Consider the following 288,358-nt stretch of genomic DNA (forward strand, 5'->3'; position numbering starts at 1 on the left):
AACTCCAACCCCATAAAAGACCCTTCAAAGCTCTTGTGCCTTGTCACAGACAAGTGATCAGAAGAATCCTTTATACCAAACTTTACCATTGTTTCATGAAGGCTAATGATCCCTTAACTAATGGATCAGCCATAAATGCCCATTTGAGGTCAAAATCCTCAGTTCGGCTAAGAATCATCATTTTAACACCAAAATCAAAAGTATTTAAGGAACATGGGAACTCCATTTTTGGGTAAAGGTCAAGTCACTTATCTACTCTTACCCAAAATGTGAGACAGTCTCACATGCCAACCTTTTTCTAGTCTCTGAATGAGTTCCCTCTTGTTTAAGAGAGGAACAACTCATGCTGTCCAATAACTACAACCAGACACCGATTAGTGTCTACTTTCATTCTAAAAATATTCCACTTACCTATTATATCCAAGCACTACTGTAGCCTGTAGCTCACATAAAAAAAACTCCTTAACTTTCTTCACATACCATTATATTCTTATGACCATGGAGCTCCCAAGTGATTAGGTTGCACTTCCCAATCATCTAGTATTCATAGTATTAGGTTGCACCGGTCAATACTAATGTACCACCATATGATAGTCTCTTTCTCTCCATTTTCACACATTTTAAGAGGGACAAAACTTAACTATAGTATCTTATGTGTTCAACTTTAAATTCGCCAATTAAATGTAATTGCACGACTATATTAATCAACACAATATAAGCAATGTTACATCACCTAAGAACAAAATTAAAATCAATTATGTGATATATAGTTTGTTCCCTTTGTTGTCCTTTTGTTTTGTTGGTTTTGGACTTATTTCTTTAATGTTCTACCTTATTATGGATATTGTCTGTAATGTATTATGCACTTTTTTGATAAATTTGATTGGATTGGAACCTTTGATGATTGTTGTTCCATTAATGAGTAATGAAGTACATTTTTTAAGGTTGAAGATTTTTTTATTGCAATCATGTATTTTTAGAGAGTTGAGCAACTGTTAGTTAAAAGATTTTTTTTTTATTAGCTCTTACTACTTCCCAATGAAGTGGGACACTAGATTCCTCATTTTAAGTGTTTATTTATTTATAATTTAATGGTTATAACAACGGTGAAGAGATTTGAACTCTGAATTTCTAAAAAATTCTAGGAAGTGTCAATTCAATTGAACCATAAAACTTTTGGTAGACCTACTAAATTCCTCCTTAGCAAGAACACTTTGGCACCCTTTAACAAAAACTTTGTTTTTATTAACAAATTATGATTATAAATAAATAAAAAACATGTTAAGATACCAATTATGATTTTTTATGTATTGACAAGATTTATAATGTACAATAAAACTTTATCAATCAAACTACTACAAGTGCATTGACTAATAAACTTCCGCCTGAATATAATTTAACTATTCATATATATATATATATATATATATATTTTAATGAATAACCATCCATATAGATAGTGACATAACAATGTTCATAGTGTATTGACTAATTTAACAATGTGCATGAATAAAATTTAACCATTCTTAGAGATTTTATTATTATTTTTTTTAATGAATAACTATCTATATAGATAGTGACATAACAATGTTCATAGTGTATTGACAAAAGTAACAATGTGCCCTAGTTTAGTCGAATAGGATATCACTTAGGTTCAATGCAATGGACCCATTAGATACAAATATGAGTCAAATTTTAAACATGTGTCCGTATTGTGTTGGGTTTAAACTGGATCCAAGCTTAACCCAATTGGATAAACTTACTTAAAAGCATTCACATAAGCTCAAACAAAAATTTATATCTATGAACTCACTTTTTCTATTTTACATATTCACTTTTCAAAAAATCCAACATCATTTCTTTATTTTACACTATATTTCATTAAAAATTAATTTTTTTAATTTTTTTTCTTTCTTTACATACAACAACTACTATTTATTCTCTTTTTATGTAAAAAAAAAAAAAAAAAAAAAAAACCCAACTAAATATAAAATTAATAATGTAAAAATAATTTACACAATTATAAATAGAAAGATGTAAGTTATTTACAAAATAATGATGTGATGTGAATGGTCCAAAGGTGCCTAAATTTTCGATCAAAAAAATCTTGAGATATTGATCCTATCACAAAACGAAACGTGTCACTACTCACCACCTTTCGCCAAACAAAACCTGTCATGCAAACAGACAAAACAAAACATAAACATAATCCACACAACCTCCAATATAACCCCCCACCCCACCCACTCACACACACAATCTCACACCATTAACCAAAAAAACCATCTCTCTCTCTCTCTCTAAACATGGCGGAGGAGAAGCAGAAGCACAGCGGCGGCGGAGCAGGAGGAGGAATTGTGGCGGTGGATCCAAAGCCCAGTAATGGCCTGACTTCAAAAGTGATCGACTTTGTTGAAAAACTGATTGTCAAGCTCATGTACGACTCTTCTCTGCCTCACCACTATCTCTCCGGTAACTTTGCTCCGGTTCGGGAAGAGACCCCACCCACCACTGATCTTCTCGTCAAAGGTCACCTTCCGGTGCGTACAATTATCCTTTTTTTTTTTTTTTTCGTATTGTATAATTCTCTTCAAATCCTAACCGTTCATTTATTGGGAAATTTATAGTCGGTTTGGTAATAGCTTATTTAGCTGATATTGATAATTTTTTGTTGAAATTACTGTCTATAAAACGCTAAAATGGAGCTGAAATAGTACCAAAAAGTACAACGATACTTGATGTAAAAATAAGTTAAAGAGTAGCAAAAATAAACTAAAAATAACTAGCATTTTAAGTCAATGCCAAACGTAACCTTAGTTGTTTGGATTTTGCCACCTCATCAATAGTTTCCAATGACATGGCGAATTGGTGAAATGGGTTGTTTATATTTTTTTTGGATAGATACGATAGTATTTTATAACATGTGAAATTTCATAACATGTGAAATGGGTGATGTGTACGGACTATGTACATTAATGAGTGTGCAGTAATTAGTGACAAGTGATGAAAAATGCTAAAGATTACAAATTTTACTGCATAAGGTTTACAAACTGACGTGGCAATATGGCATCGAATGTTAGAATTATGTTTTTGTGATTGGTGACATGCCAGTTTGTAAAGACTATATAGTTAGCATCACTCATGCTGAATAATGGTAGTAAATGTTTGCTAAAATGTTGATGACGTGGCAAATGTTAAACCACTCTTTGATTATGAATTGTTAGCTACTAGTAGTTTAGTTATAATTTATAAATTGTTAGGATCTTAGGGATTTTACAATGAAGTAAGTAGTAAATGGATGGTTTAGATTTCGCCGGATTTGGACCCTCTGGAGTAAAGTCTTACTATTCATCCATTTTGAAAAGAGCGGATTGGATTATGTCATATTGTCTATAATTTAAACACAGATACCAAAATTATGATAGTTCACATTTTTTTTTTAAATGTTAATGACGTGGCAAAATCTAATACACTCATTTTAAAATGAATGGATGTGATTTTAGAAACTCCACGGTAAAGGATTTTTAATTAAGATTTTGTCACATCAACAATAATGTTAGTAAATTTTTGTTTAAATGTTGATGAGGTGACAAAATTTAACTTACTTGTTTAGAAGTGTGGAGGGAAGTTATGACTTGAGAGGATTATGACACATATGTATTTATTTATGTATGTGAGTTGAGGGTCTGTTTGGTATTTTATAAAATGAAAGGTCTAGTTGATCAACCAACCAAACAAAGTGCTATGTTTGAATTTTCAACATTTCTTTCTAAAATTGTTTGGAAGTTCCATTTGGTGTTTATAGCACATTTTGGGTTATTTTGCTGTGTAATGTTGCGATAATCTTGATACGGCATAATTTTCTATGCAAATATGGTGGATGTACTGTGTTTTTTTGTACTTGAGTGAGTGATACAAATTTGATATGTGGATCCTTTATTCGGAAAAAAAAAAAAATTAGATGATTTGGAGTTTAAAAATGCATAAACTTTTTGCACAGCTATGAAGGAACTATTATTTAACTTATCACTTAATGATCGATTATAGTTAGCTAGAGTTTGAGGCACATGTTGTAGACATTAGCTGATTTCAAAGCTTGTGGGGAAAATGTTAGATGTGAAAGCCTCATGATTAGGAGCTGTGAATGTTGCGCAACTTGTGCTTGGAGGCTATGCTTTGCAGTGCAAAGCTAAAGAGTGTTCATTATTGTTTTCTGGTGATATTGCTTTAGTATAATTGGGAAAGCAGCGATATTGCTTTCAGTGAATAAGTTGGTTGCAAAAATCTGGTGTTGGAATTTTTAAGACTGTATATAAGATATGGGAAAAGTTAAGATTTTATGCATGGAGTGAGGACGAGAAGTTTAGACGTATGTACTAAACAATCATATCCATGTGGTTTAGATGTGTTCATGGTAAACTGACAAGCAAACCAGCAAAAGAGAAATATATTAGATAAGAAGACATAGAATGGTGGAGAAGAATAAATTTGGCCAGTCACTTCCAAATTTTTGGGGCTGAGGCTTTGTTATTGTTGTTTGTTTAGCCTCACGTCCTTGAACTGAGCTATTTTTGGCATTCCTGTTACCATTCTAGGTTTTTCTTTTGTATTATACTACAGCCTTGTTGCTGGGTAATAGTGGTCCTTGTCGTGTAATAACCTGTCAATTTGAAGAATTCCTCTCACCTTGAGTTTGATATGTGCTATCTCGTTACTATAAATGTATATATATATATATATATATATATTTCATTTTGAGTAAATGTAGCCAATGGTTTGACCAATTATTCATTTATTCCTCCAATGCATCAAGCTGCATCTTATTGCCTCTGTTGCCCATGACATGGAATGTAGAATATGTCTTACAGGATTGCTTAAACGGAGAGTTTGTTAGGGTGGGTCCTAACCCAAGGTTTTCTCCTGTTGCTGGATATCACTGGTATGTCTTTTTTTAATTAATTAATTAATATATATATATATATAAGCCTGTCTGTGGAACTATTTACTGTAATTACTTGACTTAATTCTAAGTGAAGAAGAATATTCATTTAACTACTCTAAATGAAGGGTTTTTTTTAGTTCTTGTGAATGAAATTCAGATATTGATCAGATGACCATTGTGCTTATTTCCTTTGTTTCTCTCTTTGCAGGTTTGATGGAGATGGGTGCGTGATTTTCTGTTCCCTTATTCAAAAGAGTATTTCTTTTAAGTTTTTTATGAAGAAAGAGTTTGAAGATATAACTTCAGTACCACTTTTCCCACTCCAGAATATCATTAATGTTTCTCTGCTTTGTGTGTTTAATTTATGGTTGCTTTTTAGTGGCTACTCAGTGCCCAATTCTCTACATTATAAAAGTATTTTTGTCAAATACTTTGAAGGAAAAAGCTCCACGCAACAAAGAAAAAAATGCCAATTGGCTGCTCTATATAGTGAAGTGTCAGTTTTCTTGAGTCATCATATATGGTGGTTATATGAGCAGTAAACCCTTGTAGTTCATTCTTTAGTTGGCCAAGATCATTTGAATTTTATATGTGGTGCTTAGTTCTGAGAAATTTCACTGAAAATATCATGATTGTTCTGACACAACTACAGTTTGGCAGTGGAGCCAAATGAATAAATTTTTTAGTGACTGAATTTACATAATTGAAGTCCTCTAAGAGGTAAAATGATACATTTGTTCTTTTCCCCCTTCCACAGTTGCTTGAGGTTCCTTCCAGTTGATACATATACTATCTTGACATTAAATGCTGAAGTTTTACTTGTTTCAGTACAATGAATTGCCAAATCGAGCCTGCCAATGAGCTCTAGCTCAAATGGCACCTCCTCCCCTTGTAAGAGTAAGGTGGAAGGTTAGGTCGTGGGTTCAAGACCCATTGGGTGTGTGTGTGTGACTTATCAATTTAAAAACAAACTAGAATCACCAAATTGAGCTTCTTAAGAATGAAAATTTTCCCTATGATATTTCCCTATGTGGGTGTGTGCCAGCCAGAATATTTTATTGAATGCAACTGCCATGCTAATTTGTGAGTTACAATTGTTTATGATTTCTAAGAATACCTGGTCTTAAAGAGTGAAAAATAATCATGATGTGATCAAAACAACTTTGGACATGCTGGTGATATGTTCAATCATCAGGATTCAAAAGAAGATGTTTAGCTTGTTCTCCTTCTTTATGATCCCTTGGCAAGCTTAGGTGTCACTCTATTAGTGAAGGGGGAAAGGAAACTTGACTGTACTTTACCCGTGTCATTTTCTATTTTCATGATTTTTTTTTTTTTTTTTTGATAAGCATTTTTTTTATTTTCATGATGTTTGTTACGCTGTTTTAGTCTTGTAATTCTGTTTGGTTTTGGTGAAGCGTGTGCCTGTTTGTTCAGTGGAACATGACCAATTTCAATATATCCAAGAGCAGCAATCTAGCAAGGAATTTCAATATATCCAAGAGCAGTAATCTAGCCATCCTTGCTAGATTGCTGCTCTTGGATATATTGAAATTGGTCATGTTCCACTGTGTTTTGCATTATTTCCACTTTTTCTTTAATTTTAGAGGTTCATGAATGTTAGTTTATCCAATACTAGTCTGTTAAAGCAAGAAGGGATTAGGTGATATCTTTAACTTTTCAGTATGATTCATGGTTTGCGCATCAAAGATGGGAAGGCAACCTATGTCTCCCGCTATGTAAGGACATCTCGGATCAAACAAGAAGAGTATTTTGGAGGTGCTAAATTTATGAAGGTATACCAGTAAGCTGTGGGTTTCTTTTTTCTTATTTTTATTTCTGGTATGTTCATTGGCATGGTTCACGTCGTTAGTATATGCCCCCTTTTTTAGTCACATGTTTTTCCTGTGCATAATTACAAATCTTGAATAGATAATCATCAGTTGCATATGTTTGATTTGTTGGTCCTGTTGTATACATGTTTTTTTTTTTCCTTTTTAAATGTCATTACAGATTGGAGATCTTAAAGGGCTGTTTGGATTACTCATGGTGCACATGCAAATTCTGAGAACAAAGTTGAAAGTATTAGATGTCACATACGGAAATGGAACAGGTTAGTTTGTCTAGTATGCAACTTTTGCTCAAATGAAAATAAATCTGGTGAAATTGTGCATGTAATTTTTAGTAGAGTTCAAAAACATTATCCCATGTATAATTTTGCTTAATGTTCTGGTTGCTCAGGTTCTTTTTTGTTGGTTAATAGTGTGTGTATGGTTCTTCTATCCATCAAGTCCCCATATATTAGGATGCAGGTACAGGGCTAGGTTTCAAAGAATGAAGTGTCCAGATACATGCTTCTTTCAGACCTAGCCTGGCAAATATGTTTACCTAAGATTACGTTGCTCAACTTTTTTTTTTTTCCTTATGTGCCGAATATTGTGTTGCACACTTGCACTATTTACTTCCTTTATTTCATCTATCAACCCCCCACCCCGGCAATACCCAAAAAAAAAAAAAAAAAATTTGGCGGGTAAGATTTGAACTTAAAACCTACCAATTTGTCCCTAGCCTTTTACCAGCTGAGCCAGAAGTGTGTATGGCTTAATGAATATGCTCTCTTCCTTTAGTAGACACATGTATTTGTTGAATATCTCTGATACATGCACTGTGCCAAAGTATGTCTTTAAATGTGTGTATTGGGTATCTCTACATATTTTTTTTTCGTGTTTAGATAATCCTGGTGTGAAGTGCTAGACACTAAGTATTTGCCTCCTGTGTACAGCTAATACAGCTATGGTGTATCATCATGGGAAACTTCTAGCACTTTCTGAGGCAGATAAACCTTGTAAGCTTGTCTTCTTCTTGTGTTTTTCATTCTGAAAAATTAAAATGAAAAGGGTTGGTCTTCCTCTGGATTGCCATTCATATTAAGTAACCACTCTATTCTTTCATGGTGGGCGAAAAAAAATACTGAGAAATGCCGATTTCTTTGTCATATATGGACTCCATCAAGTAACTTGGTGGTATGTCCTTGCTTCTGATGTGGGATTGAAATTGTCTTCATTGCTTTATTCAGATGCTGTTAAAGTTTTGGAGGATGGAGATCTCCAAACACTTGGTATGCTGGACTATGACAAGAGATTATCACATTCTTTTACTGCTCATCCTAAGGTTGACCCATTCACTGGTAAGACATCCTCGTAAAAGCAATTTAGTGACCATGGTAATGAAAGAAGTTCTTTTAACTTACAGAACCTTCCATGCAGGCGAAATGTTTACATTTGGCTATTCACATACACCACCATATATCACCTACAGAGTAATTTCCAAAGATGGTTTCATGCATGACCCAGTACCAATAACAATATCGGACCCCATCATGATGCATGACTTTGCCATTACTGAGAACTATGCGATTTTCATGGATCTTCCATTGTATTTCAGACCAAAGGTATGTTACTTGTAAGTTGTTCCTGTTACAAAATACCATGATATTAAATAAATAAAGTTGGCATGCATAGTGATGAAAAGCCTCTCTGAACAACCCTAGGCTAAAGGAGGAGCCCTGCCCAAAGAGACTGCTGCAAGAAGGGGGGGGGGGGGGGGTGGTGAAAGTTAAATTTATCATTTAATTCACCTTTTCACCCACTAATGTGTAACCAGCTATATTTGACATTTTGATTATAAGAGAGAGCTGTACCTACACTTTAATGTGGCCTGCAACATAACAATTTGAACATAAGTAAGCTTGAAACCATTTGCTTTGACAATGTTCGTGGAGTGTTTTTTAAAATACAGGTATGGTTCAGCTGGCTGCATCATCCATTAGGGTTATCCATCTTAGTCTTAGTCTTTTTACCTCTCAATAAGCTTGAAATCATTTGCTTATACAATGCTCATCGAGTGTATTTTGACACAAGTATGGTACAGCTGTCTGCATCATCCCATTAGGGTATCTTGATTATTGTAATGAATAAAAAAAAGAAGCATGCTTGTCTTTCCCACTCTTTGGTACTGTTGAAGTAATTCTATTGTCTTTGAAGTTTCTCAAAATTCAGGCACAAACTCGATACTGCTGAACTACATGATGTAAAATCTAAAATTGAAGTGCCTTAACTAAAATGGGCTTGAAAAGGTCTTGCATCAGGATTTTGATGTTGATTTATCTTAATATCTGTAGATGTCATGAGCATCGGTATGTGAAATTTATATATCCTTCTTGAGTAAACAATTTTAATGGAAACAAATGTTCAGATCATTCTATGTCTCAGGTGTGGTACTTGGAATTTAAACCTTTATAATTTCTTACTTATCAAAAAAAAAAAAAAAAAAATTTTATAATTTCTTTCAAACACGCCATAATTCTGGAACAACTCCTCAGCATGCACAGTTGATCCCAAGATGAAATCTTATAATCTTTGCTGGTTCTCTTTTTAGGGGGTGGGTTGGGTGCAAGGTGAAAGTTGGAAAAGTGACCTATACAGGAAATTTTCTAATAGCATTGTTGAGCATCATATCAATCACATCACATGGAAGTTGTAATAATTGTTTACATTTTATTTCAGGAAATGGTGAAGGGGAACAAGCTGATATTCACATTTGATGCAACAAAAAAGGCTCGCTTTGGTGTACTTCCTCGGTATGCAAAGGATGAGCTGCAAATCAGATGGTTTGAGCTTCCAAATTGCTTCATATTCCATAATGGTGTGGTTCATGATTAAGCTAAAATTAATATTTATTCTGTTTTCACATATCCATACTAACCTTTTCGATGACTTCCTTCATTAGCTAATGCTTGGGAGGAGGAGGATGAAGTTGTTCTGATCACTTGTCGACTTCAGAATCCAGATCTGGACATGGTCAATGGGCTTGTCAAAGAAAAGCTTGAAAACTTCACAAATGAGCTGTAGGACACCTTCACCCATTTTATGATAAGGCAAAGCTCTATGTACACATAGGTTGTTCTGATAGTTGCTATTCTTTTCAGGTATGAGATGAGATTCAACATGAAAACTGGTCTAGCTTCACAGAAGAAATTATCTGCATCTGCTGTAGATTTTCCTAGGGTGAATGAGAGCTACACTGGCAGGTATTCATCAACTGTTTGTAATGGGAGATTTTGGGTTGTTTATTGTTACTAGATCCATTCGAGATTGCAAAATTGTTCATTCTGGCAGTGGAAGAGAGGAGCTAGATAATGAATGGTTATATTTATATGATCTTTTTTCTTTTTTGAATGTGTTCTTAAACCCGCTTTTATTTTGTAGACTATTTTTATCATTTTGCTAGTTTCCATGCTTAGTTTATTTTGTTCTCTTGGGTGTTATATCCTTCTTATGTTTTCCATCTAATTTTTTTGGTGCATTATCAGGCGACAACGATATGTATACGGAACCATACTTGACAGCATTGCAAAAGTGACTGGGATAATCAAATTTGATCTGCATGCTGAACCAGACACTGGAAAAACAAAGCTTGAAGTTGGAGGAAATGTTCTAGGCATCTATGACTTGGGACCTGGCAGATTTGGTTCTGAGGCTGTTTTTGTCCCTCGTGTGCCTGGCATTACTTCTGAAGAAGATGATGGCTACTTAATATTTTTTGCCCATGATGAGAATACTGGGTAATACTTTCCTTCCTCACACTATTGACGAATTTATATTCTCTCTTTTAATCTGCTGCTTAATTGTTTTGATTTTCAATTTTTTTGCTTTATTAGGTTCTTTCGCAAAATCTGGTTCTTTAGATTAATCAGAAGAGGAAATATTAATATGTTGCTATTTTCTCTTTAACTAAAGCTTGTTCCTGGTCATCATCCAACTTTTATGCACGATAAAACCCTTATCTCAGCATCATCCCTTGTGTAAACTTACCGATGTATTCTACGCAGTCATAGATTTCTTTCAGATGCTTTGGCCATAGTTATTTAACTAATTTTCTTGACTCAGATTTTAAGCTTGAATATTAATCATGATGATCTCAATTTTCATTCATAATTATGCAGAAAATCATCAGTGAATGTAATTGATGCAAAAACAATGTCACTGGATCCTGTTGCAGTTGTTGAGATGCCCTGCAGAGTTCCATTTGGATTTCATGCCTTCTTTGTAACAGAGGTCAGTGTTACGTCGATTGCATTTGGATCCATTTTCTTTCTTACATTCTGTCCTGCTAAATGTGAAATAACTTCATAATGGAACTTCAAGAGATTTGAAAAATCAAACTTTAGGACAAACAGGATTGATACGGAATAAACTGAATGAAGGCCAAGAAAAGTAAGATTATAACAGAGTAAGCAATGGAAATTGATAGTTATGTGATGCTTAATAGTGATCACTTTCACTGTGGAAAGATTGAAAGAGACATGGATTAGCTGTTATGGACAGCAGAAATAGAGGTGCATCTGGGATGTTATGTGCTCAACTTCATACTATTCAAATTTAGGGATGGAAACTTATTTTAGTTGACAGTACCAAATGCTAGGCAATTATATCCATGAAATGAGTTTGTGAATGTGTAGATGGATGATTGATAACACTACGATGGTTTGAATGACATCTGATGCATTTGTGAGTAGCTGAAGATAGCAGCAAACTGTAAAATGTAAGATGAGAATCATTTGAGATGGGTTGTACATAGAAGATGATTGTGCTGGATAGGGATATAATTTCATTTACATTGGAAGGTGCTACAAGAAAAAAAATACAAGATTGGCTCATAAACAAAACGGCCCTGGTACCTCATGATTTGACCTGCATTATATGGGCTCCGGAATTCTCTGCATGTATGGAGCCAACTGTCAAATTCACCTTTTTAGAGATTTTCCACCATTTTGGACTGTCTGGAGCTGTTTGCTTATCCATGACATGCCACTGCATATACATGGGTGAGGTGTGTTCAACTGTAGGGTTTGGGAACCATAGGATTACAGGATTTTAAGTGAAGATATGGCCATAATTAAATTAGATTGTTGAAAATTGATATGTTTCCAACCCTGAATATTTGGGAGACACAGCTTTGTCGACTTATGTTTGGCTTTTTTAATTGCATGAATTCAAAGGGGTTGAAAATGAGTGGACTTGTGTTCATCCGATGTTATGCCGCAGTTGAATCAACAATTTTGACTAATATCTTGCATAAATCTAGAGAGCATCGCCATGCATTTTATTGATTCCTTATTTTTGTGTACATTTTATGATTATTTTGTTATTGCTCTTTACCGTGATGGTTCTAACATACATACATTGTTTTTGCACAGGAGCAACTTCAAGAGCAAGGGAAACAGTGATTGCTTGAATGTTGGAAATCTCAAAATAAATTTAAGATGGAGAAACTGCAAGTGGAGACATATAAATGTAAATTATGTACACTAGACCTCTTTGGCAGTACTTTCCCAATATTGTATATGGAGATCTTCCAAATTTAAGCAGTAAATATACTTGGTAATAATTCCTTTTCCGACTGGGAAGTATTACTTTACAAGGAGGGAAAATAAACCAGAAAAGAAGTATTCATCTCAACAAAATTGACTTGGATCCAAAGAAAATACACCCCACATGTTTTTTTTTTTTTTTTTTTTTTTTTTAATTAAGAAATACACCCCCATGTAAAACAGTTAATTAGGATTATTGGTAGGCTGAATTCATGCTCAGGCAACCACCATTAACGTTCGGTGAAGTAATTATATGATTTGTATATATTTTTTCTTTCATTCAAAGTGTCTCTTAAGAGATGACTTAAAGAGTAAAAATATTAGCCAAATAAAGTCTGATTAAAATGGCACATTTTGACTCACTTCTGTGCAATGAGATCCTAGTACAAGATCAATTGGCACAAGCTCTGGCAATTTGGAAACTTAAGATTGTTTGTCAAGGGATTCTACATTTGTGCTATGGGATTAGTAAGTCTGCCCTACAGTTTAATTAGCATGGCAAAATTAACAATTAGAGGTGAAAAAACATACAACACTGAGAAACTAGATAAACTGGGAAGAGAGAGAGAGAGATCAAAGAGAAGACATTTTTTTTATTAGTGCAATGAAATGTGTAAAACTACAATCAGTACCAAAAATTAAAAAGAGGGAAAACATGTGTGAAACACAAAATAAGCAAAAAAAAAATAATAATAATAATAATAAATAAAATCTTAGCTAAACGCAGTTTTATTTAGTAAACCACCATTAATCTGGTGATATACCAAGGACAACAACACTTTGCAGCCACTAGCCATGGAGGCAAAAATCCTTGCGCACAAACACCATCCAGAATAGTCTTAGAGGACCTCCCACCATTCTAATCACATGGTCAATGAATGAAACATTGAATACCATCTTCTTTTCTTTCTTTATTTCTCTCTCTTTTTCTTTTGCTTTTGAACATGCAAGAAATTGATTTTATAAGTTGGGTTTATATAGGGTTTAGCTAAAGTGGGAATATTTATGACTCAAATATCACAAATTCATATTATCACAACTAATATGTTATAATGTTTCCATACTAAGCAAACGTATGGAATACACAAACTTTGGTATTCGCATTGTCTTTCTATATATTACAAGCACAGCATTGTGTAGATAGAATGTTAAAAATGGCAGGGTAAAAACATGATTTACACTCTAAAAGTTATATTCACGTTTGCCTCCTTTGTCCTAGAAATTTGTTCACAAATCTGAAATCTGTCCAGTTTCCTTTGTATTCGCAGATGTCATTGAATTTTCATGTTAAACTCTTGCCATTTCAAGCAAACCATGTGAGCAAGTAACAAAAACATTAAACCTCATGAACATAATACTAATAAGAATCTACTAGATTTTAGGATAGAGATAATTATAAAATAAAAAATTGGGATAGAGATGTAAAGTTTTGTTGCAGAATATGAACATAACAATTAAGTTCATAGTTTTTCCAAGATTAAAATACACCTTTAGTCTTTAGAGTTTGGTTAGGGATTATTTTTATTTTGCCTCTTTACTTTTCAAAATTTTCATTTTGACCGTTAATGTATGATTTTTTTTATTATTTTTTTTTATTGGCCTTTCATTGTTTTTATATAAGAAAAAAAAAATTTTGGCAAACCTAATACAGTTCCTTTCTAAAGAAATAAAATATTAGTTTATTGAAATATATGTTATTGCATCTTCCTACCAGATTAATACGAGGGGATGAAAATACTTGTTTTGTAGTCCTATCAAATTCAGTATTATGAATAGCTAACTTTAGTGTAACTACCTATTAAAAAGGGTAACCAATGGATAAGATGAATGAAATTTCCTTTTAAAATGTCTCAAAATAGAGTTCATATGATATTAATAATTTTCTATTTATTTTTAAAATTATTTATAAAATACAAAATAGTTCATATATATAGTTATATACATAATATTAATCATTTTGAATTTCTTCATTTATTTTTCACTTTATTAAAAAAATGTACAAACGAAAGTCAATAAAAAAAATTAGAGACATGATTTATTTCACAATATTTTTTATAATATTTATTGTTAAATTGATCATTTTCACATAAATTCACCATTAATATTATAATGTAAATGATACAACATTTTTAATTTTTTTTTTATAATCATAATTGCTATGTAACATGTTATATATGATTGAAGTAACATCATTTTCAATGGTTCTACCACAGACATTACTTTTATTATGTACTAATCACACAAGATAATGTCAATAGTTCTACAAAAGTTATTCAAAAATCTGCTAAAAAAACTACAAAATTCACTACACAACCTTTATAAACCCATGTGACAATGAATATGATGCTAGATTTCAAAAACATCTATATCTATATAATCTTTATATATATATATATATATATATATATATATATATATATATATATCTAAAAACTAAAGTTTAACATTTATTGTTGCTACTCTCCTGTTGAGCCATATCAGCATAGCATTTTGGTCTAGTTCAGTCTAGTTAGGTCCATTCGGCCTACTTCAGTCCATTCAGGTCAGTTCGGACCAATTCAGTCTACTTCGGTCCATTTTGGTCCACTTCTGTCTAGTTCGGTCAATTTCGGTTTATTTTGGTCCAATTCTATCCAATTCGGTCTACTTTGGTCCAATTTAGTCTACTTCAGTCTAGTTTTATCCACTTTGGTCCATTTAGTCTACTTCGCTCCAGTTCTATATGCTTTGGTCCACTTTAGTCCATTTTAGTCTAGTTCAGTCTAGTTCTATATGCTTTGGTCTAGTTTGTTCCATTCAGTCTATTTCGGTCCATTAAGTCATCTTCAATCCATTTGGTCCACCTGAAAAACACTATTACGGACACCCATTTTCATGCCCAATTTTCACATACTAAAGTGGTAAAAAGTAGTATGCAAAAAATATCAACCACTTCAATATATTGTGAAATTGAGTATATACCTAGATTTATTGTTTGAAAAAAGATATTGGGCACAACAAAGTGAGCAGTTGTAAAGGTGATAAATAATAATTGGTAAGTAAAAAATGATGTGGATATGGGGATTGGGCTAAGATGAAAACTTGTCAACCCAGTGAAAAATGTTGTGTATAATGTGTACTGTTATTCCATACTCTAGTAGCATTGCTCTCTCCTCTAATAACAACATATGGAGCTAGGAGCCCACAAGTTTGTGAATGGTTCATATCTGTGATTTTAAACTTTCCCATTGGATGTAGTGGAGTGACCAATTCGCTTGTCATAGCATTGCTCTAATTCTCTCAGAGAGAGAAATGGTGGAGGAGAAGTAAATGTACAGCGACGGAGGAGTAAGAGTAGTGGCAGCTGTAGGAATTTTTTTAGGGTGCTCACTAAAAAATTTAAATTATACAAAATCTAATAAACCAATATCTTGAATATTTGCTACAAAGCCAAAAAATTGTTGTGACTTCAAAGCCAAAAAAAAAAATTTAACTGTCATTACCATCAAGGAGAACTAACAACCACAATATTTTTCTTGATACCATTTTTTAAGGAAAAATGAAATTAGAAATTATTTTTATTGAATAGGTTGAACAGACTACAAATTTGAATTTTTAGCAATTTTTATATTTTTTGTTTTATAGTAGGTTTTTTGTTGAATAGTTAAATCACTTGTTGTTGTTTGGTCTTATCTTGTTTTTGTTCTTATCTTGTTTTTGTTTGTTGTTATTTGGGCTAATATTTATTGTTGTTATTTAAGTTTTTTTGAAAAAATTTTATAAAAGAGATTAATGATTATGTTCGGGGGCAAAATTTATTTTGGAATAATATTACATCCATAATATTTTTATAATAAATCTTATGCAAAACTTGTTATTGGTTGGTAAAAAAATAATATCAATATTGAGCCCAAATTAGAATCATTTTACCATATTGGATTTGTTGTAAAATTATTGTGAAACTATTGTGAATGTATCATTATTCTTATTTTTGTTGAACCCAACTTTTTGTGATTCTCAAGTCTGGGTGTTCAACATTTTTATTAGAGTGATCACAATAAGTTAGTTTAACATATAATTTGTTTTTTTTTTTTTTGGCAAATGTATGTATGCTATTTTTTGCAAGTCAGGGTGGTCCTGTGACCACCCGGCTTGCATGTAAAGTCGCCAGTGGATTGAATGACATCTGATACATTTGTGATTAGCTAAAGATAGCATCAAATAGACAATATAAGATGAGCATCATCTAAGATGGCTTGGACATTTGCAGTGAAGTTGATTGTAGGTGTATACTTTCATTTACACTGGAAGGTAGTACAAGGAAAAATACAAGATTGACTCTTAAGCAAAATGGTCATATGATTTGACCTGCGTTATATTGGCTCCTGAATTCTCTGCACTTTTTAGAGATTTTTCATTACTTTGGACTGTTGCTAAACCAAGTTTGATAGTATATACTTTGTGTTCATCTCATATTATGCTGTAGTTTTTTTTTTTTTTTTTTTTTGCTTGAATATATATTATGCTGCGGTTGAATCAAGAATTCTGACTAATATGTTGCATAAATCTAGAGAGCATCGCCATGTAGTTTATTGCTACTTTTTTTTTTTTTTTTTTTGTACTTATTATTATTTGGCCATTGCTTTTTATTCTCTTTTTCTAATATATACATTGTTTTTGCACAGGCGCAACTTCAAGAGCAGGGAAAACTGTGATTGTCTGATTGTTGGAAATCTAAAAATGAATTTGAAATAGAGAAACTGCAAGAGGAGACATATCCATGTAAATATTATATATAGAGGGCCTCTTTAATTGGTTGTAGAACTGACCCAATATTGTATATGTACATCTTCCAAATTTGGGCAGAAAAATAAAATTGCAATAATTCCTTCGGTGCGGGGAAGAAATATTACTCAATAGGAAAAAAATAAAAATAAAAATAAAAATAAAAACTCCTCAGAAGAAATTTGAGAGTTGGACTATGAGTCTATGATAATATGATACGAGGCTTCATTAACAAATTTTGCTTTAGAGAGAAGTCAAAGAACTCTCGCATATTTAAAAAGTTTGGAAATTCAAAATGATTGTTTGCCAAGGGTTTCTACATTTTTCCTATGGGATTAGGGAGTCCCATAATTTAATTAACATAACAAAAATAACAAGCATAGTCTGTTTGAGGTAAAAAAAAAAAGTTTTGGCGAATTAAAACACAAAGAATTGCTAAGGGAGAGAGAGGAGGGGATCAAGATGAACATTATCTTAATTATTATGCAAAGAAATGCATGAACTACAATCATTACCAAACACTAATTAAAAACTAGAAAGAAAGAAAAGGAAAGAACTTAGCCAAAGTTATATTATTGAAGTAATCACCATCAGCCTGGTGATATACCATGGACAACAACAACTTGTCTCTAGCCATGGAGGCCAAAATCCTTGCGCACAAATACCATCCAATATAGTCTTAGAGGACGACCCACCATTCTCATCACATGGTCAATGAATGAAACATTGTACACCAGCTTCTTTGTCTTTTGCTTTTGATCAACATGCAAGAAATTGGTTGCATATGTTGGGTTTATATAGGCTTCAGTCTTCAGCAAATTAAGGTGAGAATATTTATGAGTCAAGCTTTCAAATACCACAATTCATATTATCCCAACCAATATATAATGATATGTTTCCATACTAAGCAAACGTAGGGAGTACACAAGCTTTAGCATTCACATTATCTAGATAGAATACTAAAAATGGAAGTGTATAAACATGATTTTTCACATTTTTGTATTAAATATCTTTGTATTAGTTATATTCTTAATTAGTTGGATTTTTTATAGTAGAATTTTTTTTTCTTCACAAATGTGTCCAAGTTCCTTGTATTTATAGTTGTCATTGAATTTTCATGTTAAATTCTTGCCATCTCAAGCAAACCTATTGAACAAGTAACGAAAAACTTTTAATTTCGTGCACATAATAATAATAATAATAATAATAATAATACGAAACTACTAGAATTTATTATTTTTTTAAGGAAACTAGGATGGAGATAATTTAAAAAAAAAAAAAAATGATTTTAGGATAATGATGCAAAGTTCTGTTGTAGGATATGCAACTTCTGACCACCAAAGAATTCTCTTTTTGATGGCTACCACAAAAGAAAATTAATCATAAATTTAATTTAATTCCATGAGAACTCGAAACTTTATAATCTTTTTTTATTATTTTATTTTGAATTATAGTGATTTAAGTTTAACATGTAACTTGTTGTAAAAATGTTATAAGCTTTTGTTGTGGCAATAGACTAGTGAATTATAAATATTATTATTCTATGAACCATCAAATTCACTAAACAATAAGCATTATAATCTAATAACGTCATATAGTTTTCACAGAATTAAAGCATAATAATCTAGAATTAAAAAAAAAAAAATCGATAAAGAAGGCTAAGCATGTGTTTGATATTAACTTATTTAGTTTCTTGTTATTTTTTTTTTTTAAATGTGCTAAAATATAATTGTACTTCGAAATAATGGAATTTAAAAAAAACTATAAATAAAAGCTAGTAAAAGTTAAACCAGAAAGAAGGGAAAATAAACCAGAAAGAAGTATTCATCTCAATAAGATAGACTTGAATCCGAAGAAAATTTAGGGATGTAAAACAGTTAAATAGGATTATTGCTAGGCTGAATTCATACGCCGGCAACCACCATTCATGTTCAGTGAAGTAATTATATGATCTGTACATTTTTGTCGTTCAAAGCGTCTCTAAAAAGATGGCTCGAAGAGAAAAAAAAAAATATTAGCCAAATATAGTCTGATAAAAATGGCGTATTTTGACTCATCTTCTATGCAATGAGATCATGGTCTGAGCCTTTTAAGCTATAAAATCAACTGGCACACAAGCTTTGGCAATTTGGAAACTTAAGATTGTTTGTGAAGCGATTCTACATTTGTGCTATGGGATTAGGGAGTCTGTCCTACAGTTTAATTAACATGGCAAAATTAACAATAGTATGTTAGAGGTGAGAAAATGAAGAACACCAAGAAACCAGATAAACTGGGAAGAGAGAGAGAGAGAGAGAGAGAGATCAAAGTGAAGAAAATTTTTTATTTGTGCCATGAAATGGGTAAGCTACTATTGGTACCAAAAATTAAAAAGAAGGAAAACATGTGTAAAACACAAAATGAGCAAAAAAATTAAATAAATAAATAAAACCTTAGCTAAACGAAGTTTTATTTAGTAAACCACCATTAGTCTAGTGATATACCAAGGACAACAACACTTTGCAGCCACTAGCCATGGAGGCAAAAATCCTTGCGCACAAACAGCATTGGAATAAAATAGACCGAATAGAACCAAAGTGGACAAAATAAACTGAATCCGACCAAAGTGGACAGAATTTACTACATAGGACCAAAGTAGACAGAATAAGACTAATGTTGACCAAATAGGACCAGAGTGGACAGAGTAAACAAAATAGGACTAAAGTGGACAAAGTAGGACCAATATGGACCGAATAGAGCCAATGTGACTGAATGGTCCGAATTAGACAGAATTGGACTGAATAAGATCAGATGGTCTGAATTGGATTGTATATAACTTAGTGGACAGAATGGACTAAACAGGACCAAATTGGACCAAACGGTACTGAATGGACCGAATAAGAGTTTTGAATATTTATAATTTTTATTACATTTTTAGGGCTCATATTTCTAATTTCTAATGTCTGTTTTAGTTTTTTTAGTTTTTTAGGTTTTTTTTTAAAAAAAAAAAAAAAACTCAAAACTAAAGAATTTAGCCCAAATATAATAAAATTTAATACTTTTCAACCCAAAAATGAAAAAAAAAAATTGAGCTAAACTTGAAAAGAAAACCTACAAAAAGAATCAATTTAATGCCCAATTAGTCTAAGATATACTAAAGGGAACAAAAATTAACCAAGTGGAACAAATTGGACCGAAGTAGACCTAATTGGATCAAATAGAAATTGTTTAATTTTTAGGGAGAATGAATTATCTTCAAAAAATTTCAAAGAAAAAAGTATACATTATATTATAATACAAAATAATTATTTATTTCCATGCATTGCGTGGATCTGCAACTAGTTTCAACATAAAATTCGATCATTAATGCTTATTTTCAATAAAACAGCATTATAGAATTTCTTATCATTAATGCTTATCTCTTATCATTTTGATCTTTATATTTGTAATGTTATTGTTATGCTTATGTATAAACCTCTTCTATATATATATATATATATATATATATATATATTTATTTATTTTTGGGTTCATACTTACATTCATCACAATTCGGGGTTGATGCATTTTCCAATCACAAAAATACCTATGTGTGTGATGAATGAATATAGAATGTCTTATCACTCATGTGATTTATATTGCAAGCATTATATGAGGGTGACAATGAATCCTCCATTTGGAATTTGTAGAATAAAACATTTAGAAGAGCTATTTTGTCCTCATTGATTGTTTAATTAACATCTTTTCTGGCATGCATGAAATCTGTTGTAAATCTTGGCTCTAAGGCAGTTTCAACTTCAAACAAAAAATCGATACTGCATGATTTTGTGGCTCTGTAATAGCCACATTTCAGGTGTGTAAGTCTACCTTGAATATCCTCCTCATATAGTACATGACTATAATATGCATTGAATTAGCTGTGCTGACCTATGCTTTTTATTTGTCAGGACATGGATTAGAGGTGATGGCGATTAATTTTCTTATTCTCAATTTCATTTTAAACTTCATTTTGATTCTTATTTCAATACGAAATTCGGTCATAACTTCAAATTTGGTCATTAATGCTTACTTTCAATAAAATGGTATTATAGGAAGATCACAATTGCACTGAATGAAGGTCGTCCCCTCTCGCCAACCATCTTGCAGTCGCACATTGTAGTGTTTATAATTATATCTATAATGTCACTGTTATGTTTATGTTCAAATATATGTTTCACTCTAAATTAATTTTTCTCAAATCTACTCCTTATAATTTTTTATCTATCATATAAGAATTGGGGTAGTTTGAGAATCAAAATTTAGTACAAAAATAGGGTTTACCTTGAACAAATATTGTTACTAAAATGTTTATTTACATGTGTAATATAGTACAAAGTTTAGCTACAAAATTAGTTGTAACCTTAAACTACAACCTTACTCAATATCTTTCTATTGGAGATGGATTTTGTCAAATCCACAATTGGATTAAATTATCTTCTTATATCCTCCATACTTGCAAATTTTCTAGAAAATTAAAGATCAATAGTTATGTCATCAATAAATTATTTAAATTGTAAGCTTTTGTAGTTTAAAATTATGCATAAAATATATGCTTGAAAGTAAATAATTTTCGATTGACACAAAATTTAACTTGTGTATTGAAAGCATAAAGGACATACAATTCAACGGTTAGATTTTCAAAATATATAATAATGTTTATTTTATTGAGTAAAGTTGTAATCTGAGGTTACAATAAATTTTGTTACTAAACTTTGTCGTGTAGTATATAGTAAGTGAAATATTTTATTCCAAAGTTTAAGGATTGAGTTTTACGACATCTCTTCCTCTGCATTATGAGTTACTTAGATTAATTCAATACTACACCTATTTTCCTTAGTTCCTTCTAATCTAATAATTTTAAACTTTCCCATTGGACGTAGTGGAGTGACTAATTCGCTAGTCACAGCATTGCTCTAATTCTCTAAGAGAGAAACGGCGGAGGAGAAGTAAAGGTACAGCGGCAGAGGAGTAGGACGGGGGGAATAGTGGAGGTGGAGTTGAAGCCAATTAAAGGGCTGACTTCGAAGGTGGTGATAGACTTTGACGAGAAGTTGAGGGTGAAGTTGGTGTACCAACACTACAATTTCTGTACCTCATCATTATGTTAGGGATATAAGTCCATTTCAGTTTGATAGTACGAAATGCTAGGCTATTATATATGTCCATGAAATAAGTTTGTGAATGTGATGATTGATAACACTACAATGGATTGAATGACATCTGATACATTTGTGAGTAGATAAAGATAGCATCAAATAGAAAATATAAGATGAGCATCATCTGAGATGGCTTGGACATTTGCAGTGAAGTTGATTGTGCTGGCTAGGGGTATAATTTCACTCACACTGGAAGGTGGTACAAGGAAAAATACAAGATTGACTCTTTAAGCAAAATGGTCATATGATTTGACTTGCGTCATATGGGCTCCTGAATTCTCTGCCGTTTTTAGAGATTTTCCATCACTTTGGACTGTTGCTAAACCAAGTTTGATAGTATATACTTTGTGTTCATCCCATATTATGCTGCAGTTTTTTTTTGCTTGAATATTATGGTGCGGTTGAATCAAGAATTTTGACTAATATGTTGCATATATCTAGAGAGCACCGTCATGCGGTTTATTGCTATTTTTTTTTGTACTTACTATTATTTGGCCATTGCTTTTAATTCTTGGTTCTAATATATACATTGTTTTTGCACAAGAGCAACTTCAAGAGCAAGGAAAACTGTGATTGTCTGATTGTTGGAAATCTAAAAATGAATTTGAAATATAGAAACTGCAAGTGGAGACATATCCATGTAAAAATTATACATAGAGGACCTCTTTGGTTGTAGAACTGACCCAATATTGTATATGTACATCTTCCAAATTTAAGCAGAAAAATAAAATTGCAATAATTCCTCTGCTGACCTGGAAGTATTAATCAACAAAGAGTTCTTAATTACAAGCATGTGAGAGTTGAACTATGGCAATATGATGTGATGGCTCATTAACAAATTTTTCTTTAGAGAGAAGTCAATTAAGAACTCTCGCATATTTAAAAAGTTTGGAAATTCAAAATGATTGTTTCTCAATGTTTTTTACATTTTCCCTATGGGACTAGGGAGTCCTACAATTTAATTAACATAACAAAATTAAGTACAGTCTATTTGAGGTGAAAAAATAAAAAAAACAAAATGTTTTGACGAATTAAATTGGACAACAACAACTTGTGCCTAGCCATGGAGGCAAAAATCTCCGCGCACAAATAGCCTCCAATATAGTTTTAGAGGACGACCCACCATCCTGATCACATGGTCAATGAACGAAACATTATACACCATCTTCTGTATTCTGCTTTTGGACACGCAAGAAATTGGTTGCATATGTTGGGTTTATATAGGCTTCAGCAAAGGTGAGAATATTTACGAGCCAAGCTTTCAAATATCACAATTCATATTATCACAACCAACATATAATGATATGTTTCCATACTGAGCAAACGTAGGGAGTACACAAGCCTTAGCATTCACATTATCTAGATAGAATTCTAAAATTATTAGTAGGGTATGAACATGATTTTTCACATTTCTGTATTAAATATTTTTTCATTAAATAGTAAATATAATAATTCTAAAAGTTATATTCTTAGTTGGCTTTTTTATCGTAAATTTTTTTTTTCCACAAATGTGTCCAAGTTCCTTTGTATTAATAGTTGTCATTGAATTTTCATGTTAAAACTCTTGCCATCCCGAGCAAACCCATTGAACAAGTAACGAAAAACTTTTGATTTCATGCAAATAATAATAATACGAAACTAATAGAATTTTTTTTTATATGGAAACTACTAGAATTTAGGATAGAGATAATTAATTATTATTAAAAAAAATATATATGAGATAGAAATGCAATTGTAGGATATGCACCTTCTGACCACCAAAGAGTTCTCTTTTTGATGACTACCACTAAAGAAAATTAATCACAAATTTGCCTAAATTCCATGAGAACTTGAGAAAATCAAGGGACATGATAAAATTTCACAACATTTTCACAATATTTTCATTTTGAGTTATGGCGAGTTAAGGTATAATTTATTTTATTTTTGTCCAATAATTATTTAACATGTCACTTGTTGTAAAAATGATGTAAGCTTTTGTTGTGGCCATAAGCAATCGAATTATAAATATTATTAAATTAATTCTTTGAAAATCAAATTCATTAAACATTAAGCATAATAATCTAATGACTTCATATAGTTTTCACAGAATTAAAGTACACTTTTAGCCTTTAAATTTTAGTTTGAGTTTATTTTTATTTTGCCTCTTTACGTTTCAAATTTTTTATTTTGACCAGTTATCTTTGATTCCTCCGTATCTTATTTACCTTTCATTGTTCTTTTTTTTTTTTTTAAGAATCTTTTGACATACCTAATACCTTTAGGCAAAAAATTAATGATAAGTAAAGAAAAAAAAAAAAAAAAAAACTTCTTTATTGAAATATAGTTTTTTACAAGGGGATGACAGTGTCCATGGGTGCAAAATGGAGAGTGGGGAATGGTTTGTCCATAAGTGTATTCAAAGACAATTGGATACCTGATGACTCGGGTGGGAGAGTGACTGCTTCGGTAACAGGAGTGGATGCAAACATGAAGGTGGCTGACTTGATTGATGCTAGTTTGGGATGTTGGAAAAAATCATTTAATTGATTCATGCTTGCTGCCGTTTGATGCTACAAGGATCAAGGCAATTCCTATGTCTGACTCACCACAATCTGATCTAATGTACTGGGCTCTAGAAATGAGTGGAATTTAGTCGGTAAAATCTGGGTACCGTGCTTTATGTGATGAAGCAAGGAGTGGGGAAGCATCAAGTTCAAATTCGGGGCTGGTATCTGGGTTTTGGACGAATATATATATATGGAAGCTGGGGGTGCCGGGGAAAGTTAAACATTTTCTTTGGAGAGCTGTACAAAGAGCTTGCCAACGAAAATTAATCTGGTGAAGCGGAGAGTTCTGAGTGATCTGGTCTGTCACTTGTGTGGCCGAGCTGATGAAGACACGCTCCATGATTGTGGGGATGTGAGGCTGTCAAGCAGGGATGGGACCGTGACTTCAACTGGGTGAATCAATTTGAAGCTGCACAAGGATCATTTCAGGACTTGGTAGCGAAGGTCCTGTCAAAACCGAGAATGCGCGAAGTTTTTGCAACAACAGCGTGGTTTATATGGGCACATAGAAACAAGTCCAGACTGAATGAAAAAAACATTACCACTCAGCGGCATTAGAGATGCAGTAGGTAACTTTCTGCAACTGTTTCGCTCCTGCCGTGAACCACCTGTTAGTAACAAGGTGATGAGGAGACGCAAATGGACATCTCCAAACCCCCAGGTGATTACAAAGTCAACTTTGATGGCGCCATGTTTAACGAAAGTGATGAAGCAGGTGTGGGCATTGTGGTACGTGACTCAAGAGGATTAGTTGTGGCGGCAATGGCAGAAAAAATCATCAAACCGCATTCTGTGAAGTGTCTGGAGTTGCTGGCAGCAAGGCGCGCGGTGATTTTTGCAAAAGAAATTGGGTTACAACAGTCCCACTTGAAGGTGATTCGGAAACAGTCATCAAAGGGCTGTTGGGGGGTGGTATGCAATTCTCATCTCTTGGGCATTTGTTTAGAGACATTTTATTTCATGTTAGCTCCATGCGGAGTTTTTCTTTTGCTCATGTTGTAAGACAAAGTAATGCGGTAGTACATTCTTTGGCCCAAAGAGCAAGATTACCTTTTCTTTTTTTCTACTTAAATGGAGTCAGCTCTGTTGGGCATTGACAGTTTTGTAAGTGCTGATATCCATGTTTTGGACTCATAATAAAACAAGTACGCTGTCTTTTCTCTCAAAAAAAAAAAAAAAAACAATTATATATATGAAGAGTCTTGTAGTTATGTAGTATTGTCTAATTTTTCCATAGACTCTAATTACCTTTGTCATTAATATTACCAAAAGCTAACCTTACTATAATTATCAATAAAAAGGGTAAGAAACAGAAAGAGAAGAAAGAAATTTCCCCTTAAAATGTATCAAAATATAGTTCCTAGACATAGTAGACACTATATAAATACAGTTAATATTAATATTTTGAATTTTCTTCATTTATTTTTGCATCACCAAAATAAGTTACAAAGTGGAAAGTTAATATTCCTTTTTTCTTTTTCTTTTAAACACCACTAGAATACATAGAATTTGTAGAATGGAAAAACAAAATAAAACCCTTGAGCCACCGCATATTTTACAATTCTTTTTTTAATCAAATTATAATTGAAATAACATCATTTGAATTTGTTATGGTAAACATCATTTTCATAGAAATTCACCATTAATATCTTTTATTTTTATGGGTTAATGTATTTATTAAAATAATGTTAATGATATACCATTTTTTTTTTTTCATAATAGATGTCATGAAATATCATGATCATCATTTTTAATGAGTCCACCGTATATACTCTATACAACATTATGGTGGTATCCTTTAGAAGAGTAATGTCGGGTACATAAAAAAGTCCACAACCTTTAGCAACTCGTCACACAGCGAGTTATGAGTACCAGTGGTAAAACAATAGGTCCACGTCTTCACCACTCGCAACTCACTATGTGGTGAGTTGTAACAAAAATTGTAGACTTTTAAAAAAAAAAAATTATCTCTAAAATTTTTCATAAATAAAATACTCTCCCAGCATTGAAATGTTATAAACTAGTCATAGACTAGTGAATTATAAATATTATTAGATTAACAAGGGACATATAAATATATATGCTTGAAGATCATATAATAAATAATTTTCGATTGACACAAAATTTAACATGTGTATTGAGAGCATAAAAAACATGTAATTCAACGGCTAGATTTTCAAAATATGTAATAATATTTATTTTATTAAATAAAGTTGTAGCCTGAGGTTACAACCAATTTTGTTACTAAATTTTGTCGTGTAGTATATAGTAAGTGAAATGTTTTATTCCAAAGTTTAAGGATTGAGTTTTATGACATCTCTTCCCCTGCATTATGAGTTACTTAGATTAATTCAATACTGCACCCATTTTCCTTACTTCCTCTAACCTAATAATTTTAAACTTTCCCATTGGACGTAGTGGAGTGACTAATTCGCTAGAAACTGCATTGCTCTAATTCTCTCAGAGAGAAGCGGCAGAGGAGAAGTAAAGGTACAGCGGCGGAGGAGGACAGGGCAAACAGTGGAGGTGGAGTTGAAGCCGATTAAAGGGCTGACTTCAAAGGTGGTGATAGACTTTGTGGAGAAGTTGACGGTGAAATTGGTGTACCAATACTACACTTTCTGTACCTCATCATTATGTTAGGGATATACCATTTCAGTTTGATAATACCAAATGCTAGGCTATTATATATGTCCATGAAATAAGTTTGTGAATGTGATGATTGATAACGTACACTATAATGGATTGAATGACATCTGATACATTTGTGAGTAGCTAAAGATAGCATCAAATAGAAAATATAAGATGGAGCATCATCTAAGATGGCTTGGAAATTTGCTGTGAAGTTGGTTGTGCTGGCTAGGTGTATACTTTTTTTTTTTTTTTTGGGTAAAATTCGGAGAATTATATTAAATAATCAAAAGCAACAGAAGCCCGAGTGGAACGGGTTACAGCATTAGTGTCATAGTCTAGAGACTCCATAACAACAAAAGGAAGATTTTCAAAAGATACAAAAGGTTCATTTTGGCAGCGCCCGATGGTAGCAAGCAGGTCCGCAGCTCTATTGGCTAGGTGTATACTTTCATTTACACTGGAAGGTGTACAAGGAAAAATACAAGATTGACTCTTAAGCAAAATGGTCATATGATTTGACTTGCGTTATATGGGCTCCTGAATTCTCTGCACCTTTTAGATATTTTCCATCACTTTGGACTGTTGCTAAACCATGTTTGATAGTACTTTCTGTTCATCCCATGTTATGCTGCAGTTTTTTTTTTTTTTTTTTTTGCTTGAATATTATGCTGCGGTTGAATCAAGAATTTTGACTAATATGTTGCATATATCTAGAGAGCATCGCCATGCAGTTTATTGCTTTTTTTTTTTTGTATTTATTATTATTTGGCCATTGCTTTGTATTCTTGGTTCTAGAATATACAGCACAGGAGCAACTTCAAGAGCAAGGAAAACAGTGATTGTCTGAATATTGTTGGGAATCTCAAAATGAATTTGAAATAGAGAAACTGCAAGTGGAGACATATCCATGTAAAAATTATACATACAGGATCTCGTTGGTTGTAGTTGTTAGGTGCACTGCACCATGTTCCAGCCCACACTTTGTCTTAGCTCATTAAATGAGCTTGTAGAAAAATTGGCAAGAAGTCAACAAAGCAAAATGAACTTGCTGGAGGAGCTTGTCCGAAAGAGAAGAAATTGGGTTCATCTTTTCCTCTATAATTATGTACAAAAGTCCATCAACATTTATGAAGGGATGTACAAAAGTCAAGCCACATAAATGATTATGTGATGTTAAACTTATGCCATACACGTTGGAAGGAAGAAAGAAAAGAAAAGAAAGAAGTAAAAGGCATGGGCATTCGGGTATGGCAGAGCTGAAAGGAAAAAGGAAAGAAACAAGCAAGGCCATTCGGCCAATGAGAGCTAAAGAAAGAGATTTTGGTTGAAGCAAAGTCAAAGTAAGTGGCTTGCACTTATTGTGACTTGATGTGAAGAGTGTGAAAGGATGAAAAGAAGGAAAAGATGAAGAAATAAATAGATAGGCCATTCGGCCAGTGCAGAGGTGAAGAAAAGAAGTGAAAGTCCCAAAGTGTGAGGATTAGTGCAGTCTTGAAGAGCTGCGTGAGTGAGAGCAAGCAAGAGAGAATAGAAAAATAGAGAAAGTAAGGGAAAATACACAGTGAGGAAGAGAGCAGTGAGTGAAAAGAAAAAGAGAGTTTTTTTTTACTCAAGTTGTATCTCTAAGTATTGTAATCTCTATTTTATATAGTGAAATTATTCGGAATTTGTCCCGTGATTTTTTCCCTTCAAGGAGAAAGGGTTTCCACGTAAATCTTTGTATTTTTGTGTGATTGTGCTTCCGCTGTGCTTGCTAAAATTTATTCACAGTAATATAAAATTTTCCCAACAAGTGGTATCAGAGCGTAGGTTCGACTGGGAGCAATGGCCGGAGAAGAAGGAAAGACGTCAGGAATCGAGAAGTTTGACGGCACAGACTTTGGCTATTGGAAGATGTAGATCGAAGATTATTTGTATGGGAAGAAATTACATCTTCCTCTTTCGGGAAAGAAACCTGATAGTATGGAAGAAGAAGAATGGAGTCTTCTTGATAGACAGGTGCTAGGAGTTATACGATTAACTCTAACAAGATCAGTTGCACATAACGTTATGAAGGAAAAGACCACAGTGGATCTTATGAAGGCTTTGTCTAGCATGTATGAAAAGCCTTCAGCTAACAATAAGGTGCATCTGATGAAGAAGTTATTTAATCTGAAGATGGTGGATGGTACACCTGTGACTCAGCATCTGAATGAGTTTAACACCATCACAAATCAATTGTCCTCTGTGGAGATTGATTTTGACGATGAGATCCGTGCATTAATTGTTTTGGCTTCTTTGCCAAACAGTTGGGAGGCCATGAGAATGGCAGTGAGCAATTCTGCAGGAAAAAGCAAACTCAAATATGATGATATTCGAGATTTGATTCTAAGTGAGGACGTTCGCAGAAGAGATGCTGGTACAAACAATGCACAAGATCAAGCTCTTGTTATGGAGAATAGGGGCAGAAATAGAAGCAGAGGGCTTGATGATCGGGCCAAATCCAATGATAGGTCATAGTCAAAAGGTAGATCTCAGTTTAAAGAGATGAGAGAATGTTTCCATTGTGGGAAAAAGGGTCACATAAAAAGAAACTGCTGGCATTGGAATAAAGAACAAACTGAAGAGAAAGATGAAAAGAATGATGATGAGAAGAATACTGCAGCAGTTGTGTTTCATGAGGATGTTTTGATGCTCTCTCTTGAAGAGCAAAAATGTAAGCATGTTGCTAAAAATGATGTTGAGTGGGTTGTTAATTCAGCAGCTTCCCACCATGTTATCCCCACAAAAAGGTTGTTCACCACATACAAAGCAGGCGACTTTGGTGTTGTGAAGATAGGTAACTCTAGTTATTCAAAAATTGTGGGAATTGGTGATGTGTGCATCAAGACAAATGTTAGTTGCACGTTGATATTGAAGGATGTGCGACATGTTCCAGATTTAAGGATGAATGTGTTGTCTACTTTGGCTTTGGATCGAGCGGGTTATAGTAACCATCTTGGCAATGGAAGATGGAAACTTTCTAAAGGATTATTGGTTATTGCAAGAGGACGTGCTTGTTGTGGCATGTACAGAACTCATGTGAGGGCTTGTAAGAAAAAGTCCAATGCAGCCAAAGTTTTTGAGAAAACTCAACAGTTGAGAGTTGATAGTAATGGTGTTGCAACCAAGAGAGTAAAATTCTCTCTACCTGAATGTGATTTAAATGAGAAAGTGATATTTGATGAAAAATATCATGATGCTAGGAAGAATGATGAAGTGAAAGATTGTGAAGGTCTTGAGCAGGGGGAGCCAAGAAATTGGATTAAGGATATCCAAAGTGAAATAAATTCTTTGAGAACGAAAGGAATTAATTTTGATGAAATTTTCTCAGTGTTAGTGAAGATAACAAAGAAGGTTGAGTCTGGTGTTGACTTGGCCGGAATGAATTCTAACTGAAGAGTTGGATCGAAGATCTCCTCCGTAGTGGGCTGGAGGGGGAGATTGTTAGGTGCACTGCACCATGTTCCAGCCCACACGTTGTCTTAGCTCATTAAATGAGCTTGTAGAAAAATTGGCAAGAAGTCAACAAAGCAAAATGAACTTGCTGGAGGAGCTTGTCCGAAAGAGAAGAAATTGGGTTCATCTTTTCCTCTAAAATTATGTACAAAAGTCCATCAACATTTATGAAGGGATGTACAAAAGTCAAGCCACATAAATGATTATGTGATGTTAAACTTGTGCCATACACGTTGGAAGGAAGAAAGAAAAGAAAAGAAAGAAGTAAAAGGCATGGGCATTCGGGTATGGCAGAGCTGAAAGGAAAAAGGAAAGAAACAAGCAAGGCCATTCGGCCAATGAGAGCTAAAGAAAGAGATTTTGGTTGAAGCAAAGTCAAAGTAAGTGGCTTGCACTTATTGTGACTTGATGTGAAGAGTGTGAAAGGAAGAAAAGAAGGAAAAGATGAAGAAATAAATAGATAGGCCATTCGGCCAGTGCAGAGGTGAAGAAAAGAAGTGAAAGTCCCAAAGTGTGAGGACTAGTGCAGTTTTGAAGAGCTGCGTGAGTGAGAGCAAGCAAGAGAGAAGAGAAAAATAGAGAAAGTAAGAGAAAATACACAGTGAGAAAGAGAGCAATGAGTGAAAAGAAAAAGAGAATTTTTTTTTACTCAAGTTGTATCTCTAAGTATTGTAATCTCTATTTTATATAGTGAAATTATTCGGAATTTGTCCCGTGATTTTTTCCCTTCAAGAAGAAAGGGTTTCCACGTAAATCTTTATATTTTTGTGTGATTGTGCTTCCGCTGTGCTTGTTAAAATTTATTCACAGTAATATAGAATTTTCCCAACAGTAGTACTGAGCCGATATTGTATATGTAGATCTTCCAAATTTAAGCAGAAAAATAAAATTACAATAATTCCTCTGGTGACTGGAAGTATTGCTCAGCAGGAAATTAATAATAAAAAGAAGAAGAAGAAAAAAAAAAACACCTATGAAGAAATTATCAGCTCACCAAATAGTTCTTAATTACAAGCATGTGAGAGTTGGACTATGACAATATGATATATGAGGGTTCATTTATTAACAAATTTTGCTTTAAAGAGAGATGTCAAAGAACTCTTAACATATTTAAAAATTTTGGAAATTCAAATGATTGTTTCTCAATATTTTTTACATTTTCCCTATGGGAATAGGGAGTACTCTACAATTTAATTAACATAACAAAATTAACAAGCACACTCTGTTTGAGGTGAAAAAGCAAAAACAAAATGGTTTGACGAATTAAAACAAAAAGGCATAACCCAGAGAGAGAGAGAGAGATTTTCTGATTAATGCAAAGAAATACATGTACTACAATCAATTAATACCAAAAACTAAAAAGAAAGAAAAGGAAAGAACTTAGCCATATTAATTAGCCACCATTGGTCTGGTGATATACCAAGGACAACAACGCTTCGAAGCCACTAGCCATGGAGGCAAAAATCCTTACGCACAAATATCCTCCAATAGAGTCTTAGAGGACGACCCACCATCCTGATCACATGGTCAATGAACGAAACATTGTACACCATCTTCTTTGTCTCCTGCTTTTGAACTTGCAACAAATTGATTGCATATGTTGGGTTTATATATATATATAGGCTTCGGCAAAGGTGAGAATATTTATGAGTCAAGCTTTCAAATATCACAATTCATATTATCACAATCAATATGTAATGATACGTGTAAACACAAATTTTTCTCAATTGTAGAAAATCAAACAATTGAAAAGAAATAGGTTTGCAAATATAAATTTGTATTGATGTATAATGAGTACAATCTCTATTTCGATTATTTTACAAAAGAATACCCTCTAATTCTATCTTCATTGAATTTGACTTGAACAAGGAATCTTCTTGACTTTAATTGGGAGATGGATTGATCGGTCTTCACAATAAATCTTTAGCTTCAAGCTTATTAGAGATTTATTGTCCTTCAAGTCTTCGAATGTGAAGGCTCTAGGGTTGAAGTTTTTCGGGGCTTTAGGGGCTTGATCTGTTGAGCTTCAAAGATTTGGGTTTGCTGAGGTTTATGGAGGCTTTTTTAGCTTAATTCCAATAGAACTCCAAAGAACTGGAATAGTAGATCTTCTTGAATTTGTTTGGAAGATGGATTGAACGGTCTTCTCAACGAGTCTCTAGCCTTGAGCTTGATAGAGATTTGTTGTTCTTCAAGTTCTTCAAGCCCTTTGAATGTTCTTCAAGTTCTTCAAAGATTCTTCAAGTTCTTCAAAGTTTCTTGAGACGGAATTTCTCCAGAGCTTAGGCCTCTTGAAAACTTGGTTTTCAAAATGAGAAGGGATGTCCTCTATTTATAGTGATTTTAGAGGTTAAACTCTACTATGAATTGATATGCTGGAAAGTATGTAGCAGACTTTTGATTGGTCCAAATTCTTCTTAGAGATAATTATCTCTATTTAACTTTGATAAAGATCATATTTTGATAAAGATAATAATCTACAAAGGTAAATAATTATCTCTATTTAATTTATTTAATAAAGATAATTATCTACCAATTTTGAGTAGAAAATTTATCTTTATTTTATTTTATTTATTTATTTTAATAAAGACAATTACCCATAAATTTTGAATAGGAAATTTATCTTTATCTTGTGGGATAAATGACACGTGGCAAATTTTGATATGCCAATGTGATGCCCATTTGGATGACACATGTCATCATTTGATTTAATTAATTTAATGACATTAATTTAGAATTTGCCATTAAATTTTGATGTGGCATTTTATAATTGGCTTAAAATTTTGCGTCCTACAATATGTTTCCATACTAAGCAAACGTAGGGAGTACACAAGCTTTAGCATTCACATTATCTAGATAGAATTCTGAAAATAGAAGGGTATAAACATGATTTTTCACATTTTTGTATTAAATATCTTTCCATTAAATAGTCAAAATAACAATTCTAAAAGTTATATTCTTAGTTGGCTTTTTTATCCGAGAATATTTTTTTTCACAAATGTGTCCAAGTTCCGTTGTAGTTGTCATTGAATTTTCATGTTAAAACCCTTGCCATCTCAAGCAAAACCCTTGAACAAGTAAGGAAAACTTTTAATCTGATGCACATAATAATAATAATACGAAACTACTAGATTTTTTCTTTTTTTTTTTTTAGGAAAGTAGGATGGAGATAATTTTTTTTTTAAATGATTTTAGGATAATGATGCAAAGTTCTACTCTAGAATATGCACCTTCTAACCACCAAAGAATTCCCCCCCCCCCCCCCAACAAAAAAAAAACCACCAAAGAATTCTCTTTTGATGGCTACCAGCCTACCACTAAAGAAAATTAATCATAAATTTGCCTAAATTATATGAGAACTCGAAAGTTTAGAAACATAAAAAATTTCACAATATCTTTGTTTTAAAGTTGTGGCGAGTTATTGTATAATCTTTTTTATTTTATTTTGACTTATAGTGATTTAACATGTCACTTGTTGTAAAATCATTACAAGTTTTTTGTTGTGGCAATAGACTAGTGAATTATAAATATTATTAGATTAATTCTATGAACCATCAAACTCACTAAACATTAAGCATAATAATCTAATAACGTCATACAGTTTTCATAGAATTAAAGCATAATAATCTAGAATTTTAAAAATTTTCGATAACGAAGGCTAAAGTATGTGTTTGATATTAGCTTATTTAGGTTTTTTGCTTTTTTTTTTTCTTCTTGAAAATGTGTTACTATATAATTGTACTTTGCAAAAGTTGAATTTTAAAAAATTGTATATAAAAGTTAGTAAAGTTAAAAACTAACCTAAATAGCAGATTTCCCCTGAGAAATGGGGGAGGAGCTAGCAAAGGAACAACGGCAGAGGAGTTGTGAAAAAAAAAAAAAAAAAATATATATATATATATAGGATTTATCTCAAGTTAAAATAAGGATATTATAAAAATGTCACGATATTTTATTGTGCTCTTAAATTTTGTCACATTTGATTAAGTACAACTTTAGTTTTTTAACTTGCTCCTGAACTTAAAAAATAAAAAATAAAAAAAATTGTATAACCATCCACAGTTTGTTGCTTCCTTATTTTTGTGTACTTATTATTATAATTATTTCGCTATTGCTTTTCATTATGGTTTTGTCACGGGAGCAACTTCACGAGCAGGGGAAACTGTGATTGTCTGATTGTTGGAAATCCCAAAATAATTATGAAATAGGGAAATTACAAGTGGAGACATATCTTTATACACATGACCTCTTTGATTGTACTCTCTTGATATTGTATATCGAGGTCTTCCAATTTTAAGCAGAAAGATTAAATTGTAATAATTCCTATGGCAACCGGGAAGTATTATTTAACGGAAAAAAAAAAAAAAAAAAAACAAAACAAAACAAAAAAAAACAAAAAACAAAAACTAGAAAGATATTTCGGGGTTTTGAATTCTTTGGATTCTGTGTTTTTGTTCAAAATAAACTTAAATCTCAATTTATGTGATTTTTTTTTAATTCTGTTTTTTCTTTTTATTTAGTTAAAATTGATAAATTAATTTTTATATTTGGAAGTTGATGTGAATCTGATGCGGCATTTTTAAATGCCAAATAAAAAAATTTATTATTATTTTAATGGCCACCTCCATTTCTACGAGGTGTTTTGGTTTTTTTGATACTGATGTAATGATTTATATGTATGTATATATATATATATATATATATATATTGTTCATCCAAAAAAAAAATATTTTTAAAAAAAAGTAAAATAGTATTAAATTTTGTTTGGCAGGCTAAGGGGCGCAATTGTTAATTGCCACCCTATCTTCACCTTTGCATTATTAAATATTTCGAGAGTATCATAAATGTGTTTTTTTCCTTTCACATGAATTATAAGTCTCACCATGAATTTAATTAGTGAAACTCACTGTAATGTAAAAGGAGAGAGTATACATTTATGGTAGCTTCAAAATATTCTATAATTACTCCTTTGTATAGGCCATTAAAAAAAATTAAATTGTAAGTTTTGGTGGGTCTATGTGTGTGTTGTGGTAGACTAATTTAAAAATATCGTGAAATTATTGTGAATTTTTGTTCCAGTTCTTCTAAGAACCTTGGATTTTTCATTGACTATTTCACATCTCTCACCTTTTGTTGTTTTTTTGTTTTTCCTTTTGTTTAATGATTATTTCACATCTCACTCACATGGTATTTGAAAGATAAGACTAAGGATACATCCAATTTCGTACCCAATTTTATAATACCTTAAAATGGTTGATTGTGAGTAAAAAAAAAATGGTGGGTTAATATAAAAAGTAATAGGCAAAAAGCATCAAATATTTTAGTGTGTTCGTGCGCATTTAGATAAGAACCAATAAAAATTTGATCAGTTAATCTTTTAAAATAAGGTTGTGTTGACGGGCACAATAAGATGCTGGTTAACAACAACTTTTTATTTTCTTTTGTGCAGCTTTATGTTATTTTTACAGTTTTATAGATTGTGAGACCAACTACATAAAGAGAAAAAAAATACTATTGAAAAGTTTTATGTCTTTTTTTCTATTTATCTAACTTTTTTATTAAATAAGACCTACATTAATCCATCCTTATTATTATTGTTAACATTTGCCTTAAAAATATTATTGTATATAAAGCATTATTCTATAAAACACTCTCGCAGCATTTAGCAAACATCTGCATACGGAGCCCATAAGGTTGTGGGGCTCACATGTGTGACTGGCGATCTGTGGGTACTTGACTTCTTTCTTTCTTTGTCAATGTTTTAACTTTAAACTTTCCCAGTTGAGGACTTATGTTTTTGATGAATCCCAGATACTCGACAGTATAAAATGGAGTGACAAAAATTCTCTAGTCACAGGATTGCTCTATATTCTCTGACACTCACAGAGAGAGAAAGAGAGAGAAATGGCGGAGGAGAAGGAAAGGCACGGCGGCGGCGGAGGAGGAGGAGGAGGAGGGGGGATAGTGAAGGTGGAGCCGAAGCCGAACAAAGGGTTGAGTTCAAAGGTGATAGACTTTGTGGAGAAGGTGATGGTGAAGTTCATGTACCAGAACAACAACCATTCTTCTCAGCCTCACCACTATCTCTCCGGTACATTCACTCCCGTTTCTGAAGAGACCCCTCCCACCACCAATCTCCTCGTCAAAGGCCACCTTCCTGTGAGTACTACTGTACTGTGTGTACACTACTTGAACATTTTACTATTGCCTTGGGTTTTGAAGTTCAAGAGCCTCTGTTGGCAATGACATTGAATGCAAAATATGTCTTACAGGAATGCTTAAATGGAGAGTTTGTTAGGGTGGGTCCGAACCCAAAGTTCACCCCTGTGGCTGGATATCACTGGTATATCTCTTTTGTCTTTTCCTCCAGTGGAACTATTCACTACTATAAGGACAAAGCTATAATTAACTTTCATGAAATAAATGTTTAAATTTTAAGTTTTTGTAATTTAAATTATGTATAAAAATTAAGTTTATGAATCGAATAGTAAATAATATCTGATTGACTCGAAATTTGACATGTATGTTATAAACATAAACAACATGTATCTAATTGTTAGATTTTTAAAATATGTTTTTATGTTAATTTTTTGTAACCAAATTTATCCTAAGCATAATAACTTGGCTTGATCCCAAGTGAAGAAATATGTTCAACTGCCTTCAGTATATAAAGTTAAGATTTTTTATTATCTTGGTCCCTTATTTTTTGGTAAAGTTCCTTTTTTTGGGAGGGGGAGGGGGTGGTGTTAAGCCTGAGCTTATCAATTTGGTGTGAAAGAAAATTCAGTTCATAACCAGGTCATATTATACTTATTTCCTTTTTTACTCTCTTTGCAGGTTTGATGGAGATGGGTGCGTAATTTTCTGCAACCTTATTCTACCAGTATTTCTTTCTAGTTTTCTTGAAGAAAGAATTCTAACATATAACTTTAGTACCTGGTTCCCACTTCAGAATACCATTAATGTCTCCTTGTTTAGTTCGTTTAATATGTGGGTGCTTTTTTGGGGTTACTGACAGCTCAAAGGCCAATATTTTCAATTTTTCCACAATGAAAGTAACAAGAAGTTTCAATTAACATCTTATAGGATCCAAGTATTTGAAAACAATTTGGCAACTCTATTTAATTTGAAATTACATAATTTGATTTACTCACCTCATTAAACTGTGATATCTGCATAATATTAATAAATGAGCAGTTCACATAGTGAAGTGTCAATTTTCTTGAGTCATCATATGTTTCGGCTATATGTGAATTGAACCCTTGTAGTTCATTCTTTAGTCTGTATAGAATCATTTGGCTCCACTGCAGTTTGGCAATGGAGCCAAATAAATCATTTTTCTAGTGACTGAAACTACATATGCTCTCTATTAGGTAAACAAATATGCATTTGCCTTTTTCCCCCTTTGCCACCTTTTTGTGGTTCTTCCCATGCCTAAATACGTTAAGCAATTTGAGACTGGCACTTGAGGTTAAGGACTTGAAGTTTGGATACAGATATTGTCTTGATATTAAACACTAAATTTTTACTGGTTTAACTACATGAATCACTGAATCAAGCTTGCTATGAGTGAAAACTTTCTCCATGACTATATTTCTATGTGGTGGCAGGCATTGAGTCTGAATTTTTACTAGTTTAACTGCATCAAATGCAACTGTCGTGTTAATTAGTGAGTTCAAAGTATTTATGATTTCTTACAGAACCTGGGCTTAGAGTGAAACATAATCGTGGAGTAATGTAATCAAAACCAACTCTGGATTTCCTGGTGATATGCTCAATCGTCAGAATAGAAAGAAGATAATATGCTTGATTTCCTTCTTTATGATCCCTTGACAAGCTCAGCTATTTTCTGTATTAGTGAGTGGGAAAGAAATCTTGATTTTAGTTTGCTTATCATTTCCTATTTTCATGATGTTTGTTACACTATCTAGTGTTATATTCTGGTTGGTTTTGGTGAATTGTGTGTCTGTATTTTTGGTGGAGAGCACTTGATTGTTTCTAACCATCCTGCTAGTTTTATGTTAGTAGATTATAGTTGGGATATGTTCCAATATTTTGTTCTACGTTTTATAGCCTTCCCACTTTTTCATTAGATTTTTGAGATTCGTGAATGTTGTTTGGAACCCATTACATTTACCCCTTATTAATCTGTTAAAACAAGAAGGGATTTAGGTGATATATTTAATTTTGCAGTATGGTTCACGGTTTGCGCATCAAAGATGGGAAAGCAACCTATGTCTCCCGCTATGTAAGGACATCTAAGCTTCAACAAGAAGAGTATTTTGGAGGTGCTAAATTTTTGAAGGTATACCAGTAAGCTATAGGTTTCTTTTGTTCTTTTCCTCTCTTTTCTGGTATATTCTTTTAGCGCTTCTTGCCACTAGGATTTTCTCCACTTCTTAGTGAAATCTTTTGCCTGTGCATATGAACTTTGCTGCTAATGGGGTGATAAAAGATAAAGTATGTGATAAGGTAATTGATGATTGTAGAATAAAAAATGTCAAAAGCAGATAAACCGTCTGTTGTATATTATTAATTTGGTGGTTACATTACAGTATGTTGGGTCTTTTTTTCATTTTAATTTCATTTCCAGCTTGGAGATCTCAAGGGACTGTTTGGATTAATCACAGTGATCATGCAAATGCTGAGAGAAAAATTGAAAGTATTAGATGTTTCATACGGAACTGGAACTGGTAAGTTAGTCTAGTATTCAACTTTTTCTGGAATGAAAAGACATCTGCTAGGATGCTCATAGTTTCCTTTAGTTCATTTCAAAAAGCATTATTCTATGTATTATTCTGTTTTTTATTTTAATTAATCTTAATGTTGAATTGGCTTTTTTGTGTTGGGTACTAGTGTATGTATAGGTCTTTTATCGGCTGTATCCCTAAACATTAGGGTGCAGGTACACTGGTATACTTGGAAATTAATTTTTCCCCATTGGTAAGATACACACCACATACAAGACTTAACACGAAAGGTCATTGGCAATTATTGGTGATATATTATTAATTGTACCAAAAGCCCAAGCTATTAGGAAAGAGTGAATTTAATCATTGGAAAGCACCGATGCGGCTAAAGGGGTGCCGCACCAGTGTCTGACGCGGGGTGCGGTGGGCGACGCGCTGCCCGCACGACGGTGCCTTTTTTATTTTTTGGTTTTCAGATTCGCGCCAACTCGGGCCGATTCGCGCCAATTTGGATCGATTTGGTTTGTATCGGCCGGCCAAAACCGCCCATACTAGCCGAAATTCAAGTAAGAATTATTAAAAAAAAAAAAAAAGTGCAAAAACATCTTTAAACAAACAAACAAAAAAACCCTAAAACCATCACTGCCTCCTGCCTCTCTGCTCTCTGCCTCCCTCCCTATACTTTAATTTCAATGTTTTAGTTTCAAGCTTGTGAATTGTATTTAATTTATGAACATTATGTTTTAGTTATCATCTATTATTGCTCTTAAATTTGGTATATGTTTATATAATGTGAAAAAGTATGCTTAGCAATATATAGAAAATATAAATAAAAATATTTTTAATAATTTTTTAATCACCGCCCCCGCGCCCTACTTTTTCAAAAATTGCCGAGTCCCGCACCCGCACCTGCACTTGAATCCGGAAACACACCCGTGCTTCATAGTTTAATCATTCAAACATTCCCCCTCACGTGTGGGCCCAAACTCCCCCTAGCATGATAGCCTTAAAGGCATTACTCGCCATTTGTATTGGGTATATCTCATTTTTTCCTTATATGTCATCTGTGTCCAGGTAATACTGCTCTCATATATCACCATGGGAAACTTCTAGCACTTCAAGAGGCTGATAAACCTTGTAAGCATGTCTCCTTTAGTTTTTACTTCTGGGAAAAAAAAGAGGGGGGGGGGGGGGGTTGTTTCTCTGCATTCCATTGATCAGATAACCTAATGGGGAGATGTGTCTGTATATCCCCATCAGCATATAAATTATTTTTTTTTATTTCTGGGTTGCTTTACTGATTGTAGTGCCATGATGATGTAACCACTATGCTTTTTATGGTGGGGGCAAAAGGCATTACAGAGCAATGCCAATTTGGTTGTCTCATATATGAACTCTATCAAATAATTTCTTGCCTGAAATGAAGAATTGATATTGTTCTCACTGCAATACTTAGATGTCCTTAAAGTTTTGGAGGATGGAGATCTTCAAACTCTTGGCATGTTGGATTATGACAAGAGATTGGCGCATTCTTTTACTGCTCATCCAAAAGTTGACCCATTCACTGGTAAAGACATCCTTATAAAAGAAACTTAGTAACCCATTGTAATGGAAGAGTTCCTTTTAACTTACAGAATCCTCCCATGCAGGTGAGATGTTTACATTTGGCTATTCAACTTCACCACCATATATCACTTACAGAGTAATTTCCAAGGATGGTTTCATGCATGACCCTGTACCAATAACAATATCAGAGCCCATCATGATGCATGATTTCGCCATTACTGAAAACTATGCTATTTTTATGGATCTTTCATTGTGTTTCAAAAAAAAGGTATTGAACTGGTAAAGCTATTTCTCCTACAAATTTAACTTACTAAAGAAAATTCCATGGACAGAACAGTGCTTTATTGAACATCATATCAATCACATCACGTGCAACTTGGAATATTTGTTTAAATTTTGATTTTCAGGAAATGGTGACAGAAAACAAGCTGATATTGAAATTTGACACAACAAAAAAAGCTCGCTTTGGTGTACTTCCTCGATACGCAAAAGATGAGCTGCAAATCAGATGGTTTGAGCTTCCAAGTTGCTTCATCTTCCATAATGGTTTGCTTCTTTCCTTTGTAATCCTTTTCATGTGCCAGAATGTAGAGTGAGTCAGGGAAAAATTTTAATTTTAATATCAATTTTTTTTAAAAAAAAAAATACTATTGTCTTGAAATAAATTGTAAAAGTGAAACACCTATCAAGAAATTGTAAGAGCAAAAATTTTCTATATTACACATCTTGAAGTCACAATTTCAGGTTGAAATCGTGGCTTGAAGATCCAATTCCATGCTTACTTGGCAATTTCACAAGAGGTATTCACATAGGTAGTGTGAAATCATTGTTGAAGATGTGATTTCACTGCACATTGAAATCTTAGGTTAAAGCCACGATTTCACTGTTGAGTACAACAACAAAACCTTATCTCAACACTTTGGGGTCAACTATAGATCCTCAACAGATGAATCCAGGTCAGCCACATGTATCTAGTGGGGGATGCCTCAATTTGTATCAATAAAGGATTCATTTCTTACAATCCAATTCAGCCTTGGGTAAAATGTCAGGTTGAAAACACAATTTCACTCTTGGTTGAAATCCAATCTTCAACATGCAATTTCACGTTGCATTCTTGACATCCTCTTGTGGTGGTGGTTGTTGAAATTTTGAACCAAGCATAAAATCACATTGAGTCACAATTTCACTTAATATTGTGACTTGAAGATGCAATTTCAAAAGATATTGTATTTTAAAAAATTATTTCAAAAACAAAAATATTTTTATAATCTGATAATTTTCCCCTAATCACTCGATTATCAGAGCTTCTTGTTCTTGATTTGCATTAACATACTCTTATCACTTGGGATTGGCTACACAAATCTATTCATGCCTATCGCTTTTATGGTCACATGACATCTTCTGTTAAATCTCTTGGGATCTATCCTTGATTTGTTGAGAACCTCCTTTTAATTTTTCAAGCCTGTGCAGCACTTTCCCTATTCACCATTGCATGGATTTGTTGACTGATAGAAATGGGACATTCTCAAGTGCTTAAATTAGAGGACATACTTCACCTTAATTTATTTATAACTTGATGCTTTCTATTATTCTTTTAAGTAACTTTTCTGGTATAATTTTAGACATTTTCATTGACCCAAATTATTGTGACATCTTCTTGACAGATTTTTTTTTTGATAAGTAACAAAGATGTATATTTTAAAAGCTACCTTATGCAAAGAGCATAAAGCAGTCCAAAAAATTACTAGGAAGTGAAAAAAGAACAAACAACATAGAAGAAATTAATTACAAACATAAAGAGAACTAAGGAACAAGGGGAGTAAATCACTAGATGTGAGTCCCCAAGGGGAGGGAATCATTAGATTCAAGAATCTATCTATGGTTATTTTGTATTTTCTGAATTTGCAGTCAATTTAAGATGAATTGAGTTTGGGTCTCTTGATGATATAACAATCCATAAAATTGATGCTGCTCATAATTCTAAAAATTAGTTTAAGCCTGTCTTAGTCCTGTCAATCTGGGGGAAAGGAGCTTATTCCTTACTATTAGTTGAGATTTGGCCGATTTCATTTTTCTATATTTGTGAATTTATACCCTCTCATGGTTCATGATTAAGCTATAATTAAAGTTTATGAATTTTTTTGATGACTTCCTTTTGCTAGCTAATGCTTGGGAGGAGGAGGATGAAGTTGTTCTGATCACTTGTCGCTATGAGAACATAGATATGGACAGGCTGAATGGGATTGTCAAAGAAGAGCTCAAAATTTTATCATCTGAGCTGTAGGTCTTTCACCTATTTTATGAAATTTCAAATCTCTATGCCTGCGTACATGTTTCTGATAGTTACTATTCTTTTTAGGTATGAGATGAGATTCAACATGAAAACTGGTCTAGCTTCACAGAAGAAATTATCAACGTCTGTTGTAGAGTTTCCTAGGGTGAATGAGAGCTACACAGGCAGGTATATATCCACTTTTGGTGATTGGAGAATTTGGGTTGTTTATTGTCAGTAGATTCATTCAAAGATTGCAAAAATTCCCATTCAAAGATTAGAGAAGCTAGATGCTGAAAGGCCATATTTATATGATCTTTTGCTTTTTTTGAATAGGTTCTGAAATGTGATTTTCTTTTGCAGCCTACTTCATCATTTTGCTAGCAGCCATGTTTAATTAAATTTGTTCTCTTAGGTGTCAAGTCCTTATGTATTCTATAATTTGTATCTATGCAGGAGACAACGGTATGTATACGGAACCATATTTGACAGCACTGCAAAAATCACTGGGATTATCAAATTTGATCTGCATGCTAAACCAGAGACTGGAAAAACAAAACTCGAAGTTGGAGGAAATGTTCAAGGCATCTATGACTTTGGACCTGGCAGATTTGGTTCTGAGGCTATTTTTGTCCCTCGCGTGCCTGGCATGACATCTGAAGAAGATGATGGCTACTTAATATTCTTTGTGCATGATGACAATACTGGGTAATACTTTCATTTCTCACACTTTTGACAAATTCATAATCTCTTTTTAAATTTAATGCACGAAAATTTTGATGATTAATGTTTTTGCTTTATTAAATAAAGTAATTGCTAGTCAAATTATGAGATTGAAAGGTTTTGTAAGAAAGTTGTTGAAAATTTATTGCTCCTAATTTTTGCAAATTTAGGCTTTTTAAATTGCGTCAAAGGAGAAAATATTACTATATATGCTGATACCCCAACTTGTTACATCAACTGTTGATGATACAGATTAAAGTTTTGAATTTTTTGATGATGATAAATCTCAATATTTCATTTATAATTATGCAGAAAATCATCAGTTAATGTACTTGATGCAAAAACAATGTCAGCTGATCCTGTTGCAGTTGTTGAGATACTCCACAGAGTTCCCCCCGGTTTCCATGCCTTCTTTGTAACAGAGGTCAGTGTTACATCAATTACTTATGGATTAAATTTCTTTCTTACATTTCTCTCTGTCTCAATACAGTTGAAATTAACTTCATGGTTGAATTCCAAGATAGTTTTGAAAAGTAAAAATTTAGGGCAACCAAGATTTAGACAAAATAAAATTGACGATGACAAGGATGGTGTGCCTGATATTCATACTTTTGAAATCACTTCCAATGCTTGCTTACTTCTTTTTTGACAAACAAACACACACATACACAAGGGAGAGGGAATGGGGTTTTAACACAAAGGCATAGCACAAATTCCACTAAAAAACCATGGTCACTTCCAATGCTTTCTAAAGATTGCTAAATTTGAAAATAATATGGTACATATATCTATTTTATGCTCCCTCCAATGAACATCACTTACTTCTGAAATTGGTAATGACTCAACAAATATATCTAACACCATTACTTTCTAATATTAATGATGTCCTCTATATTTGATACTGGTAGGGGAGCCAAAACATGTGATCAGGGGAGTGGCTTTTGTAGTAGTTTGTAGGGTTTTCCACTTGTCAAGCAAGCAAGAATAAAATATAATAAATTAAACATATCATGAAGCAGAGTTAATCGTTAAAAATCTCCCCTTCTCCCTTCCCTTGGGCCAAAGCTCACTTTATTACCCTGAGGACTTCGTGCCAGAAATGACAATTGAGTCAACTGACCAATTCACTGCTTTAGATCTGAGTCTTATTGAAAAGAACTTGCTTGGTAGCCAAAGGTTTTGGTGCCAGAAATGGACAATTGAGTCACCAATTCACTGCATTAGATCTCAGTCTTACTGAAAAGAGCTAAGAAATTTTTCAATAAGACTCTGATAAGCATTGGAACACAGTAGAATGCATAATTTTTTTTTGTTGTTGAGAATACAGCCGAGGTTCCCCAAATTAATAGAAGAATATTTTGGTTTTCACCATGGAACTGCATTGTTAAACCTATGATTATTTTGTTCCTACTTTTTTCTTCAGCATTCTCTGTTTTCCCTTTTTTTTTTTATTGTGGTGGTTCTAATTCATATTCATCATTTTTGTACAGGAGCAACTTCAAGAGCAGGGGAAATCATGATTGTCTGATTGTTAGAAATCCCACAATAACTTTGAAATAGAGAAAGTGCAAGTCAAGAGGATCCATGTAAACGTCCACACCAAAAAATAAAACTGTACTCTCCCAATATTGTTCCTGGGGATCCTTCTAAATTAAGAGGAAAAATAAAATTGTTATAATTCCTGTGGCCACCAGTGAGAAGTAACCCTAATTAAAAAAATATTGGACTTTGACAATGTGATATGAGGGTTCATTATCAAATTTAGCTTATCTTTTCTAAAAGATTATTTTCCGTCTCTATTAGAATTATCTTATTCTCTATTACAGTAAAATGGTATTAGAGCTTAACATCGTTGTTTTGTGAGGCTGGAAGCATACAAAATTTTAATGGATGCTCTTTGAACATTTTGTGCTATGTTCCCCGTTGCTTACATGGGAAACTACTGCTACAAACTTTTGAAAATATTCTGTTTTGACTTTGTCATCCAGCTTGAAGAAATGTATCCATGGCAGTTTTACCTTTCTCCCTGTCATTGTAATCATAGATTCAAATGCACCAAAAATAAAAATAAAACCCAGATTGCTTGAGGAAAGAATAGAGGTATAGAGCTACAAAAACCATAAGCTGCACTGCATAATTCCAATTTTTCAAAAACTGCATTTCATGAATGCAAAAGCTGATTCCAAAACTAGTGCTGTTTTTTACAACAAAATTCACGACAATGCAAAATGCATATGAGCCCCTTCAAATTCCACTGGAGCAACTAAATCTACCTTATCGCATACTGGCTTTGATCGCAGAAGCAACGCATATTGCCTAATGCTCCAATTGTGTTTCCAGGTTGCAAAGCAAGTTCCTGCGGGGTGTTCAAACATATATGCTAATGTGATACAAGTAGCATACATGTAACATGACATTCAAGATTAGCTATTTGCTTAGCACCTCATGTTATCTATAAACAGGGAGAAGATTATGGATCATTTGGTTCTACTAAGCTAAAACAGCATTGTCATCCAGCTAGGTAGAATTTTACGTGTTAGGGAAAATGGAAAACTTTTGTTTTTTTGCTGTAATGGAAATCTGATAGTCTCTCAGTGAAACTCTCTCTTAGAGAATCAGTTGTTTGTGGTTATACCTGGCATATTAATAACTTGTTAATATTTGAAACTACCTATTGCTTATTGTTTTGTTGAAGTCCAACACTGATGATATGGTAAATCTCACTTGGGTATTGTACTTTTCCAGAGATGGCAGGGCACCTTCCAAACCCTCCTAAACTAGGATATCTTGTTGACAATGGTTGATACTATTCAAGAAGCAAAAGACAGGATTTCTCAGATAAAATATATATATTCTGCAGCCAGCTCCACCGTAGTTTCCAATCAAAGTCTAAAAGTCTGAAGAAATTTTATTTTGAGGCCAGGAAAGCTGCATAAGATGCATGGAAAGAGAAGGAAAATGACCTCTTAATCCCAATAGAAAGACTTCAACTTGAAGAGAACCAGTCTCTCAAGCTAGAGAGGGAAAAACCATTAAAGAAGAAGGAAGAGAAGAAAAATGAGTTACATGCCAATATTAAAATGTCAACAACTTGAGATTGATGAACTAAGATTGAAACTGAAGAAGAAGTCTAAGGAAGTTGATAAGGGAATGGAATTGCAGAGTAGATTAATCCAATTGGTTCAAGAAATAGTCTCTGATATTTTAAATAAGGGAAGATTGTGAAGAAAAGAAAAACAAGCTTCTTGACAAAGTGAATGGCCTAGAGAAAAAAGTTGTTGAGCTCCAAGATGAGCTTAGAATAAAGCAAGGAAAAGTAGTAGAGGGAAAAGAGTTGGCACAAAATTTGGTCGAAAAGATTAAAAGGCTTACCACTAAAATTTCAGATGATCAATGGCTATTGAGAGAGAATAAAAAAGATAAGAAATTACTTATGGGAAAATTGGCACATTTGGAAGACAATGGTGAATTTCTGTTGAATTTCATTATTAGACTAATATAATTATTTCTCATCAGTACTTACAAACCCATATAGGAGTTTGTTTTTGTGCCCTCATTTGGAAATTAATTTCAATCACACAAATCAATAGACATATAAGCTAAGCCTGCCCTGGACTTCCAAACAAATCTTATTAGCTTGATTACCATCCTTGATCTCTATCCAGTGACTAGTTGGGACAAACCTCCTCTTAATTATCATAATGCTCCATGTACTATACAAACAAAGAAAGCTTGCATTGTTTTTAAGCTCTTTGAAAGCCGCATAAAATGCTAATAAATAAGTAAGAACAAATTTCAGCATGCCTTAACTTTCCACATGAATTCAGTCAGGGCTACTCTCTCTTTACTACTTTTTGGGAATTTTCTATGACCAGACCTTGAGTGTAAGTTGAAATCAAACAATTGGTTTTGAGGAGAAATTTCAATTTTGGCAGTCTTGTTCAAGAACTTGTTGGTGTCATTGTCTTCAGATAAATGTTGGCCGATCTTTACAAGGCACAGCTCATTTTTTATTGGGAATACAGTATTGTGATATACAACTCAATTGGTTTCAGATTTTGGTTTGGAAGCTGTATTTGCAGTGTGGTCAAAGGTATTACCTATCTTGCTGCTTTGGCTTCTGCTGCCATCTGAACTCTTAACTATTATATTCAGGTGCTATGTTAGGGGAGGTAGCCAAGAAAGAATTGATGAATATGTCTTGGGAATACAGAGTGAACAAATTAATAGGCACAATGTGGTTTAATGTGATGATCAATACATGGGTCCTTAGGTTTAAGTTAGTTAGCATATAGTCATCTGATCCATAAAAAGTTTTTGATTTAACAAAAAAAATTGTTAGGTAGCATATAGTCAGTTGATCACTTAGGTTTTCACTACTTCAACCTCTTTGTTACCATTTGCTATTGGATCCTGGTCCTTTATTCAATTAATCAGTATGTAGAAGAGATAGTTTATCAGAATTATGACAATATGAACTATAGTTGCCTAAAAATAGCACATCAAGGCTCATCATATGTGATTTTTTACTTGTTTTCTTTGGTGCATAAGGAAATTGTTGGTCATTGATATTACAAGTTTGAGATTTATATTTTTTTAATAAATCTAGATTTAGATTAGATGCTTTCAACCTAAACATGTCTTTTCCCATTATGTAAGTGCACAAAAATAGATTGAAGTGGACCAAAATGAACCGAAGTGATCCAAATCGACCAAATGGAACAAAGTGGACCAAATTAATAGAATAGGATCGAATAGGAACAAGGTGGACCGAATAAGACCGGAGGGACCGAAGTAGATAGAATGGACCGAACGGGACCCAATTGGACGAAAGTGGAATGTGGACTGAATAGGACCAAAGTGGATAGAATGAACCAAATATAACAAAAGTGGACAAAATAGACCGAATAGGACTGAATTCGACAAAGTGGACTGAATGGACTGAATGGGACCGATATGGACAAAATGGGACTAAATTGAACCAAAGTAAACAGAATGGACCAAATAAGATCAAAGTGGACAAATTCGACCAAAGTGGACAGGATAGGGCATGTGTGGACTGAATAGACCGAATTGTACCGAAGTGGACTGAATAAGAAGGAATTGACTGAATTGGACCGAATGAACTTTAGTGGAAAGAAAGGACTAAATAGGGCCAAATAGGACCACATTGGACCAAAGCATGGACCAAATAGAACCAATGCAGAACGAATAAGACTTTTGAATGTTTATTATTTTTATTGCATTTTTAGGGCTCATATTTCTAATTTTTAATGTCTATTTTAGTATTTTCTTTGAATTTTTTTAACTCAAAACTAAAGATTTTAGCCTAAATATAATAAAATTTCATACTTTTCAACTCAAAAATTAAGGAAAAAAATGAATTTTTGAGCTAAACTTGAAAAAAAAAAAAAAAAAACCTACAAAAAGAATCAATTTAAGGTCGAATTAGTCTAAAATGGACTAAAGGGGGACCAAAATTGAATGAGTAGACAGAATTGGACCGAGCGGAACAAATTGGACCGGAATAGACCTAACTGGACCAAATAGAAATTTTTTAATTTTTAGAGAGAACAAATTATCTTCAAAAAATTTTAGATAAAAAATTATACATTATATTACAATATAAAATAGTGACTTATTCCCATGCATTATGCGGGTTTGCGACTAGTATAAGTACATGAGCATACCGGTTTATAATGAGTTTGAACCTTTTGAACTATAATCTCTGTAATAGAACGGATGCCTAATAAATCTATACATAAATAAATGACAATAGAATTTTGATTTTTTACAATTTCTGTCCTCAAGCAATCTGGGTTTTATTTATTTTTGGTGCATTTGAAATCTAATATTTACAATGACAGGGAAAAAAAGAAAAACTGCCATGGATACATTCTTCAAGCTGGATGACAATGGCCAGCAGAATATTTTCATAAGTTTCTAGTAGTAGTTTCCCATTTAAGCAATGGGGAATATAGTACAAAATGTTCAAGAAGCTTCCATTAAAAAAATTTTATGCTTCCAGCCTCATGAAACAATGATGTTCAGCTCTAATACCATTTTACTGTAATAGAGAATAAGATAATACTAATAGAGACAGAAAAATTAACTTTTAGAAAAGATAAGCTGAATTTTATAATTAACCCTCATATCATATTGTCAAAATCCAATCTTTTTTAAGTGTTACTTCTCACTGGGGTCCATGGGAATTATTACAATTTTATTTTTCCTCTTGATTTAGAAGTATCCCTAGGTACATTATTTGTAGGGTACAATTTAATTTTTCCGTGTGGATGTTTACATGGGTCCTCTTCACTTGCAGTTTCTCTGTTTTCAAAGTTATTCTGGGATTTCCAACAATCTGACAACCATGATTTCCCCTGCTCTTGAAGTTGCTCCTGTACAAAAATGACGAATATGAATTAGAACCACCACAATAAATAAAAAAGGGCAAACAGGGAAAGCAGAAGAAAAAGTAGGAACAAAATAATCACAGGTTTAACAATGCAGTTCCATGGTGAAAACTAAAATATTTTTCTATTAATTTGTGGAATCTTATCTTTATTCTCAAGAAAAAAATAAAATAAAAATTATGCATTCTACTGTGCTACAATGCTTATCAAAGTCTTATTGAAAATATTCTTAGCTCTTTTCAGTAAGACTGCAATCTAATGCAGTGAATTGGTGACTCAATTGTCCATTTCTGGCACCAACCCTTTGGCTACCAAGCAAGTTCTTTTCAACGAGACTCAGATCTAAAGCAGTGAATTGGTCAGTTGACTCAATTGTCATTTCTAGCACCAAGTCCTCAGGGTAATAAAGTGAGCTTTGGCCCAAGGGAAGGGAGAAGAGGAGATTTTTAACTATTGGCTCTGTTTGATGATATGTTTATTTTATTATATTTTATTCTTGCTTGCTTGACAAGTGTAAAACCCTACAAACTAATACAAAAGCCACACCCTAACCCTGATCGCATGTTTCAGCTTCCCTACCAGTATCAAATATAAAAGACATCATTAATTTTAGAAAATTATGGTGTTAGATATATTTGTTGAGCCATTACCAATATTAGATGTAACTGATGTTCATTAGAGGGAGCATTAAATAGATATATGTACCATATTATTTTCAAACATAGTAGCCTTTAGTAAGCATTGGAAGTGACCATGGGTTAATAGAAAAATTTGTGGTATGCTTTTGTGTTAGAACTCCATTCCTTCTCTCTTATGTATGTGTTTGTTTGTTTCTTAAAAAATAAGCAAACATTGTAAGTGATTTCAAAAGTATGAATCTTAGGCACACCATCCTTGTCATTGTCAATTTTATTTGTCTAAATCTTGTTTGTCCTAAATTTTTACTTTTCAAAACCCTCTTTGGAATACAACCATGAAGTTAATTTCAACTGTAGCGAGACAGAGAAATGTAAGAAAGAAATTTAATCTGATGGTTTTTAGACCCCTTAAAACACAATAGATTTAACCTAGGTAATTAGCCAAGTTGTTACTTAGTCCAATTTAAACAAAACTAGGTTATCACAATCACAAAGATCATATCATGCAAAGTAGCGGAAAGATAAAAAATACAAAGATATGATCACCCAGGAAACCAAACCGATAAAAACCTGGGGAGGATTTGACATAGCTATCCTCAAGGTAAACTTGAATCCACTATCTTGAAAGAATCGAAGTTCATACAATAAGACTTATAAGCCCCCACGCTCGACTTCTTATTGCTACCAACCAGTAGAACTTATTGACACGACCACATGCAAGCTCCGAATCCACGGACTCCTTCTTTCTTGGATTCACCACCAGATACAAGCACACCTACTTATGTTTTCTTTAAACTTCAATGGCAGCAACCGAGTTGATCATCAAGGTGTAGATAAATCTTCTTCTTGAAAACCCTAAGTTTGTGTAAAGGAAAGCTCCTCTAGATCTCACAAGAGATTTACACAAACCGCAATATGAGCAACACTAAAACGTGGCTAGGGTTTGCCTTTTATACTTAGGACAAATTAGAAAACCCTAAAACGTTTTAAAACAACTAGGGCTGAGTTGAAAATCTGCAGAAAAAAACATTCTGCCCGAACTTCGATCGATCGAGCCAGATCAAAATGCATAAATCTGAGGTTTTCATGTCTCACCATAAATTTAATTAGTGAAACTCACTATAATGTAAAAGGAGAAGGTATGCATTTATGGTAGCTCCAAAATATTCTATAATTACTCCTTTGCATAGGCCATTAAAAAAAAAATTAAATTACAAGTTTTGGTGGGTTTATGTGTGTGTTGTGGTAGACTAATTTAAAAATATCGTGAAATTATTGTGAATTTTTATTCTAGTTCTGCTAGGAGCCTTGGATTTTTCATTGACTATTTCAAATCTCTCACCTTTTTTTTTTTTTTTTTTAAGGATTATTTCACATCTCACTCACACAGTATTTGAAAGGACACATCCAATTTTGTACCCAATTTTATAATACCTTAAAATGGTTGATTGTGAGTAAAAAAAAAAAAAAAAAATTGGTGGGTTGATATAAAAAGTAATAGGCAAAAAGCATCAAATATTTTAGCGTGTTCATGCGCATTTAGATAAAAACCAATAAAAATTTAATTAGTTAATCTTTTAAAATAGGGTTGTGTTAATGACAACTTTTTGTTCTCTTTTGTGCAGTTTTATGTCATTTTTTTGCAGCTTTATAGATTGTGAAACCAATTACATGTAGATAAAAAAAATTAAAAAGTTTTATGTCTTTTTTTTCTGTTTATCTAAATTTTTTATTAAATAGAACCTACATTAATCCATCCTTATCATTATTGTTAACATTTGCCTTAAAAATATTATTGTACTAGTTATAGGCCTGTGCGTTGCACGGTTTTATGAAAAAGCTTATAAAATAAATGTATAAATAATTATATATTTTAATAGATTCAATAAAGATAAAAGAAAAAAATTATCAAGTGTAAATAATTATCTCACTAAAATAAGGGGTAAGATTTCTTCCTAAAACTAAATTAAATTGATAATTCCAAAATGAATTTTAAATTGATAATTATTTTTAAAAAAAAATGTACTAAACAATTGATAAATCTAAAATTGATATAATCTTGATAATATTATAAATTAAAATTAAAGTTGATAATTCAAGAATACAAGTGTAGAACATCTTGATAATTTGATGTAACATAAAAATCAAATAAGAAAATTGTTAAAATTTTTCTATTAATTCTAACCATATTTAATAGATCAAAGCTAAGAAAATTAGTTTAAACAAAAGGCAACCAATACACAAAACCTAATCAATTTAATAAAAGCAAGATACAAAAAAAAAAAAGAAAAAAGAAAAAAAGAAAAAAGAAAAAAGAAAGGAGACTTTAGAAACTTGACAATGTTTTCGAATGTTTTGAATTTATTAATTAAAATCACATGAAGACGGAAAACCAATAATAACACTAAATAAAGTAAACAAAATGAAAATAATAATAATAATAATAAAAGAAGAAAGAATGCACACCTGCATTGTCATGGGGTTTAGGCATTCACATATTGAAATAAGCTTCACTCCAAAAATGATATATAGGGTTATATATATTGGTAGAGTTCCATTTGAAATATAATTCATTTAAATCTTATTGAAATTAAAGATATCTAATCAATGTGTTTGTTTTTATCCCATAAAAATTGGAATTTAAAGAAAAAAAAAGGTCATATGAATAGAATGAAAAAAAAAATAGTTGATTCAACATAACGTAACATATAAAAAATTAAAAATTAAAAAAAAAAAAAAAAGAGAACGTGGTTGATAGCTATAAGGAATTTTGATATATATATATATATATATATATATATATATATATATATATATATATATATTAAATGTCGTCAATGTAGAAATTATCAAATTAATGGAGATATATACTATTTTTTGGGATAGATAGATATTATCAAATTATTGGAGATATATATCGTTTCTTGGGATAGATTTATATTAATCACCTCTTGAAGAATTTGGATTGTGTTTATCCCTTAAAAATCAAGTTTTGTAGCTTGATATTCTGATAAAATAATATTAATTTAATAATATTAAAATTTTGAAAATTTAGATGATAAATATTATCTAAATTAAATTTTTGTATGTTAAATATTATCCCCTAATTTAAGAAATATATCCTAACAAATAAAAAAAATAATGTTAATCTAATATTATTTAATGATAAGAATAAATTACAGTCGCGGTAGTATACTATTCTTTTTTAGTTCTTTAAAAATCTAAAAATTTAATAAAATTTCTACAATTTGGTGAAGTCATGTGTCGCAACCACGGCGTCTAAGCCCAACTTTTATTATTTAGCAAATATTTAATTTTGTTTTGATTTGATTTAATATTTAGCTCATGTGACCCAACTATGGCTGGGTTTTTTTAACACCACATGAAGTATATACTTTTATATCCTTAAAACTAAGATGCCACATATGTTAGAGAGGAAAAGTATATGCCTTGTAACTCTATCTTTGAGAGCTACATTTCGGGTCTTGTTGGCCAAGGAAGCACAACACTATTTTTTATACGTATCCTTCATCTTCAGATTAAGTGACCGTTTGGATAGTGATTATTAGCGTCTGCATTTGCATTTGAGGAAAAGTATATACCTTTTTTTTTTTAGAAGAAGGAAAAGTATATGCCTTGTAACTCTATCTTTGAAAGCTACATTTCAGGTCTTATTGGCCAAGGAAGCACAACACTATTTTTTATACGTAGCCTTCATCTTCAGATTAAGTGACCATTTGGATAGTGATTATTAGCGTCTGCATCTGCATTTGAGGAAAAGTATATGCCTTGTAACTCTATCTTTGAGAGCTACATTTCGGGTCTTATTGGCCAAGGAAGCACAACACTATTTTTTATATGTAACCTTCATCTTCAGATTAAGTGACCGTTTGGATAGTGATTATTAACGTTTGCATCTACATTTGAGGAAAAGTATATGCCTTGTAACTCTATCTTTGAAAGCTACATTTCGGGTCTTATTGGCCAAGGAAGCACAACACTATTTTTTATACGTAACCTTCATCTTCAGATTAAGTGACCGTTTGGATAGTGATTATTAGCGTCTGCATCTGCATTTTTTGTTTTATTTTATTTTATCTTTTTGAAGTGTGTTTCTATGGTTGGTGGCTTTTCCAGTGGGTCCCATGTACTGTTCACGGAACCTACAAATTTATTTTTTCAACAAAACTTTCATTAAAAATGAATCTCATGGCACTATTCACACATTTAAAAATTATTGTTTCAGTGAAAGACCTGATGCACAACTTTTAATTGTTATGATTTTTGTTTTTATCCACTTCGAAATATAGCAAGTGTAATTTAATTTTAATCAAATTAAGATTTTTATCCATTTAGAAATTATAATTGAAGAAAACTTATATTTTTTTTTCTAAAAATTTAAGAAATCTGCAATTTAGTGTCATCACTTGATGCAACCACGACGTCTAAACCCAACTTTTATTATATATAATATAACATGATATAAAACATTATTCTATAAAACACTCTCGCAGCATTTAGCAAACATCCGCTTACGGAGCCCACAAGGGACTTCTTTCCTTCTTTGTCAATGTTTAAACTTTAAACTTTTCCAGTTGAGGACTTAAGTTTTTGATGAATCCCAGATACTTGACAGTATAAAATGGAGTGACAAAAATTCTTTAGTCACAGGATTGCTCTATATTCTCTGACACTCACAGAGAGAGAAAGAGAGAGAAATGGCGGAGGAGAAGCAAAGACACGGCGGCGGCGGCGGCGGAGGAGGAGGAGGGAGGATAGTGAAGGTGGAGCCGAAGCCGAACAAAGGGTTGAGTTCAAAGGTGATAGACTTTGTGGAGAAGGTGATGATGAAGTTCATGTACCAGAACAACAACCACTCTTCTCTCCCTCACCACTTTCTCTCCGGTACATTCACTCCCGTTTCTGAAGAGACCCCTCCCACCACCAATCTCCTCGTCAAAGGCCACCTTCCTGTGAGTACTACTGTATTGTGTGTACACTACTTTAACTTGCCATCTTGAACATTTTACTATTGCCTTGGGTTTTGAAGCTCAAGTGCCTCTGTTGGCAATGACATTGAATGCAAAATATGTCTTACAGGAATGCTTAAATGGAGAGTTTGTTAGGGTGGGTCCGAACCCAAAGTTCACCCCTGTGGCTGGATATCACTGGTACGTCTCTTTTGTCTTTTACTCCTGTGGAACTACTTACTACTACAAGGACAATGCTATAATTACATTTTTTTTCTTGACCAATAGCTATGTCATGAATCAATGTTTAAATTTCAAGTTTTTGTAGATTAAATTATGTATAAAAATTAAGTTTATGAATCGAATAGAAAATAATATCTGATTATTACGAAATTTGACATGTATGTTATAAACATAAAGAACATGTATCCAACTGTTAGATTTTTAAAATATGTTTTCATGTTAATTTTTTGTAACCAAATTTGTCCTAAGCATAATAACTTGGCTTAATCCCAAGTGAAGAAATATGTTCAACTGCCTTCAGTATATGAAGTTAAGTTTTTTATTATCTTGGTCCCTTATTTTTTGGTAAAGTTCTTTTTTTTGGGAGGGGGAGGGGGAGGGGGTGGTGTTAAGCCTGGGCTTATCAAGTTGGTGTGAAAGAAAATTTAGTTCATAACCAGGTCATATTATACTTATTTCCTTTTTTACTCTCTTTGCAGGTTTGATGGAGATGGGTGCGTGATTTTCTGCAAGCTTATTCTACCAGTATTTCTTTCTAGTTTTCTTGAAGAAAGAAATCTAACATATAACTTCAGTACCTGGTTTCCCTCTTCAGAATACCATTAATGTCTCCTTGTTTAGTTCGTTTAATATGTGGGTGCTTTTTTGGGGTTACTGATTGCTCAAAGGCCAATATTTTCAAGTTTTCCACAATGAAAGTAACAAGAAGTTTCAATTAACATCTTATAGGATCCAAGTATTTGAAAAAAATTTGGCAACTCTATTTAATATGAAATTACATTAATTGATTTACTCACCTCATTAAACTGTGATATATGCATAATATTAATATATGAGCAGTACACAGTGAAGTGTCAATTTTCTTGAGTCATCATATGTTTTGGCTATATGTGAATTGAACCCTTGTAGTTCATTCTTTAGTCTGTATAGAATCATTTGGCTCCACTGCAGTTTGGCAATGGAGCCAAACAAATCATTTTTCTAGTGACTGAAACTACATAATCTCTCTATTAGGTAAACAAATATGCATTTGCTTTTTTCCCCCTTTCCCACCATTTTGTGGTTCTTCCCATGCCTAAATACGTTAAGCTATTTGAGACTGGCACTTGAGGTTAAGGACTTGAAGTTTGGATACAGACATCGTCTTGATATTAAAGACTGATTTTTTACTGATTTAACAACATGAATCACTGAATCAAGCTTGCTATGTGTGAAAACTTTCTCCATGACTATATTTCTATGTGGTGGCAGGCATTGAGTCTGAATTTTTACTAGTTTAACTGCATCAAATGCAACTGTCATGTTAATTAATTAGTGAGTTCAAAGTATTTATGATTTCTTACTGAACCTGGTCTTAGAGTGAAACATAATCGTGGAGTAATGTAATCAAAACCAACTTTGGATTTCCTGGTGATATGCTCAATCATCAGGATAGAAAGAAGATAATATGCTTGATTTCCTTCTTTGTGATCCCTTGACAAGCTCATCTATTTTCTGTATTAGTGAAGGGGAAAGAAAACTTGATTTTAGTTTGCTTATCATTTCCTATGTTCATGATGTTTATTACACTATCTAGTGTTATATTCTGGTTGGTTTTGGTAAATTGTGTCTATATTTTTGGTGGAGACCACTTGATTGTTTCTAACCATCCTGCTAGTTTTATGTTAGTATGTTATAGTTGGGATATGTTCCAATATTCTGTTCTGCATTTTATAGCCTTCCCACTTTTTCATTAGATTTTTGAGATTCGTGAATGTTGTTTGGAACCCATTACATTTACCCCTTATTAATCTGTTAAAACAAGAAGGGATTTAGGTGATATAATTAATTTTGCAGTATGGTTCACGGTTTGCGCATCAAAGATGGGAAAGCAACCTATGTCTGCCGCTATGTAAGGACATCTAAGCTTCAACAAGAAGAGTATTTTGGAGGTGCTAAATTTTCGAAGGTATACCAGTAAGCTATAGGTTTCTTTTGTTCTTTTCCTCTCTTTTCTGGTATATTCATTTAGTGCTTCATGCCACTAGGATTTTCTCCACTTCTTAGTGAAATCTTTTGCCTGTGCATATGAACTTTGCTGCTAATGGGGTGATAAAAGATAAAGTATGTGATAAGGTAATTGATGATTGTAGAATAAAAAATGTCAAAAGCAGATAAATCGTCTGTTGTATATTATTAATTTGGTGGTTACATTACAGTATGTTACAGTATGTTGTGTCTTTTTTTCTTTTTAATTTCATTTCCAGCTTGGAGATCTCAAGGGGCTGTTTGGATTAATCAGAGTGATCATGCAAAAGCTGAGAGAAAAATTGAAAGTATTAGATGTTTCATACGGAACTGGAACTGGTAAGTTAGTCTAGTGTTCAACTTTTTCTGGAATGAAAAGACATCTGCTAGGATGCTCATAGTTTCCTTTAGTACATTTCAAAAAGCATTATTCTACGTATTATTATTTTTTTGATTTTAATTAATGTTGAATTGGCTTTTTTGTGTTGGGTACTAGTGTATGTATAGGTCCTTTATTGGTTGTATCCCTAAACATTAGGGTGCAGGTACACTGGTATACTTGGAAATTAATTTTTCCCCATTGGTAAGATACACACCGCATACTAGACTTAATACGAAAGGTCATTGGCAACCGTTGGTGATATATTATTAATTGTACCAAAAGCCCAAGCTATTAGGAAAGAGTGAATTTAATCATTCAAACATTATTCTAACATTCCCCCTCACGTGTGGGCCCAAACTCCCCCTAGCATGATAGCCTTAAAGGCATTATTGGCCATTTGTATTGGGTATATCTCATTTTTTTCCCTATATGTCATCTGTGTCCAGGTAATACTGCTCTCATATATCACCATGGGAAACTTCTAGCACTTCAAGAGTTTGATAAACCTTGTAAGTATGTCTCCTTTAGTTTTTACTTCTGGAAAAAAAAAGGGGGGGGGGGGGTGTTTCTCTGCATTCCATTGATTAGATGACCTAATGGGGAGATGTGTCTGAATATCCCCATCAGCATATAAATTATCTTTTCAGATTTCTAGGTTGCTTTACTGATTGTAGTGCCATGATGATGTAACCACTATGCTTTTTATGGTGGGTGCAAAAGGCATTACAGAGCAATGCCAATTTGGTTGTCTCATATATGAACTCTTTCAAATGATTTCTTGCCTGAAATGAAGAATTGATATTGTTCTCACTGCAATACTTAGATGTCCTTAAAGTTTTGGAGGATGGAGATCTTCAAACTCTTGGCATGTTGGATTATGACAAGAGATTGGCGCATTCTTTTACTGCTCATCCAAAAGTTGACCCATTCACTGGTAAAGACATCCTTATAAAAGAAACTTAGTAACCCATTGTAATGGAAGAGTTCCTTTTAACTTACAGAATCCTCCCATGCAGGTGAGATGTTTACATTTGGCTATTCAACTTCACCACCATATATCACTTACAGAGTAATTTCCAAGGATGGTTTCATGCATGACCCTGTACCAATAACAATATCAGAGCCCATCATGATGCATGATTTCGCCATTACTGAAAACTATGCAATTTTTATGGATCTTTCATTGTGTTTCAAAAAAAAGGTATTGAACTGGTAAAGCTATTTCTCCTACAAATTTAACTTACTAAAGAAAATTCCATGGACAGAACAGTGCTTTATTGAACATCATATCAATCACATCACGTGCAACTTGGAATATTTGTTTAAATTTTGATTTTCAGGAAATGGTGACAGAAAACAAGCTGATATTGAAATTTGACACAACAAAAAAAGCTCGCTTTGGTGTACTTCCTCGATACGCAAAAGATGAGCTGCAAATCAGATGGTTTGAGCTTCCAAGTTGCTTCATCTTCCATAATGGTTTGCTTGTTTCCTTTGCAATCCTTTTCATGTGCCAGAATGTAGAGTGAGTCAGGGAAAAATTTTAATTTTAATATCAATTTTTAAAAAAAAAAAAAATACCGTTGTTTTGAAATAAATTGTAAAAGTAAAACACCTATCAAGAAATTGTAAGAGCAAAAATTTTCTATATTACACATCTTGAAGTCGCTTGAAGATCCAATTCCATGCTTACTTGGCAATTCCACAAGAGGTATTCACATAGGTAGTGTGAAATCATTGTTGAAGATGTGATTTCACTGCACATTGAAATCTTAGGTTAAAGCCACGATTTCACTGTTGAGTACAACAACAAAACCTTATCTCAACACTTTGGGGTCAACTATAGATCCTCAACAGATGAATCCAGGTCGGCCACATGTATCTAGTGGGGGATGCCTCAATTTGTATCAATAAAGGATTCATTTCTTACAATCCAATTCAGCCTTGGGTAAAATGTCAGGTTGAAAACACAATTTCACTCTTGGTTGAAATCCAATCTTCAACATGCAATTTCACGTTGCATTCTTGACATCCTCTTGTGGTGGTGGTGGTTGAAATTTTGAACCAAGCAAAAAATCACATTGAGTCACAATTTCACTTAATATTGTGACTTGAAGATGCAATTTCAAAAGATATTGTATTTTAAAAAATTATTTCAAAAACAAAAATATTTTTATAATCTGATAATTTTCCCCTAATCACTCGATTATCAAAGCTTTTTGTTCTTGATTTGCATTAACATACTCTTATCCTTGGGATTGGCTACACAAATCTATTCATGCCTATCGGTTTTATGGTCACATGACATCTTCTGTTAAATCTCTTGGGATCTATCCTTGATTTGTTGAGAACCTCCTTTTAATTTTTCAAGCCTGTGCAGCACTTTCCCTATTCACCATTGCATGGATTTGTTGACTGATAGAAATGGGACATTCTCAAGTGCTTAAAGTAGAGGACATACTTCACCTTAATTTATTTATAACTTGATGTTTTCTATTATTCTTTTAAGTAACTTTTCTGGTATAATTTTAGACATTTTCATTGACCCAAATTATTGTGACATCTTCTTGACAGATTTTTTTTTTGATAAGTAAGAAGGATGTATATATTAAAAGCTGCCTTATGCAAAGAGCATAAGGCAGTCCAAAAAATTACTAGGAAGTGAAAAAAGAACAAACAACATAGAAGAAATTAATTACAAACATAGAGAGAACTAAGGAACAAGGGGAGCAAATCAATAGATGTGAGTCCCCAAGGGGAGGGAATTATTAGATTCAAGAATCTATCTATTATTTTGTATTTTCTGAATTTGCAGTCAATTTAAGATGAATTGAGTTTGGATCTCTTGATGATATAACAATCCATAAAATTGATGCTGCTCATAATTCTAAAAATTGGTTTAAGCCTGTCTTAGTCCAGTCAATCTGGGGGAAAGGAGCTTGTTCCTTACTATTAGTTGAGATTTGGCCGATTTCATTCTTCTATATTTGTGAATTGATACCCTCTCATGGTTCATGATTAAGCTATAATTAAAGTTTATGAATTTTTTTGATGACTTCCTTTCGCTAGCTAATGCTTGGGAGGAGGAGGATGAAGTTGTTCTGATCACTTGTCGCTATGAGAACATAGATATGGACAGGCTCATTGGGATTGTCAAAGAAGAGCTCAAAATTTTATCATCTGAGCTGTAGGTCTTTCACCTATTTTATGAAATTTCTAGTCTCTACGCCTGCATGCATGTTTCTGATAGTTACTATTCTTTTCAGGTATGAGATGAGATTCAACATGAAAACTGGTCTAGCTTCACAGAAGAAATTATCAACGTCTGTTGTAGAGTTTCCTAAGATGAATGAGAGCTACACAGGCAGGTATATATCCACTTTTGGTGATTGGAGAATTTGGGTTGTTTGTTGTATGTAGATTCATTCAAAGATTGCAAAATTCCCATTCAAAGATTAGAGAAGCTAGATGCTGAAAGGCCATATTTATATGATCTTTTGCTTTTTTTGAATAGGTTCTGAAACCTGATTTTGTTTTGCAGCCTACTTCATTATTTTGCTAGCAGCCATGTTTAATTAATTGTTCTCTTAGGTGTCAAGTCCTTATGTATTCTATAATTTGTATCTATGCAGGAGACAACGGTATGTATACGGAACCATACTTGACAGCACTGCAAAAATCACTGGGATTATCAAATTTGATCTGCATGCTGAACCACAGACTGGAAAAACAAAACTCGAAGTTGGAGGAAATGTTCAAGGCATCTATGACTTTGGACCTGGCAGATTTGGTTCTGAGGCTATTTTTGCCCCTCGTGTGCCTGGCATGACATCTGAAGAAGATGATGGCTACTTAATATTCTTTGTGCATGATGAGAATACTGGGTAATACTTTCATTTCTCACACTTTTGACAAATTCATAATCTCTCTTTAAATTTAATGCATGAAAATTTTGATGATTAATGTTTTTGCTTTATTAAATAAAGTAATTGCTAGTCAAATTATGAGATTGAAAGGTTTTGTAAGAAAGTTGTTGAAAATTTATTGCTCCTAATTTTTGCAAATTTAGGCTTTTTAAATTGCGTCAAAGGAGAAAATATTACTATATATGCTGATACCGCAACTTGTTACCTCAACTGTTGATGGTACAGATTAAAGTTTTGAATTTTTTGATGATGATAAATCTCAATATTTCATTTATAATTATGCAGAAAATCATCAGTTAATGTACTTGATGCAAAAACAATGTCAGCTGATCCTGTTGCAGTTGTTGAGGAGATACTCCACAGAGTTCCACCCGGTTTACATGCCTTCTTTGTAACAGAGGTCAGTGTTACATCAATTACTTATGGATTAAATTTCTTTCTTACATTTCTCTCTGTCTCGCTACAGTTGAAATTAACTTCATGGTTGAATTCCAAGATAGTTTTGAAAAGTAAAAATTTAGGGCAACCAAGATTTAGACAAAATAAAATTGACGATGACAAGGATGGTGTGCCTGATATTCATACTTTTGAAATCACTTCCAATGCTTGCTTGCTTCTTTTTTGACAAACAAACACACACATACACAAGGGAGAGGGAATGGGGTTTTAACACAAAGGCATAGCACAAATTCCACTAAAAACCATGGTCACTTACAATGCTTACTAAAGATTACTAAGTTTGAAAATAATATGGTACGTTATCTATTTAATGCTCCCTTTAATGAACATCACTTAGTTCTGAAATTGGTAATGACTCAATAAATATATCTAACACCATAACTTTCTAATATTAATGATGTCCTCTATATTTGATACTGGTAGGGGAGCCAAAACATGTGATCTGGGGAAGGGTGTGGCTTTTGTAGTAGTTTGTAGGGTTTTCCACTTGTCAAGCAAGCAAGAATAAAATATAATAAAATAAACATATCATGAAGCAGAGTCAATCGTTAAAAATCTCCCCTTTTCCCTTCCCTTGGGCCAAAGCTTACTTTATTACACTGAGGACTTCGTGCCAGAAATGACAATTGAGTCAAGTGACCAATTCACTGCTTTAGATCTGAGTCTTACTGAAAAGAACTTGCTTGGTAGCCAAAGGTTTTGGTGCCAGAAATGGACAATTGAGTCACCAAATCACTGCATTAGATCTCAGTCTTACTGAAAAGAGCTAAGAAATTTTTCAATAAGATTCTGATAAGCATTGGAACACAGTAGAATGCATAAATTTTTTTTGTTGAGAATACAGCTGAGGTTCCCCAAATTAATAGAAGAATATTTTGGTTTTCACCATGGAACTGCATTGTTAAACCTATGATTATTTTGTTCCTACTTTTTTCTTCAGCTTTCTCTGTTTTCCCTTATTTTTATTGTGGTGGTTCTAACTCATATTCATCATTTTTGTACAGGAGCAACTTCAAGAGCAGGGGAAATCATGATTGTCTGATTGTTGGAAATTCCACAATAACTTTGAAATAGAGAAAGCGCAAGTCAAGAGGATCCATGTAAACATCCACACCGAAAAATAAAACCGTACTCTCCCAATATTGTTCCTGGGGATCCTTCTAAATTAAGAGGAAAAATAAAATTGTAATAATTCCTGTGGTCACCAGTGAGAAGTAACCCTAATTAAAAAATATTGGACTTTGACAATGTGATATGAGGGTTCATTATCAATTTTAGCTTATCTTTTCTAAAAGATTATTTTCTGTCTCTATTAGTATTATCTTATTCTCTATTACAGTAAAATGGTATTAGAGCTTAACATCATTGTTTCGTGAGGCTGGAAGCATACAAAATTTTAATGGATGCTCTTTGAACATTTTGTGCTATGTTCCTCGTTGCTTAAATGGGAAACTACTGCTAGAAACTTTTGAAAATATTCTGTTTGACATTGTAATCCAGCTTGAAGAAATATATCCATGGCAGTTTTACCTTTTTCCCTGTCATTGTAATCATAGATTCAAATGCACCAAAAATAAATATAAAACCCAGATTGCTTGAGGAAAGAATAGAGGTATAGAGCTGCAAAAACCATAAGCTGCATTGCATAATTCCAATTTTTCAAAAACTGCATTTCATGAATGCAAAAGCTGATTCCGAAACTAGTGCTATTTGTTACAACAAAATTCACGACAATGCAAAATACATGAGCCCCTTCAGATTCCATTGGAGCAACTAAATCTACCTTATCGCGCACTGGCTTTGATCGCAGAAGCAATGTGTATTGCCTAATGCTCCAATTGTGTTTCCAGGTTGCAAAACAGGTTCCTGCGGGGTGTTCAAACATATATGGTAATGTGATACAAGTAGCATACATGTAACATGATATTTAAGATTAGCTATTTGCTTAGCACCTCATGTACTTTATAAACAGGGAGAAGATTAGAAGATTATGGATCATTTGGTTCTACTAAGCTAAAACAGCATTTTCATCCAGCTAGGTAGAACTTTAAGTGTTGGGGAAAATGGAAAACTTTTGTTTTTTTGCTGTAATGGAAATCTGATAGTCTCTCAGTGAAACTCTCTCTTAGAGAATCAGTTGTTTGTGGTTATACCTGGCATATTAATAACTAGTTAACATTTGAAACTACCTTTTGCTTATTGTTTTGTTGAAGTCCAACACTGATGATATGGTAAATCTCACTTGGGTATTGTACCGTGTTTTCCAGAGATGGCAGGGCACCTTCCAAACCCTCCTAAACTAGGATATCTTGTTGACAGTGGTTGCTACTATTCAAGAACCAAAAGACAGGATTTCTCAGATAAAATATATATTCCGCAGCCAGCTCCACTTTAGTTTCCAATCAAAGTCTAAACGCCTGAAGAAATTTTATTTTGAGGCCAGGAAAGCTGCATAAGATGCATGGAAAGAGGAGGAAAATGACCTCTTAATCCCAATAGAAAGACTTCAACTTGAAGAGAACCAGTCTCTCAAGTTAGAGAGGGAAAAACCATTAAAGGAGCAGGAAGAGAAGAAAAACGAGTTACTTGCCAATATTAAAATGTCAACAACTTGAGATTGATGAACTAAGATCGAAGCTGAAGAAGTCTAAGGAAGTTGATGAGGGAATGGAATTGCAGAGTAGATTAATCCAATTGGTTCAAGAAATAGTCTCTGATATTTTAAATAAGGGAAGATTATGAAGATAAGAAAAACAAGCTTCTTGACAAAGTGAATGGACTAGAGAAAAAAGTTGTTGAACTCCAAGATGAGGTTAGAATAAAGCAAGGAAAAGTAGTAGAGGGAAAGGAGTTGGCACAAAATTTGGTCGAAAAGATTAAAAGGCTCACCACTAAAGTTTCAGATGATCAATGGCTATTGAGAGAGAATAAAAAGGATAAGAAATTACTTATGGGGAAATTGGAACATTTGGAAGACAATGGTGAATTTCTGTTGAATTTCATTCTTAGACTAATATAATTATTTCTCATCAATACTTACAAACCCATATAGGAGTTTTTTTTTTTTTTTGTGCCCTCATTAGGAAATTAATTTCAATCACACAAATCAATAGACATATAAGCTAAAGCCTGCCCTGGACTTCCAAACAAATCTTATTAGGTCGATTACCATCCTTGATCTCTATCCAGTGACTAGTTGGGACAAACCTCCTCTTAATTATCATAGAGCTTCATGTACCATACAAACAAAGAAAGCTTGCATTGTTTTCTAGCTCTTAGAAAGCCACATAAAATGCTAATAAATAAGTAAGAACAAATTCCAGCATGCCTTAACTTTCCACATGAATTCAGTCAGTGTTACTCTCTCTTTACTGCTTTTTGGGAATTTTCTATGACCTAACCTTGAGTGTAATTTGAAATCAAACAATTGGTTTTGAGGAGAAATTTCTATTTTGGCATTCTTGTTCAAGAACTTGTTGGCGTCATTGTCTTCAGATAAGTGTTCTCTTCCTTGGTGATTTCTTGTCCGTGTGCTGAACGAAGAAAACCGAGTACTTTGGGCTCAATTTCCATGAACGAAAATCTAGTCCATTAGACTCGATTTCCATGTACAGAAACCGAGTCCATTAGACTCGATTTCTATTTACAAAAACCAAGTCCAATGAACTCAATTTCCAGGCCTACGTGGACGTCTCAGCTCCCCAAAATCAAGTCCTCTGGACTCGAATTGTTAGAAACCAAATTAGTTTCAAACATTACCTAACTAATAATATAGTTTGGGTTTTATAGTTATTTTTAAAAAAAAACCCCACCTTCTCATCAGAGAAGAAAGAGAGGAAAAAAAAACCCCAGAAACAAATCGGAATGGATGGCTTCAGATCGGTGTTGGACCATGGGTGGGTGGCTTCAACTCGGCGTGGGCCGTGGGGCGTGGGTGGCCATCGATGCTCATGGCTAGCCATGGGTCGGGTCAGATCGCCGTGGGTCACGGGTCGTGGGTCAGACCGGCCTCTCCTCCACCTTGCTGCCACCTCATCAGGCTGTAGATTACACAAACAAAACCTAGAAATCACTGACCTCTCATCCACATGCGTTACCACTAGATTAGCCTCATTTTTCACCCTTCGTCGTCACCAACAATGGTGGGATTGATTGGTTTTCTAGGTTTTATTTTTCTAGATTTCTGGGTTTTATTTTTCTGGTTTTCTAGGTTTCATTTTTTTGCGTTTTCTGGGTTTTAATTTTCTGGTTTTTGGGTTTCATTTTTCTGGGTTTTATTTTGTGGGTTGATTGGGTGAGATTGAATGTGATGGTGGTTGGGTTGTGTTGTTTTAGCCCTGAATCTCTCTGGGATTTTTTAAATTTTTTTTTTTGGGTATTTCTGGGAAGACGTGAGACTTGAGACTTATAATTTGTTTGGTTTATAAATCGAGTCTTATAAACTTGATTTTCATGTATGCATCACGTGGAAAAAACGCCACATCAGATGTGAACAATCCATGAAAATCGAGTCTCAAAGACTCAATTTATAGGCTCTAAATCAAGTCTCTTAGACTCGAGATGCTAGTAAAAAATATAGTTTGAAAACTTAGCTTACTAATTATAATGTTTGAAATTTAATGTTAATTTTCATTTTTCTCCTACAAGGGCGGAGCTGTGTTGAAGGGTGGGGGGGCCATGGCCCCCCCAAGATTTTGAAATTTTTTAAAATATATATATATATATATATATATATATAATTATTTTAATATTTTTAAAATTTTGTCTATAAAAATAAGAGTTGTCCCCCCCAAATATTTGAATTGGTCTAATGATGCTCTTAAAAAAAAAAATTGATCTAATAGTAATAAAGATATAACTTTATTTTTCATAATTTTATTTTTTATTGTAAAATGTGCTCTTATAACTGTTAAATATTTGATAAAGTTTGGTATCAAACAAGTTTGAATCTATCTTTTTTAACCCGTTATATGACAATTAACAAGTCATTGACTCATTAAAAAAATCTTGTCATTAAAACTATACATGAAATGTGTCTTTAGTTGCCACATAATAGGTTAGAATAAGATAACTTCAAATATATTTGGAGACTAATTTATTCCTCCAAGTTTTGAATCATTCATATTTTTGAAAATTTCATTAGTTCAATTGAAAGATTTTTTACTTACTTTAATATAAAATTTGATAATTTGTATTTAAAATGAAATTTTCTAAGAATTTCACTATGAAAATGGAAAAAATGAATTTTATTTTATGAAAGATCACAAACATAATTTTGATTGAAAATACCAAGCTTTATTTTTTTTTTTTTTGCTGGGTGTGTATATATAATTAAAAAAAAATGTGTATATATATATATATATATATATATATGTATGTGAGGGTTGTCTTGATAAATATATTAGTACCGCAACTTGGTCCTCCAAACAAAATTCCTTAGCTCCACCCCTAAGCTTACTAGTATACCTTAAAAAATTTAGCACCTCCAAAATACTATTCTTGTTGAAGCTTAGATGTCCTTACAGAGCGGGAGACAGGTTGCTTTCCCATCTTTGATGCGCAAACCGTGAACCATACTGCAAAATTAAAAGGTATCACCTAAATCCCTTCTTCTTTTAACAGATTAATCAGGGGGAGATGTAAGGGTTCCCAACAAGGCAACAACATTCATGAATCTAAAAAATCTAATGAAAAAGTGGAAAGTCGGTAAAATGCAGAACAAAATATCAGAACATATCCAACTATAATATACTAACATAAAACTAGCAGGATGGTTAGAAACAATCAAGTGCTCTCCACCAAAAATACAGACACAAAATTCACCAAAACCAACCAGAATATAACACTAGATAGCGTGATAAACGTCATGAAAATAGGAAATGATATAAGCAAACTAAAATCGAGTTTTCTTTTCCCTTCACTAATACAGAAAACAGCTGAGCTTGCGGAGGGATCATAAAGAATGAAATCAAGCATATTATCTTCTTTCTTTCCTGATGATTGAGCATATCATCAGGAAATCCAAAGTTGGTTTTGATTACATTACTCCACGATTATGTTTCACTCTTAAGACCGGGTTCTGTAAAAAATCATAAATACTTTGAACTCACTAATTAACATGACAGTTGCATTCAATGCAGTTAAACTAGTAAAAATTCAGATTCAATGCCTGCCACCAGAGAAATAGTCATGGAGAAAGTTTTCACTCATAGCAAATTTGATTCAGTGATTCATGTAATTAAACCAGTAAAAATTCAGTGTTTAATATCAAGACAATATCTGTATCCAAACTTCGTGTCCTTAACCTCAAGTGCCAGTGTCAAATAGCTTAACGTATTTAGGCATGAGAAGAACCTCAAAAAGGTGGGAAAGGGGGAAAAAGGCAAATGCTTATTAGAAAAATGATTTATTTGGCTCCATCGCCAGACTGCAGTTGTGTCCAAAAAATCAAGGTTTTTCAATTAAATTTCATGGGAGTTAGTATGACAACCATGCACTAGATACAAAATCCAACTGATTCTATACAGACTAAAGAATGAACACAAGGGTTCACTTCACATATAGCCGACACATATGATGACTCGAGAATTGACACTTCACTATATGTACTGATCATATATTATGCAAATATCATATTTTAATGAGGTGAGTAGATCAATTGATGTAATTTCAAATTAAATAGAGTTGCCAATTTTTTTTCAAATACTTGGATCTTATTAGATGTTAACTGACACTTCTTGTTATTTTTTCATTGTGGAAAATATTGGCCTTTGACTTTGAGCAGTCAGTAACCCCAAAAAAGCACCCACATATCAAACACACTAAGCAAAGAGACATTAATGGTATTCTGAAGTGGGAAACCAGGTACTGAAGTTATATGTTAGAATTATTTCTTCAAGAAAACTGGAAAGAAACACTGGTAGAATAAGGGAGCAGAAAATCACGCACCCATCTCCATCAAACCTGCAAAGAGAGTAAAAACGGAAATAAGTACAATATGACCTGGTTATGAACAGAATTTTCTTTCACAAGAACTTGAAAACCCCAGGCTTAACACCCCCAAAAAAAGGAAATCTACCAAAAAGATAAGGGACCAAGATTATAAAAAAAAATTCTAACTTCATATACAGAAGGCAGTTGAACATATTTCTTCACTTGGGATTAAGCCAAGTTATTATAGTAAATAGTTCCAGAGGAAGAAAAGACAAGAGACATACCAGTTATATCCAGCCACAGGGGTGAACTTTGGGTTTGGACCCACCCTAACAAACTCTCCATTTAAGCATTCCTGTGAGACACATTTTACATTCAATGTCATTGGCCACAGAGGCATGATAAGATGCAGCTTGAAGTATCAAGAAATAAACAAATAATTGGTCAATCTGTCAACCATGTTCACCAGAAAACAAAATATATAAAATTTTAACCAAGAAATAGCACATATCAAAACTAAAGGCAATAGGAAAGTATTCAAGAAAGCAAGTTCTTATGTGACAATGACCACTTATTATATTGCAACGACGGGGTAGTATATACTAGTAGAAGAAGCTACGAGGATAACAAGAATGCCAAAAGAAATCAGTCAAGGAAGTGAGGCAAACATAAAACCTTGTTATTTGGGTATGCATGCATTTGCATATGCCACATGATTTTGGTTTTGCTTGTTTCATAATGGCAATGAAATGAAAAAACAAGATTAATGCCAGTAAGACTAATTAGCACATCACCAACTATGTCTCCTGAACTAGCAGATTTATCTACAGCTGGCTTGCCTGTCAGTGTATCGGGAACACATCTAAACCACATTGTTATGATTGTTCAGTACATATTTCTAAACTTTCCGTCCTCACTCACGAAAAATCTTAACTTTCTACATATCTTATATAGATAAATTGGAAGGCTCACATATCAAACGCCAGACTCAAGTGCACAGCTTATTCACTAAAAGCACATTGTTGCTTCCACAATTATACAAAGTAATAACAGCAATACAAAATGGTAACACTCTTTAGGTTCACACTGTGAACGTGACAATTTAAATATCTTTTTTGTGATAATTACATAGTTGGGGGTGGGGGATTTGAACCTCTAGACATCTCTGTTAAAAACACCAAAAAGTGTCAATTGAATTACAGAGCTCTTGGCAACAATTAAAGTGATAGTTCCTTCATAATTGTGCAACAAATATATCCATTCTTTAAATATAATTATAAAGGTCATCTACATTATAGATTTTTTCAATTTAAATCAGATATCAATTTATCAAATTTGATAAATTTCTCAATTAAGAAACACAGTATATTCACCATCCATTAACACATAGAAAACTACAGTACTAAGATTAATGCAACATTTTATTTTATTTTATTAGTAAGTTACACATGCATATAATGAGTCATGAATTCATGATCTCACCCTCCACCAAGGACTTATAAAGGAAGGAGGTGTAAGTTGAGCTAAAACTCATTGGCGAGATTACTTCACCATCATAGAGAAAACAATCCAAAATTTTCCACAAACACCAGAATAATGCTACTAATAAATTTTACAAAGCAATGTTTAAAAATTCTAATATAACCCTCTTTTTGGTTGCTCAAGAAACTTAGCTGTCCATTTGGTTTGGGTGAAAAAGGGAAGGATGGTCTCTAGATTTGATTTGTCAAAACATTCATTATTAACATAATGTTGAGGTGGCAGTTGATGTAGTGGTATTGACTTGGATGTACAATTTGTACACACAATGTCCATAATTTCACACATGACGCCCACATTTTATTTTATTGATAGACACATTTAAAACGTAAAATGAGTGATTTGTACGGACAATGTACAATAAGGATTGATGAGAATCAATGTCTTAAGTTTTAAGAGTAATTAGCTGAGTTCCTGTACGATGTGCGGTGCAACTCATTATTAGTTTTCTCTAATATTTCAATAAGATTTAGTTTAACTAGTTGGCATCTCAATTTCTAATAGAGACATTCAGATTCAGATCTCTCACCCTCAACTATCGATGTATAAAAAAAAAAATTCAATAACTTTCCTTGTAAAAAAAAAAGGTAATCTTTAGTTATTTTATAGACAAAATAGAAAGACACTAAGAATAGTGTAATGATTTTATCATAGTATATATATATATATATATATATATATATGTGTGTGTGTGTGTGTGTGTGTTTTTAAATTGAAAATTGCAGATATATTAGGTCATATAAATAGGCATGTTTCATGCCAACAAAAAATGCAAATATCCTTCAAATTATTTTTTTTACATTATGGATTTTGTGTTAGTAAAATTTTTTTTTCCCCCTTTTTGTTAGACATTGTTTCAATAGTTGCAAAGACAACTAAGATTTTAGTAAGAATACCATATTTCAAATCAATTGTTCCTCACATAAAAAAAAATAAAAAAAATCAATTGTTTCTCATATAAATCTTAGAAAAAATGATATTAAAATTTCATTATGCTTAAAATAATTAATATAACAAATTTGAGCACTATAAAAAATCTTGCTATGTAATAGAATAAATACCAAATTACAATAAATACCAAATTATCCAAATCATGCTATATAATAGAATAATATTATATTTTTATATGCTATATTTTTTTTTTTTTTAATGCAATAAGATAATATTTAACAATCAAGAGAATAAAAAAAAATAAAAAAATTAAAAAAAAACCAACAACAACAACAACAACAACAATTTAAAAAACAAAACTAAAATTGTATTAACCCAAAGTAGAGTTTTAAAGAATATAAAAAAAAAAGTTATCAACCTAAAGCAGAGATGCAAGAAAAATAAAAATTCCACCAAAATTTTGAGAGAGAGAGAGAGAAACAACCTTTTTTGTGAGGAAAATTATGCATAGAATGGAAAAGATAATGAAAAATTTATAGTAAGAGGGTGTAAATAAGAAGAGACAAAAATAAAAGGAAGATGAAGGAAAGAAGAAGAATGATATTAATGCAAAGGGTAGTGGAGAGATGAAAAGAAAAGGGAGGGAGAAAAGTTGGAGAAGTAGTGGAGAGATGAAAAGATAAAGAAGTGAGAAAAGTTGGAGAAGTGTAAATATTAAAAAAAATGTTAAAAACAATTATAGGAAAATTGGGAAGAAAAATGATAATGGCATGAACGTTGATGTGGCTCAACTAGAGTGTAGCAACAATAAATGCTACAATTCAACTTTCAGATATATATATATATATATATATATATATATATATATATAAGTGCTACAGACAATAAACTCTCAAAAAAAAAAAAAAAATGCTACAGACAACAATTTTCCTTATTCCTAAAATAAGTGAAGCTTTAAAATGCCTATATAAGCCAAATAATTAACACCAAACATGTACTAAATTTTTTAGATGCACCTTTTGCTAAAGTTTGTTGAAGTACTCTTTAAAAAAAAAAAAATAATCCTCATCATAAATGCCAGTGGTACCATGGAACTACAAAGCCCTTGGCCGTTTAAGTTTAGGTTATTAGTTATACCCAAAAAAGAAGTTGTGGAGGAAATTAGCTAAAAAACTAAAGTTGTATTTAACCAAAGGGAAAATCTTGTTACACACTCGTTATTGCTCACTTCATACACACTTCACTTGAAAACGTGTTTTGAAAACATGGTCTTAGTTAAATGAAATGGTGAAATCGTGTTTTGAAAACACAGTTTCATAACTTTAACTGAAATCATGTTTTCAGTCCACGTGACAGGTAGTGTGTGTATGGCAAGTGAGTAACTCTTAACCTAATAACAAACCAAAAAAATATACTACTCACATCTCAAACTCTTTCTTTGCTAGACCCCAAGCACTTTATGCATGAAGAAATATCAATTCAGCTAGGCTGGATTTACTTGAGTAGGCATTATGAAGGAAAAATATTCTCTAACACTCGTTTACATCCATTTTTTTACAACAATATACACATTTTTGAAAAATTTAAATTAAAAAAAAAAATAGAACAGACCGTGAGTTCATAAAGTAGTATTTAGTAGTTAAAGTAGAAGTAGTAGTTAAAGCAGTGTACACAGTACAGTAGTACTCACAGGAAGGTGGCCTTCGACAAGGAGATTGGTGGTGGGAGGGGTCTCTTCAAAAATGGGAGTGAATGTACCCGAGAGATAGTGGTGAGGGAGAGAAGAATGGTTGTCATGGTACATGAACTTCACCATCACCTTCTCCACAAAGTCTATCATCTTTGAACTCAACCCTATGTTTGGCTTTGGCGCCACCTTCACTATCCCCCCTCCTCCTCCACCACCGCCATGCCTTTGCTTCTCCTCCTCCATTTCTGTCTATGTGTGTGTGTGTGTGTGTGTGTGAGAGAGAGAGAGAGAGAGAGAGAGAGAGAGAGAGAGAGAGAATTAGAGCAATGCTGTTACTAGAAATCTCTTACCAAATAAGCTCTAAGTCACTCCATTTTTATTATGTCAACTGTCAAGTACCTAGGATTCAAGTCAAGTACGCAAGTTTAAAAATTGTCACATCAACAAGTCAAGTACGCAAGGGCACACATGTGAGCACCCACAACTTCTTGGGACTATGTAAATATATAAAATAGCATAACTTATATCACAATTTTTCACGCGGTAAATTTTGAGCGGTGAAAATAAAGATTGATAAATTTATGTGAAAGTGATAAACAGCCAGACGTTAGTCACAATTTGACGTTACTTGTGGTAAAAATTGTGACAATTTGACTACATTTCCTACATGCGCAAAGGTGTGCTCAATGCAAGGAAAGTATTTTTTTTACAATATACAATAATTTTCATAATATTTTTTTTATACCAATTCAATGAACAAGTTTTTATTGATTTTCATATAAATTCGCACCATTGAATTTTTTAGTGTCTCTAAAAAAACTGGTCAATAAAGCAATACAACAAAAAGAAAAGTATCTCGAATGTCAAAACTAAATGAATTTTTTCCCATATTCTCCCATGTTTTGTGTTTGATGGAGCCAATTGAGCTCCTTGTTCCAAACAATAAATCTAGGAATACATGAAATTTTACAACTCGCTGAAATGGTCAGCCCTTTTTGTCTGCTACTTTTTATGTAGACTCACCTTTTTTTAAAGCCGCTCACAATTGACCATTTTAGTATGTTGTAAAATTGAGTATGAAATTGGGTGTGTCCATAATCTTTATCTTTCAAATGCTAGATGAATGAAATGTGAAATAGTCATTTAGTATAAATAAATAAAGGAGATGTAAAAAAGTCATGAAAAATTCATTGTTCCTAGGAGAACTGAGAAAAAAAAGTCACAATCATCCCAAATTAGTCTACCATGGCACACATTGACCCACCATAACTTGCAATTTAATTTTTTTTAAATGGCCCATGCAGGGGCAGAGTTAGAAAGGTTGTTTATCATGTTTGAGGTCCACCCTCATGTGAGAGGAAAGATACATATTACTGAGACATAATGGATTTTGGGGTAGGGGCAATAGACAATTGCCATGTTGACCTTGCCAAACGAAATATAATAATACTAGGCATTAACTTTGCCCATTTTTTTACACATTTCCTTTGTATTTTAGTAGCCTAGTACAAATTTTATTCCAAAATAAACGGTAAATTACAAGTTCAAATTTTCTATCCTATTTTTCCTGCTCTACTCTATACTTCCCCAAAAAAAACTTGTCACGTGTTCACCTAATTAATTAAATACTATCATTATTGACTTATTAATACTACCTTTATTAATTAATGGTAATATTAAATTAATTAGGTGAACACGTGGCAAGTTTTTATTGATAAAGTATAAAGTGGAGGAGGAAAAGTGGAACAGAAGATTTGGGCTTGTAAATCATTACACCAGTATCAAAAAATACCTTAAAGAAATGGAGTCTATTGCTCGACTTGGCCCTGCCAAAGAAAATTTAATACTACTAGGCATTAAATTTTCCCAATTTTTTACACGTTTCTTGTGTATTTTAGTAAACTTGGTACAACTCCAAAGAAACTGTAAATCATTACATTAGTGTCAAAAAAAAAACATCAAAGACTACAAGCATGAAGCCTCACACCTGGCTTATTTCAAAAGGTGCAGCTTTACATGCATGATCCCCACCTGCCAACTTCTATATTAATGCAAACACTATTTACTTAGACATTCTATATATACTTGATGTCTATCTAACAAATAGAAATTTACATTTTTTTTATTATTATTAACAAATATAAATTTAATGGTAATATTAAATTAATTAGGTGAACACGTGGCAAGTTTTTATTGATAAAGTATAAAGTGGAGGAGGAAAAGTGGGACAGAAGATTTGGGCTTGTAAATCATTACACCAGTATCAAAAAATACCTTAAAGAAATGGAGTCTATTGCTCGACTTGGCCCTGCCAAAGAAAATTTAATACTACTAGGCATTAAATTTTCCCAATTTTTTACACGTTTCTTGTGTATTTTAGTAAACTTGGTACAACTCCAAAGAAACTGTAAATCATTACATTAGTGTCAAAAAAAAAACATCAAAGACTACAAGCATGAAGCCTCACACCTGGCTTATTTCAAAAGGTGCAGCTTTACATGCATGATCCCCACCTGCCAACTTCTATATTAATGCAAACACTATTTACTTAGACATTCTATATATACTTGATGTCTATCTAACAAATAGAAATTTACATTTTTTTTATTATTATTAACAAATATAAATTTAATGGTAATATTAAATTAATTAGGTGAACACGTGGCAAGTTTTTATTGATAAAGTATAAAGTGGAAGAGGAAAAGTGGGACAGAAGATTTGGGCTTGTAAATCATTACACCAGTATCAAAAAATACCTTAAAGAAATGGAGTCTATTGCTCGACTTGGCCCTGCCAAAGAAAATTTAATACTACTAGGCATTAAATTTTCCCAATTTTTTACACGTTTCTTGTGTATTTTAGTAAACTTGGTACAACTCCAAAGAAACTGTAAATCATTACATTAGTGTCAAAAAAAAAACATCAAAGACTACAAGCATGAAGCCTCACACCTGGCTTATTTCAAAAGGTGCAGCTTTACATGCATGATCCCCACCTGCCAACTTCTATATTAATGCAAACACTATTTACTTAGACATTCTATATATACTTGATGTCTATCTAACAAATAGAAATTTACATTTTTTTATTATTATTAACAAATATAAATTTACATAAATCAATACATTTTCCCCAAAAATTACATAATGCAGATTTACATAGTTGTACTTTATATTTATCTAAAAATCTTTCTATTTGTAAGTGGAATTATGACTTAAAAAAAAAATTCAAAAAATGGATAATTCATGTAAAAAAAACCACTAATAAATAAATATAATATAATAAATACACTATTCTTGTTGTTCAAATATCACTTAGCGTACACGTGAATGGGCTTGTTATTTTTCAAATTGATCACAAATACTATATGTACTATTACTAAGGTTGGGGGCAAGGACATTTAATTCTTTTACTAAGGCTGATATATATGATCCATCCTAGCCTTACACATGTAAACATTATGCCAAAGGAACAACACGACTAAACTTGAGAGACTGCACTTTTAGGGCAACACCAAAGGCGTATATATACCGTTAGGGGCAAGGGAAGAGGGGACATTCTCTGGTGTACTACTCTATACCTTGAGCACTACCATGAGCGGTACTGGTTCAAAAGGGCGCTGATCTGGGCACTCTCATTAGTCAGTGGTCTACAAGTACAAGGTTGGTATATACGTTGAACGCTCCCAATGGCTTGAGGAGAGGACAGCCCACGATCATGTCTCCTTCCCGATCATGCTTGGTACTATCCTCCCTCTCCTACTCCCACTCCCCTCCTTCATTTCTCTCTCTTCCTCCTAGCAGCAAGGAACATGAGAATGCAAGCTATCCTTTTAGCATATTTAAAATACTAATGGGATTTTGTCTCCTGTATATATACGCTAAGCATTTTTTCTTGTATTATAAAAGAAAATGACACTAGTCATACTAGGGAGAGAAGAAGAAATAGAAAAAAAGACATTGAAGGTTTGTTTGAATACTAATTATTGTTAAAAACTGAAAACATTATAACAAAATAATTTTTAAATGTGTAAATAGTATTATGGAGCCCAGTTTTAATTTAACATTTGTGTTTTTCTGTATTTGCAGGTTTCGTGAACAATGTACGAAACCCACAGAAAAAACGCCAATAAGCATATTTTTTTTTCTTTTTCAGTGCAATCCAAACTCAACTTCAGTAGAGCAGCAAAAAGCTCCACATTGTATTGTTCTGTAAGAAATATAGTCTTCCTCGGAGTAAGGACATTTTATCCTTACTCTTCTACCGTGGGTTTTCCTCCTCTCTTTGGGGTTTTCCACGTATATCTGTTTTTTGTTCGCATTACAGTATGCCTCTTATTCATCTAGTAGAAAGGGAAAAAAAAAAAAATAAGATTTCAAACAAATAGTTGAATAGACATGTAAGCTAAAGCCTCACCTGAACTACTAATCTCATTATCAATGCAAATCATTATACCAACATTATCAGTCCAAGTTGCCAAGTTAACTACAGGACCTGAGCTCGGCCGAAGTTCAAACTATAATTCAAATAAGAAATTAACAAATCCAACAAAAAAACAAAAGTAAAACCACATAACAGCTTATATAACTACTTCTTAAAAATAATTTTCTTGTTAATTTTTCAAATTTCTGGTATTGAACCAAATAAGATAGCTAAAACTAGCTGTGAAACGAAAAACAAAGACATTTTACATTAAAACTTAACATGATTGCACAATTTTCATTCATCATTGCAATAAAATTATGTAATGGTCAAAAAATAATTAGGAAGTATTTTTTCAGGAATAAAAGGCAAAGTAAATCTGAAAAATTAATACGAACGATGTTATTTCTTACCCTTTTTTGTTATTTTTAAGATTGGCCAGTTTTTGGCCTATCACAATCAATTTGGTTTTAAATTCCCTCTCAACTTCCCTCACCATATTGTCTAGCTTCTTGACAGCAACATATTTGTTATGACTTGATGCTAATACCCATTTATTGTGAAAAAAAATTAGCTAGTATTTTTTTTTATAGGATTTACCCAATCTTTGAATTCTTGAAAGTAAAGTACCATACAAAAAAAAGATAAAGATAAATCACTTCACAGATCCACACTCTAAATAATAATTGTTATCTTAAATATTTATAATCCACTTAATAATATAAAATTTACAAAAGAAAAAAAAAGTTAAAAAAAAAATTTACCAAGTACTTGATTTCTTGAAAGTAAAGTACCATACAAAAAAAAAAAAAAAGATAAAGATAAATCAATCCACAGTCCAAACTCTAAATACTAATAACTATCTTAAATATTTATTATCCACTTAATAATATAAAATTTACAAAAGAAAAAAAATTTACCCACTACTTAATTTCTTGAAAGTAAAGTACCATACCAAAAAAAAAAAAAAGATAAAAATAAATCACTCCATAATCCATACTCTAAGAGTCTAAATACCAATTTTTATCTTAAATATTTATAATCCACTTAATAAAATAAAATTTACAAAAGAAAAAAAAAAGTTTATCCAGTACTTTATTTCTTGAAAGTAAAGTACCATACAAAAAAAAAAAAAAAAAAAAAGATAAATCACTTCACGATTCACACTCTAAAAACTAATTACTGTCTTAAATATTTATAATCCACTTAATAATATAAAATTTACCCAAAAAAAAAGTGAAAAAAAAAATTACTCAATTCTTGATTTCTTGAAAGCAAAAGTACCATATAAAAAGAAAAAGAAAACAAAAAGATAAAAATAAATCACTATACGGTACACACTCTAAAAAATAATTATTATTTTAAATATTTATAATCCACTTAATAGTATAAAATTTACAAAAGAAAAAAAAAAGTGAAAAAAAAATTACCTAGTATTTGATTTCTTGAAAGTAAACTACCATTCAAAAAAAAAAGAATAAAGATAAATCACTTCACAGTCCACATTTTAAATACTAATTACTATTTTAAATATTTATAATTCATTTAATAATATAAAATTTATAAAAAAAATGTATCTAGTACTTGATTTCTTGAAAATAAAGTACCATACAAAAAAAAAAAAAAAGATAAAGATAAATCATTCCACATTCCACACTCTAAATACTAATAACTATTTTAAATATTTATAATCCACTTAATAATATAAAAATTACAAAAGAAAAAAATTCCTAGTACTTTATTTCTTGAAAGTAAAGTACCATACAAAAAGGAAAAAAAAAAAGAATAAAGAAAAATCACCCCATAGTCCACTCTAAATACTAATTACTATCTTAAATATTTAAAATCCACTTAATAATATAAAATTTACAAAAGAAAAAAAAATGAAAAAAATTTACCTAATACTTGATTTTTTGAAAGTAAAGTATCATACAAAAAAAAAAAGATAAAGATAAATCACTCCACAGTCCACCGTCCATATTCTAAATACTCATTAATATCTTAAATATTTATAATGCATTTAATAATATAAAATTTTCAAAAGAAAAAAAAAATGATATAGATATCCAGTACTTGATTTCTTGAAAGTAAAGTATCATACCAAAAAATAAAAAATAAATCACTCCACAGTCCACACTCTAAATACTAATTATTATCTTAAATATTTATAATCCACTTAATATTATAAAATTTACAATAGAAAAAAAAAAGTGAAAAAAAAATTACCCAATACTTGATTTCTTGAAATTAAAATACCGTAAAAAAAATAAAAAAAGAATATTTAAGATAAACGGCATACACAGAATTTTAACTTTGATGTGCTGATGTGCACAACTGTGGGTGGGTTAGAATTTCCTTGAATTGAACGGAGAAAAATCACATCAACCAGAATAATGCAAACGAAAAAAGTGTACGCTTGTGCACCACAGTGATACCATATAGGAGGACACAGGTGCTGAGGCTCAACCCAGCTTCAGATATTTGGGCCAATATCAACCAAATAAAGCTAGGGACACAATAAAAGCTTGTAACAAATGTACAGATTTAAAAAATTTTAATACTAATTTGAAAATGTTGTGAATTTTTTATTCTTGTAGAAAGTAGAAGTGTGGGAGTTGTGAATTTTTTATTCTTGTAGAAAGTATAAGTGTGGGAGTTTTAGTAATCTGAGTTTGCAATAAAGATTTAACTTAAAAGAGCTTCTTTTTTTTCATCATAAACTTCATAGTCACAAATTTTAATCTAGATTTCATCTTGCCTTCCTACCATTTACTACAAGATTCGCGGCACTGATTTGAAGGCAACCATATGGTGTGGAATGGAATAAAGGGTTGAGAAGATAAATCAAGAATGAATCTTGATGGGTTCTTGGAGATTAAAAAAAATGAAAATGGAATGCAGGAACTTGATCGCCACGGATCTCAAGCTAATAAGCTATGATCCCAAACTGATGCAGGGTTATGAGGCCGAGTGTTTGAATTGAAGAGGGGTTTAGGAGGAGAGTTGTAGAACAAGCCCAATGCAATGACAAGCTTTTATAGTTTTATCAAATCATGACAAAGCTTTTATATTACACCAGCTTTGACTGCTTTCATTTGATTGGCCCATGCTAATTCCTTTTCTAATTGGCTAGCATTTTACAAATTAATAGCCTAAAACTGGTTATAAAAGAGCTATGCTGTTACAAAAGACTGAACAGCTAACTAGTTGCAAAAAGGCCATTAAACAACCTGTCACAAAAGCTGTAGAACAAAGTATTCCACCACAACTTCACACAAATCATATCAAGGACAATATCAAACCAACGAGAATAACTTGATAATAATGCAGACCAGAGCCTCTTATATGACCCATAATCCAGATTAAGCACCTATTGACTACAGCAAATGACAATGCCAGAATCCCGACATGGGGAGCTATGTCATTAGAGAACAAGGACAATACAGGAGAATGAACCAAAGACAAATCAGAGCTCTATTTAACTAATAGGTTGGTAGAATGTATCTTCTGTGCGTGCTTTGCGTAATGCAATGCAATGCCATGCAAGAAGAGTAGACATACAGTCAAACACCCCTCATATCAATACAATCAAACATTCCAATGGAGATGCAACAAACCTGAAGAGAGACAGAGAGAGAGAGAGAGAGAGAGACCAAATCTTAACATTGTCAACATTTTAACAATTAGGATAGAAGAAGCAAAGCCTTTGTCTTACACAAATAAGTCTTCACATTTCTGAAGCCTTCTTATCTAGATTGTTAAACTTTTACATATTGATTACTATTTCCTACTTGATCAGTTAAGAACTTTCTTCCCTTTTTACACTACTGGTGAATGGAAGGAAATGCATTAAATGCAGAACAGTAACAGCAGCACTACAACACATCTCTCTCTTGCTCATTTCACCCTTACAAAGACAAGTAACCTTTTTTGTAAAGCCAAGAATGAATTGCCTTAGAAACACAATACATGAAAGGTTTCTACTCAACCTAGATGGGGCAAATGCCTTCAGGTTCACCTGCAGGAAAGAAGCTCTCATAAGACAAAGAAACCCAAGTAAACTGTTGCATTGAATATCAAAAACTCATTAGTATTTAACTGCTTAAGCAAATTCCAGAGGCTCCTCACCTTCGGTGAACTTCATTTAATGGGGAGTGCCCCACGTGCAATCCCATTCATATGCATGCTCTCCCTCTGCTGACCCATGTAGCCTCCTTCCTTGTCATCACTAAACAGTGAATGGTATGTTGATGAAAGACCATGGCCATTGCCGTTCCCATTGGACAAGTTGTGTGCTTTATGCATATTGTGAATCATTGAACGTGATCCTTCTTGCTTATTATGTGAGGAATCCAATTTCCCATTGCCATTGTTGGGCAAGTATTCAGAGCCAGATTTACTGGTTGGTTGCACTGAAGAGTTGGCACCCATATTCATGCCCTTTTCTGAAGTAGGATTGGCATCATTATCAGGCTTCTTTGTATTAAGAAAGCGCCCCCCACAACCTCTTGCCCTCCTCATAGCATGCAGGTGTCGAGACTCATGAAGATATGGCTGGGACATGAAACAGTATAGAATATCAAGAATCCTTCTGGACATTCTAAAAATGTAAGGAACAAACAGAACTTATCAAAGAATAAGAAATGCACTGAAAGGGGTGGGGCTGACAGATTGGAAAAGCACACAAGAAACACAAATACGATAAAGAATATACAAATAAATAAAAACAACTAAAAAATCCATGACACCCAAAATACAACCTTGCCTCAATCAGAATACCATCTTGGTCCTATAGCTTTTCTTGTTTTCAAATTTCTTAATCTCTTAACTTCATAAAAACATTTCTATATTTGTAAAAGTTTCTAACTTCAGATATCCTGATAGTGCCAAAAGAGGGAAATTAATAAATCTGAAAATAAACTACCACATGATTTTACTCCTCTCCTCTCATAGCGAGTTTGTATAAGTCCTCCTCCCCATCTGTCATGTCTTTTTTCCTGTCTTTAGTATGAATCCCCTCCCCCACTACCTTTTTTTTTTCTCTTCTGAGTGTAGACACTATTTCAACCTAAGAGATATTCAACCATATCCCACCTCCTTATGGCTTTATCACCTGCCAAGATCTAGTGGCCCACATTTGACTAGCAATAAGTATTATTAGATGCCTTAAATATAGACGACTTTCTTCATTTTTACTTCAGCGCATGTCTATATTTCAGAGGTATACTCATAGAAAAAACTGGAAATGGAACTACTTGTTTTTGCATAAAGAGAAGATTTCATACTAGCTCTCCAAATATACACCAATCAGGGTAATAGACAAGGCAGCAACAAGCTAGAACTCCCTAAATAATTCCCTTGAAAATTGTGATACTGTTAAGGTCCGGCTGCCAACATTATTAGTTTCATACTACCCACAGGATTACAGGTTTCTTTTATGTCTTTAGTACACCCTGTCAAGTGCGTTGTTATTTGTGTAATCTTGAGACCGTAATCCAATCATAAACAATGCAACTTCAGCATCATAAAGTAGGAAGATAACACCACCCTCCCCCCACCCGACCCAAAACAAAAAGTCATTAGTAGAAAACAGTGCCAGGATAGGGAATGGTCAGATACAAAGATCAACCCTCTTTTGAATCCCAGTCAAAATTCATACAAAAGAAAATATGAAGACTGACAATCTAATGAGACAGAACTTGAATTAAAACACAAATCAATCGAATGAGGTGCAATTGTCCTATTTGTCATTCTCCTACAAACATTTTGCCTTATCTCCCATACCACAATTGTTAATACCTAGTAAATGAATGAAGCAAGATATTAAGTAAATCTGGTGTACAAAGAGGAAGAAACACATGCTAGAAAAAAACACACACATGCACAAGAAATTTTAGTTTCCATCTACAAGAAGGCAACATTAAGCTACAAAACCTACAAGGAAACTTGCCAAGAATGAACAACTTAAGCTGAAAGCAAAGATACACAATGAAAGTTGCATCACCCTTCAATGCATGTTTTTCCTCTATGATGACTTATGAATATTATGCCTTCTATTTTTTTATCATCCCAAATTGTAGCTCAGTCCAGAGAAAAAGTAAACAAATATTTATTTTACCTTTCGAACTTTTATCGCTTTCTTCTGAAGCTCAGCCTTAGCACGTGACTGTCTTCGTCTCAGAATACCATGATATTGCTTTGCATTTACGAAGACAGGTTCCTCTTCCATTTCAAGAGGTAAAGGCATTCTAGCCTGATGCATTCCATATAATTGGGCAGGTATCTGGCATCATACCAGAGCTGTCAGAAGATCATCACATCCCAATACATTTGATTTGAAATAATTACAACACTACAGTGACTAAACATGGAAAATGAGTTTATTACAAAAAATATGAAGAATGCACTGGTACATAATATTTCATCAAAAGAATCTTAAACCTAATAGTATCATTTGTCAATTTTCTTTGGAGTGAAGCAAAGCAATGGTGACCACATCAGTTTGCTTGAACTTCTAGTACTTTCTTTTGATCTGAACTAAATGCTGTTCTTCAAAAATATATCCAGGGAACTAGTACATTCAATGTATGCACATATATGTGCACAAGTGCATTCTAAACAGGGTAGTGAAGAGGTCCCTCTTTGAGGAACAAGGTAAGGCATGTTCTAGGTTTCGTTAGAAAAGGCATGTTCCACCAAAAACATTACTATTACTGTCCTTCTAGACTACAGATTGCATACCATAGCTTGATGCCCATAAGGAGCCAACATTCCGCCATAATGTGGCTCTGAATACATATATGGTGTCAATACCTGCATAAGTAACAGAGAATAAGGGGAAAAACTTATATTCTTTTTTTTTCATCTTAAAACCAACCAATGGAAAGTCTCAGATTCATTGATCAAACGCCAAAATGTGCATGTCTATGAAGTCTGAGAGAGAGAAAGCTGAACAGGTCTTACAATTGAGTGACCAACAAGTTCCATGTTGGAGTTTGGATCGAGGTGTTCACCCATTTTAGGAGTTGAGGATGGAACATGGTTAACATGTTGGTGCTCTTGCCCAATATTCCCATCTGTCATAAGAAATAAGCCCAAATATTAATATGATAGTTTGTGTGTGTGTGAGTGAATATGCATGCACGATCATATGGTGCAACATGTTATGTCACAACTCTAAGAAGAAGATGACATTAATCCAAATCAGAAATAGCAAGATTAAAAATAAAAATAAAAATTATTTAAAGAAATTAAGGTATCAGATTTTAAAATATAAATATCCCATGCACATTTTGGTAATATTTGGTTACTGCATTTTTAAAATTTATATCTTCGATTACAGCAATATTGTTTCCCTGTTTTGGAAGATCTGGTGGGGTAGGTCAACACATGTTCCTAGCAGAATCATTGTTGAGTCGCGAGGAGAGGAAATATAATGGATCAAACAATCGGCAAAGGGCAGAAGAGAGCTGCTTGAATTTTACAGTAAGACAGAAACACTCTGTTTGCACATTGGAAGACCCTTAAATGCTTAGCCTTGGAGCCTTGTGCTCCAAAAATAAATAAATAAATATGCTGCCATAGAAAAAGGTGGCAGTGATGGCAACAGGGTGAAATTGGCAATACAATCATGGTCAAGAATTGATGGTTTTGTTCAAAAATGATCTGCATTTGCACCTCTTGCAGATACTCCAAAAGCTGAAGCACCTAAACAGGATTTACAATTTCTTGGTCTGCTTGTCTGCCAGTCAGTTTCACATTGCACCAACTGAAAGAAAAATAGGAGGGGGGAAGAAAAAAGAAGTACATGCCCATATACACAGGGGAACAAGATTTCAATCCATCACAATTTCAATTCAAGAACAACAATTCTATGGCTACATATACATGTATGTGTATAGTTAACAAATTAGGACCAGCAACTTTCATCTATCCAGATCACATCAGGTATATGTTTTCCTGTTTCTCTACATAAAAATCCATCTTGGTGAGATTTTCAAAATTCTCAAGAGTCAACCAACTAAACTTCCATAAATTTTCATTTGGGCAAATCTAAACTAAAATACAAGCAGCCATGAAGATACTCGTCACAAATCCATGAGAACAAGATACTTTCATTGTTCTTTAACCAAATGCATAATTTTTTTTTTTTTTTTTTTTTTTTTTTTTTCCTCCTCCTTCCTAAAAGAGGCATTCCCACATAGAGCTAAACTTCTCTTCTTCTCTCTACAGTAAACACTTGTTTCCATTAAATTACAAATTTTGTCTAGGAAAAATATATAAATAAAAATGTATGATGAAACAAAGACTGCAACCACCAATCATATAGATATAGAGAAACAATTTCTCAAATTCAAACATTATATACTTTGTTACACCCAGTAGCAAGTAAATACATTTATTCTTATTTATGATTTAAAGCAAATCTCCACAAGACTATTATTCACTAAAGTGGTGACAGCTCAAAGATACCTACCAGATTGCGACGCTATGGTGACTTGTGTTTCTTTATTAAAATTAGCTCCACCATCCAACTGACCGTTTGCTTTCAACTGCATCACTCCATTCTTCACAGAACCATTTAGGTGTTCCATTGAAGAAGATTTTGAACCACTCTCACCTAAGGACCCATTGCTCCCCACTCCAGACCACCAAGGATGGGAGTAAACAGTGGACTGCAACGCAGTTGGCCCACAATTTTCTAACCGCCTGTCTTCATTTCCGAGCTTTGCTGGCATCATTCACAACTTCCTCCTTCAACCTTAAAAAATTTATAAAAAAATCATAACATAAAAAAATAATAATAATAATAAAGTTCAATTCTACCAAACCATACCAAACCAAAAGAACACAGGGTAAATTTTGGAGTCTCTCTCTCTATATATATATAAGCACAAAGCAACATGCATGATAAGTAGAATGAAGAAAAACATCATAACAGAAAGGATAATACTAAATCCAACCATTAATCAATAGCAAAAACCATTAACTGAATTTCAGAGCTTGAAGAGATAACTAAACCTAAGGTTCATGCTTGGAAATTGAGTACATGATGGAAAAAGATATAAACCTTTCAAAATTCAAGACCCTACTGCACTCTACTGAGCCTAAAACAACTATTTAGCTTTAATTAAGCTGAAATTTTCTTCTGGGTATCTCTATTTTTCTCTTTTTACTTCAAATTCTGCTACATCCCACACAAAAATAAAAGAAAGATATATCTTTAACCAAAAAAAAAAAAGTTGGAATTTGGACCACCCTTTTCAGTTCCAACCAAGAAAAACTAAAAAAAAAAAAAATTCCTTTTCCTCAACAACCAATTATGGCTTAAAGGCTTTAGGACCCAAAAAAAAAATCACTTTAACAAAGGTACTACGAGTAAAGCAGCCATGATAACATGTTCTGTTAGAATTCATGAATCAAAGTTGAGGAAAGTGATGGAGAATTCTAAGAGACATGGAAGGGAAATTGTTTGGATAAGAGCTTACTTGTGGGGGTGTGAAGCAGAGGATCCAACCCCAAGATGGCTTCTTGGTTTTCAGAAGTAGAAGAAGCTCATCACAGACTGAGTTTCTCTATCTCTCTCTCTTTCTTTGTCTGCAACCTTAAAGAGAGACAGTGGAAGGTGACAAAGAGAGAGAGAGAGATATAGAGAGAGAGAGAGAGAGTAAATAAAACACATGGAAAATAATAAAAGTAAAAAAGAGTGTTAATAGAGTTAAGGGGTTTTTTTTTTTTCTTTTTTGAGAAGTAAAAGTTTAAGGTTTTTCAAAGAAGAAATTTTTCATTTCTCAAAGTTTACGCAAAGGTCTCTCTCTCTGTCTCCGTTTAGGAAGAAAACAAAATTGTCAAAAAAGTAAATGACTATGGAAAAAAATTTTGAAACTTGAAGTTGACAAAAAAGGACTTACAATTTTTATTTTTATTTTAATTGTATAAAAGGGCCCATAATTTGTATAATCTTTCATATTGTGTCCAAGTTTTTTAATATTTTCAATTAAAGTCCATATTTGTCAAATTGGTTCAATTTGAAATGTGTATCTATTTATGTTAATCTAGGCAATAATTAGACTCAGAAATTTCTATTTAATTTTTGTGTTCACCTAACATTTGATAGTTATGAACAAACATGATACAAAGAGAAAGCTCCATTTAGACAAAGAAAGTTCAATTTAGAGTGAGAGTGGTTGCCTAAAAATCAAAACTAGTTATATATGTGAAATACAAAATTTTTTAATGATTTCAATTTTTATTTTGCTCTGTCACTACCTAGGATAGCAAAAATAAATAACGAAGATCAATATATCGTTCAAATTGAAAGAGTTCATAAGTATGAGGTTTTAATTTATGTTTACAGTTTATACCTTATTTCAAATTAGGTCCTAGGATTTTGCAAGTTAAACCTTCAAACTTTTTTTTTATACGAACTTTAGACTTAATTTGGGTGTATTTAGATAATTTTATTTTTAAAATAAGGTTTACCTAGAACAGATAACAATATAAAGATATATATGTGTGTGTGTTAAAGTACAAATAAGTTAATAGTTTAAGTAAAAAAACAAAAGGCTTTGTTAATGAGTGCCTAAGGGCATTCATTAAAAATGATTTACCCAATGCATTTTATTGAAAATTGGATTTAAAAAAAAAAAAAAAATACGCATGTCAAACAAACCTTTTAAAAAATGCAATCATTACAAAAAATACCCTCTTATCCACAATGCAAAACCCTATCCTTTCATATTCTTATTTAACACAGGAGTGCATGCAAAATCCACCATCATCCCAAATTAAAGCCACCGTTGACTTTACCAAGTCGACTTCACCACCACCACCCCAAATCAAAAGACTTAATTGACTACACCACCATCCTAAATCACAGAAGCACTTGACTCTAGAGAGAGAGAGAATAGTATAAATTTATATGGATTTAAGGGGCATTTATAACAAGTACTTGTGTAAACCTTCATTGCAAATTTTTTATTAATGAAACTTATAAAGTGTCAATTGTGCAACTAATAATCTTGGGGGGAATAAGGAAAAAAAATTGGTCATAGGAGATATCCATTAACAAATACCTAAGACAAATAGAGCCTTAAGGTGTTGTGACTTAAGTGATCCTTGATTGATATATATATATATATATATATATATATATATATTAGTTTTGACATTCGCAAATGAGGTTATCTTTACAAAATTTTGATAGTGTTCCTTCAAAATTAAAAGTATATCAAGTATAAGCTAATAGTTTTGTTGTTCAACTGGTTGACACCTTATAGTATTTCTAACAGACATTCCGAGATTCAAACCTCCTCTCTCCCGTTGAAATTATCAAATGATTAAAAATAAAAGTATATCAAAGTTAAACACAAGACTCTAACTCAAAATTTATATTCATTTTATGTCCTTATTTTAGTTCTCCAAGGTGAAACCTTAAGATGGAATTATGGAATGTTAATCTAATGAAGTGTGAGATAAGAAAGAAGATTGAGTTCTGATTTTATAGTGTAGGGTCATTGGAAGCTAAGTTGGATTCTATTTACATTGGAAATTGAGTTCTGATTCTATTCACACAAATAAGAAAACAACACCTAAGTGAAAAGTTGAAGAAATGAAAGAAAAAAAAATGTTGGAAATGAGAGCCGACAGTGCATTGTCGTGAGGATCTCCACCTGGTCATTTGGTTGGTCTATGAATGTGCACAACTTGCCTTATGATATAGCTTATTATAATTTAGAAGCTTGTACTGAATACTCATAATTAGTATGACATTAATAGCTAATTATGATTAAATTTGCTCGAATTTTCACATCAATTTTTATTTAAGTTTTTTTTTTTTAAAGGCTTATTCTTGATTTTGTTTTTTTTATGACCTACAGAACCCATCAATCATTTTTTTTTTTTTTTTTTGTGGGTAAGAGAAAAAGGACTATGGCCCCATCAACCTTATCCATGATAAAATGTACAACTTCAAAGTAATCTTTTTCACTCATATCATACAAATCTCTTTATACAAAGTGAACTTTACAAATAGCTTTAAGGACCATTTTAGCATTACTTTTCTTTAAGCATTAGAATAATCCTTTAGCTTTCATAGTTTTTTCTAGCTTACAATAAATTAAGGGTGGGGTTATGAATATAACAATGGAGAAGACCAAGTAGTACCACTAAACCACACTTGACTTTTTCTTTTCTTTCTTTCTTTTTCTTTTTTGATAATTTGAAGTTCCACACTCGACTTAACTCTTCCAAGTTAATCATAACTTGATTGATCTCAAAGTTTAGCATTATTTCTTTTTTTTCCCTAGAGAATTGAGCCTCCATGTTTTAAAATTTTATTTTTTAACTTTTTAAACCAATCTAATAAAACACTATGTAGTTGAATCATTCAAAAGTTGGTAAAAATATATTAATTATTACATTTATTTGTCCCTTCCACATTTCAAGATAAGAAGAAGACCCTTTATATTCACCTTTTGAGAGAAAAATAATAATTATTATTATTTAATTTAGTCATGAGCCACCTAGGTAAGTGTAGTGCTGTGCTAGTTAACAAAACCCAATTAATTATTAATTTAATTAAATTAATTGAGATTATTTAATCATTTAAAATATGCCAATCTTTTAATTGAAAGTGAAAGAACTAATATTTTATTTGATTAAGGTTTTATTTAACTTTGATTAATAAAAGGAAAGGCTAATACGTTGCCAGCCTGACACTTGTGTGTATAGAAAACAAAGACGTGTCAGAATCATAATAACTCCAAATGGTCCACCTTTTAGAGCTTGACACGTTGCTCCACCTAATTATTCGTCAACTCTCTCTCTCTCTCTTTTTGCCCACTTTTTAACAGCGTTTATTGCGGCAGTGCGCCGTTAGGACAAGCCGACAGGACCCTATGACCCTATGATTTTGGGTCTCACATTTTTATATTTCGTGGAAAATAAAAAATAGGTGCTAAAAAAAATATTACGCAATTTCTTTATTATAATTGTGATGTGACAGAGTATGGTTGATAAAGAAGAAATTGTGGATCTATGTATAAGTAATGAGAAATGATAATGAGTGCCCTTAGTGCACTGTTTAAGAATATATTTTAGAAAAATTTTGACATCATTTTTATGGGAAATAAAAAAAAACTGTCAAAATATTAATTGCTTTTTTTTTTCTTTTCCCATAAAAACTTTTTTTAACTAGATTCTTAACCAGTACCCTTATGACACTCGTTAGCATGACCCATAAGTAATATAGACAACACATTCGTAGTATGTCACATCAAAATTATAACAAAAAATTATGGAATCATTTGTGGTCCTATAACCACTTAGTTTATGATGCAGTTTATGATGCACATTCACACACGTGTGAAAATATGTACATATATTTCAAATGATTATTTTATTTAAGTTGAGATAGGTGGAGGTAGTATTATGAAGGGACTTGGCTTTATCTCGAATGATCTCTTTTATTGGAGTAGATATGTGTTTTAAAATATCATGTGTTGATTTAGTGTTTTGTGTATTAGACTTAAACTTAACTCGGCGTAAAGAAGCTTCCTTTCTAAAATGTGGGATCTAGAGAGAACGATAACTTATGATTTCTCTGTAAGAAATTTTTTTTATTTGGACAAGGTCATATGGATGTAACTTTTCTCCTAACTTAGTTTATAAGAAATTGTTCACAATTATTTAAATGATCATTATTGTGTAATTTTTTTTTAACATAATTCGATAGTTACACTGGAAGGGGAATTTGAATCCAAAATGTCTATTTTAAAAATGTCAAAATTTAGCTACAAAATTTATTGTAACCTTAGGCTATAACCTTACTTAATATATTTTTATTGGAAGTGAATTTGTCAATTGGAAGTGAATTTTGACAAATTCACCATTGGATTACATCTTCTTTTTATATCCTTCATGCTTGCAAAATTTCTAAAAAATTAAAGATCAATAGCTATGTCATCAATAAATTGTTTAAATTGTAAGTTTTTGTAGTTTAAAATCATACATAAAATATAAGCTCATAGATCATATAGTAAATATTAAATAGCATTCGATTGACACAAAAGTTAACACGTGTATTAAGAGTGAAAAGAACATACAATTTAACTGTTAGATTTTTAAAATATGTAGTATTGTTTATTTTATTGAGTAAGGTTGTAGCCTTAGACTGCAACTAATTTTGTAGCTAAATTTTGTCCTTTTAAAAATACTAAAAACTGCAAGTTGGTTTCATATTTAACATTTTAATATTTTAGGGTTGATCCACACATTTGAGATGAAAATGTGTGTCCTAAAATAAACATATTTCAATCTAGTGTCCAGTGCACTAGATTGAAGCTTAAAGTAAAGAATTAAACATGTTCTTTCCCAAAATGTGGGATCTAGATATTGATAGCACATGGTTGCTCCATACGAAATTTTTTTTATTTGGACTAGGGCATAGGGATGTGATTTACCACCAAACCTAGTTTGAAAAAATAAATTGCTTATGATGAGTTCAAGGATCATTTTTGTGTATTTTAATAATATGGGATTGGAATATAAATTTTTCTTCAAACTCATTACATGGATGTTTAAATTATATACCATTTACCATAATCATGACCAATAATTAGGAATTTTGAATCTGAGTTCAAACATTCAAAGGTGGTTGTGTGAAATTGGTTTTTTAGCTCAAGAATTGTTGGCTTTTATTATTTGGACACTACACTCTGAAGTCTGAATAGGATTGAGATCTATTATGGTCTAGATCTTTCAGGTGTTGTTTTCTCAACAATCTCATATGCTCTAGGTCTTTCAGGTGTTGTTTTCTCAACAAATAAAGAGCTTATTATGACTGTTGATGTAACACTTAAAAAAGGACAAACTACATTTTAAACCCTAGCACCCTACATATAAATCCAAAATTTTCAACTTTAAACCTTTCTAATTTCAAATTGGACCCTGAACTTTTAAAATTGTAACAGAGTTAACCTCCAATTAAATCCTAAAATCAAACTTAAAAATTTCAAGGTTTAAATTTGTATGATTTTAAAAGATTAGTTTCTGACTTATAATCGATGAAATTATAAATTTGTGAGTAAATTGCAAAGTACAACCTTAAAATTTTGGGTTACTTAGATTTTACACCTTAAAATTTGAAAAATTGAATTTTACACCCTAAAATTGGTTTTATTAATAAAACTCCGTTCTCCATTTGTTTAGGATGTTATGTGACACACTGATGTATTGACGTATTTTTCCCCCAAATTAACCTCCCAAAACGAGGTTATTTGACTTAAGACAAAGAATACAGCTGGTGCTTCTAAAGTGGCATCGTTTTAAGATTGATTTGGCAAAAAGAAATACACATTAACACGCTAACATATCACTTAACAATCAAAACTAACAGATGGTGAAACAATCAAAACTAACAAAGGGTGAGGTCTTCTTAACGAAACCAAATTTTAAAGTGTAAAATTTAAGCAATTCTAAACTTTAGGATAGACTTTACAATTTACCCTAAATTTTTATTTGAAACTGCTTTAAATTTGGGTATTTTTTGAATTATAGGTTAATCTGAAAAAACTCTTAAAATATAAGTTTAGAATTTAATTTAACAAAAACAAAAACAAAAACAAAAACTGCAAGAAAAACTGTGTCATTTGTCATGATCCCAGGTAGCAGTCAAAGATCTGTGCCTGCAAACGTACAAGCTCACCTAAGCAAAGAATTCTGCTTTGAGTTCAACACCACCCCACGTGCCTTGTGCATGTGTAATTAGACTGCACTGTGTAGCACCTAAAGCTGACACGTGGCGTACGATCTGGTGTGGTCTCTGGCTGATGTAACTCCCAATGCAGCTTATCACAACAAAGGTACAAATATTCTGTGCTGTTTTAGAGCTGGCATTGGCAATTGCAATTTTTTCTCTCTTTTTTTTTTCTTTTTTCTTTTTTCTTTTTCGGGTTTTGTTTTTCCTGTCTTGTTTGTTTTGTAAGAAAAGACATTTGATGGGTTTTATTTGTGAAAAATTATATGCACAACTTATGTTATACTGTTCACGTAACAAAATTTAGACATTTTTTTAGATTTTTCTCTTAAAATTTAATTATTTGATTATTTAATTAAAATATATACTCTGTAGATATAATCTACATGATAAATTTTAAGAAATCAACCTAAAATGCACCTATAATTATGACAACATATTTGTAGCTGTTTAAGCGGTACTAAGAGTACTATTTGTTTGTTTTGTAAGAAAAAAACATTTGATGAGTTTTGGATTTGTGTATGAAGCATGGAAAAATGTGTCTGATAACTTTTTCTATGTTGTTGACACTTGACAGGCATCTAATATCTTGTTTGATTCTGATACCCATTAGTATGAGTAATGAGTGAGCTTTAAGAATGAATCTACCAGTCAACTTTTATATAGTGGCAGGTACAAATTATTTTGGGTAAAAAGGTACCAAATGTGGCTTGTTTTCTTTTGAAAGTTAAAATATTTGCTAATAATAAAGGTTTTTGAGGTTACCCTATAGGGTATAGAAACTTCTTTCTTCAGACCCAAAAAAAATTAGGTACAAATAGAAAGCTTCTCTTAAAGGATAAGGAGACATAATTGTACTATTGCCTTTTGTTTTTGCGTATTCTTTAACTGGGACTTGTGGCCAGTAATAGCCCTGAAAGAGTTAATGTGGTCAGGTTGTGTACCTCATAGACCATTAATGTGTTACCTACTTGTTAGTCAGGTACTCATACACTTTACACATCAGTGTACCGTGTGCTCATCTGTTGTAACTTTGAATTCCTTGAGAACCAAACTTGTTTGAAGCATTTTCATGTCAATTTAATTATAAACATTTGATTATTTATTTATCTTCAATAAATAGAACTTTAGAATATAACATGTCTTTATAAATGTAGTAATCTTTTGAAAATGCTTTTAGATAAGAAGTTACTTCTAGCAGTACCCCCTGTGAAAAAGTATTTTGGTCTTAACTATTCAACTAAACTATAAGTATTTGTTTTGCTCAAATAAATACTGGCAATATAACATAAAGAGAATTCTTGAAGGAGAGATTATATGGAAAAAGAAAAACTATATATTCATTTGTTGATTTCTTACAAATGAATCCTATCTCTCATATAATATAGAAGAAAAGAAAAAAGGAGATGCACTAAGACAGATTAAAAAAAAGATAAGAATGACTAAAAAAACAACAACCACAATAATTGTCTTGGATGAACAGTTATATAAGTACATAGGTGTCATGAGAATCATGAGAAGAAGGAATAAAGAGATTTAAAAAAAAAAATTTAAGATGCTTGTAAATACATTAGATGTCCTGACAAATAACTTTTATAATTTATTGTGTAGCATGAACTGTCTATTTACTATTCGTAAAAGGTTTTTAATATTAAAACCGGTGGATAATTAGGTAAACAATTAAAGCATATTATTTAAGTAAACCTCTCTCTTTCATTATTTTCTAATACAAAAATGAGATTTAAAGTTTCGATCATTTTGTTATTTAGAAAATTTCATGTACATCAATTATCAACCATCAAAACCAATCTTAACTCTTATCTTCTTGAACAAACAGAAACTCATGAAGATCTAAAATGGAAACAGACCCTGACCCTCTTATTGAATGATATTACAAGCAGTAGTATGATTTGCTCTAAAACTATATACAAGTTTTATAGATAAACATACAAAAGATTTTAGAAAAAAATGTTTAAAACTTGTACTTGAAAAGGTAGAGTTTTAAAAGGCTATATATAATAAACAAATAAGCTACAAAGTTAGACAAAATAAATCAGGAAAAATAGACACTTATCCAGTATACACCAATAGGCCAAGACTCCAACAAAGTCCACATTAAGAATAATATCCCTACAGCCTACAAGCTATAATCTGTCCTTGTCGATCCTCCCTTCTCTTGTCGTGCAAAGTTCTGCTATGATGCTAGTTTTATGATAAACATGGCAAAGACAATGAACTAGCTATCTTTACCCTTAACGTTATCCTATTTTTATGGACTAGCCTGTCCTTTGATTCAATGATTATGAACAACACTTATTTAGGCAACTCAAAAGCAGAATAAAAATTTCATTGTATTTGTTATATTTTATCACAAGAATGAAAAAAAAAAAATTACTCACTTTTGTAAAGCTTTGGAGATCACTGACATTTCTTTCTTTATACCTAAAGGGAGGATAGTATAATTTTCCGTGATATAATTTCACCAAGTTTATTTTATAATAGATGAGGGTGCATTTGTATAAGCAATTGGGGAAATGTGTTTTGAGTTTATAATGAGCATTTGTAAAAAAGTTATAAAAAGTTATAGTTGCAAAACAGAATTTTGGGTTTTAAAAACGCAATTTTAATCTTCCAAAACATTTCAATTTAAGCCCCATGATAATTTTTTATTTGGTGAAAACCCAATGATTAACGATTATGTAAAACACTTCAACATCTTTCTTTTCTTTTTCTTTTTTTGGTTTTTCAGAAAATTTTAATTGATAAGAGACTAATGAAACAGAACGGCTTCAACATCGTCCAACTAAAAATTAAATAGAGATAAATACTTGTAAGGACACGATTATTTAACGGCCCAAGAATAACATTGGGCTCATACATAAAAGATCCCTCACAATATGATTTGTAGAGAGTGGGCTTAAAAGGCTTGCCTTTGATCGCTGGGCAACGGTCTGGTCCTGATTTTAGGGGAGGGGGTCATGCAGAAGTGGGTTTGGCCTGAACATCCAAGCTCTACAACGATGTAACCTGAAGGGTTTAACTCCTCGGACTCAGTCTAAGGAGCATCAAGTTCTTCCCATTCTTCCCCTCTTTTTCCGCCCCCCCTCTTTTCTTTGGCTTTAGTTTCCTTTTATACTCATATTCCTCCCCCTCTTTAGGGTCCACGTGTAGATCTAGATTTATGGTGCTGATACTTGTCCCATCAGCCCCTCCCTAAAATCGTTGGGAGTAGTTGTAAAGCTGGAAAGCAGGGTTTAGTTAGTTACAGAACACTTAATGCATTGACAGCAGCTTTTTCTTAGATATTTTCATGCTTCTTTTTGTCCTTTTCTTTCTTAATACTTATCCTCTTTCGTGGAGTGGTCCGATGCATCACTTTCTGATGGCTGACCGTCCCCTTTCTCCTCGGCCTGGCCTATCCGAGGAGGAGTTCTTCCTTGGGCTGGGCCCTTGGGCCTTTTTTGGGGCTTTCACTATGCGTTCTCGGCAACAGGTCTCCTCGGCTTAGGCCTTGGGCCCTGATGTAGAGCGGGCTTGGGCCATGAATTCTCAGGCCCCACAATACTCGTTTTTTTTTTTTTTTTTTTCAACAAGGAATCTACTTCTAGAATCTAAGCTCAACAAAGAAAAAAAAGTGAATCAAATCTAAAAATAAAAAATAAATACATAAACCCAGGAAAGGTCAATGAAAATTTTGGAATTAATTTAACAATGGAGTGCTTCATACTCGTAACTGATGGCATCATATCATTTCGTGTACATAGATGGGCTGTACAACATCATAAAAACCTGAGTAACATTAGGCTGTTATTCAAACCACCTAATCTCACAAATTGCTTTTGACTTGTACCACATGTTGATTTTACACGCCTCATAATTGAGGTTTCTTTCTTATGTTAATTTTACACGCCTCTCATAATTGATGTTTCTTTCTTCAACCCAAGCAAACCCAATGTAATTACAATTCACTTGTTATCATCTCTTGCCATAGGCAGCCTGCAAAACTCATTCTTCACTTCCTTTGCAAGCCGATGATGGTAACTACATGCAGCTCAATGATAGTTCTTTGTCATCCTCTTCCCCACAACTGAAATGAAAATATATTATACATTCTATTTGCTTCCCTAGGTTACATGTTGATTTCTGTTCCTAATGGATACACAGATAACGGTTTAATGGAATTTAAAGGGTAAAGAAATGTTTGGAACTATGAAACACCAAGGTTCATTTTATTTTGGAACTTCGGCATTTTGCTATCATGTTGTCAACGTTGGCAAATAACAAGCCGTCTAAATATGGCAGCAGTCGGTCATAGAAACATCCCCTCAAGAAACTCATCAAAGTTATCATCGTCATCAACTTTATGATCATCAGTTGAAATTGAAGCCTTTTTTCCTGCAAAGAATAATTTAAAAAAAATGTAAGCTCACAAGACCAGTAGAATGCCTCATCTAATAAATAAAATAAATAAAAAAAAGTAGAAAGCCAGGTCATAGCAAATATATTTAAAAAAAAAGAGAGAGTGTACAAGTGTAAATTTCCATAAGCTATCCTTTCACTCTATTGTAATAATCACAATTATTGGCAGACCTATGAATAGAAGACTTGCTTAGCTAAATGAAGGAAACTAAAGCTAGGATGCACTTGCATAAAATCTTAAACCCATTTCTACTTCTAATTTGGAAGCAAAAAAAATCTCAACTCTACAAGCTACATGGCTGTAATAAGAATGAGAAATTGTCAAAGCACTGGACAGCCCGAACATGCAACATTGAGCATGTCCTAGAGATAATGGGCAACCTCCTGGACCTAGAATAGTGATTTTAGGTAAAGATGATTGCTGATTAGTTGGTAAGAATGGGAAAGTCAAAAGCTTCCCAGTGGTGGAGACTAAAGAACCACAGTTATTTAAAAATGTCCTTGCCTTCTTTCTCAACACCAGCCCCAGACGAAAGAAAATTATGGTAGAAGAAAATAAATAACCAACAAATCCCAAAACTCTAAACCAATAGGGAATATTTGCGCATCTACTTCAGCTCTTCCAGCGAAACATGTGAAAACTGGAGGAACATTCATGAAAAATTCCTCACCCATGTCTCCCTGGAAGGTCCCTTTGATTAACTGCTGAAGAGTGAAGACATCAATCCTAGTTTGATGCTAAACAAAGCAAGTCTCGGATAGAGTTCAACGTAGCAACTGGGGAAAAACTACTAAGCAACCTATGCCAAAAGTTTTCCTTTAAATCATTAACCACCTATCTTACCCAATACCAATATACAGATCCATCTAGGTGTTTAAATTAAACTTGTGATAAACTAATAATTAAGCAATCATCAAAATTTAAGACATGATCAGTCAACCAAAGGGGAGGTTCAATTATCAATTTTGGAAATCAAATCCCTCTTAATAGTTAATAATGTCTTAGAATTAAGATACTCATCTATCATCATTTCATTTGTTCCATGGAACTAGTGCACATCCAAATAGTAGATTTTGAAAATTGGATTTGGTGCACCAATCAATTCCATGGCCTATCCATGATCCGACAACAGACTAAAAGATTTTGACACACAAAATAAAATCATATATACAAATGTGAACTGAATATAAGCACAAGAACGTCTCATCATGCAAAAAATGAAGTATAATCAGAGGAATGTTCAGACCTTTTCTTCTCTCCATGCTCCCTTCACAGTCATTATCTGTTTCATCAATACTCCTTGACCGATTCCTGGAAACAGACTGAGTAAGTAAATGGAATTTTAATCAGCAGTAAATAGGCACGAGCGCAAAAAAAGGCTCTTGGCTTGAATTGGCACCTCTTTCTTTTGTTTTCTTCTTGTTCTCTTTTTTCTGATTGCTCCTTCTCTTTCCGCCTTTTGTAATGAAGCTTATCCGCACATCTATTGAGAACGATCAATAAAAAAAAAAAAACATTATAACATGTTTATACATCTTAAATTATGTTGTCATCACAAATTCATAAGTAGACTTATAGAATCAGCAAAAGCCAACTCGCCTCTCACAAGTTACCAATTTCACAAGTGCTTGTTTGTTTTCTCCAGCTTCAGAATAACTAAAGTTGACCTGCAATGTAACAATCAAGTAAGATGAGATACAAAACTTAAATGGACAATTATAGATACTGTTGATAATATAGCTGGATGCTTGTACAGAGGCGCATATATGGGGAAAAATTAACAACAAATATTATCTTCCTCTTTTATCTCAAGCTTCTAAGCATAAGAAAAGATGAAAAGAGATCAGTATCACTCATCCCATATGTGCTTAAAGTAGACTTTAGAACCAGTAAGATAGCAGTATGATGCCTGGCATAACATGGACATTAATACAGAATGTGCCAAACTGCCTAGATGCATAATGAAATTCCAACAAGAGTGTAGACAAGTTTACCTTCTCATTGTATGAATGATGCTTAACATCCACACCAATGTATATACATACATGCACCAGAAAAAAGCACTAAATATTTTATAAAACTTCATAGGTCTCAAAAGAGTTACAAAATATAACAATGGCAACATGCTTCCTTTATGTAGAAATTAATCCCAATGAGTTCAGCCACAAAGGAGTCAAGTAAATTAATCTTTTACCACTTAATCATTTAGAGGTGGGTGAGATCATTACACCATGAATCATATATGACTAAAGCATCGAAAGGCATGGTCAAAGTACTCAAAATTGCTGCTGCTAATAAAAAATGAGAAAACAATGAAAGCATGTCGAGGCCTCTAACAATATCGATATGTACAAACAGAAAGATTTTATTATACATAAAATTTGACAATAATATTTTCCATTGTAACTGCCAAAAGTTAGACCTCCAAGTCTAATCCCATTCATGCAATGACCAAGCACGACAGCAAATTTGAACAAAGAATGGACACACTAATAAATTGATAACAATTTCTAAAGAGGATGGTAGTAAATTATAAAAATGACGATTTTTTTTCTTTTCATTCCACCATGAAGATAACACCATTTAAATTCTTTAAAGCCTCACCCCCATATTGGTTGGTGTGTATACAGTGTGAAATTCAGTAAAATTGCATTACAAGACCCATCACCAAATAAACTGCTCATTGCAACTATACACATGATCAGAAGTGGCCTCTCTCCTTACCCCCCTCAAAACCAATATACCATGAAGAAATGAAACTGGTAATTAACTAATTGAATATATTAATTGTAAAATAGAGAAAACCCCTTTAAAAAATAATCTCACAAGAAATTTCAGTATTGATACTTAAAGTTACACATGCATGGTCAAAAGACTCACAGCTGTTACCTAGCGTTGCCAGAATGATAAATACACTTCACTTTTTTTTATTGATAACTTACACACGCACTTAGTAGGCTGTGAACCCATAACCTCACTCTCTACCCATACTTCTGAGAGGAGGAAGTATCATTTGAGTGAAGACTCATTCGCAAAAACATAAATAAATGAGATTTAAATTCGTCCAAAGCCATAATAGAAATTGTCATAAACCAACAAAAAAATTTCCATACCCATAAAATGCTAAAGAGATCAATGATGTTACTAAAACACTTGCCTCATAGCTAGCCAAGTCATCTTTTTCATCACAGTGTTTGTTACCACATATGAACTGCCCTGACAAAAAGGGTAACAAATCAATTCTAAACTCAAGTCCATACCCACCTACAAGATTTATTTTAAAATATAACAAAAAGAATGAATAAACTTGATAATACCACAGTGCAATAATTTAATCAAGCAAGGGAGGAAGACTAAGTTTTCAGGTGGTGTTAAGATTAGCTATCAAAATATTTGGTCAACCCTAAAATATTCAAATCGGTAATCGAAATATGGCTGGGAGTTGGGAAAAGCTGGGCCAGGTGGGTTGGACTACAGGGGTGCTCTCTATTGGCAAGCTAAGGGGTTAGAACAAGGAATCATTAACAGACAAAAATGAAAAAACATCATTACTAAAATAACAAGGAGAAATAAAATACCTTTCCCAGATATGACTTCCTTCTCTGCCCTCCATCTCAGACCAATCTAGACAGAAAATTTTAGATAATAAGTCAAAAACTTATTGTATGTATTTTTTTTTTAATAACAAAAACTATGTATTTAAACACTAAAGCACAATTTTTATAACACAAATGGGGAACTATCACAAAACTAGAGAATGTTTATTCTCTTCCCCGCTAAACATCATTTGAAAGTTAAATTAGACTCTAACCTCATAGAAATTTTTTTACTAGGTATGAATGTATCAAACAGCAATTAAACAAGTCCCTTTTTACCCAGAACAGTAACCTATATAGTAAAGCTGATAATGTCTCCAATTTAAATGTCCAAATACTAAGCAAGATACAACAAAGTAGTTCAGGTTATATGGGATACCCTAAATCATTGTTTAAAACCCAACTAAAGAAAAATCATTTCCACTTTCTTTGACTTCCCACAGTTTCCTGTAGCTTAGTTGCTACATTTGAGGCAAAAATATAAAAGTTAGCTTATTTTTAAAAAAGCTAGGTTTTTTTTTTCCCTGTTGATAAGTAAAATGATAACACAGCTTATTTCAGCTTCCTTTTTATTAATAAAAAAACTATGTACCCTCCTCTTAAAAAGGTGCAGTTATACTAACACAGATCATATAGGATTCAGATATATGAACCAAAAAGGCAAGCCATGACTGGTGCGTGCATCTTGTCCCTTTAAGGATAGTTACATGTACTAAAGACAGCTCTACCACTAATCTACAATAACTAGGCAAGCATATTAGAATTCAAACTTACAGGACAAAGGGAAGAAAAGTAGAATGAAACAAAAGGAAACATAGGAAGCTAACCTACTTCTCACTTTGTTTGTATGACTTGAAAATTCACAGAAAATGAGCTTCAGAAACTCTTAATTGGGCTATTACAAGCTTTAGTCCAAATACATCAAAATAATAAATCACATTTAAAAAGGTTATAATCACCAGAAATAAGCCTCCTAATATGGTGATGGAACCATCACAGACAAACTATCCACTGTAAGCACACTCATATATAGATAAAAGAAAGTTCTTTTAAAGAGACTAAAATTTTTAAAAGCATCAAAGTGAAGGTTCATCAGTTTAGTTAAACTTCAAAGTAGGAAAGATTACAAATATATATACAGAGTAAACAATCACCTTGCCAGTTTTGTATTGTGACATGTCCGCTATGCAATATCTTCAATGAGTTAAAGGTAGTGAAGGAACAAAAAACAGGTTCTACTTATAATACGGTAGTAGCAACCCAAACAGTTGAAAGCTCAATAATATTACAAATTCAAAATGTAAACGCGTTAGAGAACAGGCTCTTAAATTTAAAAAATTTTAAAAAGTAGAAGAAATATCCCAGAAGGCAGGCAAAAAGGGTACTAAAAGCATGTCCATTTAATTTGTTCTTTGCATTGCAGAACATTAGACCTTAACCAACATACCTCATGATCAAAGTACGTTCACCTAAAGTTATCAAAGGTATGCTCATGAATTGCAATTACCATACAATTGTTACATCACATGCTACTGAGTTGTTTTATGGATCAATAGAGTGAAATGACAGAAAACGAAGGAAAGAGGAAAGCAAGGAATAGCTACTATGAGGTGAGCAAATGCAAAATGAGCAAGTATGCATTTGCATGAGATCAGGTCAGGAACAGCATGTGGAGCTCATATAGGGTAATGATATAAAGGTCTGGCTCCCTTTAGCATAATAGATCACAGCCCTTGAAATGAGCAATAGGCAAGCTTTTGCATGGGCAAATGAAAGGCAATTTCATTCTTCCCTTGTCTGGACGAATGATTTCTACTACACAGAAACTTGTACTAAGATCTATTTGATTCTGTAATGACTACATGCCTACCAAGAACATAATTATTGTGTACATCCCTCTATTAACTAAGGTTACCAGGAACCAGAATCACCATCAATTTTTAAATCATCTTAAGCATTAATAAGCCACATTTAAAAATTAAAAAGAATGAAAGCAAAATAGTATCTGCTTGCAAAGGATACTCTTTAAAAAGCTTATCATAATAACGCTTCACCAGCCTTTGCTCCCATGATGGATCCATATCATCTTCCTCAGTACGTATGAACCTTTGTAAATAAAAGAGAAGATTATTATTTTTGATCATCTAAAAGAAAATATTATTATGAAAACTGCCTAAAGCAAAGTCCAGAGAGTGGGAGAAAACATTCAGGAATATAATCTGAATTGAAGTGGAGAATTTAAAACTTTATACAAAAATATGAACAAAAGAAGTCTACTGAGGCATCTACAACCAGTAGATATACAGTATGGAATAACACAATGAACATACCGATATCCCTCCCTTAGGGTGTCTCGATCAGTTTTAACAGGTAACTTCACATTTCTAGAGTCTTCTTTTCCATAAAAGCTAGCTGCAATATAAATCAAGATTCTCAAAAGAATTTCTTTAACTGCGGAATGAATATGCAGTGATCTTGATAACTACAGCTACTGTTCCAAGAGAAATAGCCAGATATTCTCCAGCTGTAGTGGCCATTTGGTATGGCCTATTTTTTTTAAAGGGTGGTTTAAAAAGGCTGTACAACAGCATATATATATATATATATATATATAGAGAGAGAGAGAGAGAGAGAGAAAGAAAAAAAGAAAAAAGTGGGGGTTTTTAAAAAGTGCAAATTTAAACCGCCAAACCAAACAGGCACATGATCAGCTTACCTAATGAAAATCATTGTTGGCAACTAAATGAAGCACATGCAAGAGATGTTAAAGCATGTTCCTACAACATTACCAGTACACTACAAACACAGATACCATGAAGTCCACAAATCACTTAATAGATATCTACACTCTTGTCACATCTCTTGTCCTAAGCTCTAGTCACTTAGATAAGGATGCTTTGCACAAAACAGAAACCACTATAATAATTTCATCAATAATGAAGAAAAATATAAGGACGACTGTAGCCCCCTTCCTCCTTAGTGGAGAGGATTGTTCATCACCCAATTGCTTTAGGACATGAGGATTAAACAAATAAAAAGCTCATTATTTGCAATGCTTCCTCAGTGTCCATTTTCTGTCTCGAACTATTCTCTAACTATTACCAATAACTTCAATGTTTCTCCACCATATTTGATTATAAGTAAGAATCCTCCAAAGTTTCACAAAATTCAGAAAATACAATAATTTTTTGACAAAAAATGAAATTCCTCCGCATATGAGCCCCAATTCTGATACCCAATTGCATTACAGGAATTTCCATATTCAACAAGTTATTCCAACAATGGGAACTAAATTAAACCATATGCTGCTCCTAAAATTCATATTTCCAGAGTTTCTACAGCTCTGCATCTCATACAACAAACCCTAGCAACATAATCCAATAGCCCCAGGAGCAAAAACTTAATCCACACACATATAAAGTAAGAACCAATTGCAACATTTTCACCTAAGAGTTCATAGCCACTAACAAACCATACCAACAAAGTCCAATCTTAGAAACAAAAGCTATACACAGTAGAATAGAAACCTATTCTATTTTCCCAGCACAAGTTACAATCAGTATGTAACATGCAATCACTTCCCAAATCAAAAACAAAAACACACCATTTATACCCCAAAGTTAGGAAGTTACAACCTTTCGTCCCAAAAAACATAAAATGTACCAATTTTTCACTCCCATCCATCTAAATCTATTCGGGGCAACATCAACTTTTATTGCGCCACTTCACATCCATCGATCCACCCTTGATGGCAGATAAACATAAATATAAAAAGTACCCATTTTACTCCAGGCAACACTTGACCAAAATCAACAAACTATCTACGCATTGCACGAACTTATTATCGTTCCACATCAGCGATTTCATCCACCATGTATGCAATTCCATTATCAGCATATAAACACAATCGCTATATCAATACCCTTTTAAAGTTTCCACACGTAAAGCACCAAACTTTAGAAATTAAACTATATTTCAGCCCAAAAAAAAAACAGCAACAACAAAAGCAATGCCATTTACACACACACACACACATATATATATATATATATATTAATTACCATAATCTTTGAGGAATTTCTTGTGGCGATCATAGGCATTGAGACCTCGGATATGAGCTTGGTACTGCCTGCAAACAAAAAAAAAAAACTTAGTATATACAAATACAAATATACGATAATTACTTAGAGGCATCGAATCGAATCGAATTGTGAAAGGAAATCAAAGATAAGAGAGAAATGGAAGATAGGGGAACAAGGTGAAGCTCACTGTTTTCGCTCTTCTCGGTCGAAGATCTCCGATCTCAGTGACACAAACGACGCCATTTCGATTCTTCTCCCTCCACAAACCCTAGCTCTGTCCACTGTAGTATTGGCGTCAAAGGAGGATAAGCAATTATTTTTTGTTTTTTTAGTTTAAGTACAAATTAGGGCAAAGATTTGGTCCAGTGCTAGGTGCATTGGACCCGTTAAGACGCCAATGACGGTTTTAGCAAACTCATGGGGATTTTTCAGAAAATAACTACAAAACCCAAACAATATCATTAGTTAGGAAACGTTTGAAACTAATTTGGAATATAACAACTCGAGTTCAGAGAGGACGATTTCTTGGGTTTTTATTTTATTATTGCGAGAAATCGAGTTGAAAGAACTCGACTTCTAAGCCTGGAAAACGAGTACACTGCACTCGTTTTCCAGGCTTAGCACTCGTTTTCCAGGCTTAGAAGTCGAGTTCTTTCAACTCGATTTCTTTGTATGCAAAACCAGTCCAATTCTCACTCCCATCCCACAGGCGAAGCAGAATTTGTACAACAGAACACATAATGCATCCCCTTCTGAGAGTGAGAGAGAGAATGACGGCGACGGTGCCGGCGAAGGAGCGACAGGCTCGGAATCTCGTGTGAGAGTGAGAGAGAGACATCTCGTGAGAGAGAGAGATTGAGAGTGAGAGAGGGCAGAGACTGAGAGTGCAGTCAGGAGTGAGAGGGAATGAGAGTTTGAACTTAGTTTTTTTTTTGTGTGTTTGGGTTCCTGCGATGGTTGTGGGTGCTTTTTTTGAAAACAAACCGAGTTCAATGAACTCGGTTTGCAAGAATGGAAACCGAGTTCATTGAACTCGTTTTCCAGTCATACAAAACGAGTTAATTGAACTCGTTTTCTAGTCTTACAAAACGACTCCTACGAACTCGATTTCTGGCATATCAGACCCACCTGGGAGACAGTGCAAAATAGGAAAATCGAGTAAACCATACTCGATTTTATAGCATACAAATCGTGGATTCTGAACTCGAGTTGTTATATTCCAAATTAGTTTCAAACGTTTCCTAACTAATGATATTGTTTGAATTTTATTGTTATTTTCTAAAAAAATCCAAACTCATGCACTAGACCCAACTCGGTTCCTACAAAACTCTCTGTGCATTGGACCTGTTAAGATGCTAATGATTTTTTTAGTGAACTCATGCACTAGACCCAAGTCGGTTCCTACAAAACTCTCGGCGCATCGGTCTTGTTAAGATGTTTTATGTGTTGGATGCCGATGACGGGTCTAGTGAATAAAAGCACTAGACCCAAGCTACTTCCACACAAAATTAATCGTATCGGGTCTAGTTTACAGGGCGCATGTTTCTCCCTTAGATTGATTGTGCTTTTGGTATTTAAGTTTTATTTTTGTCATTTTGAGCTTATAAGTTTATACTTTTTTATAAATAAAATTTTAAATCGTTTCTTTAATCTTTAAATTCATTTTTGTTGTCAATATTTTCCTTTTCGTTTAAAATTGCCATTATCTACTTCATACAAAATGTAATTTGTGGGTTCTAGTTAGTTTAACTGGTAAAGTTTTTAATGATTTAATAAGAGATCTGGGATTTAATTCTCACCTACACCAAAAATTCGATTAGTGTCTTATTCTAATGATAAAGAGCTATTATTAAAAGCGGACGCTATAGGTTGAAACTCTCTTAAAAAATAAAAAATAAAAAATAAAAAATAAAAAAGTAATTTTGTTCTCTTTCCAATTTTAATTTAAAATAATAATAATTCTATATAAAGAAAACATTTTTAAATATAAACTACACAATATATATATATATATATATATATATATATATGTATATATTAAACGTCTCTCTCTATTGCATTGGTGGAGGAGATTTATTAGGTTCTGATTGTCATTATAACCATTGACCAATGCCGACGCATTTCTCACATACTTTGGCACGTATATTTTATACATTGATTTAAGCTTGTATATATTTTATATATAAAAATAAGTATATGTTAAACCATATACATAAAAATATATGTAAACATAAATTGTATACGAATAAATAGAAAGTGGTAGACGACTAGTTGATCATTGGTATTTCAAATGCTCATATACCATGAGAAAGAAGATTCAGACAAATTTTATGCTTATTAGATAAGATGGGCACAAGTTGGTGTTTGCAACTTTTGATAAATAAATAAAAGGGATTTGGTTATTTGAAACAAAATGACACAATTTAAAATATATACTATGATGAAGATAAATTGTAGCAATAATATAGGAAAAGCCTTAAATTATATCCCCAAACACAAATTTAATAGGGATGGAGTATGCAAAGTGAAAATTGGTTACTATTCTTCAAGGTAACACTCAATATTAACTTTTTATTTGTTAAACATTTAAAGAAAAAAATCATTATTACATATCAATTGTCTATACCAACTCATTTAAGGTGCTTGATCTTCTTGCCTCCTATGAAAGCATGTACGGGCAACAAAGAAATAGAGGCAAAACATCAATCTTCTTTAGCAAATCTACCACTTCAGATATGAGGACTGAAATCAAAGAAGCTTTGGGGGTTTCGGAAATTGTGCAGTATGAAAAGTACTTGGGGTTGCCTTCATTTGTAGGAAAGAGTAAAAGGGCAAGTTTTGATTACGTTAAGGAGAGGGTTTGGAGGAAGCTTCAAGGATGGGAAGAAAGTCTTCTATCACAAGCGGGGCAAGAAGTTTTGATTAAGGTGGTGATCCAAGCTATCCCAACATATACCATGTGTTGTTTTAAGCTTCCACTAGGCCTTTGTAATGAAATTGAAAAACTTATTCGTGGCTTTTGGTGGGGACAAAGAGGAGAATGTAGGAAAATTCATTGGGTTAAGTGGGAAAAAATGTGTGAACCAAAATCCGAAGGTGGCTTGGGGTTCAAGGAATTGTCATTATTTAATGATACTCTTTTAGCCAAACAAACGTGGAGATTGCTGCACAACACAAATTCTTTGTTTTACAAAGTGTTTAAGTCCAAGTTCTTTCCAAACTATTCTATTATGGAAGCCAAGGAGGGCTATGGAGGGTCGTATGCTTGGAGGAGTATTTTGAAAGGTGGGGAGGTTATAAGGTGAGGAGCAAAGTGGAGAGTGGGCAATGGAGAATCAATTAAGCTTTGGGGGGATAAATGGCTGCCTTCTTTGCAAAGCCCAAGCCTCCAAATTCCCCTCACAGCTGAACTACAAAATGCCACGATGATTTCTCTAATTAATCCCTCAACTTGCCAATGGAATATTCAGTTGCTGCCTAACCTTTTCAACCAGATGGAAGCAGATCAGATTGCACAAATCCCACTAACCTGAACTGCCTCAGAGGACTCTCTCTTTTAGCCTTATGTTCATTCTGGGTAGTACACTACTAAGTCAGGGTATTATTTTCTCAAAACCGAAGCTAATATGGTGAACTCGCAGCCCCCTTCCCAAGCCGAGCTGATGAAACCACTTTGGAAGAAAATATGGAGTTTATTAGTGTCGTGTAAGATCATAAACTTTCTTTGGAGGGCTTGCAAAAATGCTATTCCAACTTTGAATAACCTGAAGCGCCACTACGTGGTGGAAGATTCAAAGTGCTCTCTGTGCCCAACACAATGAGGATGTTATCCATGCTTTATGGTCTTGCTCAACCCTTGCATAGGTGTGGAACGAAGACCCCCGATGGAGCTTTAGAGGTCAAAAAGTCTTCCATGATTTTACCCATCTAATCACCCATATTTTTGAGTCAGGGTGTAGTGCTAAGTTGTTTGTTATGAAGATTTGGACAATTTGGTACCAAAGAAACAGAGTCACAACAGCTCCACTGGGATTCTCTCTAAATCTGATAGTGCAGCAAGTGTATGAGGCATTATTAGAATACCGGACCGCGCAACTAAGGCATACTACGGCAGCACCTACAGCCAGATAATGTGCAAGATGGTCTCCACCTCCTTCGAACTGGTATAAAGCTAACTTTGATGCGGCAATCTTCGAAGATGTTGGCAGAGCAGGTCTCGAGGTGATAATCTGTGACAGCCAAGGTCTTGCAATGGCTGCTTAAGCTCAGAATGTTTAGTTGGCCAGCTCAATGGTGGAGATGGAAGCACTGGCAACCACACGGGCAGTAGAACTTGCTGCAGAAATTGGTCTTGATAGGATTATTTTTGAAGGTGACTCCAGCATGGTCATCAAAGGCCTAACGGATTAGGTGCCAAACTTTGTGCCATTCAGCTTTCTCATAAAAGAGGCAAATGACTTGGCTAATCGGCTTAATCATGTAAAATTTCAGCGTGTTGGTAGAGAAGGAAATAGTGTAGCTCATAACTTTGCTAGGCATGCACGGCATGTCACAGGTTTTTCTGTTTGGATAGAGGATGTTCTGTCCCTTTGCTTTGAAATGTATTAGGCAGATTTATCTTCAACTTAATAAAAATCACAACCCTATTTCTCAAAAAAAAAAAAAAAACTCATTTAAACTTATAACATTGAATATTCTAGTTAATTTATAAAAAATATAAAAGATAATAATATAAGATAACAAAACATGAATACCTTTTAAAAAAAAAAATTGCTAGTGTGTTTTTTAATTCCTTTTGAGGATTTGGTCAAAAAAAAAAAAAAATCCTTTTGAGGATTTTTTTTTTTTTTTACTAAATAAGGTAGGAAGGAATAATTTATTCAAATCTCAACTGTCAAACAACATCAACGATACAAATGAAATCTTGTAGTAGAATAACATTTATGTTTATACATTAATTTAAGCTTGTTTATACTTTATTTATATATATATATATATATAAATATTGCTTCTTTTTTAAGGCTCTGCACTTTTTTTTTTTTTTTTGTAAACATAGTAACATATATTACCTATATACCAATTCATCAAATGTCGATTCTTATTATTATTATTTTTTTTAAAAAAAACCCATCAATTCTCTCCTTTCCCCATCCTTTGATAAGCTCTTCCTCCACTCTTTGTTCTTTTTCTCGTGTATAAAATTAGCCATAAGAATCTCACTAAAATACACAAAATGGACAAAATTAAAAAGGAAAATTTGAAACATCAGTTACCAAAACTGTTATTATTAAAATTTAAGTATTCGAAAATGGAACAGGATTTTACGGATTTGTTTTAATAAGTGCATATGTTGGATTAGCGTGACTTCACCTCCTTGCCTTTAGTCTACCGTGAAACAAGGAATTTCAAAACTCCATATAATATACTGCAGAAGAAAAAAATAATTAAGAAAATATATTAAGAGAAGAAGAATGAGTAAAAATGAATGGAAAAATATTATGTTTTAATAAAAAAAGTTGGGGGAATACCATGTAATTAATTCACCATAATATGGAAATTGTTAAAATTAAGATTGATCAATCAAGGTCACTGGGAAGCCCAACAACAAGCAGCTCTACTGCTCTACACAAAGTTCTAATAAAAACCTTGGACACGTGGCAATAAAATTCAATAAACATTGGAATCCCAAATTTGGTTATGTGATTTTTTAAAACCCATTGTTTTCTCCATTTTTCTCATATAATGCTTGAATACATTGTTGGTGCCTATTTAGTCCATAAACTAATTGTGTACTGGAAATTTAAACAATACTTTTAGGGTCTGTTTGGATTGAACTTATTGTTGCTGAAACTGAAAACTGAAAACTGAAAACTGAAAACACTGTAGCAAAATTATTTTTAAATGTGTGAATAGTATCGTGGGACCCATTTTTAATATTTTTTAAGCTGTGAACAGTGCCAAATAGTGTATGAACAGTGTCAAACAGTGTATGAACAGTACCCTTGTCCCCCTAAAGCAGAAACGGTGCAGGGGAAAAAAAAAAAAAAAAAAGAAAAAGAAAAAACGCAAAACGCAGACTCCACTTTCAGCTGGATCCAAACTAATAACTAAAACATTATCACTCTATTAGACACGTTGGGGACTACAACAAATCGCTTTAAGTTTGTTAGATATTGAAGTTTTTTACTTAAGAATAAAAGCAATCACTTAAACCATTGGGACTAAAATCTTTAATTGGTTAAAGTTTAGTGACTAATGGTATATTTTTTTTATCCTTTTAATAAACATATGTATAGACATATACGTAAAATATAGACAAACATATATTGTATACGCACAAATAGTAAGTGAAAGCACAATGGAATGACCTATTTTGGGATGATTGCTTGCTTAAGCAAGGTTAAACTAGCCATCCGTTGATGGATGGATGATGAATGACCTATTTAAGTCACGTTTTTTCAAATTTAAAATTATGACTTTAAATAACAATTTTAGTTGTAATACATGATGTGACTATGGCTTTCCGAGTTAAATGAAGAGCAGCCAAAAATATGAAATGGGCTTATCCGCTTATGGAACAAATTTTAAGCAATATCATAACTCATAAATGACTTTGGTTCAAAAAGTTTCCCTAATCTATCATAATGCATTAATGCTCAAGACATAATTATATGTAGTACTATGTACCAAGACTAAGGTACTTTTGAGTGTAATATAAGCATACTTTTCTTCTTAGAGTAACGCGTAGTCCAGTGCCAAAGACGCTACAGAATTGAAGAAATTCTAGCTAGGCATATGGATCTTACAGGTTACTCCTAAAGTTAAAAATTTCTCGTGGAGAGCTTATATGGATATGTATAAAATTGGACTACAAACTTAGTTATAGCTTAAGGCTACAGGTTCTATTAAAAAAATTAACACGACAATATAGCTTGAAGATTTAATAGTTGGATTGCATATTTTTTATGTTTTCAACATAGATGTGCAATTTTCATATCAATTGAATGTTATTTACTATTTTTTCTATAAATTTATTTTTTAAACATAATTTTAGAATATAAAAATGTTTAATTGATGACGTAGCTATTGATCTTTGATCTTTTAAAATTTTTACAAATATAAAGAATATAAGAAAAAAATGTAATCGAATAGTGGGTTTTTGTCAAAATTCAAATCCAATAAAAAAATATTGAACGGAGTTATAGGCTTAACAAACTTTATCCTATGAACATGTTGTTCACAATAATCAATTTAGCAAGAAAGGAAAATATTATTTGATGGCTATTGTCCAATTTGCACTCAAGAACCTGAGAATATTGCACGTGTTGTGGAATTGTCCTTCAGCAAATGATGTGTAGATTTTCCAAAGGGGATTTTACATTAAGATTTACAACAATCAATAAAATAATATCTGTCATATTTATATTATTTTTTTAAGAAGAATCTGATATATTTATTTATTTACTTATTATTTTAAAAAGTGAAATAAAGCTCAAGTGGAGTAAATTATATTATACTTCCATCTTTCTATAAAGAAAAAAAAAATCTCTTGAAAATCATTTCCAATGCTATTTTTTCCACAATTATATGTTGTTGTTGAACCCTCCTTGTAATTGAAATGGTTTGGTAGATTATTTATTTCAACAAATTTGTTTTTTTATATAATTGAGACATGGAGTTGGTGAATCAATAATCTAAACAAAATGGTGGGGCTGTAGTAGTTAATTATATGACCACATGAATGTGACATTCATCTGCAGAAGAAGATATAACAAAAGAGAAAGACATTTCAATCAAGAAAAGCTAAGACCACCCAATATATATATCAAAATCTAGCTAAGCAATAAAATAAAAACGAAAACGATAGAGAGCTGCAGGTACTATAGTTCAGTGGATACTGGTTTGCCTCATATTAACTCAGTCGGTTGACATTACTTTTCCAAGCCTCATTATCATGGTCATATTTGCAGGTTCAGGACTAGGGTGAGTTCCTTTTGATGTGATACACTTTATCCATTTGGCTAAAATCAGCCATTGCTTTCAATGGATAACGAATTGTATATTCTTTTCTTAACAAGTGGTAAAAAGATTTTTTTCAATAGTTTACTTATACCTTTCGAAGTTAGTGTTTTTTAGAAAATGAGTTATTTAAAAAAAAATATTTTCCATATAATAATCCCATTTTTTTTTAATATTTGATGGTAACAATTTCTTAACTTTTTTTATTTTGCATGTTATGAAATAAACCGATTGGTATCTTGGTTTAATGATAAATATGACAATTATCAGAAGTAGACGCCATAGATTTCAAATTATATATATATATATATATATAAAACTAGCGGTAAAATAGAGTTGTTTTAAAAAATAAAAAATAATTAAACTTTTTTATTGATTAAAAATAGTTTTCCTTACATTTATTTTTTCTGATACTACAAAATACTGAAAAATGTAAAAAAACTATTTTCACACAAAATTTTTCATCAAAATAAACCGAGCGTTACAGTTAAAAAATAAAGTGAACAAATATTTGAAGTCTAAAAAATTACAAATTCTCTCAAATTAAATGCATTTAAGCATGTTATAAATCACAATTCAAAGTCCTCTTTATAAATTTGAGGTTACATATTCTCTCAATTAGTGAGGCAACCCATCTAATTTCCTAACAATCTCAATCAACTCCTTTTTCTCTTTATTGTAGAACTATAAAGACGAATGAATCCACCCAGACAGAGAAAAACAGAGATTTGAAAATTTATTGGACTATCCCTAAAAATAAAAAATTAATTAATTTTTTTAGGGAAATAATTATTGGACTAAACATTCCATGAAATTACACGGAACGACGGAAAACCAAATGAGCTTTTAATTTCAATGGTTTTTGACTTTTTCTTTTGCAAAATGATTAAAACGTGGTCAGTAACTAAAATCAATATTATTCAACCTTTTTCTTTTCTTTCTTTCTTTTCCCCTTTTTTAATCGATATTGTTCAACCTTTTTCATTGGGTACATGATACTTTAATATGTCAATGATTCAACCGCTTATGCTTTTAGCATATAATATATGCCATGATTGCAATTATTTAGTAATATTGTTAATAATTTATTAGATCAATAGATCTATGTTTTGTGACTCTAACTTTTATATATTTCATTAGATTGATAAACTAAACTAAAGCAACTCAATTTGCCTGGTTGTATTTATTTATTTGTTTCTCCTTTTGAAGATGTCTTTTACAAAGACATTTCACTTCCTAAATCAAAAATCTGCCTAACCTCATACCTTTCCCAAATTCTCATTTGCAAATATAATAAAAATAAATTTAAAACAATAAAAGATATTTATATATACACACATATATTAACCATTTGGGTATGGTATTGGAAATGATTAGACCTGCTTATTTCAATTCAAGGATAGTCAAACCCCTAACTAAATAGTAAACTTTTGGTTTTAATTTTCCAATTTTCAATCTTAATATTTTATTTTCAAGCATAGTTTTCCCCCAAATAATTCTATGTATATATGGTTTTTTTTTGGTGGCAGGGGGGGGGGGGTCCTTGTACTGTAATTTAAGGTTACGGTATTAACTATGATTAGAATTGCTTATTTAAAGTGTCATAATCTTAATATTTCATTTATCTTAACATGAATTATAAAGACTAAAACACTTAAAAACAGATGAATGTGGTCATAGCTAATACTAAAATCATATGGGGGTATCCATTTATTTTAACTAATGATTTATTTAATAGTCATGAATTGCTTAATTTGACTTAATTTTAATGATCAAAATACATTGAACATGGTCAATTGGTCATATAAGGTTAGACATGAATACCCCAATTATTCTACCAAAGATAAAAGGAATACTCCAAAGTTTTTTGAGGAAAAATTTGGCATTATTTTATTTTGGGAGCTTTCTATGGTACCTCAAATTTTTTAAAGGACGTGTCTATGATAGCAACGCACATGGAAGAGTTACTCTTTATTATAACATAAGTTACTAATGAAAGTTAAAGTTACTGCCATGTTTCTTAAAATGGCAACAAAATGAAAATTAAAAGGAAAAAAAAACACAAGTTTTTATTGTGACATGGTATAATCTAAATCTATCATCGGATTTAATATAAACTCTATTTGATCATCAAAATAATAAGGAAAAATAAAATAAAGTATTTTTAAAAACTTTGAAGTTGCTACTCAATGAAATTTGAGTCAAATACAACAAATTTACTTTTGGATTACCATACCCAAATTTATATAGATATTGTAAAATTCCTCTTCTTTTTTTTTTTTCTTGGTATACTTAGTGCTTGTTTGATTTTTTTTTTTGTTGATTAATCTTATAAATAGAATAGACAACTTTTTAAAGTCTAATTTTTTTTAATATACCAATATTTTTATATTTTCCAATGAAAAAAAAAATTTATAAGTATAGCAAATGATATATTTTCATTGTGATAAAGTTTCCATTTTTATTTTTACCAAAAAGAAAAAAGAGACAATAGTAGATAATTTCTATTTTTATTTTTTTTATCTCAGACAGTAGATAATTTTAGAGGCTCAAATGATTGGAGTGTGTATGATCTGTGTTTTGTTCACCCAATAATCTCTCTCTCTCTCTCTCTAAACAACACAGAAAGAGAGAGTGTCGGTGAGTCCAAGCTTGTAGTTGTAGTTGTTGTGTCCCTTTCGTCCTCTTGAAGTCATTTTTTTCATTATTATATATATATAACCATTTAACAGCTATACACTCACTGTTTGAGCCGAACACACAAAGAGAGAGAGAGACACACACACACACTGAGACAGCTGGGCATAGCATAGGATAGCATATTAGCATTGCTTGGTTTACTTGGGTCAGATCGACCTCTAAGTCCATCAAGCTCAAATCTTTCTCTCTTGGGCTTCATTTTCTCCCAGTTTTTCCATCTGGGTGTCTCTTGGTTTTGAGATCTGGTGGAGATTTTGGCTGTTTGGGGCAAGGAATTCAATTGGGTTTTCATTGAAAATTCAGTCTGATCGATTTGGTTTGAGGTAAGTTTAGTGTTTTGTTGTTGAGAAAATTGAAAATTGGCATCTGGGTTTGTTGTAACAATTGCATTTGAATTAAGATTTTATGTGTTGTTGACTACTTGACTGTGTAGTTTATTGATTTTACTGATAGACACTCTGTTTGGTTGCCGAGAAAACCGAGGAAAAGAGTGAGCTGTACTAGGTTGGTTGAGTAAAAACACTTTGTTTCCTCAGGACAGAGTCTTGTGAAGGCTCAAAGATTGTAAAATTTTTTTCCCACAATTTTTCTTAGCAACCAAACTGAGAATAAAGATTTGGAATTTTTGTAACTACGTAAGCAATTGATGACTGTAGAGAATGCTTGTTGAAAAGGAAATCTGATTCACAGTTGTGCAGATCTGGGCTTTGATTTGAGAAAGAGGCGTGTTTTTGAAGCATTGAGCTCTGAGTTATGCATTAGATCTTGTTGAGACTGAGGAACCTGCTTGATCCATTGTTCACATCTGGGCAAAGAGAAGCTGGTGCCAATGGAATCAGAAGGAGAAACTGCGGTGAGTGTCAGAGAACTTTAGCTCTAATTTGCAATCTGTGCTCTCTTTTGTTGATGAGATAACTGAGAAAATGAGATGGTCACATGTTGAAAATTAAATTCTGATGTTGTTCTGGTTTTCAAACTATGAAATCTCTTGCCCACCAACGTAGTAACATAGTTGCACTAGTCTCAGTTGAGTGGAAATTGTAATGATCCATTTAATGAAGAATGTAAAAGTTTCTTTAGTTTCTTAATTTCTCTATTCTACATTTGGTCACCAACCAGATGGGGCATAGAATTCGTTTAGAGACTGAAATTTGACCTCTGCCTGTGTCCTTTTAGTTTCCTTCTGATTTTTGTTAGCTATAGACGTTGGGTACGTTAGTTAAGCTTATATTATTCTGTTGATTGATTCAAATTGATGTGATCAGTATCTAATTGTTGATTGGAATGTCTTTTAATGTGATAACTCAGGCAAAGTCCTCAAAGACCCTGGGTGGACAAGTCTGCCAGATCTGTGGCGATAATGTTGGGAAGACTGTAGATGGTGAGCCATTCATTGCCTGTGATGTTTGCGCATTTCCTGTTTGCAGACCTTGCTATGAGTATGAGAGGAAGGATGGGAATCAGTCTTGCCCTCAGTGCAAAACCCGATACAAAAGACACAAAGGTAAGTTAGATATTAAATAACTGAAAAAATTTCCACACACTAGGAAACATGGGAATGAACATGAGTTTGAAAAAGTTGTGTTATTGTAAAAGATTATGATCCCATCCCACCCTGCAAAGTTAACTGCACCCAACTAGTTTAGGTGTGTCATCTGCTAATCTTTGAAATTGTCTGTGAACTTAGTGAAACTGCAAATACAAATGCAAAAAAATTAACTTCATTGGTATTGCTGGTGACACTATCAATATTTAAAAAGCAGTGGATATCTTCTGATCACTATATTCTGACTGTTTAATTGTTGCCATTTATCTTGTTGATTTTAGGAAGTCCTGCAATTCTCGGGGATAGAGAAGAGGATGCTGATGCTGATGATGGTGGCAGTGACTTCAATTACAATTTGGAAGATCAAAACCAAAAGCAAAAGATTGCAGAGCGCATGTTGAGCTGGCATATGACATATGGACGGGGGGAGGATGTAGGGGCTCCCAGTTATGATAAAGAGGTTTCTCACAACCACATTCCTTTGCTCACCAATGGAACAGAGGTAATTCAATAACCTTATGATATGCTGTTCTCTCTTCTCTCTCTCTCCCTCATTTATTTTTTTTGGGGGGGAGGGGGGGGGGGGGGATGCATTTGAAGTGTAATTAATCTTCCAGCCAATGGTAGGTTTCTGGAGAATTGTCTGCTGCATCACCTGAGCGTCTTTCTATGGCATCTCCTGGAGTTGGTGGTGGCGGGAAGCGTATCCATCCTCTCCCTTATTCATCTGATGTTAATCAATCGCGTATGTCTCTATCCTTTGCATGTACTATGTACCCTGTGTTTAGTTGCTATCAGATATTGATTTGAAATTCTTGATTATACTTTTTCTGCAGCTAATATTAGGGTTGTGGATCCGGTAAGGGAATTTGGTTCACCAGGATTAGGAAATGTAGCCTGGAAAGAAAGAGTTGATGGCTGGAAGATGAAGCAGGAAAAGAATGTTGTTCCAATGAGCACCGGCCAAGCCAATTCTGAAAGGGGTGCTGGTGATAACCGTGATATTGATGCCAGCACCGATGTGCTTGTGGATGACTCTTTACTGTACGTTCCCTCTTGATTGAAATACAGACTGTTGGGTGCTCTTTCAGATTTTATTGAGGCTTTATTCTTTGTAATTGTTGGTACTTTGTAGCTAGTTCAAAACTTTGTGGTTTGCTTTGTTTACATCAGCTTTATTGCTATTGGACAACTTCTGAAATCTCAAAAGATGATAATTCCATTTTACGGGACAACCTTGGGTATTAGCAATAATTGCAAATAGAGTTCTAAAAGTAAACTAATTATAGCTATGGAGTCGGTTTTCCCAAGTCTAATTTCTGTTATTATTGCTTGTTTCTTAAGTTCAATATAGAAAAGGGCTGCAGTTAATGCTATGTATGGTTTTGTTTTGCAGGAATGATGAAGCTCGGCAGCCTCTCTCAAGAAAGGTTTCTATTCCATCTTCTAGGATAAACCCTTATAGGATGGTCATTGTTCTGCGGCTCATTATTCTCTCCATTTTTTTGCACTATCGAATAACAAATCCTGTGCCCAATGCCTATGCTCTGTGGTTAATATCTGTGATTTGTGAGATTTGGTTTGCAATGTCCTGGATATTGGATCAGTTCCCCAAGTGGCTGCCTGTAAACCGTGAAACATATCTTGACAGGCTTGCTCTGAGGTGAGAATATCTTTTGCTGTATACATTCATTTATTGTACTTAGCGATTAAGCCTGCATTAATGTGTCTCAAGTAACTGTGTCATTTCAATTTGATGTTTTCATATTATATATAAAGTTTTAATTCCAAAGGAATATACATTACAGATATGATCGTGAGGGAGAACCATCACAATTAGCTGCAGTTGACATATTTGTCAGTACTGTCGATCCATTGAAGGAGCCTCCTCTTGTGACAGCTAATACTGTGCTATCTATTCTCTCGGTCGACTACCCAGTTGACAAGGTCTCTTGCTATGTGTCTGATGATGGTGCTGCTATGTTGACATTTGAAGCTTTGGCTGAGACATCTGAATTTGCACGGAAATGGGTTCCTTTCTCCAAGAAATATAACATTGAGCCTCGGGCTCCAGAATGGTACTTTGCACAGAAGATTGACTACTTGAAAGATAAGGTTCAACCATCATTTGTCAAAGATCGTAGAGCTATGAAGGTAAGGGTTTACCATCCTGAATTTCTGATGTATCTTGCCAATCCATTTTCCGCACGTAGATGCATCCTTCTAATGTTACTTTGTCTCATTATGCAGAGAGAATATGAAGAATTTAAAGTCCGTATTAACGGGCTTGTTGCAAAGGCACAGAAGATTCCTGAAGAAGGATGGATTATGCAAGACGGTACACCATGGCCTGGAAACAACACCAGAGACCATCCAGGAATGATCCAGGTAGCTTCTCCTTCATGTTGTTTTAAAGCTGAACATTGTAAGTTACTTGTTTTTAATATGTAAATTTTGGCCCCAAGGGGAGTGGGGAAGGGAGGTTCAAACAAGTGACCTTTGCTTCATGAGGCCTGGTTCCTAGCTGACTATACTACTCCTTGTGGTTAAAACTGTCAGCCTATTGCTTGTTGGAATTCAGTAATGGTTTGAGTGTGTTTCTTATTTGATGCAACTTTTCCTTGAAGTTCATAGAACAAACTGCTTAGATTTTTTCCTTGAAGTACCGTTCTCTTCCCCCCACCCATCTTTTTTCCAATTAGGGTGTAAAGTGGAGACAAGTTTATCTTCTCTCTTGCAGGAGTATCATTTACTTAGTAAGATTTTGTCTATTTCATTATGTGCAGGTTTTCTTGGGCCAAAGTGGAGGGCTTGACGCTGAGGGTAATGAGCTTCCACGTTTAGTTTATGTTTCTCGTGAAAAGCGTCCAGGTTTTCAACATCACAAGAAGGCTGGTGCTATGAATGCACTTGTGAGTAGTTAAAAATATGAATTCCAGAGTTTTTGCATTCTCTTTATTTCTACATTTATCTTACCTCTAGTGTTCAATACTCTCTTTCAGGTTCGAGTATCAGCAGTGCTTACCAATGGACCTTTCTTGTTGAATCTTGATTGTGATCACTACATAAATAACAGCAAGGCCTTGAGAGAAGCTATGTGTTTCCTAATGGATCCCAACCTTGGAAAACATGTTTGTTACGTTCAGTTTCCACAGAGGTTTGATGGTATTGATAGGAATGATCGATATGCCAACCGAAATACTGTCTTCTTTGATGTAAGTCTAACATCCTCCAATTTAAGCGATGGATTCTTTGTGTCTATCTGATGTTATTGAATGGTGTTAATTGTGTTCGCTTGTGTGATGTGTTTGATGTCCTTGTGATTGGACAAAACATTTGATATTTGTTCAAAATTATTTGTTATCTTTTTGCTAAACATCTTTTGATAATATATTTATCATCTTAAATTTCAGATCAACTTGAGAGGTCTGGATGGCATTCAAGGCCCTGTTTATGTGGGTACTGGATGCGTCTTCAATAGAACAGCTTTATATGGTTATGAGCCACCTCTCAAACCTAAGCATAAGAAAGCTGGATTTTTATCTTCGCTTTGTGGTGGGTCAAGAAAGAAGGGTTCAAAGTCTAGTAAAAAGGGTTCAGACAAGAAGAAATCTAGCAAGAATGTAGACCCCACTGTGCCTATTTTCAGTCTAGAGGATATAGAAGAGGGTGTGGAAGGTACATTGTTTGAATATTATTTCTTTATTGTTTTGGGTATTTTTTTTTTATAAAATAAATTATAAACCAGTCAAAATCCTTCCATGTCATCTTGAATTTATTGACAATGTAATAAATTCCTCATTTACTTGTTTAAAAGGAGAGAATGATTGCTTCTTATTGAGTGGTAAACCTTAATACATAAACAAGATCTAAAATCAACTTTGTCATTCATGAAACTATATTTGTACAATATCCATGGCATCTTATAACTCATAATTTTTTTAGATTTGATTCTAACATTTTCTTACTCTTTTTAAATTCAGGTGCTGGATTTGACGATGAAAAGTCGCTACTCATGTCCCAAATGAGCCTGGAGAAAAGGTTTGGTCAGTCTGCTGTTTTTGTTGCGTCTACACTTATGGAGAATGGTGGTGTTCCACAATCTGCAACACCAGAAACTCTTCTTAAAGAGGCTATTCATGTCATCAGCTGTGGTTATGAGGACAAATCAGAATGGGGAACTGAGGTACGATATCTTGTTATTTATTTCTTTAACTTTGTTATTAGTCTTTTGATTTACCAAGATGTCCTTTAAGCAGAATATGCCTCGGGCTTTAGAGATTTGCAACATTTTTGTATGTGTCTGAAAGGAATAGGAACAATACCTACTTTTGTAAAATACTGTTATACATACTTTTAATATCATGATATGATTAGATGCCTAGAAAAAGGAGAAAAATAAACCAGACCCTTAGTTTTTGTAGTATAGGCAACTACAAGTTATTGGCAATTAAAATTTGGTATGCATTTTCTTCCCTAAACTTTGAGTAAGGTACAAGGTTACTTGTTTAAAGATTGGTGCACGCCACACAATGAATTTGTCCACATCTATAAGGACTCCTTGTTGCTTGCCACATCATATCAGCTAATAAGAAACATCCACCACTAAGGCACTCCCAACCAGGACCAGGTTTTTCTTTTTAAATGAAATTTGAATGCTGATAAAAGTTTGTTACACTAAACCTTTTTCTTCCCTCCTTCAATCCTCTCTCTTACCTACCTTGAAATTTCTCAGCATTTCTGCACTGGTATTGGTTTCCTCTAGTAACCATCTATTAATTGACAAACAAGACATTGTGGCTTATAGAGTGCATTTCTATGTGTGCAGTCTTCCCATTTCTGCACATGGTGGATCGGGTTTTTGATAATTTTTGTAAATTGCTGTTTTATTTCATTTTCTCTAATCAATATTTGTGTCTTGAACTGCAGATTGGATGGATTTATGGCTCTGTTACTGAAGATATTCTGACAGGATTTAAGATGCATGCTCGTGGTTGGCGGTCAATATACTGCATGCCCAAGCGCCCAGCCTTTAAAGGGTCTGCTCCTATTAATCTGTCAGATCGTTTGAACCAAGTGCTTCGATGGGCTTTAGGTTCTGTGGAAATTCTTCTCAGTAGACATTGCCCTATCTGGTACGGTTATAATGGCAGGCTTAAATGGCTTGAGAGGTTCGCATATATCAACACCACCATCTATCCAATCACTGCCCTTCCTCTTCTTATGTATTGTACTTTGCCGGCTGTCTGTCTACTTACAAACAAGTTCATTATTCCACAGGTTTGTTATATAACCAAACTCATTTTCTGTACAATGATGGTGTCCTTGTCATTATTATCTCAACAGGGCTCTTTTTTTTTTTTAATAATCTTTTCCCTAGCATCACCCTCTGCAATCCCTGCGTCTTACAAGAGCTTACAGTGTTTTGTTATTTGGGGAGTTGTTTGTGATTTTGCTTCAAAATATGAAATGGTGAACAGATAAAAATTCACCATAATGAATTAACATTTCACAAATACCCTGGCATGGCATTTATTAATTAAGAATAGTAGGATTTACAGGAATTATGGTATATATTGGAAAGGAACACATGCTTCTTGCTAGTTTTTGTTTTCAAAATAAAAGGGTTTGGAGGGGAATGAGCAAGGCAAAGTCGGTAAAAACACCATGGACACCTCTCTTGTTGTGAAAAAGAGATAAAAGATGGAAATATAAAAACTGTTCTGTATTTTCTTGTGCTTGGGGGAAAGTTTCTCCATGAGAGAAGAAGAAAAAAAATTACTTGTTCCTGTTTGTGTATATTATGAATATTGTCTCAAAATGCTAGTCTCTAGTATCTGCTAAATTTTTTTTGCTTGGCTTATTCAACTTGCAGATCAGTAACATTGCAAGTATATGGTTTATATCGCTCTTTCTTTCCATCTTTGCTACCGGTATCCTAGAGATGAGGTGGAGTGGTGTTGGAATTGACGAGTGGTGGAGAAATGAGCAGTTTTGGGTCATTGGTGGTGTTTCAGCCCATCTCTTTGCCGTTTTCCAAGGTTTGCTTAAAGTACTTGCTGGTATTGACACCAACTTCACAGTTACATCCAAGGCATCAGATGAAGATGGAGACTTCGCTGAATTGTACTTGTTCAAGTGGACAACCCTTCTCATCCCACCAACAACTCTCCTTATCATAAACTTGGTTGGAGTCGTTGCAGGGATTTCCTACGCCATCAACAGCGGTTACCAATCATGGGGTCCTCTCTTTGGGAAGCTCTTCTTTGCCTTTTGGGTGATTGTCCATCTGTATCCCTTCCTTAAAGGTTTGATGGGTCGCCAGAACCGGACACCCACCATTGTTGTTGTCTGGTCAATTCTCCTCGCTTCAATTTTCTCATTGTTATGGGTGCGAGTAGATCCATTTACCACTAGAGTTACCGGTCCAGATGTTACGCAGTGTGGAATCAACTGCTAGAGGCAAAAATAACACAACTTGAAGACTGAAAATTCTTTTTTTAAGTTATTGTCCTTGCCAAGTTTCAGAGGTAAGGAGATATGTAAGTGTCTCATATTTTGGCTTTAACTTTATGTCTTTGAGCTTGTTTGTCTATGTGAAGTTTACATTATGTGTAGATGATAGGTGGCAAAGAAAATTATTTTGTTGGTACAGGAGTGATTTTTATGTATTATTTTGGTATATTCTAAAAAAATTGGACACTGCTTCTGGAACCAATTAATTATTCATTATATATTCCACAAGTTTATATGCAATCCATTACCCACGGTATCTTTTTGTTTGATACTTAGAGAGTATTTTCATAGCCTTGATATGTGCAGTGTTATTTATAGGCCAAAACAAAGTGGTTCCCAGCTCCTTTTCTATTATGAACAATCTTCCCAACACCAAGCAAAAGGTGAATTGACAAACTCTAATGAGAATGCTTTTATGGAAGGTTATTACTCAGTGGCAAGTTCCAAGTTCCAACTTGCCTCTGTTAAACATAATATTATTACACGGTTAAAATAATGAGTTAACAATGGACAAGAAGTTTGAATAAAATCTATACCCAGAGTGCTTGCTTGAAGGCACATGCATGTTTGAGCCAATATGTAGCATGCTACATTTACCTTTGGGTCCTTCGACGCAATTTAGGATTGGGCGAGTTACAATTAGGACTCTTTTATAATTATTAATATAATTAATATTTACCGAATGAACACTCGATGTAGAATTCAGTACATGTTTGTGCAAGACTTTCCTTATTCAAGGTCCAATTATTGTTTATTAGTTCCATTTCATGAGTCGTGTTCGAAGTACACAAACCATATGGCCTTCAAATGCAGGAACTATTTTTTAAAAAAATTAAAATTTATTTGAGCTAAAAAGGGGTCCAAAGGACCAAAGCTTCGTGGACATTTCAAAAGAAAAAACCCCTCCTATATTACATAATCCTATTCAAACATTGTTATCATCAACGAGTTTTTTTTTTTTTTTTTGGGATGAAAATTAAGTTATGAAAAATTTTAAGACCACATAAAATAGTATGGGCGTGGCTTTTGTCTAGTACCTCCAATATATTGGATCAGTTGCGATCATGATGTGTCCAAAAATGGACATGTGTCATGCTCGCAATGGGTCCAGTGTCATAGGACACTGGATAGAAGTCATACACCGTAATTGACCACGTGACTGGTAGAGAAAAAATTGTAGGTTTATGTGAAAGTGATAGACAACCAGTCATAATTTAACACGTAATATAATTGTGGTAAAAATTATGGTAGTTTATGTGCAGTAGAATTACTCTTTTTTTTTTTTTTTTTTTTTTTTGGGGGGGGGGGGGGGGGGAGAATAATGGCAAGTGTAGTAGAAAGTGCATGGATAAAATGATAAAGAATTTTTTTTTAATCTCACAGAATCCGAAGTTGAGTAAATGGATTTTAGGATGTCTCTTTGTTAATAAAAGTTTCTCATAAAGAATTAAAGAATCACAATTAAGGGTGTGCATGGGTCAGGTTGGGTGGGATTAAGGAGATTTTTTGACCCAACCCATCATGGTGGGTAAAAAAAAATTCAACCCAACCCAACCCCACATGGGTCGGGTTGAACCCATGGGTTTGACAAATTTTTTTTTATTATTAAATTGAGTTGAAAAAAATATAAATATTAATATATTAAAAAAACTCAAAGATTAGTATCAATGTAATTCCTTAAAGGCAAACAACATTAATGACTAAACAACAATAGTAATTTATTAGGGTTTGTGTGAACTAATTGACTTTAATATAGGATAAGAAGAGCTGGTTAATTTAAAAATTTTTATTAATTATATAATATATATTAAATATATGGGTGGGTTGGGTTGGGTTTGGCGGGTTTGAAATTTTATGACCCAAACACAACCCGACCCGCTATCAAAAAATTTTTTGTAACCTAACCCAACCCACTAAGGCCTAAAAATAACCCGGCAGGTTGGGTTGAGTCGGGTTGGTTTTGGCGGGTTGGCTGCACACCCCTAATCACAACTAACGAGGAGCTATATAGGTTTTGGATTTGGGAGACATCCATTTTAAAAAGAATTATATTATGCATCTTATTTTATATCTTTAAGTGTATCCATGCATATGCACGGGGTTACAAGCTAGTATAAGTAATGGATGTTGCATGATTTAACTCATTGTACCATTTAATGTAGGATATATTCGAAATGGAGCTTGGGCCATTAAATATTCAATGTTTAAATAGCCAGAGCTCAGAGAATTGTATTAAAGAGGATTGGTTCACTAATAATTTATTATTGTCCATCATACCAGTTAAAATTATTTTTTGTTTTTGTTTTTGTTTTGTTTTGTTTTTTTTTTTTTTTTTTTTTTTTTTTTTTTTTTTTTTTTTTTTTTTTTAAGTAACTTACCATAACATTAACATTTAGAAGGATCTGTTATGGGTTAAGTTAATTATTTTATGTAACTCTTCATTTTGCTTCTTCTAAAACAAGACAGATTATAGTATTCTCATGCATCCATACGATAATAGATAAATATTTCTAGTATCATACAATTTTCATTATTATTATACCTAAAACTTAGATTTTTGATTTATGAGCATATACTAGCCTTTTTTTTTTTTTTTTTTTTTTTGGGTTTTCTTATAGCATACATATTTATTAGAGGCTAACAAAGTAATCATTTCTTTAAGGAAAATTTATGTCAATTTTGAAATATATTTTTGCTATATGAAATTTTAGGCAAGAATTCATGGACAAATCATTTAAAACATATCATACAAATCAGTTCATGTTGCAAAACACATAATACAAAAACAAGATTTTCATGAAAAAATAATTTATTAAAAACAAGATTTTCATGCTTAGCCATGTCCCTAAAACATATCAACATGAATATTATAAAAAGAAAAGTAATTACTTAAGAGATATAGATTACCTTGTAAGAGAAAGAATAAATAAATATTTGCAAGTGTTGTTCCTTATAGTTGTTTGTAGAATGTATGGCACACATGAGTTAAAAATGGTTGATAGAATTATGAGGGGAGTAAGAGTGGAGAAGAAGGTTGATAGAATTTTTAGGGGAAAAAGAGTGGAGAATGAGAACTGTGGAAACTTCAGTAGTGTTAGTGTTGTTTAAATATGATGCAAGTTCCATATAAGTTAAATTCTTAGATTTTAAACTATATAACTAGATACAACAATTGACCAAATACAACACAACATAGACCAAGATGGGACACTTTGATTCAAACAAATTACTTAACTATGAACATATATTCACTTTTACTTTTGTTTTGTTAGTGTGTCAGCAAAGAATCTCTGCAAAGAATCAAACACAAGAATCTTTTTTCTTTGTTTCATAGGGCAAATCATGCAAAGAATCTTTGTTTCTTTGTTTTTATTTTTATTTTTTACAATGTGCACATCAATTATCTTTTTCTTTCATAATTTTCTCTCTTTGAGGGGCATGTATGGATAGGTCCTGCAACATATTCACATATTAGCACTAGCACAAAATAAGAACCTATGTTTTTTTTTTTTTTTTTTGGTTGAGAATTGGTAAGGTACAAATTTTCAGGACTGAATCTTATTAGCCCACTCACTAAAATACCCATACAAGCCCATAAACTACTTTGGGCCCCCACAAATATTTCCAACATACTACCCAAATACTTTCCACATATTACCCAAATATTTCCCCATGTTATTACCCAACTTGGGCCTTCATAAATATTACCCAACATCTCTCACATATTATTACCCAACTTGGGCTCCCACAAATATTTCCCATACAAGTCCCATAAATTATTTTGGGCCCACACAAATACTTATCATACCATTACCAAAATTGGGCTACAAAATTATGTCATCTCTATAAAAGCCCAAACTCATTTAACTTGTGGGCAAAACCCAAAAAGCCCAACAAAACTCTCTTACAAAACCCGTTGCTACTTGGCACCTCTAAAGCACATTACTACATGGCACCCTAAAGTTCGTTGCTACATGACACCTCTAAAGCATATTACTACATGGCACTCTAAAGTCCGTTGCTACATGACACCCTAAAGTCTGTTGCTACATGGCACCTCTAAAGCCTGTTGCTACCTGACACCTTAAAGCTCGTTGCTACACGGCACCTCTAAAGCCCGTTGCTACCCAACAATATTTTTACAAAATTACAAACTATTTACAAAAGCCCAAATATTATTTTGGCAACTTTTACAAAAAAGCTCAATATTATTTTGGCAACTTTTACAAAAAAAGTCCAATATTATTTTGGCAACTTCTACAAAGAGCCTAATACTATTTGGCAACTATTTACAAAAAGCCCAATATTATTTTGGCAACTATTTACAAAAACCCAATATTATTTTGGCAATTATTTACAAAAGACTTAATATTACTTTGGCAACATTTTATCAAAACCCCAAAACTATTGGGCAAAAAATTATTCTACCAAAGCCCAAATATTATTTGACAAAAGAATTATATTATGCTCAAAGCCCAAAACTATCCTTTGGTGAAACATAATTTGATATACTAAATTCCCTAACTCATGGGAAACATAAAATTACCTATGACATATTACCCATATTTCAAAACAATTTCTTCTACAAAATTTATGAGAACTATGCTTATTTTTTCCATAAGAAACTCTAACTACAAAAGCCCATGTATGTTATCCGTGGCAAAAATATTCATTTGTAGGGATGAACAAGCCCAAAGAAGGTCAACCAAGGCCCATCCTAGACAGCCCAGCCCATGTGCAAATCTCAGCAACTAAAGCTCACTTGAGTAACTAAAGTGGTTAGACTAGCCACTAGTCAAGTTTCTGCATAACTAAGCTAACATCTGGGGCCCAATACCATCGTTTTTAGCTTGTCAAATCAGATCAAAAAGGGACACATGTCCAGCTGAGCTTACACCTTTCCTTAACAAGCTGATTTTCATGATTACTAATGTGACATAAAGCTATGCTGACAAGACATAAAGCTGTGAAGCTGCAGCCAGCCATTCTCTTTCTTCTCTAACATAATCGGTCAAGGAATAAGGAGTAGCCATGAACAGGCCATGGAAGCTTTTGGAATTACTTATAAACAGCTCATTACCATGCCAAAAAATGTACATTTTCTGGTTTATGAACCAAGCACATGAACCCTAATGGGGAAACTTAGGGAACTATGGTTTGGAGTGCACCAAGGAGATCTCTAGCAGAGGGCTCCAAGATTGACACTTGGCTTGGGGTGACACAATCTGCTCTAGGAAGTGTGGTGGGCCTTTTTTGTGTTTTAGGTTGGATTGCTCCTGTTGTTTCACGGCCCATGATTATGGGGTAAGAGAGGCGGGACTGGCCTAATTGAAACACACCTTAGGCTAACTTGTGCACAAGTTAGGCCCTTCCTGTGTTGACGCATCTTGGCAAGAACCTTGAACGTATCACTTGCCCATGGTAGGAAAGATTATTGCAAATGTTATAGTAGGAAACAAGATGTAGCAGGATAACTAAAACATTTTTAACTAAAACATTTTCTGCTAATAACAATAATACATGAATAACTCGACGAAGGAAGATATCACAGTATGATTACGAGTGACAAGGTCACGATGATGAAACACTAACAGTAAAATAGCAAGTTAGTCATTGATCAACCAAAACAAGAGAAAAGAAAATCCATCTGCTAGAGGAATGGGCTTAGTAGATACAAGTCCAAAAAGGGAACCAATCTCCAATGTGTGTAACCTCAGAGGTAGCTCCTGCCGTAGAAATTACACACTTTGGAAAAAGGACCTAGATGGCTTAATTTTGAATTCTTGGTTCGTTAAAAAGTGGACTATTGAGAGGGAGAGAAGTGGGTAGCCTATTGACACACGTTTTTGCTCCTATCACTCATGTTTTTACATTTATTTTTGATTTCCTATATTCTTTCTTTCTTTCTCTCTTTGTTTGCTTTGTTTTCTATTCTTTCTTTCTATCTTTCTATTTTTCTGTTTGCCGTTCTCCCCTTTTTCACTGTGCATGTCTATGGCCTTTTATATTGCTTGCCGTGATAGGATTTGCCATTTTTACTCCTTAACTGCTTTTGGCCTGTTGTGGGTATCCTTCTAGGACTACCCACTGGTCTGTTGGCTACCCAACCACCACCACTACACTGTGTTGGCTGTGCCACATCTCATCCCCAGACAAAAGTGGTTTTGTTTTGTCTCTTACCTCCTATGACACTCCCATCCAGATAAGGGTTAAACCTCTCCCTTACCAACCTTAATAGCATGCATTTAGTGATTCTATCTCATGTTTACCTCTTTTGGGTGAGATGTCACGCGAAGTGAAAGGGCACTAACCTGGATCTGATTCTGTTGTCATAAAGACTATGAAAACCAAATCGGGTGATCATCGGGAAATCACACATGGCATGGTGTTAAAATCACATAAAGCTCACAGGTTGCATATACTTTGAAACACATAGTTTATGTCTAGGTAATTTCAGAAAAATCTTAAATAATCTAATTTCCACAAAGTTTGTAAGGTTTTCAACTTCATTCTTGTCAAGAGATTTTCAATCAATTTCCCACATAACAAGACAATATAAGCATCTTTAAATTTTATAATATATCATAAAATCCATGGTTTCCTTGTCAAAGATTAAATAAACGATGCTCATTTTTTCATATCAACAATTCATGGATTTCCCCAAATGCAATACCAAAATGATACATTTTCATATATAATAATATATAATAGGCGTAAATGCTCTTTTCGTCCCCACATTTTGGGGTCATTTCTATTTTGGTCCCGTCATTTCTATTTTGGTCCCTACATTTTTATTTTACCATTTTTAGTCCATAATCCAATTAACGCTTGTTATTTTAGTCATTTCCATCACTCAACTAACAGAAAACCTGACGTGGCAAATGGCACATTAAAATAATAATTAAAAAAAATCTATTTTGACATTAAAAAATGCCACATCAGCATCTAAATTAATTTTAATTAAATAAAAAAATTAAAAACAAAAAATTACATATCTAAGAACATAAGAACTTGTTCTTCAATGTTCTTCTTAAATCAAGAAATAAACCCAGCAACGACATCAAACCCAGAATCAAAGAGCAAACCCAGAGTCAAAAGAGCATGAACATCAAAGAACATGAACATCAAACCAACAGGAAAAAAAAAAAAAAACATGAACATTACCAAATCAAAGAGCATCAACAAGAGCAAACATAAGAAAACCCACACGAAACCACACCCAAACCAAACCATCCAAAGAATAGAAAGCCAGCAAAGCACCCAACTCATCCACTCCCAAACCAAAGCATAATCAAAGAAATTTTGAATACCACAACAAGTTAACAACTTAAAAAACAAAAAGAAATTTCAAAATGTGAAATTCCCAACAAACGCAAAATCGGACATCGAAGCCGTAATCGGAATTGGACCAGAGACCGCGCTGGTTCTTGAGGCCGAGAAACTGTGGAGACTGAGTGGTGTGAAGCTCGCTACGGCGGGCCTCGAACATGGCAAGGATTGAGGGGTTTTCGCCGATCGTATTGGCTTCGCTGTGCATGAGAGAGGCGGAGAAGCCATTTCTTTCTCTAAACCTAGATCTGATCAGATCCCAACAAACCCAGTCAAACCCAGCACCCACCATCTCGATCCCAATGAGATGGCTACGGTGTATAGCACGCTCACGACAGTGGAGAATCTGGTGGAGGTGAAGCCTGCGGTGGTGGAGATGGTGTGTAAGAGGACGAAGTTGTTGAAGTGGTTGCTAGGTTCTAGGTTCTGCGGTGACGAAGTTGTCCTGGTCAGGTTCTGAGTTTCAATGTAAGTTTGGTGATTGAAGAAGTGTGGGTTGTGGCTTCTAGGATTTGAGGATTTTCTAGTTTTGAACTTTCTAGGCTTATGGCTTAGGGATTTGATGATTTTGTTGGGATTGAAAATGAGGACTGAATTTCTTTTTTGAGCTGAATTTTTTGGGTTTCTTTGTGTGTTTGTTTCTCAAGAAAAATTCTGGGGATGAACCCAAGGAACATGAACATGTTCTTTAGAAAAAAATAATGAAAGAAATAAATTTTTTTAATTTAATTATCTTATTTTATTTTTAAAGAATTTAGAAAAAAAATGAAAAAATATTTTTTTATTATTATTTTATGCTGACTAGGCATTTATTAAATAATAAATAATTTTTATTATTATTATTTTATTTACCACATCATTTACTGTGTCAACAGTGCACTCCGTTTGTCACGTCAGTTTTTTCTGTTAGTTGAGTGACGGAAAGAACTAAAATAACAAGCATTAATTGGATTAGGGACTAAAAATGGTAAAATAAAAATGTAGGGACCAAAATAGAAATGACCCCAAAATGTAGGGACGAAAAGAGCATTTATGCCTATATAATAGGGTCACAATACAACACTTTTAAGAAAACATATAGATTAAATAAAAGATACTCATTTTTTCATATTAACAATTCATGCATTTCCCCAAATGCAATACCAAAATGATGCATTTTCATATATAATAGGGTCACAACACAACACTTTTAAGAAAACATATATCCATTTATAATTTTCCAAAATGTGTTTGACCTAAAAACAACATTTATGAAACATGGTTATTTTCCAAAAATTCCATTAAAAAGTTATTTACCTCGCAACCGCAAAAGCCTAATTCTCCAAGCTCGAAGGAGATTAGCTAGAACCTAAACAATATCAAGTAAACCTATCACAATAAGCATAGAGCTTGGTATTGTTTCTAGCTACAATTTAGAAATTGTCAAATAAGCACTTAATTAGGCAAGCCTATTATTTGACCTCATCAATAATAATATATTCCACTTCCAAAGTTTCTCAACAAATTGATTCACAAGGCATAAACTCCAATTTATAAAGTTAACCCATTTAATATCATCTCCAACATTATGATTAGCTTTCATAAAATTTACACTACATCATTAAGAGACCCATGAAAGCAAAATCAAAATATCCTCCAAGACAAGAAATTTTGAACTTCAACTAACTCCAAATAAACCCAATGGCGATGGAAAAAGTAGATTTACCAACCACCACATGTTACAACTCAAAACCCCAAAATTTTCCACCATACATAAACCTTAAGTAGTCATCATTAGCACAAGCCATATACCCACTCATCAAATAATTCCACCAAATACAAAACCCATACATAAAAACACATAAATATCACTTCCAATGCTCATAAATCACATGGGTATCCTTATTAAAGCTTAGATAAAAAAATAATCTCAAGCAAAAATGTAAAACCTGCCAAAAAGATTAGAAATTTTTACCTCAAAAAAAGGATGTGAAGGTGCTTATAGGTTCTTAAGAATTTTCCGGTGATCTTGCAGGAAAAATGATGGTGAAAATGGTGGTAGTGGTAGTGGTATGGAAGTACTGGTGGAGAGGATGAGAGTGATAAAGATGAGTGTATGAGAGAAAATGAAAAAAGAAAAGAAAAGAAAAGAAGGGAAAAGAGTGAGTCAGCCAAAGAGATAAAGAGATGAGTGAAAATGAGTGGTGGGGAAGGGTGTTAGGTAGGGCACGTGGGAACTTAAAAATAATCTGATCTTTATATATATATATATATATATATATATATATATATATATATATTTTGACCGACTAGGATGTTACACTTGAGCCTTGTGTGCATGCTCCACTTCCATTTAAGCCTAATACTTTTCTGGCTTTCACGCGTTTGCCATTGACTCCAGGTTTGTCTGATTTTGCTGCACGCTTTGGTATTTGTTTAACTTTTGTGGCGTGAATGATACATGGGCCTTTGGGCTTTCGATGTCTACATCCCATCCCTTCTTCGGATTGGGCATTGCTTGGGTATGGGCTTTCCCCCTTGTACTTGGCCATGTCTTTTTACCATGCGTTTGTGGGTTGGCTAGTGCTCTTGCCATGCCACTGCATTCCTCCTGCTATAATATCACTTATCCCTTTTCCTTGTTGTTAGTTCTAGGCTTACGGGCTAAAGCATCTGCCATGTCAATTTCTTATATTATTCCTTCTTTTGGTCTTACTGCCTCCAACCCATTTCGTACCTTAGGCTTCCTTGGCCCATTTCATTCTTTAGGCGTCCTCGGCCCATTTCATCCTGCCCTACTTCTTTCACTCCCATGGGTTTTTTGCTAAATCCTTTGGGCTTCCTCGACCCAATTATCATATCCTTACCTTTCGGGCTTATTGGCATTTGAGCCAACCCCATGAATTTACTAATTCCTTCCTTTGGGCTTCCCCAGCCCTTTTTTTACTTTCTTTCCATCTCTTACAATTCCCATGGGTTTACTACTTCATTCATTGGGTTTCCTCGACCCATTTGCTTTCTCCTTGGCCTCTTGTTATCTTTTGTGGGCCTGTTGACCATTATTCCTGCCATTCTAGCCCAATGGTCTTTATTTTACTATTCTCTTTCTCCATCTTTTTCATATTGCGGGGCTTCTTCTGCCATTGGGCCCTTTTGTCAAAAGTGGGCATCAACATTCAGCCCCCTGAGCATATGAATTGCTCCTGCAGTTCATATGTGAATATATATATATATATATATATATATATAAAATCTCTTTTCTCTTTCTTTTTCATGGGTTTTTTGAACAGTGGGCCTTGCCTTATTTTCTTTCTTGCCATGAACAAGGTCGTCTCTTTGAATTCCCTAGTTTAGCAGTTATTCTGAAACATGAATTCTGCTTCATTAATATGATGCTTCTTTTAGCGGCTGACCTGTTGCTTCCTTTCACATCACTTTTATTGTCTTTAGTCCATAAACTCTTCCCTTTCCCATCATTCACTCAAAATGCTTTCTTTATTCCTTTCTCTTCACCGTGTCATCTTCCTTAAAATCTCACCACCCATCTTCCCCGTTCAAATAATCCGTTATGTTGCATGCGAAAGATGAAGGTTCTTCCCGCTGTAAGGGGAAAGAAGTTGCCGCCGATGATCCTCTTGCCAAAACTGTAGGCGAAGAAACTCCCTTCTCCGAATCGGACCACTTTGAGAAGGAGGAAGGGGGTTGCAACCCAAATAGTGAGTGCCATCCCCTCATCAATCCATGGTACGATGCTCACATTCACTTCCTTGTGGTGCCTGGTGACTATTTGCCTCCGCCGCCAAGCCATGTGTGGCTTTCTATTTGCCGCTATGTTACGGAGGTTTTTTAGGCCCTTTTGGCTTCCACCATTCCCGATCTTGATATACGCCAAGGGATATCACTCCTCGTGCCCATCCTCTTCGAATTTGGGTCGGGTACTTTCTTGGGTTGGAAGGAGTGGGTGGATAAGGAGTTGTTTGACGTGGGTTTCATGGTGGCATTATTGCAGGCTGGTGTGTTGAAAGCCATTGTTTCATTTCGGTGCTTGTTTAACTATCGCAACTTGTTCAAACTTCATCATTTGGTTTGCTGATGTGTAGTGCCTATAGGAAAAACATAGTTTATATCGCAAACAAAACATACACAGTGGAAAATTAATGGATCTACTTCGTTCGAAATTGATAACATGTACTATGTAAATTTTAGAATTTAAGAACAAGATAGCATACCTTGGTGCAATGAAATTCAAAACCAAAGATTAGAAGTACTTGGGAATACTTTTAATCTTCACTCCAATTCCACTTATGCCCAAGAAGTGTGGTCTTTCAATCAGTTTACACGTATGTGTTCAAGAGAGAATAAGAGAGTGGCTTACACTCACATACACACCATTTCATACCTTCCATACATTACAAAATTCTATATGTTTCTCTCCTTATATATAATTGATTATCTAATTAGGCTAGCTTTTTGGGACATTCCAATTAGGCTTTAGTATGTGGCTTGGAGTGGGACCAAGAGGGATAAATTAGACTCTAGGTCCAATAGGTTTCAGGCTTTTCTGTCAACTCTTGATAAGCCCAAAATTACCACTAATTATATTTAATACCACTATATAAATATAATTGCACTCTAGACCTTATTAATAAATTATATCCCAAGGCTTTATTATACATTCAACCCCTTCATTAAAATATTTGTAGTAATACAAAGTCATGAATGTTGACTGCCACTTTGAAGATTACTATATCTTAATCCTTGAGTACCCGGTTTAATCCTTTAAGTTATTCATCATATATGTATGAAATCCAATTTCATAAATATATACTTTTGTAACTTCTTACTAAAGTGGTTAGGCCTAACCCTCTGAATAACCATACTCATTAAACTTATCTCAAGGGAATATTTTATATCTCCAGGGAATATTTTATATCTCCGTTAAGAGATTATGAATTCCATCTTGAGAATATATGTTCCTTCAACATTAAATGTGGCTGCCCAACATACTGAGGTTTTGATTGTGACTTTAGATTCCACTCCTGATATATCAAAGCAACCTACATTTCATGATCAGGTTCATTATATCTTTTGTGACTAAATCACATAAATCCCATACTATGCATCTCATGGACTATATGATAATATCCAAATATTCATATTACCATTATTTTAGATAATAATAAAACAACTTTATTAATCATAACATAATATCATACATAAAGTCATACATAGCATCATACAATAGGATTTAAAGGGCACACATCCTAACAACACCACCCACACCTTCTTCCTTTCTTGCGGTGAAATCACTGTGACCTTGGAAGATGTGGCAAACCAATTGTTATTGCCTATCCTTGGTGATATGGACTCGAGCAATATTGAGCTTTCCGCCAAGGAGGAGATTGTGGAGAATGAGTTGAGGAAAGGGATGAGTGGGAATGCGAAGTTGTCCCATTGGGTTGGGGCTTTTTCCAAGGCTTCCAATGCTGTCCGCCACGTGGCCTTCGTTGTGTTTTGGCTTTGTAAGTTTATCTTTGGCTCTTACCCACATTATGCTGTAAAACCTCTTTACTTTTATTTAGCCATAAAGATTTTTGTCGGGTTGAGTTTGCCATTGGCTCTTTTGTTTCTAGGTTATTTGTATGTGCAGTTGGACATTCTATAGGGTGATGAGGGGCAGGCAAGTTCCTGCCACATAGTTACTACTTCTGGCATAGTACCATATTGTAACATTTGTTGCGGGAACGTTGTGCCAAGCATTTGGCTAAGTGCAAGTTTGTCCGTTTTGCCAAAGAAAAGTATCGGCCTTGTTCGAAGATTATTACTGATTTTTGTGGTCGTTTCTTTTCTGATTTTCTGTTGGCTTACCGCTGGGTTAAGTTGAAGCCATTTGGACATCTTGCCATTGAATTCTTTGACAAGGGAGCTGGCTTTTGTTGGAGGGCTTATAGAAATTTAGGCAATGGTTTCACCTCTACTGATTCGGTCATGGGTCCCTTTACAGACATTGTTGGGACCACCACCCCATTGACTGCCTTTGATGAGAGGTGGATCACGTACTTGGTAGCCACCAATACTAGGTGGTTGCCTTATCTAGTCGGCGAGGGTATCCGTTTCATTCACTATTCTGCCAACAGAGTGAGGAGATAGTTTGGGTTGGATTAGGACATACCCAATGATTTTGCTACCATCCTAGAGTCTACTACTTCCATTCGACCTTTTCTACTCCCCAATGCTTTTGAGTTTTAGAGCAAGCACTTTACAGCAGTCACCATTCCAGGTTCACAGAGAGAGAGCCTTTACACTGCTGCGATGCATGGGTATTGGCAAGCTGTAATGACTTCCTTTGGGCAAGAGTTGTTGGGTGGCCGTGGGTTTTCCCTTATTTCTCCTGATGATCTTCATGACATTATTTCTGCCAACCTATGGTTGTTACTCCCCACCAAGTTCGCAGTGGCATATGCTTGGAAACAAAGTAGGTCTACTATATTTGAGTGGCAAGAGAAGGAGAAGAGGTGGTATTTGTATGCTGGTGGGTATCTGCGAGTCTGCGAGTTGGGAGAAGAGGGTGAAGGTGGTGAACCTTCCTATGCCCACAAAGAAGGGCTCGGTGTCTTGGACTGCTAAGCCCAAATCTGCTAAGAGATGGGATGATTCTTCTGAGACTTGTTCTGACATTGTTCCCTATGGGGGGGTGGCCTTCCTCCTATTGGAAACATAGTCCTTGTGAGCTCTCCTCCTCCTCCTGCTCACACTCATTCCAGTAGGCGTTCTACTTCAAGCAAGGCTAAGCCTTCTGCTCCAAGGCTAGCCCTCGATGCTCCTTCTTCTAGCAAGACCCATGGCAGTAAGTGGAAGACATCTCTACCAGCTCCATTTGCCATTGTTGAAAGGAGAGTATGTTATCTCTAAACTTCACTTTTTCTTTATCTCAACTATTCATAGGGCTTTCCTGCGGCTAACTCCATATGCGTGCTTATTCATCTTTTTTTTTTCTTCCTTGTTAGTCTAAGCATAAGGAAGACACTTCTATTGCTTGATGAACTTGAGTTTAAGGTACATTCATTTCCTTTGCATGCATCTTCATCGCCACATATTGCCGTGTGCTTTCTCTTTCTTTTGCTTGTTTATTTATTCCTTCTTCCAGCCTTAACACCTGCCTTTTATTTATTTATTTATTTATTTTTAGGTTGATCCCGAGCCCCTTTTTATTTATCACCCCATGAGTGGGGAAGTTCTTGCTGCTATAGGCATGCCCATGGAAGGCTTCTTTGATGGGGCAGATATTGTGGCTAAGGCCATGATCTTTGCATCTGCTATTGTGTAGGGAGCTCCTGCTGAGGCTCTAATTCTTCCATCCAAAGCCTGTTCCTGCCGAGGAGAGTACTTAGGCTGAGAGGGTTGGTGAGTTCTTTTCTATTTCTGCTGAGATCCCATTTCCTAAAAAGAAGTCACTCCTATAAACGCATCTCAGATTAGGAGTGCTTCTCCTACTACTCCTTCTGTCATCTCTGCTAGTGATCCTTTTATTGCCCTCTCCTAAGCCGTGAAGGATGACTCCTCTTTGGTGGTCACTCCTTCCTCCATTCCTAGCTCTGCCACCCAAGGGCTTGATGTAAATTTGTCTTCTGATAAGGGGTTCAAAGAGGTCCTTGAGGATTCTAAGGACGAGCCCGTCATGAAGACGAGGGTTTCTAATTCCGATGAGGACAGTGATGGCGGTGAGAAAGAAGCCGAGGCTATATGTATGTGTCTTTTGTTCTTGGTAAATCTTCTTTGTCTTTTCTTCCTATCATTTCCTAGTACAACTTTCTGACTACTTTGCACATTATTCTTTTTATAGCCATAGACATTCTTGAGGAGCCTAAGACTGTAGTAGGCTTCACGATGCCCACGACTCCTACTTCTACTACACCTGTAGCCCTTACTCCTATGGCTCCTGGTAATTATTATTGTCTCGTTTGTACTTTCTTCAATTAAGACTTCAATCCTCACATTCGCCCCTACCTTTCGCCAACTCATACTCTACCTTGTGTTTTTTCTCAGGTCCGACTCTTGCTGAGATGGCTCTGACCTCTCGATTTGAGGTTGGTAGCAATTCTGCCACCGCCCTTTACCCGACAAGTGAGGCTACTGCCTTCTTCATCCGATTTGATCAGCACAAGACCAACGACCTTGATCCTGTGGACTTCTGAGGTGTTGGAGCTCCTTATGTTGACTATGGCTTCTGGGTTCCTGGGGAGTGCATCACATACTTGGAGGCAATCTATTACAGTTGTGCGGACTTCATGCAAGGATTTTGTTTTGGTCGATCCATGAGAGAGCACTTCCTTAAGTTACTAGGGAGTGTGATGAATAACATTGAGCATAACTTCATCGATACTATGTTTGTTGAGAGGATTTTGCAGTAGAGGGCCTTGGTTTAGGAGTTGATCAGGGTTAGGTTTATTGTGGAGTTTCTACTAGATCACTTGCAAGAGATTGCTCAAGCCTTCTTTATGAAGAAGGTTTAGCCTGCTGTGGATGCCATAGATGCTTGCATCAAGGTCTTGAAGAAGGAGGTGGCAGACTTGGAAGCACATTGTGAGCGTCTCCTTTCTGGTGTTACTAGCCCTAGTTGCTTTGGAGAGAGACCCTTATTTCAGGCCTTTGATTAGACTATTACATTATGTATCTTTATTTCCTTCCCCCATGTTTATTTCTCTTCCCTCTCTCCCTTTCTCCCTACTCAGTACACTTCTTTATTTCTCTAGTACTTATTTGATAAGTCTGGTATGACTTATATATTTTGGGTTTGTAATCTATTATGCCATATCTGTTACAGCTACTACTATGTTTTTGTGATACAGTATGTTTTGCTAATATTCCATGGTCTTCATTACTCTTTGTTTTTTTTGCAATTAATCATCATTTACGAATGAAAAAACACTACAAAGCTTTCTTGTGACATTATCCCTTGCAAGGGTGGTCACTTGGAGGGAAAAAAAAACATGAAAAAAAGGAATAACTACATAATGTTTCTTAGGCATAATAACTCTTTAACCATTTGCCATTAATGGGGTCCATTAAATCTTTTCCATCCATTTGGGCCAAATGATAATATCCACTTGCATGTGCTTCCCTTACCACGAAGGGTCCTTCCCATTTTGGCAAGAATTTAGACAGTCCTGTCATACCTCGCTTGATCTGGTCCACTATTTTTAATACAAGCTGTCCTTCTGCAAACACCCTTTCTTGTTGTCCTACCATAAGCTTCGGTCATCCTTTGCCTATATCTGAGGCTGTGCACTTGGGCTTCCTCCCTTTTTTTGTCCAACCTTTCCAGGTCCTTGCATCTTTATGTCACAAAGACTTCCTACGTTTTTTCTTTCTTTAATGCCATCATAACCCTTAAAGAAGGTATCATCACTTCTGTTGGGCTTATCACCTCCGTTCCATAGACTAAAGAGAAGTGAGAAAATCTTGTGACAGATTTGGGTGAACTTCTGTAGGCCCAAAAGGCGTTTGGCAGATACATTACCCATCCTCCAATGTATTCTTGGCTCATCTTGCTGATAATCTTGATGAGGGTTTTTTTTTTTGTTATCTCCGCCTACCCATTCCCTTAGGGGTAATAAGGCAATGATTGATGGTGCTTGATCTGATAGAACTTCAGCATCTTTCTTACCTCTTTGTTGACCAATGGTGTACCATTGTCACTTATAATTCTATGAGGTACTCCAAACTGGAAAATTATGTTTTCTTTGATGAAGTTCACCATAGCTCCTCCTATGGCTTTGCGGAGTGGTATGGCCTCTGCCTATTTAGTAAAGTATTCCGTAGCCCTACTAAATCAAGCCCCCATGTGTGAAAGGGCCATGAGGTGACCATGCTATGTAAGCTTTGTGGATGGGTGTAGATTAGGTTGGCTTGCACTTGGTAGTTGTGGTATTTTTTTACAAATTCTACCGTATCCCTCTTTATAGTGGGCCAGTAATAGCCCATCTGCAGCATTTACCGATATAGCTTCTTCTTTCCTTGGTCCTTTCCACATTCCCTTACATGCACCTCCCTTATCATTTTTCCAGCTTCTTGGGGACCCAAACATCTTAATGGGTCCCCGTCGTACCCCTTTTTGAAAAGGATTTCCTCATGCAAGAAGTAGTGGATTGCCAGCTTCTTGAGCTTAAATTTCTCACTATGCTTTTGTGGCAGGACACATTCTGTCAAGTATTGCATGAATGGGCTTTTCCAATCTTCATTGGCAAATACGACATAACTTTCTTCCCTATCTATAGCTAAGTGATAGGCCTCACACTGGGTATGGACTAGGTCCGCATCCTTACCCATGTCTAGCCAATAAAAACCCGTCCTCTAGAGCCTGCGATAAAGGCTGATCTCGCTGTAGAACCCACAGGTTCTATCGTGCACTTCCTTCAGTTTTCTTTGGACCTCTTCATGCCCTACGCATCTTGACAAAATTCCTCCTGGCATTTAGCAATACAGTTCCCCTTTCATCAAGACATAGTCCTTTAATGTCTTTAATTTTGCCACATCTCGTTCCTTCAATAGGGCTTCCTTAAAGGGAACCCTCCAATCCTCTTAGCATTCTTGCTTTTCTTAGAACCTTTCGTGTAGTATTTCAACAATGGACTCTCTTCGCTTATTGATTTCAACTTTGGTACTATTTCCTTCAAAGGCTATCTGTGAGCCCAATGCGGTCAGCGTGTTTGCATACCAATTTTCGCTCCTCTAAGTGTGCTTTATCTCAAATGTAGAAAACTTTTCTTCCATTTTCTGGGCCAATGTCTTGTACAGGGCCAAACTTGGTTCCTTTAAGGAGAAACTCCCCTTGGCTTGGTAGACCACCAGATTGGAGTTGCCTATTGAAAGTTCAAAAACGTGTACAAAAACACTTTTGAACGTTTAGACCCCCAAAAACCAACTTAACCAACCCAAGCAATATGTCAAACAACTAGTGTGCGGAAACTTAACATATGCTATAATATGAAATTGATTAAACAACTATCTAAGCCACAACAAAATAAACCACAGCAGATAATGTAAAGGCAGAGATAGAGAGGAAGGAAGATGCAAACACAAGGATAACACCAGATATGTTATCGAAGAGGAAACCGAAGACCTCGGCGAAAAACCTCTCCGCCGCCCTCCAAGCGGTAATCAATCCACTAGAAAATACAGTTGGGATACAAGGACAGCAATAGACCCTCCAAGCCTAATCTACCCAATGCACCTAAGCCCTCCAAGCTTCTTGCTCCAACGAGGTTGCGCCGAACCTTTTTCTTTTCTAGCTTTCCGGATTCCGCTACTACACCGTAGCATCAACCAATGAATATTGGCTCCTTCCTAACTGCTTCCCAGAACTCCAAACGTCTGTCTCACAGGGATGATAATGGTGAGAACCAGGTTTGGTATAATGCCTCTCAAGGATTTGACAATGGAGAGGAAGAGAGTGAGGGAATTTGATGAGACTCTAAGGTAGAGATTGTGGGTGAAACAATCTGGTTTTTCTTTAGGGTTTCTCTCTCAAAATTCTCTCTGGAAGCTCTCTTTCAATCGTGGGTTAAAGGGGTATTTATACTGGAGTGAAGAGGAATGCGAAACGTCAGGTTTTTCCAAAACAGGGGTGGCTCGCGGCTTGACCTCGCGGCTTGACTAAGTCGCGAGTTCCAGTCGCGAGTTAACCGTATGGCCAGTTGTCCTGTTTTGTCCTGTAGTGCTCCAGCTAGCATGACTGTTCATCTTCCAGCATGCTTGGCACGTGTGCATCTTCTGGCGGGTTGAAGCCGCGAGTCCACCCGCGAGTCCCAGCCGCGACACTCTGTTTTCTTGCACACTCTTGAGCAATCTTCACACTATCTCACTCACTACCCTTACAACAATCCCACCTAAATACAGGGTTACTAAATGCTGAATTACAAGCAAATTTGGCACGGAATAAAGCCAATTAGATGGTTGAATAAATTCAACCTTACAATCTCCCCCTTTGGCTATTCCGTGACAAAACCCTAAAACAGACTCTAGACTTAACATGTGAGTTGGGAACAGTTGAACAAAACTCACTCACACCTAACTCTAGAAGCTGTGAAGCACTTGAATCATATGAACATAAACTCCTGAAACACAACAATACACCATGATCATTGTAAGCAGAAAATTATAAATGCATATGAAACAGGCAATATGAGATCAAGCAAAGATGGAGTTAATAAACAAACCATGGCTTGATCAACCAAGTGAACACCACAAAGTAGTGATCACAGTGTTCATTCACACTTGGAATGAACACAAGGACATACAAGTTAACAAGCACAAGGCAAGACACTTGTATGCTCAACACTCAACCAATGCATAGCACACAAGGCATATGCATCTAGGAACAATCCTACAAGGGCACAAGAGTGACAGTACATAGACCAAAATGCAGAACATTTAGATTAAGTACTGAGTTCAACATAGCATAAAGGCTGCACTTAAGCATGGTACATACCATAAAGCCTACAAACTATGCATAAAACATAAACCCTAAAAGCTTACATAAGCATATGGGTACAAACAAACAAATACCTGAATAACATCATCAACATATATTAAAGTTTAAACCAAGAGTATATGAAATGAGTTAGACGCAGCTATACACCAAAACACAGTGTATCAAAACCATAAGAAAACACTAAAAATATCCAAATCATAAACATATAAAACCACATTACTCCCCCTCAACTAATTACTCCCCCTTAAGAGCTGCTTTTCTGCTTCTCAATTATCAATGAACTTTCTCCCCCTTTTTGACATGGAATGGCCAAAGGGTCACTTGTCATGCTGAGTTGTGAAGCTGTCAAGTGTAGCAGCCAAGACATCAATCTGGTCTTGCATGGCTCTCATCCTGTCAGAATGCTCAGTTTGGACTGCCCTGATCCCATCAAGCCTTTCCAGAATGATCTGGAAAGCATCTGGAGGTGTGTCTGCAGAGGTTGAAGCTCTGTGTCTTTTGCCACTTCTCCTAGGTGTTGAAGTTGATGCAAGTCCAGCTGCTTCTGCTTCAGTCTCCATTGGAGCAGCCTCTCCTTCATCACCTTCATCTTCTTCTCCTGGAAGCCTGACACTTATCCTTTTGCAGGTGAGCTTGTTGATTGCAGAGGGTGTAGACATGGGACTGATGTCTTGAGGGATTGGAACACCTTTATTCCTAAAAATCCTCATAAGCAAACTTGGAAAGATCAATTTAGGCCTAGAGGTTGTTCTAGTCTCATCCACAATGGTGTCATAAATGTGGGAACTTATGTCTATGAAGTTCTTTTCTTTGAGATCCATCAGAAACACTGCTCTAGCACAGTTGATTGTGGTCAATTTCCTAATGGGATAGAGGTTAAACATCATAATTATTGTAAGACACCTCATGTCCACTGGAAAGGCAGTGGTATTCAAACATTTCCCTTCTCTCTGCCCACCTATCCTTTGTTGAATTGTTTCAATAGACACACTCCTATCCTTGTAATTGATAAATTCTTCATCATCTAATCCTTCAAGCCCTAATGCATCATCTATGACATGAGCATCCAAGACAAATTCTTTACCCCTCACCCAGCAACTCAATTCATTATCCTTTATCACAGCATTTGAGTAAAATTCCCTAATTAAGGGTTCACACACAACAGGGAAGCCACCCAAAAGCTTTTCCCAACCTCTTCCTTCAAAACAACTGGGAATAAAAGTTTGCCTTAAGTCTTCCAAATCCACAAATCTTTCTTGAATGATTCCTGCATTCAAGAAGTTATCCTTGTATCTCTCAAAGTGGTGGACTGACCTAAACAATCTAGAATCCATCTTAAGTCTTTTGTCAGCCTTCTTCGCAGTAGATTTCTTCTTCTGAGGTGAAGGTGCCATCTGTGAACAATCAGAAAAGGCCACAACAACATATAGCAATATATGTGCAGAACCAGTCAGAACCATGTAGTAAACAGAGAGAGATATCAACCAAACAAATGAACTTCAAACACTTAAACAGCAAGCTATTTAGTTCAAACATATGGATAAACCAAGCCTAGGATAGGAAACACATGAACAACATGGTGAAACTATCCTGAAGACAGATAAATGACATTGAGGCAGATAATGGAAAAATGATATGACACTCAAACAATATATTGATCCAAACAGAATCTACCCACAGATAGACACACTAGAACATGCAAATCTAGCACAGTAAAACCCACAGCCTCAAAAATAACCAATAGAAACAACTCAACAGCTCAAAGTTCAGATTGAAATAAAGGAGACACTTATCTAAGTACAAGATGAAGAGCAATAAGAGTATTACTATCATTAACTCATACTATAGCAATAGCATCCACAAGCAAAGCAAGAACAAAGAGCAGAGACCGAAACACAAACCCATTTCAAAAACACAATCAAATGCGAAAAATCAAGGATAAAAGCATAAAAAACAAGTAGAAAAGAGTGAAAAACAGAAAACCCATACCTGTAACTTGACGATTTTGAGCTACAAGAGTGCAACACATGAGATTGGAAAAAGGGAGCACAGAGTGTTTGGGAGGGAGAGTGTTTAGAGAGAAGATGAACAGTCACAAAAATTCGAGGGAAAAACTGAAAAAGTTTAAAAACTGCTCCTGTTTCTGCAAAACACGCGATTTTCGCGACTGGTTCAAGTCGCCACATAGTCGCCAGCTCAAGTCGCCAAAGCACTCAAGAACAAAATTTTGAAAAATTTTTCTAAGTGTTTTTCGCGACTTGAAGGTCTACCCGCGAGTGAGTCGCGAGCTGAGCCGCGAAAATCTCTGAGTGAACCTCGCGACTGGACCTTCCACTCGCGAACAAGTCGCCAAAAATGACCAGCGAAGATGCGACTGAGTCTCGCGACTTGACACACCCGCGACTGAGCCGCCAAAACAGGGCAAAACTGTATTTTTGAAATTTTCAGATTTTTCCAACAGAATACTTTCCAAAAACACCTAAAACACTCAAAAATCTTTTTGTGCTTGAATTAACAAAGATTGAGCATGTGAAAACACATTTTATCAAGTACAATCACACAAATGAATATGGCATTTATCGAACATAAACTTGTGTGTTGTGTGTGGATATCAACAATGAAATAGTCCTTTGTCTAATGTGAAGCTTCAATGATCAATTCAACCAAGGCATACACAATTAGCACTAGATCATGTGACCAATCTCAATTATAGAAATATGAATATATGACCTCCCACACAACTTGATAACATAACTTGGAGCCTTTCATTTGACTCCACTTTCAATCATAACATTTGATCTTTTTGATCATGTTGAGACAATCATCTCTCATTGTGAGAGGGATATGTAACATTTCTCTTTGAAGAACAGGCCTTTGGCCTTTTTGAATGAAATTTCACTTTTAATATAAAGTCGCTTACCCTTTTTCCTAGTCAAATACTAGAATGTGCGACAGGCTTTTGCAGCTCAATATCTCTTTTCATTTGGAGATTTACATTTGGTGAGCTCTTTTTAGCAAAAAATAAAAAGTGGGAAGAGATATAGACACAAGTCTATGCATGTTTCAAGATCAACATAACCATTCACTAATCATTCATGACAAGTTTGAAGATCTATTTACAACAATCACATAGATTTCAAGATTTTTCCCATAGTGATATGAGTGCATGAAAACAAGCAATGCTCGAAAATGCACAAAGCCATTTGCACAAAGGTACAAGGCAAAACGAGTTTTAAGACAAAACTCAACAAAGTCAATCAAACTTTTTGATTTTCAAAATTTTATGTAATTTTTGGATTTTTGACTCAAGAAACAAAAAGACTGATAAAACACAATTAAGAAATATTCACAAGAAGACAAGCAAACAACCAAAAACAAAAAAAACAACAAGCATACCACACAAACATAGTCACAAAGCATAGGAAGTATTAGTGCATGGACATGTTGTAATGCTTATGCATGAGTACCCCTTTTCACCCACACGTCACTTGCGTTTGGGGTGATTTCCTTAAAGGATTGGGTACGGGAGTTAGGGCTTTCAAACCTTCGTGATAAGCTTTCCAAGCAGTTGGTGAATGCACCAATCATCTTCATCACGTTCACCATTCCGGGATCTCCATGTTGCTCTCTAGATTGATCACCTGCCCAAGTTCTCCTGTCAACTCTTGGTCCTCCTGACCTTTGAGGAGTTGCACTGTTCTTTGCCCTCAGCTTTTGGTAATTTGGTCGAGTGTGCCCTTGAAGTCCGCAATAATGACACACAACCATTCCTCTAGGACCTCTTTGTGGTCGTGGACGTGACTTGGCTCGAGACTCGGACCTGCCCATAGACTGATTACGATGATTCAGCATCCGTTGGTCCACCACATTCTTCTTCTCCTCCACCTCGAGCTTCACACCAGTAGGGTCAGCTACAACTGGATCTTTGGCTTTGACAAACTTCACTTCTTTGGTGACATTTCCAGTTGAACTACTTCCTCCGGTATATCCCAGTCCGGATTTGTCTGAGAAACCTTTTTGAGAAGATATAACATCGTCAAGCTTCTTGGTGGTGACCCTCTCTATTTTTGCATTTGCTTGAACAACCTCATTCTCAAGAAATCTCACTTTAGAGTAAGCTTCAGACAGCTCACAATTCAGAGTTTCAATCTCGCATTTGGCCTCCCTATACCGGATTAGGAGACTTTTGTAGTCCTCCTCAGCCTTCTTCATCTTTCTCACAGCAGCCTTAGCTACCCTAGTGTATTCACCCGACTTCTCCAAGAGTGAATTGTAATTTTCTTGAAGAGTAGCTGTGCTTTCTTCTTCTTCAGCTTCTGATTCTTCAACAATTCCTAGTGAGTCATCCTCACTATGTTCTCCAAGGTCTTGAACAAGCAAATTCAACTCATCCGAAGACTCAACATGAGCAATAGTCATGAAAGCTGAGTAGTTCCCTTCTCCATCACAGCTCTCTTCAGATTCTGAGTCGGACGAGTCTGAATCACTCAAGGTCGTGGCATACACCTTGCCTTTCGATTTCAAATAATTAGGACATTCCCTCTTAAAGTGTCCATGCCCGTTGCATTCAAAACAAGTGACACCTTGTGTGGATGGGGATTCTTTTCCATCTTTCCTATTGAAATCCCTCTTCTCCCTTCCAGAATTTTGGAATTTTCTCTTATCATCAAATTTTCCATTGTTTTTGAATTTCAAAAACTTTATGAAATTTTTAACAAGATAGGCTACATCTTTGTCCACCATATCTTCTCCCGATGAGCCTTGATCTTCCACCTTCTCATTAGTGGTCTTGAGAGCAAGGGATTTACCCTTCCGTTGATTTGGCAGCGACATCTCATAGGTCTGTAGAGAACCAACCAGCTCCTGCACCTTGATGTCGTCAAGATCCTTGCTCTCTTCAATGGCTGTCACCTTAGCACGGAAACTTTCCGGCAATGATCGAAGGATCTTCCTCACAATCTTTGAGTCCTCCATCTTCTCCCCCAAGTTAAACTTACTGACAACCACTTCATTTAACTTTCCATAGAAAGAGTCGAAAGACTCATCCTCACTCATCTTGAGCTCCTCAAACCGAGTGGTCAGCATTTGTAACTTGGTATCTTTTACTTTCTTCGTGCCTTCATAAGTTGTTTCCAGAATCTCCCATGCATCTTTGGCAATGATAATGTGAGAAATCCTGTGAAATTCATCTGGAGACACACCACAGAAAATAGCATTTAGTGCTTTACTGTTAGCATTAGATGCAGCAAGTGCTGCCTTATCCCATGTGGATTTGGCTGCCTCAGGTTTGGTCCAACCTATCTCAACAGCATCCCACACGGATTCATCAATAGAGCATAGAAAAGCTCTCATACGAACCTTCCAAAACGCATAATTACTTCCATCAAAATATGGAGGTGCATTAAGGGATTGAGACCTATCCATCTCAAAAAGAAAGGGAGTCAAGGATCACACAATGGTAATGAAACCAAACAGCTGTGTACCCGCTCTGATACCAATTGAAAGTTCAAAAACGTGTACAAAAACACTTTTGAACGTTTAGACCCCCAAAAACCAACTTAACCAACCCAAGCAATATGTCAAACAACTAGTGTGCGGAAACTTAACATATGCTATAATATGAAATTGATTAAACAACTATCTAAGCCACAACAAAATAAACCACAGCAGATAATGTAAAGGCAGAGATAGAGAGGAAGGAAGATGCAAACACAGGGATAACACCAGATATGTTATCGAAGAGGAAACCGAAGACCTCGGCGAAAAACCTCTCCGCCGCCCTCCAAGCGGTAATCAATCCACTAGAAAATACAGTTGGGATACAAGGACAGCAATAGACCCTCCAAGCCTAATCTACCCAATGCACCTAAGCCCTCCAAGCTTCTTGCTCCAACGAGGTTGCGCCGAACCTTTTTCTTTTCTAGCTTTCCGGATTCCGCTACTACACCGTAGCATCAACCAATGAATATTGGCTCCTTCCTAACTGCTTCCCAGAACTCCAAACGTCTGTCTCACAGGGATGATAATGGTGAGAACCAGGTTTGGTATAATGCCTCTCAAGGATTTGACAATGGAGAGGAAGAGAGTGAGGGAATTTGATGAGACTCTAAGGTAGAGATTGTGGGTGAAACAATCTGGTTTTTCTTTAGGGTTTCTCTCTCAAAATTCTCTCTGGAAGCTCTCTTTCAATCGTGGGTTAAAGGGGTATTTATACTGGAGTGAAGAGGAATGCGAAACGTCAGGTTTTTCCAAAACAGGGGTGGCTCGCGGCTTGACCTCGCGGCTTGACTAAGTCGCGAGTTCCAGTCGCGAGTTAACCGTATGGCCAGTTGTCCTGTAGTGCTCCAGCTAGCATGACTGTTCATCTTCCAGCATGCTTGGCACGTGTGCATCTTCTGGCGGGTTGAAGCCGCGAGTCCACCCGCGAGTCCCAGCCGCGACACTCTGTTTTCTTGCACACTCTTGAGCAATCTTCACACTATCTCACTCACTACCCTTACAACAATCCCACCTAAATACAGAGTTACTAAATGCTGAATTACAAGCAAATTTGGCACGGAATAAAGCCAATTAGATGGTTGAATAAATTCAACCTTACACCTATCACCTTTAAATGTTTGATCCCTATCTCAAGGTTTGTGGCTAACCTCGTGAGATAAGCCTCGTATTCTACGGTATTGTTTGAACACGGAAACTCCAACATGAATGAGAGTGCCTTGGTCTCTTCTCCTTAATGGTAAAGGACCACTCCTATGCCTCCCGAATTTACTGTAGAAGAGCCATCAAACTTCATGACCCATTGCTCTTTGGTTACTTCTGCTGTGGCCATTTCTCTTGGAACCTCACCGTCTAGTGGAAATTCCTCTTCTCCCAAAAATTAGGCCAACAAGTCCGCTATGGCCTGACTTTTTATCGCCTTGGATTTTCCTGCCTTTAAGTCATATTGCGACAATTGTAACAATCACTTAGATATCCTTCCAAAGAGAATAGGTTGTCAGAGAAGGGCTATGATTGCGTGAGACTTTGTCATCAAATGCATCTCGTAGGCCAAGAAATAATGATGTAGTCTTTGCGATGCATAGACTATTGCCAGGCGTGCCCTTTCTGCTTAGGGGTAGCGGGTCTCCACATCCCTTAAGGTGTGACTTATGTAACAAACTAGCTGTTCGACATCACCTCCATCTTCCTGGGCTATCAAAGCACCTATGGTAGATGGGCTTGAGGCCAAATAAAGTAGCAATGACTTTTTGCAGATTGGGGATTGTACCGTAGGGAGGTTCATCATGATCTGCTGTAGTCTTTGAAAGGTTGCCTATTGCACCTCTCCCCATTCGAAGCCTTATCCCTTTTTGAGTAATTTTGTAAAAGCTAAGGTGATTGATGCTAAACTAGGGATGAACCTCCAAATGTAGGAAACCTTTCCCAGAAAGCTCTCTAATTCCTCCACTATGGCTAGTGGCTTCATGGTTGCTATGGTCATGGCTTTAGTTAGGTCCACGTCTATTCCTCTGCAGTGGAACCCCAGAAATTTCCCCACGGACACTCTGAAAGCACATTTCAGTGGGTTCATACTCAGCTTGAAGAGTCTGCATCTTTCAAATACCTTTCTTAACACTTCAACATGGTCTTCTCGTCTTCTTGATTTCACGACTATTTCATCCACATAGTCTTCTAGCTCGCGGTGCATCATGTCTTGGAATATGGTGGTTATCGTGCGCTGGTAAGTTGCACCTACATTTTTCAACCCAAAGGGCATCAAAATGTAGTAAAAATTACCTATGGGCATTCTAAAGGTAGTTTTCTTCACATCTTTTGGCGCCATTCAAATCTAGTTGTACCCATTGAACTCGTTCATGAAAGAAAACATGACATTCCCTGCTTGAAAGAAAACATGACATTCCCTGCTGCAGAGTCTATTAATAGGTCCATGTTGGGTAGCGGGAATTTTTCCTTGGGACAGATTTGGTTAAGATTTCTGAAGTCAACACATCATCGTATCTGCCCATTTTTTTTCTTCACTGGTACAATGTTGGACAACCATCGCGGGTGTTGGATGGGTTTGATAAAGCTAGCTGCTAGTAGCTTTTGTACTTCTTTCACTATCTATTCTTCTATTTTGGTATGAATCGCTCTGGCAAGCTGAGCCACTGGCCTAGCCTCGGGATCTACGTTAAGAGTGTGTACCACCAATCTTGGATCAAGCCCAAGCATCTCGCTAGAATCCCATGCAAAGACATCTTTGAACTCTTTCAACAGCAGGATTATTTCTGCCTTTTCTTTCTCTAACAAATTTCAACTTATGGAAATAGGTCTTGGCTTTTGTGGGTTTGTACCCAAGTTAATTTCTTCTAACTTTTCTTCTGCCATTACTTGCACGTCTTTTTTTGTTGCAACCTCTCTTTCATTTTCCGTGTTGCTTTCTTCTTCTGAATTTTCTTGGGCCACACAACACATTAAACTCTTGTGCTGTGACCCTCATCTGGGGCCCCCTTGCGTACTGTAGGTAGGTCCCGCGCACCTTCATAACAAGTAAACTATCCTGTAGTCAGGCATTCAGACCTTGACATATCGTGGCGTATCACTTAACTCCAAAGTGGGCGCTTTTTTCCTTTTCTTCCTCCGCATTAGCAGCTCTCTCAAGTTAGGCTCTAGGTCGTCTTGGACATCCTCCTATCTGAAAATGAAGATGCCTTGTGGTTTGGACATTGAACTTTCACCAGACAGTGCCCATTCATCATAGAACATTGTTTCTACTAAGTGGGCTTTTGCTTGCTCAAATGGTGACGGGTTTGCTGCTATTTGTATCATCCTACCATTCAATCTTCCCTTTACACATTGATGATAGGTAGACAGAACTAGACGGTACTTATGCAATCATGGTCTTCCTAATAATATATGATATGAAACTTCTGTTTTCACCACATTGAAGTGGGCCAAGGAGAATATTGGCCCCACTTTTAACCACAGCTGAATGAGGCTTGCAGTATACTTGCCTCTTCTTTCGAATCCTGTTATTTCCATTGGACATCCCTGAATCTTGCATTCTAAAATTTCTGTTACTTGTAGCATGCTAAGGGGGATAAGATTTACTAAAGCGCCTATATGGGGATTTGGTTTATGGAGGCTACCAAGTAGAGGGGTCTCTTGTGGTCTGAATATCCTACTTCCATGTCTTCATCGCTGAAAGTAATCTCATTGGTGTCTTGTAGGAAAGCTTTGTCAGCTCTGGTTTTTGCTGCGAGGCATTCTACTTTTGCCCCTGAGGCAATGCTTACCAGAGGTGGCTATTCTTCATTAGTTGGCTGTGAGTTCCAGCTGATCAAACAAGTTCTTGAACTTAGGACTTTTTTGTAAGGTGGTAATGGCTGCGGCAAGTAGGGCCGACCTTTCTTCTTCATCCTCTTTTGGATTTGCACAAATAACGACTGTTGCTACTCCTTTTCCCTTGTGGTTCGGGAGTGGGTTTTTTGCACTTCTGGCTAGGACAACTCAAGAGTTCCCTCTCTGATTTTACGATGCACTAGTCTGTGGAGTGCCCAACATTTTGCGGTAAGGTGCTGTACATAATTATGCAAATGATAGAAACGTAGGTCCCTCTGCTCTTCCTTAGTGGGTTCTCTGGAAACTTGGTTGGGTTTGAAAACCCTATCTGCGATCCATTTGTCTACGAGCGCATCTAGCTCCTTTGGTGTACATGGTAATGGCGGGAGGGGGGGAGGTCTCGTACTCCCTCCCATCTAATTTTCTCTTCTTCTCACCAGTGGATACTGCCATAGCCTGCGGTGTGGATCTCTGCTCCTTGGGTCTGTCAGAGTTAGGCTTTACTAATTGGGCAGTTTTCCAAGCCTTTTGCAATAGTTGCGTGAATTGCGAGATTTCCAGGTTCTCTAGGATAGCTCTGTACTCCATGATCATGTTACCCATGCACATTTCCACCAACGTCTTCTCTTCACAGTGATCATAGCAATTGAGGGTTATGTCCTTGAACCTCTTGATGTACTCCATTAGGTCTTCACCATACTTTTGCTTGGTTCCTTGCAAAGTTGCAAGCGTTACAATTTCTTCTCCGTGGAAATACTTGATGTAGAATATGTCTACCATATCATCCCATGTTGGGATCAACCTTGGCTTCAAACCAATGTACCAAGTGTACGCCCGGTTGCATAGGGATTTAGAAAACTCCCGAAGATACAAATCCTTGTCTGCTATATAGGGACCAAGGGTGCAAATAAACTTACTCACATGCTTAATAGCACTTCCTTTTCTACCGTCATATTGTACGAAAGTTTGCGGCTCATATCTCTCAGGATATGGCTTATTGAGTATCCTTAGTGGATAAGGAGGCCTTTATGTATAGAATCTCTCCTTGGGCACCTTGGCCCTTTCCTATTCTAAAGGTGCTGTAACTTTGGCCATGGTAATGAAACGCTGTTCTGTGTTCTATGGGCCACCATTGACAGGAGTTTCTTCCTTATTTGCCGTATGCTTGGGGTCATGTTGGCTTCCTTTCTCTTTCGTCTTGTCTGCCTTCATCTGGCAAATCTCTTCCATCAGCTGCTACTGGGAATACTGCACAGATTGCAGCACCTTAATAAAAAAGTTGGTATTGTCAGCGGGGATTCTTTGTTGTTGCTGTGGCCCAACACCTGCTCCATTAACACCTTTCGCCTGATTAGGTTGGTGGGGTGTGGCTGGCCTTGACTTTTCCTGTAAAGGTAAGGTGCTTATATTTCGCGTTGTTTTTGATCTTGGGGGCATAACTCGTGAGGGCTTTATCTACTTTCCTTGTCTTTTTTCCAACTCCCCAGTGCAGTCACCAATTTAAATGTGGTGGGATTTTTGTGTGTTTTGGGTTGGATTGCTCTTGCTGTACCACGACCCATGATTTTGGGGTAGGAGAGTCGGGACTGACCTAATTGAAACACAACTTAGGCCAGCTTGTGTGCAAGTTGGGCACTTCCTGTGCTGACGCGGTTTGGCTTAAACTCCAATACCTTAGATGTACACACCTTTTTCCATTTCTTTTTGATTTTCTGTATTCTTTCTTTCTTTCTCTCTTTTCTTGCTTTGTTTTCTATTCTTTCTTTTTCTCTTTCTATTTTTCTGTTTGTCGTTCTCCCTTTTTTCATTGTGTACGTCTATGGCCTTTTATACTGCCTGCCGTGATAGGATTTGCCATTTTTACCCTTTAACCGCTTTTGGCTTGTTGTAGGTATCCTTCTAAGACTGCCTACTGGTCTGCCGGCTGCCCAGCCACCACCACTACATTGTGTTGGCTGTGCCACGCCTCATCTCCAAACAAAAGTGGTTTTGTTTTGTCTCTTACCTCCCTTGACACTCCCATCTGGATAACGGTTAGACCTCTCCCTTATCAACCTCTATAGCATGCATCTAGTGATTCCAGCTCATGTTTACCTCTTTTGGGTAAGATGTCATCTCAGTAGGACATTTCCCCCAAAAGAGCTTGAGTGGGAACCCCAAAATAGGCTCCCCCTTTTCCCCTACCTCTAAACCACACCCTTTTATACCTCTAGCCCATGGCTCACCTCCCCTGTATTGGCTGGATATAGGTAGGTGGTGCCTGAGCCTTGTGTGCATGCTCCACTTCTGTCTGAGCCCATTGCTTTTCTAGATCTCACACGTTTGCCATTGCCTCTAGGTTTGTCTGATTCTACTGCACGCTCTGGTATTCATTTAACTCTTGTGGTGTGAATGATACATGGGCCTTTGGGCTTTCGTTCTCTACATCCCTTCCCTTCCTTGGATTGGTCATTACTTGGGTATGGGCTTTCCCCATTGTACTTGGCCCATATCTTTTTACCCTGCATCTATGGGTTGGTTGGTGCTCCTGCCATCCCACTGCACTGCTTTTGCTATGATATCACTTATCCCTTTGCCTTGTTGTTACTTTTGGGCTTATAGGCTGAAGCATCTGCCATGTCAATTTCTTATATTATTCCTCCTTTTGGTCTTTACTACCCAGCATTCCCACTGGGCCAACCCATTCTGTGCCTTGGGCTTCCTTGGTCCATTTCATTCTTTGGGCGTCCTTGGCCCATTTCATCCTTCCCTACCTCTTTCACTCCCATGAGTTTTTCTCTAAATCCTTTGGGCTTGCCTGGCCTAATTACCACATCCTTACCTTTCGAGCTTATTGGCTTTTGAGCCAATCCCATGAATTTACTAATTCCTTTCTTTAGGCTTCCTTGTCCCATTTTTTACTTTCTTTACATCTCTTACAATTTCCATGGGCTTACTACTTCATTCCTTGGGCTTCATCTACCCATTTGCTTTCTCCTTGGCCACTTATTATCTTTTGTGGGCCTGTTGACCATTATTCCTGCCATTTTGGCCCAGTGGTCTTTATTTTATTATTCTCTTTCTCCATCTTTTTCATATTGTTGAGCTTCTTCTGCCATTGGTTCCTTTTGTCAAAAGTGGGCATCAATAGGAAGCTCTGATTCTAGCAATAAACAACCAAGATCATTAGCCTAATTCATGCTCTAATCCCATTAGCTGAGGAAAATCTAGCATTCAATGCTAAGTCAGAACTCCAGCTACTATTACCCAAAACAACAAGAACACTCTAAAGCTAAACATACCATTCTTGGTCAAATCCTAGGAACGATTTTCTAAGGATTTTTTGAAGATTGAGACTGATTTTGGTAGAGATTATTTGCAAAAAAACCCCCCTTAAACTCAACTATAAATACAGCTCTTCACCAACACCTTAACACACACCAATAGATAAGAACAACTCTCTCATAAACTTCTCTATTTTCCTCTCCCTTTAATTTTCTTAAGCTCTTAGTGAGGTTTTGAGCTTTGAGTTCTTAGTTTCAAAATTAAAAACTAAACTTTTCAGCTCTTAGCTCATAAATACCCCTCATACCTTTACTCATAAGCTCTCATCCATCTCCAATAGAAAGTCCCAGCAGCTTTACTAAATACTCTCTCTCTCTCTCTCTCTCTCTCTCTCTCTCTCTCTCTCTCTCTCTCTCTCTCTCTCTCTCTCTCTCTCTCTCTCTCTCCTCACACTACAAAAATGGCCCTCACTACTCACTACATATATCCATGAGCATACCCTAGCATAATAATAATCTTCCTGCGCTAGTTGGAATCTCTCTCTCTCCCTTCATCTCACACTAAGCTTTCTCCATTACTTGTTATAATGGACCACATAGTGTTTGTTTACTCCTTTACTATTGAAGGCTATAATGTATTGTTACTATAGAGTTTTTCCCTCATGTTCTTGTATTGGAGGACTTCTTCTCATTAGAACCTATGGATGATGATTTTGGAGATGTAGATACTCTCCTTAATTTATGAAATAATTAATGGCTGGAGGTTTATTCTGTTTTGTTTTATTTTACTATTGGAATACATTACTGCTGGGCTATTTTTTTTATTGCAGTAGGTTTTTCTATTGTGCTGACGTGTCTACTGTAAGAAACGTTTTTGGGCCATCCCATAATCCTTGCTAGTCCTAACCTAGGCCCAAGGCATAAAATAAGGCGAATTTATCAAAAGCTTCACTGATAACCCTTGGGCCGTGGTTTAAGCCCATTGCTGAGTTTCGGTTTAGGCCCTTAACCCAACACAAATCTCATTTGTCGAAAGGAAAACTTTTCTACCCCCGACAAGAATAAGAATCAATGTACTTGAATCTATAATTATTTGTTTCATAGAGCAAATCATGCAAAGAATCTATAGTTATTACTTTTACAGGATGAAATGAAAGAACATGACGTACTGGCACAAACCAAACTGTTTTGGTAAAAAAAACTACTGGCATATGGAAAGAATAAGAATATGTGTACCTTTTTTTAGAATAAGAATCTATGCTGCAAATTATTTTTTTTAACTTGACTATTCTCTCTCTCTCTCTCTCTCCTCCAATTTTTGGCAACTCCATTGCTGCAATTCTTTTTTTCCTCCCATTTTCGACAATTCCATTGCCACAAATTAGTTTTTTTTTTTTTTTTTTTTTTTTTTTTTTTTTTTTTTTTTTTCTTTTTCAATTTGGCAACTTGGCTACCACAATTCCTTTTTTTTCTTCCTCCAATTTTCGGCCCCAATTTCTGCAACTTGGTTGCCACAATTCTTTTCTTTTTCTCCAATTTTCGACAACTTGGTTGCCACAATTCGTTTTTTCTCTCTCCTCTTTTCTCCCCTATAATTTTGACAACTTGGTTGCCACAATTGCTTTTTTCCTTTCAAGCGCTTCTCTCCTTCGGGCACTTCATCTGGGCAGCAGGAATTTCGGTAACCTCATTACTGAAATTCAAATTTTGTCTCACTTCAGCTATCACATCATTTCTCTCTTCTCTCTCATACTTTTCGTTAGAATTTCGGCAACGGTGTTGCCGAAATTTACTTATTTTCTCATGTTTCTAAATAACTTCCAATAGTTCCCATATCACAAATAAATTCACTTTTTGGCAATATTCAGTCAAAAGACTCATTTACTAGCACATATGGTACACACTATACACCCAAAAAAAAAAAAAAAAAAAAAACCATGTAAAAGCAAACTAACAACTTGTTCATTTTATGTTAGTGCAATGGGTGTGAATGCATTGATATTTTTTAGGTTAATTTCAATGTAGAGTTTCTTTAAATCTTGGACATGCAATAATAAAAATTTTAAGTCACTGTAATGGGTGTGAACGCATTGATATTTTTTAGGTAATTTCAATGTAGAGTTTCTTAAAATCTTGGACATGCATTAATAAAACAAGGTTTATATTTGATGGGCCATGTTAACAAATGTCCATAGGCCAATTGTTAATAAACTATATTATAAAAGTTTTAACACCACTTTCATAAGAAATATAAAAGGCTGTCAAGAAAATTAATTGTTTTATTATTTTTCCATAAAATGTTTTAAAAAGTTTTTAAACTAATGGTCTTAGGACATTCGTTAACTTTGATGAGCTTTTATATAGTCTTTGAATTTTATTATTATTTTTTGTTTAAGTTCTTTTAGCTTAAAATGTTTTTAATTTAGTCCATTTATCTAATTTTGGCACACCTCCTTCATAGTTTTTGTATTTTTCCCTTCAAAAAAAATCAAAATGATCTCGCTGAGGTGGAGCTAATAATATTTTATTAGTCAAATTAACTATATTGGAAACTAATGGAAGTTAAAAAGTAATGAAATGAAAAAAAAAAAAGAGTAAAAACTTAAAAGATTGAATGGAAAATAGATCAAAGAAAAATAGTATAACTTATAATTTAGGCCTTAAATGATAAAACAGTAATAATAAATATTTGTTTATTTATTCACTAATAATATGATTCAAATTTAAACTATCCATTTATCAATGAATCATCAAAATTTTAGGAATATTTTTCAAAAAAAAAAAAAAGATTTTAAGAATATTGTAGAGTTAAAAAAAAAAAAAAAACACTCTAGATTCTAACTCTAGAAAATCTAGATGGTGTATGAACTAAGAACCCATAATGCACGAACACGAACACAGGTATGGGTACTATACAACAACAAGAGTAATTTTTGGTAAATTATACCATGATATGGTAAACAGGACACCTAGGGGCAAAGGAAGGAAGACAAGGCCGGGGGGGGGGGGGAGGTGTCCTCCTGAACTTTCAAATTTTTTCACTAATAATATTATAATGACCTAAAATGCCTTATTTGACCCCCCCCCCCGACACAAAAGACATTTTTTTTCCTCAATTCGCGGTACCTTTTCTCAGTAGACTTCTACTCCTACTACAATTCTAATATATAAAACCAATGGGTCCCGCTTAGTAATGATTAAATAAAAAATTCTCTTCATTGAATAGGAGTCTGAACACAGTAGCTTAATGGACTTTTGAAGACAAAAACGTACTACAACTATAATATAAAACCATGGGTCTCACTTGGTAATGATTAAAAAAATAATAAAATAACAACCTTACTACACCTACACAAAATGAGAATCAGTACTAGCATAGAACATTGGATAAAAAAAAAAGTGTATATATAATGCAAACAAAGCATGCCTCCCATCAAAAAGAAATATATATATTTTTTTTTTCATACCAGTCTCTTTCGGTTTGGACCTCAGAGTTTCTGTGGAGTTTTTAAAAGCATTTAAGCTGGGTTTTTAAGTCCCACGTTCAAATATTCACAGGTATGCATACTCTTAATACTTTTACTTTGATTTATTTATTTATTTAATTTTTTGAAGAATAAAATTATATGTTTAAACTATTTATATTTAAACGGATCTCTTGATTTGACTATTCTTAACCATAAATTTATAATTTAAATTATATGTTTAAACTATTTGTATTTATAATGATCTCTTAATTTGATTATTCTTAATCATAAATTGGTAATTATTTTTCTTTATTTTAATGATAGGACATATATATTGGTGATTAATTGAGATTATGGAGAATCCTGATCATAACAATGAGTCCAGATCAAATCCTAAACGAACTCGTATCGAAGTGGATGTTGCAAATCTTCCCACGGATCCTGGTTCAAGAATAAAAATTTCTAACTATCATCCTAATGAAAGAGATCAAATTAGAGGGCATTATCTACAAAGTAAACCTTGTCAACCAGTTGACCATGATTTTCCACAAAGTCAATTTGGCAAAACAAAGCATCAATTTAATCCATTGGGTTCAAAGAATATCTTAGTTGGTTGGAATATAGCATTACAAAAGATGCTACATATTGTCTATATTGTTATCTTTTTCGACTTAATACTGGTGATCAAGGAGGGGAAGACTCATTTGTTATTGAAGGATTCAGAAATTGAAAAAAAAAAAAGGAGAAATTATAGAATCACGTTGGGGATCACAGCAGCGCACATAATATAGCTCAAAGAAAATGTGAAGTTTTGTTAAACTAGAGACAAAGTATTCAAACAGTTATAAACAAGCAATCGGATGTTAAGAAAAGGGAATATCGAACTAGTTTGAATGCATTAGTGGATTGTATTTGTTTTCTACAATGGAAAGGATTAGCATTTTGTGGCCTTGATGAATCTAAAGACTCCAATAGTCAAGAAAATTTTCTTGAATTATTATGGTTTCTTGCAAAGCACAATGAAGAAATTGATAAGGCAGTCTCGAAAATGCTCCTAAAAATCATCAAATGACCTCTCCTAATATCCAAAAAGAAATAGCAAATGTTGCAGCTGTTGAGACAATAAATGCTATTATTAAAGATATTGGAGACTCATTATTTGCTATTATAGTTGATGAATCACGTGATATGTGTACTAAAGAACAACTGGCAATTGCTTTGTGTTATGTAGACAAATTGGGACATGTGAATGAATGCTTTTTAGGCATTACACATGTTAATAGTACAGCAGCAGTGACACTAAAGAGTGCAATTGAGAAAGTATTTAATAAACATAGCTTAAGCATTAGTAGATTGCGGGGACAAGGCTACGATGGGGCAAGCAACATGCGAGATGAGTTAAATGGACTAAAAACACTTATTTTGAAAGATAATCCTCCTGCCTATTATGTCCATTGCTTTGCACATCAACTTCAACTAACATTAGTTGTAGTAGCAAAAAATTACATCCAAATTACAACCTTTTTTTAACTTGGTTGCAAAGGTATTCAATATTGTTGGAGCATCATGCAAACGTCATGATATTCTTCGTGAAAAACGTGGTGCTGAAGTTATAGAAGCACTAAAAAATAATGTAATTTCAACTGGTCGTGGCTTGAATTAAGAAATGAGTCTAAAAAGACCTGGAGATACATGTTGGAGTTCTCATTATGGTGCACTTGTTAATCTTATTCACATGTTTTCTTCTGTAATTGATGTGATAGAAACTATTATAGAAGATGGTTTATATTCTAATCAGAGAGTAGAAGCAAATATTTTAATTGGTTTACTCCAAACATTTGAATCCATGTTTGATTTACATTTGATGAAAGGTGTGCTTGGCATAAGTAATGAGTTGTCACAGGCATTACAACGAAAAGATCAAGATATTGTGAATGCTATGAAGTTGGTTGACATTTCAAAGCAACATTTACAGGTCATGAGAGATGATGGGTGGAACTCTTTGCTAGAGGAGGTTTCTGCATTTTGTGCAAAAAATAATATTGATGTCCCTGATATGGATGATTTATATCAACCTCGGCCACAACGAAAAGCTCAAAACATGAAAAATTCACATCATTAACAAGTGGAGCTTTTTTATATTATTATAGATATGCAACTTTAGGAACTTAATAGTCATTTTGAAAATTTTGAATTATTACTTTGTGTTGCGTGTTTGAACCCAGATAACTTATTTTTCAGCATTCAACAAGCAGAAATTGATTCGGCTTGCTCAGTTTTATCCAAGTGATTTTTCAATGGTTCAAGTTTCTTTCTTGGATAACCAATGTGAGACATACATCCATGACATGCGGTCCACTGAAGAGTTTTCAGCACTTAAAGGAATTGGACAACTTGCTGAAAAGATGGTAGAAATGAAAAAGGATGTTTCATATCCATTGGTTTACTCATTAGTGACTTTGGCATTGATCTTACTAGTTGCAACAACTACTGTTGAAAGAGCTTTTTTCAGCAATGAACATAATTAAAAATCGATTATGCAATCGAATAGGAGATCGGTGGATGAATGATTGCTTAGTCACATATATTGAGAAATATATATTCAAGGCTATTGAGAGTGAAGAAATCATGCAACAGTTTCAAAATATGAAAAATCGTTGAGGGCAATTGAGTAAAATAAGCTAGGTGTGAAAAAATAAATTAAAGTTTATATTTTATGTTAGATTTTGTATGACAATTACACTATCATATAGTTGTTTATTTATTTATTAATTAATATTGATTAATTTTTTACTTTGAATCTTGTTTTTTAATCTTGCCTTCCTTGACCTAAATTCTTGGTTCCGCCGTTGAGGACACCATTACGACATAAATATAATACAAATACAACGTCTCAAATAAATATGAATCGGGAACTATGAATAGAAGAAGTGAGTTCCATACTTCCAGGGTTTCAGTTCCATGACAGAGATACAAGAAAAAGACCCATCTAGTATCTAGAACTAAAATATTCCCATCTCTTTCTTAGCTTCATCGTCAACAAAAATTCAAACATATTATAGCCGTATCAGTACGTATCTGACACCACCACCATGTAATAAAAAAACACCATAATACGTACGTGCCCATTCCTCATCAATTGTATGGCTTACGTGTGGTGCATCATGCATGATCATTATCGTCATCTTGAAACCCCCACACCCATATATCTTCCACGTGTCATCTTCTTCCATTGACACCAACTCTATATGATGGACACGTGGCAAGATAGACACACTGTGTTTTTGACTGCATGACTGTGTTTATTTAGTTGATTTTACTAATAGACACACTGTTTGGTTGCCGAGAAAACGGAGAAAAGAGTAGACTACTAGGTTTGTTGAGTAAAAACACTTTTTTCCTCAGGTCACAGTCTTGTGAAGGCTCAAAGATTGTAAAAAAAATTTCCCACATTTTTCTTAGCAACCAAACTGAGAATAAAGATTTGGAATTTTTGTAATTACGTAAGCAATTGATGACTGTAGAGAATGCTTATTGAATAGGGTAATCTGATTCACAGTTGTGCAGATCTGGGCTTTGATTTGAGAAAGAGACGTGTTTTTGAAGCATTGAGCTCTGAGGTATGCATTAGATCTTGTTGAGACTGAGAAACCTACTTGATCCATTGTTCACATCTGGGCAAAGAGAAGCTGGTGCCAATGGAATCAGAAGGAGAAACTGCGGTGAGTGTCAGAGAACTTTAGCTCTTATTTGCAATCTTTGCTCTGTTTTGTTGATGAGATAACTGAGGAAATGAGATGGTCACATGTTGAAAATTCTGATTTTGTTTTGGTTTTCAAACTATGAAAGCTCTTGCCCACCAACTTAGTTACATAGTTGCACTAGTCTCAGTTGAGTGGAACTTGTAATGATCCATTTAATAAAGAATGTAAAAGTTTCTTTAGTTTCTTCATTTCGCTATTCTACATTTGTTCACCAACCAGATGGGGCATAGGATTCGTTTAGAGACTGAAATTTGACCTCTGCCTGTGTCTTTTTAGTGTCCTTCTGATTTTTGTTAGATATAGACGTTGGGTACATTAGTTTGGCTTAGATTATTCTGTTGATTGATTCAAATTGATGTGATCAATATCTAATTGTTGATTGGAATGTGTTTTAATGTGATATCTCAGGCAAAGTCCTCAAAGACCCTGGGTGGACAAGTCTGCCAGATCTGCGGCGATAATGTTGGGAAGACTGTAGATGGTGAGCCATTCATTGCCTGCGATGTTTGTGCATTACCTGTTTGCAGACCTTGCTATGAGTACGAGAGGAAGGATGGGAATCAGTCTTGCCCTCAGTGCAAAACCCGATACAAAAGACACAAAGGTAAGTTAAATACTAAATAACTGAAAAAATTTCCACACACTAGGAACATGGGAAAGAACATGAGTTTGAAAAAGTTGTGTTATTGTAAAAGATTATGATCCCCTCCCCCCCACCCCTGCAAAGATAACTGCACCCAACCAGTTTAGGTGTGTCATCTGCTAATCTTTGAAATTGTCTGTGAACTTAGTGAAACTGCAAATACAAATGCAAAAAAATTAACTTAATTGGTATTGCTGGTGACACTATCAATATTTGAAAAGCAGTGGATATCTTCTGATCACTATATTCTGACACTATCAATATTGTTGCCATTTATCTTGTTGATTTTAGGAAGTCCTGCAATTCTCGGGGATAGAGAAGAGGATGCTGATGCTGATGATGGTGGCAGTGACTTCAATTACAATTCGGAAGATCGAAACCAAAAGCAAAAGATTGCAGAGCGCATGTTGAGCTGGCATATGACATATGGACGGGGGGAGGATGTAGGGGCTCCCAGTTATGATAAAGAGGTTTCTCACAACCACATTCCTTTGCTCACCAATGGAACAGAGGTAATTCAATAACCTTATGATATGCTGTTCTCTTCTGAAGTGTAATTAATCTTCCAGCCAATGGTAGGTTTCTGGAGAATTGTCTGCTGCATCACCTGAGCGTCTTTCTATGGCATCTCCTGGAGTTGGTGGTGGCGGGAAGCGTATCCATCCTCTCCCTTATTCATCTGATGTTAATCAATCGCGTATGTCTCTATTCTTTGCATGTACTATGTACCCTGTGTTTAGTTGTTGCTATCAGATATTGATTTGATGTTCTTGATTATACTTTTTCTGCAGCTAATATTAGGGTTGTGGATCCGGTAAGGGAATTTGGTTCACCAGGATTAGGAAATGTAGCCTGGAAAGAAAGAGTTGATGGCTGGAAGATGAAGCAGGAAAAGAATGTTGTTCCAATGAGCACCGGCCAAGCCAATTCTGAGAGGGGTGCTGGTGATAACCGTGATATTGATGCCAGCACTGATGTGCTTGTGGATGACTCTTTACTGTACGTTCCCTCTTGATTGAAATACAGACTGTTGGGTGCTCTTTCAGATTTTATTGAGGCTTTATTCTTTGTAATTGTTGGTACTTTGTAGCTAGTTCAAAACTTTGTGGTTTGCTTTGTTGATTACATCAGCTTTATCGCTATTGGACAACTTCTAAAATCTCAAAAGATGATAATTCCATTTTACGGGACAACCTTGGGTATTAGCAATAATTGCAAATAGAGTTCTAAATGTAAACTAATTATAGCTATGGAGTCGGTTTTCCCAAGTCTAATTTCTGTTATTATCGCTTGTTTCTTAAGTCCAATATAGAAAAGGGTTGCAGTTAATGCTATGTATGGTTTTGTTTTGCAGGAATGATGAAGCTCGGCAGCCTCTCTCAAGAAAGGTTTCTATTCCATCTTCTAGGATAAACCCTTATAGGATGGTCATTTTTCTGCGGCTCATTATTCTCTCCATTTTTTTGCACTATCGAATAACAAATCCTGTGCCCAATGCCTATGCTCTGTGGTTAATATCTGTGATTTGTGAGATTTGGTTTGCAATGTCCTGGATATTGGATCAGTTCCCCAAGTGGCTGCCTGTAAACCGTGAAACATATCTTGACAGGCTTGCTCTGAGGTGAGAATATCTTAAGCCTGCATTAATGTGTCTCAAGTAACTGTGTCATTTCAATTTGATGTTTTCATATTATATATAAAGTTTTAATTCCAAAGGAATATACATTACAGATATGACCGTGAGGGAGAATCATCACAATTAGCTGCAGTTGACATATTTGTCAGTACTGTTGATCCATTGAAGGAGCCTCCTCTTGTGACCGCTAATACTGTGCTATCTATTCTCTCGGTCGACTACCCAGTTGACAAGGTCTCTTGCTATGTATCTGATGATGGTGCTTCTATGTTGACATTTGAAGCTTTGGCTGAGACATCTGAATTTGCACGGAAATGGGTTCCTTTCTCCAAAAAATATAACATTGAGCCTCGGGCTCCAGAATGGTGTTTTGCACAGAAGATTGACTACTTGAAAGATAAGGTTCAACCATCATTTGTCAAAGATCGTAGAGCTATGAAGGTAAGGGTTTACTATCCTGAATTTCTTATGTATCTTGCCAATCCATTTTCCGCACATAGATGCAATATCCTTCTAATGTTACTTTGTCTCATTATGCAGAGAGAATATGAAGAATTTAAAGTCCGTATTAACGGGCTTGTTGCAAAGGCACAGAAGATTCCTGAAGAAGGATGGATTATGCAAGATGGTACACCATGGCCTGGAAACAACACTAGAGACCATCCAGGAATGATCCAGGTAACTTCTATTTCATCTATTATTCTATATATTACTAAAAGATGAAGTGTAGCGTTTAATGTTGTCGCTCTCACATTGCGTCACATCAGCTGCCATGTTATTTTTTTAATATAATTTGTCCTACAATTTTAAAATGGTTTTTACAATTTTCAGCCCTATAAATCCCAACCCTATAAATGCAGTCCACTACTTATTTATTTACTTTCACTATCACCCTATAATAAATCCAGCCCACTATTTATTTATTTACTTCTGCTATCACCCTATAATAAATCTGTATAATTAATCCAGTCCACCTGTTATTTATTTAGTTCCACTATCAAACCTAACCCAAAACCTTTTCAGTTCAGCTTAAAGAAAAAAGAAAAAAGAAAAAAAGGTGGAAGCCTTCAGGATTTTGTGTGAGCCTTTTCAACTTAAAGGAAGGGGGGAAAAAAAACGTTGAAGCCTTTAGGGTTTTGTGTGACCAAATAGAAATGTGAGGAGATAGAGTTTTTGAAGATTGTAACATGGAGGGAAGCTTAAAGGAAGAGAAAAAAAAAAAAAAAAAAAAACTCTTCTTCTCCCTATTAGTCACTGTTACACTTTCTCCAACCTTTACCCTTCCTCTTTGCCTCTTTATCTCTCCACTACTTTTTACTTAATTGTTACACTTTTTTCATCACTATCTCTTTCTTATATTTTGACTCTTCTTCTCCTTATTTTTTTTGTATAAATTTGGTGTCATTTCTCCCATGTAATCCATATTTTTCCCACAAAATATCTATGAGTTCTCTCTCTCTCTCTCTCTCTTGGTGGATTTTTGTTCTTTCTTATAATTTTTTTTATGGGTCTTTCTTATAATTCTGATTATTGATGATTTTTTTTCCTGAATATTTGTTTTGGTTAATACATAGTTTTTTTTTTTTTGGAAATAGGAATTTGAGTTTCTATCGAAACACAATCTACATGACTATAGTTCTTTTTCTTTTTCTTTGTCCTTCGTGATGAAAATTTAGATCATTGAGCACCATTGCCCTTTCTCTGCATTGTTGAGCACCGCTTAGATGTTGGGGAAATGAAAGAACCAAGCTACTCCACTATAGCAGAGAGTACTTGGAAATGGAAAATTAATGAATGACACGAGAGACTGAAAGAGTAGATGAAAGGCTAACCAAATAGAAGATGCTCAAAGCGCAATAATGTTTAGTCCAGTAGAATTTTATATTATTATTACTGTTTTCTTAAAAAGAAGCTGGAGAGCTATCTCTGGTCAATGAAGTCCATGTGGTACATGTTTAGTTCACATTGGTCTCTTCTCCTCAACCCACAAAAAAGAAAATTAAATTTCTCCACTTTTACAAAATAGTGATCTTTTATTATATGGGAAAATACAGTTCACACACTCTATTACATACAATTTTACACACGTCCTTGAAACGCACTGAAATCTATTTTTTAGGATATGTGTAAAATTGTGTGTAATAGACGCTTCATTTGTTTTGAAGTAAAATATTTTTTCAAATATCAGTAAAATATTGGATTAGAAATGTTGTTTCTAAATTTATTTGTTGTCGTGTACACTTAAAAAAATGAATTTATTAGAGAGATTCTACAGAATACAAACAAAATTAATGTATATACTTGGTATAGAGTGAAAAAGAGCTTGGTAAATTCAAGGATGCATATATATATGCCTAAACAATTGGAGTTTCTAAGATTTTTTTTTTTTTTTTCTATGGCTAAGAATATGAGTTCCTTTCGAAAGTAATGTTGCTGATCATGGATTGAAAACTTTGATCATTCTTTTTCATTTCCATTTTTCCCTTTCGTGTTAATCTAATAAACGTAGTATGTCCAGACTTTATGTTTATTTTTGTTATTGAATTAATAATGTTCTATTTTAGGTATCTAACTATTTACTTTAGTTGTTTTCAGAGTTTAAGCAAAGAAAAATTTTCTACCCGTAATCATGTCAAATTGCTAGAATAGATTGGGTAGGACAATGTTAACGGAACACGAAGAAATGTTTAAAATGTAAGAGTGCTTTTTTATAATAACTAGCCGCAAACTCACGCCATACGTAGGAATATTAGTAATGATCATTTTATTGTTAAAGTAAAAAATTTATAATAATAATTCATTAAAGATCATTTTGTGAATAGCCAAAAGAAAATTCTTTACAAATAAGTTTTTTTTTTGAGAATGTCTTTACAAATAAGTTAATAAACTACCGTTACTAAAAAAAAAAAAAACCAAAGATATATAATGTAACGTATTAAATTATTCAAACAAAATCTTTTAAAGAAATCATTTAAACCAACCATCAAATATATGACGTACCCTAGAAACTTTATAATTAAATAGTGTAGAGTAAACATGGTTTTACAAAAACAATGAATTTAAATTAGCATACTATGAATAATAATAAAAAATAGGAAATGAAAAGCAAACAAATCTTCATGTAAATTGTTGTGCGCTTGAATATTACTCTTATACTCGTGGACTCCATATTATGGTATGTTCATATACATCTAGATGAGTAAGAATGTAACTATTATTTGGGCTACATCATCCACTTATTTCCTACATTTTTTTTCCTCTTTTTGAACCTTAATTCTTCCTATTCTCAAAAAAAAAAAAAAAAAAAAAAAAAAAAAAAAAAAACCCTCTTCTTCTCTCTATATTAATCACGGTTACACTTCCTCTAACCTTTCCCTTTCTTATTTGTTTCTTTATCTCCCCACTACTCTCTACTCTACCGTTACACTTCCTTCACCCTTTTTTCTTTCTTATATTTTGACTCTTATTCTCCCCATTTTATTTTGTATAAATTTGATATCATTTCTTCCATTTAATCCATAAATTTTCCGCAAAATAACTATGAGTACTCTCTCTCTCTCTCTCTCTCTCTCTCTCTCTCTCTCTCTCTCTCTCTCTATATATATATATATATATATATATATATAATATCTTTACTTTCTTTTGGTAGATTTTTGTTCTTTCTTATAATTCTAATTAAGGTTGATAGTTTTTTTTTTTTTTTTGAATATTTGTTTTGGTATTGTGCTTTTTAATTTCCCTTTAATAGTAATGGTTGAATTTTGGTTTGGGTTAATACATAATTTTTTTTGGGAATAGAAATTTGAGTTTCTATCAAAACACAATCTATATGACTATGAATTTGAATATGCCTACCAATTGTTTGAGCAATAAATTATTATAAAGTCTAACTTTTATTCCTTTGATTTCATTTTAATTTTGGTTAAGGTAGCATTATAATTTTGTGATGAGTTTTTATTATTATGATAATCTCTTTATTCCTTAAGAAATGAAAATTTTGAATAATAAATTTGAAACTTATAAAGTTTAGTTGTATATTAGGCATATATAACACACTACAACAAAAGTTAGAAGAATAGCTCACCTTAAAAAAAATTAATAAAAAAGAAAATAGAATGATATATTTGTAGAGATAAAAAGATAAATAAAATAAAATAAAAACATGTAGAAATATAAATATATATATATATATATATATATTTTTTTTAAATAGATAATATTTGAATTAATTGTTACTCTTGATATATTGTAGCCCATTACATAATATTTATATATTCCCACTCATCGCATGGGTCCGCGGCTAGTATTACTAAAAGCTAAAACGTAGTATTTAATATTGCTACATTTACATTGAGTCACGTCAGCATCCATGTCATTCCCATCCTATTTCTTAAATTTATCCTACAATTTTAAAATAGTTTTTTTAAAAAATTTTAAAATACTAATAAAATTAAAATTATTTCCAACCTTTCTCCACCATAAAGCCCACTTCTTTTAAATTTAATTCCATCAGCCCACTTTCCACCTTCTAACGACAGAATCCTCATGCCCCTTTTGTTTCTCACGTGTTCCTTCCCCTTCCTCGCTTTCTAACGGCAGCCTCTCTATTTTCTTTACTCCTTTACTCATAGTATATAAATACTGACAGAAGCTGTATACTTTAGTTCAGGTATCTCTAAATCCCAGTCTTTTTTCTGCTCTATTCTTTTTGCTTGATTGCTTGATTTTTTTTATTCCCTTCTTAAATTTTGTTATTGCCTACTGCCTCTTGAGTGTTGTGATGTGACTCAAATTAGTTCATGTAGTCTGTGCAAAATAAGGCAATATTGTTGCAGCTGAAACAATTTTCTATGTGTTTATTACAATGCCAAATATTGCAACAGATCTCCTCTGTGTATGAATTTGATCTCAATGTCGATTGGAATTTATTTTTTGTTGGCTGTGTTATAGGATGTAGCAATTCTTATATTTCAATTTGGAAGGAAGTTTTTTAATTTGAAGTTTTCTTGATGTTAAATACCATCTTAGATCTATGAATGCTTTAGTTTTGTTAAAAAAAAAGAAGGTTACTTGGTGATAAGTTAATTAAGAGCTGTAGTTCTCGGGTGGTATAATAGAACCTGCTGCAATTGAATTAGTAAGCCAATCAACTTTCAGTATTAAGGTATTCACTGCACACCCATACAAGAATTTGGTAGTTTTTAGTTGAGACATAGAAAGAGAATACCCATTAGAAAAAGAAATGCCACATCCGCCAAAAAGTTATGAAACCTTGTACTATGAAAGATAATAAAACAAAATATTTTTAAATAGAACAAAAGTCAGATATTAAGATTGTATGGCATACAGTCATAGGCCCATTATTGTTAGACCCAGGGCTATACGGTGTGCTATTGCAGATGGGTATTGAGTGCCCCGCAGGTAGTCCGAGGACTGCTTGGGGTCTTGACATTGTTGTTATTCGGATGTGTTCTAGGGTACCTCGGTAGTGCCTTTAGGGATATCGTTGCCGAGCACCGTTCAGCGTCTAGCACTAGTTCCAACATTCACTTCCCTGTTCCCAAAGTGGGCCCACTTCAGTCAAGAATAATCAAAGTGGGACCCACCTGCACGAGGATTGCTGGAAAGCAATCATGATTAGCCCACTAAGGGGAGACTATAAATAGAGGAAAGGAAGGAGGGAAAGGGGTTAGACACCGGGGAGAGAAAGTGACAATAGACAGAGAAGGAGAAGAAGAAACAAAAAGAAAAGTGCTCAACAGTGAGGTTTGTACTTCTGGTGGACCTCAGTCATCCTATCAAGGAACTTCCCATAGTAGGATATTCAGAAACCCATTACTATTAGTAAATTGTGAGCCTAACCAAGAAACAAGTAATAAGGAATTTGGCTTGAACAAAGATATTCACAAACTTCTCATGATATTTATTATTTCAGATTAAGAAGACTATCACCCCAAAATAAATTTTAAGAACTCTTATGGCTATGACTCTTGTGACTTATTAAAAGTTCAAAAACGTGTACAAAACACCTTTGAACGTTTAGACCCCCAAAATACAACTTAACCAATTCAAGCAATATGTCAAACAACTAGTGTGCGGAAACTTAACATATGCTATAATATGAAATTGGTTAAAAACTATCTAAGCCATAACAAAATAAAATCCACAGCAGATAATAAAAAGGCAAAGATAGAGAGGAAGAAAGATGCAGACACAAAGACAACACGCGATGTGTTATCGAAGAGGAAACCGAAGCCCTCGGCGTAAAACCTCTCCGCCGCCCTCCAAGCGGTAAACAATCCACTAGAAAATACAGTTGGGATACAAGGACAGCAATAGACCCTCCAAGCCTAATCTACCCAGTGCACCTAAGCCCTCCAAGCTTCTTGCTCCAACGAGGTTGCGCCGAACCTTTTTCTTTTCTAGCTTCCCGGATTCCGCTACTAGACCGTAGTATCAACCAATGAAGATTGGTTCCTTCCTAACTGCTTCCCAGAAATCCAAACAACTGTCTCTCAGTGATGATGATGGTGAGAACCAGGTTTGGTATAATGCCTCTCAAGGATTTGACAATGGAGAGGAAGAGAGTTGAGGAATTTGAAGAGACTCTAAGGTAGAGATTGTGGGTGAAACAATCTGGTTTTTTCTTTAGGGTTTCTCTCTCAAAATTCTCTCTGGAAGCTCTCTTTCAATCGTGGGTAAAAGGGGTATTTATACTGAAGTGGGAGAGGAATGTGAAACGTCAGGTTTTACAAAACAGGGGTGGCTCGCGGCTTGACCTCGCGGCTTAACTAAGTCGCGAGATCCAGTCGCGAGTTAACCGTATGGCCAGTTGTCCTGTTTTGTCCTGTAGTGCTCCAGCTAGCATGACTGTTCATCTTCCAGCATGCTTGGCACGTGTGCTGCTTCTGGCGGCTTGCAGCCGCGAGTCACCCGCGAGTCCCAGCCGCGAGTCTTTGTTTTCTTGCACACTCTTGAGCAATCTTCACTCTATCTCACTCACTACCCTTACAACAAACCCATTTAAATACAGGGTTACTAAATGCTGAATTACAAGCAAATTTGGCACGGAATAAAGCCAATTAGATGGTTGAATAAATTCAACCTTACAATCTCCCCCTTTGGCTATTTCGTGACAAAACCCTAAAACAGACTCTAGACTTAACATGTGAGTTGGGAACAGTTGAACAAAACTCACTCACACCTAACTCTAGAAGCTGTGAAGCACTTGAATCATATGAACATAATACTCCTGAAACACAACAATACACCATGATCATTGTAAGCAGAAAATTATAAATGCATATGAAACAGGCAATATGTGATCAAGCAAAGATGGAGTTAAGAAACAAAACATGGCTTGATCAACCAAGTGAACACCACAAGGTAGTGATCACAGTGCTCATTCACACTTGGAATGAACATAAGGACATATAAGTTAACAAGCACAAGGCAAGACACTTGTATGCTCAACACTCAACCAATGCATAACACACAGGGCATATGCATCTAGGAACAATCCTACAAGGGCACAAGAGTGACAGTACATAAACCAAAATGCAGAACATTTAGATTAAAGTACTGATTTCAACATAGCATAAAGGCTGCATTAAGCAAGGTACATACCATAAAGCCTACAAACTATGCATAAAACATTAACCCTAAAAGCTTACAAAAGCACATGGGTACAAACACAAAAACATCTTGAATAACATCATCAAAATATATTAAAGTTTAAACCAAGAGTATAAGTAATGAGTTAGAAACAACTATACACCAAAACACAGTGTATCAAAACCATAAAAACACTAAAAGTACCCAACAAACATAAACCTAAAACCATAAGTTTAGAGGATAAGACTAAAAACAAAAGTATGACAAAAGTATGTGTGTACTCCCCCTATCACTATGCACACTTCCCTTTGAACTTTTCTCCCCCTTACTGAATGCTCTCCCCCTTTTTGTCACGAATAGCTAAAGGCTCTCGTCCAACTTTCGTTGAATATCATCTAGCTGATTCTCCATAGTCTCGAGACGCATTTGGACATGGTTGTTTGTGGAGTAGAGAAGTGCCACAAGCTCATCAACGCGTTTCTGAATATGCTCAAGTACACTGCCGACTCTATCAGTATGAGGAGCAGTCTGTGCTTGCGGAATACTAGCCGGTGAAGCTTCAGGAACAGCACGTGATGTAGATGTGGTATGTGCAGGTGTCTCTGAGTCAGGGGCAGATGGAGTAACCGGAGAGATGTGAGCACTCCTTGGTAATTTAGAGGAGTGACTTCTGCTAGCTTGAAGAGTGAACAAGGAAATGGGACGTTGACGAGTCAACATTTTTCCATCTGTAGGAGGAATAATGCCTTCACGAAGAATGAGTTTCATGATGAGACTGCAAAATGGAATAACTCCTCGAGCTGCAGATCGACACGCGGTCTTCCTCAAGGTGTAGTAGATGTGAGCACATATATCAATGGGGGCTCTGATAACTTCAGTGTGGTCAGCTCAGGTGCAAACTTTGCGGTGCTGATGGATGTTCCTGCACTGGATACTTCATGATCGTATCCTAGGATTTGTAAAATTTCTCCAACTGCTGGATTTCGTTCATCGTAAGGAGTTATATTCACATTCTGAGGTCTGGTGATGCCGAGAAGATCTGCGATGGAGTCTGGGGTAACACTAAACTCTGTTCCTCTGACCCAGAAAATGAGTTCAGGTCCAAGATCAGTTGCATTGGAGAAGCATTCTTTGACCAGCTCATCCATTGGATCATCAAAGTTCCCGAACAAGTTTGCCCAATCTCGTTTCTCAAAGATTCGAGGGATGAAAGTGGTCCCTAAGGTGTTGAACTCTACCACCCGTTCCACTATAGTGGTTGACTTGTCAAACACGTTTGAGTAGACGTGTGAGTTAAGCGGAAGTCTGAACCTATCCTCATTGGGATCTTGAGATGCCTGAGATGATAGTCGAGTCCTTTTAGCAACTGGTGTTGCTGGTTCGTCAGCAACAATGTCTTTACCCCTGGAAGATCGCCGAGACATCTGCAAGAGAACAGGCCTACAGCAAAGAACCAAACAACAATACCACACAAGATAATTGTCAACAAGATTCAGTGTAAACAAAATTTCAATATATAAACACAAACTGAAGAAAGTGCAGACCCAACCAAACTTCCAACAATACAAAGAAGCACAAAATAACAAGTGCAGCAAAATGGTGATAGTGCACCAAGACATAGTTAGACAACACAACTGACAAAACTGTCAATGAGACAGGTTATCATGACCATGATATGCAAACAGATACAGCATTCGAACATTTAGAGCAGATAACATAAATCACTCCACCAGAGATATGAACAAGGGGAAAATATTTCAACATAAAGAAACCAATCATCCATACTAGAGCACATGGTTGAGAGACATACATTATGTTATCATAAAAACTCAGTAACCAATACCGAACACCAACATCAATACTTAAGCAAGTGAAATGAGTAAGTCAAATAGACACCAAATCCATTTAAGAAAAGATTTTCAGACTCAATAATAGGCAAATATCAGAACAATGAAAAACACATTGTGACCGCTCAGCATGAAAACAGGTGAGAACAATATCAAACAAGACACGCCATACCCATTACACAAAGAGAGAAGTATTTTGAACACAATATCAGTCCAAACGGTAACAAAAATATGCAGGAAAAAGGAAAATGAGATTGAGAAAGCAAAACCCATACCTTTTCTTGATGATTTGGATAAGAAATGAAGCACCAATGAGGTTTGAAAAATGGATTCACGAAGTGTTTGGAAGGAAGATAGTTTAGAGAGAAGATGAACAGTCACAAAAGTTCGAGGGAAAACTGAAAAGAGGTTTAAAAACTGCTCCTGTTTCTGCCAAACACGCGATTTTCGCGACTTGATTAAGTCGCCACACAGTCGTCAGATCAAGCCGCCAAAGCACTCAAGAACAAAAATTTGAAAATTTTTCTAAGTGTTTTTCGCGACTGGAAAGTCTACCCGCGAGTGAGTCACGCGCTGAGCCGCGAAAATCTCTGAGTGAACCTCGCGACTGGACCTTCCACTCGTGAACAAGTCGCCAAAAATGACCAGCGAAGATGCGACTGAGGCTCGCGACTTGACATACCCGCGACTGAGCCGCCAAAACAGGGCAAAACAGGATTTTTGAAATTTTCAGATTTTTCAAACAAAATACTTTCCAAAAACACCTAAAACACTCAAAAATCTTTTTGTGCTTGAATTAACAAAGATTGAGTATGTGAAAACACATTTCATCCAGTACAATCACACAAATGAATATGACATTTATTGAACATAAACTTGTGTGTTGCGTGTGGATATCAACAATGAGATAGTCCTTCGTCTAATGTGAAGCTTCAATGATCGATTCAACCAAGGCATACACAATTAGTACTAGATCATGTGACCTATCTCAATTATAGAAATATGTATATATGACCTCCCACAAAACTTGATAACATGACTTGGAGCTTTACATTTTACTCCACTTTTAATCATAACATTTGATCTTTTTGATCTTTTGAGGCAATCACCTCTCATTGTGAGAGTGATATTTGACATTTTACTTTAATGAACAAGCCTTTGGCTTTTTGAATAAACATTCACTTTAATATAAGGTCGCTTACCCTTTTTCCTAGTCGAATACTAGAATGTGCGACAGGCTTTTGCAGCTCAATATCTCTTTTCATTTGGAGATTTACATTTGGTGAGCTCTTTTTAGCAAAACAAAAATAAAGAGTGGGAAGATATATAGACACAAGTCTATGCATGTCTCAAGATCAACATAACCATTCACTAATCATTCATGACAAGTTTGAAGATCTATTTACAACAATAACATAGATTTCACGATTTTTCCCACAGTGATATAAGTGCATGAAAACAAGCAATGCTCGAAAATGCACAAAACCATTAGCACAAAGGTACAAGACAAAACAAGTTTTGAGACAAAACTCAACAATGTCAATCAAGCTTTTTGATTTTCTAATTTTTTTTTATGTGATTTTTGGATTTTTTGACACAAGAAACAAAAAGATTGATAAAACAAAATTAAAAATATTCACAAGTAGACAAGCAAACAACCAACATCAAAAACAGCAAGCAAACCAAACAAACATTGTCACAAAGCATAGGAAGTATTAATGCATGGACATGTTGTAATGCTTATGCATGAGTACCCTTTTTCACCCACACGTCACTTGCGTTTGGGGTGATTTCCTTATAAGATTGGGTACGGGAGTTAGGGCTTTCAAACCTTCGTGAGAAGCTTTCCAAGCAGTTGGTGAATGCATCAATCATCTTCATCACGTTCATCATTCCGGGATCTCCATTTTGATCTCTAGATTGATCACCTGCCCAAATTCTCCTATCATTTCTGGGTCCTCCTGACCTTTGAGGAGTTGCACTGTTCTTTGCTCTCAGCTTTTGGCAATTTGGTCGAGTATGCCCTTGAAGTCCGCAATAATGGCACACATAAGTTCCTCTAGGACCTCTATGTGGTCGTGGACGTGACTTGGCACGAGATTCAGACCTGCCCACAGACTGATTACGGGGATTTAGCATCCGTTGGTTCACCACATTCTTCTTCTCCTCCACCTCGAGCTTCTCACCAGTAAGGTCAGCTACAACTGGATCTTTGGCCTTTACAAACTTCACTTCTTTAGTGACATTTCCAGATGAACTACTTCCTCCGGTATATCCCAATCCGGATTTGTCCGAAAAGCTTTTTTGAGATGATAGAACATCATCTAGCTTCTTGGTGGTGACCCTCTCTATTTTAGCATTCGCTTGCACAACCTCATTCTCAAGAAATCTCACTTTTGTGTAAGCTTCGGACAACTCACCATTCAGTGTTTCTATCTCACATTTGGCCTCCCTATATCGAATTAGGAGACTTTTGTAGTCCTCCTCAGCCTTCTTCATTTTTCTCACAGCAGCCTTGGCCACCCTTGTGTACTCACCCGACTTCTCCAAGAGTGAGTTATAATTCTCTTGAAGATTTGCTGTGCTTTCATCTTCTTCAGCATCTGATTCTTCAACAATTCCTAGTGATTCATCATCACTATGTTCTCCAAGGTCTCGTACAAGCAGATTCAACTCATCTGAAGACTCAACATGAGCAATAGTCATAAAAGCCGAATAGTTCCCCTCTCCATCACAGCTCTCTTCAGATTCTGAGTCAGACGAATCCGAGTCACTCAAGGTCGTGGCATACACTTTACCTTTCGATTTCAGATAATTCGGACATTCCTTCTTAAAGTGTCCATGCCCGTTACATTCGAAACAAGTGACACCTTGTGTGGGTTGGGATTCTTTTCCATCTTTCTTTTTGAATTCCCTCTTCTCCCTTCCAGAACTTTGGAATTTTCTTTTATCATCAAATTTGCCATTATTTTTGAATTTCAAGAACTTTCTGAAATTTTTGACAAGGTATGCAACATCTTTGTCAACCACATCTTCTCCCGATGAGTCTTGATCTTCCACCTTCTCATTAATGGTCTTTAGAGCAAGAGATTTACTCTTCCGTTGATTGGGCAACGACATCTCATAAGTCTGCAGAGAACCAACCAGCTCCTGTACTTTGATGTCATCAAGGTCTTTGCTCTCTTCAATTGCTGTCACTTTAGCACGAAAACTTTCCGGCAATGATCGAAGGATCTTCCTTACAATCTTTGAGTCCTCCGTTTTCTCCGCCAAGTTGAACTTACTGACCACCACCTCATTTAGCTTCCCATAGAAAGAGTCAAAAGACTCATCCTCACTCATTTTGAGCTCCTCAAACCGAGTGGTCAGCATTTGCAACTTGGTGTCTTTCACTTTCTTCGTGCCTTCATAGGTGGTTTCCAAAATCTCCCATACTTCTTTGGCAACGGTAATATGAGAAATCCTGTGAAATTCATCTGGAGACACACCACAGAAAATAGCATTGAGTGCTTTATTGTTAGCATTAGATGCAGCAAGTGCTGCCTTATCCCATGTGGATTTGGCTGCCTCAGGTTTGGTCCAACCAATCTCAACAGCATCCCAAACGGATTCATCAATAGAACACAGAAAAGCTCTCATGCGAACCTTCCAAAAAGCATAATTACTACCATCAAAATATGGAGGTGCATTTAGGGATTGAGACCTATCCATCTCAAAAGGGAGTCAAGGATCACACAATGGTAATGAAACCAATAGCAGTGTACCTGCTCTGATACCAATTGAAAGTTCAAAAACGTGTACAAAACACTTTTGAACGTTTAGACCCCCAAAATACAACTTAACCAATTCAAGCAATATGTCAAACAACTAGTGTGTGGAAACTTAACATATGCTATAATATGAAATTGGTTAAAAACTATCTAAGTCATAACAAAATAAAATCCACAGCAGATAATAAAAAGGCAAAGATAGAGAGGAAGGAAGATGCAAACACAAAGACAACACGCGATGTGTTATCGAAGAGGAAACCGAATCCCTCGGCGTAAAACCTCTCCGCCGCCCTCCAAGCGGTAAACAATCCACTAGAAAATACAGTTGGGATACAAGGACAGCAATAGACCCTCCAAGCCTAATCTACCCAGTGCACCTAAGCCCTCCAAGCTTCTTGCTCCAACGAGGTTGCGCCGAACCTTTTTCTTTTCTAGCTTCCCGGATTCCGCTACTAGACCGTAGTATCAACCAATGAAGATTGGTTCCTTCCTAACTGCTTCCCAGAAATCCAAACAACTGTCTCTCAGTGATGATGATGGTGAGAACCAGGTTTGGTATAATGCCTCTCAAGGATTTGACAATGGAGAGGAAGAGAGTTGAGGAATTTGAAGAGACTCTAAGGTAGAGATTGTGGGTGAAACAATCTGGTTTTTTCTTTAGGGTTTCTCTCTCAAAATTCTCTCTGGAAGCTCTCTTTCAATCGTGGGTAAAAGGGGTATTTATACTGGAGTGGGAGAGGAATGTGAAACGTCAGGTTTTACAAAACAGGGGTGGCTCGCGGCTTGACCTCGCGGCTTGACTAAGTCGCGAGATCCTGTCGCGAGTTAACCGTATGGCCAGTTGTCCTGTTTTGTCCTGTAGTGCTCCAGCTAGCATGACTGTTCATCTTCCAGCATGCTTGGCACGTGTGCTGCTTCTGGCGGCTTGCAGCCGCGAGTCACCCGCGAGTCCCAGCCGCGAGTCTCTGTTTTCTTGCACACTCTTGAGCAATCTTCACTCTATCTCACTCACTACCCTTACAACAAACCCACCTAAATACAGGGTTACTAAATGCTGAATTACAAGCAAATTTGGCACGGAATAAAGCCAATTAGATGGTTGAATAAATTCAACCTTACACTTATTTTAACCTTAAAGTTTCTTAAGCCTAGCAAAGTAGAAACTAAATGAGATGAGAGGAGCTAATTGCTGAACAGTCAAAACTTATTGTTTACCCTGATGAATATAAAAGTAATCACTGATAAACGAAGATATGTTAGCCTATATATAAAGAACAATTAATTGATCAATAATATCAAACATATTTCAGTTCTTTAATCACCTCTGCCAAATCCACCCCCTCCCTACCACCACCACCCCCCCCCCCACCCCCCCAAACCAAAAAAAGAAAAAGAAAAAAAAGAGAGAGAACCTCGATCACAAAGATGTCCGTGTATCTGCAATAGGCAGTAACATTTAATTAACAGTAACCCTTAAGACCATCAAAAGACTTCCTATATTTTGTGATCATAACTTAAACTACCTTTCACTTTAACCCACATGAAAAGGACAACACTATTTTGTTGCAATCCAATGCCCATGTTTGTGTTCACTGTTATATCACATATCCGTTCATTGAAGGTCACTATGTTGAATACATCATAGCCATGTTAAAGTATTGACTTCATGTTTGAGTCATGTGACAAACATTTAGCATTTACCATGTCATACACTTATTTTATTCTTGAAAGCAAAAGTTCTTGATAATGATCTTACAGTATTACACTGCATTGAATTCTAATACATTACATAAAAATAATTATTATATAATCAGGCATAGATAGCAAAAATAAAATTCTGACAATATAAAAATGTTGATGTCTAACTACATGATTATTATATAATCATTATTAGATATTAATTAGGCCTCAATCATATATTTTTATTAATTAGACACAGATAGCAAAAATAGCAACATGTCACAATACATATATCTTAATAAATTGTATCAAAAATCTGATCTTAATGTTGATTGGAGTTTATTTTTTGTTGGCTGTGTTATGGGATGTAGCAATTCTTATATTTCAGTTTGGGAAGTTTTTTAGTTTAAAGTTTTCTTGATGTTAAATACCATCTTGGATCTATGAATGATTTAGTTTTGTTTTTTTAAAAAAGGTTACTTGCTGATAAGTTAATTAAGAGTTGCAGTGTGTAGAAGGATTCACATTTCTAAGATATTTCTAAAGGCATTTTTTTTAACTATTTTCTTTGTCTTTGCCCATTAAACAATAAGCTAGATCAAGAGTTGCACTTAACAAGTGTAAAAAAAAAAAAAGAAGAAGGATCAAGAGCTACATATTGAGAAATTGATTCTTTCTATCTTTGATCTTAAAAACAAAAGAATCAGATTCAATGCTAGTTGCATTAACAAATTCTATTATTTTATATGGATTGTAAATTATATAAAATGTCTTTTTTAATGAATGTTTTATAAATTATTATTTATATTAGTTAAAAATATTGTTGATTGATGATTGTGAAAGGGGCTTTTTACAATCTAAAAGCGGCCTACCTTTGCAAGTAGAAAATTTGAATGGAAAAACATTTGTTTTTCAAATATAATTAAATGAATATAATCTCAAGTTTAGATGGGAATTCTACATATTTAAGAAAGTTTTTGACTCTGTTATAGAAACTGACAAAAAAATTTAGCTTGAGAAGTGCATATTTTTTGAATATAGCAAAATTACAAATTTGATATCTAATTTCTGCATGTCGTAATACATTTCTCAACGTGTTTTATTGCCAAGCTTATATTAGTGGTACTTCAAATGAATGTAAGAACAACATAGGAAAAAGATACAAAAAGTACTTTAAAGTTGTCTTTCAATTTATTGGAAATTGATATTTTAGCATTTATTGGATATTTGAGGATGTAAAGGATTGAAATCCTAATTTTTATTTTAATTTTAGTTTGATTTATATTTTCATTTTCGTAATTTAATGCTTTATATCAAGGATAGGAATCCTAATGTGAAATTAAAGATGAAGAAACAAAGAATTGTTTAAATCTTCGTACACAATAGCTTTCCTGCACTTTGCACGGGCTAGCGACTAATCTATATATTACTAAAATCTGAAACGTGGCATTTATTGCTGCTAAACTCCTGTTGCGCCACCTCATCGCCACGTCATTTGCCAAATAATTATTATTTATTCCTTTTTTTTTTACAAAAAAAAATATAAATAGATTATTGATTTTACATATTCATCTTTGTCGGTTTTAACATCTATATATATTTCTTTTTTATTTCCAATTTTCCTATAATTTTTTTTACATTCACTTATTTTTTCAAATATTTACACTTTCTTCAACTTTTCTTCTTCCCTCACCTTTTCATCTCCCCACTACCCTCTACTTTAATATTGCTATTCATCTTTCCTTTCATCTTCCTTTATTTGTCTCTTCTTATCCCTTCCCTCCTACTATAAATTTGTCACTCTTTTGCATTTTTTGTATAGTTTTCTCTCACAAAAAGGTTCTCTCTCTCTCTCTCTCTCTTTCTCTCTCTCTCTCAATGTTTTGGTGGATTTTTATTTTTTATTGCATCTCAGCTTTAGTTTGATAAATTTTTGTGTTTTTAAGAATTCTAATTTAGGTTGATACGATTTAGTTTTGTAATTTATGTTATTATTATTATTATTATTATTATTATTATTATTATTATTATTCTCTTTGATTGTTAAATTTTATCCAATTACATAATAAAAATTAAAGATAGTAGATAAAAATAAAATAGTATTCCATTACATAGCATAATTTGGATAATTTAGTGTTTATTGTTATATCTTTTAATTTTTCTTATTTGTTTCTTCTCTTCTATTTTACTCAATATTGAAATTCAACCACATCCTCTTTATCATTAAATTATTTATATTTTCTCTCTCTTTTTGTTTTAAAAAATGAAAACTGTAATATTTTACTTAAATTCAAATAAAAGAAAATTGTGCTCATCAAATTGTACTACTTTTTTTTTTTTTTTAACATTTATACTTTCTCCAACCTTTCTCCTTTTCTTTACCTTTTCATCTCTCCAAACATTCTACCTTGATATCACTCTTCCTCTTTCCTTTTATCTTCCTTTATTTATTTTTTTTCTTTTTATTATCACCCTCTTAGTACAAATTTGTTATTCACTCTTCCATTCTTTACATAATTTTCTCTCACAAAAAAGTGGTTATTTTCCACTCTTTCTCCCTCAATTTTTTGGTGGATTTTTATTTTTAATTTTCTTGCATCTCTATTTTAGCTTGATAAAGTTTTGTATTCTTTAGAACTCTATTTTGGTTGATGGGATTTAGTTTTGTGTTTTAAGTTTTTATTTTATTTTTTTATGACTTTGATTGTTAAATATTATCATATTGCATTATAAATAATTAAAAATAGTATATAAGAATGTACTATTATTATATTACATAGAATTATTTGGATAAGTTAGTGTTTATTTTTATGTATTTTATTTTTATTTTTTTCTCATATAATTTTATTTAACATTTAAATTCAGCCACATCCCCCATATATATCATTAAATTATTTATATTTTCACTCATTTTTTTTAAAAAATTTAAAAAATAATATTTTGCCTAAGTTAAATAAATAAAATTGTCCACATTAAGTGGAGTAATGCTAGGGAAACACTTATTCTCACACCCAATGCATCAAAGGAAGGAAAAAAAAAAGGTTAGAAACACTAAATTAAAAAAAAAAACTAATAATTCTTATTTAATGTTATAGAATCATCATCAAAATTTGGAAAATGATAGGTTGCCAATGGAGAGAGAGAGAGAGAGAGAGAGATGGTATAGAAAAAAAACCAATACAAAGTAATAAAGAGTAGATAAAGAAAAAAAACCAAACGTCAATTAGTAATTGTTGATTGGAAAACATTAAAAACTTTACACTGTAATAACATAAACCATTAAATTCACTTAAAAAATTAAATCAACCAGACCTTTCACGTCTTGGCTTAATCTACGAAGATATCTGGTGTTTGGCTGCAGGGTTCAGGTCCATCTCTTATAATTGTATTAGGCGTAGTGCTAATGGTGTTGCTCATTCTTTGGCTAGGTTTGCTAGATTAATTGACAATGAAATTGTTTGGCTGGAGGAGGATCCTCCACCTGCTGTGGATGCTTTGTATTTGGATTCTTCTTTTCTTAATTAATGATATTGGTTCCGGTTTCAAAAAAAAAAATTAAATCAACAATCAACAATTAAATACAATCATAGTACTAAATTTAAATTTAAAACTAATCAAACTCTAACTATGGAAACCATATTAATCATAACTAAAAAAGAGATGTTCTCTGATAGTAATAGAAATTACATAAGAAATAAAGTTAGAAAATTTAAAAATCCATTTTTTGACATTTCATTTAACCTTATTTATTATATATATATATATATATATATATATATATATATATATAATTTTCATACACTATTACTTTTGAAAATCTAATGAATAATGCTACATTTTATTTATCGTTTTTGTTATGCAAATCATCCGTTAGTAAATATATGATAATGGTAAGAAGCGCTACAAGTGAGATCACTAAAAAAAATATATAAAATTAATTAGTCACTATCATTATGGAGTAATAGTCTATAATTTTACGCACCCAAAAAAATGGAATATATAAAGTTTTCTTAAAGGTATGTGTAAAGATTCACTATATTTATGTGTGTATGAAGGTAAAAAAAGGTATATTTAAAGTTTTTATTAACTTAAAAACTAATGGTTAATAACTAAAATTATAGTATTAATAAAATATTTAATGAGACTATCCTAAAAAAATTATTACGCGCAACGCACGGGTATGCGACTAGTATTGTTTTAAAGCTAAACATTGCAAGTTACTTGTTAATATGTAAATTTTGGTCCCAAGGGGAGTGGGGAGGGGAGGTTCAAACAAGTGACCTTTGCTTCATGAGGCGTGGTTCCTAGCTGATTGTACTACTCCTTGTGGTTAAAACTGTCAGCCTACTGCTTGTTGGAATTCAGTTATGGTTTGAATGTGTTTCTTATTTGATGCAACTTTTCCTTGAAGTTCATAGAACAAACTACTTAGATTTTTTCCTTGAAGTACCAATCTCTTCCCCACACCCATCTTTTTTCCAATTACGGTGTAAAGTGGAGTCAAGTGTATCTTCTATCTTGCAGGAGTATCATTTACTTAGTAAGATTTTGTCTATTTCATTATGTGCAGGTTTTCTTGGGCCAAAGTGGAGGGCTTGATGCTGAGGGTAATGAGCTTCCACGTTTAGTTTATGTTTCTCGTGAAAAGCGTCCAGGTTTTCAACATCACAAGAAGGCTGGTGCTATGAATGCACTTGTGAGTAGTTAAAAATATGAATTCCGGAGTTTTTGCATTCTCTTTATGCCTACATTTATCTTACCTCTAGTGTTCAATACTCACTTTCAGGTTCGAGTATCAGCAGTGCTTACCAATGGACCTTTCTTGTTGAATCTTGATTGTGATCACTACATAAACAACAGCAAGGCCTTGAGAGAAGCTATGTGTTTCCTAATGGATCCCAACCTTGGAAAACATGTTTGTTACGTTCAGTTTCCACAGAGGTTTGATGGTATTGATAGGAATGATCGATATGCCAACCGAAATACTGTCTTCTTTGATGTAAGTCTTACATCCTCCAATTTAAGCGATGGATTCTTTTGTGTCCATCTGATGTTATTGAATGGTTTTAATTGTGTTCACTTGTGTGATGTGTCTGATGTCCTTGTGATTGGACAAAACATTTGATATTTGTTTAAAATTATTTGCTATCTTTTTGCTAAACATCTTTTTGATAATATACTTATCATCTTAAATTTCAGATCAACTTGAGAGGTCTGGATGGCATTCAAGGCCCTGTTTATGTGGGTACTGGATGCGTCTTCAATAGAACAGCTTTATATGGTTATGAGCCACCTCTCAAACCTAAGCATAAGAAAGCTGGATTTTTATCTTCGCTTTGTGGTGGGTCAAGAAAGAAGGGTTCAAAATCTAGTAAAGAGGGTTCAGACAAGAAGAAATCTAGCAAGAATGTAGACCCCGCTGTGCCTATTTTCAGTCTAGAGGATATAGAAGAGGGTGTGGAAGGTAAATTGCTTGAATATTATTTCTTTATTGTTTTGGGTATTTTTTTTTTAAATAAATTATAAACCAATCAAGATCCTTCCATGTCATCTTGAATTTATTGACAATGTAATAAATTCCTCATTTACTTGTTTAAAAGGAGAGAATGATTGCTTCTTATTGAGTGGTAAACCTTAATACATAAACAAGATCTAAAATCAACTTTGTCATTCATGAAACTATATTTGTACAATATCAACGGCATCTTATAACTCTCGTAATTTTTTTAGATATGATTCTAACATTTTCTTACTCTTTTTAAATTCAGGTGCTGGATTTGACGATGAAAAGTCACTACTCATGTCCCAAATGAGCCTGGAGAAAAGGTTTGGTCAGTCTGCTGTTTTTGTTGCGTCTACACTTATGGAGAATGGTGGTGTTCCACAATCTGCAACACCAGAAACTCTTCTTAAAGAGGCTATTCATGTCATCAGCTGTGATTATGAGGACAAATCAGAATGGGGAACTGAGGTATGATGTATTCTTATTTATTTCTTTAACTTTGTTATTAGTCTTTTGACTTACCAAGATGTACTTTAAGCAGAATATGCCTCTGGCTTTAGAGATTTGCAACATTTTTGTATGTGTCTGAAAGGAATAGGAACAATACCTACTTTTGTAAAATACTGTTATACATACTTTTAATATCGTGATATGATTAGATGCCTAGAAAAAGGAGAAAAATAAACCAGACCCTTAGTTTTTGTAGTATAGGCAACTACAAGTTATTGGCAATTAAAATTTGGTATGCAGTTTCTTCCCTAAACTTTGAGTAAGGTACAAGGTTACTTATTTAAAGATTGGTGCACACCACACAATGAATTTGTCCACATCTATAAGAACTCCTTGTTGCTTGCCACATCATATCAGCTAATAAGAAACATCCACCACCAAGGCACTCCCAACCAGGACCAGGTTTTTCTTTTTAAATGAAATTTGAAAGCTGATAAAAGTTTGTTACACTAAAACTTTTTCTTTCCTCCTTCAATCCTCTCTCTTACCTACCTTGAAATTTCTCAGCATTTCTGCACTGGTATTGGTTTCCTCTAGTAACCATCTATTAATTGACAAACAAGACATCGTGGCTTATAGAGTGCATTTCTATGTGTACAGTCTTCCCATTTCTGCACATGGTGGATCGGGTTTTGGATAATTTTTGTAAATTTCTGTTTTATTTCATTTTCTCTAATCAATATTTGTGTCTTGAACTGCAGATTGGATGGATTTATGGCTCTGTTACTGAAGATATTCTGACAGGATTTAAGATGCATGCTCGTGGTTGGCGGTCAATATACTGCATGCCCAAGCGCCCAGCCTTTAAAGGGTCTGCTCCTATTAATCTGTCAGATCGTTTGAACCAAGTGCTTCGATGGGCTTTAGGTTCTGTGGAAATTCTTCTCAGTAGACATTGCCCTATCTGGTACGGTTATAATGGCAGGCTTAAATGGCTCGAGAGGTTCGCATATATCAACACCACCATCTATCCAATCACTGCTCTTCCTCTTCTTATGTATTGTACTTTGCCGGCTGTCTGTCTACTTACAAACAAGTTCATTATTCCACAGGTGTGTTATATAACCAAACTCATTTTCTGTACAATACTTGTCATTATTATCTTAACAGGGCACCTTTTTTTTAATAATCTTTTCCCTATCATCACCCTCTGCAATCCCTGCATCCTACAAGAGCTTACAGTGTTTTGTTATTTGGGGAGTTGTTTGTGATTTTGCTTCAAAATATGAAATGGTGAACAGATAAAAATTCACTATAATGAATTAACATTTCATAAATACCCTGGCATGGCATCCATTAATTAAGAATAGTAGGATTTACTGGAATTACAGTATATATTGGAAAGGAACGCATGCTTCTTGCTAGTTTTTGTTTTCAAAATAAAAGGGTTTGGAGGGGAATGAGCAAGGCAAAGTCGGTAAAAACACCATTGACACCTCTCTTGTTGTGAAAAAGAGATAAAAGATGGAAATATAAAAACTGTTCTGTATTTTCTTGTGCTTGGGGGAAACTTTCTCCATGAGAGAAGAAGAAAAAAAATTACTTGTTCCTGTTTGTGTATACTATGAATATTGTCTCAAAATGCTGGTCTTTAGTATCTGCTAAATTTTTTTGCTTGGCTTATTCCACTTGCAGATCAGTAACATTGCAAGTATATGGTTTATATCACTCTTTCTTTCCATCTTTGCTACCGGTATCCTAGAGATGAGGTGGAGTGGTGTTGGAATTGATGAGTGGTGGAGAAATGAGCAGTTTTGGGTTATTGGTGGTGTTTCAGCCCATCTCTTTGCCGTTTTCCAAGGTTTGCTTAAAGTACTTGCTGGTATTGACACCAACTTCACAGTTACATCCAAGGCATCAGATGAAGATGGAGACTTCGCTGAATTGTACTTGTTCAAGTGGACAACCCTTCTCATCCCACCAACAACTCTCCTTATCATAAACTTGGTTGGAGTCGTTGCAGGGATTTCCTATGCCATCAACAGCGGTTACCAATCATGGGGTCCTCTCTTTGGGAAGCTCTTCTTTGCCTTTTGGGTGATTGTCCATCTGTATCCCTTCCTTAAAGGTTTGATGGGTCGCCAGAACCGGACACCCACCATTGTTGTCGTCTGGTCAATTCTCCTTGCTTCAATTTTCTCATTGTTATGGGTGCGAGTAGATCCATTTACCACTAGAGTTACCGGTCCAGATGTTACGCAGTGTGGAATCAACTGCTAGAGGGAAAATAACACAACTTGAAGACTGAAAATTCTTTTTTTAAGTTATTGTCCTTGCCAAGTTTCAGAGGTAAGGAGATATGTATGTGTCTCATATTTTGGCTTTATGTCTTTGAGCTTGTTTGTCTATGTGAAGTTTACATTATGTGTAGATGATAGGTGGCAAAGAAAATTATTTTGTTGTTACAGCAGTGATTTTTATGTATTATTTTAGTATATTCTAAAAAAAATCGGACAATGCTTCTGGAACCGATTAATTATTCATTATATATTCCACAAGTTTATGTGCAACCCATCACCCACAGTATCTTTTTGTTTGATACTTGAGAGAGTATTTTCAAAGCCTTGATATGTGCAGTGTTATTTAATGGCCAAAACAAAGTGGTTCGTAGCTCCTTATATTATGCACAATCTTTCCAACACCAAGCAAAGGGTGAATTGACAAACTCTAATGAGAATACTTTTATGGAAAGGTTATTACTCATTGGCAAGTTCCAAGTTCCACCTTGCCTCTGTAAAATGAAAAACTTTATCCTGTACTTGTGGGGTCCGTCCTCTTGTGAGGAAGAGGTAACATACATTGGCAAGTTCCAAGTTCCAACTTGCCTATGTAAAACGTAAAACTTTATCCTGTACTTGTGGGGTCCGTTCTCTTGTGAGGGAGAGGTAACATACAACGGAAACAGGATATAACTTCTCCGGTAAAATATAATATTATTACATGGTTAAAATAATGAGTTAACAATGGACAAGAAGTTTGAATAAAATCTATACCCAGATTGCTTGCTTGAAGGCACATATATGTTTGAGCCAATATGCAGCATGCTACATTTACCTTTGGGTCATTCCACGCAATTCAGGATTGGGTGAGTTATTACAATTAGGACTCTTTATAATTGTTAATATGATTAATATTTACCGAATGAACACTCGATTTGGAATTCAGTACATGTTTGTGCATGACTTTCCTTATTCAAGGTCCAATTACTGTTTATTAGTTCCCTTTCATGAGTCCTGGTGTTCGAAGTACACAAACCATATGGCCTTAAAATCCAGGAACTATATTTTTAAAAAATTAAAATTTATTTGAGCTAAAAAGGGGTCCAAAGGACCAAACTTCGTGGACATTTCAAAAGAAAAAACCCCTCCTATATTACATAATCCTATTCAAACACTGTTATCATCAACGAGTTGTGGTTTTTTTTTTTTTTTTTGGGATGAAAATTAAGTTATGAAAAATTTTAAGACCACATAAAATAGTATGGGCGTGGCTTCTGTCTAGTACCTCCAGTACATTGGATCAGCTGCGATCATGACACGTGTCCAAAAATGGATACGTGTCATGCTCGTAACAGGTCTAGTGTCATAGGACACTGGATAGAAGTCATACACCATAATTGATCACGTAATAGGTGAAGAAAAAATTGTAGGTTCATATAAAAGTGATAAACAATCAGTCACAATTTAACACGTAAGATAATTGTGGCAAAAATTATGGCAGTTTATGTGCAGTAGAATTACTCTTTTTTTTTTTTTTTTTTTTTTTTTGGGAGAATAAATGGCAGGTGTAGTAGAAAGTGCATGGATAAAATGATAAAGAATTTTTTTTAATCTCACAGAATCCACAGTTGAGTAAATGGATTTTAGGATGTCTCTTTGTTAATAAAAGTTTCTCATAAAGAATTAAAGAATCACAACTTAACGAGGAGCTATATAGCTTTCGGATTTGGGAGGCATCCATTTTAAAAAGATATAAACGTACTCTTGTTCAAGGATGGCAAAAAAATTGAAAAAAGAAAATAAAAAACTGAAAGGCAAGGTGCTCTATAACTAGAAGACAAATCATCTACAAAAGTTGGGGATTACAAGAGTTTCAGTAATCCAAATACAAGCTTTTCCTCAATAGTGGAGCTACTCATTTTCACACATCAAACCTATAGTTTACTATTGAGTCTTTTGGCTAAATATTGCAAAAAAGTGAGTTTATTTGTGATATGAAAACTGTTGGAAGTTGTCAAGGGTTCTTTTTACCTTTCTTGTACCTCAGACATGCATCTTGATGTTATTTGACAACGCTTAGTCTAGGCTTTTTTTAAGAAGGAAGTTGGGCTTGGCACTCCGCATAATGGGCTCCAAAGTACTATTCTGTCGTTGCCAGTTTGTGCGCAAACACCAAGTCCAAGTCCAAGGGAAGACATTGCAAGGTGAGCTTATCCTCTGCTTTTGCCGCAAAATGAACTTTTCCAGTTTCTACCACATGACTAACTTTTCTGCTGTGTAGTAAAACTTTCTGCTATGCAGTGAAACCTTCTGATGTGCAATAAAACTTTCTGCTCCGTAGTAAAACTTTCTGCTGTGCAGTAACGCCTTTTGCTATGCAGTGAAGATTTTTGCACTTTTCTGCAACGTGAATGACTACTCTTCATTTTTTTACTGTAGAAATACTTTTCTACTTCCTGCACATAAACAAATCTAAAACCCAAAGAAAATACCAATCAAGTAAATATTAGTTTACATGGGTTAGCATATTCTCAAATATATACATACATATACTTGTATATGTACTTATATGTATTCATATGTACATATATAAAATATATTTTTGCGGAACATGAGAAACAATGTATATGTATATATATTTATGGTAGGATAATGATTAGTTTGTGTTAAAAGTAAAACACGTAATAACAAAGAAATAGGAAAGTTTCAGTAGAAAAGGTTTAGCTAGTATCATAGCTAACATGGTAAATATAATAAAAAGGTGCTACAGCAGAATAACTAATACAACAAGTAAAGATACCACAGCAGGAAAATTGATGCAGCAAACGTAATAAAAACGTGGCTACAGTAGAATGACTAAATACAACAGATATAAGTTATAATGAGAGAAATCAAATATATTTGCAATCGAAATCAAGCATTGAATCTTTCCATAAAATAAGTAAACCAAGAAGGAACCCAAACCCCAACTTGAACAACCTTGTCATAGGCTTCTGCCATCAAAGTTGTGCATTTTGGAGAATAGGCCTAAACGGTACTAGCTATTACTTTTGGAGACTTCAAAGAATGGGTTTGCTAAGAGGGAGGGAAAAGATTGATGCATGCCCCTAATTCTGCCATGTTTTCTCTCTTCTTTTTACCACTTTCTTTCTTTCTTTCTTTTTTTCCATTCTTTTTACTCTTAGTTTCTTACTACTCTCTTGCCATGGGTTGTTCCCCCTTTGGTCTTTCCTTTTCTTGGGTCCCTCTCTCTCTCTCTCTCTCTAAGTGCTTCCCTTAGGTGCTTCTCCCCCCTTAGGTGCTTCTCCATTGAGTCCTCCCCTTTCATCCATGGCTACCTTCTCCTTTTATAGTGAACTGATTCAATGAGATCTCTCCCTTTTACCCCTAGGGCTTCACCAACTGTTTTTAACTTGTTGTGGGCATTCCTTCAGTACTACCCACCAACCCATTGGTTGCCCGACCACTACCTCTGCTCATAATACATTTGCTGCACCACTACTCATTTCGTGACAAAATTCCTTTTTGTTTGTTCTTGTTGTATACCTCTACCTCTAGGTTTAAATGGATAAGGATTGGTCTACCTCACTACCTAGCTATATGGCATGCATTAGATGGTCCCAACCATCTATTACTTCTTTTGGGTAAAATACCATCCTAACAAGGTGTATTCTCAAAAGAAGTCATGGCTGGAAACCAAATATAGACCCCCTTTTCCCCCACCACCAAACCACACCCTCTGAATCCTCTTGACCGTGGGCTCACCTCCCTTGTATTAGCTAAGTACAGGTTGGTGGTGCTCCGGCCCTTGTGTGCTTACTCCACTATCTTCTGTTTTTGTCTTCTTTCATTCCCATGCCGTTTTTGCTGTAGCAGATTAGCTTTATTTTGTTCTGTTGCGTGTCTTTGTCTTATTTCTTCATGGTTTCCTACTGTGTTTGTCATTTCTTGTAGTTTGGCTTTTCTTTCTTTCATGCAATTCCTGTTACTAACACTTCCTGCTGTTCCTTGTTTCTTTTCATTGTACTTCTTCATATTAGTTTTCACACCTATCCTTTGATACAAAAGGATTTAGGCCTTTGTGGGTCAAATAATGTTAATTGGATCAAAATGGTTTTGGGCCCAATTTGCCTTGATCTATCAAAGCCATTTTGCTGAAGAACTGTATTCTGTGGCAGATTTGTATTCTGCTGCAAATCGCTTTCCCTTGCATTTCTTTCCTTGGACCTCTCTTGCTCTTCGATCTTCTTGGTGGGCCTTTGAGCCTTGCTTTTCATTAGTCTTTCCTCCGTATGGGCTTTTGGGTACGAATTTACAAAAAATGGGCATCAACAAAAGTTATTTGGAAAAATGAAGAAAGAAGCAAATTTCAGCAACACTCTTGTCGAAAATTCTAACAAAAAGTATGAGAGAGGAGAGAGAAATGATGTGACGGCTGGAGTGAGAAAAAATTTGAATTTCGGTAATGAGGTTATCGAAATTACTGTTGCCCAAATTTGGCTGCCCAGATGAAGTTCTCGAAGGAGAGAAGTGCTTGAAAAGAAAAAAGCAATTGTGACAACCAAGTTGCCGAAATTGTAGGGGAGGAGAGAGAAAAAATTTAATAGGAATTGTGGCAATGAAGTTGCCGAAAATGAAGGAAAAAAAAATTGTGGCAATGGAGTTGTCAAAAATTGGAGGAGTCAGTTAGGTTTGCCTGCAATGTAAAAGCAAAATATAGATTCTTATTCTCCAAAAAGCAAAAAGAAGTACATAGAATATATTCTTATTCATTCCCAGTAAAACCTACTAATATCACACCACATAGAATTTATGTCATGTATAGATTCTATTTTTGTCTTTTTATTTCTCCTCATCGTTATAAAAGGCAGCATTAGTTTTTGCATCTCCTCACATAAAGTGTTAACATTTCTGGTATTGTTTCACTTCTGATTGTTCATTGCTTTATACTCTTTTTCTTTGCTCTCGTGTGCACAACTTTGGATTGTAAGTTTTGGGTTAATGTGAGTTTTTTGCTTTGCTTTATTAACTTACAGCTCTAGAAATTAATAGATTTATTCTTACTATATAAATATATGCTTTGTAAATATTAGAAGCTAATACATTGTAGAATATTATGTATTGTTGTATTAGAGTTAATATTTTTTGTATGACTATGATTATGATTATGATTATTGTTGTTTTTGTTATTGTTATTCAAATTTTAGATTAATGAATTCTTTATGGTTAGGACTACAAGCATTTTAAGTTATATTTGAAATTTACCATAATAAATTGTAATAGTCACCAAATATGAATTTGATTATTTTATAGTTGATAATATAAAATCAGCCTATGACTTAGGTGCTTCTCAAAAAAAGAAAAAGAAAAAAAGACTATGACTTATGCTAGAAATACTTTATTTTCAAATATCTTTTAATTGATGTCCATAACTTCAGCATAGATTGTTGCCTTTAACTTAGGATAAAATGGTCTATTTTGAAATTCAAATATTTATCACTCATTGCAGAATATTGCCTTGTATAGCAAATCTCAAGTATTTATAATGATATCAACAAGTTGTTGATATCATTATTGTAGGGATGAAATTCCCAAAATCAACAAATGGGCCTGTGAACCCACACAAAGCCCAATCATGACCCAACGGGGAATAGGGGCCCGAGTGACCTCCGGCCCAACCCTGTTGAACCCGGTTTGATCCAAAAGACGTCCGAGGAGGAATGCCTCCTCGGACACGCGAACTTGGGCCCAATGTGTGTCCCCTCCACAGTGAAGAACCCATCCAGGTGAACGTGGGTAGGAGGGTGAGCCTCACACAGCAGGAAAGAAGAAAATGTAAGGCATCAGGGAGAAGCCACAACTGCCGCATTAAATGCAAGAAAGCTACTTTTTCAGCCGCATTAATGTGGAGAAGACAGGCGAACAGTATTTCATTGGCCAATGCAACTCACAGAAAGATAAGGAAGATGTCCGATGGGACAGGCACTCAAGTGAAGGTCTGGATGGCTAACAAGTGTAAGGTTCTTATCAATTCAAGGAGGCTATATAAGGGAAGGAGATCCCCTTGAAGAGGGGATCGGAGAATTCAGAAAAAGAGAGAGAGAAAGGTAAAAGAACTCTTTAGTCTGTAAACAGAGCAAGAGGTGCACGTATACGTCTCCTCGGACCGATATCTTATCAAACGTAAGCGGAATATTCTCACGTTCAACGTATTGCATGGCGTACATCTAACTGACGTTCACTTCGTCTAGTCCTAACTCTGTAATCCACTCTCTACAAATTCATTGTCTGGGGACTTTTGGGCCAGAACCACTTGCTTGCTGGGCCTGGGCCCCAAAAACCGCCCCTACAATTATAAATACAATATCTTGAACACTTTAAGGGTCAAATTGATTCACAAAAACTTTTCAGTATTGTTGTTATTTTGTGTTTATTTATTATTATTTGATTGTGTTTATTTATTTATTTATTTTTGTTGTTGCAAGTATCACTCTCTTTCAGTTGGTATCACAATTGTGGTAAGCATCTCTACTCTCTAATTAAATTTATATATGTGTTTTATTAATTTTAAAATTATTTAATATTATTTACTATTATTATTATTATATGACCACAAAATTGTAATAAATTGTATTATTGTGATCTTTTTATAATCATTTTTACTATATTATTATCAATTATTACATCTATTACTGGGAAAAAATATATTGCATAATATGTTTGTTGGTTTATAATAAAGATATGTATGTGTATTATTAATATTTTTATTTAGTACAATAAATCATAAATTTGTGTTTCTTTTGATTTTATTAAAGTTTAGTTGGTATAAAATGTATTTTAAGTTTCTTGAATCTTTACTTTTTAGGGTGGTTATAGGTTGGAAAATAAAAATTAATTATATGCTTTTTAAATATCATACGCTAATATATTGTAAATATTATATATGGTTATATTATAGTTAATACTAATTATTGTGTGTATGATTATTTTTGCTAAAACTATTATAATTATTATTAAAAAATTTGCTTCATAAATCCTTTATTTGAGTTTCTTTCAATTTTATTATGAACTACAAGCATTGTAAGTTATATTTGATATTTAGCATAAAAAACTGTAGTAGTCACTATATATTAATTTTAGGCGAAAAACACATTTTCGTCCCTATATTTTCACGCGATTTCTATTTTGGTCCCTAAGTTTTTTTTTTTACCGCTTTTAGTCCCTATTTAGAAAAACGCCTTCCGTTTTAGTCATTTCCGTCAGTGCCGTTAGGGCACTGACCTATGTGGCAAACGGAATTATTAAAATAATAATAAAAAAATTTTATTTTGTTATTAAAAAATGCCAAGTTAGCATTTAAATTTTAAAAAATAATTTATTGATTTTAATTAAATAAAAAAAATAAAAAACAGAAATAAAAATAAAAAATCACATTAATTGAGATTGAAGTGTGTCTTGAGCAAGAACACCAAGAACACAATCCTAGATCCAAGAACACAAACCCAGAAATTAAAAAAAAAATAAATAAAAAATAGAGAACGAACTAGACATCAAGAGATTGAACCAAGAAGATGAAAGATCTGGGTTTTAATCACAGAACGAGGTTTTGGATTTGAACACACAGCCAAAAGGATAATCAATTTTATTCAAGCTAACAACTAAATAAACAAAAACTGATAGAAAATTCATATTATTTAACCTCAAAAAAAAAAAAAATTTCCAATCTGAAAGAAATCCATAAAATTACAAAACACACCTCGTCCTTGGCATTGCAGTGGTGCTTGTAAATAGCTTGGAGAAAATGGCAGCGGTCGAACAAGGGCTTGATATCGCCACCTGTGGTAGCAAAAGTCACGGCGGCATGGTGTAACCTCTCGAGCTCGGAACGTATAGCCTTGTGAAAGAACAAAAAGATTAGGATCGGGGCTTAAGCGACAAGTTCTTCAAACAAGTCTTTGATGGTGTGGGCTCCATAGCTTTCACTGGTCCCGCCATTACCGCCACGCCTCCACCACCGTCTCGGTGTTGCAGGCCCGGAAATGGCGTCCCCATTCCGAATCAGATTTCTCTGGGCTTTGGCTTTTTGTTTTTGTTTTTGTTAAATGGGTTTTTGCGCTTTCAACGTGAATCGGAGTTTGGGGCAAAAAGTTTGTTCAAATCCAGGATCTTGCTCTATAATTAAAACACAGATCTTTCATCTTCTTAGTTTAATCTCTTGATGTCTAGTTCATTCTCTTTTTTTTTTTTTTTTTTTTTTTTTTTTTTTTTTTTAATTTTCTGGGTTTGTGTTCTTGATTTGGGATTGTGTTCTTTGTTGTTTTTGGGTTTGTGCTGGTTTTATTTTAAATTTTTGGGTTTGTGTTTTGTGTTTGTTTTCACGTTTAATTCTTTGTTCGGGTTTAATTTGAAGTTCTTATTTATTGGGTTTGTGATTTTTGGATTTTAATTTTGTGTTCTTAGATCTGAGTTTGTGTTCTTGTTGTTCTTGCTCAAGACACACTTCAATCTCAATTAATGTGATTTTTTTTTTTTCTGTTTTTATTTTTTTTATTTAATTAAAATCAATAAATTATTTTTTAAAATTTAAATGCTGACTTGGCATTTTTTAATAACAAAATAAAATTTTTTATTATTATTTTAATAATTCCGTTTGCCACATAGGTCAGTGCCCTAACGGCACTGACGGAAAGGACTAAAACGGAAGGCGTTTTTCTAAATAGGGACTAAAAGCGGTAAAAAAAAAAACTTAGGGACCAAAATGGAAATCGCGTGAAAATGTAGGGACGAAAATGTATTTTTCGCCTTAATTTTATTATTGTTATTTTGTTTTTATTTAAGATTATATATTTTTAGAAGATATTTATGATTATTTGATTGTGTTTTTTTGTTCCTCCTTTCTTTTCTTGCAAGTATCACTATATAATTCCTACATTCCTTCACTTTGTATCGCGATTGTAGTAAGCTTCTCGGCCCCCTAAATTAATTGGAAATTATTTTCTTAGTTTGTAATTTTTTATATAGATGGTTTGTAAAAAATATACCTTCAGATATTTTAATTTTTTAATCTCAGTGTTTATATATTAAAGATATTGTGAAAATGCATCTTCACTTACACTTTATATTATGTGTGTATGAATTTAAGAATACGATAATTTGGGTTGACCAAGATCTTAATAGTACTTTATTCTCAATTCATTAATATCATAGAGGTTATCTTAGTCCCAAAAAAAAGGTTAATTTAGTTTGATTTATAGACAATTTCCTACTAATATAAGTAATGGATGTTGCATGATTTAACTCATTGTGGCATTTAATGTAGGATATATTCGAAATGGAGCCTGGGCCATTAAATATTCAATGTTTAAATAAGTAGAGCTAAGAGAATTCTATTAAAGAGGATTGGTTCACTGATAATTTATTATTGTCCATCATAGTAGTTAAAATTATTTTTATTTTTATTTTTTTTAAGTAACTTACCATAACATTAACATTTAGTAGGATCTGTTATGGGTTAAGTTAATTATTTTATGTAGCTCTTCATTTTGCTTCTTCTAAAACAAAACAGATTATAGTATTCTCATGCATCCATATGATAATAGATAAATATTTCTAGTATCATACAATTTTCATTATTATTATTATTATACCTAAAACTTAGATTTTTTATTTATGAGCATATACTAGCCTTTTTTTTTTTTTTTTTTGGGTTTTCTTGTAGCATACATGTTTATTATAGGCTAACAAAGTAAGTATTTCTTTAAGGAAAATTTATGTCAATTTTGAAATATATTTTTGCTATATGAAATTTTAGGCAAGAATTTATGGACAAATAATTTAAAACATATCATACAAATTAGTTCATGTTGCAAAACACATAATACAAAAATAAGATTTTCATGAACAAATTATTTATTAAAAACGAGATTTTCATGCTTAGCCATGTCCCTAAGACATATCAACATGAATATTATAAAAAGAAAAGTAACTACTTAAGAGATGTAACTTACCTTGTAAGAGATAAAGAATGAATAAATATTTACAAGTGTTGTTTCTTACAGTTGTTTGTAGAATGTATGGCACGCATGAATTGAAAATGGTTGATAGAATTATGAGGGAGTAAGAGTGGAGAAGAAGGTTGATAGAATTTTTAGGGGAAAAAGAGTGGAGAATAAGAACCGTGGAAGCTTCAGTAGCATTAGTGTTGTTTAAATAGGATGCAAGTTCCATAAATAGGATGCAAGATGAGACACTTTGATACAAACAAATTACTTAACTATAAACATATATTCACTTTTACTTTTGTTTTGTTAGTGTGTCAGCAAAGAATTAAACACAAGAATCTTGTTTTTTTGTTTCATAGGGCAAATCATGCAAAGAATCTTTTTTTTTTTTTTTTTTTTACAGTGTGTACATCAATCATCTTTTTCTTCCATAATTTTCTCTCTTCAAGGGGCATGTATGGATAGGTTCTGCAACATATTCACATATTAGCACTAGCACAGCATAAGAATCTATGTATTTTTTTTTGTTGAGAATTGTTAAGGTACAAATTTTTAGGCTCTAATCTCATTAGCCCACTCACTAAAATACCCATACAAGCCCATAAACTACTTTGGGCCCCCACAAATATTTCCAACATACTACCCAAATACTTTCCACATATTACCCAAATATTTCCCCATGTTATTACCCAACTTGGGCCTTCATAAATATTACCCAATATCTCCCACATATTATTACCCAACTTGGGCTCCCACAAATACTTCCCATACAAGTTCCATAAATTATTTTGGGCCCACACAAATACTTATCATACCATTACCAAAATTGGGCCAAAAAAATATGTCATCTCTATAAAAGTCCAAACTCATTTACCTTGTGGGAAAAACCAAAAAAGCCCAAAAAAACTCTCTTACAAAACCCGTTGCTACACGGTACCTCTAAAGCACATTACTACATGGCATCCTAAAGTCCGTTGCTACGCGGCACCTCTAAAGTTTGTTGCTACGTGGCACCTTAAAGCCCGTTGCTACGTGACACCCCTAAAGTCTGTTGCTACACAGCAATATTTTTACAAAATCACAAACTATTTACAAAAGCCCAAATATTATTTTGCCAACTTTTACAAAAAAAGCCCAATATTATTATGGCAACTTCTACAAAGATCCCAGTACTATTTGGCAGCTATTTACAAAAAGCCCAATATTACTTTGGCAATTATTTACAAAAGCCCAATACTATTTTGGCAACTATTTACAAAAGACTTAATATTACTTTGGCAACATTTTATGAGAACCCCAAAACTATTGGGCAAACAATTATTTTACCAAAGCCCAAATATTATTTGGCAAAAGAATTATATTATGCTCAAAACCCAAAACTATCCTTTGGCAAAACATATTTTGATATACTAAATTCCCTAACTCATGGGAAACATAAAATTACCTATGACATATTACCCATATTTCAAAACAATTTCTTCTACAAAATTCATGGGAAATATGCTTATTTTTTCCATAAGAAACTCTAACTACAGAGGCCTATGTATGTTATCCATGGCAAAAATATTCATTTTGTAGGGATGAACAAACCCAAAGAAGCTCAACCAAGGCCCATCTGAGACAGCCTAACCCATGTGTAAATCTCAGCAACTAAAGCTCACTTGAATAACTAAAGTGGTTAGACTAGCCACTAGTCAAGTTTCAGCACAACTAAGTTGACATCTGGGGCCCACTACCATCATTTTCAGCTTGTCAAATCATATCATAATGGGACACATGTCTAGCTAAGCTTACACCTTTCCTTGACAAGCTGATTTTCATGATTACTGATGTGACATAAAGCTGTGTTGACAAGACATAAAGCTGTGAAGCTGCAGCCAACCGTTCTCTCTCTCTTCTCCAACACAATCGGTCAAGGAATAAGGGGCAACCATGAACAGGTCATGGAAGCTTCTGGAATTACTTATAAACCGCTCATTACCATGCCAAAAATGTATATTTTCTGGTTCATGAACCAAGCATATGAACCTTAATGGGGAAACTTAGGGAATTGTGGTTTGGAGAGCACCATGGAGATCTCTAGTAGAGGGCTCCAAGATTGACACCTGGCTTGGAGTGACACAATCTGCCCTAGGAAGTGTGGTGGGGCTTTTTTGTGTTTTACGCTGGATTGCTCCTGTTGTTCCATGGCCCATGATTCTGGGGTAGGAGAGGCGGAACTGGCCTAACTGAAACACACCTTAGGCTAGCTTGTGCGCAAGTTAGGCCTTTCTTGTGCTAACGCGTCCTGGCAGGAACCTTGAACCTATCACGTGCTCACGGCAAGAAAGGTTATTGCAAATGTTATAGCAGGAAACAAGATGCAGCAGGATAACTAAAACACTTTTTGCTAATAACAATAATACATGAATAACTCCACGAAGGAAGTTATCACAATATGATTACGAGTGACAAGGTCACGACGAAGAAACACTAACAGTAAAATAGCAAGTTAGTCATTGATCAACCAAACAAGAGAAAAAAAAAATCCATCTACTAAAGGAATGGGCTTAGCAGATACAAGTCCAAAAAGGGAACCAATCTCCAATGTGTGTAACCTCAAAGGTAGCTCTTGTTGTAGAAATTACACACTTTGGAAAAAGGACTTAGATGGCTTAATCTTGAATTCCTGATTCGTTAAAGAGTGGGCTATTGAAAGGGAGAGAAGTGGGTAGCCTATTGACGCATGCTTTTGCTCCTATCACTCATGTTTTTCCATTTCTTTTTGATTTTCTGTATTCTTTCTTTCTTTCTTTCTCTCTTTGTTTGCTTTGTTTTCTATTCTTTCTTTCTATCTTTCTGTTTTTCTGTTTGCCGTTCTCCCCTTTTTCACTGTGCATGTCTATAGCCTTTTATACTGCCTGCCGTGATAGGATTTGCCATTTTTACCTCTTAACTGCTTTTGATTTGTTGTGGGTATCCTTCCAGGACTACCCACTGGTTTGTTGGTTGCTCAACCACGACCACTACACTGTGTTGGCTGTGCCACGCCTCATCTCTAGACAAAAGTGGTTTTGTTTTGTCTCTTACCTCCCTTGACACTCGTATCCAGATAAGGGTTAAACTTCTATCTTACCAACCTCTATAGCATGCATCTAGTGATTCCAGCTCATGTTTACTTCTTTTGGGTGAGATGTCATCCCAGCAGGATATTTTCCCAAAAGAGCTTAAGTGGGAACCCCAAAATAGGTCCCCCTTCTCCCCACTGCCAAACCACACACTCTCATTCCTCTAGCCCGTGGCCCACCTCCTCTGTATTGGATGGGTACAGGTAGATGGTGCCTGAGCCTTGTGTGCATGCTTCACTTCCATCTGAGCCCATTGCTTTTCTGGCTTTCATGCATTTGCCAGTGCCTCCAGGTTTGTCTGATTCTGTTGCACGCTCTGGTATTCGTTTAACTCCTGCAGCGTGAATGATACATGAGCCTTTGGGCTTTCGTTCTCTACATCCCATCCCTTCTTTGGATTGGGCATTGCTTGGGTATGGGCTTTCCTCTTTGTGCTTGGCCTATGTCTTTTTACCTTACGTTTGTGGGCTGGCTGGTGCTTCTGCCATGCCACTGCATTGCTCCTGCTATAATATCACTTATCCCTTTGCCTTGTTCTTACTTCTAGGCTTACGGGCTGAAGCATCTACCATGTCAATTTCTTATATTATTCCTTCTTTTGGTCTTTACTACCTGGCACTCTTGCTAGGCCAACCCATTCCCTACCTTGGGCTTCCTTGGCCCATTTCATTCTTTAGGCGTCCTCGGCCCATTTCATCCTTCCTTACCTCTTTCACTCTTATGGGTTTTTTGGCTAAATCCTTTGGGCTTCCTCGGCCCAATTACCATATCCTTACCTTTTGGGCTTATTGGCCTTTGACCCCATGAATTTACTAATTCCTTTCTTTGGGCTTTCCCGGCCCATTTTTTACTTTCTTTCCATCTCATAGAATTCCCATGGGCTTACTACTTCATGGCTTCCTCGACCCATTTGCTTTCTCCTTGGTCACTTGTTATCTTTTGTAGGTCTGTTGACCATATTCCTACCATTCTAGCCTAATGGTCTTTATTTTACTATTCTCTTTCTCCATCTTTTTCACATTGTTGGGTTTTTTCTGCCATTGGGCCCTTTTGTCAAAAGTGGGCATCATCATTCAGCTCCCTGAGCATATGAATTGCTCCTGCATTTCATATGCGAATATATATATAATCTCTTTTCTCTCCCTTTTTTTTTTTTTTTTCCACGGGTTTTTTGAACAATAGGCCCTGCCTTATTTTCTTTCTTGCCATGAATAGTATCTTTTCGAATTCCCCAGTTTAGCAGTTATTCTGAAACATAAGTTATGCTTCATTAATACGATGCTTCTTTCGACTGCTGACCCTTTGCCTCCATTCACGTCACTTTTATTGTCTTTATGCCATAAATTCTTCCCTTTCCCATCATTCGCTTAGAATGCTTTCTTTATTCCTTTTTCTTCATCGTGTCATCTTCCTCAAAACCTCACCACCCATCTCCCCCATTCAAATAATTTGTCATGTCGCCTGCGAAAGATGAAGGTTCTTCCCGTCGTAAGGGGAAAGAAGTCACCCCCGATGATCCTTTTGCCAAATTGTGGGTGAAGAGACTCCTCTCTCCGAATTGGATTGCTCCGAGGAGGAGGAAGGGGGTCGCGACCCAAATAGTGAGTGTCATCCCTTCATCGATCCAAGGTATGATGCTCACATTCACTTCCTCGTGGTGCCTGGTGACTATTCGCCTCCGCCGCTGAGCTGTGTGTGGCTTTCTATTTGCCGCTATGATACAGACGTTTCTTGGCCCCTTTGGCTTCCACCATTCCTGATCTTGATATACGCCAAGGGATATCGCTCCCCATGCCCATCCTCTTCGAATTTGGGTCCGGTACTTCCTTGTGTAAGGTTGAATTTAATCAACCATGTGTTGACTTTATTCCATGACAAATTTGCTTGTAATATAGCACTTAGAAACCTTGTATTTAGGTGGGAATCATGTAAGGGTAGTGTGTGAGAGAGTGTGAAGAAATGCTCAAGACAGTGCAGTGAAGCAGAGACTCGCGGCTAGGACTCGCGGGTGGCTCGCGGCTTGCAAGCCGCCAAAATTTGCTCACGTGCAGAGCATGCAGGGGAGCTGAACAGTCACGCCACCTGGAGCACTACATGACAAAAATCCAGACTGGCCATTAAGTTAGCTCGCAACTTGAACTCGCGACTCAGTCAAGTCGCGAGATCAAGTCGCCAGCCAGCCCTGTTTTTGGAAAAACTGACTCTTCGTATTCCATTCTCACACCAGTATAAATACCCCTCATTCCCACAAGATATGTGTGGCTATTCAGAAAGAAAAACCCTAAGAGAGGTTTCTTCAAAACACCCACCCAATTAGAGAGAGCTACTCATTCTTAGAGAGAAATCTTTGTAGTCTCTTCTCATTCCCTCTCTCATTGTCATACCTATTGAGAGGAGATTTCTATCCAAACACTACCCACACCCATTCAGAGTGTTGAGTGTCTTTGGAGCTTTGGGAAGCATTGGAAGATGCCAAGGATGGCGGATGCTACGGTCTAGTAGCGGAATCCGGTAAGCTAGAAAAGAAAAAGGTTCGGCGCAACCTCGTTGGAGCAAGAAGCTTAGAGGGCTTAGGTACATCGGGTAGATTAGGCTTGGAGGGTCTATTGCTGTTCATGTATCCCAACTACATTTTCTAGTGGATTATTGACCGCTTGGAGGGCGGCGGAGAGGTTTTACGCCGAGGGCTTCGGTTTCCTCTTCGATAACACATCGTGTGTTGTCCTTGTGTTTGCATCTCTCTTCCCTTTATCTTTGCCTTTTATTTTCTGCTGTGGATGTGATTTATAATTGGCTTAGATTGATTTCCAATTCTGTTTATAGCTTATGTTCATTTTCCGCACATTAGTTGTTTGTCATAAAGCTTGAATTGGTTATTTTGTTTTTGGGGGTCTAAACGTTCAAGGGTGTTTATACACGTTTTTGAACTTTCACCTTGGGTTGGAAGGAGTGGGTGGACAAGGAGTTGTCCGACGTGGGTTTCATGGCGGCGTTATAGCAGGCCGATGTGTTGAAGGCCATCGTTTCATCTCGATGCTTGTGTAACTATCGCGACTTGTTCAATCTTTGTCATTTGGTTCGCCGATGGTGTAGCACTTGTAGGAAAAACATATAGTTTGTATTGCATACAAAATATACGCAGCGGAAAATTAATGGATTTACTTCATTTAAAATTGATAACATGTATTATGTAAATTTCAGAATTTAAGAACAAGATAGCGTACCTTGATGCAGTGAAATTCAAAAACCAAAGATTATAAATATTTGGCAACACTTTTAATCTTCACTCCAATTCCACTTATGCCTAAGAAGTATGATCTCCAATCAATTTACACGTATGTGTTCAAAAGAGAATAAGAGAGTGGCTTACACTCACATACACACCATTTCATACCTTCCATACATTACAAAATTCTGTATGTTTCTTTTCTTATATATAACTGATTATCTAATTGTGTTTTAGTATGTGGCTTGGAGAGGGACAAAAAGAGACAAATAAGACTCTAGCTCCAATGAGTTTTGGGTTTTTCTGTCAACTCTTGACAAGCCTAAAATTACCATTAATTATATTTAATACCACTATATAAATATAATTGCACTCTAGGCTTTATTAATAAATAATATCCCAAGACTTTATTATACATTCAACCTCTTCATTAAAATATTCGTAGTAATATAAAGTCATGAATGTTGACTGCCACTTTGAAGATTACTATATCTTAATCCTTAAGTACTTGGTTTAATCCTTTAAGTTATTCATCATATATTTATGAAATCCAATTTCATAAATATATACTTTAGTAACTTCTTACTAAAGTGGTTAGACCTAACACTCCAAATAACCAAATCCATTAAACTTATCTCAAGGGAATATTTTATATCTCTGTTAAGAGATTATGAATTCCATCTTAAGAATATATGTTCCTTCAACATTAAATGTGGCTGTCCAACATACTGAGGTTTTGATTGTGACTTTAGATCTCACTCCTGATATATCAAAGTAACATACACTTCATGATCATGTTCATTATTCTCTTAGGATTGAGAGTTCATGTAAATAGAAGTCGTGAGATTTATTATTCATTTGACAGTCGTTAGTGAAATAATAAATCTTATAGTGGTCCAGTTCAATATGTTTTAACACTTAAAACATATCAACATATCAACTAGAAGTCTCCCCTTCCATGATCAAGACAAATCATCTTCGCTGATATGTTATAGTCTTTGCAGATGAAATGCCCAATTTCATCACCGACTACGAACTAAAATTTTGAGTTTACAAAGAATTTGTAATTTATATCTTCTGTAACTAAATTACATAAATCACATACTATGCATCTCTTGGACTATTTGATAATGTCCAAATATTCATGTTACCATTATTTTAGATAATAATAAAACAATTTAATTAATTATAACATAATATCATACATAAAGTCATACATAGCATCATACAATAGGATTTAAAGGGCACACATCCTAATAGCACCACCCATACCTTCTTCCTTTCTTGCGGCAAGATCACCATGACCTTGGAGGATATGGCAAACCAACTGTTGTTGCCTATCCTTGGTGATATGGACTCGAGCAATATTGAGCTTTCTACTAAGGAGGAGGTCGTTGAGTCTGAGTTGAGGAAAGGGATGAGTGGGAACACGAAGCTGTCCCACTGGGTTGGGGATTTTTCCAAGGCTTCCAATGCTGTCCGTTGCACGACCTTCATTGCATTTTGGCTTTGTAAGTTTATCTTTGGCTCTCACCCACATTATGTTGTAAAACCTCTTTACTTTTGTTTAGCCATAAAGATTTCTGCTGGGGTGAGTTTGCCGTTGGCTCCTATGTTTTTGGGTTATTTGTATGTGCAGTTGGATATTCTACAAGGTGATGAGAGGCAGGCAGGTTCTTGCCACATAGTTACTACTTCTGTCCACAGTACCATATTGCAACATCTACTGTGGGAATGTTGTGGCAAGCATTTGGCTAAGTGCAAGTTAGTCCGTTTTGCCAAAGAGAAATATCAGCCTTGTCCGAAGGTTATTACTGATTTTTGTGGTTGTTTCATTTTTGATTTTTTGTTGGCTTATTGCTGGGTTGGGTTGAAGCTATTTGGGCTTCCTGCCGTTGAATTATTTGACAAGGGAGTTGATTTTTGTTGGGAGGACCACCCCATTAACTGCCTTTGATGAAAGGGGGATCACATACTTGGCAGCCACCAATGCTGGGTGGTTGCCTTATCTAGTCGACGAGGGTATCCATTTTGTTCACTGTTCTACCAACAGAGTGAGGAGATAGTTTAGGTTGGATCAGGACATACCCAATGATTTTACTACCATCCTAGAGTCTTCTACTTCCATTCGACCTTTTCTTAAGCTCTTAGTGAGGTTTTGAGCTTTGAGTTCTTAGTTTCAAAATTAGAAACTAAGTTCTTCAGCCCCTAGCTCACAAATACCCCTCACACCTCTACTCATAAGCTCTCATCTATCTCCAATAGAAAGTCCCAGCAGCTTTACTAAACACACAAACACACACACACACACACACACACACTCTCTCTCTCTCTCTCTCTCTCTCTCTCTCTCTCTCTCTCTCATACTACCAAAATGGTCCTCACTACTCACTACATATATCCATGAGCATACCCTGACATACTAATGATCTTCCTGTGCTAGCTAGAATCTCTCTCTTTCCCTTCATCTCACACTAAGCTTTATCCATTACTTGTTATAATGGACCGCATAGTGTTTGTTTACTCCTTTACTATTGAAGGTTATAATGTAATTGTTACTATAGAGTTTTTCCCTCAAGTTCTTGTATTAGAAGACTTCTTCTCACTAGAACCTATGGGTGATGATTTTGGAGATGTAGATACTCTTCTTAATTGAAATAATTAATGATTGGAGGTTTATTTTGTTCTATTTTATTTTACTGCTGGAATACATTACCTCTGGAATATTTTACTACTGGGCTATTTCTTTATTGCAATAGGTTTTTCTGTTGTGCTAACGTGTCTACTGTAGGAAATGTTTTTGGGCCATCCCATAATCCTTGCCAGTCCTAACCTAGGCCCAAGGCATAAAATAAGGCGAATTTATCAAAAGCTTCACTGATAACCCTTGGGCCGTGCTTCAAGCCCATTGTCGAGTTTTGGTTTAGGCTCCTAACCCAACACAAATCTCATTTGTCGAAAGGAAAACTTTTCTGCCCCCGACAAGAATAAGAATCAATGTACTTGAATCTATAATTATTTGTTTCATAAAGCAAATCATGCAAAGAATCTATAGTTATTACTTTTACAGGATGAAATACTGGCACAAACCAAACTGTTTCGGGAAAAAAAACTATAGGCATATGGAAAGAATAAGAATATGTGTACTTTTTTTTAGAATAAGAATCTATGCTGCAAAATATTTTTTTAACCTGACTATTCTCTCTCTCTCTCCTCCAATTTTTGGCAACTCCATTGCCATAATTATTTTTTTTTCCCTCCCATTTTCAGCAATTCCATTGCCACAAACCAATTTTTTTTTTTTTTTCATTTTCAACAACTTGGCTGTCACAATTCCTTTTTTTTCCCTCCAACTTTCGGCCCCAATTTCTGCAACTTGGTTGCCACAATTCCTTTTTTCTCTCTCCTCTTTCCTCCCCTACAATTTTAGCAACTTGGTTGCCACAATTGCTTTTTTCCTTTCAAGCGCTTCTCTCCTTTAGGCACTTCATCTGGGCAGCCAGATTTAGGCAACGGGAATTTCGGTAACCTTATTGCTGAAATTCAAATTTTGTCTCACTCCAGCCGTCACACTATTTCTCTCTCCTCTCTCATACTTTTTGTTAGAATGTTGCTGAAATTCACTTATTTCCTCATTTCTCCAAATAACTTCCAACAGTTCCCATATCACAAATAAATTCACTTTTTGGCAATATTCAGCCAAAAGACTCGTTTACTACATATGATACACACTACACACCAAAAAAAAAAAAAAAAAAAACCCATATAAAAAACAAACTAACAACTTGTTCATTTTATGTCAGTGTAATGGGTGTGAACGTATTGATATTTTTTAGATTAATTTTAATGTAGAGTTTCTTTAAATCTTGGACATGCAATAATAAAAATTTTAAGTCACTGCAATGGGTGTGAACGCATTGATATTTTTTAGGTAATTTCATTGTAGAGTTTCTTAAAATCTTGGACATGCATTAATAAAAGAAGGTTTATATTTGATGGGTCATGTTAACAGATGTCCATAGGCCAATTGTTAATAAACTATACATTTATATTATGATAGAGTAGAAATTCTATCTTATATCAACCAAAAAACTATATTAGAAAAGTTTTAACACCACTTTCTTGAGAAATATAAAAAGCTGTCAAGAAAATTAATTTTTTTATTATTTTTCCATAAAATGTTTTAAAAAGTTTTTAAACCAATGCTCTGGGACGGAACCAGGATTCAAACTTAGGGGGGGCGAAGTTGTTTGTTCAGAGATTTTTAAAAATTGGAATATCAATACTAGAGGTTGACAAAGTTGCATATTAGCATTAATTTATTAATTATTATTTGTATTTTTTCTTTTGAAAAAAAAAATTAATAATAGGATTTTATAATCAAGATTTTTGAAAGTCAATTGACACGTCTTAATATTTTCAAGATCTAACTAATGTGCTGATGAAGCAATCAATATGTGGCATAGGAGTTGTCTCTATGGCTATGAGGGTGGAGTCATTTGAGAGGGACATAGAGCTCTCAAGTGAGAGGGAGAAATTGGGTAAAGGCTATTGGGTTTTTGTGATTTTTTTTTTTTTTTTTGCTAGGATTTGTAATTGATCTGTTGTTATTGTTTTTGCTTAGACCGGATTTATGATTTGTCAAAAGATTTTTTTATTATCTGGATATGTGCATTTTTTTTTTATAGATTTTTCTTGTTATCTATTTGTTGGATTTCTTAGGTCAGTTTGTAAATTTTTTTAGGGAAGGGGGGCCAAGTATATAAATTTAAGAGCTAGAATTAAAATACTTTTTGTTAATATACATACTAGTATTATTTTTTTTTCAAAGGTTGGGGGGGGGGGGGGGGGGGCATGGCCCCCCTCTGCCCTTGAGTAGTTCCGTCTCTACCCATGCTCTTAGGACATTCGTTAACTTTGACAAGCTTTTATTTAGTCTTTGAATTTTATTATTATTTTTTGTTTAAGTTCTTTTAGCTTAAAATGTTTTTGATTTAGTCCATTTATCTAATTTTGGCACACCTCCTTTATAGTTTTAGTATTTTTCCCTTTAAAAAAAAAAATGATATCGTTGTGGTGGAGCTAATAATATTTTATTAGACAAATTAACTATATTGGAAACTAATGGAAGTTAAAAAGTAATGAAATGAAAGAAGAAGAAGTAAAAACTTAAAAGATTGAATGGAAAATAGATCAAAGAAAAATAGTATAACTTATAATTTAGGCCTTAAATGATAAAACAGTAATAATAAATATTTGTTTATTTATTCACTAATAATATGATTCAAATTTAAACTACCCATTTGTCAATGAATCATCAAGATTTTAGGAATATTTTACTAAAAAAAATAATTTAAGAATATTGTAGAGTTAAAAAAAAAAATTCTAGATTCTAACCCTAGAAAATCTAGATGGTGTATGAACTAAGAACCCATAATGCATGGACATGGACATAGGTATGGGTACGATACAACAACAAGAGCCATTTTTGGAAAATTATAACATGATATGGCAAACAGGACACCTAGGGGCGGAGGGAGGAGGGCCAAGGGGGGAGGGGGGTATGTGCCCCTCCTGAACTTTAAAATTTTTTCACTAATAATATTATAATGACCTAAAATGCTTTATTTGCCTCCGAAACACACCCAAAAAAAATTTCTCAATTCACGGTACCTTTTCTCAGTAGACTTCTACTCCTACTACAATTCTAATATATAAAACCAATGGGTCCCACTTATTAATGATTAAAAACAAAAATTCTCGACGTTGAATAGGAGTTTGAACACAGTAGCTTGATGGACTTTTGAAGAAAAAAACATACTACAACTATAATATAAAAACCATGGGCCCCACTTGGTAATGATTAAAAAAAATAAAATAATAATAACCTTGCTACACCTACATGAAATGAGAATAGTACCAGCATAGAACTCAAGGAAAAAAAGGAGTGTATATATAATGTAAACAAAGCACGCCTCCCATCAAATAGAAAAAAAATTATTTTCATATTAGTCTCTTTCGTTTTGCACCTCAAAGTTTCTGTGGAGTTTTTAAAAGCATTCAAGCTGGGGTTTTAAGTCACACGTTCAAATATTTATAGGTATGCATACTCTTAATACTTTTGCTTTGATTTATTTATTTAATTTTTTGAAGAATCAAATTATATGTTTAAACTGTTTATATTTAGATGGATCTCTTGATTTGACTATTCTTAACCATAAATTTATAATTCAAATTATATGTTTAAACTATTTTTATTTATAATGATCTCTTAATTTGATTATTCTTAACCATAAATTGGTAATTATTTTTCTTTATTTTAATGATATGACATATATATTTGTAGTTAATTGAGATTATGGAGAATCCTGATCATAACAATGAGTTCGAATCAAATCCTAAATGAACTCATATCGAAGTGGATGTTGCAAATCTTCCCACGGATCTTGGTTTAAGAATAAAAAATTCTAACTATCATCCTAATAAAAGAGATCAAATTAGAAGGCATTATCTAAAAAATAAACCTTGTCAACCAGTTGACCATGATTTTCCACAAAGTCAATTTGGCAAAACAAAGTGTCAATTTAATCCATTGGGTTCAAAGAATATCCTAGTTGGTTGGGATATAGCATTATGAAAGATGCTGCATATTGTCTATATTGTTATCTTTTTCAACCTGATATTGGTCAGCAAGGAGGGGGAGACTCATTTGTTATTGAAGGATTCAGAAATTGGAAGAAAAAAAAAAAAAAAAAAAAAAAAAGAAGAAGAAGGAGAAATTACAGAATCATGTTGGGGATCACAACAACGCACGTAATATAGCTCAAAGAAAATGTGAAGCTTTGTTAAACCAGAGACAAAGTATTCAAACAGTTATAAACAAGCAATTGGATGTTGAGAAAAGGGAATATCAAACTTGTTTGAATGCATCAGTGGATTGTATTTGTTTTCTACAACGGCAAGGATTAGCATTTTGTAGCCTTGATGAATCTAAAGACTCCAATAATCAAGGAAAAATTATTATGGTTTCTTGCAAAGCACAATGAAGAAATTGATAAGGCAGCCCTCGAAAATGCTCCTGAAAATCATCAAATGACCTCCCCTAATATCCAAAAAGAAATAGCAAATGCTGTAGTTGTTGAGACAATAAATGCTATTATTAAAGATATTGGAGACTCATTATTTGCTATTATAGTGGATGAATCATGTGATATATCTACTAAAGAACAATTGGCAATTGCTTTGTGTTCTGTAGACAAATTGGGACATGTGAATGAATGCTTTTTAGGCATTACACATGTTAATAATACAGCAGTAATGACACTAAAGAGTGCAATTGAGGAAGTATTTAATAAACATAGCTTAAGCATTAGTAGATTGCGGGGACAAGGGTACGACGGGGCCAGCAACATCCGAGATGAGTTAAATGGAATAATAACCCTTATTTTGAAAGATAATCCTTCTGCCTATTATGTCCATTGCTTTGCACATTAGCTTCAACTAACATTAGTTGCTGTAGCAAAAAATTGCATCCAGATTACAACCTTTTTTAACTTGGTTGCAAAGGTATTCAATCTTGTTGGAGCATCATACAAACGTCATGATATTCTTTGTGAAAAACGTAGTGCTAAAGTTATAGAAGCACTAAAAAATAATGAAATTTCAACTGGTCGTAGCTTGAATTAAGAAATGAGTCTGAAAAGACCTGGAGATACACGTTGGAGCTCTCATTATGATGCACTTGTTAATCTTATTCACATGTTTTCTTCTGTAATTGATGTGATTGAAACTATTATAGAAGATGGTTTAGATTCTGATCAGAGAGCAGAAGCAAATATCTTAATTGGTTTACTTCAAACATTTGAATTCATGTTTGATTTACATTTGATGAAACGTGTGCTTGGCATAAGTAATGAGTTGTCACATGCATTACAACGAAAAGATCAGGATATTGTGTATGTTATGAAGTTGGTTGACATTTCAAAGCAACGTTTACAGGTCATGAGAGATGATGGGTGGAACTCTTTGCTAGAGGAGGTTTCTGCATTTTGTGCAAAAAATAATATTGATGTCCCTGATATGGATGATTTATATCAACCTCGGCCACGTTGAAAAGCTCAAAACATGAAAAATTCACATCATTAACAAGTGGAGCTTTTTTATACTGTTATAGATATGCAACTTCAGGAACTTAATAGTCGTTTTGAAAATTCTGAATTATTACTCTGTGTTGCGTGTTTGAACCCAGATAACTTATTTTCAGCATTCAACCAGGAGAAATTGATTTGGCTTGCTCCGTTTTATCCAAGTGATTTTTCAACAGTTCAAGTTTCTTTCTTGGATAACAATCTTGAGACATACATCCATGACATGCGGTCCATTGAAGAGTTTTCAGCACTTAAAGGAATTGGATAGTTTGCTGAAAATATGTTAGAAATGAAAAAGGATGTTTCATATTCATTGGTTTACTCATTAGTGACTTTAACATTGATCTTACTAATTGCAACAACTACTGTTGAAAGAACCTTTTTAGCAATGAACATAATTAAAAATTGATTACGCAATCGAATAGGAGATCGGTGGATGAATGATTGCTCAGTCACATATATTGAGAAAGGTATATTCAAGACTATTAAGAGTGAAGAAATCATGTACCGGTTTCAAAATATGAAAAATCGTCGAGGGCAATTGAGTAAAATAAGCTAGGTGTGAAAAAAATAAATTAAAGTTTACATTTTATGTTAGATTCCGTATGACAATTACATTATCATATAGTTATTTATTTATTTTGTTATTAATATTGATTAATTTTTTACTTTCAATCTTGTTAATTTTTTAATCTTGCTTTCCCTGACCTAAATTCCTGGCTCCGCCACTAAAGACACCGTTACGACATAAATTCAATACAAGGACAACGTCTCAAATAAAGTATTTGTGCATTCTAAATATGAATCGGGTACTATGAAAAGAAGAAGTGAGTTCCATACTTCCAGCGTTTCAGTTCCATGACAGAGATACAAGAAAAAGACCCATCTAGTATCTAGAACTAAAATATTCCCATCTCTTTCTTATCTTCATCATCAACAAAAATTCAAACATAATATAGCCGTATCAGTATGTATCTGACACCACCACCGTGTAATAAAAAAACACCATAATACGTACGTGCCCATTCCTCATCCACTGCATGGCTTACGTGTGGGGCATCATGCATGATCATTATCGTCATCTTGAAACCCCCATACCCATATATCTTCCACGTGTCATCTTCCTCCATTGACACCTATTTTAGATGATAGACACGTGGCATGATAGACACTGTGTTTTTGACTGCATGACTGTGTTTATTTAGTTGATTTTACTGATAAACACACTGTGTTTTTGACTGCATGACTGTGTTTATTTTGTTGCCGAGAAAACCGAGGAAAAGAGTGGACTAGTAGGTTTGTTGAGTAAAAACACTTTTTTCCTCAGGTCCCAGTCTTGTGAAGGCTCAAAGATTGTTAAAAAAAATTTCCACATTTTTCTTAGCAACCAAACTGAGAATAAAGATTTGGAATTTTTGTAATTACGTAAGCAATTGATGACTGTAGAGAATGCTTGTTGAATAGAGTAATCTGATTCACAGTTGTGCAGATCTGGGCTTTGATTTGAGAAAGAGACGTGTTTTTGAAGCATTGAGCTCTGAGGTATGCATTAGATCTTATTGAGACTGAGAAACCTGCTTGATCCATTGTTCACATCTGGGCAAAGAGAAGCTGGTGCCAATGGAGTCAGAAGGAGAAACTGCGGTGAGTGTCAGAGAACTTTAGCTCTAATTTGGAATCTGTGCTCTGTTTTGTTGAGGAGATAACTGAGGAAATGAGATGGTCACACGTTGAAAATTAAATTCTGATGTTGTTTTGGTTTTCAAACTATGAAAGCTCTTGCCCACCAACTTAGTAACATAGTTGCACTAGTCTCAGTTGAGTGGAAATTGTAATGATCCATTTAATAAAGAATGTAAAAGTTTCTTTAGTTTCTTCATTTCTCTATTCTACATTTGTTCACCAACCAGATGTGCCTGTGTCTTTTTAGTTTCCTTCTGATTTTTGTTAGCTATAGACGTTGGGTACATTAGTTAAGCTTATATTATTCTGTTGATTGATTCAAATTGATGTGATCAGTATCTAATTGTTGATTGGAATGTGTTTTAATGTGATAACTCAGGCAAAGTCCTCAAAGACCCTGGGTGGACAAGTCTGCCAGATCTGCGGCGATAATGTTGGGAAGACTGTAGATGGTGAGCCATTCATTGCCTGCGATGTTTGTGCATTACCTGTTTGCAGACCTTGCTATGAGTACGAGAGGAAGGATGGGAATCAGTCTTGCCCTCAGTGCAAAACCCGATACAAAAGACACAAAGGTAAGTTAAATACTAAATAACTGAAAAAATTTCCACACACTAGGAAACATGGGAAAGAACATGAGTTTGAAAAAGTTGTGTTATTGTAAAAGATTATGATCCCATCCCCCCCACCCCTGCAAAGTTAACTGCACCCAACTAGTTTAGGTGTGTCATTTGCTAATCTTTGAAATTGTCTGTGAACTTAGTGAAACTGCAAATACAAATGCAAAAAAATTAACTTAATTGGTATTGCCGGTGACACTATCAATATTTGAAAAGCAGTGGATATCTTCTGATCACTATATTCTGACTGTTTAATTGTTGCCGTTTATCTTGTTGATTTTAGGAAGTCCTGCAATTCTCGGGGATAGAGAAGAGGATGCTGATGCTGATGATGGTGGCAGTGACTTCAATTACAATTCGGAAGATCAAAACCAAAAGCAAAAGATTGCAGAGCGCATGTTGAGCTGGCATATGACATATGGACGGGGGGAGGATGTAGGGGCTCCCAGTTATGATAAAGAGGTTTCTCACAACCACATTCCTTTGCTCACCAATGGAACAGAGGTAATTCAGTTATGATAAAGAGTTCTTATGATATGCTGTTCTCTTCTCTCTCTCTAGGATACATTTGAAGTGTAATTAATCTTCCAGCCAATGGTAGGTTTCTGGAGAATTGTCTGCTGCATCATCTGAGCGTCTTTCTATGGCATCTCCTGGAGTTGGTGGTGGCGGGAAGCGTATCCATCCTCTCCCTTATTCATCTGATGTTAATCAATCACGTATGTCTCTATCCTTTGCATGTACTATGTATGTTTAGTTGTTGCTATCAGATATTGATTTGAGGTTCTTGATTATACTTTTTCTGCAGCTAATATTAGGGTTGTGGATCCAGTAAGGGAATTTGGTTCACCAGGATTAGGAAATGTAGCCTGGAAAGAAAGAGTTGATGGCTGGAAGATGAAGCAGGAAAAGAATGTTGTTCCAATGAGCACCTGCCAAGCCAATTCTGAGAGGGGTGCTGGTGATAACCGTGATATTGATGCCAGCACTGATGTGCTTGTGGATGACTCTTTACTGTACGTTCCCTCTTGATTGAAATACAGACTGTTGGGTGCTCTTTCAGATTTTATTGAGGCTTTATTCTTTGTAATTGTTGGTACTTTGTAGCTTGTTCAAAACTTTGTGGTTTACTTTGTTGATTACATCAGCTTTATCGCTATTGGACAACTTCTAAAATCTCAAAAGATGATAATTCCATTTTACGGGACAACCTTGGGTATTAGCAATAATTGCAAATAGAGTTCTAAATGTAAACTAATTATAGCTATGGAATCGGTTTTCCCAAGTCTAATTTCTGTTATTATCACTTGTTTCTTAAGTCCAATATAGAAAAGGGCTGCAGTTAATGCTATGTATGGTTTTGTTTTGCAGGAATGATGAAGCTCGGCAGCCTCTCTCAAGAAAGGTTTCTATTCCATCTTCTAGGATAAACCCTTATAGGATGGTCATTTTTCTGCGGCTCATTATTCTCTCCATTTTTTTGCACTATCGAATAACAAATCCTGTGCCCAATGCCTATGCTCTGTGGTTAATATCTGTGATTTGTGAGATTTGGTTTGCAATATCCTGGATATTGGATCAGTTCCCCAAGTGGCTGCCTGTAAACCGTGAAACATATCTTGACAGGCTTGCTCTGAGGTGAGAATATCTTAAGCCTGCATTAATGTGTCTCAAGTAACTGTGTCATTTCAATTTGATGTTTTCATATTATATATAAAGTTTTAATTCCAAAGGAATATGCATTACAGATATGACCGTGAGGGAGAACCATCACAATTAGCTGCAGTTGACATATTTGTCAGCACTGTCGATCCACTGAAGGAGCCTCCTCTTGTGACAGCTAATACTGTGCTATCTATTCTCTCTGTCGACTACCCAGTTGACAAGGTCTCTTGCTATGTATCTGATGATGGTGCTGCTATGTTGACATTTGAAGCTTTGGCCGAAACATCTGAATTTGCACGGAAATGGGTTCCTTTCTCCAAGAAATATAACATTGAGCCTCGGGCTCCAGAATGGTACTTTACACAGAAGATTGACTACTTGAAAGATAAGGTTCAACCATCATTTGTCAAAGATCGTAGAGCTATGAAGGTAAGGGCTTACTATCCTGAATTTCTGATGTATCTTGCCAATCCATTTTCCGCACATAGATGCATCCTTCTAATGTTACTTTGTCTCATTATGCAGAGAGAATATGAAGAATTTAAAGTCCGTATTAACGGGCTTGTTGCAAAGGCACAGAAGATTCCTGAAGAAGGATGGATTATGCAAGATGGTACACCATGGCCTGGAAACAACACCAGAGACCATCCAGGAATGATCCAGGTAGCTTCTCCTTCATGTTGTTTTTAATATGTAAATTTTGGCCCCAAGGGGAGTGGGGAAGGGAGGTTCAAACAAGTGACCTTTGCTTCATGAGGCGTGGTTCCTAGCTGATTGTACTACCCCTTGTGTTTAAAACTGTCAACCTACTGCTTGTTGGAATTCAGTTATGGCTTGAATGTGTTTCTTATTTGATACAACTTTTCCTTGAAGTTCATAGAACAAACTGCTTAGATTTTTTCCTTGAAGTACCGTTCTCTTCCCCCCACCCATCTTTTTTCCAATTAGGGTGTAAAGCGGAGTCAAGTGTATCTTCTCTCTTGCAGGAGTATCATTTACTTAGTAAGATTTTGTCTATTTCATTATGTGAAGGTTTTCTTGGGCCAAAGTGGAGGGCTTGATGCTGAGGGTAATGAGCTTCCACGTTTAGTTTATGTTTCTCGTGAAAAGCGTCCAGGTTTTCAACATCACAAGAAGGCTGGTGCTATGAATGCACTTGTGAGTAGTTAAAAATATGAATTCCAGAGTTTTTGCATTCTCTTTATTTCTACATTTATCTTACCTCTAGTGTTCAATACTCTCTTTCAGGTTCGAGTATCAGCAGTGCTTACCAATGGACCTTTCTTGTTGAATCTTGATTGTGATCACTACATAAACAACAGCAAGGCCTTGAGAGAAGCTATGTGTTTCCTAATGGATCCCAATCTTGGAAAACATGTTTGTTACGTTCAGTTTCCACAGAGGTTTGATGGTATTGATAGGAATGATCGATATGCCAACCGAAATACAGTCTTCTTTGATGTAAGTCTAACATCCTCCAATTTAAGCGATGGATTCTTTGTGTCTATCTGATGTTATTGAATGGTGTTAATTGTGTTCACTTGCGTGATGTGTTTGATGTCCCTGTGATTGGACAAAACATTTGATATTTCTTTAAAATTATTTGTTATGTTTTTGCTAAACATCTTTTGATAATATATTTATCGTCTTAAATTTCAGATCAACTTGAGAGGTCTGGATGGCATTCAAGGCCCTGTTTATGTGGGTACTGGATGCGTCTTCAATAGAACAGCTTTATATGGTTATGAGCCACCTCTCAAACCTAAGCATAAGAAAGCTGGATTTTTATCTTCGTTTTGTGGTGGGTCAAGAAAGAAGGGTTCAAAGTATAGTAAAAAGGGTTCAGACAAGAAGAAATCTAGCAAGAATGTAGACCCCACTGTGCCTATTTTCAGTCTAGAGGATATACAAGAGGGTGTGGAAGGTACATTGTTTGAATATTATTTCTTTATTTTTTGGGGTTTTTAAAAAATAAAAAAATAAATTATAAACCAGTCAAAATCCTTCCATGTCATCTTGAATTTATTGACAATGTAATAAATTCCTCATTCACTTGTTTAAAAGGAGAGAATGATTGCTTCTTATTGAGTGGTAAACCTTAATACATAAACAAGATCTAAAATCAACTTTGTCATTCATGAAACAATATTTGTACAATATCCACGGCATCTTATAACTCTCGTAAGTTTTTTTAGATATGATTCTAACATTTTCTTACTCTTTTTAAATTCAGGTGCCGGATTTGACGATGAAAAGTCGCTACTCATGTCCCAAATGAGCCTGGAGAAAAGGTTTGGTCAGTCTGATGTTTTTGTTGCGTCTACACTTATGGAGAATGGTGGTGTTCCACAATCTGCAACACCAGAAACTCTTCTTAAAGAGGCTATTCATGTCATCAGCTGTGGTTATGAGGACAAATCAGAATGGGGAACTGAGGTATGATGTCTTGTTATTTGTCTCTTTAACTTTGTTATTAGTTTTTGGATTTACCAAGATGTCCTTTAAGCAGAATATGCCTCTGGCTTTAGAGATTTGCAACATTTTTGTATGTGTCTGAAAGGAATAGGAACAATACCTACTTTTGTAAGATACTGTTATTCATACTTTTAAAATCATGATATGTGTTTAGATGCCTGGAAAAAGGAGAAAAATAAACAAGACCCTTAGTTTTTATAGTATAGGTAGCTACAAGTTATTGGCAATTAAAATTTGGTATGCATTTTCTTCCCTAAACTTTGAGTCAGGTACAAGGTTACAGGGGCGGAGGTATGTATAAGGGTGGGGGGCCATGGCCCCCCCAAAGAAATTTTTTAAAATATGTATATTAATATTTTTAATATTTTCAAAATTTATTTTACAAAAATAAGAGTTGGTCCCTCCAAATATTTAAATTAGTCCAATAATGCTCTTAAAAAAATAATTATTTTTTGAGCTCAACAATAAAAAAAAATAATAATAATAAATTGGTCTTATAGTTAAAGAAATACAATTTTTTTTTTGTAATTCTATTTTTTATTGTAAAATGTGCTTTTATATCTGTTAAATATTTGATAAAATTTGATATAAAACATGTTTGATTCTATTTTTTTCAATTTGTTATGTGGTGATTAACAAGTCATTGACTCATTAAAAAAAATTTGTCACTAAAACTATACAAGAAATATGTCTTCCATATACTGGGTTAGAGCAAGGTAGCTTTAAATATGTTTAAAGTCTAACTTATTTCTCAAAGTTTTGGATCATTCATGTTTTTGAAAATTTTATCAGTTGATTTGAAATATTTTTTTACTTACTTTAGTATAGAATTTGATCATTTGTATTTAAAACGAAACTTTTTAAGAATTTTACTATGAAAATGTAAAAAATAAATTTTATTTTATGAAAAATCGTCATCAAACATAATTTTGATTGAAAATAATAAACTTTTTTTTTTAGGTGCATGTATATATATAACTTGTCAAATAAAAAAGCGAGTGTATATATAATAAAAAAACACATGTGTATGTAAAGGTTGACTTGATAGATATATTAATGTCGCAACTTGGCTCCCAATTCAAAGATTGGTGCACACCACACTCAATGAATTTGTCCACATCTATAAGGAAATCCACCACTAAGGCACTCCCAACCAGGACCAGGTTTTTCTTTTTAAATGAAATTTGAAAGCTGATAAAAGTTTATTACATTAACCCTTTTTCTTCTCTCCTTCAATCCTCTCTCTTACCTACCTTGAAATTTCTCAGCATTTCTGCACTGGAATTGGTTTCCTCTAGTAACCGTCTATTAATTGACAAACAAGACATAGAGTGCATTTATGTGCGTGCAGTCTTCCCATTTCTGCACATGGTTGATCGGGTTTTTGATAATTTTTTGTAAATTGCTGTTTTATTTCATTTTGTCTAATCAATATTTGTGTCTTGAACTGCAGATTGGATGGATTTATGGCTCTGTTACTGAAGATATTCTCACAGGATTTAAGATGCATGCTCGTGGTTGGCGGTCAATATACTGCATGCCCAAGCGTCCAGCCTTTAAAGGGTCTGCTCCTATTAATCTGTCAGATCGTTTGAACCAAGTGCTTCGATGGGCTTTAGGTTCTGTGGAAATTCTTCTCAGTAGACATTGCCCTATCTGGTACGGTTATAATGGCAGGCTTAAATGGCTTGAGAGGTTCGCATATATCAACACCACCATCTATCCAATCACTGCCCTTCCTCTTCTTATGTATTGTACTTTGCCGGCTGTCTGTCTACTTACAAACAAGTTCATTATTCCACAGGTTTGTTATATAACCAAACTCATTTTCTGTACAATAATGGTGTCCTTGTCATTATTATCTCAACAGGGCTCTTTTTTTTTTTAATAATCTTTTCCCTAGCATCACCCTCTGCAATCCTTGCGTCTTACAAGAGCTTACAGTGTTTTGTTATCTGGGGAGTTGTTTGTGATTTTGCTTCAAAATATGAAATGGTGAACAGATAAAAATTCACCATAATAAATTAACATTTCATATTGTAAGGTTGAATTTAATCAACCATCTTATTGGCTTCATTCCGTGCCAAATTTGCTTGTATTTCAGCATTTAGTAACCTGTATTTAGGTGGGTTTTGTTGTAAGGGTAGTGAGTGAGATAGAGTGTTGATTGCTCAAGAGTGTGCAAGAAAACAGAGACTCGCGGCTTGATCTCGCGGGTGACTCACGACTGCAAGCCGCCAGATGCACTACACATGCCAAGCATGCCAGAAGGTAAACAGTTATGCAAGCTGGAGCACTACAGGACAAAACAGGATAACTGGCCATACGGTTATCTCTCAACTGGATCTCGCGACTCAGTCAAGTCGCGAGACCAAGCCGCGAGCCACCCCTATTTTGAAAAACCTGACGTTTCACATTCTCCTCTCACCTCAGTATGAATACCCCTTATACCCACAAATGAAAGAGAGCTTCCACAGAGAATTTTGAGAGAGAAACCCTAAAGAAAAACAAGATTGATTCACCTACAATCTATACATTAGAGTCTCTTCAAATTCCTCAACTCTATTCCTCTCCATTGTAAAACCCTTGAGAGGCATTTTACCAAAACCTTGTTCTCACCATGTTCATCACTATGAGAAGGTTGTTTGGTGTTTTGGGAAGCAATTAGGAAGGAACCAATCTACATTGGTTGATGCTACGGTCTAGTAGCGGAATCCGAGAAGTTGGAAAAGAAAAAGGTTCGGCGCAACCTCGTTGGAGTAAGAAGTTTGGAGGGCTTAGGTGCACTGGGTAGATTAGGCTTGGAGGGTCTATTACTGTCCATGTATCCCAACTACATTTTCTAGTGGATTGTTTACCGCTTGGAGGGCGGCGGAGAGGTTTTACGTCGAGGGTTTCGGTTTCCTCTTCGATAACACATCGCATGTTGTCTTTGTGTTTGCATCTTCTTTCCCTTTATCTTTGTCTTTTATTATCTGCTGTGAATTGTGATTTTAATTTGGCTTAGATAATTTTTCTAATTCTATATTATTGCTTATGTTCATTTTCCACACACTAGTTGTTTGACATAAAACTTGAATTGGTTAATTTGTAAATTAGGGTCTAAACGTTCAAAGGTGTTTATACACATATTTGAACTTTTACATAAATACCCTGGCATGGCATCCATTAATTAAGAATAGTAGGATTTACAAGAATTACGGCATATATTGGAAAGGAACGAATGCTTCTTGCTAGTTTTTGTTTTCAAAATAAAAGGGTTTGGAGGGGAATGAGCAAGGCAAAGTCGGTGAAAACACCATTGACACCTCTCTTGTTGTGAAAAAGAGATAAAAGATGGAAATATAAAAACTGTTCTGTATTTTCTTGTGCTTGGGGGAAACTTTCTCCATGAGAGAAGAAGAAAAAAAAATTACTTGTTCCTGTTTGTGTATACTATGAATATTGTCTCAAAATGCTGGTCTTTAGTATCTGCTAAATTTTTTTGCTTGGCTTATTCCACTTGCAGATCAGTAACATTGCAAGTATATGGTTTATATCACTCTTTCTTTCCATCTTTGCTACCGGTATCCTAGAGATGAGGTGGAGTGGTGTTGGAATTGACGAGTGGTGGAGAAATGAGCAGTTTTGGGTTATTGGTGGTGTTTCAGCCCATCTCTTTGCCGTTTTCCAAGGTTTGCTTAAAGTACTTGCTGGTATTGACACCAACTTCACAGTTACATCCAAGGCATCAGATGAAGATGGAGACTTCGCTGAATTGTACTTGTTCAAGTGGACAACCCTTCTCATTCCACCAACAACTCTCCTTATCATAAACTTGGTTGGAGTCGTTGCAGGGATTTCCTATGCCATCAACAGCGGTTACCAATCATGGGGTCCTCTCTTTGGGAAGCTCTTCTTTGCCTTTTGGGTGATTGTCCATCTGTATCCCTTCCTTAAAGGTTTGATGGGTCGCCAGAACCGGACACCCACCATTGTTGTCGTCTGGTCAATTCTCCTTGCTTCAATTTTCTCATTGTTATGGGTGCGAGTGGATCCATTTACCACTAGAGTTACCGGTCCAGATGTTGCGCAGTGTGGAATCAACTGCTAGAGGGAAAGTAACACAACTTGAAGACTGAAAATACTTTTTTTAAGTTATTGTCCTTGCCAAGTTTCAGAGGTAAGGAGATATGTAAGTGTCTCGTATTTTTGCTTTTACTTTATGTCTTTGAGCTTGTTTGTCTATGTAAAGTTTACATTATGTGTAGATGATAGGTGACAAAGAAAATTATTTTGTTGTTACAGTGTGATTTTTATGTATTATTTTGATATATTCTAAAAAAATTGGACACTATTTCTGGAACCAATTAATTATTCATTATATATCCCACAAGTTTATATGCAACCTATAGTATCTTTTTGTTTAATAGAGTATTTTCATAGCCTTGAAATGTGCAGAGTTATTTATATAGGCCAAAACAAAGGGATTCCCAACTCCTTTTATATTATTGCACAATCTTTCCAACACAAAATAAAAGGTGAATTGACAAACCTAAATGAGAATGCTTGGCAAGTTCCTAGTTCCAACTTGCCTCTGTAAAACATAATATTATTACATGGTTAAAATAAGTGAGTTAACAATGCACAAGAATTTTGAATAAAATCTATACCCAGATTACCTGTTTGAAAAACAGGTTCTACAACAGGTTCATTTGGTCAAGGCCTTGAAGGCACATACATGTTTGGGCCAATATGTGTAGCATGCTACATTCACCTTTGGGTCATTCCATGCAATTTAGGATTAGGTGAGTTACAATTAGAATTCTTTATAAGGGCAAAATTTGCTGAAAAGCATCTTTTTGAAAAAAATATTAGCAAAAAAGCATGCGGATGAAACATTTTAGTAAGTTAGACTGTGTTTTTTTCTATAAAATAAATAAATAAATAAAATTTAAAAAAAAAAGGTGGAACTCGAGTTTATGAAACTCGAGTTTCAAGATTTTTCACAAGGAACTCGAGTTTAGGAAACTCAAGTTCCGTTCAAATGGGACTCGAGTTCCACGTTTCTTTTTTTTTTTTTTTTTTTTGGTTCATGTCAGACTTTACGCAAGAGGGAATCGAGTTGGAACTCGAGTTTGTTAAACTCGAGTTCCAAAAATAGTCCAACTTACTAAAATGTTTCATCCACATGCTATGCACCAAAATTTTTTCTAAAAAGCTACTATTTGGCAAATTTTGCCCTTTATAAGTGTTCATCTAGTTAAGATTTACCGAATAAACACTTGATGTGGAATTCTATGCACGTTCATGCATGACTTTCCTTGTTCAAGGTCCAATTATTATTTATTAGTTCTATTTTATGAGCCCAGGTGTTCCAAACACACAAACCATTTTGGCCTTCGAGTCCAGGGAATATTTTAAAAAAAAAATTAAAATTAAAATTTATTTGAGCTAAAAAGGTGTTCAAAGGACCAAAGCTTCCTGGACATTAAAAATAAAAAACTAAAATACAAAATTGACCTTTTAAGTTTTTCCAAAATTCCTTTAAATTCATTTAGGTCCTCTAATTTTGCTTTTATTAATTTCAGTCTTTTAAGTTTTAGATTTATTCAATTAAAATATTTTCGTCAATTTTTGTTAAAAAAAAATCTAAAAATATATTTTAATCATTAATTGAATATTTTTTAATTTAAAATTTTGAAAAAAATTTTAAAAATTGAAAAATTAACCACAACTTATATCAAAGGTTGATGAAAAAGTCTTAATTGAATAAACTTGAAAGTTGATAACTAAAACAAACAAAAAATTAAAGTTACGAAATTAAATTTAGAGAACTAAAATGAATTTTGACGAAGTATAAAAGGTAAGTTTTGCAATTCAATCCAAAAAAAAAAAAAAAAAACCACATGTCATTATATAATCCTATTCAAACATCGGTATCATCATCAAGAAGTGGATTTTTTTTAGAGTTGTGGATGAAAATTAAGTTATTAAACAATAGTGCACGGATAAAATGATAAAGCAATTTTTTTTAAGCTCACAGAATCCAAAGTAGCGTAAATGGATTTTAGGATGTCTCTTTGTTAATAAAAGTTTTTCATAAAGAATTAAAGAATCACAACTAACAAGGAGCTATATAGCTTTGGGACTTGGGAGGCATCCATTTTAAAAAGATATAAACTGACTCCTGTTTAAAGATGGCAAAACAATTGAAAAATGAAAAAACTGAAAGCCAATGTACTCTAGAACTAGAAGACAAATGATCTACAAAAGTTGGGAATTAATAGAATTTCAAGGTGGTTTGGTAAAAAAATTTAGTAACGTCGTTTAAATATTAGGAAAATATATATGAATTAAAAAATATAGTAAAAATACATATTATAGTGTTTAAATACTAAAAACTGTTATTTAAACAATAATACCAAAATGAGCTCTCTAATCCAAATACAAGCTACAGTGGAGCTACTCATTCTCACACATCAAACCTACAGTTTACTATCACATATGGTACAATCTTCTCGTTTTCTTTATCTTCAGAACATTGTCTTAGCTTTTATACGTAGCAATACTATCACATAAGGTACACACTACACAATCCAAAAAATAAAAAAATAAAAAACAAACTAACAACTTGTTCATTTTATGTCAGTGCAATGGGGGTGAACACATTGATATTTTTTAGGTTAATTTCAATGTAGAGTTTCATTAAATCTTGGACATTGCAATGGGTGTGAACGCATTGATATTTTTTTAGGTAATTTCAATGCAGAGTTTCTTAAAATCTTGGACATGAATTAATAAAAGAAAGTTTATATTTGATGGGTCTTGTTAATAAGTGCCCATAGGCCAATTGTTAATAAACTATATTAGTTTTTAACATTACTTTTATGAGAAATATAAAAAGCTATCAAGAAAATTAATTATGTTATCATTTTTCCGTAAAATGTTTTAAAAAATTCTTAAACCAATGTCCTTAGGACATTCGTTAACTTTGACATGCTTTTATTTAGTATTTGAATTTTATTATTATTTTTTGTTTAAGTTCTTTTAGCTTAAAATGTTTTTAATTTAGTCCATTTATCTAATTTCGACACACCTCCTTTATAGTTTTAGTATTTTTCCTTTTAAAAAAATCAAAATGATATTGTTGTGGTGGAGCTAATAATATTTGATTAGACAAATTAACTATATTGGAAACTAATGGAAGTTAAAAAGTAATGAAATGAAAAAAAAAAAAAGTGGAAACTTAAAAGATTGAATGGAAAATAGATCAAAGAAAAATAGTATAACTTATAATTTAGGCTTTAAATGATAAAACAGTAATAATAAATATTTGTTTATTTATTCACTAATAATGTGATTCAAATTTAAACTACCCATTTATCAATAAATCATCAAGATTTTAAGAGTATTTTTCTAAAAAATATATATATTTTTAAGAATATTGTAGAGTTACCCAAAAAAAAAAAAAGTAAATTGAAATTAAACTCCTAAAGTTTGGGGGTATTTGAATTTTACACCATGAAATTTCAATATTTGAATTTTACTCCCTGAACTTTAGGGGTGTTTAGATTTTACACCATAAAGTTTCAAAATTTATGGATATAAAATCCAAACACTTCCAAACTTTAGGAGGTAAAATCCAAATTCTGAAACGGTAGGATTTAAAATCTAAACACCCTAAACTTCAGGGGTAAAATCCAAATTCTGAAACTTTAGGGTGTAACCCAAACTCTAGGGGGTAACCCAAACTCTAGGGGTGTAATTTGCAATTTACCCAAAAAAACATAGATACTAACTCTAGAAAATCTAGATGGTGTATGAACTAAGAACCTATGATGCACGAACATGGATACGGGTACAGGTACGATACGATGATAAGAAAGTTTTCTAAAATATTATAACATAATATGACAAACAAAACACCATTGCAATATAGATACGACGTAGGTGCAATGTCCCAAATAAAGTATTCGTACATCCTAGATATGAACCGTGAACTATGAATAAAAAAAGTGAGTTCCATACTTCCGGAGTTTCAGTTCCATGGCAGAGATACAAGAAAAAGACGAGTCTTTTGGCTGAATATTGTAAAAAATGAAGTTTATTTGTGATATGGGTACTGTTTAAACTTATTTAGGAAAATGAGAAGAGAAGCAAATTTCGGCAACACCATTACCGAAATTCTAAGAAAAAGTAGGAGAGATGAGAGAGAAATGATGTGACGGATGTGAGAGAGAGAAAAAAAAGAATTTTGGCAATGATATTGCCAAAAATAAAATAAAATTTTTTTTTTTGAATTGTGGCAATTGAATTGCCGAAATTGAAGGATTAAAAAAAAATGAACTGTGGCAAGAATAATGCTACGACCACAAACTATTTTATCATATTTTTTACAAAATGTTGTTGTAAGGACGCAATTCAAGTCTCTAGCCCAAGAGATGGACGAACTTAGGCCCAAAAAGCCCAATATAATGAATTTGTAAAGAGTGGGTTGGAAAACTAAGCTTTAATGAGTTAGGAAACAAGTGAAATGGATTCAGGTAGCAAGAAAAGGAAGATAAACTTATTTCAACTAAAGAAAATCGTCCTAAGCAAAGTCCAAGGAGATCAATTCTTATATATTTCTCTTAAGTTTGACTACAGATTCAGTTCTTGATTGCTATAGTGTTTTTCTCTTAGTTTCTCGATCCCCCACTCTCAGAGTCTCTCTTCCATTTTATACTATCTTCCCCTTTCATCTCCACCTTCCACATGCAGATTAGATTGTAGGTGTTGATCTTTGTCCCATCAGCACCTTCCTAAAGTCTTTAGGTAGTAGTTGTAAGGCTGAAAGTTATATTCAGGAATCACTTCCTCATCAATGCAACCAAAGAGTTAGTTGCAAGCATTTAATGCGATGGTAGCAGCTTTCCCTTAAGATATTTCATGAACTTTCTCTATCCTGTTCCTTCCTAATACTTATCCACATTGATGAAATGATCTAGAATATTACTCTTGATAGCAGACCGCACCTTCTAACCTCAGCTTTGCTCAACCGAGAAGGGGTTCTTCCTCGGACCACCCTTCTAGGTGACCTTAACCGGAATTCACCTCTTCACTTACTAACACGGATTCTTATGAAAGTGTTTACCCGTCCCCAAATTGTTTAACATCCTCAGATTGGGCCCCTAGCCCAATATATACATAAATATGGGCTCCTAGGCCTAACACCCTACAATAGCCCTTTGAGATTCTTTTTTCTGGCTCCTCGAGAAGAAATGAGGATTCCAATGTCATCATAGCTAGTCTGTGCTTATCATACATCACCTCTACCTACGTAAATGCCTTTTTTGCTGCCCAAGACACGCTCCTGACGCTTTGGCATATGAGACGTGCCTTCATTAAATTTTTATGGCTCCCTATCCCCCACGTTCTACAACACAATGCGGATTCAACGACTGAGGATTCTACTGAAACCTGGGTGGGAATTTTCCCACTTATAACTTTCTCTTTGACATAAATACCACTTAAATCAATCACCCATCTCACTTTAGCATTCACTTCGCTTTAGCGCACATACATTGAACCTGCAAAATTTCCCAACTCACTCGTGCCCTTACAAATACCAAAAGCATGTCCGAGGATACTTTTCTTCTTTCTGTAAGTCTTCATAAATCTTTACACTTTATTTTTCTGTACACCTTTCTTTCCTTTGTGTCCTTTCCTCCTCGACTCTTCTTTCCTCTCTTTATCTTCTTAGCACCTTTAAATCCCTCTTAGGAATGGGTAGGTTCGCCAATTTGGTAGACTTCGAGGAAGGTATAGAGAGCTTTAGAGCTTTGTATAGGATCCCACCAAGAGTGTTTATTAGCTACTGTAAGGAGGAAGAGTGTCATGAGAAAAGGCAAGAGGGAGAAGTGGTAATCCCAATGATTGCCTTCATAGAGGGGGGGATGAAAATTCCCATGGGCATCGTAACCAAGGATTACCTTAAGGCCCATACATTAGCTCCCATCTAGTGTGCCCCAAACATGTTCAGAATTTTAGGGAATGTAGGCGCCCTTAACGAAAGAATGGGCTTAGGATTGACCTACCATGATATCAACTGGGTTTACAACCTCCACCACTTAAAGGGATAAGGGTATTACATAAAATCTAGACACCCCGAGGTTAGGCTCATTCAATGCCTCCCAGAATCCAACAAGGGCCTAAATAAGGATTTCTTGATCGTGTCAGGAGAATGGCACTATGGCCTCCCCTGCTCAACGAGAAAAGGGCAACCAGGTGGGGTTTTAGACCTAAGATGATTATTTTAAAGTTACCTCCTTTTTCTTTTTCTTTTTTTGCTTGTGCCTGTACATGAAATTCCCTTTGATTTGCATTATTCTTTGCTAATGATATGTTTTGTCTTTCCCAATGGTTTTGTAGACAAAAATGCTGGCATTCCCAACTTCAGCCTTGTAAACCAACAAAGCTTGGACAAAATCTAAAAGGCCGAAATGTTTGTCCACACAGACAGCCAACTAAGGGCGGCCCATATGATCTTGGACTACATCTCAATTTCCAAGAGCTTCCAGGCACCAAAGTGTGTCATTAAAGCTAAGGATCCTCGGTTGCATTGAATCAGTGTTGCTGCTCTAGGCTTTTTGATCACCAGCCCAATTCCAGAAGGCACTTTCGCCACCACCCCTATCCTAGAGGGCATACCAAGGGTAGCACTACCCTTCCAACGTGCTGCTGACAAGCCAACCTCATCACAACCAACCACCAAGGAAGAGGAGGAGGAAGAAGACAAAGAAGTGGTTGAGGTAACCGACTCTAAAGATGAATTTTCTATCTTCAACCAACCATTATCTCCAAAGCCTCAAGTCGGCGATTCTAGCCACCCTCCTCTAGTTCAAGCAGACAACTCTCAAAAGGACACTTCCATCCCTGAAGATATGGGGATTCAGCGCAAGCAGAGGTCAACTTTCTAGGAGCTGCTAGAGTCCAGACCTGGGAGGAAGGCAGCTCAGACAACGCTTCCCACCCCACCACCCTCTCAACCCATTCGAGCTGATCCTGCCGAGCACAAAAGGAAAAAGGATCAGAAGGGTAAAGAGGTGATGGAGACGGGAAGAGCCCACCCCTCCTAGGAGGATGAGCCCCAAAGAGGGGCCAAGTAGTCCAAAAGCATGCAGACAAGGCCAGCCAATGAGGGAGAGAGGAGGGGTGAGTACCGAGTTGTAGCACCAGCCTGGGCCCCACATATGGAGCTAGATGAAGCTCCTCTTCTCAGCGATACCTCCATCTAAGACTTCTAGCAAGGCATGGCTAGGTATGTTGTTGATGCTGTGGAGCACTCCTTGTTACTGCCCAAGGACATGGCTGACCTCAGATCTATGAGGCAGTATGAGGTCTTCCTCGGCTTGAAGAGGGACTTGGCCATGGTTTTTTTTTTTTTTTTCTTTTCTTGTAATTGTACTTTTCTTCCTTTCCAAGCCATCCAAGCCATATTTAGAGTCGAGGAGATGGTAAATTATTCCCATCGAAAGATGAAGGAAGAAGAGGGGAGAAGGATAGCGGTCGTGGATGCCTTCCACGTGGTCGAAAAAAGTATTCAAGAGCTTAAGAGCAAGCTAATTGAGGAGGAAAGGGAAAGAAAAAGTGCTATAGTTGCCTTGGACAGCGCTGAGAGACAAGCTGAAGGTCAACGAGTGCTTCTTTGCAATGCCGAGGATCAGCTGACCGCCTCCAAAGAACAGATCATTGCCCTGAAGAAAAAGTTAGAGGAGGTCAAAAAGGCCAAAACTCAAGCAGAGAAGGCTAGGGAGGAGGCAGAGAAAGTTAGGGAGGTGATCAAGTAGGAAGGATATGATATAGAAGTGGCTGAGACCAAGGAAGCCTTAAGGCTGAGGTCTTGGGAGTATGTAGGAACTACTGCTCCCAAGTATGGAATGAAACCCTCAACTAAGCTGGGTTTGAGGCTTCTTCTGTACTTAGGAAGGCAAAGAATGTCTACTACCTTCCAGCCATTCGTACCTCCTCCTCTAGTAGCTCTAAGGTAGACACCCCTCCCGAGGTGGCAAATCTTGAGAAGAGCAGCCCCAATAAGGTCCCTCCTTCTCTAGCAGCCCTCCAAAAGTGGCCAAGCAGCCTAGAGTGAATGGAAAAGAGGTTGAGGTGACTAAGGGAGTGGCCCCTGATGCCACCAAACCCGGGACTGCTCTCCAGGATCCTACCAAAGACAATGAGGCACCTAGGATGGAGATTGTTCATACAACTCTTCCACTACCTGCCAAAGGTGACCCCAAAGGCGCAAACCAAGGATCCTCAGAGGCTATAGTACCCTAGTCCAAGGCCCCGGCCCAAGGAAAAATTGTAATAAAAAAGAAGTAGATTTTAGTATAGTTCTTTCTTCTTGTTTTTATTTTCAAAACTAGTAATCTAGTTGATCTTTTGTAAGCAATTTGCCTTTTTCTAAGGCTCGAATTAATGATAATTTACAAGTTTTCCCTTCATATTTGTGATATTGATGTTGATTCTAACATAGTTTATGTCTTATCTAACACTTAACTAATATGGAATTGAGACAAAGCTTTATTTAGTTTTCTGCATAAGTGGTGGCATAATTATCCCACCTTAAATGATTAGCAGCAAGATAAGCTAAATTTGCTAAGTCCATAATCCCAACCAAGTGTAACCTTCAGATAAAAAACATACACAATTGTAGAGTATCTATTCACATTAGGCTTTAATTAGTTTTTCATTTATCAGCAAGTCTAAGGAACTGGGGATGATAATCAATTTTGAAACTGAATCATGGACATACTTTCAAATGTTTTAAGTGATGCTCATGAGTGTTCATTTGATCATGTTATTATAATAAAGATTTTTTCCACTTAGCATGGTTGTTTCTACTTAATACTTAGATAAATGACAGAAAGTATGAACTTGCCCAATGTTGGTTGTTCGAGGAACCAAGTATAATTAAGGTTTTGTTTAACACTTAGAAAGATGATTAATAGATATCAATTTACCTAAAGTATGTGGTCCGAGGAGTTAGGCATGACCAAGGTTCTGTTTAATACTTAGGAAGATAGCTTGGAATATCAATTTATCCAAGGTATGTGGTCCGAAGAGCCAGACATGACCAAGGTTCTATTTGATACTTAGGAAAATAACATGAAGTATTAATTTACCCAAAGCATGTGGTCCAAGGATCCAGGCATAGCTAAGGTTTTGTTTAATACTTAGAAAAATGATCTAACATATCAATTTACCCAAGGTATGTAGTCCGAGGAGCCAAGCATGACCAAAGTTCTGTTTAATACTTAGGAAAATAACAAGAAGTATTAATTTACCCAAAGCATGTGATCCGAGGGTATAGGCATAACTAAGGTTCTGTTTAATACTTAGAAAAATGATCTAACATATCAATTTATCCAAGGTATATGGTTCGAGAAACCAAGCATGACCAAGGTTCTATTTGATACCTCAGAAAATAACAGGAAGTATTAATTTACCTAAAGCATGTGGTCTGAGGATCCATGTATAGCTAAGGTTCTGTTTAATACTTAGAAAAATGATCTAACATATCAATTTACCCAAGGTATGTGATTCGAGAAACCAGGCATGACCAAGGTTCTATTTGATACTTAGGAAAATAATTTAGAATATCAATTTACCCAAGGTTTGATATTCTAACAAATAGTAGAGGGCATGACGCACAATATAATAAACCCAAATATGGTAAAGAGAGCTTTCATTAATAATAATACCTTCTTAGGTTATTTACCAGGGGCATGGTATAGCCTTTTCCTCTAGATCTTCAAGATAATATGCACCTATTCCAACCACTGACGTGATTCGATATAACCCTTCCCAGTTAGGCCCTAGCTTTCCCCAGGCTGGGTTCTTTGCAGTACCCAAAATATTTCTTAACACCAAGTCTCAAGGTGCCAGTGGCCTTAGCTTCACATTGGCATCAAACCTTTGCTTGAGCTTGTGTTGATTATAAGCCAGTTGGACCATGGCATTTTCTCTCCGTTCTTCAATCAAGTCTAAACTTTTCGCCAATAGCCCATCATTGTTGCTTAGAGTGAAAAAACTCGTCCTCAGTATGAGGAATCCAATCTCCAAATGAATAACAATCTCAGCTCCATAAGTCACTAAAAAGGGTGTCTTTTCCATTGATCTACGCCAGGTGGTCCAATACATCCAAAGGACGTGTGAAAGCTCTTCCACCCATTTTTCCTTCGCATCATCCAATATCTTCTTGAATCCACTTACTATGACCTTATTAACAACCTCAGCCTGTCCATTCCCTTAAGGATAAGCCGGGGTGGAATATCTATTTGTAATTCCCAAATCGCAGTAGTACCTCCTAAAAGCTTTACTGTCAAATTGAAGCCCATTGTTCGAGATAAGTGTATGGGGGATCCCAAACCAAGTGACAATATTTTTCCAAATAAATCTTTTGGCATCCGTGTCCGTGATATTTGCCAATGGTTTAGTTCCAACCCACTTGGTGAAATAATCTGTGCCGACTAGTAGATATCTCTTATTCCCTGCTGCCTTAGGGAAAGGTCCAACAATGTCCAAACCCCATTGAGAGAAAGGCCAAGGGCTAGAAAGAGGATTAAAGACTCCTCCTGGTTAATGAATGTTTGGGGTAAATTTTTGACATTAATCACACTTCTTTACGTACTCTTGTACTTCCTTCTACATATTTGGCCACCAATATCCTTGAGTGAGGGCCCTGTGAGACAAAGATCTACCCCCTATGTGGCTTTCACAAATTCCTTCATACAATTCTTCTAGGAGTAGCTCAACTGCTTCAGGATGTATGCACAACAAATATGGTCCAGAAAAAAAGCGTTTATACAACTTTGGTCCTCGGACAACCAAAACCGAGGAGCCTTCCTCCGTACCTTGTCAGCCTAAAATTTACTCTCGGGCAAGACATCTTCCTTAAGGAATAACACAATAGAGTCCATCTAGCTAGGACCCACCCTTATTTGATGAATATGAACTCCATCTCCCCCTACCTTAGTCGGTTTACACAAGTCTTCCACAAGAATCACCCGAGGTAAACTTTGTGCAAAGGAGGTTGCCAGCATGGCAAGAGAGTCAGCATGTATTTCTTCTTCTAGGGATTTATAACAAATTAAAAGACTCAAATCCAGACTGTAAGTGTCTAACTTGGTTCAAATATTCCTACATTCTGAGATCTCTAGCTTCCAACTCTCCTTAAACTTGGCCCATAACCAACCTTGAATTAGAGAATATTTCCACTGTTTTTCCACCATTTTCTGAACCATGGTCATCCCTACCAGTAGAGTTTCATACTCAGCTTCATTATTTGTGGCTGAGAAGCCCAATCTCAAGGATTTCTCAATTGTAATCCTCTCGGGAGATATCAAAACTAGTCCTACTCTAGATCCTCTGTGGTTTGCCGCACCATCAATGAATACCTTCCAGGACAAAGGTCCTTGTAAGGAGATTGCACCAATCGATTTTTCATCCATGTTCTACCTTTCTACTTTCTCTTCTAATGGGGTTTCAGCAAACTCAACTACCAGATTGGCGAGGACCTAACCCTTGACAGAGGTGCGGGGCATGTATTTAATATCAAAAGCCCTTATGATCGTACCCCACTTGGCAATTCTCTCTGTGTAATCAGTACTACGAAGTAGAGATCTAAGTGGGAGCTGGATTAGAACGACAACTATGTGCGATTGGAAATAGTGGGGGAGCTTACGTATAGCATGCACCACTGCCAAAATGGCCTTTTTTAGTGGTAGGTAACGGACCTCGGCCTCATGTAGTGACTTGCTCATATAATAAACTGGCCTTTGTACACCACTGTCAACCCTACCAACACCAAGCTCATCGTATGGAAGGCCATTACAATGTAAGCAAACAAAACCTCATCCACCTCTAGTCTGGACATAATGGGTGGTCGAGAAAGATATTCCCTTAACTACTAGAAAGCCAGGACACACTCCTCGATCCATTCAAATCTCTTCCACTTGTTCAACAATTGAAAGAAAGGCCTACACCTATCTGCTGACCGAGAGATGAATTGGTTTAAAGCAGCAATCATCTCTATTAGCTTTTGGACCTCCTTGGGATTCCGAGGTGGTTGTAGACTGCTAATTGCCTTAATCTGATCAGGATTGACCTCGATTTCACAGTGAGTGACCATATAGCCCAAGAACTTTCTAGAACCAATACCAAAAGAGTACTTGGAAGCATTAAGGCGCAACTTGTGTTTCCTTAGTATTTCAAACATTCTGCCTTTTGCTCGAACACTACCTTAATTTTCACCACCATATCATCTATATAGACCTTAATATTCTTGCCCAACTGTGGCTCAAACATTCTAGTCATCATCTTCTGATAGATGGACCCTGCATTTTTCAAACCAAAAAACATCACCTTGTAATGGTAATTTCTAGTAGGAGTGACAAAAGCTGTCTTTTCCTGATCACCCAAAGCTAATGGTATTTGATGGTATCCTTGAAAGGTATCTAAAAAGTTCATCCGAGGATGGCCTACAGTTGCATCTACTAGTTGGTCTATCCGAGGCATAGGAAAATGGTCCTTTGGACAAGCCTTATTTAAATTTGTGAAATCCACACACACTCGCCACTTCCCATTTTTCTTTCTCACTACTACGGTATTGGCCAACCACTCAGGGTAAAAAAATTTCTTAATAGCCCCCGTCTGCTTAAACTTCATCACCTCGTCTTTGACAGCATTAGAATGATCCTTAGATGAGCATCGATGTGGTTGCTTCTAGGGGGTGATAGATGGATTGACATTCAAATGATGGCAAACGAAGCTCAGATCCACCCCTGGAGCTTCGTACACACTCCATGCGAACACATCAACGTTCCTCTTGAGAAACTCTACCAACTCTTCCTTCTCCTAAGGAGGTAGTTGAGCCCCAACCTGAAAAAACTTCTCTGGATCATCACCTACAACAATTTTCTCTAAATCCTCGCATTTTTCCTCTTCAGCTAACCCATTGACAGGTAACATCAGAGATTTTGATTACTATAAGCCCCCCTTAGCAGAGGTTGAGGACTCAACCTCAAGCTGATGCAAAATTACAGCCACCAGGCATTGCCTAGCCATGGATTGACTCCCAACAAGCTCTTCGATCTGGTTCTCCGAAAGATACTTCACCTTCAAGTCCAGAGTTGAAAAAACGGCCCCTAGGGCATGAAGCCAATGTCTGGCCACGATGGCCGTGTAGGGAGAATACGCATCCACTACAATGAATTCCACCTCCACTACCTCTGAATCTACTTGCACAGGTAGTCTAATCTGACCCCAGTGAATGACAACTTTCCCATCAAAACTTACTAAAGGTGAATCATAGGCTGTCAAGTCCTTAGGCCTCAAATTTAGCCCCTTGTATAAGTCAGGGTACATAATCTCTACACCATTGCCCTGGTCTACCAATACCCTCTTCACATCATACCCTTCTATCCTAAGGGTGACCACCAGAGCATCATCGTATGGCTGTATGGTTCCAACTTTATCCTCATCCAAGAAACTCAATGCTGGACAGATCTCTACTCTAGCCCTCTTCGGCTTAGGATTAGAGTCCTCGGTAGGTAACCGAGCTACAGACATCACCTTAGAGGGATGAGAACCGATTTTACCAAAAACGGCAAAGATGACATTAATGGTGCCCAATGGGGGCCTTGAAGAAGCATTCCCCTAGGCCCCTAACTCTGTTTGGTCTCCTTGTCCATTAGGCTGATATAAAAACTGTTTTAACCTTCCATCTTTGACCAGCTACTCCAGATGATTCCACAAAGTTTTACAATCCTCAGTGGTATGTCCCCGTCCATGGTGATACTAGCAATGAAGTCTTTAGTTGTGTCTCATGAGGTCTCCTCCCATTTTGTTTGGCCATTCCAAGTATGGCTTATTTTTTATCTTCTCCAAAACCTGATACACTAGTTCTCGGAACATAGTGTTAACCACCTGAGGAGCCGTAGACCCAAATTGTCCAGCAAAATCCCTTCGGGGTCTGTTATTGTTGCAGCGGTCCGACCTGAAATCCCTCTTCTCCTGAGGGATAACCTTACGCTTCCCCTTGCCTTGTTGTTGGTCTTCCTCAACTCTCTTGTATTCATCAATGTGGTCCATAAACTAACGCACACTCCTTATCGGCTTCTTGGTCAAGGATTTTCTTAAATCATGCTCGGTGGGCAAGCCGACTTTGAAGGTCCTTACAGTCACGTCATCAAAATCCCTATCAATCTCGTTAAATATCTCCCAGTATCTATCCAAGTACGTTTTCAAGGTCTCCCCTTCTCGCATGGACATGGATAACAGGGAATCCAAGGGCTGAGAAACTCTACTGCACATAATAAAACGAGATCCAAACGCCTAGGTGAGCTCCTTGAAGGAATCAATAGAACCTGCACCTAGATCATCAAACCACCTCATGGCCACAGGCCCTAAACTGGAGGGGAACACCTTGCACATCAAAGCCTCATTCTTGAAATGCATGACCATTCTCTGGTTGAAATGGCTCACGTGCTCTACAGGATCTGTTCGGCCATTGTACGTGGTGAATGTAGACTAGGTGAACTACCGAGGAAGTCACCCTCCCTCGATTTTGCTCATGAAGGGTGACCTAGAAATTTGGTTGAGTGATCTACTCATAGCTAAGGATGGCAATTTAAATCCGACCCACGAATACCCGGCCGGGCCCGACCCTAATGGGCCAGATTTTACCCGGCCCGATAAAGAATAGGGTCGGGAATGGGTTTTTTTTTTTTTTTTAAACCCGAAACGGGTCCAGGTCAGGTTTAGTTTTTATCAAAAAACCCTAAACTCGACCCAAAACCTGGCCCGGATATGACTCAATTACCCTGAAATTACAAAAAACCCCCTCATATATATATAGTTGTAAACCCTAAGTCCCTAACCCATCCGTCTCTCATAATTTGATCTCATTTCAATTCATGCCTCAGTCTCACGCCCTCAACCCCTCACCCTAACCCTCAATCTCTCTGTCACTCACGCAGCCACGCACAAGAGCACACAGCCACGCACTCAGCCATGCGCAAGAGCACGTTTAGGTAAGGATCGGTGGGTTTCATCTCTCACCATTCAAGTCATTGGATTAGTTTCTCACCGTTTGAGGTATGTTATTTTCTTCTTTGGCTATTTTTCATTCATCTACTTGCTGTCTAGGTCCCAAGAATGGGTTCTGTTTTTCCTTGTTTTTATTTCATTGTTTGGTATGATGAGTTCATTCGGTAAAGTGGATCGGTTTCTCAGTCTACATCCACTCACTTCAAACTTCATAAGAACAATCAAGTTGAAATATTTAGATATAAATATACACACATTGCATTATAAGAACTAAATGAAATAGATTTAGCTTACAATCATCCACTGATCTGTATTGGGCTTTATGTACTTCAAATTTTTTTGGAGGAATTCATAGGGTATTAGTTTGAGTTCCCTAATGGTATTATCATAATGTGATATCTTTGTGCCTCGGAAAGAAATCCATCACTACTAATTTTATGAGCTGATTGTATCTAAACTGATCCCCTTGAAGTTGAGACATGTATTTTCAGTTTATGTTGAGACATGTGTGTGCTTATATCCTTATTATTGCTGCATTGATTTAACCAAGATATTTCATATTTTTGTTAAATTGAAAAACTAAAAATTCAACTATTTTGTGCTAATGGAAGAAATTGTTTATTACTTTTTGTGTTTGTTGGGAATGCAAAGCCTAAAACAAGGATGCAAGACACAAACAAATCTTGTTCTTCCTCGCCAAGCGGCTCTCCCTTGAGAACTGGACGTTGTACACTTCAATCAATTCTTGATGATGGGGAGCCTAATGAAGAGGATGGAAGTTATGTCGCCATTGTGAAGGATTAGACATTTTGTACTAATTTAGTAGCCTTTTTAATTTCTTAGACTTGTTGGATTAATTTGTTGGTTTGTAATTATTCTAAGCCTTTTTAGCCTTTTGTAATTTCTTAGCCTTTTTAATTTGTTGTTTGTGGAGGATAAGACATTTTGTAATTTCTTAGACTTGTGGGATTTATTTTGTAACTTTTTAATTTCTTGAACTTGTTGGATTTGTGATACTTATTTCTTGGACTTGTTGGATTTATTTTATTTTTATGTTTATCTGGTGATTTTACTATGATTTTGTTGATTAATGATTAAATGGTTATCTTAGATAGGTGATTTATTGATTTAAAATCTTAGTTATGATTTATTGATTTATAGATGTATAATTAATAGGTGATTTATTAATTTATGATTAACCTATGATTTGGCTACCATATAACGTGGCCTAAATGCCAAATTTTGGCATTTAGGCCACGTTATATGGCTTGAATGGGCTGAATCTAGGCAAAAAAATCTTAATGGGCTTCAATTTTTTTTTTTTTTTTTGGTTGGGCCAAATTTAGGCCCAAGCTGCTAAACAGGGCCCGCAGGTCGAGTTCGGGTCCGGACCCGTAAGTCAAGTCCGAGTATGCAAAAACCCGGCCCATTGCCGTTCCTACTCATAGCATCATCCCCAAGACTTTGGAAGATGAATTTCTATTTCTACGCTCATGATGGTAGTCCTCGTCATACGAGAAAGACTCATTAGGAAGAGTCCTTGATTTGCGTCTATAACTACCATCCTTCTCACCGTTAGAAGAAAAGTCAGAAATGGAGGGAGTTCGCCTTCTCCGTTCGTTGCACAACTTCCTCTTTAAATGATCAATCTCCAGCTGCATGTCCTTAGCATTCTTCTCATGAGAGATGCGGCTCCCACCCCAAGACTGGCTCCTAGTATGGGTAGTGTGCACATTTCCCTCCCGGTCTCTTCTTTGTTCAAGATCACGAAAATGATCTTGACGTTGAGACCCCATAGATTCTACCTAGTGGAGACCTAAACCTACCATAGTTGGACGTTAAACTCACTACAACACCATAATTCTCTACAGACGATGCCAATTATAAGGATGCAATTCGAGTCCCTAGCCCAAGTGATGGATGAACTTAGGTCTAAAAAACTCAATACAATGAATTTGTAAAGAGTAGGTTGGAAAACTAGGTTTTAATGAGTTGGACAACAAGTGAAATGGATTCAGGTAGTAAGAAAAGGAAGATAAACTGATTTCAACTAAAGAAAATCGTCCTCAGCAAAGTCCGAAAAGATCAATTCTTATATATTTCTCTTAAGTTTGATTACAAATTTAGTTCTTGATTGCTACAGTGTTTTTCTCTTATTTTCTCGATCCTCCACTCTCAGAGTTTCTCTTCCATTTTATACCATCTTTCCCTTTCATCTCCACCTTCCACGTACAGATCAAATTGTAAGTATTGATCCTTATTCCATCAGCACCTTCTTAAAGTCTTTAGGTAGTAGCTGTAAGGCTGAAAGGGTGAAAGTTACTGTTCAGGAATCACTTCCTCATCAATGTGGTTAGAGAGTTAGCTACAGAGCATTTAATACGGTGATAGCAGCGTTCCCTTGAGATATTTCATAACCTTTCTCTATCTTGTTTCTTCCTGATACTTATCCTCATTGATGGAATGATCTAGAATGTTACTCTTGATAACAGACCACACCTTCTGACCTCGACTTTGCTCAGTCGAGGAGGGGTTCTTCCTCAGACCACCCTTCTGGATGACCTTAACCGGATTTCACCGCTTCGCTTACTAACACAGATCCTTATGAAAGTGTTTACCCATCCTCGAATTGGGCTCCTGGGCTTAACACCCCTACAATTGTTATGAACAATTTCTTACTAGTTCTCATTAAGGCCTACCAATAACATCACTTTTTTATTTACCAATAATCACTAATCATATCAACAGTTTATAAAAGTTTTTGTAAAAAAGTTTGTCTTTCTAGCATTTTGCCAAAAGTGGATTATTTAAAAAAAAAAAAAAAAAAAAAAAAAAAAAAACCTTAACTCCAAAAGTGTGGTTGTAGCATTAATCTTACCACAATCCTTTTTTTTTTTTTTTACTCCTTCAATTTCCGCAATTCAATTGCCACAATTGAGTTTTTTTTTTTTAATCCTCACTTTTTGGCAAAATGCTAGAGATACAAACTTTTTTACAAAAACTTTCATAAACTATTGATGTGATGAGTAATTATTGGTAAATAAAAAAGTGATGTTATTGATGGGCTTTAATGAGAACCAGTAAGAAATTGGCCATAACAATAGTTTGTAAAAAAATATGGTAAAATAGTATGTGGTCGTAGCATTACTCTTGCTACAGTTCAGTTTTTTTTTTTAATCCTCTAATTTTTGCAATTCAATTGCCACAATTCAATTTTTTTATTTTTTATTTTTGCCAATATCATTACCGAAATTATTTTTTCTTTCTCCCACATCCGTCACATCATTTCTCTCTCCTCTCTCCTACTTTTTCTCAGAATTTCGGCAATAGCGTTATTGAAATTCGCTCCTTTCCTAATTTTGCCAAATAAGTTTGAACAGTACTCAAAATATTCAGCCAAAAGATTCATAGCCATCAAACATTCTAACATATCTTCCCCTTTCTTTCTTATCTTCATCATCAACAAACATTCAAACATAACATAGCTGTATCAGTATCAGTATGTATCTGACAGAGTGACACCAACCGTGTAATAAAAAAAACACCATAATACGTACGAGCCCATTCCTCATCCATTGCATGGCTTACGTGTGGTGCATCATGCATGATCATTATCCTCATCTTTAAACCCCCATACCAGCATATCTTCCACGTGTCATCATCTTCCTCCATTGACTTTGACACTACTCTAGATGATGGACACGTGGCATGATGTAATTATTAATATCTCACCCTTTTTAAGGGTACCTCTTAGTCCAAGCAGATTGGTACCAATTATCTGAGAAAAAAGAGAAGCAAAGGAACAAAGGAATTCAGTTTGTTTCCATTGTGTATTTGCTATATTTGCTGATGGCTGTCATGGAGGAACCCATTCTTTCTAGGCTTGATCGTCTGGATAACATAGTAAGTCTATCTAACTACATAATTAGATTCAATTTTTTTTAGGTAAATTCGGATTTAATTTTGAGTTTAGCTTTGTACTGGATCTGTTAAGATGATTACGTAATTAAAAATGAATAGGTGTTACTATCTTGACAAGTTCAATTTAACTATATAAACATTGGATCCAAGATATGTAAATTGAGATTATAAGCAATAGTACACTAGCTATGTAAATTGGGATTAAAAGCAATATTATACTATTTAATATATTTATAATTCAGACGAAGAATTAAACACTAGGTCATGCATAGAGCTATAGAAAGAAATGTAATCTTACAAATCAAAAACTTAGCTGAAAATGATTAACTAATATTATTTTTTTTCTCCATTTTAACTTAGAGGATTCTATTCTTTGTTTTGGAATGTATATGCGGTATATATTGAATTCACTTCTATGATAGAAAGCTTGATCAATCTACTAAGCTTTATTGATTTTGGGAATTGGAGATACTTTGCTTGTGTTTAGAAAAGCTTGGTGATAGGCTTCATTAATTAGAAATGTTTTCTTCTTTTTGACAAAGAGTCACAGAGTCATAATCACCATTATGTTTTCTGAAAACTTGATATATATCATTGTGTAGGAAATCATTTTCTCTTTTGGAAAAGCTTGATAAAGACATTATACCTAGAGATAAACCAAGATCAAGTCTAGGCAGTACTTATGGTGGTGAGAATGACATTAGCTTAAAATTTTGTCAAATGTTGCCCCAAATAACTTCGAGGCTTATATAGCTTGGTCCAAGTAAACTAAGAAACTTTTATCTCATATTCAAAAAATATGAAAATTATAAATGATGAGAATCACTGTCCTAAATAATTACTGACTTGGTTCAAAAGCCACGCCTTGTTCCTTAATTAGGGTCAACTGATAAAGAAAATATTTGGTCATTACATCATTAATCAAGTTGTAATCACCTCTATTATTTCTCTAATAATTAGTTTTTATTTTACCTAATTTTGATTACATCATACATAGGGTACTTATCTTCATGTTACTTGTATTATGCAACATAATGCCTCAAATATCAATAAGATACTAAAAAATATAAGTATTTTCAAGCTTCAATCCAATAAAACAATTTTTTCTCAAAATTGACCTACTCTCATATAAGAAGAAATGGCAATAAAATAGTTCATAGTTTGGCTAGATTAGCAGTTAATTACCTAAACTTACCTAGATTGTGGTGTGTGAAAGGAGGATGTTCCTCCACAAGTTCGATCTATTATTCTGGCTAATTTGGATGTTTTGTCTTAATAAAGTTTAATATATTTTCTTCTTAAAAAAAAATTGCCTTGAATAAAAATACCCTTTTAGATATGTAAACAAATAACAGAAAATAAATGAATGGACCAAATTATTCCATTGTTAAAATTGAATTAGGCTTTATTTTTTTAATTAAAAGAAAAAAATTGAAAGTTTATTTATTTATTTTATGTACAATTTTTGATAAGCACTTGTCAATTACATGGCATCAGTTGAGGCATTTGGAGGAAATTAGAGGGTGTAACAGGTCCCCAAAGAGCTCTTGTGCATCCACAACATCAAGTGGGACCGTCATAAGTGATGGAAACATGTCATCCCTTGATTTTTCCCCAAGGAGCCTAGAGAAGCGCTGCCGTCCGATCAACCATGTGAAGATTGAGGCTGAAGTGAAAGGAACACTCATAGAGAGGCTTGATCATGCAGAAGAACGTGTACTAAAGGTAAAAACCTAGGATATAAAAATTACATGAACCAATTCTGACCGTTTGATTAATGATATAGGGAGGATAGGGTGTATGTTAATCTGACGTGCCCAATATATTATATCAGTTGTGTTTGCAATTGGAGGAGCAATTAGAGGCAGAGAGAAAAATAAAGGAGAAAACTGAGAAGAAAACCCACAAGAAGAAGGGACTAAAGCAATTTGTCCAACAATGTGTGAAGGGATCGATAAGGATATCATAAAGCCAGAACTCACTAAATAAGTAGATTGATGAATTTTTTTTCCTTGAATTTCTCCCACTTTTGGTTGAGAGTTTTGTATATATGGATGAAAACCTTGTGTCAAGTGTTTTAGGTGAAACAATTAGTGAAAAAATAAAATAATAAAATACACCTGATAAAATTTTCCACATGTTAATAATAAACATAAAGGTGAAGTTCCTTAGTTTATCGTTTATTATTTTTAACAAGCTATAAAAATGTTGGAAAAAGTTGTGTTCATCATTAATTGCTTCAATTATGTAAAATGTGGTGGTAAGTTGTAAACAAATTCTATGATCATATCTAAAATTTTTACAGTCATATCTAAATTCATTAGGAACCTATTCTCTCATATTCATTCAGAAGTTATGAAATGTATTAAGAAACAATGTCATAACATTGTCTCTCTTAGGTAATTTAGATATGACTGTAAAAATATTGTCTCTCTTATTAGGTAATTTGATGTGATAATTTATAAAAAATATTATTATTTTATGTAAAACTACTGTTATGTTTATACGTAGTGTTATGTTTATATTCATGTGTTTTCTTCCTCCTCTTTATATAAAATAAGGTGATAACTTGTGAAAAAACTAATGCTGGCTTTTAAGTAGCTCAGTATTGGTAAATAAACGTAGCATATGCATATGATTCACCGTATATCATGGTATTCAAATAAACTTGCATTTCCTGAATTGTTGTCAATTGTTTGAAACTATACGTGTTTATTAGTAAAATATCCATTTATTGTGGAAGAGTTAAAAGGTTTGTAAATTACAGCTTATTGAAAGATAAAACTTGATGAAAAGCAGTTGACTATTGGCGTCAAACACATATAAAAGAGAAGGTATTAAAGAATAAAAGAAACATATGCTTATCAAACATGTTTATTGTTTAGTAATAAAAACAAAAGCTCCTAAAAATAATCATTGTTTTGTTTATATATATCAAAATAATCATTGTTAGTTCATATAAAACACTAAAATTACTATAAATTTTAAAATAAATAAAAAATTTACAAAGTGATCGGTCCCATTTTAAGTTTTAAACAAAGACAATAAATGAGTATTTGAATTAATTTTTCTTATTTGAGACACATCATAGTAAAAGCTATATAGTAAAAGAGTAATGCTATACCCACACATTATTTTACAATATTTTAACTAATTATTGATGTAGCAAATTCTTATTGGTTCTTATTTTGGCCCACCATTAAAATCATTTTTTTACTTATTAATAATTATTCACCACATCAACAGTTTGTAATATTGTTTGTGACTTTAGCATTTTTTCATAGTAAAATTTGTAGTACTTCTAATATCACTAAAAAAAAAGTGTTTTGAACATAGTCCAAGGACCAAATCACACTTGAGTGGATTTAAAGTTCATGATACAAAGATTATTATATTTATGTGAGAAAAAAATATATGGCGAATGTACCCTATTTTTGTTACGAATTTTTTAAAATATAGACATAATGTACCGGTACTAATCATGTAAGGTTCTTTCTCCGTTTTCGTATTTTTAAGCCGATATTTTGAAATGAACTTTTTTGAAATATACCGAACTATTCCCATATGTATATTTATTGAATTAAACACATACCTATTCCCGTGTGTATATTTACCGAATTAAACACATACCGTATAGTTCTACCTATGTTATGTAGATATGTTTAACTATATTTTACATATGGGGTTGAGTTTTTATGTTTTACATATAATCTAGGGTAAATGGCAAATTATACCCCTAAAGTTTGGATTTTACATACTAAAGTTTTAGAATTTTGATTTTAACCCCTAAAGTTTGGGGGTATTTGAATTTTACAACCCAAAGTTTTAGAATTTTGATTTTACCCCATAAATTTTAGGGGTGTTTGGATTTTACTCCCTAAAATTTGAAGCTATTTAAATTTTACACACTAAAGTTTTAGATTAATTTGGAGGTGTAAAAGCCAACCCCCAAACTTTAGGAGGTAAAATCTAAATTCTGAAACGTCAGGTATAAAATCCAACCTCCCAAATTTTAGGGGGTAAAATTCAAATTTTAAAACTTCAGGGTGTAAAATCCAAACACCCTCAAACTTTGAGTGTGCAATTTGCAATTTATCCTATAATCTATTTTCTTCCCCCATTTTTCTTATTGAATATGAATTTGACTCATCCTAGTCAAATTTATACAAACCAGATAAAATAAGAGGATGTGTTAATATTTTCTTAAAACCCGATTTATTTATTTATTTTAATTTTAGAAAAGCATAAAGCAATAATTGGTTAGAGCATTCTTAGAGTTTGATGTGATCATTTGGTAGTATTTGTTTTTGCCTCATTTTATCTTCACACACACATAGACAACAAAAATAGGCATTAAACGTAAATTCAAGGGAAATAAATATTACTTTAAAAAGTTGAAAGCTTTTGAATAAGAGGGAGTTAAAGGTTAAATTCCCTAACTGAAGTTATATTTGTTTCTTTTTTTTTTAACTTCTCCTTCAGTTTTGTGATTGGTATGAATCTAAATCATGAATGAAGTCAAAATGGCCCATACTCCTAGGATAGGACAAGCAAATAAGACTTTAACCTTTAGGTACATAGTTGTAGGGAATATATATAGGCCAGTGACTTCCCAATTTTGGGTCCATGCTCATAAGGAATAGGCCGGCAACATATAGCTTTGCTTAATACTTGCCTTTATTGGCTTCGGGTCCAAATATGGCCCAATTTTCTTGGCTTTGGGGGATATTCTTGAAGAAATTATTAGCCTGGTAGACTCTCCTTAATTTGAAGGATGGATCCTACTTACCACCGGGCCTTGTAGCCTGGTGGTATCCGGTATCATGTATATCTATAAGCTTGGTGGTTCTATTTTCCGCAATTATCTAGTACAAAAAAAAAAAAAAAAAAAAAAAAAAAAAAAAAAAAAGAGAGATGGATCCTACTCAAGGGTCTCAAACTCTCAATCACTTTCATTTTATTTGATGGGCTTGACAAATGTGATATTCCATTTTTTTTTTTTTTTTGAAGTTTTAATTACATGGTAAAAAAAGAACCTATTTAAAAGGATATTACTTGCCACGTCACCTAATTCTAGATATAAGATCTTCATCAATCTCTACAATTACATTCTTTAATTTCTTCTCATTACAAAAAATAAAATTTTATATGCATCAAGAAGGAAAAAAATAAAAATAAAAAAGAGAACAAATCTATAGTCCATTAACTTGAGTTGAAAATTCCCAATTTAAGAACTATCACTATCTATTTTAATCATAATATCACTGGAGTGGTTTATTTTTTTTGTCATTGACTGAATTATCATTTGGCTGCATTGAGTTTAACCAAGCTTAGTATCTCTTATTAAACTAGCTTTTAATAATGGCTAAAATTGTGATATAGTAGCATCAATCTCATATCAGCTTTTAATCTACGAGAAACACAAACTTTTTGGCAAAAAACTAATATACTTTTAAATAAAAAAAAATTGAAAAATTAAAAAAAAATCTTAAAAATCAAATATAATATTTAATATCACATCATCCAATGTACACTATTAAAAAAAACAATTAAAAACATATCTGAAAATGATTAACTAATAATTTCTTTTTTCTCCATTTTAACTGTGAGGATTCTATTCCTTCTTTTGGAATTTGTTGGTATATATTGAATTCACTTCTATGATAGAAAGCTTGATCTATCTAAGCTTTATTGATTTTGGGAATTGGAGATACTTTGCTTGTGTTTAGAAAAGCTTGGTGATAGGCTTCATTGATTAGAAATGTTTTCTTCTTTTTGACAAAGAGCCACAAAGTCATAATCATCATTTTCTTTTCTGAAAACTTGATATCATTGTGTAGGAAATCATTTTCTCGTTTTGAAAATCTTGATAAAGACATTATACCTAGAGATATACCTAGATAAAGTCTAGGCAGTACTTATGGTGGTGAGAATTACATTATAGATAGCATTAAAATTGTCAAATTCTGCCCCCAAATCACTTCTCTGTTTATATAGCCTGGTCCAAGTAAACTAAGAAACTTTTATGTCCTATTCAAATATATGAAAATTACACTTCAATAAATTAATGATGTGAGTGACTATCCTAAATAATTACTGACTTGGTTCAAAGCTACACCTTATTCCTTAATTAGGGTCAACTTTGGTCATTATCAGTAGTCAAGTTGTAATCACCCCTATTATTTCTCTAATAATTAGTTTTTATTTTACCTAATTTTGATCACATCATACATAGGGTACTAATTTCATTTTAGTCATATTATGCAACATAATGTCTCAAATATCAATAAGATATTAAAAAATATAAGTATCTTGAATCTTCAACCCAACAATACAATTGTGTCTTGAATAAAAATACCCTGTTGGATATGTAATAAAACAAATAATAGAAAATAGATGAATGGACGAAATTATTCTATTTTTAAAATTGAATTAGACTTCTTCTTTTTTAATTGAAGGGAAAAAAATTGAAAATTTTTCGTACAACTTTTGATATGCACTTGTCACTTGTTTAATACGTGCTATTAGTTGAGGCATTTGGAGGAAATTAGAGGGTGTAACAGGTCTTCAAGGAGCTCTTGTGCATGCACTACATCAAGTGGGGCCATCACAAGTGATGGACACATGTCATCCCTTGATTTTCCCCAAGGGAGCCTAGAGAAGCACTGTCGTCCGATCAACTATGTGAAGATTGAGGCTGAAGTCAAAGGAACACTTATAGAGAGGCCTTATCATATATATATATATATATATATATATATATATTAGATGAACCAATTATGACAGTTTGATCAATGATATAGGGGGTAAGGTGTATGTTAATCTGATGAGCCCAATGTATTGGATCAGCTGTGTTTGTAGTTAGAGGAGCAATTAGGGGCAAAGAGAAAAATAAAGGAGAAAAATGAGAAGAAAACCCACAAGAAGAAGGGACTAAAGCAATTTGTCCAACAATATGTGAAGAAACAAGGATACCATAAAGCCAGAACTCAGTAAATTGATGGGGTTTTTTTTTTCCCCCTTGAATATCTCTCACTTTTGGTTGAGTGTTTTGTATATATGGATGAAAATTTTGTACCATGTGTTTTTGGTAAAACTATAAGTGAAAAAAAAAAATTTCATCTAATAAAATTTCCTCATGTTAATATGAATTTTATTTATTTATTTGATAATAGTAAACATTGTACTAGTTGTGTGACTCATAAAGGTGAAGTTTCTTAGTTTAAAACTTATTATTTTGAACAAGCAATAAACATGTTGAAAAAAAATTGTGTTCATCATTGCTCCAATATGTAAAATTTGGTGTGGTAAATTGTGAAAAATGTTGTAAACAAAGTCTTTCATATCTAAATTCATTCGGATGTTATGAAAAGTATTATGAAAAAAAGGTGCGATCATAACATTACCTCTTATCTTAAATGAGATAAGGTGATAGATTGACAAAAATTTTGTCCCTCTTAGGTAATTTGAGGTGATAAGTGTGGAAAAATAACATTGTATTATGTAAAATTATTTGTATGTTTATTTATTTTTTTTTTTTCTCCTTCTTCCTCTTATGTAAAACTAAGTTATAACTCTTGTTTGTCATTTTGACTTTTGCTGTAAGTGAAAAATAATAGGCATAATTATAGATAATATATTTTTATTTATCAAAGTGAAAAATAACACATTTTTTTTAAGAGTTGAAAATGCACTTTTAATTCTTATCTAATAGTTACTTACAAAATTTAGTACATCATAAAAAATACAGTATGAAGTGGTAATAATTCTTCAATCTTTACAATGAATTTAATAGGATCCAAAGGCACATTTGCTTGGATTTAGTTTCATCTTGTATTGTCTGAGTGTATCGAAAGTCTCCTGGAGGTCGTCCAAATGTTGTGTCTCCTTTGCGCTTTTGACCAACATGTCATCCACGTAGACTTCAACATTTCGCTTAATTTGTGGACGGAACATGTGTCTGACTAGTCTTTGATAGGTAACTCCCGCATTTTCAAACCAAATGGCATGACTTTATAACAAAAATGAATTACTTCAAAATATGTATGAACAGGCACTCTATTTTCTCAAATAAGAGTGCATATCTCTCTTGTCACTATATCCATAAGGAAAGATTTACATACAATTGCATAATTACCTTATGTATGCAGAATTGAGTAAATAAATATTAACACTCTCCCTCTTAAATAAGAGTGCCAATCCTTCATTTATACATATAACTCATAGCTTATTATTGGAGCATAAACTTTTGAAATAAAGAGAAATTGAATAAAATACTTTTGAATATTATTTATTAACTTCCATATCTTTATATCTTTATATTTATATTGTCATATTTATTCATTTTAATTAGATAATATTAAAGTGCTACAACACTTATAGTACACTATTTATTGCAACTTCAAAATGACATCACTTTGCATAAAAGTTTTTGTTCTCTAAAAGAAAACTATTTTTCTCTTAAATTTTTTTTCTCATATTTAAATTCACTCATAAGTCATGAAAAATATTATTAAAAATAATGTGCGGTCATAACATTACCTTTTATGTAAAATAAGATGAGGTGGTAGATTGAAAAAAATATAAAATATTGTCTCTCTTAGGTAATTTGAGCCAAGAAGTTGTGAAAAAATAGCATTGCTTTATGTAAAACCACTCTAGGTAATTTGAGGTGATAAGTTGTGAAAAAAAAACATTTTTTTAATGGAAAACTGCTTGTATATTTATATTTAGTTTTATAGTTATTTTAAGGACCGAATTTGGATCCTTAGCCTAAGAGATGGATGGACTCAGGCTCAAAAAACCCAAAACAATGAATTTGTAAAGAGTGGGTTAGAAAACTGGGCTAAAATGAGTTAGACAACAAATAAAGTGAGTTTGAATGACAAGAAAATGAAAATGGACAAGTTTAAACTAGAGAAAATCGTCCTCGACGTGATCCGAGAAGATCAGTTCTTATATATTGCTTTTAAGTTTGATTACAAATTTGGTTCCTAATTGCTACAATGTTTCTCTCTTGATTTCTTAACCCCTCATTCATAGAGGGTCTCTTCCATTATATAGTTCTCTTTAGACAATCTTGGCCCTCTACTTGTTGACCATCCAAGCCACTACTTGAGTGTTTGTCCCATCAGACACCCTCTCAGGCCCTCTGTGCGCTGGGATAGCCAATGCAGCACTGTTCAAGGGTCTTATATATTGCTTTTAAGTTTGATTACAAATTTGGTTCCTAATTGTTACAATGTTTCTCTCTTGATTTCTTAACCCCTCATCCATAGAGGGTCTCTTCCATTATATAGTTCTCTTTAGACAATCTTGGTCCTCTACTTGTTGACCATCCAAGCCACTACTTGAGTGTTTGTCCCATCAGACACCCTCTTAGACCCTCTGTGCGTTGGGATAGCCAATGCAGCACTGTTCAAGGGTCTTCTCCATATTAATGCAACTAAAAAGTTAGCTATAGAGCATTCAATGTGGTGGTAGTAGCTTTCTCCTAAATATTTTAGGACTCCTCCTAGTCCTATGTTCCTGTAATGCTTATTCGTATCAACATAATTTTCCTGGAGTGCTCCCCTGGACGGCAGACCAACTTTTCTGACCTCAACTTTGATTAGTCGATGAGGCATTCATCATCGGCCCACCCTTCTGAGCTCTTATGACCAAAACTAACTTCTTTATTTACTAACACGGACTCCTCTGACAATGCTTACTCCTGCTTGAACAACTTTACGTCCTCGGATTGGGCTCCAGGCCCAATATATACATAGATAATGAGCTCCTGGGCCCAATATCCCTACAGTTATGTTTATGTTTTTTCCTCTTCCTCTTTAAGTAAAGAGAAAACATTGGGTTCGGAACTGGTGTAAAACCACTGTTTTACATCAGCCAATGAAACCACGCCACGTCAGAATTCACACACTAACAGCTTAAAGAAACAATATAACCTCACAGCCAAGTATGCTATAATATTTAATATTATTTTATTCTCTTTTTCCCTTTTCGCTCTCATATGATTGTTGTCCTTCTCCCTTTTCCTTTTTGTTTTTTCCTCTTTTCTCTTTGCACTCTTCTCTCTTCTCAGACAACTCTCGTCACTCTCCTCCCTCTCTTAGGCATCTCTCCATTTTTTTGTCCCTCTATCTTCGATGGTGGTGGTTGTGATTCCTGAGGATTCAGATGGTGGTGGCAGATCATGATGGTGCTAGTTGTTGTGGCGATGGATCGCAGTGGTTGGGTCCGTAAATCCTCCATTTTTTTTCCTATTTTGAGCTCACCCTCTCTGCATTTTTTAGCCAAACACCTCAAGTAAATTCATTTTCCCATTGATTAAACCAAAATTTCTTTATTTTGGGTTGATTTTTGGTGGTGGCAAGCTGGGTCGTGGGTTTGTTTGACTAATGGGTTGTGGGTGGTGGCTATGGCTTGGCTTTGCTGGGCTGATTTTCTATTGATTTGTGTTTGATATGTTTGGTAACTTGGTTTGATATTGAAATGTTTTTTTTTTTTGAGGTTATATTGTTTCTGTAAGCTGTGAGCATGTGAACTCTAACATAGCGTGGTCTCATTGGCTGGCATAAAACACTGGTTTTACGCCAGTTCCGGACCCAATGTTTTCTCTTAAGTAAAATAAGGTGATAAGTTGTGAAAAAATTAATGTTGGTGTTTATGTAGATATGTTTGACTATATTTTACATATGGGGTGAGTTTTTATGCTTATAGATATTCTAACTTTTTTTCCCCATTTTTCCTCTTGGATCTAAGTATGACTCATCTTAGTCAAATTTATCCAAACCAGATAAAATAAAAGAATGTGCTAATATATTTTTTTAAACCAACTTAAGCTTTTTTTTTTTAAAAAAAAAAATTTGAAAAAGCATAAAACAATAATCGGTTAGCACATTCTTAGTAGTTTGATTAAATGCCAATGATTTAATCATCTCCTAATATTTATTTTTACCTCATTTTATCTTCACACACACAGCAGAAATAGGCATTAAAGGTAAATTCAAGGGAAATAAGTATTACTTTAAAAACTTGAAAGCTTCTGAATAAGAGAGAGTTAAAGGTTAAATTCTCCTAGCTAAAGTTATGTTTGTTTCTTTTTTAACTTCTCCTTCACTTTTGTGATTGATGAATTCTAAATCATCAAAAAAAGTGAAAATGGTCCATACTCCTAGGATAGAACAAGCAAACGAGGCTTTAGGGAATATATATATATATATAGGCCAGTGACTTCCCAATTTTAGGTCCATTCTCATAAGGACTAGCCAGCAACATCTAGCTTTGCCTAATGCTTGTCTTTATTGGCTTAGGGTCCAAATATGGCCCAATTTTCTTGGCTTTGGGAATATTCTTGGAGAAATTATTAGCCTGGTAGACTCCAAATATGAGGGATGGATCCTACTTAAGGATCTCAAACTCTCAATCACGTTTATTTTACTTGATGGGCTTGACAAATGTGATATTCCATTTTTTTTTTTCTTTTGAGGTTTTAATTACATCAAATGGTAAAAAAAAGAACCTATTAAAAAGGATATTACTTGCCACGTCACCTAATCCTAGATATATGATCTTCATCAATCTCTACATTTACATTCTTTAATTTCTTCTCATTACTAAAAATAAAATTTTATTTACATCAAGAAGGTAAAAAAAAAAAAAAAAAAAGGAACAAATTTATAGTCCATTAACTTGAGTTGAAAATGCCCAATTTAAGAACTATCACTATCCAATTTAATCATAATATCACTAGAGTGGTTTTTTTTTTTCTTTTTTTTTTTTTTTTTTTTTGAGTCATTGCCTGAGTTATCATTTGGCTGCATTGAGTTTAACCAAGTTTAGTATCTCCTATTAACCCAGCTCTCAATAATGGGCTAAAATTGTGATAGAGTGACATCAATCTGATATCAGCTTTTAATCTACGAGAAACACTAGGTTTCTATTAAAAATATTAGACCGCGTCAATTGAATTACAAGCTTTTCGACATAAATCTAACAAACTTTTAAATAGAAAGAAATAAAATATTACAAATCAAATATAATACTTAGGTTAAAATACAAAATTCACCTTTTAAGTTTATTCAAAATTATTTTAGTCCTTTAATTTTACTTTCGTTCATTTCAGTATTCTAAGTTTCAAATTTATTCAATTAAGACCTATCTATCAACTTTTGTTAAATTTTTTTGAAAAAAAAAAAAAGAAAATACTTTTCAATCATTAATTGAATTTTTTTAATTAAAAGAATTTGAAGAAAAATTTAAAAATTAGAAAACTAATCACAACATATAACAAATGTTGATGAAAAAGCCTTAATTGACTAAACTTAAAAATTAGAGAATTAAAATGAACGAAAGCAAAATTGAAAGATTAAATGAACTTTGGGGAAACACGGAGGATATGATTTGCATTTTAGCCTAATATTTAATATCATATCATTCAATGTACACTATTAAAAAGAAAAAGAAAATTAAAAACATAGCTGAAAATAATTAACTAATAATTTTTGGGAATTGGAGATACTTTGCTTGTGTTTAGAAAAGCTTGATGATAGGATTCATTGATTAGAAATGTTTTCTTATTTTGGACAAAGAGCCACAGAGTCATAATCATCATTTTGTTTCTGAAAGCATGATATATATCATTGAGTAGGAAATCATTTTCTCGATTTGAAAAGCTTGATAAAGACATTTTACCTAGAGATATATATGCCTAGATAAAGTCTAGGCAGTACTTACGGTGGTGAGAATTACATTATAGATAGACGAATGACAATAGCTTTAAAATTTGTAAAATGCTGCCCCAAATAACATTGAGGTTTATATAGCTATATAAACCTAAGAAACTAAGAAACTTTATCTCCTATTCAAAAATATGAAAATTACACTTCAATAAGTTAATGATATGAGTGACTGTCCTAAATAATTACTGACTTGGTCCAAAGCCTCACCTTACTCCTTAATTAGGGTCAACTTTGGTCATTATACCAGTAATCATGTTGTAATCACCCCTATTGTTTCTCTAATAAATAATAATTAGTTTTTATTTTACCTAATTTTGATTACATCATATATAGGGTACTTATTTTCATTTTAGTTATATTATACAACATAATGTCTCAAATATCAATAAGATACCAAAAAATATAAGAGTATGTTTGGTAATTGTTTTTTCTCTTTATTTTCTGTTTTCAAAAACAATTTTCTATTTTTAAAACTAAAAAACTTGTTTGGCAACCCAAAATGGATAAAAAACAAAAACTGTTTTCAAAACTCAATTTGTGAAGAAAACTGAAAACATGCCAAAAGTTGTTTTCAGTTTCTTCTTTTTTTTTTTTCTTTTTTTTCTTTTTTTTTTTTGAAAGAGAGGTTGTTTTCAGTTTCTAATTTTCAAAACTCAGTGAAAACATGTGTAGTTGCACGATTTTCCTGGCCCAACTTGTGTTGATTAGGCCCTGGCCCAAAGCGCAACCCACAATAATTATTTGTAGAGGATGGGTCAAAGAACTTGGCCTCAGTGAACTTGTTCGGTCTAATGCATGGACAGTATGGTTTGCAAAAAGAGAATAGAAAACACCAGAATGGATCTTTCTCAAGTCTGATTTTATTTCTTTTTTGTTCCTGATCCAGTTCTCCCTCTTTCTTTGAGGGTCTCCACTACATTATATATTCTTCTTCTTTTCATCTCAGCCTTACACCTGTTAATCATCCAAGCATCCACTTGAGCACCTGTCCCATCAGACGCCCTCATCAGACCCTTTGTGAGTTGCAGAGGCCAAGGCGGTACTGTTCAGGAGTCTTTTCCTCATTAATGCGGCTAAGAGGATGGTTGGGGCGCAATTAATGTGGTGGTAGCCTTCCGTGAGATATTTTGGATTTAATTCATTTTATATGTTGGGAAGATGAGCTGAAATGGCTGGGGCAAGTTCCTCGTCTGGGCTTCGTGATGTCCGAGGAGGAGTTACTCCTCGGACAGGTTTCCTTGGCGCTATTGGGGTTGAATAGCGCTTCATATGAGGCTTTTCTTTGGACAGGACGCTCCTCGGACGAGCCTGAGTTTGGAATAGCCCATCATTTTTGGGCCGGGCCCCACAATAGCCCCTCAAAACTCCGATTTTTACCTTCCTCCGAGGGGAAAAGCGGGGTTTTGATGTTTGTGAGTGGAGGGAAATAAGGAGATCGTGGGGCGCGCGTGCGGACCGTTACTTTTGACGCGCTACAATTTACGAGGCGTGGCCATTAACTTCTGGAGGCGTTATGTTCCCTTCATCCAACTGCTTGGCGTGGATCGAACGGCCATCATTTTTTCCCGTATTTTTAGGCAGGGATGATCTTTTCTCTCTCCTCCCGGCTATATAAGACGTCAGAGGGGTTCAGTTCCTTCTTTCTTCTGCATTTCACAAGCCTCAAAAGACTCCAGAGAACTCCATCGAATCCCAGAGATATACGAACACTTGCGTCCGTTACGCCGCCGTAGCCGTTTTTGTGAAGCGTTTCGTCCAAGAGAGATTTCCAGGCGTCCTCTTGAGCGTTTTGTGAAGGTACCAGTACATTTCGCTTTTCTCTCCGTTTCAATTTCCTCCTCGGACTTTACTTTTCTTCGTGGTCTCTACTTTCATTTCCCCCTTTCAGTTCAGATGGGTAGATTCGAAAAATTAATAAAAACTCCAGCCGCTATGGAGGCCTTTAGGGCTAAATATCACATTCCCCCTGGGGTTAGGCTGCGGTACTGTCTTCTGGAAGGAGTATTGACAGATAGAGTTGTGGGAGAAGTCGTTATCCCCATGATTGCTTTCATAGAGGGAGGGATGACACTTCCCATGCGTAGGATCACGAGGGAATACCTGTTCAACCATAGGTTGACGCCGTATCAGTGTGCCCCGAATATGTTCAAGATACTAGGCTGTGTAGATGTCTTAAACGAGCGGATGAATCTAGGCTTTACTTGGCACGATGTGGCTTATCTGTACGAATGTCACCGCCTCGGGGATGATAGGTATTATCTTAAATCCCGGAACGAGGACGTTAGGTTGATCTCCTGTCTTCCAGTTTCCCATAAGACCGTGAAGAATGACTTCCTCATTGCTTCCGGGGAGTGGTTCGACGGTATTCATTGTCCAACTCGGGCAGGAAACCCAGGTGCGGCGCTTTTAGGATTGATCCTTTTTGGGGAAAGGATTTAGTGTTGAGGGGTTATTTTTCTTGCTTTCTTTGTAATTGGAAAATTTCATGGTCTAACCTCACTTTTCTTGTTTTGTTTGCAGACAAAAGTCACGTTGCTCCTCGGATAAGCCTTGTGAACGTGCCAGCGCTGAACTATCTTCTCAGGTCGGAGATTTACGTCGCCCAGGACGGACAATTGCGTGCGACCCATCTGGTTCTGGGTTACCAACCTCTGAGCAGCGCTTTTCAGGCAGTCGGTCACGCTATAAGGGCTGGCAGTCCGAGGCTAGCTAGAATTGACGTGTCCTAGGACGGATTCCTAGCTGACCACGATTTGCCACCAGTTGTGTTGCCAGGTGTCAGAAATCCCTACTTAGCAGAGCAGCTACCTCCGGTGAACGAGCCTGGCGCTGCTGCTTTGGTTGAAGAAGAGGCTGAATCATCTCGTCTTTCCCTTGAGGAAGAGATAGATAAGTTTTATTTCGAGGAGGAAATTCAGCAAAACCCCTTGGTGGAGCTTTCTAATCCCGAAGCAGAGCAGGACCAACATTCCGCAGTTGGTATTCCCTCAATCGTTATCTGCTCGGACGATACTTCAGACGAAGAGGTAGAGCCCATGGCAGGAAAGGGAAAGACTCTAAAGGAGATGATGTCCTCCCGAGGGAAAGGTCAGTCCTCAAAGGTTCAGTCATCGAAGGGACCAAGTCCATCAAAGGTCAAAACCCTTCCCCCTGTGGTCCCTTTGGGCGTCTCGGACCCTGGCCTTAAGGTTAATCCGGACCTGAAGAAGAAGAGGCCGGTTGACACTCCTGAGGAAGGTGAGGTGACCGTCCAGCCGACCAAGCAGCAAAAGACTACGAGGGCGCCAAGGAGCAGAAGGGGTAACTCCTCGGAGAGCCGGGATGAGGAGAACCTTGCTGATGTTCGCGCCTCCCCTCGTACATGGAACCCCAAGCTGGAGCTGGATGGGGTTGCCATCTCCTATAATGCTTCGGTCCGAGAGTATAATCGAGGCCGGGCAGGGTACGTGGCGGATGCCTTAGAGCAACCCTTACTCCTTCCTCGGGACATGAAGGCCTATAGGCGATTCTCTCAGCCCGAGCTCTTCCTATCCCTAAAAAGGGATCTCGCGTTGGTAAGTAATCCTTTTACTGTTTTATCAATTTATTTACCCCCGTTAGGTTTCTTTTTCAAAGCAACCTTGTTTCGTTCGCAGATTACTCAGCAGGTGTTCGTGGCTGATGAGTTCTGCCGCGATAGCCGTAGTCGGGTTGAGGCTGAGACCCAGGCTCGGGCGGAGATGGAGAAAGCCTTGGGATCCCTCAAGCACGAGCACCTCCAACTCACGGACGAGTTCAAGGTGTCGGAGAACCGACGCAAAAGTGCAGAGGCTGGTTTAAAGAGTGCTGAGACCCAGGCGGAGGACCAGCGCAAAGAGCTGTACACGACGCAGCTTAACCTCATCACCGAGAGGCAGGCAATGCAGGATCTCAAGATTGCCCTGCAAAAAGTAGAGGATGAGCTGAGGCAAGTAAAGGAGGAGGCCCAGCTGATCCGAGAGGCTACAGAGGCCGAGAAGAATGCTGCTCGCCAGCTCGGGGCTGAAGAGACGGAGGCCAGGCTGTCTGAGGAGATTCCCGAGGTATGCAGGGAGTACTGCGGCATTTCTTGGGCTCATGCTCTCGACGCTGCAGGAGTTCCTGCGGATTCGGCACTAAGACTGCCCGAGAGCATCTTCTATCCTAGGGAGATCCGTGCGAATCCTGAAGATGCCCAAGTGGCTTCGGAGTAGGACCTGGCAGTGCCTGATGCCGTCCTTGTGCCTGATATGGCGGAGGATCCCGCCGCAGACTCTACCATCGAGGTTCCTCCTCCTCAGCCCGAGCAGAAAGAAGATCCTCCTGCTCAAGCTTAGCCTTTTAGGCTTTCAATCTCTGTAAATAGTTTTATTTTTTATTTTATTTCATTTTTCTTTTAAATGAGAGTTATCCTACTTTTCCCTTTTTTGTAAGGACCTCTCTTTCTAATGTACTCGGAATATTAATATAAAATGTTTGTTTTGTTTACTACGGATGTGCGTTAGTAGTGCTCTTTTTTATTTCAAACATTTGCAACAATGTAGACACAGGTTATTAGTCAAAACAAAAATGGGTTTTTGGCGCTGCGCATTTGACGATTGCGATGGTACTAAACTGCGCGCACGCATTAAAATGATTTCCTTTAAGTAATAATCTTCCAATCTATCACAAGTAATAATTTCCCCAAAAGTCTGTGGTCCGAGGAGCCAGGCAGGACTTAGGTTCTGCTTAAAACTATGAATTGTCATGAGTAATAATTTCCCCAAAGTCTGTGGTCCGAGGAGCCATGCAGGACTTAGGTTCTGTTTAAAACTATGAACTGTCATGAGTAATAGTTTCCCCAAAAGTCTGTGGTCCGAGGAGCCATGCAGGACTTAGGTTTTGTTTAAAACTTATAAATAGTTGGCTTAAGTATTACTTTCCCCCAAGTCTGTGGTCCGAGGAGCCATGCAGGACTTAGGTTCTGTTTAAAACTTATAAATAATTGTAATGTAGACTGGCAAGCGGCAAATAGTCATAAAAGAAAACGTATGCTAAGCCATTCTTATTAATAATAATACCTCCTGAGGTTATTTACATTCCATGGTCGAGGTACAGCTTTTTCATCCAAATCTTCTAGGTAGTAGGCGCCTATTCCGGCCACGGATGTGACACGGTATGGTCCCTCCCAATTGGGCCCCAACTTGCCCCAAGAGGGGTTCTTTGCGTTGCCAAGAATCTTCCTCATCACGAGATCACCTGGACCTAGAGGCCGCAATTTGACGTTAGCATCATACCCTTGTCTTAGCTTCTGGTGATAATAGGCCATGTGAATTGTGGCCTTTTCCCTTCTTTCCTCGGCTAGGTCCAGACTTCTTCCTAGCAACTCATCGTTATCGCTTGGGGTAAACGAGCTAGACCTCAACGTGGGGAAATTGTTCTCGATCGGAAGCACAGCCTCAGCCCCATAAGTCATTGAGAAGGGGGTTTCACCGGTTGAACGCCGTGGCGTTGTCCGATAGGTCCATAAGACGTGCGGTAGTTCTTCCACCCATCTCCCCTTTGACTCATCCAGTCTTTTCTTCAATCCGTTCACTATGACCTTGTTTACGGCCTCGACTTGCCCATTTCCTTGGGGGTATGCGGGGGTGGAATATCGATTAATGATCCCAAACTCACGGCAATACTCCCTAAAATTCTTGCTGTCAAATTGAAGACCATTGTCGGAAATGAGTGTTCTTGGAGTTCCGAAGCGGGTGATAATGTTCTTCCAGATGAATTTCTGGGCGTCCACGTCCCTGATGTTGGCCAAAGGTTCAGCCTCTACCCATTTAGTGAAGTAATCGGTTCCGACTATTATGTATCGCTTGTTCCCCGCAGCCTTGGGGAAAAGCCCGACAATATCAAGACCCCATTGCGCGAACGGCCATGGACTGGAGAGTGGGTTGAGAACCCCTCCGGGTTGGTGGATATTTGGGGCGAATCTTTGGCACTGATCGCACTTCTTAGCGTATTCCTGGGCCTGTCTCTGCATGTTCGGCCACCAGTATCCTTGGGTGAGTGCCCTGTGCGCCAGCGATCTTCCTCCGGTGTGACTTCCACATACTCCCTCATGCAACTCCTCAAGAAGAAACTCGGACTCTTCTGGATGTACGTAGAGTAAGTAAGGTCCAGAGTAGGAGCGCCGATAAAGTTTGCGGTCCTCTGATAGCCAAAAACGAGGAGCATTTCTACGTATCTTCTCGGCTTCTAGTTTTTCTTCCGGTAAGATATCGTCTTGGAGGAAATTCCTTATGGGGTCCATCCAACTAGGGCTCTGTCTAATCTGATGGACCTGGGTCGGGTTTCCGCTGATGGGACTGGCCTCGACTAGATCTTCGACTAGGATCGTTCGTGGCAAATTACGTGCCGAGGACGTGGCAAGAGTGGCCAGCGAGTCTGCATGAGTGTTTACGCTCCTGGAGACGTGCGTCAGACTGAAGGATTCAAAGCTCGCCTGTAGCCGTTTGACTTGTCCCAGATACTCTTGCATCTTAGTATCTCGAGCTTCTAGCTCTCCCATCACTTGCCCGACCACTAATCTGGAGTCCGAGAAGGCTTCTATTACTCTTCCACCCAATCTTTGAACCATTGCCATTCCTTGAAGTAAGGCTTCGTATTCGGCTTCATTGTTCGTAGCCGAGAATCCGAGTCTTAATGACTTTTCAACGACAGCGCCGTCCGGCGATATTAACACTATCCCAACTCCTGATCCTCTCTGGTTGGCCGCGCCATCCACGTAGACCTTCCAATGCATGGTCTCCCCGGCTGAAACTGCGCCAATCAGTTTTCTGCCCAGGTCTTTCTTCTCGGTCATCGTTTCTATAGAGGGCTCAGCAAACTCCGCTACCAAGTCTGCGAGGACCTGTCCTTTGACGGAGGGTCTGGGCATATATTTAATATCAAAAGCCCCCAAAAGAGCACTCCACATGGCGATCCTTCCTGTGTAGTCAGCGCTTCGAAGCACGGCTCGAAGGGGAAGCTGAGTCAGAACGATGACCGTATGCGCCTGAAAGTAATGAGGAAGCTTCCGGGTTGCATGCACTATCGCCAAAATTGCCTTTTCTAAGGGCAGGTATCGCACCTCGGCCTCATGTAGTGATTTGCTCACATAGTACACCGGTCGCTGCACCCCATTATCATCCCGTATCAGTACCAGGCTTACGGCGTGGGGAGCTACGGCGATGTAGGCAAACAGCACCTCGTCTGCCTCCGGACTGGACATGATGGGTGGTCGGGACAGGTAGTCTTTAAGCTGTTGGAAAGCCTGAACGTAATCCTCCGACCATTTAAACTCTTTCCACTTGTTTATCAGGAGGTAAAAAGGCCGACATCGATCCGCCGATCGCGATATGAACCGATTTAATGCCGCAATCATGCCAGTGAGCTTCTGCACCTCCTTCGGGTTCCGAGGAGTCTGTAGACTGTTAATGGCTTTAATTTGGTCGGGACTTACTTCTATTCCCCTATGGGTGACCATGTACCCTAGGAATTTCCCAGACCCGACCCCGAATGAACATTTGGAGGCGTTCAGCCGCAACCGGTGCTCCCTTAAGATAACGAAGACTGTTCCAAGGTCTTTTACGTGCTCAGACTCCCTTTTACTCTTCACAACCATATCGTCTATATACACCTCAATGATCCTGCCCAGTTGTGGCTCGAACATCCGGGTCATCATCCTTTGGTAGGTTGAGCCCGCGTTCTTTAGCCCGAATGGCATCACCTTATAATGATAATTTCCGATGGGCGTCATGAAGGCCGTTTTCTCTTGGTCCTCTAGCGCAAGGGGTATCTGATGATAGCCCTGGAAGGCGTCCAGGAAGCTCATTCGAGGGTGCCCCACGGTTGCATCCACCAATCAATCGATTTTGGGTAGAGGGAATGGGTCCTTGGGGCACGCCTTGTTCAGGTCCGTGAAGTCCACACAGACCCTCCACTTCCCCGTCTTCTTCCTTACCACCACTGTGTTCGCCAACCATTCAGGATAAAAGACCTCTTTGATAGCCCCTGCTCTTTTCAACTTGGCCACCTCGTCTCTTACGGCACTAGCGTATTCCTTTGAAGGGCGTCGGGGTGGTTGCTTCCTCGGAGTGGAAGAGGGGTTGACGTTCAGGTGGTGGCAGATGAGGCTGGGATCAACTCCAGGGGCATCGTAGGCGTCCCAAGCGAATACGTCGACATTTTCTCTAAGAAATCTGACCAGTTCTTCCTTTTCTTGAGAGGGCAATTCAGAGCCGACCTGAAAGAACTTCTCCGGGTCATTGCTGACAGCAACCTTATCTAAACCTTCACATCTTATCTCCTCGGCTAGCCCCTCGTCTTGCTTTGCCGAGGAGGCTGGTTGCTATAAGCTCTTTGGGGCCGAGGACTCGACCAAGGGCCGATGTAAAATGGCGGCCACCACACACTTCCTGGCCACGGCCTGATCTCCTCGGATCTCTTCCACTCGTCCTCTGGATGGGTATTTCACTTTTTGGTGAAGTGTGGAGGTCACGGCCTCTAGGCTGTGGATCCATGGCCTTGCAACTATCGCGGTGTAGGGTGAATAAGCGTCGACCACGATGAAATTCACCTCCACCACTTCCGCCCCAGTCTGTTCGGGCAGTCGGATTTGCCCCTTTGGCGTAACAAGCTTCCCCTCAAAGCTGAGGAGGGGGGAGTCATAAGCTGTCAAATCTTCCGGCTTCAAATTCAGCCCCTTGTATAGGTCGGGGTACATTATCTCCACCGCACTTCCAGAGTCTACTAATACCCTTTTCACATCGAAACCCCCAATCCGCAATGTGACCACCAAGGCATCATCGTGAGGTTGAATTGTTCCTCTCTTGTCCTCATCCGAGAATCCCAGTATCAAAGAGCTTCCCTTTTTTAACTTTTTGGGCTCTCTTTGCCTGCCCTCGAAGGGAAGGCGATCCACGGCTAATACCCTGGGGATGGGTGGCCCAGTTCTTCCCGGTGCAGCGAGGATGACATGTATCGTCCCGGTGGGGGGTCTTAAAGACACGTCCCTTCGAGGTTCTTGTGTTGCATGTCCGGGATGGCCGCTCGATGGGTGCAGCAGGTGACGTAGCTTTCCTTCTCGGACCAATTGATCCAGGTGATTCCACAGATTCCTGTAGTCCTCCGTAGTATGCCCGTGGTCCTGATGATAGTGGCAATACAAGTTCTGATTACGTCTGGCAGGGTCTCCAGCCATCTTTCCCGGCCATCTGAAATAGGGTTCATCCCTTACTTTTTCCAGTACTTGTTGCACCGGCTCTCTGAATACGGCATTCACTGTTTGCGGGTTGCTCTGCCCAGCCTGTCGCGGAAAATCTCTCCTCGGCTGACCAGGATTGTGACGTTCCGTCCTGAAATCATTTGCTTTAAGGGGGACAACCTTCTCCTTTCCCTTCCCTTGCAGCTGATCCTCCTCCACTCTTTTGTACTTGTCGATCCTATCCATTAGCTGTTGGACGTCAGTAACTGGTTTTCCGGTGAGGGATTTCCTCAAGCCATGCCAGGTAGGGAGGCCGCTTTTGAACGTGCTGATAGCAACATTATCATGGTTGTCATCTAAATCGTTATACACCTCCCAATACCTATCCGAGTATGCTTTCAGAGTTTCTCCTTCATGCATGGACAAGGACAGTAGCGAACTGAGAGGTCGAGGGACTCTGGTGTTTGTAATAAAACGGGAGCAAAAAGCTTGAGTGAGCTGCTTGTAGGAACCTACGGAGTTTGTCTTCAGGCTGTTGAACCACCTCATTGCCATCGATCCCAAGTTGGATGGGAAGATCTTGCACATTAGGGCTTCGTTTTGTGAATAGATCGCCATTTTTTGGTTGAACTGACTCACGTGCTCCACCGGGTCTGTTCTGCCGGTATAGATGGCGAATACCGGTTGGTTGAAACGTCTTGACAGCTTAGCCCCTTCGATTCTATTCATGAAGGGTGACCTCGAGACCTGATCCAACGCCTTCTTCATGGCGTCGCTCCCCGAACCTCTGCTGGATGGGCTCTCATACTTCCGTACTGGGCGTGGTTCCTTTTCGTAAGAAAAGGTCTCACTTGGGGGGGTCCTTGACCTTCGTCTGTAACTCACGTCCTCCGCATTAGAAGACTCGCCTGAGTCAGAGGGAGATCGTCTTCGCTGTACACGTCGTAACTTCCTTTTTAAGTCATCTATCTCTCGCTGCATGGCCTGGTGACTATTTCGCCTCTGAGACACGTGACTTCCTGTCTGAGTGTGACTCTGGCTCGTTCGGGTGGTATGCGCACTCCCCTCACGATTCCCCCTGCCGCCTGGGTTGGTTGGGTTATTTTGCCTCTGAGACTCGGCGGGTCGTGTCCGGTGGGAGTTAGCTTGGTGAGGATCCTCCTGGTGTGGATCTAGTTCTTCCATGCTCGACCGTTGCACTAGCTGATGCCCTAGCTCTTCCCACAGACGGCGCCAATTGTAGTTGCACGATTTTCCTGGCCCAACTTGTGTTGATTAGGCCCTGGCCCAAAGCGCAACCCACAATAATTATTTGTAGAGGATGGGTCAAAGAACTTGGCCTCAGTGAACTTGTTCGGTCTAATGCATGGACAGTATGGTTTGCAAAAAGAGAATAGAAAACACCAGAATGGATCTTTCTCAAGTCTGATTTTATTTCTTTTTTGTTCCTGATCCAGTTCTCCCTCTTTCTTTGAGGGTCTCCACTACATTATATATTCTTCTTCTTTTCATCTCAGCCTTACACCTGTTAATCATCCAAGCATCCACTTGAGCACCTGTCCCATCAGACGCTCTCATCAGACCCTTTGTGAGTTGCAGAGGCCAAGGCGGTACTGTTCAGGAGTCTTTTCCTCATTAATGCGGCCAAGAGGATGGTTGGGGCGCAATTAATGTGGTGGTAGCCTTCCGTGAGATATTTTGGATTTAATTCATTTTATATGTTGGGAAGATGAGCTGAAATGGCTGGGGCAAGTTCCTCGTCTGGGCTTCGTGATGTCCGAGGAGGAGTTACTCCTCGGACAGGTTTCCTTGGCGCTATTGGGGTTGAATAGCGCTTCATATGAGGCTTTTCTTTGGACAGGACGCTCCTCGGACGGGCCTGAGTTTGGAATAGCCCATCATTTTTGGGCCGGGCCCCACAACATGCATTTAATTTAATGAATCTGTCTCATTTAATAAGTTAGCATTAGAGTACAAATCCTAATAACAACATATTTTAATATTTTCTATTTTCTTCTTCAAAAAATGATTTTTTAATTTCAACTAACCAAACATATTTTTGATTTCAAATATACAAGAAAATTGTTTTTTCTTTATATTTCCAAAAACAAGTTTTTGAAAATTAAAAATTAAAAAAAAAAAAAAAAAAAAAACTATTACCAAACATAACCTAAGTATTTTGAATCTTCAGCCCAACAATACAACTGTCTTGAATAAAAATACCTTGTTGGATATGTAATAAAACAAATAATAGAAAATAGATGAATGGACCAAATTATTCTATTTTCTTAAATTGAATTAGACTTCTTCTTTTTTTTAATTGGAGGGAAAAAATTGAAAATTTTATGTACAACTTTTGATATGCACTTGTCACTTGTTTAATACATGCTATTAGTTGAGGCATTTGGAGGAAATTAAAGGGTGTAACAAATCTTCAAAAAGCTCTTGTGCATCCACCACATCAAGTGGAAGATTGAGGTTGAAGTCAAAAGAACACTCATTGAGAGGCTTAATCATGTAGAAGAATGTGTAGTAAAGGTAAAAGATCTTATGTGTGTGTGTATATATATTAGATGAACCAATTCTGACCATTTGATCAATGATATAAGGGGTAAGATGTATGTTAATCTGATGAACACAATGTATTGGATCAGCTGTGTATGTAGTTAGAGGAGCAACTAGGGGCTAAGAGAAAAATAAAGGAGAAAAATGAGAAGAAAACCCACAAGAAGAAGGGAATAAAGCAATTTGTCCAACAATATGTGAAGAAACAAGGATATCATAAAGACAAAACTCACTAAGTAAATTGATGGGTTTTTTTTCCCCCTTGAATATCTCTCACTTTTGGTTGAGTGTTTTGTATATATGGATGAAAATTATGTGCCATGTGTTTTTGATAAAACTATAAGTGAAAAATAATAAAATTAAATTAAATTCATCTAATAAAATTTTCCTAATGATAATATGACTTTTTTTATTTGATAATATATAGTAAACATTGTACTAGTTGTGTGACTCATAAATGTGAAGTTTCTTAGTTTACAACATATTGTTTTTAACAAGCTATAAAAATGCTGAAAGAAAATTGTGTTAATAATTGCTCCAATTATGTAAACTTTTGTGTGGTAAATTGTGAAAAAATGTCGTAAACAAATTCTCTCATATCTAAATTCATTCAGATGTTATGAAAAGTATTATGAAAAAAATGTGCGATCATAACATTACCTCTTATCTTAAATGAGATAATGTGGTGGATTGACAAAAATATTGTCCCTCTTAGGTAATTTGAGGTCATAAGTTGTGGAAAAATAATATTGTGTTATGTAAAATTATTTGTATGTTAATGTTTATGTTTTTTTTTTTTTCTCCTTCTTCATCTTATGTAAAACTAAGTTATAACTCATGTTTGTCATTTTGATGTTTGTCATTTTGACTTTTGCAGTAAGTGAAAAATAATAGGCATAATGATAAATAAAATGATTTTATTTATCAAAGTGAAAACTAAAACAATTTTTCTTTTAAGAGTTGAAAATGCATTTTTCATTTTTATCTAATAGTTACTTACAAAATTTAGTGCATCATAAAAAAAATACAGTATGAAGTGGTGATAATTCTTCAATCTTTGCAATGAATTTAATAGGAAGATTACCCAAAATATATATATATATATATATATATATTTTGTGCTATCATACATCATAGATAAAAACATAGTCAATATAGCCAAAAATGAATTACTTCAAAATAAGTATGAATATGCACTCTATTTTCTTAAATAAGTGTGCCTATCTCCCTTATCACTATATTTATAAGAATGCGGTTACTAAAAGTATACCGTATGAAAGCAATAGTGAGTAAATACGAATGACACTCTATTTCTCTTAAATAAGAGTGTTCCATCATATATACATATAGCTTATAGCTTACTATTAGAGCATAAACTTTTCAAATAAAGAAATGCTTATTGTTGGTGCAAACACAATAATAATGGAAATAACATAAAGAGAAATTGAATAAAATACTTCTGAATATTATTTATTAACTCCCATATCTTTATATCTTTATATTTATATTGTCATACTTATCTATTTTAATTAGATAATATTAAAATGCAACAACACTAATATTCCCCAATATTTTTGCAACTTCGACATGATGTCACTTTGCATAAAAGGTTTTTGTTCTCTAAAAGAAAACCATTTTCCTTTTAAATTTTTTTTCTCATATTTAAATTCATTCAGAAGTCATGAAAAATATTATTAGAAAAAATGTGTGGTCATAATGTTACCTTTTATGTAAAATGAAACAAGGTTGTAATTGAAAAAATATATAAAATATTGCATCTCTTAGGTAATTTGAGCCGAGAAGTTGTGAAAAAATAACATTGCTTTATTTAAAACTAATCTAGGTAATTTGAGGTGATAAGTTGTGAAAAAATAACATTGTTTATGTAAACTACTTGTATGTTTATATTTAGTTTTATAGTTATGTTTATGTTTTTTTCCTCTTCCTCTTTAAGTAAAATAAGGTGATAACTTGTAAAACAATTAATGTTGGTGTCTATGTAGATATGTTTGACTATATTTTACATATGGGGTGAGTTTTTATGCTTATATTTTTTTCCCCCATTTTTCCTCTTGGATCTGAATTTGACTTGTCTTAGTCAAATTTATCCAAACATATAAAATAAGAGGATGTGTTAATATATTTTTTTTGAACCCAACTTAAGCTCTTTATTAAAATTTTTTTTGAAAAAGCATAAAACAATAATTGGTTAGCACATTCTTAGTAGTTCGATTAAATGCCAATGACATAATCATCTCGTAACATTTATTTTTGCCTCACTTTATCTTCACACACATACACAACAAAATAGGCTTTAAAGATAAATTCAAGGGAAACAAATATTACTTTAAAAACTTGAAAGCTACTTTTTTTTTTTTCTTTTTTTGAGTAAAGAAAGCTTCTTAATAAGAGGGAGTTAAAAGGTGAAATTTTCCTAACTCAAGTTATGTTTGTTTCTTTTCTAACTTCTCCTTCAGTTTTGTGATTGGTATGAATCTAAATCATTAATGAAAGTGAAAATGGTCCATACTCCTAGGATAGAACAAGCAAATGAGACTTTAGGGTACATATATATAGGCTGGTGACTTCCCAATTTTAGGTCCATTCTCATAAGGACTAGGCCAGCAACATCTAGCTTTGCCTAATGCTTGTCTTTATTGGCTTTGGGTCCAAAATATGGCCCAATTTTCTTGGCTTTTGGAGAAATTATTAGTTATGTGGACTTCCCCTAATATGAGAAATTATTATTTCACTTGATGGGCTTGACAAATTTTATATACATTTTTTTTTGTTAAATTATTAATTACATCTAATGGTAAAATAAATAAATAAAACCTATTTAAAAGGATATTACTTGCCATGTCATCTAATTCTTGAAAATATAATGATCTTCATTAATCTCTACATTTACATTCTTTAATTTCTTCTCATTACACAAAAATAAAATTTTATATACATCAAGAAGGGGAAAAAAAAACATAAAAAGAGAACAAATTTATAGTCCATTAGCTTGAGAATACCCAATTTAAGAAATATCACACTCCATGTTAATCATAGTATCACTAGGGTAGTTTATTTGTTAAGTCAATAAGTTTTACCAAGTTCAGTATCTCTCCTATTAAACTGACTTTGAATAATGGGCTAAAATTGTGATTGAGTAGCATCAATCTGATATAAGTTTTTTTCACATTTGTAGACAGATGTTTGTATAATTTAATGCATGAAGATCAACAGGTAGCAATGATGATGTTATTATTATGACCTTGAGGTTATTTACAATAGAAATATTTCACACAGAACTTATTTGTCCACATACGAGGATGTTACAGGTTGAATTTATAAAAGCGACAATGATGTTATATGTGAAGAAATTTTGCAAAAATTACAAACATAATTGTATATCATAAACTATCTTTTTTGAATTTGGACCAGGTTAAAAAAAAACAGAGAGAGTAGGTATAATCTTTGTTTGACAAAATCTCCATCTGATGGATGAGGCAATCAGTTCAATCTTTTCAATAAATAAAAAATGGAGAAACCCATGGCAAAGAAACCTCATGGATCATGGTAGCTTTTTTATTATATATATTCAATATAGGTATATAAAAAAAGGTTGTCACATCACATTACATGATATTGATACCTATATTTATATGCCTGTAGAAGACGACATGTTTGATAAAAGTCTTCCTAATCAGATGACAAATGGCTTTAAACTTTTTGGCTTTCTGCTTTCATTTTTGTTTAATCTGTTGACTTGTGTATGGGTTGGATTTTTAGGTGTTTTATGGGTTAGGTTTTGCCCATTACATAATATATCTATTTTCTACCTCTTCATGGACCTTCAAGAAAGGTCTATACGGTTGTAAAAAAATATTTTATTACGTAGATCTATCAATATATATTAACTTCTATTTATATGTACATATTTTAATAGTATTTTAGTGTTGTCTAATTCTCCTACAAAAGAGAATTTAGATTTGAATCTTTCATTTTATTTTTCTTTTTAATTTTGTTATTAACCCTTAACCCCTTTCTCTTTCTCTCTTTATATATATATATATATATATATTGGAGTAACCAGTAAGAAAAATTTTATAAATAAACTAAATCAACTTGAAATATAGCATCCAGCTCAAACAATAAATCTTCTACCTATACATTATACACACACAAATGATGTTAAAAATTGCCATTAAATGAAGTATTGTATATTTATATTAACTATAAATAGTGTGTTTGGCTAGATTTGAATCTTTCATTTTTTTTCTTTTTAATTTTGTTATTAACCCTTAACCCTTCTCTCTTTCTCTCTTTTTATATATATATATATATATATATATATATTTTTGGAGTAACCAGTAAGAAAATTTTTATAAATGAACTAAATCAGCTTGGAATACAGCATCCAACTCAAACAGTAGATCTTCTACACACACACAAATGATGTTAAAAATTGCCATTAAATGAAGTATTATATATTTATATTCACTATAAATAGTGTGACTAGCTAGAGTTTATAAACTCAATTTTTAATTTTTATGTACAACTTTTTAAAATCTCAATTTTTATTATTTTTTCTTACTTTTTTAAAAGAATAAGAATACTTTAACATACTTTTAGCAAAAAAATTTCAACAAAAATTTAAATAAATTAATCTTAAACAGACACTCTCTATGCACTATAACACTATATAATGAATCAAGACCGTATAATTTTATCATAAAAGTGAAATGGAATATAGTCATGGGGCTCATGCCTCATGGCATCTTCAATAAATCAATAGTATTAACCAAGACAAAGGTGGAGGACATATGTATGGAGTAGAAAAAAATACTATTAAAATAAATACAAATATAATTTTCTTTTGGGTAATTAATAATAAGATAAAAACTCATGATAGAGATATAGGTGTGGTTTGGATACAGATAATTTCGCGTTTGCGTTTTTTGGGTTTTTTTTTTTTTTTTTTAAGCTGTGATTGTTGACTTTTCCCCCATTATCAGTGTACCGTGCACTGTTCACAGGACTCATAAACTTTAATTTTCAGCCATTTTTTCATTAAAAATAGATCTTACGGTACTATTCACATATTTAAAAATTATTTTACTACTGTGTTTTCAGTTGTATCCAAACAGACCATATTAGAAGATTATTTTTAAAAAATTAACTAAAATTTAGGATAATAATTATTATTATTATTTATTTTATTTTATTTTTTATAGGGAGGATAATTATTTGTTAAGTTATTAGAAATGCTCTCATAGTCACTGTCTTGCACTTGCAATATTTTTGTTAAATGTTATCGACCACACATGACCATGTGATTGACAAGAAGATAATCAAGACAAACCGTTTGATGTGACTTAAAATCATTGCCTTAAAAAATAGTTACAGCCTTATAGGATGTTCATCAAAACACAATCTTTTGCCTAGAATATCTCATAAGGAAAAAATTAACTAATAACCACATAATTTTACTCCATTTTAACAGCATATAGCTGTGTTTTGAGTTGTGAGTAATAGATGTGTGGATTTATATTAACTATGTTTTAAGTTATAAGTGATAGATGTGTGGACTTATATAAACTCACCGGTATACTTAGGCTTCACATAATCTGCGAGTTGTAATTAAAATTGTGTACGTAATCTTATTATTTTCATTAAAAAATTGCTGCCGTACACGTGGCATTCAGATAAAGTTATAGGCTGATGGGACCCATTTTAGACAGGCCATGTCTGATAGTACAAAGGGTTTTAAATACTTTCGGCTAATCTAACGGCTTAGATTGCTGTGTTTAGTCAGCATCAAATCCAGAATTTTCTTTCCTTTTAGTTGGGACCCCACAGTGTAGTATCCTCCATAAACCACCGATTTTTGATCTTTTTCAAGAAAAGAGGGTCAGAGAAATTATTCTAAAGAGGCATCATTTTCCTTTAGCCCAAAAAAATTGATGGGAAAAGGAAGGAAGGAACTAGAAACCTACTATCATACAAAGCTAGAGATCCCAATTTCTTTCATATATATATATATATATATATTTCACTGTTACTTATTTGTTAGTAATAATATCGAAGTAACGATACTTGTCTATCGCTGATATTATTTTTATTCTGTATTAATAATAATAGGTCATACCCGTCATGATAAATTATAATAATTGGAGACTTGAGATGAGTTGAAGTTTTAGATACCTTGAGTTCGATTTTCATTCGCAGTTTTTCTAAATTACTCGATACACGATTTTTAGTTGGTGAATTGTGTATTTATGATTTACTCTACGAATGTAAGGCCTAAGGTTCCATTTCATCTCATAAAAAATATAGTAGTAATAGTTCACACAAATAATTGTGAAAAAGATTGTATCCCTAAATTTATTGCATATTGAAAATTGTAGATGGATTGTTGGCAGTGATGAGGTTGTAGGCAAAATTTGATCATAAAATCAAAATTTGGGTCCACACTAGATTGGTTTCCAACAGAGGGAGCTACTTGAATTGGCCAAAATTCGTGTCATTGTCACATACTTAGCTAGATGTGATGCTTGATAACACGGTGCCACATATTCTATGGCTTATAGCACCAAAAGATACTTTTCAAGAAGGGGACCCAATTGGGTTTTGTTCGTTAATCTCAATCAGTTTGCTGTTTTCGAAGGTTGTTGAGGAGGCATTATCAAAATCCCTAGCTTCAATACTGGTGATCTGGTATATTTATTAAGGTGGACCTGCATTTAGATCTCTCTATCTACGACTGTATTCATGCATATATGAAAAGTATCTGTCTTTTCTGTACAACCCCACAAAAAAAAGTGTATTTATTTTTATATAGTCTTGACTAGTAGCCTAGTGCTGCTTTCAAGTTCCAGGACCATTGATTCTCAACCAAAAAACAGGGTTTCTGGTCCATTTTACACAAGTGTGAAAGTGAAAGTACTTGGTAATTAAAAAACCCTGACGCAAGTTTGGTTAAATTTTTGTCGGATTTTGAATGTGAAAGAATGATTTAACTTGAATGCGACCTTGATAACGCAAACAACAAATGACAAATGAGCTAAAAAAAAATTACTCAACAAGTTTTGTTTTTATCTTTACTTAACAATAGGAAAAAAAAAAAAAGTTTTGTCTCGTGCCTTTATCTTCAAAATCTGTTTTTACGGTAAAAAGTAAAATCCATGTTTGGTGGGAAGAAAATGAGTGAAAAAAAAATTCTTTTTCTTTTCTTGAAAGCAAGTGTTTCTCTTTGTTTTGTAAGATGGAGAGTGAGGAGAGCTAAGACAAATAGAGAAATTCCATTTTTCTCTTGGCCTACTTTTTTCACTAATTGGGATTGGAATGAAGAGTGCGGAAACAAAGAGGAAGAAACACTTTGATTTCGTACCTATTTTGTGTAACTTATTTTTCAACTTCTTCAAAATGAGATTGTTTGAAAAAACTATACCTAAAAAAAGTAAAACTGCTTTTTGCAATTTTTTTTCATTGGAGTAAGATGTAGCTTCTTTTTTCTCCAATTTTCCTAAATTTTCTTTTTCTTTTTCTATTCTATTGTTATATATATATATATATATATATATATATATTATACATAATTACAATATACTGATAACTCTGTCATTCGAACCATTTCCTCTCTAGATTTTCAATCGAGTAATATTAGGATCACAATTTTTGTTATAACTTGCTCACGTGACAAGTTATGAGTGGTGGGTCCATAATTCTACCATTCACAACTTTCCACGTGAGCAAGTTTGTCCTCTCTAGATTTTCAATTGAGTAATATTAGGATCACAATTTTTGTTATAACTTGCTCACGTGACAAGTTATGAGTGGTGGGTCCATAATTCTACCACTCACAACTTTCCACGTGAGTAAGTTGTGACAAAAGTTGTGATTCTAGCATTTTTTTTTAATCACTTTGTGCATGGGTATTGTAAGGACACGATTCGTAACGAACCGTAACAGTGTTGAGTTCGCACGTAAAAAGGCCCAAACAATATGATTTGTAGAGCGTGAGTGTAAAGAACTAGGTTAACTGTGGTATCTCAAAAAGACTCACTCTCACGTAAATTAAAGATCTAAAATTGGTACAGCGATCTTTTTATTTGGCGATCAATGCAATTCTTTTTCTCTCCTTTCGCTCTTCTTCTTTTTTTTTTTTTTCTGTACTTTTTCTCTTTTTCCCTTTTCTCTTCCGATCCCCTTTCTTCATGCTCTTCTTTTAGTTTATATACCCCCCTTTGTGTTCCATCCTCACCGCACACGTGTAGGTTGGGTCCGGAGGATTTCTTTCTATCCCATCTAACACCTCCTAAAACTTCCTATGGGCAGCTGTAAGGCTGCTTCCTTACTGTTCAGGTATCACCTTCACATTAATGCGGCCAGAGAGTTGGTTGAGAGGTCATTAATGCGGCCAGAGAGTTGGTTGAGAGGTCATTAATGCGGAGGCAGCTGTAGTTATAGATATTTGTTTGTCTTATCTCTTTCATCCTTGGTCAGTTATTCTATCTTTTACGGTGACCTGATTCTGAGGTCTGGTTGCAATAAGACCATGTCTTGATCGTCCTCGGATGCATACTGCCGAGGAGTATGGTGTTCTCGGACGGATACAGAACCCTACCCTTGTGATGTTGACTACCATCCCCTTCAGTAACTACCTTATGACCTGACTTGGCTTCCTCGGACGGATATGCATCCTCGGATGGGCCACGGGCCCAACAATCCTGAATCAATTCTGAACTTTATGGGCCTATTGATCGAACGGTCCCCACAGGTATGTATCAATTAACTAATCTACAAGGTTCTTTAGCCTATTCCATAATCACATAAATGATAAAACATGTAAAAAAATTTGCAATTTTTTTAATTGGAGTATGGTACAACTTGGCCTCTCTTTTTTCACCAATTTTCCTCAATTAGCCGCACATACAAGGAAAATAGGTTTTCCTTCCCTTCCTTTCCCTTGTTTATTTTTCCTTTTCTTTTCCATAGTCACATAAATGTGAAAAGAATATTGTGCATAAGTATAACCCCATTTTATACAAGATTCCACTCCCACGGTGCCAAAAACAGTGTAATTTTTGGCTTTTTAGTGATTGATCCACCATGCCCTAGATCATGGGGCAGCATGCAATGAGCAACACATCACAATGAAATAGACCATAGCTACCTTAATCAATCTTCTTCATAACCAAACTATTTTTAATCTCGTGCTTAAAGTGACTTAATGCTTTTATTTTATCATCATATGATTTTGATGTTTTATTAATTAATTATTGGTGAGGTTCATATTAAAAAAAAAAAAATTATTGGTGGGGGAGCCTTTGCTATCAACGAAGTGGTAACCCATAATTTAATTTAGTTTTTAATGCAAATTACAATTGAACAAGATAAGAAGAAGACGGCATAAAGGAGCAATACCCATAATTGCATTACATAATACTTTTCAATTGTCAAGATAAGCTCTTAATTATTCTTAATACATTTTAAGTACTCAGCAATGAAATCAATTAGTTAGACTGTTAGCTTTAATTAATTTGTTAGGTTGTATCAATGTTCAACAATTGGCACATTCATGTGAACTGTGGAAAGAAGTGGGAAGAAAAAAATATACATTTTTGGCAATAGCTCATTTATTGGCACAGCCACGTCAGAATGCAAATTAAACACTACAAAAACCTTAAAAAATGAATGTACTAGAGCACCATGATAAACAATTCCATCACTACATAATGTTATGGCATTTATAGTTTTTTATTCTCTTTAGAGATATACTATGGGTGTATTTGGATAAGTTGTTACAAAATGACATTTTTGGGTTTTAAATTAGCTTTTTATAAAAAGTTATGAAAAATTATTGTTGCGAAACAGAATTTTAGGTTTTATAAACAGGCTTTTATGTACCCAAAACGTTTAACGAAATGGACCATATATAGGCATTTACTTAAATATTCTAATATCAATACTTCTCTAGAGTTGAGTTTTTAGATTAGGCTCTTAGATAAGTGAAGAATATATGGAGTTTTTATAGTGTAATTACTCAGTGTATTAGGAGAATTACATCCGCTCGCATAAATGTGAATTCTACATATGTATCTCACACATGAAACAATGTGAATTCTACATATGTATCTCACACATGAAACTGATTATATTTATGTGCATAGAAAGTGTCTAAAATATTTCATTTGTGTGAAATAATTTTTATAAAATTTTTCTATCATTGGACTAAAATAGTATACTAAATAATGTTATTCTTTGATTGATTGGGAGAAGAGACCAAGAGATCCTTTTATGATTGACTTCAAAAATGAGTAGGCCACATGAATTAATAAACGTGTCCTCTTTTGGTGTATATATATATATAGAGAGAGTGTGAATGTGTGATGATCTAGTTATACATCTATGCGTAAGGGACTCTTTCCTTTAATTTACTTGAAAACTTTTTTGTCACTTTGTTACCAAAAACAATAATGCAGTTTAAACAAACTGCATGGATGGACGGTGCATGCAATAATTTAGAGATAATAATTCATGATTTTCTCACCCTGGAATCTGTCTGCAAGAACAAATGCATGATTTCCTCACTCTCTTTCTTTTTTTCTCAAGTGACTTTTTCCAATAAATTACATTTGTGTTTGAATTATTTATAGATGTGACTATATGTAGTTTCATCCTCTCTAGTGAGCCTTGAATCTTTTCGAATTGTTCAATCAAGAAACTCCATTTTTATTTAGCTTTTGGGTGCGTTTGGATTAGTTGTTGCAAAATTGTGTTTTTGGTTTAAAATGAACATTTTTAATAATAATAAAAAACTATGAAGAGTTGAACTCCTTTCCTCTCCCTTGTGTGTGTGTTTGTTTCTCAAAAAAAAAAAAACTATGAAGAGTTGTCGTTGCGAAACAAAATTTTGAATTTTAAAAACGCATTTTTAAGCTTCCAAAACATCTAACCAAACAGCTCTAAACCCAATTCTCAATCACACTTTATAAATGAATCATGATTCTGAAGTGATGTCTATACTTCACACACATTATGTACCTCCAAGGGGTCATTATTTGTTGGAGTTTGCAATCAAAAAAAGCATTACATGAGTAATTCCTCTAGGTCCCAATAAAAAATAAATGATAGAAAAGAGAACAATTTTAATTAAATAATTGTGAGTGCATATATGGAGTCTAAACTCTGACCCAAAGATAATTTTACTTATCTATCATATTAATTAATCAATTGCTCTAAAGTATCAAGTTGATGTAAAAAATAATAATTGTTTTGAATATATATATTCAACAGTGGGAGTCAAATTGAGAAAATAAATAAATAAATAAGGAGATAAAATATTGCTTGTCACACATTGTGTTATCCTTTTTAACATATTGGATTAAAAAAATATGAGCATATCTTATTGGATTCTCTCTTCTTGAAATTTTACACAAACACACAAAAAAAAAGGTGTACAAATTCTACTCAAATTTGAATTTCAAGTATCGATGTGTTCAATCAAACATGTGACTGATTGATCATTAACTCATTCGTGGTATTTTGGATCCTCTAAACCAAACAGGATTTATCTTCAATTATGAAATGACATATTTATTAATCCTAAGTGCACAGATTGTCTACCTGCTTGTCCTATATATCTATTCTGAACTGAGATTTCAAACAGCCAAATCCTGTATTTTTGTATTTAATTAGACTGTTAAAGTCGGTGGTTACAGTAAACTTTTTTGGGCAAAAAGGATCGGTAAAACCAAGTAAAGAGCAAATACAGGCATAATAATCTTGTAGTCTTGTTAGTAATTAGTACAATCTAAAGACAAAAGGACCTCAACAAAGTACAGTGCCTGCATATGGAGTCATGGACTAAAAATTTGACAAATCTTGAGTACATTAATGTTGTTTGGCATTTGCACATCTAGATAAGCTTCACAGTCAACAAATTTCAATGTTTGTACCTTAAATTACTCATCAGCCACCTCTAGTCGCTTGACAATGGTGACAAAAAGATAGTCAATAGATTCTTATTAAAAGCTATGAACAAGTACTTTCACATCTAATTGCACCTCCAAATTTTCAAAATTCAAGAATGGAGTTAATTATAACTCATTTGGCAAGGTCCTAAGTTCGGCAAGAATTAGGGCTAAAAGCCTAAAACCAAGAACCATGTTTGAGGTTAGGTTTTAGTATGAAAAATATAATTGATTTTTATATATGCACACATGTGCACACATACACGAACATTTATACGTATAAATACATAAGCATCTGTGTGTGTGTGCACGTGCTCTTTTGACAAATTTTGAGTACATTAATTTTGTTTGGCATTTGCACATCTAGATAAGCTTCACAGTTAACAAATTTCAATGTTTGTACCTTAAATTACTCATCAGCCACCTCTAGTCGCTTGACAATGGTGACAAAAAGATAATCAATAGATTCTGATTAAAAGCTATGAACAAGTACTTTCACATCTAATTGCACCTCCAACTTTCAAAATTCAAGAATGGGGTTAATTATAACTCATTTGGCAAGGTCCAAAGTTCGGCGAGAATTAAGGCTAAAAGCCTAAAACCAAGAACCATGTTTGAGGTTAGGTTTTAGTATGAAAAATATAATTGATTTTTATATATGCACACATGTGCACACATACACGAACATTTATACGTATACATACATAAGCATTTGTGTGTGTGTGCACGCGCTCTTTTGAAAAGTGTAAGAAAAATATTTTTGATTTAATCTATGGTGACAAAAAGATAGTCAATAGATTTTGATTAAATGCTATGAACAAGAACTTTGGCACCTAATTGCACCCCCAAAATTTCAAAATTCAAGTATGGGCTAATTTTAACTCATTTGGCAAGGTCCAAAGACCAAGAACTATGTTTGGGGTTAGATTTTAGTATGAAAAACATAAATGATTTTTATATATGCACGAATGTATGTGCACACACAAACATTTGTACATATACATATATTTGTACATATAAGCATCTGCATGTGTGTGCATGCACTCTCTTAAAAAGTGTAAAAAAAATATATTTTTGATTCAATTTCTGTTTTACCTGTTTAATATTATAAGTTTTATTAGACATGTTCCTTTCATACGAAATTATATACCAATTATACAATTTTGAATATTTCAAAAACTAAACTTTCATTAAAAAGATAAAAAGAATGTGAATTAGACATTTGTATTGTTTTGGGGGATTATAGGCTCATAGCCCTTGTCAATTACACTCATAGCCAATCACAAAGTAAAGATAGTTGCACTCTCGTAGACAGTGACTTCAAAGGTAACAGAAAAAATGCACTGGCTTATTGGCCTTAAAAAGGAGTATATTAATATACCCAGGACCACCTTAAGTGACCAAAACTTTTTGTTTTTCATGGATAAAACAAGACATTTTATGCTCTTCTTGTCCCATGATAATTATAGCACATTTTTCATTTAAAAAAAGCACATTTTTCATGCATTGTACTTACATTTTCCTATCAATTTTTTTTTTTAATCTTTATTCCTTTACTTACTCTTTTGGTCCAACCCATCATGTTCCAACAAAACTTTGATGTTAGAGAACTTGTTGGGAACAAAACTAATGTCAGCAAATCATATTTCATATTGCAAGTTCAATAGAGAACTTGATGTTAGAGTTGATTGGTCACTAACCATTTGTCTATTTGTGGGTTCATATTGGGAAAGAATGAAAGAAAAAGTTTGGGAATTAAAAAAAAAGAAAAAGAAAAAGATAAAAGGTTAGGAGCAACCAACTGAAGGAGACTATTAATTCTGCTTATATATTTACAATAAAACTCACGACTTTGGAATTGCTTATGCACTAGTTTGAACTTTGATCATCAAAGTTTCTTAGAGTCAAAAGTGAGATTGGAAAAAGATCTTAGGAGTGAAAAATGAGAAAAAGGAAAGGGAATGAGGGCCATTGTCAATTATGTTGACATGTTTGGTTGAGCTTGAGTATGTAAGTAAAGAACACATTTAATGATTTTTTTTTTTTTAGAATCATTTAATGAATTGTTAAATATGGTGGAAATACTACCACATATTCTTGGTGTGATGGTCACTTCACAAGTATAAGTGCTTGTGGGGTGTGGGACAAGGGCCGAGGTTTAAGCCTTCAGGAGGGAGCTTCACACACATATATACTTAGATTAGGCTAGAGTAGAAATTCTATCTTGTATAAAAAAAATGGTGGAAATGTGACAAAATAAAAATGACACTAATATATATGAAATTATTTAGTATACTTGGTGCGGCATTTTTAAAAACATTTTATATAGTGATAAATCTTATTTATAGATCTCACATATAGAATATCCTAATATAAAAGGGAAGTATAGCACATTGAATGTATATAAAAATCATTTCAAAAATACACCACAAAACAACTCTTCTTCTTATTTAACTAAGGTGTTTCCCATAAAAAAATATGGTTGTCATCAAATTAATCATCTCTCTCTATATATATATGTTTGAAGTTCGTGAATCATGTCAATGTGTTCTTCTTATATAGTGATTATATATTGATGTGATATGTAATCAAATTATTATTATTATTTGAGAAGAATGTAATCAAATTATTTATGATGATGGTAAGATACTTAGAAGTGTTTGGTTGAACTATAAAGTTCTTGATGTGTTATGTATATTGCTTACTGATTTAAGAATGTTATATCAATTAATAATTCATTTTTAATAAAATTTATAGTATCATAAATATTTTCAAATTTAAAATGTCATTAATGAAAAAAAAATGAATTGAGTTGGTGGGTTTTTATTTTCTTTCTCAAGACAAACACGATCAAGACAAAAATTTCGTAACATTTCATTTTTAAATAAACACAGGGATCAAACTAAAAAGAACAAAACAATCTCATTCAAATAATTTTTACATGATTTTGGGAACGAACAAAATTGCAATGCCATTAGAAAAGAGGAATTGGCTTGGATTTAGTATCTAGTTGTACTAGACCCATCACGGGTGGACACATGTTATCATCCTGATGGGTTTAGTATAACAGGACACGTGACCTAAGCCTTACTCTAAAAATTTACTTATCTTATTCTAATTTTTTTAATAAAAAGAAGAAGTTATATTATGCATATCTTTTGCATGTTAAATCCTCACCCAAAAAACCTAAATTATATATTGGATTCCAACATTGCTGGTGTTGTAATTGAGGGGCCGTTTGGTAACATTATTCTAGTAACGTTATTTATATTTTGTGAAAATACGTGTGAGTGAAAAAAAATATATATAAAAATACGTATAATATTATTTAAAAACTAAAAAGTGTTGCTTAAAATTACGTACTAAATGGCCCTTAACTAATTGGTACTTTTATTTTTTATTTTTTTGGAGGGAGTAATTGGTACTCCTTTAATGCTTCTATAGTTTGAAAAAGAATAGTACAAAATAAACAGTAAGTTGGCCACATCACTATTACTTGGGAAGCTTATCTCCCACAACAATAAAGAAATCTTTGGTAGACTGTAATAGACACTGTAATATAATAGTTATTCTTGTGGTTTAACTATGTTTTTATTACAAAGAATAATCATTCCTCATGAATAGTTATTTTTCAAAATGAGGAATAACTATTCATTTTTAAAATGAATGTATTAGCTATTCTTTAGTAAGTGCAATAGTTTCAAAATTTAATATATTTCCAAATAAACAAACTTTTCATATACATCTAACAATTATAAAAATAAAAAATAACATATATCTCTCTTAAATTTAAAAAAAAATAACAATTTTTAGGGAAATATAATTGTATGAGTAAGATATTTTCTAAAATAAAATTTAAGTTTTATTCTAATGTTATAATTTACAATCAAACTTTTTTTTTTTTTTTTTTAAGAATTTCAACCTATGGCGTCCGCTCTTGATAATACCTCTTTATCGTCAGACCAAGACACCAATTAATTTTTGGTATAGATAGGGATTGAACCACAGATCTCTTATTCAACTATCAGAGATTTTATAAATAGGTTTAGTTATTATATTACAACACATTTTATTCATAGTAATAAAGATTACGATTCATATCGTAATTCCTATTCAGCGTATCAAATGTACCCTAACTTTCTCCATGATTATGATTTCCCTAAACATTAATTTATTTAAAAATTTATAGACTTCTTTTATGAAATCATTTTACAAATTTTCACATAAATTTTGAATTTACTATTATCTAAGATCTATTGGTTTTGTAAATTAGGTAAGATCATAAGAGTAGAGTAGATAGTCCTCTCACATCCAAATTTCTTTAAATTTTCAATGAAAATAGCCACATAATTATCTATTATAATTTAATTACTTCAAAAAACCATCCATTAATTTACTCATATCAAAATATGTTCATATATCTCAACGAATGAAAAATTTATACATTGTAAATCTCTTAGCCTTGTTATACATCAACTTTGTAATTATAAAGACTCGTTTCTCTTTCTCTTATGGTGGGTTTAGTTTAATTTGTTTATCTTTTATTTAGTGTATATTTTTTAATAATCCAATACTTTTTAGGAGGAAGATGGGGGGGGGGGGTGTTTGGACTTTGGAATTTGGACCTTGAAAGTCTTAGTTGAAAACAGGAAAATGTGTTTATTGAATTACAAAGCTTTTTAACTACTTAGTATAGATCCTCAAAAAAAAAAAAAAAAAAAAAAAAAAAAACTACTTAGTATAGATTTAAATGAGCTTATTCTCATATATTTATTTTGTATAGTATAAAAATATGGTTGATCCTTGAAAAGTGTGATATTTTAAGAGGTTGTGTAGTTCATTTTAAATGGCATATAAAACTTCACATTTTTTTATGAGACATGTTTACTTTTGCGTAATTTATATTTTAAGCAAAATAAACAAGTAAAAATAAGCGATATCAGGTATACACTTAAAACAAATGTATACTTTTTTTTTCTTTTTTTTTTTTGAAAATGAAAACAAATGTAGACTTTAATCTACTATAAATAAGAATTCTTATAAATGCATTTCTTTTATTACATTAAGAGACCTTAATATCGCGGTTTGAGCCCTAAAACTCTATACCAACTTATTTTTTTAGGTTTACCAAAAAAAAAAAAAAACTTATTTTTTTAGAAAAATAAATTCTACCAAATAGTAAATACTTAAAGAGCGAGTACTCTCTCTATCTCATATTATTATTATGTTATGTATGTTTATAAAATCTTTTTTTTTAAGGGAATATAATTTAATATATTGTTTTTCATATAAAAATGTAAAAGTTTCCAAAATTATCCTTATTAATTTAAAATTTAGTGAAAGAGGGGTATTGAATTTTTAAATAAAATGAAGGATATATAAGGAAATTTATTTATCAACTTGTCAAAGAAGCCTTGGTTTTGGAACATTCAAAAATAGAATAAAGACTAGTTTAACAGTTTGGGACGAAAAAAGTATAATTCAACATACTATGAATAAGAATTCTTATAAATGTTTATTTTTATTTTTATTTTTATATTTCTGGAGGTTAGAATAAGTTAAAGTGAACTTAAGATTGAGGTTTGAATCGAACATTATGTACCAATAAATATTTCTTAACATCATCAAAAGATTACTTTCATTAGAGAGATGAGCATAACATTCATATTACGAATTACATTATATTCATAAAAAAAAAAAATTACAAATTACATTATAGGTTCAAAAATGACATGATGCATTATTTAAAAATTTGTTTTTATTGCAATTAATAAGTTTTTTCACGTAACATTAAATTAAAGAAATGTTTATTTATTTACTTTTGCTAATTTTCAATACAGTAAAATTTGCTTGATTCTTCTTTAATGAATGCATTTAAACACCTATTAATGTATTTCTTACATTCTATAAGTTAGTTAGCATTGCAATGGTATCCATTTGTACCCATAAAGAAGGCATATCTAAGTTTACAAAGTCACACACACAAAAAAACAAAACAAAATGAAAAAAAAGAAGATCAAAAGCTATGCCTTCACATGAAGAAATCAAATCCTCTTTTGATTTTCTCATCATATGATCAAATCTCACCCGGCCTTGGTGCCCCACGCCTTTTTTCCCTTGGATTTGACGCCACAATCCACATTTAACCACACACAAATTGACCCTTCCTCTTTATTTATTTATTTATATTTTTTCATACACTTCGCAGCTCTTCATTGGCGGATTCCAAACCTTCCCAATTCCAATCCACTTTACTCCCACCCTTTTCACGTCCACTCCTCTATCCACCTGCCCAACCGGTCACCCACTCCCAATACCTTCCCCACATTAACCCCATCGAGCTACTTGTCCTAAGTATTTTCCATTTGCTCAAGGGTTTATTTTATTGTAAAGAACTAAAAATTTAATTATATTTTAAAAAAAAATTAAAAAATTGTAAAATATTAGATAAAGAATTAAAAGGTTTAATGACATAGTATTTTTTTCTTCATAATTATGCATAAATTAAAGTTGTGTAAATAGTAGATCAACATTAAAGTGATATTCGTTTCATTCACAACTTAGCATTTTCATAAGTTAAAGAAAATATCATAAAAAAAGAACTTATCCTTAATATTCCTTAACCTTATCACAAGTACTCTTGTAACTGTTTAAAGTTTTGATTTAAAGTAACTTATCTAATCATTACAATCTTTACTAAACCCTTGACAACATTTGATAAGATGTCTAAATTTTAAAAATGTAACAGTTATAGATGTTAATTATATTTTTTAACTTAGGCAAAATTAAAAATTATGCATTATAATTTTGACCTATTTTTAGTTCGGTACTTTAAGTTTTATTTTTTTATTCAAATTTTTTTTTTTTAAACTTCTATTATACAGCCCTTTTGTTAATATTTTTCCAATTTGCACCATTAAGTCCACCAAAATGATGTCATATTGGAAATTGAAAAAAAGACTAAAACTAATAGAGGAAGTTAGACATGAATGCTTAATTGAAAACATATTAAAATGAAAAGGAAAGAAATGAGAACATGTTAAAATTGGATGCTTAATTTATAATTTAGACATTCATTTGTGTTCTCACTTTTAGAGTTTTAAGCTTTGCTTTAAATTATTCATTTTTAACAATGTAATAAAGATTATAAATGAAATAATGAGATATAATTTAATCTTATCCACTTTGTAATATTACGGATAAATAAAGAGATAAGGATGAAAGATGTGAATGATAACTAACTTATGATGAAATTACCTTAGAGATTGATATTTTAAAATTTTGAAACTATTTGTTTATAAGACATACTTTTATTACTCAATTAGCAATTCTTAATATTAGGCTCATACTTTATATATAAAAAAAAAAAAATAGCATTAGGTTTATAATTTTTGAAAAAAAATATTGCCTTCTCAAAAAAGAAAAAGAAAAAGAAAAAGAAAACAAATATATTGTTTTTTTTTAGAAATGTTACATCTACAATATTTTCTTAAAAATTTTACAAAAAATTATAAGTGACAAGTTGTAACTAGTTTTAATGTGAGCAT

General features: G+C 34.6%; 9 protein-coding genes across 25 annotated transcripts; 5 read left to right on the plus strand and 4 right to left on the minus strand.

Annotated features, from left to right (window-relative positions):
* Window positions 1-2,250: 2,250 nt before the first annotated feature.
* LOC126723922 (carotenoid 9,10(9',10')-cleavage dioxygenase 1) lies at window positions 2,251-28,345 on the plus strand. 2 transcript variants are annotated; one of them, XM_050427934.1, is made up of 14 exons: window positions 2,251-2,540; window positions 4,869-4,939; window positions 5,151-5,165; window positions 6,627-6,738; window positions 6,956-7,055; window positions 7,725-7,787; window positions 8,019-8,129; window positions 8,209-8,393; window positions 9,508-9,646; window positions 9,731-9,848; window positions 9,930-10,031; window positions 10,314-10,565; window positions 10,947-11,058; window positions 28,302-28,345. In XM_050427934.1, exons 1-14 carry the CDS (start codon window positions 2,307-2,309, stop codon window positions 28,329-28,331), a joined length of 1,644 nt encoding a protein of 547 aa, XP_050283891.1. In that variant the 5' UTR covers window positions 2,251-2,306; the 3' UTR covers window positions 28,332-28,345. The 2 variants fall into 2 exon arrangements, with proteins under 2 accessions (XP_050283891.1, XP_050283890.1); XM_050427933.1 differs by lacking the exon at window positions 28,302-28,345 and adding an exon at window positions 12,201-12,400.
* Window positions 28,346-36,612: 8,267 nt separating this feature from the next.
* LOC126723921 (carotenoid 9,10(9',10')-cleavage dioxygenase 1-like) lies at window positions 36,613-46,006 on the plus strand. Of its 4 annotated transcripts, XM_050427930.1 has the most exons (15): window positions 36,613-36,698; window positions 36,781-37,128; window positions 37,242-37,312; window positions 37,807-37,821; window positions 39,163-39,274; window positions 39,563-39,662; window positions 40,734-40,796; window positions 41,116-41,226; window positions 41,309-41,493; window positions 41,633-41,771; window positions 43,388-43,505; window positions 43,585-43,686; window positions 43,954-44,205; window positions 44,533-44,644; window positions 45,711-46,006. In XM_050427930.1, exons 2-15 carry the CDS (start codon window positions 36,874-36,876, stop codon window positions 45,738-45,740), a joined length of 1,665 nt encoding a protein of 554 aa, XP_050283887.1. In that variant the 5' UTR covers window positions 36,613-36,698; window positions 36,781-36,873; the 3' UTR covers window positions 45,741-46,006. The 4 variants fall into 4 exon arrangements, with proteins under 4 accessions (XP_050283887.1, XP_050283886.1, XP_050283889.1 ...); XM_050427929.1 differs by lacking the exon at window positions 36,613-36,698 and having other exon boundaries at window positions 36,750-37,128; XM_050427932.1 differs by lacking the exons at window positions 36,613-36,698; window positions 40,734-40,796 and having other exon boundaries at window positions 36,750-37,128.
* A 9,773-nt stretch (window positions 46,007-55,779) lies between these two features.
* LOC126723920 (carotenoid 9,10(9',10')-cleavage dioxygenase 1-like) lies at window positions 55,780-64,560 on the plus strand. Of its 2 annotated transcripts, none has more exons than XM_050427927.1 (14): window positions 55,780-56,247; window positions 56,375-56,445; window positions 56,967-57,068; window positions 58,324-58,435; window positions 58,734-58,833; window positions 59,323-59,385; window positions 59,700-59,810; window positions 59,893-60,077; window positions 60,217-60,355; window positions 61,946-62,063; window positions 62,143-62,244; window positions 62,509-62,760; window positions 63,088-63,202; window positions 64,266-64,560. In XM_050427927.1, the coding sequence occupies exons 1-14, from the start codon at window positions 55,993-55,995 to the stop codon at window positions 64,293-64,295; spliced, it is 1,755 nt and encodes a 584-aa protein (XP_050283884.1). In that variant the 5' UTR covers window positions 55,780-55,992; the 3' UTR covers window positions 64,296-64,560. The 2 variants fall into 2 exon arrangements, with proteins under 2 accessions (XP_050283884.1, XP_050283885.1); XM_050427928.1 differs by having other exon boundaries at window positions 55,782-56,247; window positions 56,967-56,981.
* A 17,835-nt stretch (window positions 64,561-82,395) lies between these two features.
* On the minus strand, window positions 82,396-88,392 carry LOC126723924 (nuclear transcription factor Y subunit A-1-like). Its single transcript, XM_050427935.1, has 7 exons — window positions 88,225-88,392; window positions 87,213-87,497; window positions 85,700-85,812; window positions 85,478-85,549; window positions 84,855-85,019; window positions 82,865-83,290; window positions 82,396-82,754 (listed from the first exon to the last, which is right to left on the minus strand). Exons 2-6 carry the CDS (start codon window positions 87,475-87,477, stop codon window positions 82,877-82,879), a joined length of 1,029 nt encoding a protein of 342 aa, XP_050283892.1. The 5' UTR covers window positions 87,478-87,497; window positions 88,225-88,392; the 3' UTR covers window positions 82,396-82,754; window positions 82,865-82,876.
* Window positions 88,393-98,193: 9,801 nt separating this feature from the next.
* Window positions 98,194-107,011, minus strand: LOC126723925 (uncharacterized). 4 transcript variants are annotated; one of them, XM_050427936.1, is made up of 11 exons: window positions 106,779-107,011; window positions 106,571-106,638; window positions 104,840-104,921; window positions 104,532-104,615; window positions 103,664-103,703; window positions 102,492-102,537; window positions 102,027-102,129; window positions 100,513-100,569; window positions 100,313-100,396; window positions 100,160-100,235; window positions 98,194-98,888 (listed from the first exon to the last, which is right to left on the minus strand). In XM_050427936.1, exons 1-11 carry the CDS (start codon window positions 106,832-106,834, stop codon window positions 98,718-98,720), a joined length of 867 nt encoding a protein of 288 aa, XP_050283893.1. In that variant the 5' UTR covers window positions 106,835-107,011; the 3' UTR covers window positions 98,194-98,717. The 4 variants fall into 4 exon arrangements, with proteins under 4 accessions (XP_050283893.1, XP_050283896.1, XP_050283894.1 ...); XM_050427939.1 differs by having other exon boundaries at window positions 100,160-100,224; window positions 106,779-107,009; XM_050427937.1 differs by having other exon boundaries at window positions 100,513-100,580; window positions 102,071-102,129; window positions 106,779-107,005.
* A 10,204-nt stretch (window positions 107,012-117,215) lies between these two features.
* On the plus strand, window positions 117,216-225,721 carry LOC126723926 (cellulose synthase A catalytic subunit 3 [UDP-forming]). Of its 9 annotated transcripts, XR_007654517.1 has the most exons (17): window positions 117,299-117,633; window positions 118,009-118,163; window positions 118,619-118,814; window positions 119,138-119,358; window positions 119,484-119,601; window positions 119,693-119,900; window positions 120,253-120,519; window positions 120,665-121,010; window positions 121,107-121,244; window positions 121,643-121,768; window positions 121,859-122,071; window positions 122,270-122,534; window positions 122,840-123,042; window positions 123,786-124,136; window positions 124,732-125,164; window positions 190,260-190,480; window positions 225,497-225,721. XR_007654517.1 is itself a non-coding variant. In XM_050427946.1 (16 exons), the coding sequence occupies exons 2-16, from the start codon at window positions 118,140-118,142 to the stop codon at window positions 225,425-225,427; spliced, it is 3,261 nt and encodes a 1,086-aa protein (XP_050283903.1). In that variant the 5' UTR covers window positions 117,222-117,633; window positions 118,009-118,139; the 3' UTR covers window positions 225,428-225,721. The 9 variants fall into 9 exon arrangements, 8 of the variants coding, with proteins under 8 accessions (XP_050283904.1, XP_050283903.1, XP_050283902.1 ...); XM_050427946.1 differs by lacking the exons at window positions 119,138-119,358; window positions 119,484-119,601; window positions 119,693-119,900; ... (8 more) ...; window positions 124,732-125,164; window positions 190,260-190,480 and adding exons at window positions 217,063-217,149; window positions 217,478-217,698; window positions 217,796-217,913; ... (7 more) ...; window positions 221,093-221,295; window positions 222,788-223,138 and having other exon boundaries at window positions 117,222-117,633; window positions 118,619-118,727; window positions 224,843-225,721; XM_050427944.1 differs by lacking the exons at window positions 119,138-119,358; window positions 119,484-119,601; window positions 119,693-119,900; ... (8 more) ...; window positions 124,732-125,164; window positions 225,497-225,721 and adding exons at window positions 165,506-165,592; window positions 165,923-166,143; window positions 166,211-166,328; ... (7 more) ...; window positions 187,947-188,149; window positions 188,893-189,243 and having other exon boundaries at window positions 117,241-117,633; window positions 118,619-118,727; window positions 189,827-190,694.
* A 9,509-nt stretch (window positions 225,722-235,230) lies between these two features.
* On the minus strand, window positions 235,231-236,807 carry LOC126722714 (uncharacterized). The gene is made up of 2 exons (XM_050425866.1): window positions 236,552-236,807; window positions 235,231-235,604 (listed from the first exon to the last, which is right to left on the minus strand). The coding sequence occupies exons 1-2, from the start codon at window positions 236,805-236,807 to the stop codon at window positions 235,231-235,233; spliced, it is 630 nt and encodes a 209-aa protein (XP_050281823.1).
* Window positions 236,808-238,341: 1,534 nt separating this feature from the next.
* On the minus strand, window positions 238,342-238,926 carry LOC126722716 (uncharacterized). The gene has a single exon (XM_050425867.1). The coding sequence runs from the start codon at window positions 238,924-238,926 to the stop codon at window positions 238,342-238,344; it is 585 nt and encodes a 194-aa protein (XP_050281824.1).
* Window positions 238,927-244,187: 5,261 nt separating this feature from the next.
* LOC126723927 (uncharacterized) lies at window positions 244,188-246,464 on the plus strand. Its single transcript, XM_050427950.1, has 3 exons — window positions 244,188-244,308; window positions 245,824-246,051; window positions 246,161-246,464. The coding sequence occupies exons 1-3, from the start codon at window positions 244,255-244,257 to the stop codon at window positions 246,293-246,295; spliced, it is 417 nt and encodes a 138-aa protein (XP_050283907.1). The 5' UTR covers window positions 244,188-244,254; the 3' UTR covers window positions 246,296-246,464.
* Window positions 246,465-288,358: the final 41,894 nt, after the last annotated feature.

The sequence above is a fragment of the Quercus robur genome, chromosome 4, assembly GCF_932294415.1.
Source record: "Quercus robur chromosome 4, dhQueRobu3.1, whole genome shotgun sequence".
Classification (NCBI taxonomy): Eukaryota; Viridiplantae; Streptophyta; class Magnoliopsida; order Fagales; family Fagaceae; genus Quercus; species Quercus robur.

Bases quoted from the DNA above. Each gene is read 5' to 3' on its own strand.
- LOC126722716 (XM_050425867.1), bottom strand. From the start codon at position 238,926: ATGTCTGTAGCTCGGTTACCTACCGAGGACTCTAATCCTAAGCCGAAG.
- LOC126723927 (XM_050427950.1), top strand. From the start codon at position 244,255: ATGGCTGTCATGGAGGAACCCATTCTTTCTAGGCTTGATCGTCTGGAT. The intron at 244,309-245,823 runs GTAAGTCTATCT...ACATGGCATCAG, and splicing joins TTGATCGTCTGGATAACATA to TTGAGGCATTTGGAGGAAAT. The intron at 246,052-246,160 runs GTAAAAACCTAG...ATATTATATCAG, and splicing joins CAGAAGAACGTGTACTAAAG to TTGTGTTTGCAATTGGAGGA.
- LOC126723926 (XM_050427947.1), top strand. From the start codon at position 216,512: ATGGAGTCAGAAGGAGAAACTGCG. The intron at 218,211-218,565 runs GTACGTTCCCTC...TTTGTTTTGCAG, and splicing joins CTTGTGGATGACTCTTTACT to GAATGATGAAGCTCGGCAGC. The intron at 220,321-220,518 runs GTAAGTCTAACA...CTTAAATTTCAG, and splicing joins GAAATACAGTCTTCTTTGAT to ATCAACTTGAGAGGTCTGGA.
- LOC126723925 (XM_050427936.1), bottom strand. From the start codon at position 106,834: ATGGCGTCGTTTGTGTCACTGAGATCGGAGATCTTCGACCGAGAAGAG. The intron at 106,639-106,778 runs GTGAGCTTCACC...TTTTGTTTGCAG, and splicing joins GACCGAGAAGAGCGAAAACA to GCAGTACCAAGCTCATATCC. The intron at 104,616-104,839 runs GTATGTTCATTG...TTATTTACAAAG, and splicing joins ACCCTAAGGGAGGGATATCG to GTTCATACGTACTGAGGAAG.
- LOC126723924 (XM_050427935.1), bottom strand. From the start codon at position 87,477: ATGATGCCAGCAAAGCTCGGAAATGAAGACAGGCGGTTAGAAAATTGT. The intron at 85,550-85,699 runs GTAAGACCTGTT...TTACTTATGCAG, and splicing joins AACTTGTTGGTCACTCAATT to GTATTGACACCATATATGTA. The intron at 85,020-85,477 runs GTATGCAATCTG...GTATGATGCCAG, and splicing joins CTTATGGGCATCAAGCTATG to ATACCTGCCCAATTATATGG.
- LOC126723920 (XM_050427927.1), top strand. From the start codon at position 55,993: ATGGCGGAGGAGAAGCAAAGACACGGCGGCGGCGGCGGCGGAGGAGGA. The intron at 56,248-56,374 runs GTGAGTACTACT...TATGTCTTACAG, and splicing joins TCGTCAAAGGCCACCTTCCT to GAATGCTTAAATGGAGAGTT. The intron at 58,436-58,733 runs GTATACCAGTAA...TTTCATTTCCAG, and splicing joins GAGGTGCTAAATTTTCGAAG to CTTGGAGATCTCAAGGGGCT.
- LOC126723922 (XM_050427934.1), top strand. From the start codon at position 2,307: ATGGCGGAGGAGAAGCAGAAGCACAGCGGCGGCGGAGCAGGAGGAGGA. The intron at 8,130-8,208 runs GTAAGACATCCT...CCTTCCATGCAG, and splicing joins TAAGGTTGACCCATTCACTG to GCGAAATGTTTACATTTGGC. The intron at 10,032-10,313 runs GTATTCATCAAC...GTGCATTATCAG, and splicing joins AATGAGAGCTACACTGGCAG to GCGACAACGATATGTATACG.
- LOC126722714 (XM_050425866.1), bottom strand. From the start codon at position 236,807: ATGGATGAAAAATCGATTGGTGCAATCTCCTTACAAGGACCTTTGTCC. The intron at 235,605-236,551 runs GTTGGTTATGGG...CTTATCCTTAAG, and splicing joins GAAATATTCTCTAATTCAAG to GGAATGGACAGGCTGAGGTT.
- LOC126723921 (XM_050427930.1), top strand. From the start codon at position 36,874: ATGGCGGAGGAGAAGGAAAGGCACGGCGGCGGCGGAGGAGGAGGAGGA. The intron at 41,494-41,632 runs GTATTGAACTGG...TTTGATTTTCAG, and splicing joins CATTGTGTTTCAAAAAAAAG to GAAATGGTGACAGAAAACAA. The intron at 44,645-45,710 runs GTCAGTGTTACA...ATTTTTGTACAG, and splicing joins ATGCCTTCTTTGTAACAGAG to GAGCAACTTCAAGAGCAGGG.